Source organism: Marmota monax, unplaced genomic scaffold (genome assembly GCF_021218885.2).
Source record: "Marmota monax isolate L192 unplaced genomic scaffold, Marmota_monax_Labrador192_F-V1.1 WCK01_AAM20220418_F8-fsc00005, whole genome shotgun sequence".
Lineage (NCBI taxonomy): Eukaryota > Metazoa > Chordata > Mammalia > Rodentia > Sciuridae > Marmota > Marmota monax.
This window is the reverse complement of record NW_026692254.1, coordinates 9,912,259-10,200,616: the sequence shown is the minus strand read 5'-3', so window position 1 is coordinate 10,200,616 and position 288,358 is coordinate 9,912,259. Positions and strand designations below refer to the sequence as shown.

Sequence of the window (288,358 nt, the reverse complement as noted above, 5' to 3'; positions counted from 1 at the left end):
TTTCACGTGTGGCTTCCCCTGGTGTGACATCCTGGAAAAGCATGGAACATAGAATTAAAACAGAGGTCTGTCTTACTGTTCTGTGCATTTTATTGTTAGCCAATATGTATTTTCCCATCCTACCCACACCCCGATTTTCCTTTAGGAATTATGTTTATTCCTTTACATTTGGTGTTATGAGACCAGGCCCTTCCTCAGGCAAGGGATAAACCTGAGCCAATTCAGGGCATTTCACTATCTTTATGCTCCTTGGTGTAGTATTTGTATCTTAAATTGAGCAAGAAAGAGCTGAGTAATAGTTGGATTCATTCCCGCCCCCCCACCCCCGGTGATGGCATCCTAGAAGGATGCTTTATTGTGACTCATATTAGTCCTGTTTCTGGTCTATAGGGAAGCCTGTTTCTAGCTCATGTCTCTAGTCTTGCCATTGACTATATGGTCTTCTAATATCTTCCCAATAAGTTCTTATGGGTCAAAGAGTATTTCTGTTGTTTCGAGCCACAGCATTCTTGCTGATGCAAATTTCTGAAGACAACTGTTCTGATGTTGGTGACTCCAATATTTCCTTCTCAGCCTTAAGTCATGCTTATGAAATGTACATGGTCTGTAATGTGGTTTTGAGGACCCTCTCCATAGTAGACACTGCCAGTGGTCTGCTCTAGGCCCTTGTAGACACTACCCATGCATGCTGCACCTGCATTTCTCACATCAAGGGCTGTCCCTGGACTCTGGAGCCCCACATACTATTGGGCAGGGGCAACTGTCCCTGCTGTTCCCTTTCCAGAGTCCTGACCAATTATCCTTGAGAAGAATGAAATGGCGTTTGGCACCATTATGTTTGGGATGGTTTGTTATGCTGCTTTAGTAACTAGAGCAGGTGGAGGCAGAGCTCGGGAGTAGGGAGAGCACTTTTGGCTCAGGCCTAGGAGGGTGGTATGGCCTAGGAGTCTTGGGGACAGAGTAGGGGTCTTGGGTGGAAAGTGGCTGAAAACACAGCCTGTGTCTCTTTAGAGCCTGGACTTCCCTGTCATTTTTACAATGTAGGGTGGATAGTGGCAGCTGGGAGCTAGCCTATATGTTTGTGCTACTATATATTATTTTTTAATAAAAAGGTCAAAGTAAACAGTTCCATCCAGGGCTTTTGTTATTCCCTCATTAACTAAGGTAGAAACTGAAACTCAGCATGTAAAGTGATTGTCCTTCCAGCATCACTGAGAATTGCCTGGCTAGCTAACATGAGGGCACATTTCCATGGCGAAGTGCAAATTTACTCAGTCCATAAGAGAGAATCTCAGTGTCCTATGCCTGAAGGACATTCCTCCACTGAGCTGAGACTGGTGTGGAAATGCATCCTTCAAGTTTTCATCCCTTTGTTCTAAATAATTGACCCTTGATAATGTGTAACTTTGGGTTATCCCTTTGATTTATATCAAATGTCTTTCATCAAATACATCTCCAGTAACTACTGTGTCCTAAGAGCTGTGCTGGATGTTTGGGGATAAGGAAGTAAGACAAACAGACAAAATTCCCTATTTCCGAAGAGTTTTCTTTTTTTCTTTTCTTTTTTTTTTAGTACTAGGGATTGAACTCAGGGTCACAGGGTCTCACTCAGTTGCTTAGTGCCTTGCTTTTGCTGAGGCTAGCTTTGAACTTGAGATCCTCCTGTCTCAGCCTCCCAAGCTGCTGGGATTATAGACATGCACCACTACTCCTGACTATTTCTGAAGAGTTTTATTCCAGTGAAGGAGAAAGGCTCTAGACCAGAAAAAAAATAAAAAAAATAAAAAATATAGGATGTTAAATGCTGATTGGTTCTAAGAAAAAAAATATAAGAAGGAAACTTGAAGTGTAGATGTTTGCAATCTTAGAACTCACTCTGACCCACAAAATTTCACTAGGAGAATGATAGAAGCCCATACATTCTATGGCAAGGCTGAACATGTGGATCGGAAACAGGATCCTCTACAACCCAGAAACAGAACTAAAATGAGTTACAATAAGTGAGGAAGAGGGATTATATAGAGAGAAGAGAGGAAGGATAATGGAAGAAGAGAAATGGAGAAGGGATGCTATAGAAGGGATGGATGGAGGAAGGAAGGATGGAAGAGAAATGGTGGAGGAGAAAGGATGATGGAGAAAGGATAGGATGGTGGAGGAAGGATGATGGAAGAACACAGAATGATGGAGAAAGGATGACAGTGGAGGGAGGGATAGAGGACGAAAGGATGGAGGATAGATGGACGGAAGAGATGATGGAGAGCTACAGGTATAAATGTTCCAGCCCCCACACCCATTGTTGTGGGTGAACCCCTACTTGGGCTCCTCAGACCTTCCCCCAAAGGGACCTTTGGAGTCTCCGGTGCCTGAAGTGTTATGTGACTTGGTAACATTTCCTGTGTCAGCCACCTCCCCTTCCCCTTCTCACCTCTCCATTCTGCTACTGTTCTATCCTGGGATCCCCTCCCAAATAAACCTCTTGCACTCAAATCCTGGTCTTAAGGTGTCTTTCTGGGGAAACCCAAACTAAGACAGTTGTATCTCATGTTTCTGAAGGGAAGACCCTTCCAAGATTGACACCTGTGGTGTCCTCTCACTGTGGGGACACCAGCATCTCTGCCTTTCCCTAAGGACATGTTATATTGATGAGAGCAGTTCCCTGGAATAGAGAACAACCCTCATAGCTCCATTAAGACATGACATTGGGTCCTGCATTCTTTCTCCCAGGGGCCTGTCTTGAGGTTTGGGGCCTCTCTCACCTATACCATATAGTTCTTGAGAGGGCAGAACATGTATACTGTACTTTTACACTGTAGTCACATCTAGAATCACAAAATGCACATGCTCTAGGAATTGTGAGCCCTCTCCCATCTCCAACTGTCTCTAAGTGGGCAGTGGCCTATGTGACTTAAATTACTCTCCCACTGCCCCCTCCTTGGGGACATTGGTCAAACTTGTTTTAATTCAGTACTTATGCTATATCACTGTGCAGTATGAATTACTAAGGAAAATTCTAGGCAATTTGGCTCTAGGCTTATTCTAGAGAATAATCCAAAGTTTAAGTGGTGTTTATTAGAAATGAGACTTCAGTAATGGACTCAGGGCATTGTCACATGGACTTTCACCCCTTGCTTATGATGTTTCCTTCCATGAAAGTTAATACTCCTGTCCTCTTCGTCCTTCCTTTCTCTTTTCTCCTTCCTCCCTAGGGAGCAGGTGAGTTGTAGAGTGTTGGGAGAAAGAATTGATCATGCAGGTTTTGACCCCCTCTCTGCCCTTTTTTTAGGACTGTGCTTCTCTGCAGGGGAAAGAAAGCATAAGAGACCCTGTCTCAGGGTATGGGTTGTGGTCTAGGGCTTTCTATCACTAGTAGGTAAGTGGGTTCTGTTGGGCACTGAATTAGGAGGCCCGTATTTCCATGTACCTTGACCACATTCTGCAGTATCAGTTGCATTGGTTATAAAGCACACATTTGATTTCTGAGGACTCAATTGCAGGTGGTTTGTGTCAGTTGGTTTTGAAATTGGTAATTAGTATCTTAGTCTGCTTCCTACTGGTATAACTGAACATCATAGACTGGATAATTTATGAAGACTAGAGGTATATTTGGCTCATTCTTCTGGAGGCTGGGAAGGTTAAACATGGTGCCAGTATCTGCTTGGCTTCTGGTGAGAACATTCTCGATAGGTCAGGGCATGGCCCAGGGCATCACTTGGAAAGATAGAACCAGCATGCAAGGCCATTGAACCATTAATCTATGAATGGATTAATCCTATGAATGAATCTAATCACCTCCTACAGGTCCCACTTCTCAAATCCCATTAACATAAGACTTGGCGGGTGGGGGTGGTTAAGTTTTTCAACACAAGAAATTTGGGGGACACATGCACACTTAACAATGAGTATGTTCCCATAGGTCCTGAACCTGATTGTGAAACAGAAGGATGGACTTCCTTAAAACAGAATTCATGAGAGCTTTTGTTTCTTTTTCAGCTCTTCTTGTGGCCATTGACATATGGTGGTAGCCTGGCTGGATTTTGAGAGGGACCAGATTGTGACCAGAGAATGGTGAAGGCTGGTGATTATGCAGGGCCATGAGCTGTGACCTTTGTTTCCACTGGTAACATGCACTGAGGTGGAAACTGGCAGCAGCACTCTGCCTGAGCCAGGACTCCTGGCACCATCCTGATGACAGGCTCTGCTCCATCAATGACAGGGGTGTATTCAGCCTTGGGTCCCATGGTCCTGTCATAGGGAGGATTCTTATGGTTGTAGTGACTTTTACCTTAAATCAACCAACCCCCTGAGATGTAAATAAGCAGAATTGTTTGAAACTTTTCTGAAAATCTTCTCTAGGGAGCACATGATTTTTTTCCATTCAGGATGGGTAGAGTTGCTCCCAGAAAGCTCACAATTCACCATTAGACTCTGAAGCAAGCAACCACTGATGCATCCTGGCTGCTTCAACCAGCTCTGCTAAGATGGCATTTTAATAATAGGGAGAGACTTATCAAAAGCAATCAAATTTTGATGTAAATGCCATTTTGAGAACTGATTAATGTGTCAAAATATTCAGCTCCTAAGGTATGATAAAAATAACTAGAGTTCTCTGTAATTTCATGGTTTAGAATTCAAATGACTGATTTAAATTATGTTTCATAAAATCCTATTTAGTGTGTCCCTTTTTTCCCCCATGGGTCTTGGAAGCCTTCTTTGCTAGGTTTCAAATATGTGTGAGCAAGAAATCATGTCAACAAGCCATAAGTTGTGGCAAGACTGGGGAAGGGGGGGGCTCGAGATGATGAGAGTGCTTTGCATCTGGACATACCTTGTTCAGGTGATCTAGCATTTGAATTATAGCAGAGTAAACAGGAAGGCAGGGATAGGTATGATGAACACAGCCCATGCAACAGGCTTTAGAGGATTTACATGGGTCAAACCCAAGGAGAAGCAGGTTTACTTAGGTATAATATTATAAAGAATATTGTTCATTTCTGCTGCCTCCAGTGGTAAACGTATATTGATCATTGATGTAAATTGCATTCCTACTCCACCATTAAGCTATACTCCTAGCCCCTTCTTATAAGTTCTGGATGGGGTTCATTTTAGCCTGGACTTCTTGGAAACAGAATCTGTGGCAAGGCGTATGGAGGAAGGGAAGAGTCATGCAAGGCTGGGAAGGCAACTATAAGGCAAGCTAATTCCTGGTGGTCCCATGAATCTCCAGAGGGATCTTAGGAAGCCACTGAGACCCTGAACCATTGTCCCAAGGGAGGGAGGGAAGAGGAAAGTACTCCCATTGGTATATTCCTTTATCCCATGGACTTGGTTTTTAGGACAAGGTGTCTCCCTCTCCTATGAATGACCATCTGATACTTTCAAACAGTCTTTAGGAATTGGCATCAGAGACTCTAGCAGTGCCTCACATTTCAGCAGCACAAGGAAATCTTGGGGTAAGCAGTGAGCAAGGAGTTGGTGTGGTGAGATGCTGCCTATTTATGCCCACAGGGACAGGAGGAACAGTGAGGCACTGCTATAGCCTTTGGTGACTATGGTGACTGAGACCCAGAGCCACGACTCTGAGATTCATATAGACTCGTGCCAATTCCAAATGATCAGGCAGTGTGGCAAGATTGCGCCTGGAGATGCATGGTCAGAAGCTGGCTCAGGGTTATGTTCACACAGTCTTGAGAATGAATTAGTTCATATGGTGGAATAAACTGCTGAATAGTCAATCATCAATGGGCACAGCAAACACAGGCCTCACACAGATCTAGTTCACAAAGTCATGGTATGAACTCAACCAGTCCCTGTATGGGGAGAGGTTGGTGGGTGTAAGCCTGGGGCCGATAAGGGAGTGTCTTCACTGTGATCATTTCATGTCTCTCTTGCAAAACCTTGCTTGGGACTGTTTCTGTCATATTTAGGGTCAGCAGTGAGTTTTGGGGGTGAAACACGCACACACACACACACACACACACTACAGACACATTCTCACACACACAGATATGTCAGACTGGATTTCCAATTTAACTAGCCAAGGATGTGCCATTCCCTCTTGGGTAACAGGGAAGCTTGCTGCACATGTCCTTGTAGCTTCTCTTGGACCCCAGCATCCCTAAGGGGCAGGCAGCTGCAGACATTAAAAAAAAATGTCTTGCCAGATCTGGACAGCTCAGTTCTTTCTTTAACCTCTTTCAGCTTCCCTTGTGTTGTTGAGCAGCTTACCAAATATTGGCCCTCATGTTTCAGAGCCAAACTCAAGATCTGCAAATCTCCAGTGGGTACAGTAGAGGCAGATTTGTACCCTAGGGTCTCTAACCCCAATGCCTGTCTTCTAGCCTCCCCGAGAGCTTATCTTCTTAGAGTCCACTGCCAACTCCAACTGAATTCCTGCTCTTCTAAGAGACACTGGAACTGAATTTGCTCCACTGACCACTTCATTTCTCAGCAGCTCTATGGAAGGTTCAGTTGAGACAAACCACTGCCCTAGGTGAATCCCCTCCCTAAGATCATTCACAATTCACACTGTAAAGTACTGTCTTCTTCAGCAGTCTATGGAGATTTCTAGATCTTCCCATGCATATTTGCTATTGCAGAGACTATGCAAATGCAGAAACTTTTGGAGACAAGGCTATTCACTAGGAGCTCACTCTATGAAAATTTTTCGCTTCATGCTGAATTTATCCTTTGGATAGAAAAATAATTCTCCCTGAACATATTGTTACAATCTCACTCTCTTTATTACTTGAAAGTCCTTCAATCGATGTCCACTTTTTGTCATAATTACGTTCTCTCTCCTGTCAAGTGAAAATAAAATAAGGTTGGTATAGAATAATGGAAATTATATTTATTTGGGGCTAATTAGGATTGCAATTAGGGAGGTACGAAATCCAAGTAGCCTTGAATTGTGCATCAAGGTTTTTCAAAATAGATGCTGTATTGATGGCTTTAAACTTCAAGGGAATTGGTAATTACATTATTTGTCAGAATTATGATTGGTGCCAGCAAGAGTTAACCTGTCTTATATTAAAGGCACAGTCTCAGTCTCTGGTCAGTTTAAGGAAGAGATCCATTATAAAAATGGTTCACAGAGGTAAGCAAACAGTTCCAGAGAGCTGATGTTTGACACAGTCCAGATGAGCATTCATCCAAGTATGTACTACAGCTAGTCCATTTCCAAAGCTCAGCTTGATATAAGTATGTGCCTAAAACCTGATCCAACAATGGTCCCCCAACTCCATTGTAATGCCCTTGAATTGATGCCACTCCATTTTGATTTTCCCTCTTATATGCTTTGTGCTGGGGCAAACAAGATTAAGAACAACTTTCTGTTGCCCCAGTGGATTTTGCTACTTAACCTCTAACTGTCCATTTGTGTCTCTGCCTTCCCCACATCCTTATCTCAATTCTATTTCTGCCCTACTGAATACATTGTGGCCATGCTCTTTGTTTTAAAAGACCTCACTCCTTTGGGAAGAACAGAGTATTTTTTAGCATTTTCACACTTATTGGTTTTCTGCATTCCTTAGGAGGCAGAAATTCTTAGTCCCATTTCTCAGGGAAGAATCTGAGGCTGGAGATGTTGAGTGTGGCTCAGATGTTGTAGGGCAGGCTAATGGGGGAACCAGATCTAAACCGAAGTCTTGCATCTTTTCCACTTCAATTTGTTAGGTAGTAGTAATGAGCAGTGGAAGGCACAGTAAGGTCACAGGTTTACTTTAAGTTACTGCCAAGGCAGATGAGTAAATGACTTGTAGCAGATAATCTGTAGAAAAACATTGGTACACAGACATTGAGGAAAAACAAACAAAAGTAAAAGAAGTTAATTGGGTTGAGATATATCAAGAAAGAAGGATTTGTAGGACTAAGTCTTGACAGAACTCATAAAGGTCAAGATAAAACTAGGAGTTAAGGCCCCAAGTGTCTCCTATCTTAGAAGGGGGAATTATTTAGTGGTGCAGAGGTCAGATAACCTCTGACCGGCTACTGATCCCAAATACCTGCATTAACATAGGATTGACTTGTAGATGAATTTGCTTTCTTGCTCGATAATAGGATAATTCCAGAAAGGAACAACTAAGGTCATCCACCTCTCAACCTGAAGAAGGAGTTCAACACCTGATTGGTGAAGGTTGCTGAAGAAGGACTCCAGTTCTCAAGACAAACTTCAAACGTAATACATTTGGAAACAACACTGTTCCTTTTGTTGTTCTCTGCTTGGTGACAAGATGACCCACTCTCTCCCTTGAGAGTGCTTTCTGCTTGAGCCTTACTCTGCTTTCACTTTATACTCACTTCACTTCCACTTCCCCTACACTTAGAATAAAACTCTCTTGCATGACTTTTGGTGTCTGACATTAAATTTTCTTTCATTGGAACAAAAGAACTGAGGTTGGAGCTTCAGCTCCCCCCTCTCCTGTGACAAAGTGAGTTGCTATTATGAATAAAGTTAAAACTCTAAAGAAGCAAATAGCACATAATCCATATAGGTCCTGCACAGAGTCTGATGGGTCATATCTTGGCTGGGCTTATTGCTGAGTCAGTGCATCGAAGGGACTCATTTATTTAGTGCATTCACTCCCCTTGGGCTGTGAGCTTTGTCATGTTCACTCCTGTTTCCCAGGTGCCCTGAACCTGCTTGGCACATAGTAGGCCAAGCCTGTTAAATGATGTTGAGCAAACCTCCGTGATCAGCATTTGTGCCCTTTCACTTTGAACAGCCCGTAGAACGATTTTCCAAGAGGCAAACTTCTCTAAACTGGGACACCTCCTGAGCCAGATGCAGGGGCTTCCTGGGGTCATGTTTTTCTCTGAGACTCTGCATTTCCGCTTTGCTCTGCATTAAATCCTGATGACTGAAAGCTCCTTTCTCATCCTTCCCTTCATATGATGGAGGCACATGTCCATTAGAAGCATTAAGGCTCCCAGTTGCTGGTGCCTCCATGGGGCCAGGGTGATTTGGGAGCCTCTTCTCAACAATGGGAGGACTTTGGAACTGGAATGAATGAGGAAAACTATTGAATCTTGATGACAATTGTGATCTCTCACATGCGACTTTGGTCGGTTTGCTGTGTAGCCTGGAATTCTGGGTTCATTGCTCAGGCTATAGACATTAAGAACTGATTAGTGGTGTTTGCCCTGAGCAAAATGGGGGAGTAGAAGGAGGAGGGGGAAGTTTGCCAATTGTAATCTGATAATTAACCCTTCAATGGTAAAGATTAGGGAATTCTCACCAGAAATGTATCTGACTTCTTTTTGAAAGTGTTGAATAGACACCTACTGGGTGCTAAGGAGACAGCAAGAAAGCAAAGTTCTTCCCATTCTGAATCTTACATTCTATTAGGAGCTCTGTGGTTCTTAAACTGCAGTTCTATCCAAGGGAAACCACAGGGTTTGTTCCAATGCACATTTCTGAACCATGTTGCTCAGATATTTTGATCCATCTTGTCTTGGATGTGTAAGGGTCCCGCGGAACGTCGGAGAAAGAGACCACCAAGTGACCACTCATGCAATTGGCAGAAGGGGATTTATTGAACCAGCATGCTGGGGCTCCGTGCCCACTCAAGAAGGGAAAGCAGCCCAGAGCCCCGAGCAGGGGCTGAGCACTGCTTAAGTACACTTTTTGGGGAGAGCAGAGGGCTTTGTATACATCAGAACAAATCATCATGAGGCGCGGGAAAATTGAACAACAACTCCTAAACATGATTAGTTCATTCATTGGCGGGAACAGGTCAGGCTGGAGTGATAGGTCGTTCCTAAGGAGGAGGTTACATTTAAACTGATTGGTCCAGGCCATGCAATGCCTATGTGCGACCACACAGAGCCCTTATTAAACAACCAAATAGTCAGGGGAAATATTTACTGGGCAGTTCCAAGCATTGTCTTAACAGCTACAGAAATTTCAGGTTTTGCAGGTAGCATAGAAACCTAACAATACCTAATCCTTTACATTTTAACTCAGACCTTGCAGCTTAGAAACTTTACAACACCCGGTCTTTTACCCTTTAACTTTTACGCTTTAACTTCAATTTCTTTTACCCTTACAGATGTATCCCAAAATCTTCATTTCTATCATGACCTCAGTGTTCTCTGCTAGTCTGAGAGTAATTGAAAACAACCAGCGGAGATAATCCCAGGAGAGGAGGCCTGAAGATGGAGTGAGATCATGCTTATGGGGGGTTTTTAACTTCAGGCTATATTGGTGTTTTCCTTTCAACCCAGGTTGGCAAACAACTCCATTTGGGCCCCTTGCTTACTCTGCAGCCAGAGGCACTTCTTGCTTATTTGCCCCTTTACTTGTTTTGTAACACAGCCTGCCTCAGAATCCTTCCTATCAGTGCTACAGGCAGCCGTAACAGTTGGCTGATGGGTAGGAGAATGTCATGTGGGTAGGAGAATGTATGTTGATAGAAGAACATCATTAATTCTCCTGCCTTATCAGAGCTCAGCATGAGATTCTTGTTTGTTTCTCAGTGAAAGGAAAAAGCAATAAACAAACAAAAACAAAACCAGAAAAAAAAAACAGACATAATCCAGAAATAGAAAGAGACTATTAAACAAATGTCCAATTATCTTTCATGATGGTGCCTGAATGTCCTCTCTGCCTGTTTATCTGCTGCATTTGGAGTAGAAATGGACTCTATGAGGGTGGCTGCTAACATGCAGAGATAGCACTTGTTTTTGCATCAGTCTATGATTTTTATTATGTTAATAAGACTAAAGTGTGTTTGCTTCCATTCACAATGAAAGATTATTAAGGATAAAAATGTTCCCTGTACTCTCACCCCAACACCTCCACCCTGCACACTGCTGCAGACCTGATGACACAGCTGAGCTTGGCAGGAATCTGCATGAAATGCCCCGCAGCTCCCTGGTGGCTCATCCTGACCCAGCTGTGATGGCTCTTTTTCTCCCTTAGACATAGTCATTAAATTGTCATTTTGCAGGGAGGAAGTTCTCTTTTGAGAAGATTAGTAGCAGAAAATAGGCAGCATTCTCCTCAATACATTTGTAAGAGGAGAGAGGTGAGGGGGTCGTGTGGACAGGTGCAGGTGGAAGATGGCAACAGCCAGGTGGTGACTTAGAGAATTAGCTGCTGCTATTTACTACAGTGCTTCGCTAAGGAACACGAACATTCTGCCCTGGTCACATTCATGGCTGCCTTTGCAGCATCAAGGACTTTGGTTTCTGTGCTAGCACTTTTAGGCATTTGTGCCGGGAGACTCTTTCCTCACCTCCTCCAGAGAGTCCTTCTTGGCTCATTATAGCAAACTCCTGCCAACATCAACTGTTACAGTAGTCACATCCACATGTGATGGCCATCTTGAGGAATGCCAATCTTCTGGCACATTTCTGATACTAACCCTGGAATGTGTTTCTTGCAAAGGATTTTTATGTGTCCATGATTTACATCTATGGGATTTACTGTTCTTTCTAACTCTGTTATTTCCCAGTTCGAGGGCTTGTTTGAAAGATGCTGTTTGGACTTCAAAAGACTAGGTTAAAATTTATGGGATGGCAAAGCAGAATATTTAATATTAAGTATGTTTTTAGAAGTCTAAGCTAATTGTTTCTAGAGATACATGACCCATGCCATTATTATTATTATTTTCACCAGTAATTTGTAAAGCTAAAATTTATTGAGCATCTGGGTTAGGTAACTGGCTGACATGACTGTAATCGGTCTCACAAAATAGCTCTTTGTGAAAGGCATGCTACCTTTACTGCATAGAGCAGAAAGCTGATGCTTGAAGGGGCTAAATTTCAGTTCAAGTTCAAGCATATATGAGAAAAGGACCTGGTATTTTAATCCAAGACTCTGGCTCTAGACCCCAATTCTTCAGCGTATTATATGCCTCTTCTTTCCTTCCGAGGGTTAAACACCTAATCACGTCTCACTCCTATTCTTCTCTTTTCCTGTCAAATCTTGAGCAGGCATTTTGTTTTTAAAAATAACTTAAGAATAATTTCATTGAAGTATAATCAGTGAATGCCAGAGCCAGCTTTTTCTGGTTCCTTGGAGACTGACTGTTAAATTTTCAAGAATCCTGGGAGCAGTGTTTAACATAGCCATCATTGAGAATTGAACTATATAAACTTACAATTAAATAAATTATATTAACAACAAAGGTGGTAATTACTCAAAACTTGTCACTTCTTATTCATTCACACTTTTCTCTATCTATGCCTTTGAGGTTATTTATATCTATTGGATCTACTGCTTTTGCTAACTTTGTGTTTATGGACATCACATTCATAGCTAAAGGTAGGCATGAAATTGCTGAGCACTGTGAATCAGCTTTTGCCCCCAGAGCTGGTAGTTCAACATTTACCAGCATGCTACAAGGTACAGAAAATGTGAGATGCACACAACTAAAGTGCTACCTCTCATATAATTACCACCCAGCTGTAAAACATGTAGGCACCAGGACAATCTCTCACACCTCTTCCCAGTCCATACCAAGGTAGCCATATCCTTGCCCATAGTGAAGGGTTTCCTGGTATTGATCTTTGTAAAATGTATAATACATTATATTCCCTTTTGTATATGACTTCTTTGCTCCACTAGATCGAGATGGTTATGCTGCTGCACATAGAGTGGCTCTCTTCTTTTTATTGCTTCATGCTATTCCATGATATGAAGAGCCCATAACTTATCACTCTTCTGACTTCTTTCCTCCTGCACCTCAGGAGAGTTCTTTTCTCCTTCCTCTTCACCTTGTCCAAACTCCCTAAGTTCATCTAGCAACTATCAAAAAATCCTGAATGTCTATTGTCTCTAAAGACCCATCTCTCCCATAGACCAAGTATGCAGGCAACTGTAGAATTTGTATCTTAGACCAAGGAAGAATAAAAAGCTATAATTAAGGATCATTCTAAGCCTAGATAATTCCAGCAAGTGTTTATTAGCATTTAGGACTCTTTCAGGTGCACATGACCCAGGATTACTCTGATGGTTAATTTCATGTACATAAGTTGGCTGAGCCAAGGTGCACAGTGTGTGATCAAAGGTTATTATAGATGTTTCTGTAAGATTGTTTGTTGAGGAGATTAACATGATTTAAATGTTAAAGTGGATTTCATGCAAAGTAGATTGTCCTCCCTAAGGTGGGGAGATCTTGCCCAATCTTTTGAAGCCTTGAATAAAACAAAAGATTGACTTCTCCTGAGTGAGAATAATGAATAATGGAGCAAATGGACTTTGGAGTTGAATTCCAGTATGGACTATCTCCTAGGTTTTCAGTGTGATGGCCTTTGGATGTGAACCACAGCATCAGCTCTTGCCTGGATCTGTAGCCTGCTGTTTCACCTTGAAAATTTTGGATTTGGTCTTGCTAGTTTTCATAGTTGCACGAACCAGTTCCTTAAAAATAAATCTCTCTCTATATATACATATCCCATTGGAGAATCCTGACTAATGCAGCTCCCTGACCTTTATCAACCTGAAATTCCGACTGATAATAGAATTCAGGATGATAAAAGAAAATTGGACTGATTTGGAAGGGTCCCATAGGACCCCTCTTTTCACAACAAACCCAAAGATCAAAAAAAGACCTATAAATTAAGGCAAAGTTTACTATAAGTGATGTTTGAAAAAATTCCAGTGAAAATCTATCATGTCATAAGTATATTATGCAAAGAAAGAAAGATAAAAATATAGGTGATTTAAGAATAGAATAGAAAGTATCAATATATTGGTTAAAGAAGATGCTGGCATAAACATGGCCCTATCATCTCCCTTTGTCCAACTGGAGATCTAACTCAAAAACAGAAATGAACATGGGAGACTGCCATTTTACCTGAACTACAACATCTAGCAGTGCATGTGTAAAGATCTTTAGGACAAAAACAAGACCAGACACAAAATAAATGTTTGGCCTTCTTAATTAACAGCCAGGTGCCGGCTCTCTGCAATCATCAAAGGACAGGGATACTTGTAGATATTGTGAACTGAAGAGAAACTGGAATAAAAATAAAGGAAAGCCAAGGCAAAGAAAAATCAGAAAACTTTGGTAGATGTGGGAGCTCTGAGGAAGGGAAGAGCATACAGTGTCCTGCCTTATCCTTAAACACTCAAGCTGAAGTAACTCCACATATAGAACAGACCTTCAAATGCTGAGCTCATTTTTTCTTGCTCTTATCATACCCCTGTACAAGGACTGACATTTGCATCCCAGGAAGATCATTTCCTGAGGACCTGTAAGGTGCCTCTGCTCATGGCCCAGCTGTGTCTGATCTGGGTATACCTTTACCGCTTCTGTACTATGTAATGCAGACCCAGATAAAGATCTTGATGTTGTACCTGATGCTCTTGAAAAGTTCCACTGACACTAATTTGAGTAGAACTTACTAAAATTCAGATTTTAATAGGTGCTACTAAATGCTTACCTAAACTTCCCTGATATCCCTTGGAACTAGCAACAAAGGAAAGGCCCCAACCTAATTTGGAAGCATAGACAAAAAATATCTGGTGTTAGCCTTGCAATAGTTGTGTACTGACAAGAAACGAAGCAGAGGAGAATACTTTTGTGTGCAAGACCTTGGGGCCTCAATAAAATCATTATCCCCTTCTTCCCATAATTCCTAGTCCAAAGGCCATCTTACCAGTCCTGCAGAAGCCACTTGCTTCATTGCAGTGGACATTAGCTCTGTGCTCTTCAGTGAGCACCTAGAGCAGAGTCAAATTTTTTGCCTTTCCTGGTATGTTAGTCAGATTTTTGTTGTTGTGACTAAAACACCTAATAAAAACAACTTAGAGGAGGGACAGTTGATTTGGGCTCACATTTCAGAGATTTAGGCTGTGGTTGGCCAAGTCCATTGCTCTGGGCCCAAGGTATCATGGCAGAAAGGCATGACAGAAGGCAGATGCTCAGGATATGGTATCTGGGAAGCAGAGAGAGGAAAAGGAAAAGGGGTCACAGGGAAGATGAACCCTTCCAGGGCCTACCCCAGTGACCTACCTCCTCAGGCCACACCCCAGCAACCCAGAGTTACCACCCAGCACACTCGTCCTTTCAAATCAGGATGGATTGATTAGGTTAAGTTCTTATTATCAAATCATTTCACTTCTGAATATCCCTATGTTTATGCAGGAATTTGTTTTGGAGACATTTTATATCAAAATCATAATACCCAGGAGAGGACAGCAGTATGCCTGGATGATCAATTCCCAGGGGGTCACTGAAGACTCCTCCTACTTTGCCCAGGTTCTCAATCAAGAATTAAAGGTCTATATTTTCCTTGTGATTCAGTTCTGATAAAAAAAATGTGGATGATCTCTCTTTTTCTTCAGAGAATACAGAAGCCTGTAGAAATGATTCCCTCAACTTCCTCTAGCCTCAGCAGAAAAGTGACATATATATCAAAAGACAAATAGCAATATTGGCAGCATACAGTTCACTATTAGGACATATATTAGTTCCCTGAAGAGGGAAAAGCATACTCTCCTGACAGACTAAAGGCCATCCAGACTCTCCTTTGACTCCTTGCAGATGACAATTGAGAAAGTTCCTTGAGTGAACTATATTGATAACAGTGGGTACCAAGTGTATTGGAAATTTCATTACCACTTTGTGAACTAAGACCTCAGGAGGAGCCCCTCTATGTGGGAACCAGACATGAGCTGCCTTCTATGACCAGAGAAGGCTCTTCCAGCCTCCTGACCTAGGAATCCCTAAGCACTGAAAACTAAGGTGTTTGTTTGTGCTTGAGGGGGATGAACAGGTGTTGGGGTTTGACTCAGCTTCATAGCAAACATCAACTACCTGTTGAATAGGAGGCCAAAGTCATTCCTCTAATCTTAGGGCATGAGCTGCCATTGCAAACTTGTTGGGTTTTTCCTCTGAATAAGTTCTTGGCTCCCTATTTCACATCCTGGTTCCTCAAGAAGGACAAGTATAACTACCAAGGACACACACCGTGTTCCAACCAGCCCACTGTCCTCATGAAATTCTACTACTCTCTCCTTCTGCATTGCTCTTCATTATGCTTTGGATCTAGAATGACCCCCAAAAGTTTGTGTGGTGAAAGTATGATCCCCAATGCAGCAAGGTTCAGAAGTGGGGCTTTCAGGCAGTGGTTAGGATTCTGGCCTCATCAGTGGATTAAGCCAGCATGTGGACTACTGGTTGAATGGACCGCTGTAGGTGGCGGAGGGGAAAGGCTAGAGGAAGTAAGCCACTGGGAGCATGGCCTTCGGGACTATATCTGTTCCTGACCTTTTCCTGTCTCTCTCTCTGCTTCCTGCCTACTTTCCTCTACAAGGGGAAATCTCCTATTAGTTGGGAAGCTTTCCTCCACAATACCCTTCTACCATGATCTTCTTCCTCACCTGGGGCCCAGAGCAATAGAGTCTGCCAACTATGGACTGAGACTTCTGAAACTCTGAGCCAAAATAATTTTTTCATCCTCTAAACTGTTCTTATCAGGTATTTTGGTCACAGAGATGAAAAGGTGATCGATATGTACTTTAAGACTGTAACACTCTGAATCCAGCCCACTCCTGCCCATCTCAGGGGAAGGTGAGCCTCATGACTATGGTACCTCAGTTAGGGAACACTCTATACCTCATGCAGATGTACCAGAGCCTCCCATTAAGAACCCTGGCCTGGCAAGGTTTGCTCATAGACCATGCTTTAAACCAAGGGTCCTCCATATGAGGCAAAATCAGCCCAGATGGCAGGATATGTTGCACCCATTAGAGCTTGCTAACAGTATCCACTTAGCAGATACATAGTATGTGACTTTGAGACACTTTAGAAACAAATAGAGTTTGTTGCATTGTGGTTCCTTCACTTGCAACCAAAAGTTCCAGAACCTTCAGTCAGATCTAAACTCACCTCCCTTTCAATTCATTCCAACAGTGTTGTCCATTATTTACTTCCCCAGATCCTTATTTTATATGCCTGAAATCATGATTTATTCATGACAAAAAGTTTTTCTTCTCTTGAACCATACATTCCATTATGGAAAAGTCTTAGCAAGGTATACATTTCAAAAATTACACTTAGTTGTATATTAAAAGTTTGTCTTTATCAAAAAGCACAGAATTTCCTTATTTCCTTAACTCAGCCTATGATGTTGGTCACTGCCAATCCTATTTCCTTCTATAGGGACTCTGTGTGTGCCTCAGTTAACTTCTTGGCTGCAAACAAAGAGCGGGTCTGTACCTTATGCACTTTTATGTCCTCCTGAGTGGCCCACATATAGCTCCATGTAAGATTGATTTTCAGTAAATATTGATACTCCAACCCCAATTCAGTTTTCTGGGAAGTTCTCTTAAATCACCAAATTCAAGGAAGTAAGTTCATTTCTTCATCTGCTTTTCCAGATCCTAGAACCATAGTAAGCTCATCTAAAAGGGTATATAGTTCATGCTTCTCCAGCTGGCGGAAGCACAGGCCAGTTAACTTAAGCATCTAACTTGGATCCAAAAATATTAACCTCTAAGTAAATTATATTCTCCTGACACCTATAATGCTAGGATTATGGTAATGCATGAGGTTATTAATTATATCTAATTATTCAATTAACGAAGAGCAAATACCAGTGGAGATGAAAGTTTATGAATGATCGGTGAGGAAAGTCAAGTTTGACAAGCTTGGAGCCTGCTGCATGATGACAAGAGGGTTTCTCAGGCCACCAAGCAGCTTCCAGGGAGGAAGGAAGGATTGCTCTCTGGTTTCCCTGTGATTCACAGCCTAGAGGCCACAGTTCTGTTTGATGTCAGAGCTCAGCATGGTTTCAATATTTTTTATTTTCTGGAAACTCATCTTCAAACTTAATTCCTGTTTATGAGATATTGAGAGGTGCGAACAGATGGGAGTTTTAAGAGGTGATTAGGGCTCTGTCTTTATGAATGAATTAATCCATTCATACAACTAATGGATTAATGTGTTAAGGGTTTTTTTTTTTTTCCTGAGTGGGTCTACTATAAAAGCCAGCTTGGCTATATCTCTTGAAGATTCACTGTCTTTCCATGTAATGCCCTGTGCTACCTTGGGACTTTGCCAGAAATACAGTCATCACTGGCAGATGCTACCCCTTGACCTCAGACCAGAGCCATGAATCAAAATGTACTTCTTTTCTTTGTATCTTACCTGGTCTGTGGTATCATGTTATTAGCAACGGAAATGAACTAACACAGAGCTTGTGCTAGGAAAGTCTGGGCTGGCCAGAGAACATGCCTTACAAGGATACATTATCCTTTCTTCCTTGGAGCTAAGGCAGGTCCCAAGCCCTGACAACTATCCATGGCTGGTGGGTCTTTCCTGGTCTCTTAGCAAGTGATGGCTCATTGAATACATATCAACTCAACACATATTTCTTGCATGTTGGCTGAGTTCTGGGTAAGATATTGAGAAAGTTGTGGCCCGAGGGAAACAAGAATTCCATGTTAATTTTTAAATGAGCAGGAGATATGAATTTTCACCTAATTCCTTGATTCCTGGGCTTCACAGACTTCTCAGGGCATTCTTTGCAATGGGATAGGTTCTTGAGCTTCTATATGCTGGTCTCCCTAAAATTACCCTGCCTGAAGATCACAGCAAGAGACATGATTCTGTTTCCTGTTAACATATAGGACTACCAGAAGGCTGAAGGTTAACTGGGGACCCCATTTCAGTGGGGCTTTGCTCTGCTTTGTTAGGATGAATCATTGAAATGTTCTGAATCATGGAATGTCACAGAGCAGAACAGAAGCGTTGATGAACTTGTCATTAAGTGGCTGTTTTTGTTAACATTTTGTCACTATGACCAAATACCTGATAAGATCAAAATAAAGGAGGAAAAGTTTATTTGGGCTCACAGTTTCAAAAGTCTCAGTCTATAAATGGCCAACTGCATTGCTCTGGGCCCAAGTGAGGCAGAACACCCTAGCATAAGGGTGTGGTGGAGGAAAGCAGCTTAGGACATGATAGTAGAAAGGAATGAGAGAGAGAGAGAGAGAGAGAGAGAGAGAGAGAGAGAGAGAGAGAGAGAAGAAGAAGAAGAAGAAGAAGAAGAAGGAGGAGGAGGAGGAGGAGGAGGAGGAGGAGGAGGAGGAGGAGGAGGGAACAACATATGAAGTTGTTCAACCCCAGTGACCTACTTCCTCCAGCCACACCCTACCTGCCTCTAGTTACCATCTAGTTAATTCATATCAGTGGATTAATTTACTGACTAGGTTACACCTCTCATAACCTAATCATTTTACCTCTGAATATTCTTGCATTGTCTCCACATGAATTTTGGGGGTACACCCCATACCTAAACCACAATAATGGCCATGCCTCTTCCATGCAGACTATTGTCAAAGACCAAAATGGACTTGGGAGAGAGGCATTGGGATCAATGCTGGGAGAATATAGGTAAAAAACATTGGCTTGTTTTTTTCCCCCATAAATGTAAAGGTATTGCTTTGCCCTGATCTTAGCCATACTTGTCATTTGGATATGTCATTGGTCAGAAAGAAAATAATCTTTGAACAGCTAGAGCAGTATGGAATATGGGCTAATAAAGATTATGATTTTAATTATAATCAAAATTTTGAGGAAGGAGATCACTATTTTTTTCCAAGACTCTGGAGCTAAAATTTGTTGATTATTAGTTTGTTTGCATCATCCCAAAGAAAGTTAAAACTATTTTATTAGACCATAGAGTGAAAATCTTGTTCTAGTTATAGTCTTTATCTTCATCAAAATATATATTACTCCTTTTTTCTTCTTACCTACAAAAAGTAAAATTATATATAGGTGCAATACTCCTTAGCATTTTAGTAGTTTCACCTTCTGTTTTCTTGGATATAAAGAAAAACTTTTATTATTATGCCCCATAAAGTTGACAAATTTATTTATGATTTTCAAAGGTGATTTTTGATTATTTTCAAAATTAGACAAGACAACAAAAATGTTCAGAAATGTACTTTTGCCAAAAGCTTACTAATAGTTTTATCACACATCTTATTTGTAAGAAATGATTTGGTGACATATGGCATTGCATTGTACCAGGTTCAGTTATGAGAAAGAGTTTTTAGGTGAATCTCATTTTAAAACATTTTATAAACTAGATAGAAATTAACTTTTAGTTTTTTATCATTTTAATCTTGACTGATTTTAATAATCTTTCTTATAAGATACATTTCATAATTTATATCTCAGTGATCCTTCTTGAAACACACAATATGCACATTTATTTTAATTGAGAAATGGTGTACACCATCACCCAGCAGGAAGTCCCATCTGGTGGTTGGTTTGATATAGAAGCTGCAATGCCTGGCTTTCCATGCATGCCATTGGTGGCATTCCTGTCATTTGGGCTGTCTAACCTGGAACCTCAAGGTCTTCAGGAAAACATATTCAAAGCATAAGATAAAGTAAGATTTAACTCTTAGTGGATTGCTTCAAGTGCCTCTGATGCAAGAGGAACAGGGCAGTGTGACTGTCCTCTGAGAGGACTGCAATGAGGTCTTCTGGGTAGACTTCCAAGAGATTGAGCGAGAATGATTTGAATGATTGGATCACAAATCCTGTACTAAGGCAGGCTGTTCTCAACTCTGCTTTGGAAAGAACTAAAAACATATCTCATTGCTATACCTCAGAAGGGATCCTAAAAACGTATCTACTTTCAGATGTGAATAAAATTTCTTAGTGTTTACAGGTATAAAACACACACACACACACGTACACACACACAAAGTAGCAAATGAAATCGATGCTAGAAATCCCTTTCTTAATTCTAGAAATAAGTACCATTCATCCAAAGCAAGACCCTAGCTGAAAAGACAACTTACTGGATCCCCAGCAAAGGTTGGTTCATTCATATCAATATGAACCACAAGCATGGAGGGTGGAGGTTCCAAGCTCTCTCTGGAGTAGCCAAGGATACCTGCGATGTCTGTTCGCTTCTTCTTAATCCACAGCACAGATAAGTGTGTTGCTTGGGGAACAGAGCAGCAATTACAAAATTATCTCAGTAAAAGAAGCATTTCCAACGTATCCTCATTTTTTTAGGCATAATCATTTGCCACATTTTCTACTGTAGTATTGAATTGTTGCTTTATGTATTGATAATCAGAAAAATTTAAACCCAGCACTTTTTGGTCATTGGAAATGAAATAATTTCAACTTCTATAAATGTTTTGGCTTCAGAATTTTATGGGTTGGTGTTAATAAAGCACTTTAAAGCATGAAATGCTATGACATTAGGATAAAAAAAAATCTATGAAGGAAATAGAATGAAACTGAGTTTCAGCAAAATAAAGGAGTGGTAAAATTTCTAACTGTTAACAGTGAGATTGCTCATGCATTTTTTAAAAAAATGGATAATGGTGGGTTTTAAGGTGTTTATTTTCTATTGCACTTAAATTCTAAAGAGAGACCTAATGGGTTTATTTAAAATGACAATACTTATATGAGAAATTATATATTTATGGAAAAGTTAAGTGCTACCTAAAAATATGGGAGGAAAGCTTTTTTTTTATTTCATAAAAATTCTTTAAAGGGGTAACCACAGTGATTGAACTGTGGCCGAGGGAATGGTGCTGCTAGCAAGGGGCAACCCTGCAGAGACAGAGAGGTCAGACAGAGCTCACCGTTTCTAGGAAACTGCAGTAAATTTGGTCTATTTAGATCTGGTGGGGGATTTCAGTGGAGAGAAAGGAGAAGCAATGAGTCTGGCTAGTAGAAAGATGACTAATCACAAAGGCCATGTAGGATTCTGGAGTTCCAAGGGAATATTTAAGCAGCAGCTAGAGAGGGTGAAGGCCACTTTGGAAAGTGTGTTTGGGTCCTGAGACAATGCAACTGGCATATGGAGAAGACAGAGGGACAGGAAGCAGGAATGTGAGAAATGATAATCTGAGGCATGAGAAAGCAGAAATGAGGCAGGAGAGGCAGCAGGGAGGAAGGGAGGTGGAAGGGAGGTGGGAAGGCAAATATTTGGCAAGTAGAACTGACAGGTGTTGGTGACTCATAAGAATGAAGCATAAATGGAGGAAGGGGGATCTAGCTTCAGGATTCTGACTGATTCTCCAGGCACCAAGATTGTGAGGGATATTGGAAGCAACCACAGGTCATCAGATCAAACTATTTTGGGGCTCAGAGAAAAATGAAGTCCTGTTATTATCACTGTCATTTTACATAATATGAAAAAAAAAAACAAAAACGTGTGCTTCAGTCTCTTAATAATTTAGGTCATGAAAACTGTGGGAGAAATCTGGAATCAGGCCTCTCCCTAGATGGGTGGGCAGTGTGTCATTTGAATGCTGGTTATCAAAAAAATATCAAGTCTGTCCCTGCTTCTCCTTTTACAGATGAGGAAGCTGAGACAGAGAGAGAGAGAGAGAGAGAGAGAGAGAGAGAGAGAGAGAGAGAGAGGGCTGGAGTCACATAGCTAGTTGGGTGGCAGTTTTCTTTAAGATAAGATAAAGTGTGTTTGGGTCCTGTGACAATGTAACTGGCCTATGGAGAAGACAGAGGGACAGGAAGCAGGGATGTGAGAAACGATAATCTGAGACATGAGAAAGCGGAAATGAGGCAGCAGAGAGGAAAGTGGGGAGTGGAGCAAGTAATAGTTTCTGTTGTGTGAGTGGAAGGTGAAAAACAGTGCTCCGGATCTTGTTATCTGGAGGGAACAAGGCAGGCTGGGACATGGACTAAACTCTCCAATTAAAAATCAGAGAATGGAAAAGTGGATTTAAAAAAAAAAAAACCAACAATCCAATGACTGAAGGGATATACTTTAGCTTTAAAGACACACACAGATTGAAATAAAAATATATGGAAAAATACATTTCACACATAAAGTGACCAAAGAAAGGTGGAATGCTCATGCTAACATCAGTCAAAATAGACTTCAAGATGAAAATTGTTACGTTTTACAATGATAAAATGGAATACCCCCAAAAGATATAATAAAAATCACAACAGAATTCCAGAATAGATGAAGAAAACTGAAAATTAAAGAGAGAAATGGACAATTCAGCAATAATAGTTCAATACGTACTTTAAAGAATGGGTAGAACAAGTAGAGAGAAGATGAGCAAATAACACTCGACTTGAAAATAAATGATGCCTGAAAGCATCTGTAGTACAACTTTGTCCAACAGTAGCAGAATACAGCTCTCCTCAGTGTTCATGGAACATTCTCCAGGATGGACCACATTAGGTGACCAACTCTCAATGAATTTAAAAATTTGAAATCATATCAGGCATGATCTCTGACAACAATAGAATGAAATTAGATATCATAACAAAAGCAAATTTGCAAAATTCATGAATATGTGAACATTAAATTCCTAATTGACCCTTAGGTAAAAAAAAAAAAGTTACAGGAGACTGGAAAAACATTTTGAGATGATTAAAAAAAAAATCTAACAACATCCCTGAATTTATGGCATGCAGTGAAATCTGTGCTCAGAGAAAAAAAATATAGCTGTAAATCTTCACATTAAAAAAGTAGATATACATTAAATTCAATAACCTAACCATTCACCTGAAAAACCTAGAAAAAGAACTAAACAGACATTTATCAAAAGAAGAATTAAAAATGACCAAGAAATAGATGAAAAAAAATGTTCAATATCCTTAGCAATCAGGGAAATGCAAGTCAAAACTACACTGAGATTCATCTCTAGTAATAATGGCAATCATCAAGAATACAAATAATAATAAATGCTGATGAGGATGTGGGGGACAACATTTCTCATATATTGCTGGTGGGACTGCACTATAGCACAACAACTTTGAAAAGCAGTATGAAGATTCCTCAAGAAACTAGGAATGGAACTGCTATACAACCCAGTTTTCCTGCTCCTTGGTATTTCTCAAGAAAAAAAAAACTGAACTAAATTCAGCATACAGTGATACAGGCACATTGATGTTTATAGCAGTGTAATTCACAATAGCCAAATTATGGAAGCAGCCCAGGTGCCCACCAATGGATGAATGAGTGAAGAAAATGTAGTACATATATCTAACGGAGTTTTACTGAGCCAGAAAGAAGAATGAAATTATGGCATTTGCTGGTAAATGAATGAAAATGGAGAACATCATGGTAAATAAGCCAGATCCAGAAGGTCAAGGGTCAAATAGTTTCCCTCATATGTGGAAAAAACACATGAGAAAAACAAGAAAAAAAGGTGGGGGGAGGATCCATGAAAATAGAAGGAGGATCAGTGGAGCAGAGGAAGAGGACTGAGGGGGAAGGAGGAGGGATGGGACAAGGAAGAGCTGTGGAATGAAGTTGAGAAAAATTATGTACATATACAAATATACCACAACGAGTTCCCCTTTAATGTACATCTCTAAAGCACAGATTAAAAAAACAATAAATAAATAGAAGAGAGACCAGTAGAGTAGAAGAAGGGAAACAGGGGAAGGGAGGAGAGGAAGGAAAAAGGAAGCCCAGGGGACTGAAGTGTAGCAAATTATATGCCATGCATGTGTGATTATGTCAGAATTAACCTCAATATTATGAATAACTACAGTGTACTAATAAAAACATGAAAAGAACCTAGGAAAAGAAGAACACTAACTCCAAAGCAGCAGCAGGAAGTCAATAATAGAAAATAGATGAAATAGAGAACAGGAAAAAAAACAACAACAGAGAAAGTGAACAACAAAAGTTGATTCTTTTAAAATATTCACAAAATTGACACATCTGTAGCTATATTGACCTAGAAAGAAAAAGAGTAGATTCAAATTACTAAATCAAGAATAAACAGGCGGGAAGGAAGATGGCGACGAGGGGAGTGCATTACCCCCGTGTGCTGCTTCACTGTGTGGGAGTATGACAAGTCAGGACGGCTAAAGGATATCTTGTTAGGAATTTCCAGCAATAGTGGGGTGTGCCGGAACCTGGAGGAAGGATTTCCATCGCACGAGGATCGGCTACGGGGACTCAAATGCGAGAGGTTTGTCGCACGGAGGGTAACACTGCTTATTCAGCAAATCGCCCCGCGGCTAGAGTCTGCAACGCGCGCTGGGATAGAGACGCAGGGTTACAGTGCTGCAGTTTCTGCCAGCCGCGCAAGCACCGCACTCAGGGTTGAATTCTGGGTTCGAGACGGGGGAAGGAAGCGGTCCATCTCGGTTCTCCACACCGGTCAGACCACAGAGGAGGCCAGCAGCCACCATGTTGGTAAACTGACGTCACCATACCTGTTTTCGACTGACCGCAGCTCATTCAGCCATAGAACAGGTAATTTCAGGCTGCAATTCGCCTGCGGCTTGCAGACAGATTGCTAGGGTTCAGCGCCTGGGTGCTTCTTAGAATCTGATCTTATCGGAGTGAACACCGAGCGCGGGGCGGCCGAGTTCCAGCTCCCGGAACCGTCCCGGAACCGCCCTGGCTCAGGGCTGCGGAGCCGGCGGAGGCTGCTTCTTGGACCCTGCTACTATCAGAGCAAACACCAAGCACTAAGCAGCCGAATTCCGGCTCCTGGAACTGAGCCCGCGGGGACTGCTTCTTGGAGCTTACACTTATAGGAGCTTACACCGAGCACGGAGCGGCCGAGTTCCGGCTCCCGGAACTTCCCTGGACCGGGGCTAGGAGCCCGCGGAAACTGCGTCTCGGTCCGGGTCCTGCTGAGGGCCGGTCAGGACTCACCCATTGCTTTGGTTGCCCGGCAAGGGGAACGAAATGCTGCCATTCGCATAGGATACCAACATGGCAGAGATCTGATGTCAGCAGAAAGCGGTGGAGGAGAGATCTTCATCAATACCAGTGGTGACATAAGCAGTTGGTCTCCTGGTAAGGGGGGTGAGGCTCAGTCACCCGAGTCTCCTCAATTTGTCCTCGAGCCAGAGGGGAGGAGCCGGGCCGCCGCCAGCCCCCGGAGCAGGCCCAGCGGCTCGCCAGCATGGTGACCGCGTGACCCCAATTGGAGACGGGGCGGAGCGGAGCCGCCACCCACACCCACCAGGTGGGCAGACCCACGACCCAGTAGTACATGGGTGTGGTAGGAGGGGCAGGGCAGAGCCGCCGTTCGCGCTTGCAAGGTAAACAGACCTGTGACAGCCTGGCGGGTCAGGCCCAGTGGCCTGCCAGTGTGGTACACACGTCACCCCAACTGGAGTAGGGGCAGAGCAGATCCTTCTCCCACGCCCGGATCAGGCCCTGCCGGTGTGGTGGTCACGTGACCCCAATTGGAGTGGGGGCGGAGCGGAACCGCCACCCGTGCCCGCAGGGTGAGCAGACCAGTGATCAACCTGCAGATCAGGCCCAGGGGTCCGCAGGCGTGGTAGGAGGGGCAGGGCAGATCCGCCGCCCGCGCCTTCAAGGTAGGCAGACCTACAACAGACCAGCGGATCAGGCCCAGGAGCCTGCCAGCGTGGTACAAACACCACCCTAATTGGAGTAGTGGCAGAGCAGAGTCGCCTCCCTTGCCAGGAACAGGCCCAGCGTCCTGCAGGCGGGGTAGTCACGACACCCCAATTGGAGTAGGGGCAGAGCAGAGCCTCCACCCGTGCCCGAAAGGTGGGCAGATCTGCGACCGACCAGCGGGACAGGCCCAGTGGCCTGCCGGTACGACAGACACGTCACCCCATTTGGAGTAGGGGCAGAGTAGAGCTGCCGCCCGCGCCTGCAGGGTAGGCAAACCTGCAACCGACCGGCGGATCAGGCCCGGTGGCCTGCCGGCGTGGTACACTCGTCACCCCAATTGGAGTAGGGGCAGAACAGAGCCGCCGCCAGCTCCCAGAACAGGCCCAGTGACCTGCTGGCGTGGTAGCCACAACACCCCAATTGGAATAAGGAGAGAGCAGAGCCGCCGCCCGCACCTGCAGGAAAGATACGCAAGCAGTATGAAAAGACAAGGAAAGAAAGGACCACAAGCAATGCAGGTCAACGCAACTTTAGAAGAGGTAACAGCTGCAGCAGATGGAATGTCAGATAAAGAATTCAGGATATACATGCTTCAGATGATCTGGAGTATCAAGGAAGACATTAAACAGCAAAATCAGACAATGAAAGATCACTTCGACAATGAATTACACAAACAAATCCAGGAAGCAAAGGATCAACTATACAGGGAGATAGAGGTTATAAAAAACAAGCAATCAGAAATCCTAGAAATGCAGGAAGCAATAAACCAACTTAAAAACAAAATGGAGAATACTACCAGCAGAGTAGAACACTTAGAAGATAGAACATCAGACAATGAAGACAAAGTATTTCAACTGGAAAAGAACATAGACAGCTCAGCAAGACTGTTAAGAAACCATGAGCAGAACATCCAAGAAATGTGGGATAACATTAAGAGACCAAACTTAAGAGTCATTGGGATACAGGAAGGTACAGAGCTCCAAACCAAAGGAATGAGCAGTCTATTCAATGAAATAATACAAGAAAACTTCCCAGACTTGAAGAATGAGACAGAATCCCAAATTCTAGAAGCCTACAGGACGCCGAATGTGCAAAATCATAAGAGATCCACACCTAGACGCATTATAATGAAGATGCCCAACATACAGAATAAGGAGAGAATTTTAAAAGCTACAAGAGAAAGGAAGCAGATTACATTTAGGGGTAAGCCAATCAGGAGAACAGCTGATCTTTCCACACAGACTCTGAAAGCTAGAAGATCCTGGAATAACATATTTCAAACACTGAAAGAAAATGGGTTCCAACCAAGAATTGTGTATCCAGCGAAATTAAGCTTCAGGATGGAGGATGAAATTAAAACCTTCCACGATAAACAAAAGTTTAAAGAATTCGCAGCTAGAAAACCATCTCTTCAAAACATCCTCGCCAAAGCATTACAGGAAGAGGAAATGGAAAATAACAATGAAAACCAACAGTGGGAGGTAGGACAGTAAAGGGGGGGGGAATAATCAAAGAGGAAAACAAACAATGTTTAGTAACAGAAATAAACAAATATGGCTGGAAGAACAACCCATATCTCAATAATAACCCTAAATGTTAATGGCTTAAACTCACCAATTAAGAGACACAGGCTAGTAGAATGGATCACAAAACAAGACCCAACAATATGCTGCCTACAGGAGACGCATTTGATAGGAAAAGACATACATAGGCTGAAGGTGAAAGGTTGGGAAAAATCATATCACTCATATGGACTTCGGAAACAAGCAGGCGTGTCCATACTCATATCAAATAAAATAGATTTCAAGCCAAAGTTAATCAAAAGAGATAAAGAGGGACACTACATACTGCTTAAGGGAACCATACACCAACAAGACATAACAATCATAAATATTTATGCCCCAAACAATGGTGCAGCTATGTTCATCAAACAAACTCTTCTCAAGTTCAAGAGTCTAATAGACCACCACACCATAATCATGGGAGACTTCAACACACCTCTCTTGCCACTGGAAAGATCTTCCAAACAAAAGTTGAATAAGGAAACTATAGAACTCAATAACACTATTAATAACCTAGACCTAATTGACATATATAGAGTATACCACCCAACATCAAGCAGTTACACTTTTTTCTCAGCAGCACATGGATCCTTCTCAAAAATAGATCATATATTATGTCACAGGGCAACTCTTAGACAATATAAAGGAGTAGAGATAATACCATGCATCTTATCTGATCATAATGGAATGAAACTGAAAATCAACGATAAAAGAAGGAAGGAAAAAGCATACATCACTTGGAGAATGAACAATAGGTTACTGAATGATCAATGGGTTATAGAAGACATCGAGGAGGAAATTAAAAAATTCTTAGAGATAAATGAAAACACAGACACAACATATCGGAATCTATGGGACACATTGAAAGCAGTTCTAAGAGGAAAATTCATTGCTTGGAGTTCATTCCTTAAAAAAAGAAAAAACCAACAAATAAATGATCTCATACTTCATCTCAAAATCCTAGAAAAAGAAGAGCAAAACAACAGCAAAAGAAGTAGAAGGCAAGAAATAATTAAAATCAGAGCTGAAATTAATGAAATCGAAACAAAAGAAACAATTGAAAAAATTGACAAAACTAAAAGTTGGTTCTTTGAAAAAATAAACAAAATCGACAGACCCTTAGCGATGCTAGCGAAGAGAAGAAGAGAGAGAACTCAAATTACTAGCATACGGGATGAAAAAGGCAATATCACAACAGACACTTCAGAAATACAGAAGATAATCAAAAACTATTTTGAATCCTTATACTCCAATAAATTAGAAGATAGTGAAGGCATAGATAAATTTCTTAAGTCATATGATCTGCCCAGATTGAGTCAGGAGGATATAGAAAACCTAAACAGACCAATATCAATTGAGGAAATAGAAGAAACCAAAAAAAGACTACCAACTAAGAAAAGCCCAGGTCCGGATGGGTATACAGCAGAATTTTACAAAACCTTTAAAGAAGAACTAATACCAATACTTTTCAAGCTACTTCAGGAAATAGAAAAGGAGGGAGAACTTCCAAATTCATTCTATGAGGCCAACATCACCCTGATACCTAAACCAGACAAAGACACTTCAAAGAAAGAAAACTACAGACCAATATCTCTAATGAACCTAGATGCAAAAATCCTCAATAAAATTCTGGCCACTCGGATACAAAAACTTATCAAAAAAATTGTACACCATGATCAAGTAGGATTCATCCCTGGGATGCAAGGCTGGTTCAATATACGGAAATCAATAAATGTTATTCACCACATCAATAGACTTAAAAATAAGAACCATATGATCATCTCGATAGATGCGGAAAAAGCATTCGACAAAGTACAGCATCCCTTTATGTTCAAAACTCTAGAAAAACTAGGGATAACAGGAACATACCCAATATTGTAAAAGCAATCTATGCTAAGCCTCAGGCTAGCATCATTCTGAATGGAGAAAAAGAAAAACTGAAGGCATTCCCTCTAAAATCTGGAACAAGACAGGGATGCCCTCTCTCTCCACTTCTCTTCAACATAGTTCTCGAAACACTGGCCAGAGCAATTAGACAGACGAAAGAAATTAAAGGCATCAAAATAGGAAAAGAAGAACTTAAATTATCACTATTTGCAGATGATATGATTCTATACCTAGCAGACCCAAAAGGCTCTACAAAGAAACTATTAGAGCTAATAAATGAATTCAGCAAAGTGGCAGGATTTAAAATCAACATGCATAAATCAAAGGCATTCCTGTATATCAGCGACAAATCCTCTGAAATGGAAATGAGGACAACCACTCCATTCAAAATATCTTCAAAAAAAATAAAATACTTGGGAATCAATCTAACAAAAGAGGTGAAAGACTTATACAATGAAAACTACAGAACCCTAAAGAGAGAAATAGAAGAAGATCTTAGAAGATGGAAAAATATACCCTGTTCATGGATAGGCAGAACTAACATCATCAAAATGGCGATATTACCAAAAGTTCTCTATAGGTTTAATGCAATGCCAATCAAAATCCCAATGGCATTTCTTGTAGAAATAGAGAAAGCACTCATGAAATTCATATGGAAAAATAAAAGACCCAGAATAGCAAAAACAATGCTAAGCAAGAAGTGTGAATCAGGCGGTATAGCGATACCAGACTTCAAACTATACTACAGAGCAATAGTTACAAAAACAGCATGGTACTGGTACCAAAACAGGCGGGTGGACCAATGGTACAGAATAGAGGACACAGAAACCAATCCACAAAACTACAACTATCTTATATTTGATAAAGGGGCTAAAAGCATGCAATGGAGGAAGGATAGCATCTTCAACAAATGGTGCTGGGAAAACTGGAAATCCATATGCAACAAAATGAAACTGAATCCCTTTCTCTCACCATGCACAAAAGTGAATTCAAAATGGATCAAGTAGCTTGATATCAAATCAGAGACGCGCCGTCTGATAGAAGAAAAAGTTGGCTACGATCTACAGTCGGTGGGGTCGGGCTCCAAATTCCTCAATAGGACACCCATAGCACAAAAGTTAATAACTAGAATCAACAAATGGGACTTACTCAAACTAAAAAGTTTTTCTCAGCAAAAGAAACAATAAGAGAGGTAAATAGGGAGCCTACACCCTGGGAACAAATCTTTACTCCTCACACTTCAGATAGAGCCCTAATATCCAGAGTATACAAAGAACTCAAAAAATTAGACAATAAGAGAACAAACAACCCAATCAACAAATGGGCCAAGGACCTGAACAGACACTTCTCAGAGGAGGACATACAGTCAATCAACAAGTACATGAAAAAATGCTCACCATCTCTAGCTGTCAGAGAAATGCAAATCAAAACCACCCTAAGATACCATCTCACTCCAGTAAGATTGGCAGCCATTATGAAGTCAAACAACAACAAGTGCTGGCGAGGATGTGGGGAAAAGGGTACACTTGTACATTGCTGGTGGGACTGCAAATTGGTGCAGCCAATTTGGAAAGCAGTATGGAGATTTCTTGGAAAGCTGGGAATGGAGCCACCATTTGACCCAGCTATTCCCCTTCTTGGTCTATTCCCTAAAGACCTAAAAAGAGCATGCTACAGGGACACTGCTACATCGATGTTCATAGCAGCACAGTTCACAATAGCAAGACTGTGGAACCAACCTAGATGCCCTTCAATGGACGAATGGATTAAAAAATGTGGCATTTATACACAATGGAGTATTACTCTGCATTAAAAAATGACAAAATCATAGAATTTACAGGGAAATGGATGGCATTAGAGCAGATTATGCTAAGTGAAGCTAGCCAATCCCTAAAAAACAAATGCCAAATGTCTTCTTTGATATAAGGAAAGTAACTAAGAACAGAGTAGGGATGAAGAGCAGGAGAAGAAGATTAACATTTAACAGGGATGAGAGGTGGGAGGGAAAGGGAGAGATAAGGGAAATTGCACGGTAATGGAAGGAGATCCTCAGGGTTATACAGTGGAGGGGGTAGAGAGAGAGGAGGGGAGGGGAGGGGAGAGGTGGGGAGGGGGGAGGGTGGAGGATGGGAAAGGCAGCGGAGCACAACAGACACTAGTATGGCAATTTGTAAATCAATGGATGTGTAACTGATGTGATTCTGCAATCTGTGTATGGGGTGAAGGTGGGAGTTCATAACCCACTTGAATCAAAGTGTGGAATATGATATGTCAAGAAATTTGTAATGTTTTGAACAACCCACAATAAAAAATTTAAAAAAAAAAAGAAAAAAGAATAAACAGAGGGACATTCCTACTGACCATAAAAATATTACCCAGGGTCATAAGGGAATACTGTGAAAAATTGTGTCAACATATTGGATAATCTGAATGAAATGGACAATTTCCTAGAAAGATACAACTACCAAAACAAACAGACTTAAGAAAAAATAGACTCATAACAAGAAAATAGAACTAGTAACAAACAAAAAAACAACAACAGTGGAAACATCCCACAAATAAAAGCTCAGAAGCAGATGTTTTCACTGGTGAATTATATCATTTCTCCAAAGAAGAATTAACATTGAGCCTTCAAACATTCTTTCAAAAGTAGAAGATTATGAACCTGCTGGTATGAGGCTTGCATTACTTTAATACCATCAAAAACAAAACAAGAAATTACATAGCAATATATCCTATGAATGTAGACATAGACATTCTCAAAATACTGTGGGATTTATCCTAGGAATTCCAGAGCAGTTCAACATGAAAAAGTAACATCCTATCCCAGCAGAATAAAAGGTAAAAAACCACATGATAATCTCAAGAAACACTGAAAACCTCTTGACAAAAGTCAACAAACTTTGTTTTCTTTTCTTTTCTTTTGTACTGGGGATGGAACTCAGGGGCACTCGAACACTGAGCTACATCCCCAGCCCTATTTTGTATTTTATTTAGAGACAGGGTCTCACTGAATTGCTTAGCACCTCACCGTAGCTGAGGCTGGCTTTGAACTCAAGATCCTCCTGCCTCAGCCTCCCTAGCCACAGATATTCCAGGTGTGCGCCACTGTGCCCGTGTGTCAACACATTCAGAATGAAAAACAAAATGAACAAGAAAAGGAAGGGACTTCAAGACCTGATAGCAGCTCTGAAAAACCTACGTCATACTTGATGGCAAAAGACTGAAATCTTCCCCTAAGATAGGGAATAATGAAGATTGGCTCCTCTTGCCATTTCTATTTAACATTGTTCTTCAAGTCCTACCCATGCCAATTAGGCCAGAAAAATGAATTAAAAAAATTGAAAAGGAAAATGTAAAATTATATGTCTTTGCATATGATATGATCTTATATACAAAAAAAATCTTAAAGAATGCAAGATTTAGGAAATCTAAAGAGCTCAAGGGCCATATCGGAAGTTGAAAAATTGTTCAGATTATTTTACAGAAGCATCAAAAATCTTGGTGGTGACCATTCACAGGAAGAAGGTGATGTATGTGTTCATCTGGAAAGACCTACATGCTCTAATTCATAGGGCAGGGGCACACTGTGGCATAGCCACATTTAGAATATTCTGCTGTTGGTAAAAAAAAAATGTGCGTATGTACATTAAAATGTATGCATCATTGTAGGAGCTCCTGTATTTTCTGGGCTCATGAGAAACGACTGTCTCTGGAATGCTGAGAATTGGTACTCAGGTATGTGGGGTGGGAAAAAACTAATTTTTCACTGTTCGTCCTTTTGAATCATTTTTGCCATACTCTTGTCATTTCTTAATGAAAAAATGGACAAAAGAGTTTCATGGAAAATGAGAAAATTATCTTCCTGCCTATTTCTTATAAACAAGCCCAAATCTGCAGAAGAAATTTTGAAATGTGAACTGGAGACATGCAGATGTCTATTGCTGTATAGACTCTCCTGCAATGGCTTGAATGTGGGCTGGCAAAACCCCAGGATGTGTATGAAACTCCTGTAAAATATGGGTAAAATAATAACCTTAGCTTTGTGCCCCTAATTCTCTCTTTGCCGGAGGCATCTAACCCTTTCCTTCATCATGAAATAATAAAATGGGGGCTGGGAGAATGGTTTCTGAAATGAGAACTGTGATTAATACCCACAGCTGTCAGTCTTTAGCAGAAATTTGTCATATTATTCAAAGAATTAAATTCCTCCTCCATTAAAAATATAACTAGAAGAATGAATTAATTTTCAGTGTAATAACTTAAGCTACCATGTTTTGCATGACAATGAGAGTTTCTGAACTTTTAATGAACTATTTCCTTTAAAATGTTCTAATGAGGCTGAATTCAGAAAGCAATTCTCTGATAATTACCAAGAGCTAGACTCTCCCAATAGAGCTATTAGGTGAAATAATTCCCAAGGGAATTATCCTGAGATAAGGACAAGTGAATAGACTCTAGTATGGGAATCAGAATTCAGAGCTCATGTGGACTATTATGTTTGTGGTCACACCAAACCACCTGTCTGATGTCTTTGTTCTTGTGTAGGCCCCTTCCCCCGTTGACTCTGGGCTTGACCAGGTGAGTTGCTTAGGATAGAATATTAGCAAGTGTGACTCAAGCACAGACTTGATAGATGTTTGCTCATTGGGGTTTGTCTTTCTGGAATGCTCCCTCATGGAAGCCATCTGCCACCCAGAAGATCTGACTGGTTAGAGGCCACCATGCTGTAAGGAAGCCCAAGCTACTCAGGTGGTAAGGTCACACAGAGAGAGAAATCACAAGTTTTGTTAGTGCTTGGCTATTCTAACTCTCTAGCAAAGTATCACACCAGATACATGAATATGGGGTATCTCAACCCCAGCACACACTACCTGGAGGGAAAGCACTGCCCAGCTGAACAGTAGCTCAAATTCTTATTGCTTAATCCGCTAAATTTGGAGTGTTTGGTTATGCAGAAATAGTAAGTAACACCTTAAGGTAAAGGTAACAGACACCAGAAATGAATATATGAGGAGTGATGATTCTTTTTCTATAATGGTGTTAGAGATCTCTTACTAACCTGTGCTACAGAATTCCATGGGAGATATATTTTTATATATAATGCAAAATTGATCCTTAGGACTCAACCAATGGCACTGGTATCCCTGGGAGATTGATAATTTTGAAAATCTCAGGCCCTGCCCCAAACTCACTGAATCAGATCTGCCTTTTAACAAGATTCCCAGGTGTTTCATGTGCTTGTTAAAGTTTAAGAAGTGCTGGTCTGGATGAAAGAGTAGACACCTGGGCTGGTAATTGTGTTTGTAAGTTCCCCAGGGATGCCAGGAGTCAAAGCACACACTCTGAGTGTCAAGAATGGGAGGGTCATGACTCTCTGCACACACAACCAACTGTACTTGGAGAGCTCTGTGAGTTCCTTTGGAGTCCTTTATAAGGGAATGAGTCATCTGCTGAAGGTCTCTCTGCCACTTACATTTCAAGCCTAAAGCAGTCAGTTTCTAAGTCACTGTGGCCATCTTACAAAAAGTCAGGAAATAGGACTCTTTGTTAACTGCCAAACTGATGATGTTTTATTGATATAGAAAGGGAGTGAAAAGAAAAATGCTTCCACCTGAGAGGTGTCTTGAAGTGCTGGGAGAGGATAATGGTTGAGGGTTCCAGAGTTACCTGAGACCCTGGGTTGCTCCCTAACATTCATATGAGTAAAACCAATCACCTAACCTAGTTCATGTACAGATTAACCCTGGAGTTTCTACTCTAGGAGGTTGTGGGTGGGTCGGAGCAGATTCTAGGATCACCCTTTTAAAATCCCAAGCACACTTACTTTTAGTGTCTTCTGATTTTTGTGGTATAAAGCCTCTTTGTAGATTTCAAGCTATCAATAATTTAACAATTGATTCCCCAAATGTTGAACAAATATTTAACAGTCAGCTCTCTTGAACCTGTATAAGCCAAATACACCATGTGTGAAGCAGTTTTTTCCTGTGCCAATTATAATGGTAATGATAATACTAGTGCTACTGAGGCAGGAGGATTGTGAGTTCAAAGCCAGCCTCAACAAAAGGGAGGCACTAAGCAACTTAGTAGGACCCTGTCTCTAAATAAAATACAAAATAGGGTTGGGGATGTGGCTCAGTGGTAGAATGCCCTGAGTTCAATTCCTGTACCTCCCCCTACCAAAAAAAAAAAAAAAGAGTAATGCTTAATATGTATTGGGTGACTTACCTGTGATTTCACCTCACCCTAGCACCAACTTGCAGGGCAGGTAGAATGAAGGAAGTAGTTATAGCTTCACTCATGCTTTCAATGGTCTTGTGTTGAGTAGAGGACCCCGCTATTATGTTTTTCTATCCTAAGGTACTGATAACCTCCAGGAAGGTCAACTGGCTCCTACATAATTTTTGTAGAACTTGGGCGGCATTTTCTCAGGAGCTCCATCACCACCTGGTGGCAGGGGCTGGCATAGTTTTGGTGCTCACCATGGTGGACTTGAATCTCGGAGGTGCAGATTCTGCTTGGAATTTGGTATCCCAGGGAGCTATTCTGAATGGCCAAATTGTGCATCCTAGAAGTCTGAAAGGTGCTGTCATGGAATGAATTTTGACCGATGGATATAGAAGCCTGTGGATACTTCTCCATGCCTCTGAGTCTATTGAGCTCCATGAACTCTTCCAAGATCTGTGGACCATCTGGTCTCACTGAAGGAGTCCTACAAGACTTATGCCCAGCTCCATAATGCACCTTGTTGGTTTTAGTCTCTTTTATTCTCTGCTTCACTTCCTCTTCATCCTTCACTCTTGTGTCTTAGAGGTTGTATTTTCCAGGAAAGCATTAGTATTACTGCTTTTGTCACAGGTTCTGCTTTAGAAAATGCAAATTAAAATGAGTCCCAATTTGAACTATTGATTCTTTTGCTCAAGCCATGAGCTTGTACTATTGTCCTCTCCTCTCCCCTGTAATGATTGATTGGACATCATAGGGTTGTCTGTCCCTCTTTTGGTCAGGACATCCTGGGACTGAAGGGCTTCAGGACCAAACTTGAGGACCTGGGAAAATAGCAGACCTCTTCTCTCCTGAGTCCCAATTGCAAAGTTGACTAAGCAAGAAAATCTTTCTTTCTGAAATCTTTAACATCTTTTCTATATATATATATATATATATATATATATATATATATATATATATATATGAATATTTTCTATAATTTTGTCCAGAAAGAATCAAACTGAATGATTTAATATATATTTTCTACATCTATTCTCTTCTTAATAACATATATATCAATGTAGTATAAAGTGAATGATGTTTTGAAACTTCAGCTGTCCTCATGTACTACTCTCAGGCAATTCTCCAGAAGTGTCTATGTACAGATACCTTGGCTGGATGAATGAAGTGCTGGTGAATAAAAGCATCTTTATTTATTTAGAATTTGCTTAACTGATAACCTTTTGGTATGCCTTTTGCCTCTTAGTTCTCATTCTTACATGCTTCCTTAAAACACATCCCAAATCCAGGGGGAACAGGAAGAGATTCCAGGGCTTCCATCATATGCTGGCAACTTGTCTTTCACACCAGAAAGCTGTGACAGGTTGACTCCACAACACCCCAGGGCACACTCTTCTCAAGCAGTTTCTGCAGGGAAAGCATTTTTTTTTTTGTGCTTCCATTATCTACAATAAGCCAGTACTGAAAGTTATGCATTTCTTTGTTGGGTATTGCACATTTGCTGTTTTGCTCTTATTGACGATCAGAAGCAACCTGATGATCTAAGGCAACCTGGGAAAAAAGTGCTAGTTACATTTGGATTAAGAGGCATAAATTAACAAGGACAAACAGAGCCACCCAAGAGGAATGGACTACTGCCTCCTCTCCTGTTATAATTGACCATAATCATATCCTTGTTCACGACCCAGGGCTTCCCACAGGCTACAAACCCAAGCAAAGATGTCCTCAGAGAAATGCAAATTGTTTTAGTTACTATGGATGCATAACAAACTCCTAAAAACCTTAGGAACTTTAAACAATGATATTTATTGCACTTGCAAGTCTATGGGTCATGTTCCATGGCTTCTGGGGCTCCAGTTGAAAATCTTGACCAGCTGAGCCCTGCAGCATCTGAAGCTCCTATGTTCTCTTCATATCATCTCTAGCAAGGTCAGGGTTGAACTGCCACATGGCTCATAGTCCAAGAGGTACAGCATCCAAGAAAGGAGTGGCTTAGCTTTAGAAGCCACATAATATTTCTTCTGTCAATGGAGAGGAGCCTGAGGAAATTCTGCAGAAAGGAAAAGGAAATCTCAACTTGGCCCTTGCAGGTTCTCAACATACATCTCAGAAAAGAATTTCAGAATGTGTCAGAAGAAGCACAGACAGAGATTTATTTAGGAAAACAAGAAGCACATACATGAAAGGACAGAGAGTATGGGCCATCTTGATAGTGAGAGATGCTTTTGAGGTCTCAGGCTCTTTTAAAGAAAAATTTGTACATAGAAGATATGAGAAATATGCAGGGGTGGCATCAGACTGGTGAGCTCAATTTTTTAAGTCATGAAGCACAGGGTGGGTCACAGTGGTCTGTTTCTTTTTAGGGTCTCTAGATTGACACTATCTTGCTAAAAGATAGAGTTCAGAATGTACCCATTTCATGAGTCCCTAGCAAGATTTTCACCTTGGCTTTACTTAGTCTAAAGAAAATAATTTGTATAATCTATATGTGTATGTAGGCTTCAATTACCTGGACTCACAATACTCTAAGATTCTTGGGCTTCTTAAAGAATTCATATCTGGAAAAAAAGCAGGAGTGTTCATGGAGCTTCTTAGGTTTAGAGTGACAGTTTCTTTTTCTTTTTCCTTCCCCACTAGTCTTCTTTCTACTTATCCTTATTTCTTATATACTACCTCACCAGATCTATTGGTTGGAGTGATTGCAAAGTCCACTTGGACTTGGTGCACATAGACAATACTCTGAAAGAGGCAGATTAACATCACATCTTGCAAACACCAGGGATGGAGATGTCTTGGTGCAGCCACCTTTAGAAATCCATTGCCCAGGCTATTGTTTTGTAAAGGTGACCTCAGGGGTAATGCCAGATAGACATGTAGGGTCGGGTCAGTGGACCAGGATAGTCATCTGGGACTCAACTGGCTGAGTCTAGGGAAAGTCCCAGGGAAGAGGGCTCCCCCAGAAGCTGGCTAGTTCGCTATTGCATAGTATTGGGGAGGGTTCTTGGCCCACCTAGACCCTGACAATATCCAGGGCTGCAGTGGGTTGGTGAGAGTTTCCAGGTAGCAGTTCAAGTTAATTTTGCAATAGTCAGTCTCATGCTGCTTTGGGTCCATGGGATCATTCAGACCAGGAGATAAAGAAATAAGGGTGGGGTGGGGTGGGCAATACTGACAGTATCCTAGCCTAGTCTGCTGTCAGGAGCACTCTTACAGCTGAGTATAGGCAAGAGTTTAGGTTTTCCTTAACTCCTTCTCTTAGCCAGGGAATCTCTCCTCTCTCAAGGACTTTAGGCTTTCCAGCAGCAAGTTTGATTCCAGATCTGGATGGTGTCCTTGGCTTTCTACCCTGGGAAGGATGAACCTTGGTGAGTGGGGTCTGCTCACTCTTTTGGTGCCTGAGGAGACTATTGGTCTCAACAAATGACTGCAAGGAGGTGGAGGAGAGAGAAGTGACTGCTCGTCCTATGCCTTTGACCTCGGGATTCTTACATTGGGTGAGTTTTAGTCAGCTATTCATCAATGTGACAAAAATACTCAACAAGAACAATTTAGAGGAGGAAAAGTTTATTTATCTATATGTGTACGTAGGCTTCATAGAGGTTCAGTTCATGGTGGGCTGACTCCAATGCTCTGGGCCCAAGAGAGGCAGAACATCATGGTGGAAGGGTGTGGCAGAGGAAATCTGCTCAGCTCATGGAAGCTGGGAAGAAGAAAGAAAGAGAAAGTATCTAGAGACAGATGTAATTCAGGCCATACCCCCAGTGACATACTTTCTTCAGCCATACCCTATAGTTACCTGCCTCTAGCTACCACTAATATTCCTTCCAAATTACTAATCCATGAGATAGATTAATCCACTGATTAAGTTACATCTCTCCTACTCTAATCATTTCACCTCTGAACATTTCTGCATCTTCTCACACATGAGTTTTTGAGGGACACCTCATATCTAAACCATAACAAGTGCTTCCATGGGGTTCTCTGAGCCAGGTTGTTAATGTGGGCACAAAGCCCAGGTTGTGCCTGGCAGCTCACCACTGCTGCTTAGATTCTGCCTCAGGAATTTTCAGTCTGAGAGTCTCCTTCTCAATTTGTCCTTCCTTTTGAAAGCCTGTAGGAACTTTCAGCAAACAGGGTTCCAGATGTGTATGAGGACAGAGCCAGATCAAGATACCTGAGATACTCCTATCCCAGCCATGGTGAGTAGTGATGGCTGCCAGCCTATCTGGGAGGGTGGTATAGGAGGATATATGGCTCCAACCAGGGGGCTGAGTTATGAAGGGAGTTGCTCCCCACCCCAATCCCAAGAAAGTGGGGTTAGGAGGGAACACATAGGAAACCGTGGCCAGTTTGGAAGCCATCTAAACAGCAGCACTTAGCCTTGCTGGACTCCAGGGTGGGGCCTCTGTATCATCTGTACTCTTGAAATGGCGCTAGAAGGTTGTTATGGTTTACATATGAAGTGTCCCCAAAAGTTCATATGGGAGACAAGCAAAAACGTTCAGAGGTAAATTGACTAGATTACAAGAGCTCTAGCCTAGTAGTGGATTAATCTGTTTTTTGTTTTGTTTTGTTTTTGGTACTGAGCCACTTCCCCAGCTCTTTTTATTTTTTATTTTGAGACAGAGTCTCACTAAATTGCTTAGGACCTTCTAAGTTGCTGAGAATGACTTTGAACTTATGATCCTTCTACCTCAGCCTCCCAAATCTCTGGATTAAGGTATGCAGCAACATACCTGGCCTTGATTAATACAATGATATGGATTAACTGGGTGTTGACTATAGGCAGATAGGGTGTGGCTGGAGGAAGTAGTCACTGAGGGTGTGCCTTTAGGGTTTATATTTTGTCCCTGGTGAGTGGAACTCTCTCTGCTTCCTGGGTACCATATTTTGAACTGCTTTCCTCCACTATGTCCTTTGGCCATGGTGTTCTAGATCACTTTAGGCCCAGAGCTATGGAGTTGGCCAGCCATGGACTGAACCTTTGAAACTATGAGCCAAAATAAACTTTCTTCTGTAAATTGTTCTGGTCAAGTCTTTTGGTCACACCGATGAGAAAACTGCCTAAAACAAAGGTCAAGCAGTGTCTTCAGGAAACAGAGGAACAAGTGGCTACAATAGGTCATAGCAGGATGGCACACAGAGTTCAGGTGGGTACTAAAGAGGAGTTTTATGTGGCTTAGACTCACAGAAAGATGAACCGCTACAGAGAGAAGCCCCAGCGTGGCACCCTGGAGGAGGGTTGCAACATGCCCATTCCCACTAGGAGCCCCTTGGGTAGAGCTTCTCCCCATTGGGGACTGTAACTAATGTACCCAGGACTGAGCTGCCAGGGTCCTGCCTTCCACAGTGAAGATCTCTGCTGGAATCCAGGGGTGGCTTCCCAAATCAAACCCCATTACAGAGTCCAAGCAGTTCACAGGGGAGTTCAGCTCAGCTGGAGGGTTCCTATCCTTTTCCTTGATGCCACTTTCTGACGTGCCCCACCCATCCCCCAGTCCCCAGGGTCATCTGGGCACCTGCATGTCAAGCTCACGTTGTGGTCTGAGGGATGCCTCTGGGACTTGGCTTTTGTTCTCATTTCAGGGATGTCACATGTTTATGTGTGACTCTAAAGGACACTGTATTTTTGAACAATATCAGAAAAATTGGGTTCAAACACAATAGTGAATACTGATGATGATGTAGAAAAGGGCTGGTGACAAGGGAATTAGCCTCCCAGTAAGTTTTACAGATGAAGATGGATAGTGTGGTGTAGGGATGCTGAACACTCAGGAGATTGCATGAGAGAGAGGATAGAGGATGTTCATGCAAGGGGGGTCGGTGTGCAAAGACTGGGAAACAGCCAGAATTTGTTGCCTGTAGGGCTGGCCTCCCAGTGCCCAGCAGCTTTGCCCAAAGCTGAGCTAATGGTACTGAGAGTTGGAGAGAGGCCTGTGTAGGCCATGTCCCTGCCTGAATGAAGGAGATGTTTGGATTCTTAATTAATGTAAATGTTCCTTAATCATCCTCAAATGGAGCTCCTGATGAGGGTTGCCATGGCCACAGGGCTCGGTATTTCACATCAGCCCTCCAAATCCATGTCTAATTCTGAGGCAGCGTGTGCTCTGAGCATTGGGCATCTACAGAGTTTGCCACAAATTCCTTGGGGACTTTTTCTCCTGTAATATTCAGAGTCCCTAGGGGTTTTCACTGTTAGGTGATGATAGTGAATGATCTGGTGGGGTTTGTACCTGGCTGCAGTGTTTCCTACATGCCTTAAAGCAACACCACCAGGATAATCAAGGTAGAGGCTATTTCACCATTGGGTAGAAGAGAAAACAAGTACACACAAGACCTTTGACTCACACAAGTTCATTTACGACTTGTCCAAGCTTCATGCTTGATGAGGCTGCTGAAGATACTGGGCAGTTTTATAGCATCAGGCGACTATGCTGGGACATGAATCATTTCACCTAGTATCCTAGCAACCTGTGAAGGAGATATCACCCCACTTTTCAGGTGAGAAGAGAGGCTCAGAGATGGGGGGTAACTTACCTCAGGTCACAAAGCAATGGAGAGGCTGAGTGGGAACACCAATGCTGTCAGGGCCCATGCTTGGAAGAAGAGGCAATTCCTAGACTTGCCTATATTTTCTGTTTCTGGCCCTCTATTAACAAGTTGCCATAGTAGGGTTGCTCACCCACTGCCTTCTGACCTGCAGTGCTGCTGAAGGTCATATCAATGGAGCAGGAAGGTAGGAAAAGGCTGGGGGATCACACCTTGCTGCACGCATTGGTGCAAGGCTGGGGCAAGTTTCAGAAAAATTCCCCAGTCCAACATGTCCTACTGCAGAGGGCAGGAACATGCAGAAGTGAATCTTCATGGCTTACATCCTGAAAGTTCCTAGGGACTGCTCAGGAGCCAGCCCAGATGTGCAATGCATCTGTACAGCTGCAGATGTGATGAGGGATCACTGGGTCCCCGTGAATGCCTGATACTCTCAGGAGGGTGGCACTGACAGCAGGGCCTGGATTGCCATAATTAATTCACCTGCCCTACTGTCCCTGTTATACTAACTAAAGAAAGGTATGATCATCTGGGTTTCCCTACAGCTTTTTCAGATTTTTCCCCCACTAGTCTAAGAAGGACTGTTAGCCTTATTATTATTAGATGATTATGGCTTACAAAAGGTCAGATATTCATCTTGGGAAGGTGGGTCTTTGAAGTGTGGAACAGTTGCTTCACAGTAATGCATGCCTCTGGGCTGATGGCAGAGCTGTGAGCCTAGGCCTACGAGTTGGCTGAATGCTGAGGGTTTCTTTCCTAGTTTGAGGCATGTGATTTTAGTTGGAGTTGACCACTTCTTGGGAACAAAGTCCTTTCTTCTCTCCTGAATTTGCTTCTCTTGTCCAGGCAGACAGGCCTCCTTGATGACATTTGCCTTATAAGAGCTTTTGCAGATGCCAAGGGTCTGTCTCCATTGGAGTGATGTTGCTTGTATAGCTAAAGACCCCAAAGGCCCAAGGTCTCAAATATAGAAGGTTATTAATTGCTCATTGAAGAATCTGAAGTATGAGTCTCCAGTTGGCAGGTGTTTTTTCTCCATCATGAGGCTCCTCCCAGGAGTCCTTCCTCCACGTGCCTCCTCCATTCTTGAGGGCCTCATTTCCCACACCTGGGTCCAGTTTGCAGAAGGGGAAAGTATACGCAGGATGGTGCTGGACTAGGAAATGCCTCCATTGCCCACATCCTTTAGGCTAATACTCACCTGGCTGCTTTGGGCACATGATGGTACTTTCTATGATTGATGGACATGTCTTTGCCTTTGGTGGCTTCTCAGAACCCTTCTGAAGTGTTTTCTCAGGAAGGTCCACTGCACATGTCTTAGGGAAACTTTCTCCTTATGCTGAAGAGGTTGCTGAAGAAGTCATTCACATATATGTAATATACATATACATACATATTACTATATAATTCATATATAAACATGCTGCACACACTCTGTATTCCTCCTCTTTTCCTGTGTGGTGGAATTTACCTAGCACAGTCCTTGGGTCATGATGGCTGCTTAGTTGTGTTTCTTGAATGAATCACTACAAGAGTAGATCAATGAACGAATGAATGCATTTGCCAAGAATCCATGTGTTCTCAACTCTATTTTATTATTCAGCTGAGGCTTAGCAATCACAGATGTATTTAACCCACTATTTACTATCTATGTGGTACATTTTCTATGTTTGGCTCCAATATAATCTAGGGGGGAAATTTTACATTGGCCATTGAGTTGGTGTGTTATAGTCATTTTCACTGGCATTGCTGTGACCAAAATACCTGACAAAAACAGCTTAGAGGATGAAAAATTTATCGTGGCTCACAGTTCCAGAGGTTTAGTCCATGTTAGTCTAGTCCATTACTCTGGGCCCATGGGAAGGCAGGACATCATGGTGGAAGGGTTTGGTGGAGCTGCTTTACTTGTGGCAACCAGGAAGCTGAGGGGGCTGAGAGACATTGCACAGGGAAGATGACCCTGCCAGGGCATATCCCCAATGACCCACCTCATCAGGCCATGCTCCACCTGCCTACAGTGACCACCCAGTTAGTTCATTCAAACAAGGATGTATTGATTAGGCTACATCTCTCATAGTCTAATCATGTTACCTCTGACTATTCCTGCATCAACTGAAAGCTTTTGGGGGGACGCATTATATCTAAACTATAACAGTTGGCATCTGTGTTAAGTTATACCACAGCCAGCAAAGCATCACTTCTGATTGCATCCACAGTCACCCATGGTTCAATCAGATCTGAACCATGAAGAGATCCTGATGCTGGTTGTGGAAATGGACCAAGTTGGTAGTGGAAGGAAATTTTAGGGAAACCAAAAGGAGTAAAAAAAAAGAAGAAAGGTGAGCAGTGAGCACAGAAGCAGAAAGTCCTTCAGCTAGTGCTTGAATTCATGAAATCCTACAATTCCTGGTGTTTCTCAGGAAGGGAAAGGAGTGGCCCACAGAGCTGCCAGGGACTCAGAAAGCAACAGCCTGTCTGGACAGTCAGCTCAGTCTCAGCTGGTGGTGGCAGGCAGAGGGGGAAGGAGGGATGCTGTGGATTTACAGCCATCTCCCCAAAGGAAGCCGGGCTGGGAATCAAAAAGAAAATTATCTTCTGTAATGCTTCATTTCTTTAAATTTATGGCAGCAATAACTCTTTGGGCCTTCAGGGCTCCAGCCCATGGACTCAGCAGGTAGAGGCCAAGCATGAAGAGGACTTCCTAAATGCTCCTGGGATGGGGCAGGACATCCACTTCTCTCAGGATAAGCAGGGCCCAAGCATCTGGCTTGTGCCCAGAGTCTGAGGCCTTGATAGACTCATTTCAACTGTTTCCAAACCTGGATGCTCCTCAGAATCACCTTGGGGTTTTAAAATTACAGGTTCTGTCACCCCATCCCTAAGGATGCTAATTTGTAAGTCCAATGTGGGATCTGAGATTTGGATTTTGTAGCAGGTTCTGCAGGTATAAACTTCCCAGGCCCAAGGCTTGAACCACTTCTACCCCAGGCAAGAGAGAAGCACTCCACCCATGTGAGGGCACAGTGAAGTCACATGGGAAATGGCAGGAATGGTCTGTCCACAGGGATAGACTTTCTTCTTGACCTTACTCAGTGTTCATCCATTTAACCCTGAGACACCCTTGAGTGTTAGGCTGCAGTTAATTAACATCAGGGTTTTTCTTCCAAGGGAAATATCTGCTCCTCTTGGGAGTCATTTTTCAACAGTGTCCTTCTGCTTAGTCACCCAGCAGGGCTCCACCAACCTGCCTGCTCAGCTGGGTCTCCTCCTCTTGAGGTCTTAAGACTTGCTCATGTCTCACCACTAACTTCCTGTGGAGGTTTGTCCCCCTCCACATCAGGGGTCACATCCTGCTGACCTCATGCCACCCCCAACTTCCCTTAGAAGTCAAATGCATCTTTTGTTCTTGGAGAAGCACTGTGTGCTGACAGGGGTGGGAAATTTTCTCAGAGATAGGCAAGCTATGCAACTTTGGAGTCAGATGCACTAACATTGCACCACAAGGTCACAAGCTGTGCAACTTTGGCCTCCCAAGGATGGTAAGTGACTTTAGTGACTTCCTTGTCAGTTGGGTCAAGAAGTGCCAGAAACTTGAATTCTGGAGGTACCCTGACTCCTCCCATAATGGAGGCCCCCAGGCTCTGGATCTCCGTTGATTAATAAATTTTAACAGAATTAAGTGAAGCATACTTTTCTGGGGTTAGGGAGGAGGTAGACAGGTGGGATCCAGGCATGTGGTATCAGAAGGATTGCAGTCCCTGCTGACCTCCATGTGCCGGCTCTTGGAGGATCACACAGCTGTGTCTACCCAGGGATTCGCTCAGACAGTAGGAAGCTTCAGATTTTGCACCCAGCAGAAAAATGAAGAGTAACTTCTTTGGCACACACCTTGTGGGACAAACTGCAATCCTGTACAAAAGCTCTTCTCACTCCTCTTGGCACATGGAACTATGTTGTTGGACAGAAGGTGCAGATTGAAGACCCCATAATAAACAAAGTTTACTGGAGTCCAAATCTCAGAGGGAATTTTAATCTGCCCCTGATGTAATAACAGTTAATATTTTTGAGAACTTTTAATAGAAATTATGCCAATGTTAGATATTTGGGATTTTGTTTAGTCTCTCTTGCCCCATTATCCTGTCGGGAAGGTATAGTTATCACTTCCATTTTATAGTTTGATGGGGGTGAAGTTGCTCACCCTGAGTCACAAGATGAGATTGGACCCAGAATGTCTGCCTCATGGGCCACAGCATTGATTCTGTGCACCAATTCCATTTGATTGGTTACTGTATTGTGCCTCTTGGTCAATGTCTGAAGAACATTCCCTCTTCTTGGCTTTTATCCCAGGCCTTTGCTCTCTCTCCTCTGCAATAATCTGCTAAATTAGAGTCTCCCCCAGGCTCTTTGGGTTCCCACCGACCTAAGGGCAACCACAGCTACCTTTCTGGAGCATGGCTCTTCTTATCCTGCTTCCCTAAGTCCCCATAGATCCTAAAATCCTCCTCTTACCATGTTTTGTGCTACACTTTCTGTACAGAAACTAGGTTTTCTTGCCTTTCTCCTCATGGCTGGCTTGTACTCTGATCATGCCAGCTCCCCACAGGTCCCCTAAAATACCTGCTTTCATCTGGCCACATGGATTGTTCCTTCTCTGTGCCTGGAAAGTCTCCCTCCAAACCCCCAGGTATAAATCCATTAGACCTTTCCACACAATGGGGCTGGGATGCTCGCAGTGCCTCTCATTGATGGCCAGGCTGGTAGACTCCCTCATCCAGCCAAGGTTTTTCTTAACACAGGGGTGTGGAAGCAGCAGGCTGGGACCTTTGCTCTTTGATTTCTGGCATTTTTGTTATTTTCACCCAAGTACTGAATCTTCCATTTATTCCTCAGTTCTGATTTCAAGGCCAAAGTCTTGGCCATGAGGTCCTGGCATGTTTTCTCAGAAGCAAAATCTGTGGATTCCTTGGGCAGGTTCTCTGGGTGACCTCCACACATGTAGGTTTACAATGCAGGTGAGTATTGCAGGTGCATGGGGTCCCCAGCTTTTCCCCAGCCTCATGTCCTTCCTTGCCAGTATCTGAGCTTTTCTGTAGCCCTTGTAGATTCCAGGGTCTTTGCTGACTTTCAGCCTACACGAGGCCTCTGTGGTCTTTTTCTTGCTCTATCCCTGCTGCCTTTGATGGAAATCTGTCTCAGAGAACGTGGGTACCAGGAGGCACCTCAGTTGGGAGCATCAAAACAAAAACTGAGAATTTTCCAAGTCCGTCTATAGACTCTGCCTCAAACCTGGAGAGCTGGTTAAAACCAATTGCTGGACCATCCTAAACCTACTAAATTCAAGATTTCTGGAGTGGGGTTCAGGAGCTACACTTTTTAAAATATATATTTTATTTTGGAATAATTTTAGATTTACAGAAAAGCTGCACAGACAGTACAGAATGCTCCTTATGTCTCTCCCCAAGTTTTACTTTCTTTAATGTTATCATCTAACGTGATCAAGGAGCATTTGTCAAAACTGAAAAAGCAATATTGGCATATTACCATTAGTTAAATCCATACTTCATTCAGATATTTCCAGTTCTCTCATTAATATTCTTTTTCTGCCCCAGGATCCAGTCCAGGATGGCAGGACCTGGAAAAGTTACTACCATTTGGGAGAAGCCCTTTTCCTTGCTTTTCTGAGCTTGGACTTGGGATCTGAATCTGTACCCAGATCCCTGAAATGACTACATGAGAACAATAATGGGCTCATTTTTCTCATGGACTTTTCATACCTCTGTTGCTTCCTTGCAAAGCAAGCCTGCTTTTCAGTTCAGACGTTGGGGCTGACCTTGTTCTAATTGAGTTGGGTCAGCAGAGGTGCTGCTCAGACCAGCTGCCACCACTTGCCAAGGCCTGGTCCCCTTGATCCCACCCCCCATCCATCCACCTATCCTACCTCCTTACTCTTCTACTCTGAGTTCCTTCCAACCTATGGCTTTAAAATGCCCCAGGATGCCGTGGGAGGACAGAACAGGCCTTTCTCCTGGAATTGGACTTGTCTATGCCAATGAGCAGGGTCTTGGCCTCGTATAAGATGTTCTCCTTTCCCTGGATGCCAGCCTTTTCCTACACTTTACTAGTAGCAGCATATGACTGAATAAAACATCCAGTTCCTCAAGCATGCGAGTGACAATTCAAGTGGCTGCTGTACTGAATAGCACAAGCATGTAACAATCTGTCCTGGTATCAGCCCCTCTTGGAGCTCACATTCTAGTCTGCAGTCATATGACAGCATGTGGTCAAAGGGGTACAGGGAGGGAGAGGTGGGACTGGGGAATGGATCTGTGAGATTCCCAACAACTGAGCTCTGGGCTCCTCTGCTGTGGCAATCACTGTGAGTCAGCTGCTGCAGAAATAGCTCCAAGAGCTGCTTTGCTTCTGAGGGTCTCCTGGGCAGATGTGGAACAGGGCTGACCTCTCTGTAGGAGGGCAAAGGAGGTACTCATCAATGTTTTCTAGCCGGATGGTGGTGGGAAGGGAATGGCACAAGAGACCAAGCCAAGCATAAGATATTCATGATGTGCTACTGGAGGAGTGGGGCTTGGTTACCAGGAAACCACTGGGAGGTGGACAGCAAAGATGGCTTCCAGACAGGAAACCCCTGCACCTGCTGGAAGAGGTCAAGCTGAAAATAAGTTTTTGACTTACAGGGAAATTGGCAATTTCCCTTTAACATTATATTTGAGGAAACTAATCTATTTCAATAATGTGGGGAAATAAAAGACCCTAGGGTCCTTTTTTTTTGTCCCCGCCTCCCACCTTTTTGATGGAGTAAGGCAATTTTGGAAAGCATAGAGGGTTGAGATGCAGGTGTCAAAAGTGCCTTTTCTCCCTTTTCTAGGATAAAGATTGGATGAGAAGAAAATGTCTGTGATTTATTTACTATTTTAAAATGCAAAATCTCTTTGTATTTATACACAGAAAACATCTGGGAATGTCTGAGCACAGCTGTTAATGGAATCTACCTTTGAAAGTGGGATTGTGAGGAATATTCACATTCTTTAAATTATGGATTATTTTTAAAATAATGAGCATGCACTGTCCAAATAAATAAAATGGACAAAAAGGTCATTGCTATTTAGGAGGGATGAGGCCACTTAGTCTCCATTCAGAGGTCCAGGATTTGGTGAGAATTTCTCTATGAAAATGGTCAGGTTGCTACAGACAGCCAGTAGCTGCTGGGATTCAGGACTTCTTGTTCCCAGGAAATCATGAACAGGGGCTTCATATAGGATATATCTACTCCAGAGCCCCAGGCACAGCATAGCCTCACAGTGTCTCATAATGCTTTTTATAGAAACAGACCTAACACAAAGTCTTGGGGACAGTCGTCCCAGAAAGTACAAGTTAGGAATGGAGAGATGGGACAGGAAAATGGTTCAAGCCTGGTAGAAAGGTGTTAACAATTGGCTCCTACACATTTGCATAAATGAAAAAGGTGCTGGTGTTCCCACAAAAACCTGTAAAAACTTGTCTATGGTCACAATTATTCATTATTTCCCCAAACTAGAAACAACACAAATGTCCTTCAAACGGTGAATGGATTAAAAAAAACTGCTTATCCATGCCATGAAACATTACTCAGACATAAAAAGGAATAAATTATATTGATGCCTGTCCCAACCTGTAAGAATCTTAAATACATTATGCTGAAGGAGAGAAGCCAGGCTCAAAAACCTGTATGCTCTGTAACTCTATTCAGGTGACACTCTGAAAAAGGCAAAGCTATATAAATGGTGAATGAATTAAGTGGTTGCCATGGGCTACAGGTGGGGCAGGGGTTGATTCTAAAGGGTGTGAGAGGTTTAGGGGAAGATGAAACTTAAGTTTTTGTGATGGTGGTTACATGTCAATGTATATTTATCAAAACTCCTGGAACTGCAAAAAAGGGAGGGGATATTTTTATGTTTACGATAAATTAGTGGAAATAGGTATTATACCTGTTGTGTACATGAGAACGCTGGGCTAGGAGCAGGTAAGAGTTAGAAGCTGGACCACCTGAGCCAAGCAGGTTACCACCATTCCCTGAGGCAAGGCGTGCAGCCTGGGATGCCTTCTCTACAGTGGCTGGAGTAAGAACATAGAGTTCCCCACTGCCCATTGTGGGGAACTGGTCAGTCTTGAAGAGATGAGTTAGCATGTTGTGAAGGTCTCAGGTCTCACCTTCAGAGGGGCACAAGTATAAACAAAAATGGCCCCAGGGCATGCACAGAAGTGCTTCCTATTGGAGAGGGGAGGGAGGAAGGGAATGCTGGTGTCTCAGGCTTCCCAGCTTTTCAGACTACAGATAAGGACTTGGTGCCAGTGACTTATTTGTCAGGATTCCCCAGGAAGCACTGGTAAGGGTCAGGGACTTGTAGTGGGAAAGGGGGAGGAGCTACTAGAGGGGGGAACCATTAAAGAACCAGTAATGGGTGTGCACATCTGAGGCTCAATGCCCTTTCCCACAGGTACCTTGAGAGACCAGAAACCACACCTCCGAGTTGTCCCAGTCAACCTAAAGTAAGCTGAGATGTTTGTCCACTAAATTCCTGTTGTCCTCACCAGAGGTTTCTCCTGGGACAGCCCTTTCTGGTTCTGAGACTGGCCTTCAGGCAGAAATGAGGTTCAGACTCTATCAGCCTGAACCTGGGAAATACAGGCAGAGCACCCACTACCTTGGGTGTCAAAGAAATTGACCTGCCCTGGAGAAGTCTTGTTATCAGGAAACAAAAGTTGTTTAAAATATCATCTAGTTTTCTGGTTTTATCTCATCAACATCTATATGACAAAGTGAGCAGAAGAAGCCATTTCTCTTTTCCTCCATTATCTTCATGGTCAAATTTTGCTTAAAGCTGGGACGTCTCAGACACAGAAGCATCAGGCTGTTTGAGGAAGCCCACAATGTCAGATGGAATAAGGTTATATCCAGATACCAGTATCTTCTGTCTGAAACCTTTTCTACTTTTCCCCATTGCTCAGTGAAATCACATCAGGCACTTCCCAACCCCAGAACAGACTGTTGCTGAATTTTCTCATCCCTGAGCAAAAATACTTTTCACTTTCTCCAAGATGAAAAAAAGAAGGTTGTTATAACCATGTCAAAGCAAAGCACCTCTAATGAGTCTAATATTTAAGCCCATTACTTTCTAAGTGAAGCAGGGGTCTCCAGTTCCTTTTTTTTGGAGACTCTGAGATCGCAAGGGGTGTTGATGTGTGACAATGGCTAGGCTTTCTTGACCAAACCTTTAAACCTATTTCTTTTAAAACTGTGGTTAAATTCTCAGAATCAGAGAGCAGCCCTTGGGGTTCTGCATTTTTCCTTTGTAAGAAGAGGAGCTATCTTTGATCCTGAGAGGAGCCTCCATTTGACCCCTGTGAGCCTCATTCTCTCTGCTTGTCAGTTAAAGAAATGGCATGCCACCTGCCTTCCTCACAAGGGCATTTCTTAAAAGGATAAAATTTAATCAGATTCTAATATGTATGCATAGCACTTACTCTGTTTCCCAAATAACTAATGCTGAGGGAAGTAAATAAATGCATAAAAAGAGATGTCTATTCTCCAAAGAACATCTTAAAATACAGGGGGTTTACAGTCACATTGACAACCATAATGTAGGACTGAACTGGGAATCTTCACAACAATGATAGTAACTATCCCTGCTCCTCATTGTGCTCAGCCTGGCCCCTGGACCCTCATTCAATCCTTACAGCCAGGCCCCCTGCCTCTGCTTTGAAGATAAGGAAAGTGAAACTCAGAGATGTTTAACACCATGTTAGTGGCAGGATTTCCAGCCTGGATCAGTTGACTGTAAAGCCTGTGATTGGAGCAACTTCTTTGCCCTGGAGTTAAAAGGCATGGAGACAGTGAATCTTTGGGCACTAATCATTCCATTCTTCACACTCAAAAGAATTCCCTGTTCATACTGAATTTTTAGCTTTCAACAATGACCATGAACCATATTATTCATACAAGCAATATGTATAATGTGTATGCACAGTTTAATAACAATAAAAGCATCCACATACCTGACCCGATTTAAGCAAGGGGATGTCACCAGTGCCTCACACATCCCTTTGCGACCTGCCACCCCTGTCCCTGCCTGTAGGAAGAATCACCTGCAACATCTGTGGCACCCTCTAGCTTCGTATTATCACTATCTTACCTGGATATACTTCATAGGTTATTGTTTTTTGCTTTGAGCCAGGTCTAAATGGATCCTAGTATGGATTGTCTGTGACTTGTATTTCACTGTTGTGTTTTCGAGCATCATTTAGTTGATGTTCACTTGTTTCCAGCACTTCAGAGTCCCTGGGTGCAGGATCAATGGGAGTGAGTTTACAATAAATGCTGTGGTTGAGATTAATGGATTGAAGACCTGCACTGGCCTGGGTTCAGGGAAAGAGGAGAGAAGCTCTGAGACTGGAGGCAGCCTGGAGACCAGGCTTTCTGAGGTGTCTACAGTGACCTGGGTCTTTGGGGATCAACTGCTTCTGATGTATCTGTGCAGGGTGGGCAGCTAGGGAACAGAGCAGGGCATGCCACACTGAGGGTTCAGTGAGAACAAGATGGGAAATGAAGAAGAGCAGCAAGAGGGGCCTTGGGGCAGCCACAGTTAGGATTCTAGTCCCATGAACCAACATTGTGGTCCTACATCCATCTTCAAGGAGGCTGCCAGACTCTTGTTCCCAGAGGAGCATGTGCACTCTATGAAGCTACCTGTATACATGCCTCTTCTGAGCAGGAGGCTGAGGTGGGCCATGTAGCTCTTCCTAGGGCCTTCTTTCTTCATGCTGCATATGCACATATTGTTAAGGATTGTGGGAGAGTTTTGAGCCTCTAAATAACAAGTATATATGAGAAAAACCCCTAAATGTTGCAATTCACTTCAAAGTTTGCCTCTTGCTACCTACTGATCATCTCAGTCTTTGCCTGTCCCCTGAACACACGTCCACCAGACATAGATTGACAAAAGCTTGGGATGGGCCTGCTCATGCCAGGACATTTTGTCAACCCCAGTAAGGAAGGTCCTTTGGAATGTAGCCTCCTGGGCCATGTGCCCCTACCCACTAGGGATCTCTATTTCTCTGGTGGGATAGCTACTGCTTCTGGCTCTGTGAAAAATTAGAAAACAGAAGAGCCAACATGGAAGTGCTAAAGTTAGAGTATATACCAGAAAGGACAGGCCATAAGGGTGACTTACCGTCAGGTGGTCTGGGCTTGTTTTCCAAGGAATGTTGGGCCTTTGGAAGGTTTTGAAGCAGAATTGTGATAGCCATTTGTGTGTTACTTTTATCATGTGCATTCCTGTGTAAGAGAGACTTTAGAAAGAGAGACAGAGGATTCTGGTTTGCTTCTGTGCCCCAGAAAAATGTTCACTTTCAAGAAAAGTTTTCTTTTTTTTCTCTAAAACATTGCTTGAGAAGAAAGATTTAAAACTCCAAACCAAAGTTAAGGAGAAAACTGGTGGGTCAGCAAGCTGGTTGCAGGGAGGACCTACTGGAAAGCAGGAAGAAGAGGTTGGAGCTGCTTCCTCTCCACCCTCAATGTTCAAACTCAACCCCCAGAGCCACATAGATCAGCTCCTGGAGAGTTTGAGAGTCAAGGAGAAAATTCTGTTGTACAAAAAGAGGGGCCTACAAGTGCTAAGCATCATCATTAGCTCTGTTTTCACATGAACATGAATGAGGTGGAAGTCTGAGGTCACCTGCAGAATTTACATGCCGCAGTAGGAAATTAATCTCACTGTGTTATGGCCACATCTCATCCACCTTCTTCCATAATTATATTAATTGTTCTCCCCTAATATGTATACATCAGAGAGAGAGTGTGTGTGGGGGGGTGGAGATTTGCAAGGTACTCATCTTAAAATTTTCTTCATTCTCTGAGTTTCACAGCTTGACAGGGTCACTTTCAGAGTAGGTCAGCTTTTATCAAAGAACCACACAAAGGTGCCACCTCATGGAGCCTAAAATGGACTTCTTAGCAGTCTTAGAATTTAGAATAAGTTCACTTTACTTGAAATCAAGAGGCTTGGAAGCACCCAAGTCTAAGATCTGAGAAAGGGCTGCAGGCATAACACTAAGGTGAATCCAGAATACAGGGACACCCAGCATCCTGAATGCAGGATGTGGCTCTGACAGCCAACTGTTGTTGCAGGGACAATGGAGAGGGTCACTGAGACATCAGTGCCCATGATTAATAACCGAATGACATTTCACTCAGTCCTTCATTACCAGACCTACTATCTTTATTCCCCAGCTCCCTGCTCTTGCTCACTTTAATATGGGCCTCTCATTTCAGTCTGGACAGACAGCACATTGCTCACTTAAAGAGGACAGCCTGTGCATAAAATCACAAACTCGATGTCATTACATTCAACAAGCACTGAAGGCCTTTCCTGCACATCATTCTAGACATTTCAGCAGAATTTCATCATAAAGACATTTCACTGACTTGCACTCCACACATGCAAAGAAAGAGAGAGCTCGGGAGTCAAGACTAAAAGAAGGGACACCATTTAAATAAGCTCCGTAATCAATGAGCATTTATCCAGAGGCAACAAATGCAATCAAGCCTGAAAAAAAAATCAATGCATGAGTGATTTTAAAGTTTTCCTGCTATTTACTGAGGGGGGGTAGTTGAAGGGGATGAGCAATCCCTGCCTCCATGATAATCCTTAAATCTGCCCAAGGAAGAATCAAAGAAGTCACTGGTGTTCCTACAGATAGACTGGTGAATGGACAATTGGAAGACCCGGTGCACCATCTCCAGATGATGAAAATAATAATGACTATTAGGAAAAACCAGAAATCTGGAATGTTCATGAATTTTGCTAGCTATGAAGTACCACAAGACTTCCTTTGTGCATTTATAAACTGTGCTGTTTTTGGGTGTTTGATGTGGGATCGTATTGCTGTACAACTTTCACATCCCAAATCATGCATTCTGGTGTTAGACATCAATTAAAAGAATGCCATTCTTTTACATTACCTTCTTTATTTACAGCATTTTTACACTATACAAAATTATAAACATCATTTTGACCATAGAATATTTTCATCTTACAAGGTTTAGAAACAATTTCCTTTTTGAGATGCAACACCAGAGCATTGCTTGAGATTTTGTAGCATTCAAATATGATTTTTTAATAGACATTACTACTATCAGAGCTGGTGTTTGTTTCTGCTCTAGTGTGATGACCTAAACTCACCAGTCATCCTGGCTGTCCTAAATTCTTACAAGTCTCATCTCCATAAGCTTCCCACCTTTTCTAATATGGGTACAGAGAGGGACATGGGCCATGAGTTCTATTCATAGCTTTGCTAAGTATCTGTAATGAGAAGATCTGAGAGGATGTGAGCATCACAGAGTAGCAAATTCCACAGGCCTCAGGTATATTCATCAGATATATCCATCCACCCACTGATGTATATCAAGTCTGTGAAACACCTATGCTGCTCACTATTCTGGGCTTTTACATCCACTGCACCTGAGTTAGTGCCAGGACATCTGAAGTTCTGTATGATCATTGCCCCACAAAAAGTTTTTTTTTTTTTTTTTCTCACTGATCACCAAACCTCTGGACTTAGGATTGTGTCAAGCACTGAGTTGGTCTGTAATAAAAATGTGTTGCAGGGAGGGAGAGGAGCAAGTCCTATGCCCTAGTCTTTGGGGACAAGTGGCAGGTGAGGCCTAATCTTAACTGTTCTGTAATTCAGATCCTGCAGGGTCTCTGTGGGCTTGGGTAGTGGTAAAAGAAGACTTCTGGAGTAGGTAGGCCTTGCTGGCCTCAAAATAAGGGCTGGGTATGGCAGTGGGCAGTGGATATGCTGGGAAGGGCTCCTCCAGCTCTGTCTGAGGTCAGTGTTCTCAGATAGCCATTGAACACCTCCCATCTGTCTACCTCCTAGTGGAATGCTACTGGGAAGGTTTTGAGTGGACCACTATATTATAGGGCCATAGTGTTTCTAAGGGGTGAAAAACCTTAGTCTTATAAAACATGAGCAGGAGTTCAAGATCACTACTAGTAAGGCCCTGAATGGATGTAGGAAGTTGGTTATTGGGAATACCTCATCTTGTGGAGTGTAGGTGGGCAGAGAAGATGGGCAAGTCACTGAGGCTCTCTGCACCTTAGATTGCTCGCTGAGGATGTCAAAAATGTTCCTGGTCTCCTGGTGAGGTTCAGGAATCTGATCCCAAGTCAGTTCACTTGCTCAAGACATCTTTGCATTTCACATCTTCCCTTGGGTTATTCTCTGGGAGCTGTGGCTTTGCAGTGAGTGAAAGCCCTGGCTTGGGTAATTTTTTAATGAGTCAAATTTGCTTTCCTAACTTGGAATGGAACCACCATTTGACCCAGTTATCCCAGTCCTTGGTATTATACCCAAAGGACACAAAATCAGTATACAAAAGTGATGTGGCCACATCAATGTTTATAGCAGCTCAATTCACAATAGCTAAGCTCTCAATCAACTGAGGTTCCCTTCAGCTGATGAATGGATAAAGAAAATATGGTACACATACACAATGGAGTATTACTCAGTCAAAAAGAATGATATTATGGCATTTGCCAGTAAGTGGATGGAACTGGAGACTATTATGCTAAGTGAAATAAGCCAATCCCCCACAAAACAAAGGCTGAATGTTTTTTCTGATATGTGGATGCTGACTCACAATGGAGAGGGAGAAAGGGAGGCTCACTGGATTGGATAGGGCAGAATGGGGCAAAGGCAGAGGTGATGAGAATGGGAAAGACAGTAGAATGAAACAGATATTACTTTCCTATGTTCATACATGAATATATGACCAGTGTAACTCTACATTATGTACAGTTACAAAAATGGGAAGTTATACTCCATGTATACATGATGTGTCAAAATACATTCTGCTGTCATGTATAACTAAAAAGGACAAATAAAAAATGTTTTACTAACTTTCAAACTGAAAAATGCATTTATTTTCCTCTTTGGTGCATAACTTAGAGTTTTCTCAGCTGCAAGATCATAATTCAGTTCTACTTCTGGGATAACTGAGCTGAGTCCAGAAGGAGGTCTATTTCACATGTGATCAGCAAGTGAACACTGAGAAAGTTTAATTGCACCGGAAATCACAGATTGAAAAATATTATGAACTGCTTTGGTGCTACTCAAATCTTGGTTTTGTAAACATTTATGCTAAGTATTAACTATACTCTTCCATATTGGTTCTGCTAATAGGGATGTTTTGCAAACACATACAAGTCCGTTTTCTCTAGGGAGAGACACAAATTTGCACTGAGCTGTGGAGTCTGAGTAGATTTGCTAAGTCTGTCAAGCATTTTTTTTTCATTCAAATGAGTCAGTGTGGACTGAAAACAGAGATTATAGTGGCAATATAGCAACACCTCCACCTTTCCTTGTAACTCTCTACAGATACCCTCTAGATTAGGAGCCTTTTGTGCTGAGAAGTAGTAGAGAATGGATGTGTGATATTGGAAAAGTTGGAGGGCCTCAGAGGCAGTTGCTTAAGGGAAGGCAAATCCCTAACAGGGGGAGTTCAGAAGACAGTCACTAAGGAGGCCAAGTCCTAATCCTTTAAAAGGACGTTGAGTGGGACCAAATGAGGTGTGTGAAGGGACTTCACAATTACAGGATGTAATTACAAAGTAATCACACAATTACTTTGATGGTAGGGAAGTCACATGGGGTTGATCTGTAGCTGCTCATGAATTCTGGGCATATATATATTTTTTTCATCTCTTTGAGCTAAAGCTTGAACTTTCTAAAATTTGAGTTCACGTTTCCCTCGCCCTCACCAAGGGGTAATGTTGCAGGCTGGGATCTCCAGGAAGCAATACAGAGAGGGAGAACAAACAGGTTTACTAGGGAGTGATGCCGATGAACTACAAGAGGGAGAGGCCAGTGGGTTAGAGGAGTTATCAGAACATGGGGCAGACTGACAGTCACTGGTATTCTCCAAAGAAAAAGCTGCTAGTGGAGAAGCCCTCCTTTGGGAGAATTGGCCAGGCTCTATGACCTGACCCTGTTCACTCACTAACTATTGCTGCCCCAGGAAAAGCCTGGCTGGAGCTCAAATGCCCAAGGCCGCCTACCAGATGCACTTCTCACAGTTGGGCAGCCATCTTAGGTGGACACAGGGTCACCATAAGGGTAGCTGAACAGATTCTAGCCTCAGGTGGGTTCAAGTGGGACCTCACCAGTCTGAAAGTTTCACCTTCCACATATTTCTGGGGATTCCTCGGGGGCATTCCCATGAGTTTATGAACACTGCATTCATTCATTACCAACCTTTCAAATTCTCCTTTCTGTTCCCATTAAGGGTCTCTTGTGTCCAGTCATGCAGCTTCCGTTTGGTCTGAGGTGTGTGTCCTGGAGGATGCCACCAACTTCCACCTTACACAAGGAATGCCAGTTCCCAGGGGCTTCCCCTAGTTAAGCGAAGATGGGTTTCCTGGGGTTTCACTGGGAGACCGTCTGTCTCCAGGCCTCAGGGATGGCTGGACTGGAGGCAGCAGGTGAGGAATGCGTGGCCTCCATCCTCAAGACTGTTGCAGTTGTCTCACATGTCAAGCCCCCTTCCTTCTCTCAGACGCTGGAGTGTCCTCTGCCTGCTGGACTCTGGAAAGTGGCCTCCCCCAACTTAGCTGACACAGCTATGTCTGGATTTCAGAAAGATGTAAGCTCGGCTCCTTACCACAACAGGGAGCAAGGGGTCTAGGTACTTAGGTACATCCACTGTCCCTCTGTAGGCAGCTTAAGCCACTTCGTGGTAAAAACATCACAGCTTTGGTTTGGGACCACAGACAGATAGACTCACGTGGACAGGGCAGAGGGCATCCATACTGGAGATGGTAGTGAGGGCTTGGTTGACTATAGGCAGAGTATCTGGGATGAGAGAGAGGAAGTCACAGCTTGTGTGGTGTTATGGGCTGAGTTGTGTCGCCCCAAAACTCACATATTGAAGTCCTAACCCCTGGACCTCAGAATGGACTGTATTTGGAGATAAGATCCTTAAAGAGGTGATTAAATTATAGTAAGGTCATTAGATGAAAGAAGATGGCCATCTACGTGTCAAAGGTCTGAGAGGCTCCAGGAGAAACCAACCCTTTGTCCTCTGTGGGCCCTCACTCCTCCTCTGGGATAGGCTGTGCTCCTGAGAGGTGCCTAAGTCTACTTCTTTAACTGGCACACAGCAGGGTACCAGTGGGGAGAAGACAAGCCCTCTTGGTAGAGCCACATAAACCTGAACTCTTAATTCTGGCCCATTTTGGATCAACTCTGTAGTGGGATTTAAGAGGGAAGGGCATGTAATTGTGTCTACTACAGCACTGGACACTTGGGCTGCCCACCTTTCCTTCCCCAGGGCCACACGCCATCACCCTTTTATATAGATATAGGACATGGGTTCAAGTTTTCCAGGCTCAACACGAAATCTTGTCAGTTCTATCCAAGTGAATGGAAGGGGATCAGAAAGCTGAGTGATAGGAAGTGGCAAGAGCAAACAAGGCCTTCTTAGTCCCAGGACTTCACACCAGACACTTGACATTATTGGAGATGTAAAAAGGCCACCCTCCATCTTTTGAGGACTAACAGTGAACAAACAATCAATCCATAAGTTATTATTGACTGATATCATAAAGATCTTCATAAAGATCATCACCTTGGATCCAGGGAGAACTGAAGAATAACTCAGTTTTTGTTGACTTTGTGACCTGGACCTCTCTATACTTTGTTCTTCTCTCTGGGATGTGGAGATCACGGTTCCACAAAGACTGTGGCACTGACTGAGATAACATTATAAAGTTTGATAATTGGCTTCCGTACTCTCTGTTATGGTCATTATCACAGTTACATTATGGTTAATTTAAGAACAGTGTATTGCTTGCGAAGGCACCAAACTGCTTTTTCAGCTACTAACTTATTACTTTTAAGGCGACCTTGTTGATTCATTAGAAATGAGGTCTTGCCTTACAATTCCCATCAAAGCAGGTGCTCAGTGGTGACCCTATGAGTAAGTGGAAGAGAATACTGTGCCACTCAGAGATCTCCCTGGGGAAGTGTGACCAATACCCATGTTGGGAAGGAGTGTCTCTCTCTTCCATGAAGCTGACTAAACGTGAGCACACACTAGTGTGCTTGATGTGAGCACATTGGGCTAAAGTGCTGTATTGTACTGGCATCCCCTCCTCCACAGAAAATCTCAATTAAACTTCTCCAGAGACCCTCAACATAATTGTTTCTAGATTCTCAGCAAAATTCCTGCTAAAGAATTTTCAAGCAAAAATATGCCTGCAGAAGCAAAGTGTGTTAAGGAAGACTAAGAGGTGTTTGCATTTCAGGGTTAGGTCCTTGAAAGTCAGCTGGTGGGAGAAGGGGAAAAAAATCTTCCTTTTCCAGACACTGATTTTCACAGAGACCCTCCTTGGCCTGAATTGGTTGCCCAGAACAGCAGGGGGAAAAACAAACAAACAAACATACAACCCTACTGTCATGTAAACTTCTACAGATTGTAAACCTTGGAGTACCTCCCCCTACACACTGGGTATAAAGTTCTAAAATTTCCTGAACTCAGGGTTTAGGAGTTTTATTTGATTACAGTGAAAGCTTTTCCCTATGAGCAGTCAATCAATAAATCTGCTTCCTGCTAATTCCTTGATGTCTGGCCTCGTCTATCCCACAACAGTATCTGTGAACAAACACAGTACAAGAACTGAAAGAGTTCACCTAGTGTCTAGATGATGTAAATGAAGCTACCAAGAGGGATGGAGAAGAAATCAAGTTTCCTTCAAGGTTGCCTCTCCAGTCTGAGTAGGAGATCCCACCTAAACTAAACTCATGTTCTTGGACTTGGGAGGTCTACATCCTTCACAACTGCCTCTCCCAGCCCTGTAGCACACCTCTGAAGGTGCTATTGCCAGTCATCTTGGCTTCTACAGCTGCACTGTCTCCTGTGAGGAGATTGGATCCCAGATTGGATCTCTCCATCACTTTTATTTTCAAAGGGTCTGGAGTAGCCTTTGTTCATAGTAAACACTCAGCAAATGCTCGGTGAGCTACCTGGATGTGGAATGGGCTGCCCCGCTGCATTGTACCTCTGGTTCTATTTCCCAGTGATATTGAAGGACTTAGAATAGATAACTTCTGGAGAAAACATAATCAAAGCCTAAATCTCCCTGTGGATCTTGCTGATCTCTATCGAATCTCAGTGTTCAAACAGCCAATCTTTCACTGGGAACTTTCTGTGACCAACTTTGGCCCTGTGGGTATTGTTTCTTGGCCATACGCTCTCATGGCTGAGTTCATGAAGTCTCCTGGTGACATCTGGACCAACACCCTGGAAATGATGGCAAGGCTATGGGTAATGCATGTGCCCCACATGGTGTGACTGGTGGTCTTGCCAATACCTTTAGCAGAGTAGTTGGGGAAGTTAGTTCAGCCACAAATGAGGAGACCTGAGTTCCTGTTTATCAGGAACTGTTCAGTCTTCCCTATGTGGAACCTTGGCTCTGTCATCTATGAATGTGAGATTTCTGACTCTCACCAATTAGATGAACAAGAAAGTTTTCTTTATGAAGCCCCATGTCATAGCCAGTGTGCAAGGTATGATTACTTTATTGTTTCTGTTCTCCTGGAGTTGGAAGTTGTACAGGTAAAGGCAGGTAGAGGTGTGGAATGGGAGTGGCTGAAGCTGCGTTTGACTCCACAGTCTTCTTCCAGCACATGAAAGGGGGGGGCTACCTCTTTCCCTTCCCCCACTTCCACTTAACTTTCTCTCTTCAGCTAAACTATGGTAAGGGGTTTCAATGAAGCCCTTTCATGGGTCTGTGAGTGGATCCCAGGCTTAACTAGCTGCTTGATAACTCCACCTGGGTGGTGACTAATTGAGAGCCACTGCTCAAAATGTGAACATTTGTGCTGTGAATAACCAAGATGGCTCTCAGTTATGGGGCCATCCTATGCCTATAGAGGTGTTGAGCAGCATCCCTGGCCTCTTTGAACACTAGATGGGTAGTTGTTGCAATCCACACAGTCTCTAGACATTGTCAAGGAAACTCCAGGGCTAGGTACAAAGATGTTCCAGGTTTGTTTATTCCACTTGCTGTCAGACATTGATATCCCTGTGTATGTGGTGGATCCAGGCCTCCGGCTTTGTGTCTTCCTGGTCTTATGCCTTTGGCCTTGATTGCCATTTTCTTGTGAGTCAGACTCAATATTGTGAGTTCAATGTTGGATGAAACGTTGGGGGTAGGGGTCAGGAAGAAGGTACCTTATCTGTCTGAGAGCTGCACCTGTTCCAGGGGAAGCCATAGGTGAGGCTAGGACATTTGGAGGAGGCCTGCCGTACACATTTCTGGTACTACAAGTTATCTCCTATCCAAGGGAATACTCTGTTTGGGGTGGGCACAGCCAGATGCCCTCCTTGACCATATTTCAGTGAGACTCAATTGGGGTACCCCTGCAACTGTCTCTGGCTGTGGTTGGGAGGGTGCTGGCTCAGCATTCCTGTGCTGAGCCCAGAGCTCGATTCGGGCCCTTCCTCACTAGGTGACATTAGGGGAAAAGCCTCCCAGAGCACAGATTCATCATCCAAAACTGAGGACAATGACAGGAATGGATAGGACTGCAAATATGAAATTAGAGCAGTTTGCAGTGTACTCTTTCTAGCTAAGGTGTCTGTTATTTAGAATAAACAAACTATTATTTGGGATTTCATGAAATGGCAGTTGGAGAGTTGGTTTGGGATGCCAGGACAGGTGGATTTTGTCGGGGGGGGGGGGAGATAATAAAAATAAGGAGTTTCATTTGTGAAGCTTCCATATTTAATTCCCACTTTTCCATTATGGGAGAGTGAAGAAAAGTTCTAAATGAAAGGCCATTGCTGGACAATGACCAGCTCTTGCTTCTAACTATACAAGGGTCTCTAGAGAGAATAAATGGGTGCTAAGTGGAAGATATTTTACAGTTCTTCATCAATTTTTTCATTTTCATCCCTTAGAAAGAGCATAGCCAATCACAGCAAATTCTTTCTACTTATCAGGAGCACTTTATATGCCAATTCAAGTATAAAAATAGATATTGTTTAAAATATGCAAAGATCAGATCCACGGAATAAAGACATTTGCTTAGGTGATTTTCAGGGCCATGATCCATCTTGTCCCACTTATATATCTTGATTGGACTAACAAAATAATTTAAAGATGGATTCCCTAGTATAGTAGAAATAGACCAAACTTATTTTAAGCCATGAATTGGACTCAGGTGTCATGTCATAAGTGAAGGCCTCTAAGAGCAGAGAACATTAGCTTAGAGTGGCACTACTGGTCCTGTGATTTTGTGAGTCATTTCTGTTTCTCTCTCATAGTTACATAGATATCTTACTGATCCCATTCTCCATCCATCTATATTCAAATTGGTCGCAAATGACCTGATTTCTGTGAAAAGCAAAGCAAAGTGCCTTAGAGGCAATAATGGGTGCAGGGGCATGCTCTCTGGCATTTACATGGTGCCTCACACCTGATGGACTGCCTTGTGTTCCGTCTTTGTTCCATGAGTACACACTGGGCACAGAAGTCAAACTCATGAGCCTTTCTGCCTGGCCTGGGCTAGTGCAGCTCTGAGCTCACTATGTGCTAGAGCAAAGGACTTCTGGGGGAGAGAAGTGCTCTGCAAAAGGGACAGCATTCATGGACGAGAACAGAGGCAAGAGTTGAGCAATCACAGTTCTGTCCTGAACTGGGGTGGGGGGAGAGAGCTGAGGGAATGTTTCAGAAATCAGCCTGGGGACCAATTGTTCCACGCCTCTCTCTTGTACTATTTGGACACAACTGGAGAAGGCAGAAGTTCATCAGATGATGGAGTTGCCACAATGAAAGTCAGAGAGGGTCTTGGTCAGAGTTAGGACAAAAGTATCGTCCTTGTCACTCTTCATCATTGGCTCTAGTGCCAATACAGTAGACATGCCAACTGTCTTGGAGCTTGTCCCAGAGCTAGGTCCATGTCCAACTCATGGGTTTAGCTCTCCGCAATTTCATCCTCTCCCACAGAACCTCCGGCAAGTATGGTCTCAGGCATTCATGGTGTCTTTGGAGCCTGAAGTCTCTTCTGTACGGGGGGACCAATGACAGCAATCAATAGGGCCTTAGCAGGGCACTGTCCTATCAATGTGCCAGTCCTCATGCAGTGTGAGAAAAAGCATCAAAAGGGGCCTCCAGGGTTGGGGTTGTAGCTCAGGGGTAAAGTGCTTGACCTTCAGGCGTGAGGCACTGGGTTTGATCCTCAGCACCATATACACATTTAAAAATAAATAAAGTAAATGTACTGTGTCCATCTTCAACTAAAGAAAAAAATATTAACAAAGTGTGTGTGTGGGGGGGGGGGTTCTCCAGGGAGTGAGTGCTGCCTACACCAGGAACTCAGCCCTGCCTGTCACCAGCTCTTCCAAAGATTTCTCCAAAAAAAATTGTCCTACCCATGGGTTTTCAAGAATAAAGTATAACAAATTATAATAGCAGTAGCAGAAGCTGCAACAAAACCCAAAGGAATTAGCCCTTGACCTTCTTCTTGCAACAGAAGCTCATTTGTCATTTTTTAGCTAAAGCAAATACAGGTTCCACCTACAACTTTGAATTGCTCCTCTCACCATTGTCAGAATCTAGAAAGTCCAGACCAGCACCATGTCCCAGGAATGTCTCCAGCCTGGAGCTTCTCCAGGGAGGCACCTACCTTCTGCCCCATCACCTCCAATTGCCCTTCCTGTTCCTGCCTTGCTGCTTTTCCACCTGCTGGATTTGGTCAAATATTTAGTCTCCAAGTTCTCTTCCTGCCCCATGAATCATTCTGCTATATAGATCTGTATGGAATTCCACTTTCAGGCATCCCTTCCCTGGTGTATGGGCAGCTGTACTTGCCCAGAAGGCTGTGCCCCATCCCTTACCCCTGCAGTGGTGTAGAGTCACCACCCGAGTGATCCTGAACCTTGTTGTGCTTTAAATGCAGGGTAGCATCTCCTGTCCCCACTGCCCTGCCCTGTATGAAGTTTCTGACTCCTTCCTGGGGTGCGCAGTGGGCTGACAAATTCATTACTTGGTTTACAAGCTTGTTTGGCAGGGAGCCAGCAGTCTGCAGGCCCCATGTGTCTGTGGGTTTACCAGCAACCACTGCTTTGCAGAGAGGCACAGCATCTTCGTATGAGCAACTCAGCAGAGCAAGAAGCCCCAGCTTCCCAGTCCCACAGCTGAGGTCATTGTAAACACTAGGGAGGAGTTTTCTAAAGGTCATGAAGTGGGGACACAACAGCCACAGCCTGATACCACTTTTGACCTATCTGACACTCCCAGTGCGGTGAGAGCACAGCAGAGGCACAGCCAGGTCCCTAGACTGGACAAAGGTCAGAGGTCAGCCTTGCTCAGACTTTTAGTTGACACTTAATGGTTTATTGGTACATTGGGTCAACAAATGTCAATACCAGCAGTAACTAATGCAGGTAGAAATGGCAACATGTCCTTATGAGGGGCTGGCATTTAGCCAGTTCATTAAAATCTTAAAGAGATTCCATAAAACCTCAAAGCCCTGAAATTTGGGCAAGGAATTCTAAAAAGGCAGCTGTGGCCATAGTCTCAGCTGCAGAGGCCACATGATGTTTGTATCTGGAGTAGGAGCATTTACTGGCAAGTGAGGGTGTTGTCCCTCAGATGCCCTGTAAATCCAGAAGTCACTCTGCATGTGAGATGGCCTCTATCATCTTCAGAGGGCAGAGGACCTAGCTGCTTTTGAGGAACGCCCTCCCCTACACTGGAAAAGGCTGGTCCTATTGTTGCGGGGCCTTATTCCTGGTTAATTGTGTGGCCTGTGTGGTAACTTCGGGTGATCTATGGATGTGGCATCTCCCATCATGTTCTCAGTACTCCCTATAGTTCCCTGAGGATAGTTGGGATCTGATCAAGTGGGGACAACTAAGTAGGGGTACTGCTGAAATTGAGGACACCTTCTGAGGAGGGACACTTGTATGGTGGAGATATTTGGTAAGTTGGGATGCCTGGTGAAGTCCAGAGACCTGATGCAGTAGGGATTCCAGGTGTGGTAGGAACTCTCAAAGAGGTGGGGACAACTGATGTGTTGGGGACACCTGGTGAAGTGAGGATTACTGGTCAAGTCAGAGATGTCAAGAGAAGAAGGGACAGAAGGGGAACATGAGGGAAGTGTAGATAGGTACACTATGGAAGTCTCCAAGGAGGGGAAAGGAGAGCATCTAGAGGAGGGGACACTTCCTAGGCACCTTTATCAAGATGCTATATTGTCCATCAGTGTCACTTCTTGCTTCCTTGTCCTTCTCTAAATTGCTCCTGCCACCTGCTGGCAAATATAGACTACAAAATAAAAATAAAAATACCTTTCAGTTTCCCTAGTACCAACAAAGTGATTAGGGCGATTTCTCCTGTTTTGTAGATAAACTGTTGAGGTGTGAGCAGCCGTTAGGATCCCAGGGCTTCACCTTGATGTCACCATTTCCCATGTGCAAGTGATGGAAAGATTACTTACATCTCCGAGTCTTCATCAATATTGTGGTTGTAGGAAAGTTTTTGTAATAATTAATGAGCTGATTTGAAACAGAAGGGTTTGCCCTCTGTGCAGTCCAGAACAGGGTGCCAGCAGTCCCTTAGGACCTGTGAGAGCCAGGTTGGCTTGTGAATGTTGCTTCTGTCCTCCCATGCTTCTGGCTACTTCTGTGGGGATGGGCATGTTCCCTGCTCTGAACTTTAATTCTCTCACCTCTCATAGGATCTTTGGGAGGATTACCTGAGGTACTGTGTCCAAGCACCCAGGGTAGTGGCTGCCCATAGCAGGGCATAGTCAATGGTGGGTACCACAATCATGAGACTGAGATCTAGGGAAGTGCCAGCTGCCCCTGACACACTTAAAAGATGTCTCTGCTTTGTGACCACTGAGGATCACAGTGAGCTGCTGGGCCATTCAGTTGGTCCTGATCCTTGCACTTCTAATCAACATGGTGCTGCATGTAATCTTGGTGGTTAGCCCTGAATAAAGACTTGGCAGGCCTGGAGGAATTACAGTGAAGGCAGAACCCTTGTAAACTGAGGATCTTCCATCTGGAAAGACAGATGGAATAAGTGGGTCGTCGATCTAGCAGGAGATAGATTGCCTGGCATAGAGGGTCTGGCTTAGGGCAACTGTGATGGTGCTGCTAGAGATGGGTGAGGATATACAGACCGATTCTACTTTTTCATCAAATCTGAAGAGATGCAAGTTTAGGCATCCCTGAACAAATACACAGAAGCTCGTTTGATACAGTGGTTCATGATGAGAGATTGGACTGAAACATGGAAAGGAAAAACAAGCTTTACGATGGTCTGCCAAAGACACTAATAGTAACCTCCCCATCTTCTGCACACCTGTCTGGGCCAAGTACTGTGTTCTGTGTCTCAAGAATTCCCCAGCAATCCTATGAAGTGTTCCTTATTTGGTCATCTTGTCCCAGAGAAGAGGTTCAGAGAGGTACATTTGCCCAAGATCAAACAGCTAGAAAATAGCACAATTGGCCGGGCACGGTAGCACACACCTGTAATCCCAGTGGCTGGGATGCTAAGACAGGGTGATTGCGAGTTCAGAGCCAGCCTCAGCATTACTGAGTCACTAAGCAACTCAGTGAGACCCTGTTTCTAAATAAAATACAAAATAGGACTGGGGATGTGGCTCAGTGGTTGAGTGCCCCTGAGTTCAATCCCCAGTACACCCCACCACAAAAAAAAAAAAAAAAAAAGGAAAAGAAAATAGCACAATTGGATTCAATTCCAGGTTGGTTTGACTCCAAACTCATGGTCTCTAGGGGCAGGTGGCTTTGGCTTTCATTGGGATATTTGGGCTTCTTTTATATATTCTTCAGTAAGGTCTTAGAGTATCTGTTTTTGGACTATCTGTTGTCGAGGTGAATCTCATTTGTTCTAGGAAGACAGTGCTAATGATTTTCAAAATAGTGTATGTTCAAGGTCAAGGGGGAGAGTGGCAGGAGGGGGAGATCACACTCACAAGCCTTATTCCAAGACAGTGGTTCTTACCTTTGTCACATATTGGAATCACCAGGCTGCCTCCCTGATCAATCAAATCAGGATTTCCAGGGCTGGGATGCCAGGATTCCAGGTATCAGGAGTTTTTTTAATGCCACAGGTAAAAAAAAACCACTATCCTAGAAGGGAGTGTGAGGGGAACAGGATGATGATACTAACAATGTTTGAGGTGAGAATTTAAGCAGTCAAGGATTTTGTAATTCTCATCCTGGGAGACGGTGAGGAGCTGAGTCCCGGGTGGCTCTGTCCTCATTCAACAACCCAGTGAATAGTCCAAATGAATCTCAACTGTAACTACTCATCAGAAAGAAAAGTCATAAGCAAAAAAAAAAAGCTAAAAGATAACTTTTTGTTAAATAATGAACACTCGTAAAACAGCAATGAAATGGTATTAAAATGTCTTGTGATTACTTGTTTCTCAGCATTCATCTGATAACTTAAGCAGCATGAAGCAAGAGTTGCACTTAAAAAAATGACAAGAAAATAGCTATTCATTTAGTTGACAGAGTAAGGCCCATCTCGTTGCTAGGATCACTAGCATCACTGCTTATGACCAGGGTGAACGCCTGCACGGGTGGCGATTTGAGAAGCACCCACTTGTGTCTTCGTAGCTCCTTTGCCTCGAGTCCCTGGAGCAAACACTGGGCTCATTCCTTAGGAGCCTTGGGAGGGGCTGTGGCCTGTCTCCCCAAGATCGCGTATTGCTGGAGGGGAGCTGCTGAGTGTCCTGAAGAGGCCTGGAGCTCTTAGGCTGGGGCAGCGTGGAGGGAAGGAGCAGGACTGGGGACAGAGGCTTGGCATTCTCAAGGCTGGACCCATCTGCAGAGAGTGACAGCTGGGATCTCCTTCTAGCAGTTGTTTTGTCTTTTTTTTTTTCTAAGCCCCATTTTCTTCTGGTAGGGAAGTCACGCAGACTGGGGGACACAGAGGACTCAAGCAGGCCACAGACAGCAGAGTGACATGTTCCCTGCCCTCTGCCTATTGCACCGTATTCCATAAAAAATAAACACATTTTTTTGTTAAACTGTTTGTATATTGCTAATGCGGCAACATTCCAGGCACTGGCAGGCTGCAGAGAGAGCTGCGTTGTCATTAATTCACCAAAATCCATCCAGAGACAGCCTCATGGGTCGGGATCTTTGGAGCTTCCATTTGGAAGAATTAGCAGTGCCCATCTGTCTGGTGCTCTACACAGTGCTGTGAAAATGAAATTAAGGATAAAAACAAAGGAATCCATGGGTAGAAAATTCCAGGGCATTCATGGAGTCGTTTGGCAATCACTTATATTGTACAGCGTCACACAGGTGTGTCTACCCCTGGCCAGCTCTACCCTCTCTGAGCCCACAGAGCCCTGGCCGGGGGCCTTCCCCTCCGTGCCTGCAGGAAGCTCATAGGTGGTTGTTCTTGGAGAGGTAGGCGATGAGGGCGACGGCCACGCCCACGTAGATGCCGGTTCCGATGGTAATGGACAGCACGGCCAGGAACAGGGCCCTCCGGGAGCTGGTGCTAGCCTGGTGGAAGTCCCCCTTGGCCACGGCTTTGTTGGTCTGCAGAATTGGAGGAGAAAAAGGAAATCAAAGTAAGAAAGTCAGAATGAACAGAGAGTGGAGGGCTGGTTTGAGGCCCCAAGAATTTAAGAAAGACTGGAGGGGAATCGCTTACCCTCCATTTCTTCTCTAACTGGCAAGGAAGGGATGTGGCTGATGTTTGGCCACTCTCCCCATACTGCAGGGGAGGCAAAGCCTCAATTCTACTCTGTCCTGCAGGAATAAGTGAGGCTTGGAGTGGGCCAATAAATACCATCAATATGGGGCCTGGGGTCTTGGGGACCAGTAAGCCAGGGATGGGCAAGGCACCACATTCCAGTGCCATTTCTTCTACGCAAGAATGACATATTTTGTATTTGAATTAACTTAATTTTCTAAAGCATGTTCACACTTACCTGATTTAATCTGTATAACCCAGCAGAGATGGGGGGGGGAAGGGAATTCTAGTTCTCATTTCCCAGAGAGGAAACTAGGGCGTATGATTATTGAATCAATTCCAGGATACTGGAGGTTAACCACTTTTCGTGTAGTTAGCCATCATATGACCATGACATTGTTCATTTCCTGACCCTGCCATAGCTGGAGTTAGTGAAACTTGTCCACTGTTCAAATAATTGTATATAAGACCAATACCTATACTTATACTTTTGGGCATTCAATCATATAACAAGGTGTTGGCTTAAAATGATTTACATTTCTTGGGGTCATGAGGTGGATGGGAGCATGAAGGTTGGCTGTTGTATTTGATTTGGGATTTTGTGGCAGAACCCATAGACCCATCCCAATTCCTTTCCCCTTCCTTTCTTGTCTTTGCTTTCCCACCTCCCTTGGGGGTGACAAATGTGGCTCAGAAAGATCTCAGTGGATGTCTTTGGCAGAATTCAGGTAAGGATTTTGTTCTCCGGATAAGATATGGGACATATATGGGACTAGCACAACCTCTTCCTTCTACCTTGGGATGTGGATATGATGACTGGAACTGCTGTGATGATCTTGGGTTCAGGAAGTAAGCTGAGAGAATATTAAAGAAGACTGTGCCAATAATACTGTGGAACCTCTGAACCAACATCAGAAGCTGCCAGCCAGAAATTTGTTCTTTGAGGAACATAAGCACTTATCTGCTCAGGTCTCTGCTGGCTGTGTGGTAGCTCCTTGCTAGAAGTAGGGGAAAACTGTAATTCATCTGTAACCATCACGAACAGACCACCAAGCCAATCAGCTCATTTGCCAGACGGAGTGGTGTACTACCAAGGAGCATGATTCCCAGGAGGTTCAGTCAATGCTGAGGTCGGCTAGTCCCAAGCCAGCAGAGTGTCCTCTGTGATGAAGGTAAAGAGCCTACTTCCCTGTAGAATGTAACTTGCTCTCATGGGCCATTCCTGGAAAACCAAATTTTCTCACCAGACCCAATTCCCAAGGGTCATCTGTGACATCTCTACATTTCATAGGCAGGCATAAGAGGACAGGTTGTTCACTCAAACTGAAAATTACCATTACCGTGCCATAGACCACAGAAAGACAAAATCAGAGAATGGATTTTCCTATTTCACAATCTCCTGATCTTGATTTATTGAGATCTGGAAGTCTGTGATGTGTTGAGAAGGGACCCCCTCCGCCACCTGTCTTCGTACCCTTGTCCCTAGCTTCTGGATCTTAAAGGCTAGGTTTTTCTTTTTCCTTCCCCAGTATTTTGTCTTGGAACTGAGCTTGGGAACTCACCGAAGACAAGTTTTTGATGAAGTAGAGCTGAGGGAATGCGCACGAGAAGCCTCCTAGGACAACCATAATGAATTAATTAAGTCATAATGAGCTGGGGTTGCATTTTAAGTAGCAGTGCTCCCAAACACTCCAGTGTCCTATAACATAATTTACTGTAATTGCCCTTCCTAGTGTTAACTCCAAACAGACACGGTTCATCACAAGTGTGGCTTTGCTGCTGTCACTGCAATTATCACCATCCTTAGCATAGTCCGCCATGAGCCTTGCTGGAGGGAAGGAGGCAAAGGAGGGCCAAGAGCAGGGAGGAGGCCACTTTAGCTGATCACATACCTTCCCACGGAGCTCCTGGGTGCCTGACTTCCCTGCCTCATTGGAACTCATTTAAATAATGACACCTGGAATAGTTGTTTTCTTTGCCCCAGGAGGCAGGGCCCACATCTCCCTTGTCCTTTGGGGTCTTCATGGAGCCTGAGTGAGTGCCAAGGAGGAGTGGCAGTAGGCCACTTGATATTTTATTATGTCACATTAGTACATTGTAATTGTATATAATTCTCTATTCCTAAACTTCTCTCCTGCATCCCACACAGGCTGTGAAATTTGGGTTTCCCTTGCATGAAATGTGCTGGCTGAGAAATATGGCAAAAAAATTACACGACACAGAAATAATTTTGAAAAAACGAGGGCAGGGCAGCTCTGCAACCTCAGGGGTCCTGCTTCTACACTGGAAGGAGAGTGAGAGGAGCCTGCATTTGTTTTTTTTAATACAAGAGGACTTCAAAGGATTTGAATGAAGTGTTCATTTGCCAAATAAGGTCGGAGGGGGGCTGTCCAAGCCCAGTGGGTAATGCCCAAGTCCGGAGCTACAGAGCAGCCTCCTAGCTCAGCGAAGACTGAGGTCACCACATGCTTTGTGTAATAAGCCACAACATGACGTGTAATGCCAGACCAAATCTCCTTGGCTCCAAGGCCATGTAGAGGCTATTCAGATAGCTCAGGGGTGGCCCCCCACATATAATATTGGGATTCACTGTGACTTATTCATATGCATGCATAACCCAATTTGCTCCATTTCTTTCCCCAGTACTTCCCTTTTACTTCTTCTCCTCCCCGCCCCCATCCTTTTTCTCTGCTCTTCTGGTTTTCCTTTATTTGTTTTTTAAATTGGTGCCTTATAATTATGCATAAAAGTGAGATTCATTGTGATCTGTTCATACATACACTTAGCATAATTTGCTAATTTTGTTCTACGATTACTCTCTTTTCTTTCCTTTCCTCTCTTCCCCTTGATCCTGTTCCTCTACTCTATGGTTCTCCCTTCTATTTTCATGAGATTCTCCCCTGCTTTTTTTTTTTAATTCCTTTTTTCCTCTCTAATTTCCACACAGAAAACATTTGACCCTTGATTTTCTCAGTCTGGCTTATTTAATTCAGCAAGATATTCTCCAGTTCCACCCATTTATTGGCAAGTGACATAATTCATTCTTCTTTATGGCTAAGCAGAATTCCATTGTGTAAATATACCACATTTTCTTTATCCACTTGTCTGGGACGGGCACCTAGGCTAGTTCCATAACTCAGTTATTGTGAATTGCACTGCTATAAATTGGAATTCAGGTATTGCTATAGTACGCTGAGTCCAGTTCTTTAGAACAACTGCTATGGAAATCAGTATGGAGATTCCTCAAAAGATTAGAAATAGAACCACCGTAGGGCCCAGCCATTCTACTCCTTGGTATTTATTCAAAAGGTCAATAGCTATTAATATGTGACTGAATGCATCTGTTTTACAAGATCACGTCCTTCAATGTTCCCAGTTGGTACTGGCTCTCAGTACCTGCTTCTGTTTTTTTTGTGGGTGCTTAGAAGAGAGGTAGTGGTTTCTCCCATCCCTCAAGCTGAGTTCTGGCTCAATACTGCAAGTTCTGCACACATATAGGTCCAGAGCTCCTCTGCTCAAAGCCAACAGTTCTGAAAATCATGTTCAATTGCTCATTTTCATAATCCACACTGAGGGAACCAACTCTTAATTTTTATGTTTAGTTCCAATAAGAGACACAGATACTTTGTTGTTTGGGCACTATCAGAGAAATGTCAAGAACAGCAAAGAGATGAAGCCTAACAAGCAGGCTGCTTTTCAGCAAGGCTACTCAGTATCTATGTTTTGCAGAAGCAGAGAGCTCCCGGGGTCTAAGCTCCCATGAGGTAGAGTCATCATTGACATTACAGAGTGCATGTCATGATCTAAGGAAGGGGATTGGACCAACTCTTTGTTTCAGAAAATGGGTGACCATGGCTACAAAACAGCTTGCTCATTCCTTTGAGAAGGAGCAAACTAGAAGAAATGCTTCTATCAGTTTCTAGACTAACACTTCAAGCTCTTTGACATGTTTTTGTTTTTGTTTCTTTTTGCTATGAATCAGGGCAAGAGTTCTTGACCTGGGCACTCAGGTTTATCACCCCTTAAAACCAAAGGCAAGACTGTGTGGAAGACTTTTTATGAGAAGACAGGTCAGCCAAGGTCAGTGGATTCTGCAGGTAGCCCGTGCCCCTGACTGCACTTGCCCACTGTGTTGGGGAGAGGAAGGAGGAGTGGAGGGAGCAAGGAACAGAAGCAACTAGTATCTCCTAGGGTCAGAGGATTCCAGGTATTTCTTGGTTGGAATAAGCAGATATCATGTACTTGTCTTAATGGAGAGTGTAGACTTGTCTACACCCTGGTCTACACATGAAACCCATGGGGACCTAAGTGAGCATTTAGCAGGCGTTCTGAGAAGCTTGATCTCAGGGTTCTTGGTGGGTGTGTACCTCTGGGAACTTACTGCCTGCTGGAAACAGCTTCCCCAGACTTGGTGTCCAGTCCCTTTGGACGGCCTGACATGCTGGCTCTTTATCACCCCCGGGGGTGGGAGGGGAGACTCTTGGGCATCCAGATACCCAGGCTGAAAACTTCCTTCTCATTTTATATGTGTGTTCCTCACTTGTTGGTAAGAAATGCATCATCTCCAAACTTTGTGGCTGAACAAGAACAGTCACAATATGTCTCACAATTTCTGCAGCTCAGGGATCTCATGATGCACTGCTTGGGCGGTTCTGACTTGGGGCTGGACTGTGGTAACCTCAACATCCTCTGGGAGATATCTGCCTCCTGGGGTGTGGAGATTGCAGAGGGTTACTTGGCAACTTTCCCTCCTTCCACAGGGTTCCTCCCAGTGCTGAATCTCAGGGCCCATGTCCCACTCTCCCATATTTCCCTCTGACAAGCCCCTTCTGGTTCCTTCCTCCTGGCCCTTCTCACCTCCAGTGATAACTAAAGTATCTTCCTGTCCTTACTGTCATTTGGGTTTGGTCTCTGGAAGGCCCTACCCATAGGGCTGTCCTCCAAGTCCCCTGGGAATACTCTGCCAAGAAGCCCATGGGGGACAAAAAGCCCTATAAAACCACAGGAGGCACACATAGACACATGGGGTGTCTTATGGGAAACTCACCATGCTTGAACAAAATAAAATCTGAGCCAGTCCTGGGGGCTGACCAAATTCAGGATCCCGGGGCTTCCATTAAGAGGCTGCACCTCTGGTGGGTCAACCACAAAAAGCTTCCTCTTGGTTCTGCCTCTGTCCCTCCTAGACAGTGCCTCTGTCACTCTGTGAAAGTCACCACATTGAACAAAAGGGAGGTGACAGGGTGTGGAAGGAGCCCCATCTGTACACACCCTGCCTGACTGTAGAGACAACTCCATTCACACGATCACTGAAGCCTTGTCAAGGACTATGGGAAAGCTCCTGGGAACTTCTTTCCTCTGAGAAAAATGCATCACATCTCTTTAGGTCAGAAGGGTGACCATCAAACCAACTGCTCTCCGTTGCAGTTGGTTTCCCTTCATTTTCCTTTTGCCAACAGGTCATGAATGAAGTTTGTTACTTTCTTTTGGGGGCCTCTTATCAGGGAACAGGAAGTGCAGGTGGCCACCCTAGTCCTGAGTAGCTTTGGTGTGAACCCCAAAGCTTCTACATGCAAGTGATGGCCAGTGGTGACCCATATTGGGGGCATGGAAGTCCCCGGGGAGTGGTTCCTGCACTTCTGAAGGCTACTCAGGTAGAGTGTTTCAGCTCATTAATAAAAGTCACAGGAGAGGAGAGGAAAGCTGAAAAGCCCAGGGTGTTAAGAATCAATAACCAGAACACAGGAAGCAACAGGGTTCCCACTGGGCACAGCTGGGCACAGGGTGTCAGATGCTGCCTGAAAGGGAGCCATCCTTTAAGCCATGAGATATTGGGCTCATGTCCAGCCCACAGCCTGGTTCCTGAGGAAGCATTTACACACATGCTGCTTCTTAAGTTGAAGAGCCAACTTCACTCACCTGGTTGTAAGGATGTTCAGGGAACTTTTCTAAAATTGAAAAGCACAAGTAATGCACAATAAAACTCATGAAAACAATGAATATCTTCTCCCTCGTGTGAGGTGATATTCAACCTGGGAAAATAAAAAGTTTTATAAACAGACTGCTCAGTGAGGACGAATGCACTAAAATCACCACTGCATCACATCTCTTTAGGTCAGAAGGGTGACCATCAAATAATCAGGCCTAAGCAACACGTTGGCAAAAGCCCCCAAGCTTTGGGATACACATATAAAGATCATTTTGCTCAAGGTTTCGTGATCAGAAATGGTGAGTTGGTAGAGGAATGAAATCATATTTCCCTTCCTTGGGTGGTAGTTTTTAATGGGTGACTGTTTACCAACCAGTAGCTCTGAGTTAGTGGTGATAGAGCACACCTCGGTAGTGTTTAGGGGGATGGTTTTGTTCAAAGGGAGTGGCCTCAGCTTGTGGTGACAGCAGGGTAGTCTCTGACTGGATTCCAGGCCCTGCTTCCTTCCCACTTTCCCTAGTCTGGAGGTCTACAAGGCTATCCTCACCCTCCGTCCTTTCGTCCCTCTCTCCCTCTGTTCCTCTTTCTTTGCCTCACTTGCTCTGTAACAGGATGTTCAGCCTAAAGTTCCGCAGCAGAACTGACACCAAAAGAGACATGGCTGAAAATGGCCTCACATTTGGTTCGATGACAGGCTGGAGATAATGAAACAGCTGAGGGGTGAAAACTGTTTATTGCAAAAAATTGGGGTGACTGTGAAAGACAATGAAAACCCCCTTGGGATCAGCAGGTAACTTGGGGAGGCCTTTACTACCCACCTGAGTGGGTCCACATCACAGGCCTGCAGCTAACAACACTTGGAATCTGTCATGGGGGATTCCTAACTGTAAGGGGTCCTGATTCTTAAGAGACACTGTGGCAAGTCCTATACACCAAGTGCCTCCCTTGATATGAGACCAACTTCCCCTTCCTGAGGTGACAAGATATCTCAAAGTACTTGAGCTCTGGTCTCATGTGGGCTAGCAACCCTGAGGGAACATTTCCCTTAGCTTTCGACAGAACTTCTGATAGGTTTTTGCCAAAGTGTTAATTTCCTGTGGCAAGAAAATACTCAGTGTTGTCTGAGGTGTTAGAAAAAAAAATCATGATTTTCTCTGAGAGATATCCCTATGCTTTGTTTTTCCTATTGTTAATATTTTTAGGGTTAAAAAACCAATAAGGTGAGATACTACCACATTCCACATCATACATAGACCCACTGGCTCTGTTTATATAGAGGAGCCAGGTCAGACACAAGGACATTGGCAGCACATGCCATAGCTGCTGGACACTAATTCCTGGAATTTGTGATGGTCTTCAATAAGATACTCACTGCCTCCAGAATCACTTCTCTGGAAATTGACAGCACTGTGGATATTTTATGGCTCATTTTTCCTCTAGTACCAATAGCTGTCTGACTGGATTACATCTTTGCATTATTGCAAAAGTTATTTCTGTTATTTATTGCCATCTAACAATCACCATGCACTGATGAGGTACTAAGAGCTGTACTTGAGAAAGAGACAGACTTGCTAGGATATTCCAAACAAAAACCACAGGGATGGGAAGTCTCTCAGAGGCAAACAGCCTCACACTCCATCCTCCACAAATGTGTTTCTTTCCTACATGTATTTAGTTCAGCTTTATTTTTATATTACCCCCCATTGCCCTTTCAGTAACTCTTCCATTATAAGCAATTAAAAATAAACAGTCAGGCATGGTGGCACACATCTGTTAATTCCAGTGACTCAGGTAGCTGAGGCAGGAGGACCGCAAGTTTGACGCCAGTCTCAGCAACTTAGCAAGATCCTGTCATAAAATAAAAATAAAAAAGGACTGGGAATGTAGTCATTGAAGTGCCCCCGGGTTCACTTCCCAAACAAAATTGAATGAACAAAAAACTTTACTTGACAGATGTAAATGGAAGGAAGGAGTCAGATATGAAACCAACATATTATTTGGGTACAACCCAGCCCAAACAACAGGTGACCATACTTACTGGCACAGAGCCATCAACCTCCAGTTGATCTGAATCACTCCGCCAGGGGTAGAGGACTTCCTAGGGAGATGTCTAAGCATCCCTATTATGGAGGTCAGTTCTCTGAGGCTCTCAATTACAGAGAACACAACTGTAACAATGTAAACATCAGTGGGAACATGACCACTTTCCCAGGTTGTTGTTGGACAGGTGAGCTGCTGTTATTGTCCTCTTTTCCATGGAGATAGAGAAGTCTCCAAACTCTAGGTAGGGATTTCACTTAGCTGATGCAAGGCCATCCTAGTGAGTTTTTCTCCCTGTAGCCAGACTGGAGCCAGTTTCCATAAGGCCGAGTCCCTCTCACACATGGTGTCTGGCCCCATCTAGAGAGGAGGCTGCCTTGGCTTCTCCACAAATCAGGGCCAGTTTGCCTGTGAGCTTGGCTCTTCTCAAGTTCAAGTCCAGGGAACTCAGGAGGAGCCAAAGCAGAGACCAGAGCCTTTGGAAGGAGGGAGGAGCACTGTGTTTTGCCCTAAAGTTGATTCTTTTCACTTGGATGCTTCAGCTTAGTATTGCCTCCCGTGCCCTCTCCCAGGTCACCTCCTCCTGACCAGGGCAGTGGTCACACTTATGGTCAGCCATCCATGTCTCAGAAGTGACTGTCTCTACTCTTTGTACCCAGACCCCTACCGTGTGCCTCCTTCTGTTCAGAATGTCATAGGTGTCCACAATGCAGGTTGTTAAGGAATAATAGTGATCAAATGATACAAGAAGTTCTATGAGTACATTAGAATTAGAGAGAGCATCAGAGGCATGGACAATAGTCATCCTCCCCTTTTCTCAGATTTGAGTAGTGACAAATGGCTAGACATTATTTGCATATTGGCTTTCATTCTTATTAAAAATTCACACTCCCCGCCACATACTCCTCAACTTACTCTAGGGTTACATCCCAATAAACCCATTATAGATTAAAAATATGGTAAGTGGACAGTTGATTTAATATACATAAACTACAAAACATGCCTTAGCAACAAACACAGCACACAATAGAGAGCTTGCTGTTCCCTGTGTGGATCCCATGGCTAACTGGTAGCTGTGGCTCTGCTGTGCCCAACAGCAGGAGAGAGGATTATACCATATCACTAGCACCAGGTAAGATCCACATTCAGAAATCGATGTATCTTTTCAATTAGATGCATATTGCTTTCCCACTATTGTAAATTTAAAAAAAATCATAAGTTGATCATTGTAAGTGATCATTGTAAGATACACCATGCACAATACTCGTAAGGTGCACAAGTCATCTATGTGCAGCTTGGTGAAGTTTCACAATGTGCACACACCTATGTAACCAGCAAGTGCACTGGGGACAGAGCCAGTATCACAAATGGAGGTCTTCTCTGCTCCTTGCTGTCAATCATTCCCAGCAAGGATGACATTCCTGACCTACAGCTCAGATTAACTTAACCTACTTTGGAATGTCCCATTAATGGACACCATTATACCTACACAACTGTTTCTTGCTCCTGCACCCTTTCTGTGAGATTCATCCCTATTGTGTGAACTGATAGATAGGCCATTTATTCTCCAGTGTCATATTCCATTAATGCTCGCAGCATATTATCCACTCACCTGTGCAAAGTGGTGGGTGGTTTTAAGTTTTTGGTTTTTATGTATAGGGCTGTGTTTTAGTCAGCTTTTTTGCTGCTGTGACCAAGAACAAGATCTGACGAGGAAAATTTTAGATGAAGAAAAGTTTATTTGGTATTTACAGTTTCAGAAGTCTCAGTCCACAGGCCAACTCCACAGTTCTAGGCCCCAGGTGAGGCAGAACACCATGCCAAAAAGGTGTGGAGGAGGAAAGCAGCTCAGGATATGGCAATCAGGAAGCAGAGAGAGGTCCACTCACCAGGGACAAAATATAAACCCAAAGGACACTCCCAAAAAGCCACATCCTCCATCACACCCTACCTGTCTACAATTACCACGCAGTTAATCCACTAAGTAGATCAATACACTGATCTAAACTTTCCTGCATTGTCTCACATACAAGCTTTTGGGGGACATCTCATAACTAAACCATAGCAGGCTGCTATGAACATTTTAGTTCATATTTTTTGTGAGTATATAGATTTACTTCTGTTAGATATACAACTAGGAGTAGAATTGCTAATAGGCTATAAAATGTTCTGTTTTAAAAATAGTTCCTATAATCAAAGCAACATGAACACACACTTTTTTTTCCTGCTAATGCAGTTTTGTGAAACACATTTATTTTAAATTTTTTTCTTGAATTTTAGCAGTGGTATTTTTTTCTTCTTCTTCTTTTTCCTGTAGGGAGATCTCATATATGTGAACTATGCTCGTACTGAAGACTTTTCAAACTAAAAAGAGAGATGAATATTAACTGCACTGGAAAGATTGTTATTGCAAGATATGGGAAGATCTTCAGAGGAAATAAAGTATGGAGGAGCTTTTCTAGAGGGAAGGAGCGGGGACAGATACTGTGGATGTAAATGATCAGCTTGCCTCATGGTTTCCAAAATTGCTTTGGAATTTCTTTTCAACTTGCCATAGGTACACAGAAAATTTTATTTTTTATTCACCTCATATGTCCAGAAAGGAAAAGAGTTTTATTAGAAGAATAATATTTAAAAAAATAATTGAAGAAATGCATACAAACTAAAAAATGAAAATCTCCCTTGCATTATTCAACTTCATTGGCTAGACATAATCAATCTTTTTTTTTTTTTTTTTAAGGATCTGAACAGACACTTCTCAGAAGAGGATATACAATCAATCAACAAATATACCAAAAAATGCTCATCATCTCTTGCAATCAGAGAAATGCAAATTAAAACTACTCTAAGATACCATCTTACTCCAGTAAGAATAGTAGCCATGATGAAGACAAACAACAACAAGTGCTAGCGAGGATGCAGGGAAAAAGGTATACTCATACATTGCTGGTGGGACTGCAAATTGGTGCAGCCAATTTGGAAAGCAGTATAGAGATTCCTTGGAAAGCTGGGATTGGAACCACCATTTTATCCAGCTATTCCTCCTCTCAGACTATACCCAAAAGACCTAAAAACAGCATACTACAGGGACACAGCCACATCAATGCTTATAGCAGCAAAATTCACAATAGCTAGACTGTGGAGCCAACCTAGATGCCTTTCAGTGGATGAATGGATAAAAAAATGTGGCATATATACACAATGTAATATTTCTCAGCACTAAAAATTAATAAGATCATGGCATTTGCAAGGAAATGGATGGCATTAGAGCAGATTATGCTAAGTGAAGTTAGCCAATCCCCAAAAAACAAATGCCGAATGTTTTCTCTGATATAAGGGGGTGAGACTCAAAATGGGGAAGAGAGGAAGAGCATGGGAAGAAGATTACCTCTATATAGGGAACACGGGTGGGAGGGAAAGGGAGGGAAAAAGGGAATTGCATGGAAGGTGGAAGGAGACCCTCATTGTTATACAAAATACATGTATGAAGATGTGAAGAAAAAAAAAGAATAGCATTACCCTAGATTAGGTAGAGAGAAGTAATGGGAGGGGGGGGAGGGTTTGGGGAGATAGGAAGGATCGTAGAATGAAGCAGACATTATTATTACTGTGTGTATATATGTGAACACATGACCAATATGATTCTGCAACCTGTATAATCTGAAAAATTGAGATTCAATTTTTCTGATTCAAATGTATGATATATCAAGGTCATTGTACTGTCATGTGTAACTAATTAAAACAAATTAAAAAAAGAACATACACATTTCTATAAAATACATGTTCGCAAAAGGTTTATAAAATGACAGATCAGTAAAACTGTCTTGGCTGTTTCCCTGCCCTGGAGGCTTTTCCCCAAAGATGGGTTTTGAACTTTGTTGTTGGAACCACTGTATTTACTTCTTTATTAAGACATTATAATTTCTTTTTTTTTCCTGGAGCTATCAATTTGTTAATTGTTTATCACTGACCAACTTTTGACGTGAATGAAGAGTAAGTTTCTTACAAACCTCGTTGGACTCACGCCCATCCCATGATCTCCTTTCCCTTCTCCCTCTCTCTACACACAACTAAATGTCACCAAAGCATTTAGTTAAGCCGTTATTTCAACTATGTATATTTAATTCACACTAAGCCAAGCGCACTGCTGTTATGTTTTTTTTTTCTTTTTCTCCTGGCCTCAATTGTTATAGTTTCTCATCTGCTGCATGGATTTATTCTCTTTCTTTACCATACACACCAATACCCTCTGAATGAAGTTTTAATAGTATGATTAAACATATCAGACGATCCATCAATTTCTTCTTACTTCTGGAGACTTCTGGGGTCTTCTGTGCTTTTTGTTCCAATTGACAATTTCTCTTTAATTCCCATCTCTTTAAACTCATCTTGGAATTTCCTTTTGATTCTCTTCTGTTCTTTTTTTTTTTTTTTACTAGATCCCAGGTTTTATTTCAGGAAAACATCCCAGCAACACATGCTCCTGAAACTACCTGGGAATCTGTGAATGGATGCTATGTGTTTGAGACTTTGCATGTTTGTAAATTATCATATTCCAACCCAACACTTGATTGACAGTTTGGCTAGGAATGGAATTCCATATTGGACATGATATTTGTTGATTTCTGAAGGCCATGCTCCATACTCTCCTAACTTCCAAAGCAATTTCTTTTTTATTTTTTTATTAGTACATTACAATCATACACAATAATGAGATTCACTGTGACATACTTGTACATGCGTATAACATCATTTAATCACTCTCATTCTCCAGTACTTCCCCTTTACTTCCTTTGCTCCCTTCTCTGGTTCACTTTCTCTGCTAGTCTCCACCTATTATTATTTTTATTAGTGTATTATAATTATAAACAATATAATACATATTATAAATACTATTATAAATAATTATAAATGTGTTATAAAAGTGTGACTCATTGTGGTCTATTCATACATGGACAGAGTAAAATACAGTCAGTTTCATTTCCTTGTACCTCCCTTTGTCCTTTCCTCCCCTCCCTACTCTATTTCTCTCCCTTCTATTTTCATGAGATGCCCCTTTTATTCCCCGCCACCCTCTCTCTCTGGTTTCCCTACATGAGAGAAAACATCTGCCCCCTGGCTTTCAGAGTCTGACTTCAGATACTTGCAACAGGTCTAACACCATCCTTACTCTCTGTTCACCACTGTGCCCTGGAGACTACACCCCTGTGCACAGAAGACCCCAGGGGTGTAGTCTCCAGAAGTAAGAAGAAATTGATAGATTGATTTTTTTTTTTCTCTAAAAGCTTTTAGGGAAGCCTCTCTATTCTGCAGTGTTCTAGAGTGCTGATATGAAAATTCTTGTCATTCCATCTCTGGACGAATCCTCCACTCGTCTCTCTCCTTTCCTGAACTCTGATCCACCTCTTGTCCTGTGTTTTACTTTATGGGAGATTTCCTCAACTGTCCTTCCAAGCCTTCTAGGGGATTTTATTTTATTTTTATTTAATTTCCAAGGACACTCTTTTGTGCCCTCACTGCTGTATTTTTTCCCCACAGTGTTGGTTTTTGTTTCAGAAAATTAATTCCACTTTTTGTCTCTCTGAAATTATCAATTTGTGTAGATTTTTTTGAAAAACAGTTTCTACTTCTTGTTTTGTGTCTCTATACAAGTCCCTACCCTGACCCTCCTTCATTCGTTTAGGTTCCCCTCCTCCCAAATGTCAGGTCTTATTTAACATTTAAGAGCACCAATAGGCCATTTAGAAGCTCTGCCTGTGTATATGGGCTGGCTAGTCTGAGAGATTTGCTATGGTATTGATTAGGTAGCAATCCAACTCGTTTTATTTGTTGGCTTCTACACATAACCTCTATTGGTCTTTCCTTTGGGGACAGTTATGGGCTGAACTGTTATTCTACGATTTATATGTTGAAGCCCTAATCCCTAGTATCTCATAATGTGACTGGATTTGGAATTTTCAAGGGGTAGTTAATTTTAAATGGGGTTGTTAGGGTGGGCCCTAATCCAGTATTACTGATGTTCTTTATAAGAGGAGATCAGGACACAGACACACACAGAGGAAGGACCCTGTGAAGACATAGCAAGAAGGCATTATCTGTAAGCCAAGGAGGGAGCCTCAGAAGAAATCAAACATGCTGATGTCTTCAGATTTCCAACCTCCAGAACTGTGAGCAAATAAATATCTGTTGTTTAATCCACCAGTCTGTGGTATTGTGATAGCATCGTTAATAGTCTAATATAAGAACATTAAGTTGGTAAAGGGACTATCCTTTAATCTCTTGCTTGGTGGGGTAAGGCACTCTGGGAACTAGATGTTGGAGGGACCAGAGACTCCCTATGCATCATACTGAGGTTTTGAATTTGGGTTCCCCCTTCCCATTATTGCTAAGACTGGAGGCGTCTTGACTACATTTCTATGGAGTATATGCCTGGTGTTCCACAGGGATAAAGAAATGTCTGCTGGTAAGCTATGGATTTTGGAGATAGACTGGGGTTCTTTATTGATTCCCAAACTAATCAAAAGCATCTCCACTAATTTCAGGTCCTGCCTGGTATCTGGAATTTCCCAGCCCAACATCTTCATGGAAATGATGGAGGGGACTGACTGATTCCCACTGATATTTTCATTGAAGATTTTCAGATTTCATTGCACACTCACAACTCCTCCACCTGCTACAATGTGCCACCATCTTTGTTTCCTGCTACTCCAGGTCCACTCTCTTTTTCCTTACTGGTTTTAGACTTTTGTTTTAAACTGAGATTTTAATAAAGATTTTAGAAAGGAGCTGAGATAATAGGAATATTCTAGCTGCACATGTCATTGAAATCTATCCCTTTGTTCTTTTTTTAATTTTTTTTTTTTACTTTTTACTTTAGTTGTTGATATATCTTTATTTTATTTGTATGCAGTGCTGAGAATCCAACCCAGTGCCTCACACATGTCAGGCAAGTGTGCTACCCCTGAGCCCCAGTCCCAGCCCTATCCCTTTGTTCTTAATGTCATTCCAACTCAGGCCAGTTCCCCCAGAGTGACCTTGAAACAGCAATACATAGGAAGGTAGTTTATTAGGAGGTATCCCAGAAAGGGCCATTGAGGAAGTAGAGAGGTGAAAGGGGGAAACTGAGAAGTCAGTGCAGGATGGGCCTAAAGAGCAGGGGATAGTTGTGTCAGTCCCACTGCGACATCTGGAAAGTATTCTGATGTGTTCCCTCCATAAGCAGTATGTAATCGGAGGTATTTAGCTCTGAGTCCCTCCACTACCAATGAAGGCTAACTACTCCCCACATTTCTGGTCCTCTTCTGTTCATGGCTGGGTACTCTGCTTTGAGCAGAAGAAGCCTTCACGCAGAGTCATGGGTCCATGTGATAAGAGGTATGTGTGTGGCATGAGCATCATCTGCTCTGTGTCCAAAAAATTGCTTTGAAATGTTTCCATTATTTCCTTTGTCCCAATTAGCTGATTGATAATCAGATCAGGTAACTTGGGATTATCAAAGAAAGTGCTAAACTACCTAGAGTTAGAATCAACATGAGCTAGCTGGGGATAGATAGGGTCCCAGGGTGGGATGCAATCAGAAACCTCTTCTGATGTCCTTTCTGATTCTGTCCTTCTGTCTGTCTTTCTGGTTACTGTACTTCTGGGAGGGGTCAGAGCAAGGAGAAGAGAGGAAATAATGCAGTGAAGGAACTCACATAAGCTTTGCAAACAATCCTCAATAAGGCCACCTAGGGTAGGGGATGAACTCTGGTACCTGAAACAAAATGTAAAAGAGTTTCAGGCAGAAGTTAACTTTAAATGGCAGATAGGGGTCAGATGTCTCTTTGATTTCATCATTCATCTTACTTGAAGGGAGGATCCCCAAGTCATCAATTCTTTCCCCTTCCTCGGATTCTGCCTGGCTTCCCCATCAATTACCTGTTTCCTGGATACAGCCTGAGGACTGGGTTAACTGCCCGTGCTTCATTCTTCACTGGTGAACTCTCTGTGGGGAGAGGTGACTGCTCTCAATACCTACTGCTGTGTAACAAACTATTCCAGGCTTAGTGGTTTGATCCCAAACCCTTTTATTGTGTCTCACAATTTGTGGGTCAGGAATTCAGATCAGATTAGCTGGGGGATTCTTCTATCTCCAATGACATTAACTTGAATCACTTGACTACTAGTTGATGGCTGAACTGCTCTGGAGGGTCCAAAATAGCTTCGTTCACACTGGGTACCTTGACTTCTCTAGCACCCTGGCCATCATTAGATGCATTTGTGCGGCAACTTAGGGCTTCAGGCAAGTCTAAGGACACTCAGGATGCAAGCTCTACAGAAGACTCAGCCTTCTTTCTGCAGTGTCTGGCTGGTGACAGGTGAGTTGCTGGGGCCAGCCCAGATTCAAGGTGAGAGGACACAGGTGGGAGTCATGCCAAGGAGCCTACTGCACTTGGCAGACACTCTCATCCAGTGATTCCCCTCACCTGGATGGCCCAGCTGTGGAGGGCTTACCCATAAAGAACTGTCTCTAGCTCATTGCTTAAAAGATTTGCAATTTGTGTAGCCAAGTAAATTTCCCTTAATTTAAATACATGTCAAAACAACTCCAATATGTACCTTTTCTCATTTCATCATAAACTTGTTTCACATGGGCTCCTTTTCCATTCTTTGTCATTGTTGGAGCACGACTGCCTGCTCACAACTTTAGGACATTTAGATGGGCTCTTGGTGGAAAGCGTCTACTGATTCTTGGTCACATTTTTTACCAAGAAAGACATTTTTGACATTTTGTGATTTTATGGCTTATTTTTTTTTTTAAGTGCAGCCTGTGGCCATGGTCTCAAGATCATATTTGAGGCATTGAGGCTACCAGTCAGTTCCTCTGCAGGGAAACAAAACAGGCTGATTCAATAGTGTTGATCTTTGGAATTAACATGTGAACAAATACAAAGACATTAAACTGATAAGGAGACACTAATAAAAACAAATATAATTAGGAATAAGAAGGACAAGAAATAGAGTCATTGCATGGTGTCAGAGCAAGCTCATATAGCTTGCTGCCTTGGGGCTAGACGTGAGCTTGAAGAGGTACAAGATGTATTGCAATTTCAAGGAACACATATTTGTTTCCATTATGAAACTGTCAACTTAAGTATATATCAGATGCTGATTACAGTTGACAATAGCATCCTGAGGAAAGCACTAATCCCCAGGGTAGGGTAACATTCTGAATTCTGATTCTGTGCTTATTGTACAGAGCAGGAATTTTTCTTCACTTGGAGAATTTATACAATGTACCTGCTGAATGTTCTACAATTCAAGTAAAAGTGTAGTAATGAAAATGATGTTGGCTCAAACCATGTGCTTTGTTCAGCTTCATGGTGCTGCCCGTGTACAAAACAAAGCTAGTGGTGCTACTGCACAGCACTGAAGGAAGCCCCAAGGCAGGAGGCTCTACTGGAGATACACAGATAGATACAGATCTTTGTGGACCTTTGACAGCAGTCAAATATGGCCAGAAGGAATCATGACGGATTAGATAAATCATTTACTTATAGTGCAGCTAGCAAACTCACATCTTTCTGTTTATAAATGTGCTATCTCCTGGAAGGGAGAAAGCATTGCATGGGATTGCTTTTTAGGAGATTGCTTTTACAAGTATCTTGGGGGTTGATCAAAGTGACATGCTATAGGTGAGAAAACTGACACTAGGAAAGACACATGATCACAGAGTTAGCAAATTCTGCTTTTCCAAATTATCCATGCCCTTATTTTTCTGCATGTTGCCCCTACTTCAGGTTAGTGGGTAACTGTAACCACAAACTCAGGTTGACGTGGGGGGAGCTGCATCTGGTGGCTGTTTTATGCTCATGAGAGATCACCACGATATTATCTTATGGCACAGAACATACTTAGGGTGAGTGTATGCTACAGGGAGGAATGACTACCTACTTTTGAATTACACTTCAGTTTGCATTTTCTTTATGAATCATTTTCTGTTTTTAAGAGACTCTTTTACCTTTGTTATTATCATGGTTATTTATCTTTGAAAGGCAACATATCCTGAATTCCAGCAAGATAGTAAACAATCCCTGCACCTGGACAATCCCTCTCACCGAGAAGGCACATAAACCATGCGGCTCATAGGTAACTTGCAGAAACCATGCAGCTCATAGGCTGGGTTTCTAATGCTTTGAGTGGGGAGAGAACGTGGTATTTGATGGGGGGGTAACCTGTGCATAAGTCCCATAGCCTCAAAGAAAAGAATGTCATCTGCATTGTTCATGGGATATAAACTCCTCCCCTACCCCAGGCATGACAAATCCATTTAAGCTTTGTGTTTGACCTGGACCTTGAGTGAGTAATCAAAACTTCAAGGCCAGGCTAATCACAGGTGTGGCTCTGTGTTTATTATACACATGGTGTAAGGGCCTTGCTGAGAAATTAAAATATAAATGAATTCAGCACTCAAGCAAAAAAAAAAAAAAAAAGAGGTTATGAGTTTTCAGCAAGGGGGGGCGGAATAATCCTAATTCTAGATAAAACCACAATAGAAAATTATAAATTGCATGAGAGGGGGAAAATGCAAGAGGGTGGTTAGCTGGCATATCACTCAGAACAATTATTTCCAGAATTAAATTATTTCAAAATAATTCTATTTTAATATCTCTCAGCTTGGTGTAGACTGCTCTAAGAGAGGTATTGTAGGGCTCTATACTATATAGATTTCTATGACAATCTCAAAGAGATTAAAACAATTGAAATAATTTCAGTGATTATGAAGGATTTAGAAATACATGAAGAATCCACAGTGAACAAGAGACCGCACTAAAAACAAACAAACAAAAATCCAGACTTAGAAATTCCACAGCTAGAATTTTCAGAACTGAAAATTAAAAACCAAAGTTCTAGATTGCAGAGAAGATTGACTAAAAGAAACTGAAGAGAGTGTTTACATGCTGAAAGATGCAAAAGAATTAACTATGTAAGCACAGAATGATGCAGAGATGGAAAAGAGAGCACATAGGAAGAAAAGATCCAACATACAACCAGTGGAGGAGAGAGAGAGAGAGAGAGAGAGAGAGAGAGAGAGAGAGAGAGAGAGAGAGAGAGAGAGAGAGAGAGAGAGAGAATGGAGAGAGAGGGGTGGAGGCAATATTCAAAGTGGTAATAACTGGGATTTGTCCAAACTGAAGATGGGTATGAGTCTTCCAACTGAAGTAGTTCATTGAGTCCTAACTGAGTACACATAAAGATACAGCATGGTGGAACTACAGAACATGGGTTGGAAGAATCAACAGAAGGCTCAATTCTAAGACTTTCATATCCCTGTTTTACTCTTGGTCACTCATCAATACCAATTAATGGGTCTGATTAAGCTATCACCCATATATAGTGAACTTCCTGTTTATAACTCTAGCCCATATACATATATACAATTGGTATCTTTACTGGCTGTCTCAACAGTAATCTCAAATTTGTGCCCAAGACCCAACTTGCCATCATCCTTCTTGGCCACTGCTCCTCTCAACCGCTGACTTCAAAGCCATTCTTCCTCATTACCATTTTTTTTTTCTAGTGATCTAGTGGTAAATTTTGCTTAACCTACCATCTGCCCTAAATCCAGACTTCCTTTAGTTTCACTGTCTTCAATTAAACCACAGTCTCTGGCTAGTTTGGGAAAAAAAATGGAGTACTTTGTAAAAAAACAAAGCACAAACTCTCCTTTCACTCATACTCTCTCACTGTTCCCAAAACATCTTTAAGGGGGCCCTCTAATGCCTGCATGGTGTGGACTCATCTGCCTCTCTATCCTTGTTCTCTTTCCTCCAGCCTTTCTGGGTGCTTCTCTTTATACCTTACCTGTAGAGCCTCCTGTAGAGAGTCCATCTCCTCACTAGGACATCTCCCTATCTCAGCTCACATACTGAGTCCCAGAGAAGGCTTCTCTGGCCCCTACTTTAGGTCACAATTCCATATACCATGCTTTCATAGAACTGTGGCACTTTAATTCATAATGTTGTATGAATGAAAGTGTGGCACAGAAGTTGTGGTCCATAGATATCCTTGGGGAAGAAAAAGCTTCCTTATAAGACTATGAGCTCCAAGGTGACAGAGATCTTTTAAACTTCAACACTTAACACAGAATCTTGTTCATGGATGGCATTAAACAATAATCCTCTAATGAATGAAGCAATTCCACAGGTTTCTTTTTTGCAGTTGTATCCAAAATATTTGAGTGAATTAGTGCTTTTCCTAAAATAAATTTAAACAGCTTGCTGATAAAATGAACACAGCAAGGATGAATGCTGAAGAATATGATCTCTACCAGCTGTTAGCACCAGAGTGTAGATTGTGGAAACTGAGTCTGGCTTCGGTGGGTTGGCCTTTGCATTAGTGTACTTGTCTTGAATGCTCATTTCTAGCGGTCAGCTCTTCTATGACTGCTTGCTTCGCAAAGGTGTTGGATTTGACTTCCTAAAATAGTACTGCATCAGCAGCTGGCATATAGCAGTGCTGGGCTAATGCTGGGCTCAGCCTCTTCCCCAGGATCCTCACTGCTTTGGGATTGGTGAAAGAATGTGCCAGCTGGGGGTGTGTCCCTCCTGGTTTCACTCTCTCAGGGGCCTAAAATTAATCTTTATTTTCCTGCAACATCAGGAACTAACCCTGAATGTGTGATGATACAGTGGGAAACAGGGAGGCAGGTGTCAGAATTTATTTTATAGTCAACTGAAATGAAAGTGAGGTGATGCCAGTTGACACCACCAGGAAGGTGTCACTCAATGTGTCCTCCGATCCTTAGTGATGCTGGGACACACCCAGAGGGGAACGTCTGTGGATGTTCACCTCAAGAGAGGGGCTTTGGTTAAGTTGATCTTGCTTCTTTATTCTCCATGAGGCAAACTGCTAGGGACTAAAAGTTGTGTCCCTCCCAAATTCATGTGTTGAAGCTTAATCCTAGTGGGGTGGTCATAGGAGGTGGGTCCTTTAATGGAGTAATTGAGTTCTTGGGTACTTATGAGGGTGGAGCCCATATAATAGGATTGGTACCCTTATAATAAGGGGAGAGGACACACATGTTCTCTCTTTCATGTGAGGACACAGGAAGAAGGTGACCCTCTGCATCCTGAAAGAGACCCCAGACCAGAACTGGACCATGCTGGCACAATGATCTTGGATTTCCAGGCTCCAGAACTATGAGCAACAGATGTTTGTTGTGTCAATCACCCAGTCTATGGAATCTTGTTGTATTAGCCTGAACTAATTAAGCTTCTCAGTCTGTCCCCCATTTCCTACAGGCCTCTCTGATTGCTAGCACAAAACATCTATTTTCCAGAAGTGAATAATGATGCTTCTCCTTGGAAACCAGGTTCCAGTTGACTGGCTTCCATAAGGGATTATTTTATGGAATGTATCAAGGTGTCTTTTGCTGCCTCCTGATTGCTTTGAGAAATATCCTGATATTTTAACCCCAAATTGAAAAGTACCTCTTCTTCCCCCAGGATACCTATGAACCACAACTTCTGTGCCACACTTTCATTCATACAACATTACCCTTCCCAAATAAAGTGTTATTTCAAAGAGGATATTGCTATAATATTGTTTTTCCTGTCCCTATTGGGGAAAAAACTTGCTTTTGAAGCATGATTTGATTCCACATGTATGCAAGACTGATAGATTCCCCTTGATTCTGCTAATCATGTGGAGTTTCAGCTCAGATAAATGGATGTCAAGCCATTCAGAAAGCACCACCATTTGTTCTGCCTGCGAGTGTACATACTCCTCCATTTTTGGCCCCCCTGTATTTCCCCAATTGGGAGAAGAATGCATAATCACAAATATGCCTACACTGATTGCTTTATTAGACCTCCTAATGAAGTGCTGATTATCAGAAGCAAGCTACCGGGAAACTGCTTGTTTGGAATCAATTCAAAAGCAAGGACAAAAAAATTTCCATTTATTGGATTCAAAAGAATAAGATCCAAAATATACATTTTGGTACCCTACCCCTCAGAGCCAAACTATGTGAACAAGCAGTACTGTGTGATGACTTGCTCAAGTGTGGCAGGTTGTTGTCTGTCTGCAGGTCCTCCTGGCATCAGAGGGGCATGCATTAGTTCCTCAGAATTGCATTTAGGACTTCCAAATGGAAGCTGGATTGAAAGGCCAGATTATCCCCTGATGTCACATGTGACTGGACAAGAGCTCAGATCTGGATATGAGAGCTTCCTGGAGCAAGACATGCTCCTGCCCTCTTCTCTCCTGTTGGATGGAAGTAGCTCTGTACAAGATGAGGTAAACCATGAGCTTGATTTCTACCCAGGTGAGTGAGGGTGTCTAGATTCCTGAAAACCACTGTTGGAGCTGGCCACCAGGAGTTCTCAATATATTCCACTGGGTTAGGAAAGAGAAAACCAAGATCTGAATATTTTGGTTCCTAAGGCTGTTGAGATGCTATCCTATAAGTATTTACTGAGTATTTTCAGCCTTGTGGATTCAAGATAAATTAAGTGGTGGTCATGTGCACTGGTGGTGTCTGGTTCTTCCTAGCCCAGCTCCTGTCTCTCTCAGTCCAGGTATGGACCTATGGGTTGAAGAGCAGCAGAATCATCTACTTATTCAGAGTTGAGGCTCCCAGAAAGCTCAAGGCTGATAGCTCATCTTATGCACTGGGATGGTCTTTTTCCCCATTCCATTTTCCTCCCTCCCTCTGTTCTCCAGGGCCCTGGGATGGTTTTTCTTGCTGAGCTGTTTCAGTGGAAACTTCTACCATAGAAACAGATGGTGCTGATTCAGCCATTCAGCATCCTGACCAGAAGCATGGGGCTCTTGGCTATTAGTTGTAAAGCCAGTTATTTGGTCTGCTCACCCTTTGTTTTGGGTAAATGGGTTGCTGTTCCTCTATAGATGATTGATATCCAACAGGCTAAAGATACTTTTGACTGAATAATTATGATAAAAGTAATTAACAAGGCCATTTTGCTTGGAAATGTGGCAAGATCCTTAAAGATTGTTTGGCATGCTCATCCTAAAAGGAGACTCAATTCACCAATCGGGAGAGAGCAATAATGATATAACATCATCCATCTGGCTATCATCTGAACCCAGGAGGCATGATTTGTAACTTTAATTCCTGTAACATTTCTTTTCCAAAGTCCCTCCTAAGCATTTTCGAGAGAACTGTGGCCTAGTATAAGCATTTCTCCCAGAGTCATACTGATAGGTTTCAAATCCATTGCTTAATGGTGGTATGTGGCTTTCAACAAATTTCTTTTCCTCTTTGTGTTTCAGTTTTCTCATCTGTCAACTGAATATGAGTTACTATGTCATAGGGTCTTTGAGAATAGTAAAGTGTTAATTTGTGTAAGTCTTTAGAGAACAGTATCTAGCACATAGCAGTGAGTATTTGAGTATTCTGGTCATCTATCACTTTAGGTAATAAATGTGTTAGATGCCCATAGATTTTGGAGGTTCAGCATTCAGGCAGGACTCAGCTGGGGATGATTTATTTCTTTCCAGTAGTATTCATTGGTGTTTCTGGGGGTCCAACTTGGCTTCTCTCAGATATCTAATATCTGGGCTAAGATGACTTGGAGACCAGACTGTCAACTGGAGTACCTGTAAGTGTCCTCTCCATGTGGTTTGGGCTTCCTCACAGTATGGAGGTGTCTAGGAGAGTGATTCCTTGCACAGCACCTAAGAATTCCAAGAGTGAGTATCCCACTGAACAAGACAAGAGTGGCGTGACACAGCCTTGGCGGTCATGCAGACTCTTTTTTTTCCTACATTCTATTGGTGACAGGCAAGGCACTAAGTGCATTCCAGAGTCAAGAAGAGAATTAAATTCTACCCTTGAATGGAGTAGGGGCAAAGTTGTATTGCAGAAAAACATGTGTAATGGGAAATGTTATCATGGCCATTTTTGGAGAGTTAGAAAGTATTTTAACTGTCATTTATTATACCCTGTGTCTCATCATCTACACAGGCCACAGAAGTTTGGGGATTAGCAATAGTTTTTCTCAAGGATGAGCACATAGACCATTAGATTAATTTTCTCATAATTATGGACTTAAATGACAATGCATGGAGAATCCTGAATCCTGAAGTATCCATCAATTTTCCTCCTAAGTTTTCTGTGGACATTTGGATGTAGCTAGTCTATAAGATTCTTTCTTTTGTTACCATGGAACAGAAATTCTCATTTTTGCATTTTAAAATATATGAACCTGCAGAGTTAACCACTGCTTGGACTCAATAGTCTTCTGTGTGTGGGGAAAGGGCAGTGACCAAACCAAGGGCCTTGTGTGTGATGACATGTCTGGGGAGGAGTTGTGGGGCAAGAATCTGCATTACATAACTAGGTCAGAAGTCACATTCTCTAAGACATTTTACATAAAGTTGTATTGTTTCTGTTACTGAAAGTGTATCTGTGAAACTATTCTGAATATACTGTTGATGCATGGTAGCGTGTATTTGTCAAAACACATGAAACTGCAGCACAAAGAGTGAACATTAATGTAATCAAATTTAAAAATTAATTAGGAAGCCAGGTGATGCCAGAATGGAATGCAAATTAAGACAAAAGAATGTAACTATATGTTTAATTTGGATCTTAAATATCTCCAAATGCTTCCATGTTAAAGGTTTGGTCCCTAATGCAGCAATGTTCAGAGGGGGGAACTTTGGGTACTGAATGGATTGTAAGGGCTCTGGAGCTAATAGATTAATCCGGTTATAGATTCATAGCTTATTTGGTTTGGGGGAAGGGGCTTTTTTTTTTTGGTTTTAACTTTTTTTTTAAATTTTTTATTGTTGGTTGTTCAAAACATTACATAGTTCTTGATATATCATATTTCACACTTTGATTCAAGTGGGTTATGAACTCCCATTTTTTCCCCATATACAGATTGCAGAATCACATCAGTTACACATCCATTGATTTACATATTGCCATACTAGTGTCTGTTGTATTCTGCTGCCTTTCCCATCCTCTACTATCCCCCCTCGAAGGGGCTTTTTTTTGTGAGCTCTTTTTTTTGTTTTCTGGCTGTCATGAGCTGAGCAGCTGTTCTATACTATCATGTTTTGCTTCACTGCAAGTTTAAAAGCAGTTGGGTCAAGCAACCATGAATTTAAACTTCTAAAATTGTGAACCAAAATCAATCTTTCCTCCTTTAAGATGATTTCTGTCAGGTACTCTGTAACAGTGATATGCAGCTGACTGACACACCGTATGACAAGTTTCTGAAACAACCTCACTAAAGAGAGTGAGGGGGAAGGATATTGACTCAAGTAATTCTGGGTGTAAGTGGAGATCTGTGAACTAAAGGCTAAAGGGAACTGCACATTAGTTCTGCACTCTAGTTAATGTTACTTCCCACAAAGAGACCAGTGAACAATTCTGAAGTCAATATACATTAATACTGGAATTGAACATCCAAGTAAGTGAATAACGGATGGTTTTTCCTACAGGTTTCCCATTGTAGGAATAGGAGGTTACAGGGAAACAGAGGGATACAGCTACAATGATGTATGACAACAGATTAAGAGTTGGAGGCATCAGTAAGAACTCACGTTTGGATTAATAATAGATATAGATGGATATATATGTGCATATTCAAAATAATTATACATGTAGAAATATTTTTACATGGTTAAATGTACAAATATTCTACATGGAGAACTAATAACATGAGTGAGTATATGCCCATTTAGTTCCTAGCTCTGTCACTGGGAGATCTGAGACTCAATGACATCCCCATAGAAACAAGTGTACCCAGCATCTAGATCTTGTTTCTAACACTGTTATCCAATACAATAAACTAGGGCTCCACTAAGGAAAAGCTGGTTCTAGACCTGAGCAGGAAAGATGAATTTGGGGCAGTATTTTTCTAGTGCAAGAATATAATAAAGTACTTTAAAAACAGAAGTATGTCCTATGAACAAATGGCCGATTGGCTCTCAATGACCAGACAAACAAAATACACAATATGACTTTGGATTATAAGTCCTGAATTAAAATAAATACTCAAGCGTCATTGTATTTACTTCTGAAGCCCTGCTCCCCGCCCCCCTGTAGTTTATAGTTTATTGTTCAAAATTTTAGTGGTGAAAAGCAGAAAGAAATAAAAAAAAAACACGCATGTGCGCACGCGCGCACACACACACACACACAAGATTGCAGGGAATCATTTTGTCCTAGTCAATGCCAACACCTTGCCGGCATGGTGGTGTCTCTCAGTCACTTAGACTGAGGAGCTCAAATGCACCAACCTGTCTCCCCAACTTAGGGATGGTGGAATTCTCTTTAGAATTCCAGGGCTCATTTTTGGTGAATTTGTGTAGAGAGAATGTGCCTTGTTCTCACCAACCTCATGGATTTTAATCTGTGGTGGCAGGGACATCTGCTTCACAAACCATCACTGCCACTGTCCCATCGGAAGCATCCTATTTGAGCAGCAGAACACAGGTGTCCATTCATACCTCAGTTGGGATGCGCATCTCTTTCTGTCCATCTTACAGCAGTCTTGCGCCTCGGGGTAGCATTCTCCCTGGCTACTTCTCACCTCTCACCTGGCAGGTTGGCATCTCTCCTGGCTCAGACAGCACACTGCTCTGTGTTGTGATCACCTGTGGGCCTCTGTGGTCTTGATACTAGGATGACACCTCCTCACCTCTGCTTATGGTCCCATGTTTGTCATTCTCCACTGACATCAGCTGTACCCACTGCCCTGGAAAAGAAGACCACAGGGCTGCCTCCCAGGCCCAGGCTGTGGCATCTTACACAGTCCTGAGACCCTGACCTCTGACATTTTATACTCCTCAGCTGCCCTTACACATATTCCATAAATAACACCAGCTGCTCATTCTGTGAACTTGGAAATGGAAGCAATCACACGCCCATGCTGAGAGTCATGGAGAGCTTTACATCAGAGCAACATCCTCTGGTTTCCTGTTCAATATGTCATCTTGACAACTGCAGTTCTTTTTATTTTTTTTCCTGCTTGTTGGTTTGTTTGTTTTCAGTAGCAATCACATCCACTTATATTCATTCAGAGGCACATTTAAAAACATACAAATTCTATTTTTACCTTCTACCATATTGCTGTGCTTAAAGTGTTTGCACTCTTGTCAATTACTGACAAGATATTTCTTCAAAAAATCCAATTTCACACCTTCAGCAGAAAGACCACGGCCAGTGCACATGAGGGACAGGGACCTGTTTTAGAGCTGTTCCAATGTCCTTGCATGGTGACCCCATGGGGGCCTCCTCCCTGATAGGGCATCCTTTTAGCCTCTTTTTTGATCCTGCTCTTCCCCGTGTGAAGTCAGGTTGTTTTTCTCTAATATGGTATTGTCATGATAATGCAGGACCTTTGCAAACCCTTGGTAATTTTCCCCCAGTTCTGTGCTATAGGAAGTAAAATGAGGCTGGGTTTTGCTTTCCAGAGCATAGGATGTCCCTTACCTTTGGTATTCACTGCTCATGGTAGGCAGCTATTATCTGGATGGCTGGTTCAATTTCCTGGAATTCCAGATGAACTCTTTGGTGAGACCTAGGTGCATTTCCCCTGGTTTTCTCCCCTTGTTCATCTTCCCCCTGTCCTTAAGGCTTCTTGTCTGGCCTCTGTGATGTGTTGGATCCTCTAATAGCCAGCAGGAAGTGTCTATAGGTCCAGCATCAGAGGATGTGCAGGCATTGATGGGTTTAGCAGAATCCAAGGCAGGGCAGAGGTGAGAACACTCTTGTTTCCTTTGGACTCCCCACCATGGAACACCTCTCTATTTCTCTGAATTAACCATGAAATGTCAAGAATATTAGGAAATGTTATAAGTGAAAGCAGTGAGATGCACAAAGTATGTCTACTCTGATGAAAAGGAAATGGTGACAGTACTTTCCAGAGGCAGACACGCGTGATGCCTTGTACATGATGTACAGATGTGTATACATGCATGGCTGATTCTGGAGGTGGAAGGAAGGGTGGTGGAGGTGGGTAACATAGGTTACTTTGGGAAGGCGATAATGGGGCAGCAGGACCCAAGTGCAACACAAGGGGGAGTAAAGACTGCACTAAAAAATAAGTGGCATGTGTAAGTAACTGCATTGGTATAATTGTGCAAAATTATTTGTGCACTGTATGAATGTAGTGAAAGTGAAAATTTATTAAGAGAGTATTCCAATGGTTGGTGCCCTTCTCAAGATGTGTATTCAACTTGAAAATTAAGTAATGGAAAAACGAAAGCTAGGGAAAGACCCATCCATCACAGAGACAATACCCTCATTGTCTGTTTGGGATGTAGGCCAAGATCCCTTGTGACTTCAGTCAGGCTTTGTCACACAGAGAGTTTCCATTCTTTAGCATCCCAGGTGGGAACTTACATAAGACAAGAGAATGAAGTGGTCATTCAGAAAAGTAGAAAATATCTGCAAACGATAAAGCTGTGTTATTGGGAGCTCTGTGAAACATATGCAGGAAGTAGATGGAGAAATAAAACACGAGTGATGGATTTTATGTCAGGACAATGGGCTCTGCGCTATGTGATTTTCTCCTTTGTCCTCTTCTCCTGGCGGGAAGAATGCTTATCTGATCTCATATGTTCATGACTCACGGCATGAAGCCAGCTGTCAGACCCACAGCCCAGTGATAATAAGGGGGGTGGGTCTTTACTGGCTTTTCTTTCTGTGTTCTAGAAGGCTTGATGCTGGCAGGGTAAGGGGTGGTTAGAAGCACATGCGTTCCTGCCATCTCGGGTGGGCAGAAGCAGGGAGGGACTGAAAGCTCAAGTCAGGCAGGGCAGCCAGGTTGCTTCTCAGGCTTTCCCATGGGAGTGGCTCATTCAGACAGTCTAGGAGACACCAGTACAGACTTCTGCTTTCTGTTAAAGCACTGCAAGATGCTGCAGTCAGCTCACCTCATCTGTGAAGAACCAGATTCCCAGTGCTAAGTTTCCTTCCAATAACTAAAGAAGAGATTTAGGACTCCTCAGACTGAAAAATAGCATTTTAACAGATAGTTCCACCAAAAGTTTCCTTCCAATAACTAAAGAAGAGATTTAGGACTCCTCAGACTGAAAAATAGCATTTTAACAGATAGTTCCACCAGAAGAAAATGTTGGTGATAAAGCTCATGCACAATATATCAATAGCTGTAATATAAAAAGAGTGTCTAAGGATCAATAAAATGTAAAACCTACATAAAGTAGGTAACGGTATGAACTAGCAATTTACAGAGAAAATAATAAAATAGTAAAAAATCAAATACATATATAAAGCTGTCTAGCATTATAGTAACCAATGAAATGCAAACTAAAAAGCCATAGATCTCTATTTTTATCTATCAGATTGTTGAAAATTGAACACTGGACTCCCGGTGGAGAAGCTAGGCATTCACATTTTGTTAATGGGAGTAAAAATTTGGTACCGATGTCAAGAGGACAACATATAGAAATCTAACTAAATTTACATGTGGATAACCTTTGATTCAGTTGAATTTCACCTGTGGATATAGCTGCATAAGGAGAATTGAAACAATTAATATGTCCATTTTTAGATTTTAAGATTGATTAGATTATCACACATTCATACATCAGAAATTCTACAAAATTATTAAACGTGTCTAATGTCTATACTTGTGAAGAGGTGGTCTCCTCAGAGGGGTGGCTTTGAGGAAGGGACATGGAGAGCAATGTTCACTTTAGTCCTTTCATTTACCTCCTTCTTCTATTGATTATGGAGTGTACTACTTATGTAATTTGAAAAGACAGTGAATTAATAAATTGAAATGTACACCTATGTGAGCACATAAGAAATATGAGGCTAAGTATGGGGAATGCTGGTGAATTGGAAGGAACAGGTCTTAAAAGTACCAGATGGAAATATGAGTCCTAAACAAGATACAGGATAGAGGCCCCTGAAGCAGGGGCGTTGTGCACTTTAATAATCTCCTAGGCACTGGGGTTCATTAGGCAGACCCTGGTGGATCAGGAAGAAACTTTGGCATCCATCAATACAATGGGTCTCAAGTGTGAGCTGCAGTAGCATCTTTGAAAGGGCTGGTTAACAAAGATCCCTTTGCTCCAGGTTAAGTGCCTGATTCAGCAGGCAAGGGTGACACCCAGAAAACTGCATTCTTAAGAACTTCTCAGATAATGCTGGTCTAGAGACCACTCTGGAAAAAATATCACCTTGGAGACAGTAAAAGAAGGGCATCTTACTGAATTTTGTCACCCCTTTAGTATGATAAACTTGAGTTAAAAGGTCCCAACTTAAAAGTGTTCAACAAAGATATGCAGAAAATCCACCTCTGTGAACATTAACTATGATAATCAGTTGATATTTATTTCTGAGCTCTCTTCTGAGCCTCCTTTGTCCTGAGTGCTGGGGACTCTGCCAGGGATCTAGAACACAGGTGGGGTGCACCACATCGTCACACCCTGCAGCTTGGACTTTAGGGTTTGGGTAATGTTGGGAAGACAGGCATTAGTGAGGTGACAGAGCATGGGAGTGGGCGGCCATCCAAAGACCTGCAGACCGTGGAGAGCTGCAAGCTCCTGTTTTCACTCAGGACTGTAACATCTGCCCTGATGGGTGGGGCAAGGCCATCCCAGGTCTGGATGCGAACTTTGACCAGAGTGAGGCAGTTTCCAGGCACACCTCACCAAATGTTTATGAATATTTATAATGGACTAAGCTGGCTGCAGGCTACCAAACCACATCATGTTTGCATTATACATAATCCATCCATTGCTTCTGATTTTCCTGGGGAATGAGGACCAAAAAAGAACACTCAACAACCATTGGAAATGATGGGAAAGATTATCCTGCACTGTGGAAGCTTCAGCTTTACAAACTAAAAAGAGAACATTTCGTATAATCCAGGCCAGTGTCCTGCAGGGCCTTCATAAAATACCATATTTCTTCCAAGTTCTGCTTTGGCTTCTCATAAATGTTTTCCAGAAGGGAGGAGAACAGTGTGAATGGCCCTGTGTCTGGAAGCCTGTATGGTTTTTCCACAATGAGGTCCCCTCTTGGTACAAAGAAACTTGTGTCGTCATAATAGATCACTGCCCTCTTCCTCAAACACCTACTAAATACACAAAGGAGATCTCCTTTCCTTGCTTTCTGCCAGCAGCCAAATTACCATCTTGTTACCTGAACTTTTCACAAAACACAAAGAGAGGACCCCTCATGTCCTTGGGACAGTATTTATAAAAATCTCATGGAAACATTCAAACTCCTCTCCAGCAGCTATTTTGAAAAAAACATGAACAGATGGTAAATGTTTGGAGAGATGGCTATGCCAATTACCCTGATCTGATCATTACACACCCTGTACATGTATAGAAATGTCAACACTGTACACCATAATATGTATAATTACTATGTTTCCATTAAGAATAAAAAGTAAATTCAACAAGAAAATTTACAACTAGAAGTACTTCTTAATCGATGGACATGGACCATTAATAGGGTCAAGTAGGAAAAAGAAATTAATGAAAAGGACCCAGCCTGCATTCCTGAGATCTTCAGCATATTTACACTGGTGTTATAATTAAATTATGTGCTAATCCAAGCAGCAAGGGATTCCACATGACTTAAAATGCTTACGGTGAACTGATTTCCATACTCCTCACTCCCTCCCCTCCGCTCCCACCCATTACCAGTAGTCTCCACTTAGTAGCACATTTGGAGAATGAACTATTCCAGTCCAGTCTCAGGGCTACTAAGGACAGCATTAGATAATTAGATTAGAGGGACATGCTTAGCTGGATGGTAATAATCCTCTGCCCACAATTTTTGAAAGTCCTGATTGATATAAATATAAGCAAGTTAAACTTTTTTTCTCAATGTTTGATCCCTGGTCTTAAGAAATGATCAACCTGCAAGTTGGTTATTAAAAAAAGTTCAGTAATATTCCATTATGTATATATACCACATTTTCTTTATCCATTCATCTGTTGAAGAGCATCTAGGTTGGTTCTATAACTTAGCTATTGTGAATTGAGCTGCTCTAAACAAAAATGTGGCTGCATCACTGTAATATGCAGATTAAGTCCTTTATATGAGGTACAACCAGAAGAATGAGAAGTTATACTCTATGTATGATGTGTCAAAATTCATTCTACTGTTATGTATAACTAATTAGAACAAATAAAAAAATCAAGTAATACTTGAGTATAGAAGTAGCCTGCGAAGCTTTTTTTTTTTTTTTTTATTAAAACTCTTTGAAGAAGCATTACAAATAAGGCTGGTTTCACAGGAGATGTTTCTGCAGATTATTTACAAAGAAAAGTATTATAGGAAAGAAGGCTCATTGGGCCTTTTCCTGCTTTTATTTTTCTTTTTACTTTTTAACAATGGGTTTGTTTCTAGGTGAGACTCCTTAATGCACAAGCATCTGGACATATCTTTTATCTTGAAGTTATTCTCCCAAGATCCTTCCCAATATACTTCTAGAAACTAATAATGTTTTTTTTCTTATCAGCAATGTAAAATTCTCACATTTTTATGTTAATAAAACTTTTGGTAAATTCATTCAGGATGAAGAATTTTGGATTTGAGGTTGACAGTCTTTGGAGTATATGGCTTATGGTGGTGCTTCTAGATTAGACAATAAGGCCATTGTGTCTATGGGTATGGAACATAGTGGCAGATGAGGCCCTTCCATGCCTCTCAGTGGCCCTTAGTTGTACCGGCACCTGCCACAGACCTCACACCTATTCATGGATATTTCAGCTGTGTGATCTCTCCATCATTCCAGCTGAGCTGTGGATGGAAGCCAGGCCATGGTTTCCAACCGTGGGCCCAGAACTGCTGGGAAATTCTATAAGCCTGTTTTGCAATTTCCCTGTTTCTTTTAAAGCCACCTATGCCACAACATCCTCATCGATTCACTTGGTTTTCCTTGTATAAAACAGAGACTCATCAGAGGAATATTTATTTCTCATCATGGCTCTAGGTAAAATGAACACCCTGCAGATGATCAGGAGGATTCATGATCCTCAGTTGAAAACCTCCTCTCTCACTTCCCATTAGAAGCCATGCTAGCTCATCTTCTAGATGAGCCATTGCTGGATCTCGATTGAGCACTCCATAGAATGTTCTTTTTCATTCTACAGCATGTATCATAGCATGAGTGGATGATGCATGAGTGATTCTAGAACCCAAGACATCCAGAGAAGGGGTGCTGCTGCAGTCATGTAAGAAATAAATATTTCTCTATCTGGAGTGGGAGGGGCTCGGGCCCATTGACCATGCTCACCTGCCTGGTACACTGTTCTGATCTAAAGGATTCGAAGGATCATTTAGATCAAGTTTAGATCAACTCTTCAACTGTTTCTATTTTCCTGGGTAGTTTCCAATGTGAGGCTATGACAAATAAAGCTGTTATGCATAATCTTTTACAGCTTTTTGTGAACACATGGGTTTGTTTCTCTTGGGCAAATTTCTAGTGTGAAAGAGGGAGGTATATGAAGTTGATAAGAAAACATCAGGCCAGGATTAATCCCATGCCTGTAATTCCAGCAATTTGGGAGGCTGAGGCAGGAGTGTCACAAATTTGAGACCAGCCTCAGCTATTTATTGTAGACCCTGTCTCAAAATAAAAAAAAAAAATAAGATAGAGATGCAGCTCAGTGGATTGCTGGGTTTCAATCTACAGTACCACAAAACAAAACACATAAAACAGAAAACATAAGACCATTTTCTTTTCTTTTATTTCCTTTTTTACTCAATTTCCCTCAAGCCATTGGATTCAATGAAAACCCAATACATTATTTTAAGGTTTGAATTAAGTAATGGCCTAGTTTTTTTCCCATTTTTTATTAATTTTTTTATATATCACAAATGACACAATTCATATTACACATATAGAGCATAATTTTTCATATCTCTGGTTGTATACAAAGTATATTCACTCCAATTCATGCCTTCATGCATGCACTTTGGTAATGATGTCCATCACATTCCACCATCATTTCTAACCTCATACTCCCTCTTCCCCTCCCACCCCTCTGCCCTATCTAGAGTTCGCATCAGACCATTTTTGACTTCGGCTGTTGTTTTACACTCCTACTAGCAGCAGGTGATAGTCCCATCTAGCCTACATGTGATATTGGCTTTTTGTTTTTTGGAGATGGAATCTCACTATGTTGCAGGCTGGCCTTGGGGTCCTGGGCTCAAGCCATCATCCCTCCTCAGGTTCCTGAGTAGCTTGAACTGCAGGTGTGTGTCAATATGCCCAGTTTGGTATTTTTAATATTCACCATACCAGTGGGTGAGCAGTGGCATCTTGTGTGGTTTGCATGTGCGCTCCCCTGACAAATGAATAAGAGCATTGTCTCATGTGCTTCTTGATGCTTCCTATGCCTTCCTGTGTGAATGAACTATTCAGACCTTTGCCTTTTTTTATTGAGTTGCTGGCATTCTTTATGGTCATCACCCCCAGGAGCCTCTCACATTTTATGGAGGAAACACCTTCCATGCAATCACATGCTGGTCCAAGCCTGTTTGGACGTGGAACCTAGCTCTTGACTCCAGGCAGTTGTGCATGTATTCAAAGTAGAAAATCCTGAGTGCAACCACTGTGTCTGGCAGGGAGCCAAAGAGCCACTGTCACTATCCTGTGTTTCCAAGAAGTTCCATGTCTACCTCAGCTACTGACACTATCTCAGGTTCAGGAGGCTGCCTGTACTCTTGGCTTTCACCCACCCTACCTAGCCAGGGTGCTTTAAATGATTTTTTGCAAAGCCTGCTTTATATTTGTTTCTCTTTGCTGGCAGCATGCCGTGGTTAGCTTTGTAAATCACTTTTGGTTCTGATGTCTCAGTGCTTTATAAATATGTGGAAGGGCCCCAGATTATGTGAGTTCCTACATCACACATGACACAAACAGCAATGAGTTTCCCTTCTTTGGCTTATTTATATGGTGTTGACGCAGCAAAGCTGTTGAATGCTGGAAGAACTTGAGTGAATGTCGATGCATTTCTTGGAGGTTCTCATTTTTCTTCCTGTTTCCTTTCTCCTTCCCTTCCACCCTCCTTTCCTGTTCTTCCCGTCTTTCTCTTTGCCATATTGTCATTTTTAAAAGCTGCCATGCCCTGATGTCAAAGTAGACTTGTTAATTCTCTTGCCCAAGAACTTCCGCATAGGACCTTTTCTGTCCCGGGACACACACTGGCTAGGGAGTTTGACCAAGGGATGCAGAAGGTGGTGTCTGCAGGACTCATGAGGGACACACACCTCATTCTGAGAGTACTTTGAGGCACAGGCAGGAGCCGCCTTGCTCACCAGGACAACCAAGCCCTCCAGATCATCATCTTCCTGCCATCCATGATATAGATCTTAGAACTCACAGGGGGGTTGTGGAGAGTGGACAAATCTGGCCTTGACCTCCTCCTGCACAAGCTCTGGGGCATGGAGGTTGGAAAGTAGAGGTTAGTTCTTTTTGTCTGTCACTGGAGGGTCAAGGGAAGGTGGGGTAATTGAGGTTCAGGCCCATTCAGCAGAATGAAGAGGGTGGAATAGTGAGCGTGAGGATGGCTCACTGGGCTGCAGTCACAGTCCCATCCCCAACCATTCACTGACGCTGCTGCCAACTGTACCTGTGCCCACTGCCTCTCATACCTTAACATTTCTGCCACCCAAACTTGTGACCTTTTGCCATCCCCACCTGTTCCCCAGTGCCACTAAAACCATGGTCCTGCTGCCACTCACACCTGGACCCTGCTGTTACTCAGACCTGTGTCCTTCTGCCACTTAAACTTGTGCCCTGCTACCACTCACCCTGGTATTTTCATGAAGAGGGGAGCAGAAAATATAAAAGCACGGAAGTCTGAAGCTCCAGCCTATCATCCTGGAGGAATAGTGCGTGTCATTATGCATTTATATGGCCTTTTCTGAAACGCCAATTTGACTGAGGTCTTTGCTGTCCATGCCTCTCCTTCCTCTAGTAAATAATGACCCTCTTCTCTGGGAAACCTCTTCTCTTTCTGCTAAAACGCCACAAATCTTTGACTGAGAAAAGTTGTTCCCCACACCAACACACGAACACATTGGAGGAGGAACAAGCGCCGTAGTTAGAAAGAAGGGAGAGCCCAGACTGCGTAATGGTAGATGTTAGGGTTGCAGAATCCACTTCCTAATTTCCAAGTTTGCAAGGTCTCCCCTGGTGGTCCTTTCAGAAGAGAGTCATCTTTAGCAGGGCCAGAAAACTCTTGACATGCCTTCTAGCAGACAGTGCTAATTCTTCTTCCATTTCTTCCCAGGAAATTTTTACCTAAGAAGGTGGGGGCTGGGCACACTGATGGACTCCAGACGGTGAGTCGTGCTGCCCATTCACCAGTGTCCCCCTTCCTTTCTTGGTTTCTTCATTCACAGAGAGGGAGCACTCTGCTCACATCTAAATGCCACCAGTACAACTGATCAGAAATGATTTAACATCCACACTGTGCACTAATGACACAAATAAAAGATTTAATGACACCACTATAGCCCAAAGTCTTCCTGTTCCTTTTTTTTTTTTTTATGGCCACACTGAGCCTCAGCCATCCAGAGCTGAGATTCCCTGCCTAGCAACTTCGAGCCCTTGATTCTATGGTGCCACTTTTATAATGTCAAGACTCCTTCTTCCAACACAGTGTTAGGAAGTGCTGAATAGCTTCCCCCTTCTTTTAGAGTCCCTTCTCCTGTTCTCAATGTGACAGTGAGTCTGTGTCCTCAAACAGGAAAGTGTTCCCTTTTAGCTTGGTGGCCGTGTTGTGTTGGGATAAGAGCTGATTGATTGCTAAAAGTGGGGCTCAAATCAGTGTTAGTCCCAGGAATGAGGCAAGACTGCATGTTTTTAGCTATAAAAGGATACCCTAAGAGAAAATTTTAAGTGTAGGTGAAACACCCTTTTGCACAAAGGTCTTCAGACTGTGGGGACCACAGCATGAAAAATTTGTGCATGGGAATCAGGCAGAGTTCTAAAACCCGAGCACCCAGGCACTACCCCAGATGGCTTCTGCTCAAAAAATTGCTAAGAGTGAGACCCGGGCTTCCATTATCCTTGAAGTTTCCCAGATGATTGCAAGGGCAGACAAGACTGAGAACTGTTGTTTGGTCAGGTATGAGGCAGCTGAGGTTGTCCTTTGTTTCTTGAGTTTTCAAGGAATTGGTCAATTTTATCTGTGATTTTACTTAAAGGGATATAGTCATTCACCACATAATCTTATTCCTTTTTTCCTCCCCCTGGGGCAAGGGATTGAACTGAGGGGTGAAATTCCCCTACTGAGCTACATCCTTAGCCCTTTTTATTTTGAGATAGGGTCTTGCTAAGATTCAGACAGGCCTCAGGAGACTTGCCATCTCCCTGCCTTAGCCTCCCAAGCAGCTCGGATTACAGGTGCACATCCCCATGCCTGGATCTCTCATTCTCCTTTTAATACCTGAGTGATCAGTAGTGACCATCCATCTTTCATTCCTAATCCTGATCATTTGTGCTGTCTCTTTATCTTAGTTAGCCTGGCCAGAGGTTGATTAATCGTATTGATTTTTTAAAAAAATTTATTAATTTTTCTTTTTAAATGTTTTCAAAGAACTGACATTTTGGCTTTGTTGACTTTATTCTTTTCCTGTTTTCAGTGTTATTTCTTCTCTAATTTTAGTTATTTTCTTCATTTTGTTTACATTGTTTGGTTGTTATTTCTCTAGTTTGTTAAGGTGAAAGATTTAGCTATGAATTTTAAATCTTTTTTTCTTTTCTAAAATATGCATTTGTTGCTATAAATTTTCCTCAGACTATTGTTTTAAATATGATCCCACAATTTTTTAAATTTTATTTTTATTTTATTTTCATTTTCAGAAAATATTTTTTAAATCCCCAAGATTTATTCTCCATCCCAGGGTTACTGAGAAGTTTTTTTTGTTGTTCTTGTTTTTGTACTGGGGATTAAGCCTAATGACACTTTACCACTTTATCCTCATCTCTTTTTATATTTTCTTTTAAGACAGGGTCTTGATAAGTTGCTTAAGTCCTTGCTAACTTTCTGAGGCTGGCCTCTAACTTGTGATCCTCCTTCCTCAGCCTCCTGAGTCATTGGGACAGAAGGTATATTTTTAAATTTTTATTTCTTATTGTGCTGGGGATGGAACCCAGGGATTTGTGCATGGTAGGTATGCACTCCACCACTGAGCTGCCTCCCCAGTACCTAAGAGAAGTTCATTTTTAAGTTATAAATATTGAACAAGTTCCCAGGTATTTTCCAATTATTTATTTCTATTTAAACTCCTTTGGGGCCTATTATGTTCTTTATGGTTTTTCCACCCTTTTTAACCTTCTAAGAACTGTTTGGTGACCCAGAATATGGTCTCCATGGATGACTATTTCTCTGCACTTCAGAAAAATGTGCATTCTGCTGTCATTGGATGGAATGTTCTTTTAACGTCAATCAGGTCAAGTTGCTGGCAGTGCTGTTCGGGTTGTCTATATGTTTCCTGATTTTTCTGTCGGCTTTACCTATTAATTATGGACAGATGGGTGTAGAAGTCTCCATTTATATTTGTATCTATGTCTCCTTTTATTCATATTCATTCTGTCAGTTTTTGCCTCCTATTTTTGACTCTTTGTGGATAGGTGCCTCTATGTTTAATACTATTATATCTTCTTGGAGAACTGACACCTTTATCAATGCATTTTTTTGTCCCTGGTAATCTTCTTTGGTTTTATGTAAGCTTCGTCCGAATTTATGTAAGTACTCCAGCTTTACTTTGATTCATGTCAGCATAGTACATCTTTTCCCATCCCTTTACTTTTAACTTTATCTTTAAAATAGGTTTTAGTCTTATCTTTAAAACAGGTTTTAGTAAGCAATATAGAGTTGGGTCTCATTTTTTATCCAGTTTGATAATATCTGTCCCTTTAACCGCTGTGTCTGGAATACTCACATTTAAGTGATTGCTAATATAGTCAGACTAATAGTGACCATATTTATATAGGTGTTGCATCTGTTCTATTTCTTTCCCCCTCATTTTTAGCCTTCTCTGGTTATACTTGGGCACTTTATCTCCTCCATTGGCTTATTATATTTCTTTAAAAAACTATATAGTTTATTGGTGCCCCAGGGTTTATAGCATTCATTTACTAACCTACATCTACCTTGAAATAACATCCCATTGCTTCCTGTGTCCTGAAGTTTCCTTACGACAGAATATTTTCCTTTCATCCCTTGGGACATGTTGTCACTTTTCACCTTTACAAATGCCATAATCTTCCAGTGAGCTCTTGCTTTGACTGCTCTTAAACAATGATACCTTAGACAAATTAAGAATAAAAGGTAACATTTCACTTGTATCTTCTCTTCCTTTATTTCTACCTATACCATTTTCCTTCTGCCTGAAAAATTTCTTTAATATTTCTTACAGATTCAGGTCTGCTGGAGATGAATTCCCTCAGTTGTTTTTCTGAGGCAATTTTTCCTTGAGTCTGGAGGGATATTTTTCCTGGATACATAATTCTAGGTTGGCAGAGTGTTTTTGATTATTTGTGTATTTTCTTCAACTCTTTAAAGATTGCACTCAACCGCATCCTTAATTTCATGGCTTACAGTGAAAAGTCTACTGTAATATTTATTCTTATTTCTCTGTAGGAATGGTGTCCCTGACTCCAACCCTTTTGAAGACATTTGTCTTCGAGATTTTCTCTTTGTTTTCAAAGTCTCCTGCTATGTATGATGTACCTAGGTTTTTGTAGCTGCTGCTTTTCTTTTTCCTTTTCTTTTTTTAAGTCTGCTTGTTCTCTCACCTCAGAATGATGGTTTGGTGTCTATCACTAATATTAAAAAATGTTCAGCCATGATTTCTTCAAAGATTTCTTATTCGAGTATTCAGATTACATGTTATACTATTTCATGCTGTCTCCCAGTTCTTGAACTTTCTACTCTGGTTGGTTTGTTATTTCTTTGTGTTTTATTCTTTGTTTCCTTCCTTTATCCTGTCTTCAAGTTCACTGATTCCTCAGCTGTGCTAAGTATTCCTGTGAGATCAACAAAAACATTAAACATCATTCACTTCTGGAAAGACTTAGGTTTCCTAGCGATGAATTCTCAATTGTTTTTTTTTTTAATTTATAACCTTTTTAAAAATAATTTTTATCTCTCTGCTAACATTACCATGTTCTTGTACATTGTCTACCTTTTCCATCAGAGCCTTTAATGTATTGATCATAGTTGCTTTAAACTCCTTATTTTATAATTCCAATGTCTGAGTCATAATTGAGTTTGGTTCTGTTGATCAATATGTCTCTTCCATCTTTTCTTGACTTTTAGAATGCATTGCATTATTTTGTTGAAAGTCAGACATCTGGAATATGACAGATGGTAATGAGATAGTGTGAGGATTTATGTTAATTTGGAGTATATTGGATATTTATTGTAGTTAGGTTTCAGAGGCTTCTAATTTCCCTAATGTCCTCATTTTGCCTCCCCTCTTGGCTTGAGGCTTTCTCAGAATTTGAGCTCTTCTAGTTCAAATCTATGATTTTTTGGGGGGTGGGGGGTAACCAGGGATTGAACTCAGGGGCATTCAACCACTGAGCCACATCTTCAGCCCATTTTGTATTTTATTGATAGGGCCTCCCTGAGTTGCTTAGCACTTCACCATTGCCAAGGATGGATTGAACTTGAGATCCTCCTTCCTCAGCCTCCCAAGCCATTGGGATTATAAGTGTGCACCACTGTGCCTGGCTAAATCTTTGATTTTTATAGTGGAAGTTTATTTTCCTGATGGTAGAGTACAAGGAAGGAGGAGGTCCTTGGATCTTCTGATCAAGTCTCATTCTTTGGTGTTCACATGGCCTTGGGGTAACTCCAGAAAGAGATACGATTGCAAAAATCTGTCTCCTGTCTAAAGTAGAGTTTTACCCTATCAAAAGTGTGCTAAAGACTACTTTTCTTCAGATATGAATAGATAGGAAGGAATGAGATATCAACAGATGCATTAACAATCTTGGGATCAAATGGCAAAAAGTTATCAAAAATATGAATAAGCAGGGTGCAAACTTAGAAATACAAGTATCTCAGCAAATCTGAGATTACACATTTTGTAAACGGTCACTTATCAAGAGAGTATGCCAAACTGATTTTAATCAGGTGCTAAACCAGCCAACTTAATCCTTCAAAAGTGCAATGCACTTAGGATGCAATAAATTATGTACTTGCATGGCAAAAGTAAATGTGATAAGCTTCCCCAGCACTTCGCTTTTAGAATAATAAATGGGATACATGTTAAAGATTAGCAAATGCTTCAGGGTAGCTTTCTCTTGTTAAAATGGTTTCTACCACTTTCTAACATAGCATCAGGATATAGACATTTGAAGGAATATGTTACCTTAGCTTATTTTGAAAATCACTTAACATATTTAATGTTATGATTTAGCATTTCAACATAATGCCTGCTTTGCTGATTGAAGATTCACAACATTCTTCGCCTTTCCATCCTCATCAGGGAATGTGTTTATCATCACTGCTTTCCAAGAGCCTTTGATAGATATAATAGTTTATGAGTAAAAATGTCCCCTTTTTATTGTAATAATTCCATGCACTCCTAAAGGAGAAGGCATTTTATGTCTCAAAAGCTCTGTTAATTTGAGATAGGGTATCTTTTTGAATAAAATATTTAGGAAAGAAAGTTATTTTATCATTATTCATTTTCCTATCAACCTACTTTTGCAAACATGTGGACATAATTTTCTTTCATCCATGGAAATGTCACTGTGGCAGATTATATATGCCCAAAAGGCTGCTGCAGTATTTCTCATCCACATACTCTCCTAGCATCTTGATGTCTCTGTCACATCTCATGAATTCCTGGTCCAGAGTGTATGTAAGAAATAATGATATATGGCTTTGGAGACTGGACAAAAACAAACTCTTTACTCTACCTTGCTAACCCAAGACATTCACTCGTTGGACCCAGCTGCCATGTTGCAAGGAAACTCATGTTAGCCCAGTGGAGAGACCATGTGGAAAGGTCTTCCTGTGGATTGTCTGTTTAAAGTCCTTGCCAACAGTCAGCATGATTTCCGAACATGAGAGTGAAGACACCCCCGGTGTTTCTAGCCTTCAACTGTCAAGTCACCTCCAGCCTTGGCTCTCCACAGCTGAGGTCCCACACATCACGGAGCAGAGACAAACCATCACCATGGACTCCCCTGAACTTCCACCACACAGAAATCATAAGCAAAATGAAAAGGTTGTTTTATGCACAATGGAGGTTTACTCAGTCATAAAGAATGAATTATGGCATTTGGATGGAATTGGAGAACATGATACTAAGTGACATAAGCCAGACTCAGAGAGTCAAGGGTCAAATGTTTTCTCACTTATGCAGAAGACAGACCGAAATAATGGGAAAAAATGGGGAATCCAATGAAAATGGAAGGGATGTCATTGGAGCAGAGGAAGAGGATTGAGAGGGAAAGAGGAGGAACAGGAAAAGGATAATGGACTAGAATTGACCAAATTATGCCAGGTATGTATTTGAATATACCACTGTGAGTTTAGCTTTTATGTATATCTATAAAGCACAAATATTAAAAAAAAACTATAAACAAACGGAAGATTAGAAGAATAGAGGAAGAAGAACAGGGGGAGGAAGGAAGAAAGGAAATATTAGGGCTGAAATGGAGCAAATTATATTCCATGAATTTATAATTATGTCCAAATGAGCCCAAATGTTATGTTTAACAGTAATGCACTAATAAAACCATTTAAAAAGGTTGCTTTATGGGCGTGAGAAGGTTGGTTTTGCTGCAATAACTGGATCAGTGTCCTAAATAAAATTTTGAGTTTATCAAAGAACTGGGAGCAGGTGTTGCATGTAAATCATTTCTATATAAAATCAAGAAGAATTACACTGGTTATTACCAAAAGTTTTCAAGGAAAGATAAAAGGTCATCCTGACATAGAATTCACCTCCTCTTGTGGAATCTTATCTCTCTGTGGAGGCCAGGGTTTTAAACTTTGTATTACTTGGTACACTTTTGGGTTCATTGCCTTAGTGTCTTCATATACAAAATGTGACACTGTACCTTGCCCCATGCAAGGTGTGAATCAAGAAGATTTCGTTTCACCCCTTCTCTTCCTTGATACAGCTTAACTGGAAGATATCAACTCTGAATTTACACAAGAATATTAAGCTGAATCATACCACCTGGGGTCTGGGTTACAGCATGATCTGGCCACTTTATTCAGGAAATGATTTCCCTTTTATTGGTGGAGTTTTGTAGTCTAATAAGATAATGAAAATACTGTAGTCAGTAGGACTTCATTATTGTCTTAGTGTATTTTCTGTAGCTATATAAAAATATCTGACACCAGGTAATTAATAAAGAACAGAAGTTTATTTTGCTCATTATTCTGGAGACTGGGAAGTCCAAGGGCATGGTGCCAGAATTTGCTAGGCATCCAGTGGTCCTGTTGCTGGATCATAATATGGCGGAGGGTATCACATGGTGAGATAGCAAGTCTGCTAGCTCAGGTCTCTCTTCCTCTTCTTATAAAGCCACTAATGCCATCATGGGGGCTCCACATACATGTCCTTATCTAATCCTAATTGTCTCCCAAAGGCCCTACTTCTAAATACCATTAACTGGTGACTTTGTGGATTAAACTTCTAACACGTGAACTTCTGGGGGACATAGTCCAACCATAACAATTATCATATAATGATAACACTGCATTTATCTGGATCATAAATGGTAAAAATAAATGCAATGTCAGGGTAGGATTCTTAAATTACACGTCTGTTGGTGCACATGTGTATGTGTGTGGACATGCAAATGCATGCTCTTGAAGAGGCCACATAAGGACCTGACCCAGTGAGAATCACTGAACTGTAAGAATGTGTGGGTGACAGATGGCAGGGAAAGCGGTGGAAAAGGAAAGGCAGAGTATTGGTATTTTGGCTCTATCGAACTTCTTCTCTGCTTTTTCCTTTTATCGTGTGCCTGACCCATTTGGGAACTTCAGTGTTCCCACTGCCCTCTTCCACATTGTAAGACACAAGCAAAATCCCTAGAAGAGAAGTACCTTCATGGCTGAGCAATGAGTAACGACAGAGCACTGTGAACTCTGCGCTTCTCTTCTGTCCCCCGCCCTTCCAGACAATTCCTTTTGGCGAGTTCCACTTTGGGTCAGGTATGAGAGAGCTGACCTCTGTCCTGTTTCTCTTATCACTTCTTAAATGCTGGGGAATTAAAGTGAACTTGATTAATGCGTTCCAAGTGATTTGCTGCCCTCTGATTCCCTTCATAAAAAGGGTTCTCTTCTTAAAAGAGAAGGGATTTGACTATGATAGTGACAGTTGGGCATAAGACAGAGAGCTGGGTTGCCCAGTCTACCAAGCAGGTGCAGTAAAGCCTGTGGGAGGGTCGGGGAATACAGACATAAGGCCCAATCCATTTAGATCTTTCTTTCCTATCCTGATTAAAAGATCCCTGAGACCTACCAGGTCAAGTTCAACTGAAACTGAGTCAGACTTCTAGCTCAATACAGATTTTCATTGATGAACCCCAAATCACAGCCTCCCTCTCACCCCCTTAGCTGTTCTTGATTATAGGGAGCTTTGAACAAAAGCACCAATCCCTCCATCTGGGTGTGGGGGTGAACTGCACCTCACAGTAACTCCCCAAACTTCAATCTCCTCATCAGAGAATCTGAGATTTTGCAGAAGCCATAGCTGGAGGAAAATAGGTGCACTTCATTCTCTCCATATTAGTTGATGATTTTTGTTGTTGTTGTTGCTCCAATTAAAAAAAAACTCCTCCTGAAAGATGCCTTGGTCACTTGGTTATAAGAGTTTGAAATCTAAACACCCCACCCCCACACACACACCAAAAAAAAAAAAAAAAAAAAATGAGGCGGGAAAGGAATACAAGAAAAATAAGAGACTCTTCCAGAAAGAAGAAAAGGTCACTGCGGCTATTTTCAGTGTGTAAAATATTCCATTAGCTTTATTATGCAGAGGACATTAGCATTACGCACGGCAGGAAGGAACATTTTAATACAGAACATCTTTTTCCAGCTTCAAAAGATGAGAGTAAAATATAAAGGTAATGAAACTGCTGTTGGGATGATGTCCTTTTCTCCTCAGGGGCTTTGCGCATTAGCAGAGTAACAAGCCAGAAGAAAGATAGTTTGTGGGTCAGAAATGACCCTGGAAGGAGCAGGAGAGAGACAGGATGAGCCCCATGGTGCTTGGCACCCTTGGGACTTAAATGGCTTTAGGACAAGGCCAAGTGCTCTGATTCCCAGAGATGCTGCTGGCCCACCCAGGCCTACCTATCCTGGGGAATCATACAGGCCCAACCTTCCTGGGGCATCCCTTAATATCACCCTTCCTGGGCATCCCTCAGGAAGAATGTGTCTTCGTCTGGGACTGGGGCCTTTTTGAGGAAGGAGGCACTTGCTATAGAGCTGAATCCTTATGAACACCAAGTACACTCATTAAATTTTCCATCTCAAAGATGTGGGTGCTGCTGAACTGCCAAAGCACACAAATGTGACTTCGAGGAATACAACACAGGTTTTTTTTCATGATTTTTATGGATTCAAAACAGCTGTTTTCCCCTTGGGTTCCTCCAGGTAACTGAGACAGGAGGATGCATGCCCAGAAAGGTGGGGTGCTGGCCTGAGAGCCCTGCCCCAACTTCAGCAAGCAGAGGGCCTGATCTTTGCCTCAGGCAGTGGGCAAAGAGGTTCTTCTAGGCTCCACAAAGGTGAACAGAGCTCTGAGTTCCATCTTTGCTCTAGTTCAAGCCGGGGTGGTGACAAGAAGTGATGAAAGAAGGGACATGAGCTCTGAATACATACAGACAGCCCAAAGTCCACAGGGAGGACAAAGTGGGTATAGTAAGGGGCCCTCACACTCCCACAAAGCCCCACTGTCCTCATAGAGGTGTCAGGCAATTAGAGAGAAGTGACCTCTCCTATCAGCCAGGATGCTGGAAGGGCAATAGAAACAGCAGAGAAGAATGAGGTTTAAAAATCAGTGAGTGAGTTATGAACTCCCATTTTTATCCCGTATACAGATGGGAGTTCATAACCCACTTGAATCAAAGTGTGAAATATGATATGTCAAGAACTATGTAATGTTTTGAACAACCAACAATAAAAAATTAAAAAAAAAATCAGTGAGTGAGGTTGAGAGATGAGAGGGGACAAGGATGGAGAGAGACAAGAAGGAGCAAGAGGTCCTGATGCAGGATGAGGAGCCCACTCTGGAGTTGATGCACTGGGGTGCAGGCTTCACATGGGAAGCAGGCCCTGAAGTGCAGGGGAACATAGGAAGGCTGCAGCACATCTGAATTGCAGTCCACCTGTTTCCTGCCCATCTCCACACTGGCTGTATTTCACATGTACATTATCTAAAGTCAATGTCAGCAGCCCTGGAAGTGAAAAGTCTGCCTTGACCCACGAGAGGTCAACAAAGCCCAGCGGGATCTCAGCAGACACAAGAGGAGGAGCAGCAATGCTGCAGAGGAAGGGGAAGGAGGACAGTTATCTCCAGAAGCCACCTACTCCTCACTCAGTGATGGACCTTGTGATTTTCTCTGTGGTGTCCCCAACACATGGCATGGTGCTGCACATAGTAGGGGCTCGGTTAAGGTTTTGGAAATGCACACTTTTCAGAGGTAAAGCAAACAGAGAAATGGTGGAGTGTTTCTCTCCCACAAGCTTTATCTTTGCAGCTTTCAGATCGGGGGGGCTGTGAGGTCAGCACCTCCCAGCTATCCTGGTTCCTGCCCTGCAAGGTGCTCTTTCCAAATCCACATTGCAGTGAAGCATCCTCACATTTCTTCCCCAGAAGCTGCTGCTGGCCCCCACAAATCGACTCCAACACTTCCTTCTGCTAAACCTGGATTCTTGGGCTCTGGGGGTTCTGAGCATGCAGAGGACAGGCTCCTGGCTGCTCAGAGGGGGAAGACAGGAGGGGGTGGGGCTGCACGTAGGCATTATGACCTCAGCCTTGACCAAAATGGGAGCATTAGTTTCTTTTGAGTTAAAATCCTCACAGATCAAGGATCTTCTAGAATCCCAGAAGATCCTAGGTGAAAATTAAAAGAGGTGTGCTGGGTGAGAAAGAGGTGTCGCTGGGAAGCACACAAGCATGTCAGGATGCCAGCAGGAGCACTCTTCTTTGCAGAGCCTGGCATCCTATCTCAGAGTAGTGTTATTATCTTATTATTCACTTGTTTTTAGATGTTTATGTATTTTTTAGTTGTTTTTTTTTTTTTGTGGGGCTGGGGATCAAATTTAGGGCCTCATCCGTGCTGAGTGTATGCTGTATCATGAATTATATTCTCAGTCCAGAATAGTGTTTTTATTCTTTATTTATTTTTATTAGTTCTTTTTAGTTATACGTAATATTAAGATTCATTTTGACATAATTGTAAAAGCATAGAATATTATTTGCTCTAATTTGGTACCCAGCACTTCTCCTTTTCCTCTCCTCTTTTCTCCCTATGTTCCCTTCCCTCTATTTTACTGATTTTTCTGCTACTTAGTTTTTAAAATTAGTGTCTTTATGAATATGCATAAAGATGAGACTCACTGTGGTATATTCATATGTGAACATAGGAAAGTTAGGTCAGATTCATGCCACTGTTCTTCCCTTCTCCATTCCCTTCTCCCTCCTCCTTGATCCTCTACTCCACTGATCTTCCATTTTGATGGGATTTCCCCCCTTTTCTTTTCTTTTTTCCCTTTGCAAATCATACCAGAGAAAACATTCAACCTTTGACTTTCTGGGTCTCTGTTCTTTCACTTAGGATGATGGTCTCTGGGTCAATCCATTTACTGGGAAATGCCATAATTTCACAGAATAGCATTTTTAAATGTACCAAATGAAATATAAAGGTTTAAGATAGGAACCAAATATATTGAAAGAGTGCTATAAAAATACTAAAACTCATATTTGAGACATATTAATGGGTGAGTTACTTTATTATGGTACTGAATAGCATTTGGGTTGGGTTTTCAAAGTACTGATGAACATAAGCATTGTTTTTTAAGATGCCTTCAACATCTGCTACGTTGTACGAAGACATCTGTGGTCTGTACTTTTACTTTGTTAAAGTTATAACAAACTCTGTGGTTTGTTGCCTACAATCATAATTGGAGGAGAAACTAACTTTCAATTAGAGGTTGATGAAAATAATGATGTAATCCATTTCCTATCCAACCTCATGAGTGTTCTAAATGACTGACAGGCTCCAAGAACCTTCCTCCAGAGAAGGAAGAAGAAGAGGAACCTCAAATTCTCTGAGCTGAGGAAGGATGTTCAGAACTCTGGGGAAGAAGGTGAAGTATGGAAGACAGTTCTGACACTGATGAGCACCCTACTCAGGGTCAGCAGTGTGGGTTAAACTGAGGACCTGAGTTTCCTCTGCAAATGTTCTTTTGAAATAGGCTGTCTGGACAGCCCAAAGTCCATGGGGATGACAAAGTGGGTGTAGCAAGGGGTCCTCACACTCCCACAAAGCCCCACTGTCCTCATAGAGGCGACAGGCAATTAGAGAGAAGTGAGCTCTCCTATCAGCCAGGATGCTGGAAGGGCAATAGAAACAGCAGAGAAGAATGGGGAGAAGGCAGAAGCTGTGGTTTGAAGACTGGTGCTGTATCCGGATCCCACCCATCACTGACTTTGGGATTTCAGGTGGTCAGTGGGCACGTCTGACTCCCAGAAATCTCCATCTTTAGCAACACTGGAGGAGTGCTCCTCCTGGGCTCATTTAGATGGCTTTAGGGTGGCAGGGGCTTTGAAAGTATGTCACACAGGACAGGCAGGCTAAGGCAATGGAGAAAAGCTGTGTGGGCACAGACGTTCAAACATTAGCAAGGAAATTGCCTAACTTACTTAAGATCTTTAAGAATTTTGGTAAACACATGTAAATCAGTTATTAATTTCCACTCATAACTGTCATTTATTAAAGTAGGCCCCTTAAAGAACTTGATATGTAAACTAGATAATTGAAAAGTGACACAAGTGCTTGCAAGCAATAACGCTGTATAAAATATTTGGCAATTCAGATTTTTCAGAACTTTTCCCTACACATGGTCTAAGCTTCTTAGGTATTGTTGAACTTGGTTCATTTCACTTCTCAAATTGCCTATTACATTAATTCACACATACTAAATATATTCTGAACATTTAAATAGATAAAGCAAGACTTGTCAGTGATGAGTATTTTAACCATATGTATGTCATACTTATATTCTGATAGGTTCTCAAAAGGATACAAGCTGAGAGTCGCTCATTCCTCCCACGTGACTCCTTCTTTTCTTCTCTTTTTTTCCTGATTACATTGTCCTAAGCACAGTTTCTAAGATCTAACTGAACATATCACCTTGATCACTCTAGAATCTTAAATTAGGAACATTAAATTAGTTCCCTTCAGGTTGTCTTTTTTCAACCAACAACAGATGCATGTTTTGGGAATAGTAATTTACAAGCTAGTTCCCTCCCATTCTTGGTTGCTGCTGTTATATTTTATACCAACCAATTATCAATCAATCAAACACAAAAAGTGTATTTATTATATTCCTTTGCCCAAGCCACAAATTACAAAATACTAAAAAGTCCAGCAATACATGCTAATGTTTTACATGATGCACATGCTCACTGATGATCAGGATATTCTTTAGAAACTTCCTTCCCACTTGAAAGCAGCTCTCCTTCCTGTACCTGGGAGGCAGTGCAGCAGCCTCTCCATCCAAACTCTGAATTTCCACCCTCTCCCAACTAAAATATATTTATTTTCCTTTACGTCTTTGTTCTTTGGGGTGGTCATGGTTTAAACGGGAAAAGCTGACTCTCTAATGGGCTACAAGGCACACAGAAGGAGGCAAGACTTGTTAGTCTCTAGAGGGGCTCTGGGACCAGGTCACAAGGGGATAGATTTGTGTGATCAGAGTAGGTGTTTCTGGTGCAGGGTCAGAAGAGTGGGTATGAAGGGAAATCCTGTATATGGAGGCTCCCAGGTAGGGCAGGATGTTGGCTTTAAGAGCTGTATCGTGTGGGCACACAGGGGGCAGGGGGAAAGGCTAGGTGCCAGGCAAATCACCACTGAGTCAGGATTACCACCTGGTGTCCTTGAGCAGGGATCTGTCATAGGAGGCTGACAGTTGGACCAGCAAGGAGATCATCCCAGGCCTGGGCGGTGTGAGTCTCTAGAGGGAGACAGATGAAGATAAGCAGAGGTTGTGCAGATGCAAGATGGCACAGTCCTTTTCATTGGCACAGTATGTCCCCTTACTCTCATTCAGCACACAGCAGCTTTGTGGCACATGGATGGCGACATCAGACTCACATCTTGCCTTATCATATCTTGGAGGCCCAGGTAGTTCTGAGTAGTTTTCCCAGGGTCTCACAGCCAAAATCTCAATCCCAAGCACTCAGACCCTTTACCTGAGTAGTAGTAACATATGGCACCTTCCAGTTGCAGTGAGGTAGCCTGGCAGAGTGGAGAATGCCTGCTCTGCAGTCGGGTCCCCTGCTCAGCTTTGCATCTTGCCCTCACCTCCCTGAGACTGTTTCCTTATTTGTAAAGCAGTCCTCCTCATCATCTTGGAGTTGTGGAGTAACAGGTGCAATGCAGTTTATGAAGTGCTTAGTGTACGGCCCAGTGCCTATAAGTGCTCAGGAGATGGTGGGAGGAGTGGGGGTATGGCTAAGGTGCTTGGGGATGTTTTCCATCACCAGGGTGGATGCCCTCTGGGTGATGTGTGATTGCCCCTGAGTGGGGCATCAGTTTGTCTAGATCAGGCAGCCTCCTCAGACCCTACAAGCTTTTGCTAATGAAGAACTATTATAATTCTATGTTGGAGCTGACAGAGAATAATTTCTGAGTTAAGATATATTTAGAAACATACCTAAAATTGATTCTATTTTAAGCTCCCCCCCCCGCTTTGCAATTCTGTTAAGTTACTGAAAAATAAAACTAATACTTCTGAAGGTTAATGAAAGGTTGTGCCATGATCAGTTTTAAGCCTTGCTGCCAAAGCACTTTGTCAGTTCTACGTCAGAGGATGTAGACATGCCTTGAATAATGTGCATACACTTCTTTCTTCTGCTGCTTTAAGACAGGGATACCCAGATGTGTTTATTGACAGGGACCATCATAATATTTCCAGCTGGTTACACAGTTTCTGTTCTGGCAACAGAGTTAAACCCTGACTAGAAATTAAAGACACTACCTTTCCCCTTCAGCTAGGATTAGACTGTCCCCCTTTAAGAAAAAAGAAAGGAAGTATTTGAACAAAAGAACAGTCTGGTGAAAATATATATACTCAGGTGTTTTGGTCTCCATGATCCTAAAATGGTGGTGAGAAATAATAATCAGTATTTAGGAAAAAACTGGCCTTTCTCAAGGAAGGCTTTTATGCAAAATTGGAGGCAGGTTGAATTGTTTGCATTTAACCAAGTAGGGGTTCCAGGATTTGTTAGATAAATTAGTGCCATATTCACTGGGGAAATACTTTTCTTGCTATTTCCATTAAGCTGTTATGTCACAGTTATGCAATAGAATGGGATAAAGCAAGAACACTCTCATTAAGAGGTGTAATTACAAGATAGCAGTGTAGGCTTTCTGTGTTCCTGAACTTTATTTTAGAACATCTGAATTACAGGGTTATCCCATCCTTAGGGATCAAGTCTGACCCTGACAAGAAAATGAGTCTGGCTTTAAATCACTGTGATTCCTGAACAGAGAGCTGCTCCCCACACATCTGTGAAATTGGTGCCAGAGGAGGAAATAGAACAAAGGAGCAAACTATTTCCCTTGGTGGGGTCATTTTGCATGAGGGCTGAATGCCTGGGAAATATTCTGTGGGCTTGGTCCCCAACTCCTGGCACTACTGGGAGGTGGTAGAACCTATAAAAGTGGGGCCTAGTGGGAGGTCTTCAGCTCATTGGAGTTACCTGGAAGAAAATAGTGGAATCCCAGTCTTTTCTTTTCCTGTCTCTTTCTTGTCCTAACCATGAGGTAAATGGTTTCACCACGTGCTCCCACCATGATGTGCTTCCTCTCCACAGGCCCAAAAGCAAAGGAGTCAAATAAACATGGACTGAAATCTTCAAAACTGCAAGCCCCAATAAAACTTTCTTCTTTTTAAGTTGATTATCTCAGGTATTTTGTTGTAGTCATGGATATTTGACTCAATCTGAATCTCAGAAGAAGGGTCTGACCAACACCCAGCACAGGTTCCTGTGGGTAAAATGGAAGCTTGTGGGTAGGAGGGCCTGCAGCAGGGTTAGGAAGGGACTTCTGGAAACGTGGCAGAAGGCTGAAGCTTGGTTCTGGTAAGAGGTAAGGGTACATTAGAGCACCAATGGCAGGGGATTCAGGTAGGGAATGTGGTCACTCCTGGAACCAGAAGCAGCTGTGTAGGCTGTAGGGAAGAGGGGCTGCCAGAATCAGTGTTAAGTGGAATCCAAGGAGAAGGGCAACTGGCCTCTGACAAAAGTGCCCAGCTTGAGTCTGCTCTGCAGACCAGCAGGAGGTGTTAATGTCTATGTCTTGCAGGCTGGTGGGAGCCTATCTGCCTCAGGAATATTAACTTGGGGAATTTGGGAGACATAGTAGAAAGGGAGGTGCTAGAAACAAAGTTATGAGTTGGAATAGTAATTTAATGATTCCAAAAAGAGGTTAGGCATGAGGATCTAGAATGGAGGGGCTGGAGAGAGGAATGGGGATGACAAAGGCCAAGGTTTGGGGTCTGGTTTGTAGGCAAATATTAATCAACAGGAATAAAGGAAACACACCTAGAAACTATAACTGAGCATCACCAACTTCAGACAATCCTCCAGGAATCACGCCCGGGAGCCCACCTAGAACAGAACATTTCCGTCTGACTCGGAGGAGATGTCAATTCAACCCATTTCCTGTAATTGCAGCTGGACAGAAGGACTCTTGAGGAAGATGCAAGCCTTCTCTAGAAGTTTCAGTGGCTTCATTTCATCCTGTGAACACCCTCCCCCCCCCCTGGGGAAAATACACACAGCTTTTGGCAAAGGACACTATATGCACTTAAGAAAATATACAACCCTACACCCAACCCAGAAGATTGGTGTCTTCCTAAAGGGCTCTACCTTCCTTAGGCTCATCAGCTCCTCAGTTGATTTTGGGTGATTCCCTTTCTCATGATTCATCATTCATGCATAACAAATCCTGCCCTGCTGTGCGCGTTACTTTTGAGGTACATTTCCAATTACCTAAAAACCAGCTGAAGAGCGAGAGCAATCAGGCAGTGAATAAATCTGAGCTTCTTTTGTGGGTGGTGTGCAAGATTCAAGGACCCTGCTGCGGACGTGATACGTGTCTGGCTGATTAGTGCTTGGCCCCCTTGTGAGCCATGGTACATGCATAAACATGTTTCTATGCTCATGGCCCGGTGATCCTATAGATAGTTACATCAACCCAGCGGGCTCTGGAATAGAGATTTGTTGTTTAGCTGATCCATTTCGTTTTTCAAACTCAGTGTGACATTTTCCAAAGGGATATAAAGCATTGTAATCACTTACAGTGACCAGTCCCACGTCATTCAACACTATCTCAGGAATTCAGTAAGAATGGGTAACTGGGTAAGAATGAAGACTACAGTAAGTAAGTGGGTACGAATGATGATTTCCAACTTTTTATGAGTGTTTAGGATTCCAGGGATGAGTGAGTACAAAGTATTGCCACTGTGTTCTTGGGGTTTTCTGTGCCTGTCAACCACTCCAGGACAGCAGAGAATCTCCTGTAGCTTTCTTGGTGACCAAGAAGAGCTAATGTGTGTGAAAGCTTTCAGAATCAAGATGAAATCACTTATGTCAATCCTAACAAACAATAAATAAACCCAGGTGAAGGAGGAGTTCTTATACATGATTGCCAGAAGCACAAACTTGTATAAAGGCCATCGCCATCTTATACAAAAAGAACTTCTATGGACTGTCTGCCCAGCAGCTGTCTGTTTAACCTCAGGCTGATGTCATTCTTGTTATCAGTGTGGCCAAAGATCATTCTTTCAAAATATCTGATGTAATTCTCTTCATCTTTGCCTTTAAAAGCTTCCTCTGCCTCCCAACTGCTTTGAATATGTCTATAGTTTCCTAGGCCATGTGTATTCTGCTGTTTACATTCCAATGTTACTGCCAAAGAAACTTGATTTTGCTTTGAGTTTGTCCTCCTTGTATTTCCCTTTGTCGATAACAGAGACCCCCTGTGGTGATGGTGAGCATTGGACAGGGCTTTGGTGAGAAGCAGGACAGCAGGAAGCTGGAAGGTAATGGCAGAGGGAATCGTGGTTTAGACTTGTCTGAAAACGCAACATCAGTTTGACACTGTCTATGTGGAAGTTGGACCTTGGAGGGTGAACTAAGAGAGGAATGGGAATATGGTCCCAAACCATGGAGGTTTCTGGAAATTTAGAGGTGTGCTGAGCTGGAGGATAGAAAGGATTCATGATTAAGGGATTTTTTCAGGAGCAGCTGACTTATAGCCGCAAAATTGTCCTTTCATTTTGCCAGACCCCCAGTGCTGAGCCAGTTATAAAGACACTTCTTTCTGCATTGTTTGCTGTTTTTAAGTCCCTGAGCAATCTGCAGCCACATTACTTCATTATTTATCCCCAAAGCTCTCATCTACACGCTTACAGGCTGAGTACCCAGGGGCTCACCAACCTACAGCTCCTGCATCTGTTTTATTGTTGTCATGGTGCAAAGCTTAGATGGACAGAGATACTACCCAACATAAACTAATTCCTCAGTTGTGCTGAGGACCCTTTGCTACTTTATATACAATCCAGACAGATTACAAATGAAGAGTTTCTTTCCTATTTTAAGGAAAGAAGAAGGAATTAAATTAAAGAGTGTAACAAAAACCTCATGGGTCAAACCTCATGCTCAAGTTGGATTTTTTCAGGTCACAATCCAACATTTTCTATGCTTTGTGGCATTCATGTAACTCAAGTGCTAAAGGCAAGGATTCAAGAAAAGTGGGGTGTTGCCAAGAGCAGCCACTCCCAGAGTCCTGAAGCCTGGGTTCTGTCCTGTTGCTGTGCTGCTTCATGGCAGAGGTACAGATGGCCGTATTATAATCACCTGTAAAACAACCCAGGTGTGGTTGTTTTGATGAATCAGGTAGTCAAGTGAAATGATCTCTGAGATCTTATTGCTTTCCATTGATGTCAAATCGAAAGAATCAGAAACTGGCCCTTGATTCCCTTGTTAGTCTATAATGTGCTGATCAACAAATGACTCATGTGTTGCCACCCTTCTTGAATTTGCATTTGTGGTTTACACCAATAAAGCTGTAAATTAAGACATGAAATCACAGTATAGCACTCCATACTATTTTTCTGAATATTATATAATCCCAGCTTTTTAAAAAGGAATTTTTCCTTTTATTCATATTTGTTTACGTTCTTGTTTTCTTTTCATTTCTTTCTTTTTCACATTTTCTCTTTTTTCATATCAGACAGGTAATGTGTCAATATCGAAATGAGGTTTGACGAAGACACAGCTCACACACTGGTGGAAAACCCAGCCTTTACACAATAGGATCTAACCCTAGCTTTGATTTAAGGGTCTGGAGTGTTTTAGGCAGCTTTTGTGTACCTGTGACCAAAAATACCTGACAAGAACAACTTAGTGAAGTGAAGGATTATTTGGGACTCAGAGTTTCTAAGGTTTTAGTCCATAGATAGCCATCTCCATTGCTCTGGGACAAGGTGAGGGGGAACACCATGGGAGAAGGGCCCAGAGGAGTAGAGCTGCTGTCAGGAAGCAGAGAGGAGCAGAGGAGTAGGACACAGGGAATATGCACTGTTATAGGCACCACTGTCCCTAGTGATCCATCTTCTCTAGCCACACCCCACCTGCCTTTGGTTACCACCCAGTCAGTCCCTTCTAACTAGGATGGGCTGAATAGGTTACAGCTCTCATAATGTAATCATTTACCCTGGAATATTCCTGCATTAACAGGAGCTTTTGTGGGACACCTCATATCCAAACCATAACCAGGAGGTGGTAAAAAAGTGGGGCTTTTATTATCAATGTCACTTATACCATATTCACCCTTCTTATACCCACTTCTTGGCCCTTTCTCTCCATATATTCACCTAGCAATCTGAGACATACTTACTGATACCTATCACCTTATGCAGGGTGAAATCTTTCCCTTACCATCAGGGGAGGTGGCTTCTGCCTTTCAAATACTGCCTCATTCATGAGCTGAATTTTAGTATAGTAAGCTCCTGTATTTTCCTCTCAATTCTCCTATTTACTTATTTATGGTACTGGGCATTAAACACAGAGGTGCTTTATCAACGAGCCACACCCCAGCCCTTTAGACAGGATCTCACTAAGTTCCCTAGGGCCTAGCTAAGTTACTGAGTCTGGCCTTGAACTTGTGACCCTCCTGTCTCCGCCTCCCTAGTCACCGGGAGTATAAAGTGAGCCACCATACCTTGTTCCTCCCAATTATCTTGTCTTAGGTACATGTCACTTTTCCTGGGTTTATAAACTTTAGCTGGAGGTGTCCTAAAATTTCAGACCCTAGTGAAGTGCTTCTACTTGAAGTGAATTCTTTGGTGGAAGTTGGCTCATCACACTTATTTAGAATATAAAAACCCCATTGCACATGCTTCTGCATTATTTTTGATGCATTTAAATATTTGAGAAAACCTTGATAGATCAATAGAACCTAAGATTGGAATTTTGCAACAATATGCCTTCTGGGCTAATTATCTGGTACATATCTATTAGAATTCAGTGAAATAAAGTTTCCAGAAACAACTGTTGATTACTTATTGCTTGCAGGAGGCAGGAGCATCCACTGACCACACCATCACAGTCATATTCCCTGACCCTGCTCAAGGCCACCTGAGTTTGGCATGGGCTACCCACTTTGGTATCTCTCTGACTAACCAAGGGACTCCTGGCTGAAAGAGCACCCCAGGCTCTGGTTAGGCTGAACTTGGCATTCAGAGACATGGCCTAGATAGAGGCCCAAAGCCAAAGGACACAATCCAAGGACTCCTGGTGTGGCACCTTCTTTGTGCCACAGAACCCAGATGAGAGATATAAAAGAAATGTGAAAGGACTTCAAAGAAATGCAAAAGAAACATGTAAATACCTCTGCTTTTTGAGACAGGTGAATGCCCTAATTAATAGAGTAGTTTCAGCTACATCATGCAAATAAAAATGATCACACGTTGGAAATGCACTTGGAGTTAAGTGATACGTCCAGGGAGAAGAATGTACAATTTAATACATTGAGATTTCATCCCTCGATTTTCAATTGAGTACAGACTCTGCCTTTGGACAATCAAAATGTGTGCCTTCTCTGCTACAGTCAAATAACCACAAAACCAAGACACTAATTATTGAGACAAAGCGCCATCTATAACTAAAAAAAAAAAATTCATCCAAAATGCTACAGAGAGCAAAACAGACATGAAGTATTTGTTCATTTATTCACCCAAACAAGTTAAAATCAGTGACTTAACTGCAACATAGTTTCCACAGGAAGAAAAATAGATCAGAAATCTGATTTGTCTTGGCAGCATCAGATCATTAATATTTATGTGGAATTGTTTAATCCAGAAGTTGCAAAACAGCTCTCAGAAGCTACAATCAGCATGTTAAATATGCATATAGAGACAGAGATAGAGATGGCAGGAGAAAGGGGCGGGGAGAGATCACTTGATGAATATTGAGTTGCCATTGCACATTCTCCTGATACACGTTAAAATACACCCATCTGATATATTAGGGCTGTCCTTCTGGCAATGTTTTCTAATCCATTTGTCTATAAAGCCAATACTATTCTGTGCCTGTCTGGGTTCCTACAGCCCCAGCACTTCCTTCACATGACCTTCATTTATGTGTCACTCACTTTGGGAGGCTGAGGTGTTCTAAATCTTTCCTGATTGCTTTGTCCCTTGGTAAAAATTTCCTTCCTCTGTGACCCCATCACTTCTGCCTCTCTGCACCTCTCAGGGGTGGGATGTCTTGCCTAGATTTTCCTCTCTGACTCCAGCAGATTTCATGGCTTTAACCAGATGACCTCCAAACCCCTGCTTGTCTCCTTGGATGAGCTGTGACTCTCAAGTGAAAAGTTAGATCCTGTGCTAATTCTGAATCAGCTAGTGCCTAACAGATGCATTCATTGGATGGGATTCAATTCACTATAAATCTAGGGGACATTTGAGAATAATGAACTTGAGGAGAGAAGAAGGTGATGGTGGGATACACAGGACATTACCCACAAAATTGATGATTATGAACAACACCACCCAGGGTGTAAAATACATGGGGTGCTCATGTACTAAGCATACAACTTTGAAAAAAAAATTATAAAATTTCAAAAATCTATCTCTGGGATCTGATTTAGAGAAGCCGATGTGAAAATTCTGGTTTCTTTAGATGAGAGAAACAGTAAGATGGATAGGAGATAATTTCTGGAAACAACCAGAGCATTTTACTGTAGATGTTTGGAAAGTCTCAGGTCAATGATCATGTCTGTCAAAGGTTTACCAGTGGAGAGTGGGGGGATGAACCGTCCTGGGTCTCCATCCCTCTTGTCCTCTCCATCCTACTCCATTGAGCCTAAGAGCAAAACTGACATGTTTTGCAGAGTGGGTAGCAGGTAAACACAGTGACCCAATAGCATTTGTAAGTCATATGTTTTATCTGTACAGAGGGACCAAGCAGAACATGAGTGTATGGATCTCTGTATCTGGCACAAATGCAACCAGCGTTTAGTGAGCACCTGTAAAGTGCCAGACTACAGGCTCAGTGGTGTTTTTTTTTTTCACATTATTTAAATAGGGGTTGTTTCTTCTTCCTCTCCTTCTGAATGGGAGTCATATCTGTTTTGTCCCATTTCCTTACACACTCTGCCAGTCTGTTTTGCATTGCACTTGGTCACTCACCAGTGCAAAAATGGATTAAGTTTCAATTATTACCAGAGGAATGGAATTCAAGCCACAGAAAATCTATATCCCTCAACCAAGACTTCAATGTTCTAAATTTGAAATATCACCATTATACAAAGATATACACTCTGTCCAAACAATTAAGGACTTAGGAATGAACCAAAAGAACCAGGAAATTCACACCCCTTTGTGAACAGCCTTGATCTGTGACTGATGGCAATCTGCTCTCTTCTTAGGGAATAAATTGGAGGGAAGAGATTGGCTCTGCTTCCCAGAGGTCCCCAGTGAGCTTAGTGCTAATTGCCCACAGCCCTGCATAAGGCAGGTGCCCAGAGTATTTCTGCTTCTGGTGATTCCAGACTAGTAACCCTTCTGCAGAAGAAAGCTAAAAACAACAACACCACCAACAACAAAAACCCCCAAACAACCCCACCTCCTCCCCCCCAAAAAAACTCAGAAGAGATATTAAAGAATATTTTAATAAGCACCAGGAAAAAAATAATAAGAAGAAAAGAGATAACCAGGCCAAGACCAGGGAAAGGACAAGAACCTGGAAGAGTGAGTCAAGCACATGGGGAGGTTTGTCGATCCATAAAGGAGGACTAAGAGGGTGAGATTTTGGTTACTTTGTGTGACAGTGGGGATCCAAGTTAGAGTTTGGAGCCCAATAAAGGAGATCCTGGTAAGCTAGCCCCTGCCATAGGAGGGAACACCAAACAGATAAACCACAAGAGAAAAAGTGAACCAGAATTAAACCAGCACTCTCCTGGATTACAGCTTGACTCCATCAACTCAAAATACTTGAGCATGGACTCAAAAGTGATCCTGAAATTTTTGTGCCTCAGGCCCTGAATACAAACAGAGATGATGGCAGGTGGCATCATTCCAATCTTTAAATTATTACCATGAATACTTTTTAAAAAGCAATAGCCAGCATACAATCAAGAATATCTATGAAAATATACCACAGAAGTAAGGAGAAACAAGAAAAAACAGTCTCCTGGGGGATACTAAAATTATCAGGTGTTAGCTATAAAACATTTTTGCTTATTATATTCGAGAGACAAAAACACAGCTTGAAAATCTTGGCAGGTCTTTGGAACACAGAAAAAAAGTCATAGCAGATCCAAAAAAGAAAAAAACAAAACAAAAAACAAACAAAAAAACAGAAATCCTAGCACTGATAGATAAACAATAGTATTACTCAATAGTATTATGGGTTTGGTAGAAGTTGAAGTAGACCAAGGAGGAAACTGTCAACCAGAATTCTATACCCACAGAACACACCTGCAAGGATAAAATTGACAAAAGAACATTTCCAAAAACACAAAACAGAAGTTTTACCACTAGTGTATTATACTAAGGGAAATTCTAAAGGTTGCTCTTTAGGTAAAAGGGGGTTATTTAAGTTAAAGGTCAAAGATTCAGGGAGGATCAAAATAAATGGAATTTATTTTGGGTTTATACAAATACTGACAACATAGAACAATAACAACACTGTCTTTTTGGGGACTTTTGTTTGTCTATCCATCCACCCATCTATCCACCCATCGTCCATCTATGCACTCGTCCACATCCAATAAAGAAAATAAAAACATACTTTGAGAAAATTAACATATTGATGATTTGGATGAAATTGAAAAGGATCCTAGAAAAAAACAATTTTTTTGAAATTGATGCAAAGAAGTAATAAAAAATCCAATTAGACTTCCCAATATTAGAGAAATTCAATCATTAATTTAAAATATTCCTATGAATAAAGCCCCAGGCTCAGACAGTTCTACCAGTGAGTGCTAATAAAGATTTAAAAAAATCAGTAATTTCCATTTTAAATAAACTTTCTCAGAATAGGAGAAAAGGGAATTCTTCACAAGTAGGACAACATTTATACTAAAATATAATAAAGAAATTACCACAAAGGATAATATGGACCAATCTCTTCTGATCATAGTTGCAGAAAACCCAAGCAAAACAGGAACATACAGATTCTGCAACATATGAAAGCTAAGACCAGGTAGGGTTTATCCAATATGAGTTGTAAGATTGGCTTAACCTTTTCAAATCATCCAATGCACTTTACCACATTAGTTAATGAAAGAAAAACACTCATATAATTTTTTTTCACTTGCACAAAAAGCTTTTGATAAATCCAACATCCAGTCATGATTTTAAAATGAGGTATCTAAAGATTCTACTTAACAATGAAAATGTTGGGAATTTTGCTTTACAGACCTAATACAAGATAAAGGATATAATTTGTAACCAGCATAATTTTTAGCAAGTGAAGTAATGAGAAAGAAATGAAGATTTGGGAGCTTTGGTGGTAAAATACCAATATGAAATGTACAATAATATATGCCATACCTGGAGAGTTTAACATTTTTTAAAAATGAAGACAAATAACTGACTTGTTTTTCTAACAAATAATCAGATACCACATAGTAATTTTGGAAGCCATAAAACCAACCCTTCGTTAAAAGGATAAATGGGGATTAATTGATAAAATTCCTCCCCCCCATGGGAAAAGTGATAAACCAAAACAAATCAGTATTAAAACTGAACAGAAAATGTGAACATGAATGAGATTGGACTAGGAGCCAAGTGTAAGCATCCACAGTGGGCATCTTTGGCACTCTGTGTTTTCTTACAACTTCTTCCCCTGTAGACTCCAGTCCTGGCATGCAGAGGTACCTTGCTGTGTGATCCTGAATGAATGAAACAATCTTGCTGGGCACTGTTTTCCACAGTTGTCAAGACAACCTGCCTCTCTTTCAGTGGTCCCATGAGAATGCAATAAAATCGGCTGTAAGCTTATTCTGAACAGTCTATTCAGCATAGACCCTGATTGATACAGAATTGAATTCAAATCTGTAAAATTTATTATCTGTAAAATGGTGAAAATACTAGTACCAATTTTATCAGAGTGTTGTGGGAATTTGGTGCAATATTGCATATAAAGCATTTTACGTGTGGTCTCTTTCCTATTTAGGGCAATACTATGACCACCATTTTTGTTTCACAGACACCTAATGGGGAGGCCTTCCCCATTCCATGAATTGCATGTCTGCGGCAGCACAGTTTTCTACTTTGCTGGATCCTTTTACTGTAGCCAGGGCTGGGAAAGTTTAATGCCCACATCACTGCATTACCTGGTGAGAATTACCCTCCCCAGTGTGGGTTCTGATTTGGCTAACACAGGTTGTGTTTTGAACAAAGGGTGGATGTCAGCTTGTTATATCATAGGAACTGGTTTTGTCATAAGCTATATTCTGGATCAGAACACGTTTCAATGCTGTGTTTTGAACCCTTCCAAATCCTCTGAGGAGGAGGACTCATTCCTACACTTGCAGATGAGAGCCCTGAATCTGCTTTAGGATTAACAGGCTGTCCTGGATGGTTGGTTGGGTGTTGAGGTGCCTCAGTGTCTCCCAAACTCAGGGCCGCTTGCTCTGCCCTGTTTCTCTCCTCCATGACCATCTCCATGCAGGTCATGTCATTCCACCATCAGGGTCTTTACTCTTTCCTCCACTACAATTCAGAGCCCCATACTCAGGGGAATGGATTCTGGCCTCCACAGTAGCTCTGGAGGAGCCAAATAATGCAACTTGGGAGTGCAGGGCAAATAATTCCCCATTGGGCAGGCTTTGCAGTGGAGCACAGGAGATGTACTATTGATTCCCTCTCTAGCCCTGCTCCACTGTTGAGTTAGTCCAGAGAAAGTTCTAAGTAGACAGCAGTTATGTGTTAAAAGATACCACTCTGTTCTTATTTTCTTCTTTTCAGGCCTCATTTCATTTGTTGTTGTTGTTGACCTGGGATTGCTACTCTAAATAAAGCATTAACAAGACCTTGAACTATGCTGCAGCTCTGTGTTCAGTGGAGCCTACTAGAGATGGGCTTACAGACATTTCTGTCCAGGGATCACCAAACTGAACTTATCTATTACACAGCTATAGCATTAGGGGCCTCTCAGTATCTGCAGGAAAGGCAGTGTCCTAAGCTCCAGCCCTGACCGCTGAGGATTCACTCAGTGACTTTGAGGGTAAGTGCACACGTTCCCTAGCTTTAGCATTTCCTCCTGAACAAGGCAAAAATGAATACTTTGGAAGAAGAAAATGGAAGAAATGCTACACTCTTTAATAACTGTAGCTCTTTGAGAAAGAAACATAAGATGGAATGAGGTAGCCCCCAGGGAAGCAAATTATGCCTTGAAATATTAGAATAGGAACAAGGAAAAGCATATGTAGCCCTTTCCAGAACATAAAGCTAAAATCTCTCCACTTAGAATTTCTTCCCTCCCAAATTGCACTTTAATGCAGACAGATGCATGGTAGATGTCCATCACCTTTCTCCTGGAGGTGCTGCAGGACTGCTCCTCCAAAGGCATGCTGAGAGAGGACCAGGGAGGAGGGCAGGGTCTAATGGGTTGGGGATAAAGAAGGAAGGAAGGAGAAAGAGAGAAATCTCTTTCTTGGTCTCCTCACGGAGGACAGGATCATTGGCCACCAGTACAGCCCCCACCTCATTTCATTTGTATTACTAGGGCTTCCTGGAGCTCTCTGAAACCCAGCCATAAGGACTGGGCATCCCTTCCACTTTGCATAGGCTGCAACACTGGGCAAGGAGTGAACCATGTGACCAATGACATGGGTCCACACAAAGATGATGAATGGAAACACGGCTGATATGCAGTCAATGGCCATTAAATCAATCTGAAAGGGGAATGATGGGTGTATGAAGGACTTAGATAATCCTGAGCCATTCTAAAGAGGTGGGGAAGAAGGAGGAGAAGGTGGAATGAGGAGGACAAATCACAGGCAGGTAAAACAGCCTGTGTCAGGGGTGTAAGAAAAACATTGGGAAGCTTTATTTTCAATCATCTTTCAAAGGAGCTTTGACCCCCAAAAATGTATAAATAAACATCAAATATCTGAACTATTTCACCTGCAGGAGATCCAAAGTCTGAACAATGAACAGAAATCTCCAGCGATTTCCTGTGCCCCGTTTTCAAATTATCTTACTGACCTCACATATTTTTTCAAGAGCAAATCAGTTTGTTCTTTTCATACGAAAAAAACAAAACCCCAAAAACAAAACAAAAAACTGGAAGATGAGGCAGATCATCCAAATGCCCATAGCTCTGTGAATAGTTCACCAATTGCACCGCAGCTTAAGAATGTAAGGATGAAATTCAAACCCAAATAAGGTACATCATTTGGTGCTCTTGCAAGGAACCATGTCTCTGAGTGACATCTTGAAGGCAGGTGCAGGAGAGTTTGGATTGTTTTCTGGAAATGGGCTGAAAACACTGATAAGAATCCTACAAGCCAGCCATAAAGAATTAGCCTTAATATCCAGGATAAAGTTAGAGAAGGCAAGTAAATTCTTAACTCCCTTTGGAATAAGATAGCATAGCTCATGGGTTCTACCAAGGTATACCTGAATGACAGGTTTTCACACCCAAATCCCATAATTGTTTTCCTCCACCTTTGCAGAATTTGTGAGACTCTTATTTAGAGGGAGGAGGGCCAACATGTGCTTGGCTTATATTTCTACACTGCTGGACAGCATCAAATTTGAGAGAAATAATAAGTGCCTTTAGTACATATCATTATCCAGGATTGCTTGGTTCTCTACCATAATTTAATATTATCCATTTCTGATGGAGTCAGATGGAGAAGGACACATACACATACATCCCTGGGAGCTACAATCAGGGGCTGTTATTTCACTGGGAACATGAGGAAAAGATTTTTCAACTTATATAGTTCTTTGCCTTGGGGGATTTGTAATGTCTAAAGCAAGACCCATGATTTTTTTCTATTAGTTGGGCATGATTTGGTGGAATCAGTCACTAAATATAGTAATCACTGAACCTAACCCAGAGGTGGGCAATGAAGCTGGGGGCCAGGGTCCTGGGCCCTGGTGCTTGACTTCTCTTGCCTGTATGCTGATCTGATCTGCTATTTTGAGAAGTGAATGAGACCCTGAAAGTCAAGGGTTGAGTATTTTCTCTCATATGTGGAAGCTGGAAGTCAGGGAAGGGATAAAAAAAGGGATCCCATAAAAATAGAAATAAGACCAAGAGACTAGAGGAAGGAAATTGAGAGAGAAGGAAGAGTAGAGGGCATGGGGGAAAGACGGGGAAAGAAACCCACCAAATTATTCTACATCCATATATGAATACACCACAATGAATCTCACTTATACAATAATAATAGAAGCGCAATTAGTAGAGCAGAGCAAGTGGACCAGGGGGAGGGATGGAGAGGGTAAAAGAAGGTGCTGGAGAATGAGCCTGATCAAATTATGTACATTACGGCATAATGAATTCCAATATTATGTATAATTGTGGTGCACCAATCAAAAGTAAAAAAAAAATACAATTATTCTCAATTTAGAAAAGAAGGAGAAGGGAGTGATACCACATGGGAGCTCTTCACTGCCCTCTCCCCAGCTGCTCTCACATTATCTCTTCCCTTCCTAATTCCCTCTGACTCCGAGGAGATTCCTTAAAGCCACTCCTTTGCTATTCCAGGCAGTACTTGCCTCTCTTGCTCCGTGGTCTTTGAAGACCCTGGTGAATCCCCCTCTGACTAATGGCAGCTGCACTTGTAGCTGCTCCTAACGATGAAGCTGGAAGAAGTGTGCAGACAGCACCAGCCTTGTTGCCAGAGCACCTTGGCTTCCACCACGTGCCCCCAGCTCTATTCTTCTCAATCCTTCTACACACTCCCTGGGCCAGTTCCCAGCCCAGCTCCTCCTTCTCCCTCACCCAAGCATCCTTCTTGCTCAGGAGCCAGGACCTCTGGAGGAGGGCTTTCCCATCCCTCTGTTCCCAGGCACATCTACCCCACAGCTCCTTCCTCTCCTGTGGCTTGGGATGAACTGAGGAGCTACAGAGAAGATGTCAATTCCACTGCTTATTCCTGCTCCCCTGCTCCACAACATCTCTCCAGGGATCCTTTCCCACAAACCCCTGTCCCACAGCTTCAATATTCCCCGCTCTCTTGGATCATTTTCATCCCCTACAATGGTGCTATAATTTCTTCCACTTAAAAACCCAGCTCTTGACATGATATCTCTATTTACAGCAAAACTTTTCAAAAGAAAAAGTGTGCCAAACTCAACTGCTTTCTTTCCATGTTTTTAAAGCTTTCTAATCAAAGTATATAGCACACTTACAGAAAAGTGCACAACCCATAGGTGTAAAACTCCACAAGTTTCCACAAGTGTGCAGCCAGCACCTGGATCAAGAATTGAGATGTCCCCAACACCCATAGGTCACCCCCATTGCCCTACCCGCCACGATGCCTGCTGTTCTCAGCTCTCTCTGGAGCCCACTCCATGGGGTTGTCCCTTCCTTCATGCCAGTGGGTCCTTAATGCTCCTACCATCCTCCTCAATGCTGTTTCTGGTAGTGCTCAGCTCTTCTTACATTCATATACTCAGCTCAGACTTTCCCCTTGAACTTCAAACATGCACATCCAACTTGCTTCATGCCTCCCTTGAACCTTAAATGACCAAACACATCCAGCCACTACTCCACACTGCCACTCAATGCCAACAGGCATGTGGTCTTGATAAAGTGTGAGCTGAGCTCCAATGCACTTCCTGCTGCTGAAAACCCCACCTTCCCATGGATCCATCCCCCTTTACCTTTCTCATACCACAGCTCAAACCCAGAGGCAATTACTTCAAGACAATAAATTCCTGGCAATGACCATGGTCCAGACCTCTTCCTGGATTATGGCAATGTCTCCAGCATGAGGTCTTTGCTGCTGCCCTGAACTTCCACCAGTTCCCCTGAGAGAGTGTAGCCAGATGGTGTTTCACTTCTGCCCAAACACTTCAGTGGCTTCTTATCCCAAAGAGAAAGCACAGCTCTTTGACACAGATCAAGAGTCCTGGGGTCTAGCTCCATCTCGCTCTACCTTGTTCTCTCTCTCTCCTCGTTTATTATTTCTATACCCAATGGTCACCCATGTAATCCCTCATATGCAGCAGGTATGTTCACACCTCAGGGCCTTTGCACTGACTGTCTCTCTGCCAGGAAGACTTTTTCTCCGTCTTCATGGACGGAGCCTACAGCTTTATCATGAAATATCATGCTCTCAATAGGTCCTTCCATGACCACCTACTTAAAATTTTGTTCCCCACAACTATTTCCAACATTATCTTTCTCCCTGAAATTTAGCACTATTGGAACTTCTATAATTGTGCTTTTATTTATTGCTGCCTGACTTCACTAGAATGTGAGTTGCGTAAAGGGGTGTTGTGCCTGTTTTGCCTACTGCTGCATCCCAGACATTCAGAGCAAGGTCTGACACGTTGTAAGTGTTCAGTAAATACGGGTTGCATGAAGGGATTTCAAAGAACACGGTTACAGTTCCACTGAACTCTGGTTCATCTAGATTTCAGTACCATAAAGAGATTCCTTTTTCCCCCTCATTTACCCAATTCCCTTTGCTGGTGCTATTCATAAAATTCATAATCTGGTTCTGAATACCCTTTCTCATTTAATTATTGTTATAATGTTGCAGTTAGTAAAAGAAAGAAACATTTTATGAAATGAAATTAAATCAAGACATAATAAATGCTGAGTACAGAAGACGCTGCAGGCAGGCTCAGCACATGTCCTGTTAGTGCTGGTTCCAGACCTGAGTCCTCCCGGTCAGAGGGTGTCCAGCTTCCGTCTCTGGCTTCTACTGTCCCGTGGGATTGAGAGAAGGGCCATGAGGGCAAACACCCAACTGTGTTTCTATAGGGCTGCCCTTCCTCTGCTGCCACAATTTTCAAGTAGGGCTTGGGGACACTGGATTTAAGAGCAAGTCCGGTGGTTCTATTTTTATTTGCAAACAGGTAAAAGCCAAAGTTATACTGCAGAAAATGTGGCTTCAAAGGTTAGAAATATTTCTACTTTTTTTTTTACCCACAACTGATACCTCTGTGTTTTCTACAAGTTATTTATCCTTGAAACTTTTTTCCACTTAAATAGTTTTTTTTTTCACATTTCAGACTCATTGCAGAGATTAAACAAGATAAAGTGTAGGCATTAACTAGCTTACAACAGTCATACAGTCATTCAGGAAATTGTGGGATTTGTTTTCTCTCTGAGCATCATTCAGAAACATCAATTCCTAAATGGATTCACACCACCCAAACTGCACACATCCACACCTTCTTCACTGTAAATTGGCTTACAGAACTTGCTTGCATCAGGGGCTGGATCAAGCAGTGAATAGTGTTGGGGAGAAATGAAGTGGTAGGCAACATACACTCCATTTGTTGGTTCCCATTTGGTATCCATACTGAGTCCTTTGTCATGACTCAGGGCTGAACCAACTGCTTCCTGGAAGCCCAGGCCACTGCTAACCATACCTTAGGTATGTCACTATACCTCACTGAGCTCCGATATCAACACTCATCTGGGTAATATTACAGCAGTGCCCACAATTCCTGATTGCAAGTGCCTGTGTCACACATCTCCCATAAGGTTGTGTGGGTATGACAGCATTACCCAAACTTGAGCAATACTAGAATTATCTGGAGCGTTTGTTTAAATGTAGATTCCTGGGCCCTGCCTCACAGACGGTTGGAGCAGGTCTGAGGGGATAACAAGTGTGCAGAGGCTGAGGAGCACACAGGACTAGGAGCTGCAGGACTGTGAACACACCCGAGAAGCAAGAGCGCACTGCTTTTAACGCGGTCTCTGGCACATAGTGCTCAGCAATGTTATGCTCCTTATGAAACTTCAGTTACTACTGTTGCTCCTACTTTATAAACTCCTTTTTATAATTCCTGAAATCTGTCTCCTTCCAGTCACCCATTTGCCAATGGATCCACAGAGCATGGACAATCCAGTTTCCAGCAAGATACTATCAAACTTTCGGAATCAGCTCCTTCCCTGATACCTCCTGGGGATTTTCACTTTTTCAGCTCTCAGCCAATTCCAGGCTGTGGGAATTATTTCAAGACCATGTTATGGATCAGGAAATAGAGGCATGATGGAATTGCCTGTTGACCAGGACTTAGCTAGAGGAGGGCAGTATCAAAAATATCTCAGATAAGTAAACCCAGAGATGCCATTAATTCTTTTCACCACTGACCGATTTAATCAAACCACCATGATTTGTTGTTTCGTTATGTTTTCCCGGAATGGCCTTGCATGGTTCTTTGACTTCACTGAATAGCTATTTTGACAATAAGCAGACACAGCCGTAATTGTCAGTAAGAACACTGAGATAGGATCTGTGATAAAGGGGGGGAAAAACAACCAAAAATATCACACTTGGATGTCAGAGATTTCCTGCGAATAGCACCGTGGCCTTGGGGAGTTCTGGTTTTGGAGCATGTGCTTTGCACTGCTGTTGCTCCCCATCCAGATCCTACAACTCAGGGTTGCAGGGGGCTTCTCCTCCCTCCAGTTCCTGGGTTTAGAACTCTTAGCTGGCCTTGCCTCAGCAAGCACTGATTTAATTTAATGCAATGATTCTCAGAGTGTGTCTGTTCTATTTCGTGCCATACACCCTTCCCTTGGCAGCTGCCTGCTCCCCTCAAATGGCCTGATGGAGATTTTGTGTCTGCAGTTTGGGCTGCAGAGGGATAAATGGAATACACAGCAGCTTCATGGCCAGGCTGAGGCTCTGTGTGCAGGGGTCAGTGGCTGCCCAGAATGACAACACAGTCCAGCACAACACAGCTGCACATTGTAAAGAGGAAGAGGTCTCAGCATGGGAGCTCCTAATTGGAAGGGACATTCATAGGTCCTGGGAAGGGAACTAAACTATAGAGATTTCTTTAGGGAAATGCTGGTACTCTTAGTTGTGGTAGTTGCACTGAAGAGAATCCATTCTCCAAGCAACTTGGAAAAGGAAGGCTGGAGGGTTCTGGGCTGGGGGATTACCATTCCATCCTCTAACATTGCAAGCAACGCCTCACCTTTGCAAAAATACTTGAGGTTCCCCTCCAAAAAATATGATCAAAACTGTGTACAGCAACTGTACTTCATATCTGCTGCTTAAACAAATAATAAAAATCCCCTTGACCATTGAAGGGGATTTTATTAAATAAACATCATGAATCATCAGATCCAAGCCTAAGAAGCTATTATCTTGTTAAGAATAAAACTTTCTGAGAAACAGAATCCAAACACCAGTCTCTGCAACTGTAGTCTTGATTCGTAGTATAATTACAACTTCGTGGACAAAGATGCTGTCCACAGCTTGCTGTGCTCCAGAGTGGTGGATTTCAACCCTGGCATCAGGGAGCAGCAGAGACCTCACATGATATGAGGTCATTAGTGTGTTGTTTTTGACAAATGTCTAGCCTCTCCTGTCGATGCACAGGCAATGTCTCCCTGTGGCCCCTGCCACCTACCAGGGTTCACAACCACTTGTCACCCTTCTGGCTGATCTATAGGGACTTCTTCTCTCGTCTCTGGGAATAGAACACCTCTCCCAGTAGAACATGAGATAAAAGTATCAATATGATTCCAAAATTTAGTAAACATAACAGAGCTCCTGCATTGAAGATATTCCTGTTGGTAGGGGTATAGAGGGCTTGTCCTAGCAGCTGAAAGGTGGTGTTCCCCGTCCTTTCCCACTCAGGGATGATGTAGGAAGGAGACTTTGGATAGAGTTCTGCTCAGTGGTAAAGCCCACAGTGCCCCATGCAGTCAGTAGACAGGTTTCTTCACTTCTTTGTCCTTATCTCCCAGTTTTTGGTGAGACTGATATTGCTTATTTGCCTAACCCAGGCTTTGGATCCAGCATAGACAGCAGGGACAGGCTCTGTCCAGTGTGAGTGTCCATCCATCCATCCATCCACTACTATCTTTGTTCAGATTCCTGTATGTCCCAATCCACTGTGGATGCAGTGCTACATCCTCACTTCAGAGTTAAGCCCCTGGGCCTGTCTCCACCCACCCTGTCCAGGCTCTGCAAGGCCCAGGAGACTGACTTTCTCTGTGCTTGTGCTGCTGGAGAGAGGGGTTCTATGACATTCGTGGAATCAGTACACAGAAGAGAAGCCTAGACTGACCCTCCAGGCCAAAGATGGGCCAGCATAACAGGATTCCCCATCTTCTCTCTATTTTCCTCCAGAACCAGGAGCACAGAGCTACACAGAGCAGGGACCCCAAGATAGAAGTAATTTTTCTGCCTCTCATGTCCCTAAGAGGCACTTCCTCTCAGGAGGGCCACAGACAATTTGTGATCATCCTTGACTTTCACCACTCCAGACATACAAGTGGGAAGAAGAAAACCACACAATTTTTTTCTTTGCTCACCAGTAAAACAAATTCCATCAATACCAAAGCCAGCAAGAAGCAACTGCTTGACTCAGCCAGGGAAGCAACTTCAAGCCAAGTAAAAAAAAATATTTTGAGCAAAGGACCTGCCAGAGTCAGCCATTTGCAGCTTCACTCCCAGACTCATAGGATGCACAGGAGGATTCCCCAAGTGCCCCCAGGGATTTTCCACCTGCCCAAGTACACCCTGTGAGCACTGTTAGGCTGACAATGATGCTGCCTTTTGACCAGTTTTGGTTGGGTAATGGTTACAGGTTCTGGTGACACTATAATCTCACATTTTAATTGATAATCTAAGTGTCTTTCTTGGATGGATAGAGATGACTTCTGAATGAACAATCTTCCTCTGCTGGAAAAGTCTTTCAAAATCTGGGTTTCACGTGGGGACAACCAAGAGGGTGTTGTGTAATGAAAAAGGGCTGGGAACTGGTACCTTCATGAGTTTCCCCTGGAGGGAGGGAGGGAGGACACAATTGCACACTGACATGTGCCATTTCCACTAGCACAGCATTCAATGGGATTGGTACACACGACCTACGGTGGAACCAGAATCTGCTTTATATAAATGAGTCTTTAACAAGGAAAGCAAAACTCACATTTTCACCTTTCTCACAGAGTTCCGTGTTCTCTGTGATGTACTTATCTGAGCACTACGCTTCCCAGTCCTGGGGTTGGGTCTGCCTTTGTGAACTCAAGGCCTAAGTGAAAGTCAAGTTCCCAAAGGCCATCTGCTCTCTACCAAGTAGTCATGTGCTTCTGCCATACAGGCTTCCTCTTGAAGGCAGTCCCATCCTGGCAAGGACAGAGCCCTGTCATACTGAGAGATGAAGCAACCTAAAGGATTCTGCTCAGCTCCCCATGAGCTTCCCCAGATTTTCCGAACTTGTTCTCCAGTTGCTCAAATGCTGACCCCCTTTTTGCAGGAGATGAACAGGCTTCCTTGGCTCGCTCTCTTCTTCCTGGCCTGGGTGTGTCTAACGTTAACACCATCATGCACTGGATGCAAATGATTGACAGAGGCCTTACCTCATGGGACAAGTAGAAGGCGGCGATGCCCAAAGGCCAGAAGCAGCAGAGCATGGAGAAGACGCTGAGCCCCAAATGGTCACGCGGGGGCATCATGAGGAAGTTGTCCTCACTCTCTGTGTCACTTGAGTAGTCACTCTGCAGAGAAAACAGGCCGAATAGGAGAGAAGATTAGTAAAGTAATCATCGTCGGGCTGCCCCACAATGTGGGTACCACTCCTGGCTGAAGCAGGCTCGCTGCAGCTGCTCCTGCAGCTGCTGTTGCTTATCTCATTAGTGTCACCATGATTGCCTAGAAACATATAGCCTCAAAACAATGATGCCTCTACTGAGGAACTCTGACCAAGAGCAGGAATCCCAACACAGGATTCTTGGGTAGTTCAACAGTAGTTAAAATCCTAGAGAAACCAATTTCAGCACAGATGGTCCCCAATTTTGGATGACTTAACTTACGAATTTTGAATCAATGATGGATATATGAAAGTATTGAACATAGTTTCAACTTAGGATGTTTTCTACCTATATTGTGATTATTAGGACTCTAATAGGAGCACCTATTTTCAAAGATCTTTGGGATCTTAGTGCCAGGACAGTGAGGGTGAACATGGAAACTATCAGAGGATGGCATTAGGGACTTTCAGAAGGCTTTCCTCTTGTTTTTTTTTTTTTTTTTTTTAAGACTTCTTGCTAGTTTACAGGACATTGCAGGACAAGTATGTATAAAAGGAGAACATGATCTTATAAATCTCCCCTTCCAGTTTCCTTTGACTCTGAATCGAGTCAGGACATAGGGGGTTCTCATGTTCACCTCTAAGCTCCATCCTAAGAAAATAACGGCTGCTTTGGAAGAAGCTACCTTTAGATACTAGTCTTTCTGTGTCAGGGACCATTTATAGGTAGGGCTCAGTCCAGGCCTGACCGAGAATGTCCCCAGAGTTCTGAATTAGGGGGGGATGGGCGACTGGCTGGGCTTAGAAATTTTTTAAAAGAAGCTTAAATGATTCTCAACTTTAGCCAGCAATGAGAATCACTGCCCAAATCTCCCCAAAGGGGCTCATCAGTGTTCCCTGGGTACTCAGTACCAGACGCCCTGCAAATCTCTCTTACCCTAGGTGTCTCTGTGGAGGCCATCTTTGTTTTCTACCTTCTTTTACCCCTGGCTGGCCTCCTATTGTGATTTATTTATTTATTTGTTTTGTTTTGCCTCATCAAAACATGTCCTCTTCACTCTGACTCATCAAAATATCAGGGTCACTCTTTTCCACCTGTTTATTTTATATAAAGATGGAATCATAGCTTTCTCCAGACGTCATTTCCTAAAAAAAAAAAAAATGGTACATTTCATCTTGAGGTTAACTCCCTAACTCCCTTTGCTAGTGGTTGGCAGAGGACCTGGCTGCAGGGTAGAGATGCTCAGGAAGCCATGGTGGTACTTAGGCTATGAGGGGACATCCAAGTGAACACCAGCCTGCCTCCCCACTTGCCCTGGGCCCCCTGAATCCTCTCCACAGATATTCTAGTCACAGACACTGAGGAGGTTCACAGGTGATAATGGTGTCCTTCTTTATTTCTGCAAGTTAAATGCACATAAACCTGCCAGTCAGAGTCTCTAATTCCTGTTCAGAAAGCAGTGGTGCCGAGGTGAGATAATAGGGACTCCCTGTTAGGCTTTTGCTTTTCTCGAGTCAAAAGAGAGAAAATAGGCTCATAAATATCCATGAGTTCATTCAGATAATAAGCAAGGACTTCTCCAGGTGGTACTAGGATGGACACTGGTGAACACACAGAGTCTGTCCACCCCACCACACACAGGTCAGGGGATCTGAAGCATCATTCCAAAAACAAGGGATGTGATCTGCCAGAGGCCACAAGACCAGCTCCCGGCCAAGCTTCCATCCTGCAGATCACTGTTCACTCTCTGCCCGGGTGTGAGTCACTGCCATCTGGTACACTGTCCTGTCAACATGTCTGGGACTATATCGCATCCCATCCACAGGAGCCTTGTCTGTGAAATTTCTATTCTTTTTACTATGCACACCATCTCCCATATGGTCTTCAGAACAGTAAAGGGAAATGAAAATTACCATCATTATGGCTATCAGAGATGGAAAATGAAACAGCCCACAGGGATGCATAATTCATGTGGGGAGATGCAAGGGCCGTGGACGGTCCAGGTGGAGATGAACGATTCCCAGCCCACTGGAAAGTCGGAATCGTCCATCAGAATGAAGAACGAGCAGCACTGAATTGGAATGTATCCACGGCTGTGCCTCTTCACACACAAATAGCCCTGTCACCTCAACGCTTTCCAGATCTCCCCCTGAAAACAAGCGACTTCAGGGTGTCAGGGGACCACTGGTGTTTAAAAGGACTAGTCTGTGACAAACTCACCTCTATCCACAGATCAGATTCAGAGGGCAGACAATCAGGCTGCAGGAACAGCCACTTCCAGCCCTCAAATCAGATTTTGACCTTCATGAGCTTCACATCATGGGTGGTGACAGTGCAGATGGAAATCTTTGCATCTATAAATATATCCATCTTTGCATATTTGTTTAAATTTTTAGTTTGGGGGATTTTTTTTTTTAATTTACAAAGAGTTTTACACACTTGAGCTCACTGCTTTCTCACAGCAACTCTGGAAATGATCACAATTTTTATTGTCATGTCCATTTTACTAAGGACAGAGCTATTGGAGAGACTGAAATTCTTGCCAAATGACAGCACCACCCAGCTCATGGCTGTCTGACTCTCTGATCCCTGTTACCTGACAGGTCCTGAGTGCCATCTTTGGAAACAGATGGTTTACACACATAGACCTACTTTACCTCAATTGCTCCTACATGTTCCTTCCTGTTGCCCCTGAAACTTCACCTTTTGATTGGTTTGTTTCCTGGTAGCCAATGGCCACAGTGGTATTGTGAGGTTTTCCCCATCACATAGACAGGGCTCTGGGACTGCTGCGCCTCAGCACACGGGCCTGATGTAAGCACTGACTCTGGTGTTGGAAACTGAGAATTACATCACCCTACCCAAGAAGCAAAGAAATAGGTTTCAGGGCTCTGCCATTAAATCTTCACAGATACTTACTCAGAAGCATAAAGAAGGCATACATTCAGATTGCAAAGTTGTGGTTCATGACACCGAAATTATTAATAAAGGTTGATTAAAATAGATTTTCAAGACTCAGAAAAATAATAGAGCACCCAAAATCATCCTGGCTCTTTTATTCCTTTATTCTTCCATTGGCAGGTGATCCATGGGTACAGTGGGTGTGAGCATCATACCACAAAACAGGGAGAATGGGAGACAAAGCCAGGTGGGAGATGTTGTGTAGATACCAACAACCAAGCAGAGGAAATGCGTACAACTAACACCAAGAAATCTCATCATGCACAGCAGCTGACTTAAAAAAAAAATCTCCTTTATGGGTCATTGAATTGGAATCACTGAAAGACAGATGGAAAGCATTTCAGAGACTATGGTTCATGTGGAAGCCCCCCCCCCCCCACACACACCATTTTGAGTTAAACCTTTGGAAGAAGCAGAGACAGGCAGACCAAAGCAGGATCCTGGGCTCCAGAGCTGGTGCCCTGCTGGTTGGGCTGCTGCCCTTAATTCTCTGCCTATTCACATCACCTCCATTTAGAGAGATGATGGCTCTCAGTCCTCTGGGAGTCTCCTTACTAGACTATTTTAATAAAATAATCCTAACATCAGGCACAATGCCAAGGGTTTTGCACATCACAAGGTTCCACATTCAGGGAAGCACCATGAGCAAGAGTTATGAGAACAGTTTCCGGGCAACCAAGTTGGACTCAGCAGTGTCACCTGGTCTCCCTGAAGGTCTCATCAACAGCCTCTGGGCTTCTGACTGTCTCCCTTACTCCCCTGGCTCTCTGTGCTTTACTCATCCCGGCAGTGTGATATCACTGTGTGATCCTAGAGGAGGGGGCTTACAATGTCTGCATCTGTATTGAGCAAAGCAGCCACTGGCCACATGGAGTTATTTAAACTTAAAATATGACTGACAGCTAGTTCCTCAGTTTCACTACACAGTCAAGTGGCCAAGAGCCACAGGGGTCTAATGATCAGCATATCAGAAGGCACTTGAATATTTTCAGCATTTCAGAAAGTTCTAGTGAACTGTGTTGTCTTATGGGATCTGATCCTTATGAACTCGAGTGTATTCTCTTTTACGTACAAGAACCCTCTGTTGTTCCTCCAACATGCCAGGTGTGCTCATGCCTGCCTCAGAGACTTTGCACTTGCTGTCCCTTGGTCTGAAACACTTCCCCAACAAACACACATGGCTAGCCTCCTCACCTCAGGAGGGGCTTTTGCTCCAACTGTTATTTCTCAACAGAGCTTTCCCTGGATGCTGAAGAGATTGTCTCTGTCTCCGTAACGCCTCTATTTTTTTACTTGCTTGGGGTTTCTCCTCTCCATCTCAGTAGTACCGACTTTCTCAACTCCCTTATTCTAAGCACCCAGAGGGGAGAGATCTGTGCCTACTTTGTTTGCAGCTGTATCTTAAGCACCTAGAAAATTAACCAGCACATGAGAGGACCCAATGCACCTTTGCTGAATAAATGAAGACTAAATTATGCTATGTGCATGTATGAATATATCACAATCCATTTCCAATTTTAAATATAACTATAATGCACCAATTAAAAATAAATAAATAAATAGAAGGAAGACCAATAGAGCAGAAGAAGGGAGGAGGGGGGAAAAAAGAGGAAATTCTAAGGATCAAATTGGATCAAATCTGATGAATATATTAAAATGAACCCCACTGTAATATAATTATAATATAATATAGTTATAATGCATTAGAAAAAAATAAGGATTCACCTGTTGTCTTACCAAACATGAAAAACAACAACCAAAGTGGCAAAACTCTCAGAATCTGGGCAAAATACACTGGGGTGGCCAAAGGATATGTGGGATTTATCATTGCTCATAAATATGCTGCATTTAGTCCTCTTGCTTGACCTGCGCCTGCTCGTACCCTACCCTGAAATGCCCTCCTATGTTCTCCAGAACATACATCCTCACCATTCACCCAGGTGAGACCACTGGGTTTGGAGGGGTGGTAAGAATGATGACTTGGCCAGGTTCAAGGCTGCCTTACCTAGGGTGGCTCTAGAGCAGCTGATGAACAGAATCAATGCTAAACTGCAGCAAGGAAATAGGCAAGGGCAAGCAGCTCTCTGTGCCTTCCCTGTTTATTAATGGCACCCTGATGTTCTTGGAGGGGAGAGACATGCTCTGTCCACATCAGAGGAGTGTGGAAGTGTGGGCGTGCTGCCTTTGATGCCTCCACGCAAGAGCTCCACCAGCATGGAAGGAAATAACCCCAGTGAATCATACAGGACAGGCTGATACCTGGGTTAGGAGCCATGAGGATCTTGCAGGGCTGGAGCTGAAATCATCTTCCCTGACTTGACCATTGAGTTGGGTCCTAGGTGTCCACTTGTATCTACTTAGGGGTTCTCCATGACAGCCTAGCTGCAGAAAATTCAATTTTTACTACACCCCATCAGATTATCTTCCCTGCATCAGGATTTCACATATTTTGAAGCCCATTGATCTCTGCTTTACTTGAAACTGAATCACATTAAAAACCACAGACATTGCTGAGGGTTGGTGGCATATGCTTGTAATTCCAGCACCTCTGGAGGCTGAGGCAGGAGGATTGCAAGTTCAAAGTCAGTCTCAGGGACTTAGCAAGATCCTGTCTCAAAATAAAATAAAAATGGCTGGAGGTATAGCTCAGTGATAGAGCAGCCCTGGGTTTAATTGATCCTCAGTTCTGCAAAAAGAAAAAGCAAAAATACCCACATACATCTCCTGAAGCTCTATTATATGTGATATATGTATGGTTCAGAAATATGTAGGGTTCAATAACACAGAATACTGGGAAGCCACTATTAGTATCTGAAAATAATTGCCCTAAAAATTCACTAATTATCTTAGGCATATGCTTTTAGCTTCTTCTAGTCTGTAGTAATTTTACTGTAGATAGAATATATATCATATGCTGGTGAGATAGAAGCAAAAGTGGACCAACAAAACCTCTCAGCCTTAAAGCTGCCTCCTTTAAAAAGTGTGTCTGGAGCCATGCAATGTGGCACACACCTGTAACCCCAGTAACTCAAGAAATTGATGCAGAAGCATCCCAAGTTCAAGGTCAGTCTCAGCAACTTAGTGTGGCCCTAAGAAACTTAGATCTATTTTCAAAATTTAAAATAATAATAATAATGATAATGGCTGGGGATGTAGCGCAGTGGTAAAGCACACCTGAGTTCAATTCCCAGTGTCCTCCTCCCCCCCCCTAAAAAAAGTGTTTCTGTCAAATGCAGCTGTTGGCATTTGGATAGGTCAGTTGTAAAATGGGGGAAGAAGCTGAGAAGAGCTCCAGGGCTTTCTCAAAAGAGTTGAAGACAGGGATTCCTAGAAAATTCTCTGTGTGTAAGAGGGAGGGGAGGTTGAGAAGGAGAAAGGGAATGGGCAGGTGTCCTGAGCCTGGAACTATGAAGGCCAACAGCCAGCTCAGGCCTGAGGTATGATTAGGGAGTCTTTAGGACTCAGGAAATTACTATTCTCTATTATATGAGTAGGGAACATTCTAGAAACAATTCCAAGTTCATGTCTGCTATTCTCTTCCATCTATACCCTCAGACCAGTGAGGAATCTGCAAATGCAGAACCCAGGAATCTGTCATGACAAGAAGCAAAGCAGATCAAAAGCCAGACCTGGCTTTGGCCCCAGCCATGAGAGGAACGTACTCTGTGATCAGCTCTGTGTGTCCCCATCACACATCCAAAGAGCCCAAGGTAGAAACAACCTGATTCTCCCCAGAAATGTTCAACCACCGTTGGTGCCCCTAAACTAGAGCTCTGAATCATCCTGGGAAGATGACTTGTTATAGTGTTAGTACAATGTCAGATGTATTTAACACTCTATTCTAATCCCTGAAATCTGGGAATTAAGTTATTCTTTGTTAATCAAGTCTCTATTAATCAGATAATTTAACTCATAGAAACACTATATATATATATATATATATATATATATATATATATATATATATATATATATAACATGTTCAATTTTGCTCAGTATCATATTCTATGCACTTTCCCCACTCCTAAAAGTGGGAAAATACCCTCAGCCATCAATTAATTTCCATTTGCTCAATGGAGGAATAGTCCATCATAATACAGGTGACAAGTGTCAGTTAATGACTGGGACTTCAAGTAGTAAATACAATGATTTTCCACTGTGGTCTCAGAGCCTGGGTCTCCATAAAGTGATACGTGGCAATGGTGGGAGTGGGATTGGGGTTGGGTGTGGACAGTTCCACTGCCCCACCCTGCTTGGTCTCAACCAGCTGTTTCCCTGTATTTTGGGTTATCAGGAAAACTTACAAAACAAATGACATTCAGCTAAAAATAAATAACAAAATTTGAAAATGAGTGAGTTAATGCATCACCCAGAAGTACACAATTTCCCCCCTCCTGGTAACATCTAGTCCAATATTCCCTAAATGATTTTTTATTCCCTGAGGAAGGAGGTACTGTATTTTTAGAAGACACTAATCTGATTAAGAGCCTAAAATATGGAATTTTTTTGAAGATAGAGGAAAAGATAACACTAATTCGGAAGGTAAATCAAATAAAACACAAGCATCTTGCACATCCTAGAAGGACTGAGAGGAAGCTCTCACTGTCTGCAGTGGGATGGTGCTGCAGCAGACACAGCACAGGAACCCCTCCCTGTGCTCATGCCCAACTCTGTCCTTCTCTTTGGAGGTTTCCAATTTGATTCTAGGGACAGAATTCATGACTGTAAATATCTGATTGTTACTTACTAACAGATTCTTTATGAAATAAATGCACAGAGTGTGTTTGTTTGCTGTGTAAAAGCAAAACAAAGCTTGCTCAGCAGACACAGCTTTGGGGCTCACCAAAGCTAAAAGCAAAAAAATGTTTCTTGTTCTATGTCTTCAAATTTTATTGTTCTCCTTTGAGGAGTTTTTCTCCTTGGTCATGGGTGCTTCAGAAACTAGCTCCTACCATAACCCCTCAAAGACTCTACTCTCATGATCAGTCCACATGATTAGTGTGAGATTTTAATTCCCTTTTAGAATCATTCAGCTCTTTAAGGCAGGCATTAGGTCCTAGCTATGGTTAAGATGTAAGGGTCTCTCAAAAGCTATGTGTGAGACAATGCAAGAACTTTCAGAGGAAAGAGGTGGGAGGGAATGGGAGGGAGAAGGGGAACTGCACGGAAGACGGAAGGAGACCCTCATGGGTTCACAAAATACATGTACGATGGTGTGAGGGGAAAGGGAAGAAAAAAAGAGAGAGAGAGAGAGAGAGAGAGAGAGAGAGAGAGAGAGAGATAAGTGTCACAGTAGAATGGGTAGAGAATAGTGATGGGAGGGGAGGAGGGATAGGGGAGGGCAGCAGAATACAACTGACACTAGGATTGCTTTATGTATACACATGGCTGTATAACCATTGTGATCCTGCAATTTGTACACGTGGAAAAATGAGAATTCATACCCTATTGAATCAAATGTATGATATGTCAAGATCATTGTATTGTCTTGAGCAACTAATTAAAAAAAGAACTTTCAGGGGTAAAATGATTAGATTATAGGAGTCATAATCTAATGAGTAGATTGTTCCATAGACATGAATTAACTGGGTGGTGACTGTAGGCAGGTAGGATGTGGCTGGAGGAGGTTGGTCACCAGAGGCGTGCATTTGGGGTTTATATTTTTTAAAATTTTATTTATTTATTTATTTATTTATTTATTTATTTATTTATTTATTTATTTATGGTGCTGAGAATCGAACCCATGGCCTCACACATGCCAGGCTCTACCACTGAGCCACAACTCCAGCCCCCTGCCACCATGTTTTGCCTCACTTCAAGTCCCAGTATGGAGTTGGTCAACCATGGACTGAACTTCTGAAACTATGGGTCGAAATACTTTCTGAATCTGTGTGTCACTTACATTTTCCTTGTATGTCTTCTGGTCACACACACAAGCTGGCTAAAAGTATCCGAGAAAACAAACTCTGGGGAAAAGCCCCTATATCTGAGATAGTGGAGGGGGAACAACAACAACAACAAAGGTAAAAAGGAGACAGACAAGGATACGAGAATGGAATTTTAATTCAGCAGTCCTGCAGGCTTTTCCAGGCCTGTCACTCCCCAAGCCAGTCTCCCTTGCAGGTCTGTTACTCCCAAATTTCTGGGAAATCTATAAATCTACCTGTGCCTTGTTAATTAACTTTCCAGCTAATAGATTGAGCAAAGAGAGATATGCTTTCTTGAGGGATCTATAATTTAGGGTCCTTCCAGCACTAACCATTGATCCAATAATGAACAGACCTCTGGAAACCATCTTGAGATCATCAAACTAATGTCATTTCTACCTATTTTTCTATACCTACCCCTCACCAAATTTCCTTTAAAAGTCACTGAGTGAGGCTGGGGATGCTCCTCAAAGTTTCTATGGGGATAGTTTCAGTGCTCTGGGGAGGAACAGGTGTTTATGCATGAAGAACAACTGTCAAGAGAGAAATTTCTGCTAATGTTATTTGTCCAGGGTAAAATGCAAACCAATCTGTCACCTAAGAAGTGTCTAATTAGATCTGAGCATGGTTGTGGCCTCCAGGGTCCACAATGTTCTGTAAGCAGCAGCCAAAGAAAGCAAAATTCACTAAGATTCATCCCTGTTGGTGTTCCTGGTGTGTCTTTCTGAAGGTCTCGTGTGATAAGACAAAAAACTTTATTAGAAGACTATTACTTAATATTCCTCCATTCATGTAAGTACTTAGTTATAGATATGGAATCCAATGGTTAGAGTAGGATCATGTTTTAGTCAGCTTTTTCACAAGGAGGCAACCAGCACAATTGTAGAGGAGGAAGAGTTTTTTTGAGGGCTCATGGTTTCAGAGGTCTTAGTCCATAGAAAGCTGACTGCATTCCTCTGGGTTCAAGGTGAGGCTGAACATCATGGCAGGGGAGGGTGGCAGAGGAAAACAGCTCACAGGATGATCATGAAGCAGTGAGAGAGATTCCATTGGCCAGATACAAATATTTACCCAAAGCCATGCCCCAATTCCCACCTCCTCCAGCCACACCCTACTACTCAATTAACCCCAGCAGGATCAATTCACTGATTAGGTTAAGACTCTCACAACCCAATAATTTCTCCTCTGAACCTACTCATATTGTCTTACACAGCTTTTGAGGGATACCTCACATCCAAACCATAACAGATAAGAAGCTTCTTCCGTTAGGTAGTAGTTGGTAAGGAGCAGTGGAAGGCATAGCAAAGTTATGGGTTTACTTTAAGTTAAGTTTTTAAAAAATTATTGCCAAGGCAGCTGAGTAAATAACTTGTAGCTGATAACCTGTAGAAAAGTATTGGTACCAGACCTTGAGAGTAAGCAAATAGGAACAAAAGGAGCTAACTGAGGGGCCATTTGGGGAAATGTATCAAGAAAGAAAGATGAATGAACTAACTCCTGACAGGGCCATCTGAGGCCAAGGTAAAACTAGGAGTTATGGCCATAGGTGTCTTGGAAGGGAGGTTTCTTTAGTAGCGTATGTGCACTAAGGTAACTTCTGACCAGGCACTGACCTCAGTACCCGCATTAACACAGGATTGACTTGTAGATGAAGCCACCATGAATAGGATGGCCAACATGACAGTTCCAGAAAGGACCAACTCAGGTCAAAATCTCCACTGCCCATGGGAAAGAGTTAACTACTTGACTGGCAAAGAGTGCAGAAGGTAGAACCCAGTTCTCCCGCCAAACGTCAAACAGTAATAAATTTGGAAGCAGCATTTTTACTTTGTCTTTCTCTGCTCAGAGATGACCCACTCTCTATTGAGAGTTCTGTCTGCTTGAGTCTTACTTTGCTTTTACTTTACTTCCACTTAAACACAAGAACTGAGGACTGGAGTTTCAGCTCCCTGCTCTAATGGACACTCCTACAACTTCACTGATCAGGTTACATTCTTCCCTAGCTCTCAGTGTTCAGGTATCCTGGGAGGGCAACTTCAGCAAATGTTTTCTTGGGATCCATCTTGGTTTGGATTCCCCTAGAAGCAGATCTTGGGTAAAGAATTCAGGTGCAATTGCTTTCTTGGGAGGTCGCTGTGTTTGGGTGGGTCTCTAGAATACATGTGTCAGAAACTTAACCCCCAAAGTTATATGTTAATGGTAGGAAGAGGGTGAAAATTTAATGCCACGATTGCATTTACAATGAGGCTTTAGGGAGGCAATTAGGATTAGATAAGGTCATTAGGGTGCAGCCCTATTGAATCCTGGTGACTTTATAAGAGACAGAGTGACCAGTAGAGACCCACATGCTCTGTGTGCTGATCTGAGCTGCCTGGGACTCTGCCAGTAAGAGTACCATTGTCATCCAAGCAGCTCAGGAGGCTGAGGAAGAAGGATCAAGAGTTCAAAGCCAGCCTCAGTGAAAGAGAGTTGCTAAGCAACTCAGTGAGACCCACCCTGTCTCTAAGTAAAATACAAAATAGGGCTGGGGATGTGGCTCCCCGATTGAATGCTCCTGAGTTCAAACCCCAGTACTAAAAAATAAAAATAAAAAAACGAGTACCACTGTCAGATGGGGTCCCTCAATCTTGTACCTCCAGAACCACGAGCCAAAGTATCTCTTTTCATTAAAATTGATCCAGTCTGTGTATGTTAGTCACCTTTTTGTTGCTGTGACCGAACTATCTGACAAGAACGATTCAGAGGAGGGAAAGTTTGTTTTGGTTCACAATTTTGGTTTAGTCCATGGTGGGTTGAGTCCATTGCTCTGGGCCCAAGGTGAGGCAGAACATCATGGCAGAAGGGAATGGTGGAGGAGCGCCGCTCCATTCATGGCAACCAGGAAGGAGAGAGAGAGAGAGAGAGAGAGAGAGAGAGAGAGAGAGAGAGAGAGAGAGAGAGAGAAGAGAAGAGAAGAGAAGAGAAGGGAAGGGAAGGGAAGAGAGAAAGGGGAAGGGGCCTCAGGGAAATGCACCCTTCAGGGCACACCCCTAGACCCACCTCCTCCAGCCATGTCCCACTTGCCTAGAGTTACCACCCCGTCAGTCCATTCAATTTAGGTTGGACTGACTAGGTCACAACTGTCACAATCCAATTATTTCACCTCTAAACAAAAACCATAACACTGTGGTATGGTGTTATTAGCAACAGAAAGTGGACTAAAACAAAGGTCCACTCAGGAAATGTGGTTGAAAGAGGAGGGGGCCCAGGCAAGGAACACAGCCAAAGAGGGGATTGCCAAGTCAGCCGTCACCACAGGCCCTTGAAGCCTGTTCCTGCTGGGGTCCTCAGGAAGAGAGTAGAAAGTATGTCCCTGGGGTGATCCCACTGGAATAAACTGCCTCCACCAGTAGTCCTTTCCAAAGGCAGAGATTCTCCCATGTTTTGCAGGGCAGACATCAGGGCCTCAGGGAGCCCTGAGGCAGACAGAAGTCAGGCATAGGGGGTTTAACTTCAACAGTAACTCTCAAGAGGGCATGGGGGGGGGGGTTCTGAAAACACCTGCTCCAGAACCAGCGGAGGAACTGGGGGTGCTGGATACCCCTGAAACTTCAATTAGGGCTAATTCCTATGTGGAACAAGACATCACACTCAGGGGATATTTGAGAGGGCATGAGAGGATGAACACAAGAGCAGAATGAGAAACCCCATCACCACCACGAAGCGAGTGAGTGCAGAGAATACACATGATATAGCTTCAAAGGCAGAGTTGGTATCAAGCTTCTAAGACTTGGTGTAAAGGAAAACTACATGATTCAGATAAAAATGGCCAAGGCATAGCCAGGCTGGGTGGTGTACTCCTGTCATCCCAGTGACTCAGGAGGCCAAGGAAGGAGGATCACAAGTACAAAGCCAGCCTCAGCAAATTCAAGTTGCTAAGCAACTCAGTGAGACCCTGTCTCTAAATAAAATATAAAATAGGGCTGGGGATGTGGCTCAGTGGTTGAGTGCCCCTGAGTTCAATCTCTGGTACCTAGCCCCCCTAAAAAAATGGCCAAGGCATAGCAAAAGATCAGTACATTGGCCATATATTATATATTTTATACAGATATAATTGCATAGTACGCTCCATTAGTCAGCTGTCACTGTAGCAAAACACTTGAAAAATTAACTTATAAAGAGTGAAGTTTTATTTTTGCTCACAGATTCAGAGATTTCAGTCAATAATTTGTTGGCCCCATTGCTTTGGGCCTGTGGAGAGGGAGCACACAATGGCAGGAGTGCATGGCAGAATTAACATCACAGGCCAGAGAGAGAGGAGAATAGGGGAGAGGGGGGGGAGAGAAAAGAGGAGAGGGAGGGGAGGAGAGGAGAAGGGAAGAGAGAGAGGCACCAGGATCTCATTCTCCCCTTCAAGAGCATGCCCCCAGTAGTTATGGGTCACCTACTAGGCTCCACCTCTTAAGGTTCTATAACCTCCCAATAGGTGCCACTTTGGGGATTATGCCTTTAACACACGGGCCTTTAGGGAACATCAACATCCAAACTACAGCATACAGTGGACTTCTGCGAAGAAATGAAGACTCTTGTTTATTGGCCCCTGGCTCAGTACAGGATCAGTGTGCAGAGTGTGCAGCATGTGCAAAGGCCCTGGAATGGCCATGAGTACAGCACACACAGGGCTGCAGAGAATGAGATGGAGCACAGACAGCATGAGGTGGGATTTCCACAGTCCATTCTGGGTGCTAGCCACTTTACACTGCTTCAGAAAATCAGAGTATATCCCACATCAACCTAAGGGATTGAAAAATAAAGAGGGATACAGACTTTCATGACCAACTCAGAGGGGTTGGTTTCACAACTGAATGCTGACTTGTCAGTAACTGTCAATACAGTTATTAAAGATGTATCTCTGCTTAAAATCTGTGTTATTCACATGGGTGATTCTATGCACATAAGAGCTACATCTATATTGCCTGAGGCAATGATTGTCCATTTTGGATTTTCATATTCCTGTTTTATGTTATGTTCATCTGGAGACCTCAGCACATAATCCATCCTGTTCCTGTTTTCGGATGTAAAGTCCAAAATAGCTTTAGCACCCTGGATTTGGGTTGGCTTAAAGGTAAAGTTGGAACTAGGATATCTACTTTTAGACTAGCCTTCTTGTCATTATAGACTGCCTCACTTCCCAGTCCTGCAGGTGCAGGGTTGGCACTGGAACAGTAAAATTCATGTCAGGGTGGAAATGATGCCTGACCTCATTTTTTCTTAGGGAATTAAAACTACATTATTATATAAATTTTCACCCGTTAAATTGTCAAAAATTAAAAATTACATCCAATTATATTATTAGAATGCATAGAAATGGGATGATTCTCAATTAGAGTAAACTTCAGGAAGCAAAATTGTCAATGTATAACAAAACTACAGAATTTCAGAGGAAAGAGTTCAGCAATCCCAGTTCTAGGAATGCATACTGAAGTTTCACTTCCAAGAATATAAAAACGCACATGCACAAGATTATTCACTGCAGCATTAAGGTAACTGTCGAATATTGGAAACAACTTCATTCAAAGATTGGTGGTTAAATAAATGGATACACACTAGAGTGGAATGCAATTCAATGTAAAACACAATGAGAGATATCAACATGAACTGATTGTATTGTAAGAGAATATGGATAAATACAAATCATATCTACATAGATATAAGAAAATATTATATGTCACATGACATTCCAATCAATTATGGACCACATATACAATGTTGGTGCCCTAAGATTTTATCACCTCAGGACAATATAGCCATCTTTGACTATGTATATCCACTCAGTGATGTTTGTACAATGACAAAAGTCACCAAATGGCACATTTCTCAGGCTATATCCCTGTTGCTAAGTGGTGCGTGACTATATGTGTATATGCATATTGTTACATAGACATGCTTATGTGATATACATACATTTCTCTGCTCAATATGCTGAGAAAGCATGACCCAAGTAGCACTGAGCACACCTAGCCCCCAGATCTTGCTTTCTAAATACCATTCTCCAATGAAACCAACCAGGGCTCCTTAGATAAACGACTGATTTTAGGATTGGGGTTGGTAATTACAAGATGTACCTAGAACAGCTTGTTGGATCATAAAATGACCATAAAAGGTGATTAAGATTGATGTCCTTCATCCAAAGCACCCAGAAGACAACTTGAAGGAGTTCCTGCTATCCAATCTAGAACAAGGTGAGCATTAAAATAAATACACACTAAATACTAACAGTAACCCCTTGAATGAATAAGAATTGATGGTCTGACCTGAAATAAAGTAATAAATGAGCAAGAAAATAAATGCAGAAGGTAAAACTCTTCCTCATTGCAGAATGCCTACTAATAAACATAGAAGGAAGTATGAGTAAGACACTGTCAAATGAATTCATTATTTATTTGTCAGCGAATGACTAATGAAAACCAGGATTTTTACGTAGTCTCACCGTACCTCCCCACAAGACAAAGCAACATTGTCAAGTGGCCAGTGAGAAACCGGGAAGACAACAAAACAAGTGATCAGAGATACCCTCACCAGCAATGGGGCAAAGAGATGCCATAGGTTTCCTGACTGGATGCCCTAGAAGGACACAGTGATATTTCGGTCCAAAATGCAGTAACCTGAATCCAATCACAATAAATCATCAGACAAACCAAAGTTGACAGCTGGCCTATAATGTAAACTGATCTGTATTCTGCAAATAGTTGAGGTCATAAAGGACAAGGAAAGATAGAGGGACCTTTCCAGATTAAAGAAGACAAAAAGACAGGACAATAAAATGCAATGTGGGATTTGCAGTGGGATCCTGGACTGAATTTGTTTTCCTTTTGCTAAAGGACAATATTGAAAGAAATGCAAAAATTTGAATATGGTCTATAGATTAGATGACAGTATTGTAACAATACTGATTTCCAGAATTTTATAATTGAGTTACTTTTGAGAAAATATATATGGTTCACTTAAGAACATTAGGCCTATAACTTACGTGAAAATATTTCAGGAAAAAAAAATATCAATAGAATGATAAAGTAAGTATGGTCAACTCTTAAGATTGAGGGAAATTGGGGATAAGAATATAGGAATTATCTGTATTATTCTTGAGCTTTCTATAAGTCCAAAATGATCTCAAAAATAAAAAGGCAAAAAAAAAAATCCCTTACAAGTGTTCCTTTTAGCAGGAAAAATTATACTTCAAATTGAATTCTTTTCCTTTGGAGATAGAGCATTGGATTTTTTTTTCTTTTTCTTTCTTTCTTTTTCTTTCTTTTTTTTTTTTTTTTTTTTGATTGTGCTTTAATGGAAATACTGTGAGCATTACTGGAAAAAAGAAAAAAAGGTATCAAGTTCCCCTTTTTATGACATATGAATAATTCATTTAGCATTGCAATTTGGTATTTCATCTACTTTGTCCTTTTCATGTTTCACAGGGAAGTTACTTAGTAGCCTTTGGTATCACACACCTGCCCACAGCAAAAAAGCATGTCAAACACTTCAAAGAGATGTGCTTGAGCCAAACAAACAAAAGTGGGCTTCAGCTTCCTTTCCTGGAATGGGGAACCCTGCAGAGTCAGAGTCAACTTCTCACAGAACTAGTGCCCACTGCCAGGGGCCCATAGAGCAAATGGCTCTGGGGAGAATTTGGCAGAGGACAGCTTACTAATGTTGCAGTGATGCTGTCACAGGGTGCCCAGCCCTGGAAGCTGAGCAGAATACCACTAGGAGCAGGAGGAAACTCACAGCATAAAAATGAGTAAAACCTCAGGCTGACAAAGGGAAGAGAGTTGAGCTGCAAGGAGGAGGAGCCCGGTGGCATGTCAACCCTTTGGGGAACAAAGGCAAACTTGGAGGAAGCTGACATCCAACTATCCATCCATTCAACAAATAGTCTCTGAGCTCCTACGAAGTGCTAGGATTATTCCAGTGGCTGTGGGATGGAGGCAGATGAACACCACAGTGTCCTTAAGAGAACAGTGGCCATCTCTACCCCTATCCACCACCTGTATCCTGCCCAAACCAGTCCTTTACCTCAGGTACCAGCCTCTGGCTTTCATGAGGACCACACTGGTCTTCCTCCCAAATGGGCAAAGTGTAAGTCGCTCACCTGAGCAGCAGGGATCTCTCCACCCTCTCAAAATACCAAGTACTGGCCAGTGTCATCAGCCCTGTATTGTTCAAATGCACATCTTCTATCTCTGAAGCAAGGAGAAAAGCCAACTAACTGCCCACCACATGGGAGTGGGAGAGTCCTATGTCCAGGAGCTTCCAGAAGCTACCTGCCCAGTATCTTCCCTCCACTCTGACCTATGGGTCACTGCCCCACAAGCAGGATGTACTTATGGCTCTGTGGGCTCCCTTGTTTGTAAGAATTAGAGTATTTTCTAAACAAACAGTTGCCTCTGTGAAAAATCCAATTATAGTAAACCTCTGTATTTATCAAGAAATGGGCTGCCGTGTTCTAGATAAACAGATATCAGCCATTTTCAAATCATTAATTGACTTTTTTCCTTCAGTGTTCTGAAATGTTCTGTTTCATTAAAAGCAAAGCATATATTTAGGTTGTATTTTTAGTTACAACTTTAAGACTACAGAAATAATATTAAAATTCATTAACAATGACCTCATATAATATATATGTATATATGTATACATGTACAATGCACAAATTATTTTGAAATGTATATAATATATGCATACTTTGAAATAATAGGTACATATATATATACTTTGAAATAATATATATATATATATATATATATACATACACTTGAAATAACATGTATATATGTGTGTGTATATATATATATATATATATATATATATACACACACACACTTTGAAATAATTTTAGATTCACATAAAAATTTCAAAAATAGAACAGAGTTCCTGTAGAAATTTCAAAGATAGAACAGAGAGTTCCCACATACTTTTGCCTGATCACTTATATAACCACAGTACAATGATCAAAAGCAGTTGGAACATGACATAAGCAGAAAATTTTGAATAAACTACAGACATCTACCACTCTTCATCAGCTTATCCATGCCTTACTCTTGCAGTGTTCTGCGGATTTCATTGATGCATAGATTCATACAACCAGGATAGAGAAATGTTCCTTCACCTCCTCACATCTTCCTCATCTGCCTCTTCATGGTTACATCCTTCCTCAACATTATACCCCCGCAACCACTGAATTGTGTTCTCTTCTGTTCCTGTTGATATAGTGTTGTTTTTTGAGTGTCATACAAATGGAATCACACAGCATTAATCTTTTGAGACAAACCTTTTCCATTCATCATAACACCCCTGAGATATAGCCAGGTGTCTGAGTGTTTATTCCTTTTTTCTTCCTGAGTAATACTGCATGATGAGGAGGCATCAAAATGTGTCTACCCACTCATCCACTGAAGGACATTTGCATTATTTTCAGTTTGGGTTACTAAAAATAAATCTTATGGACATATTTGTACAGTTTTTTTGTATGAACCTGAGATTTTATTTCCTTGGATAATTAGCCATAGGATTTCTGAGTTATGGGGTGCTTATTGAACTAGATAAGAAATTGACTGCTTTCCAAAATGGCACTATGATATTGCATTAGCATCAGCAATCAGTGAGAGTTATATTTGCTTTGCATCCTTGCTAAAACTTGGTATTGTCAGTATTTTTTTTAGTTTTTAATAAAGAAAACACACAAAACATTTAAAATAATTATACAGTGAACATTCACGTATGCACCACTTAGATTCTACTATTTGCTTCTTTACTGTAATGATTTATCATGTATTTCACCAAACAATGAATATTATATATTTCTCTATATTTTATATATTCCTCATTTTATTTGCAAAGTGGGCTGCAGACATCAGAATACCCCCCCAAACATTTCAGCATATATGTAATTAACTGTGTTCTATATTTGTTTGCATGCTTTTCCTGGAGATAAATTTACAAAATCTGATTTTTTTAAAATATAAAAGCCAAGCCTTGTTGTTCCAATTTACATATTGTGGATCAACATGATCCTGAAACACAGGTCAGTCAATATGATGGTATGAATTAATGTGAGAAGAAAAAGCATGGCATTTGGAGGTTAAGTTTCATCTGACCCTTCCTACCTATGAGACATCTGAGTGAGTCACCAATGTCTTCAAGGGGCTCACTTATGAGGCTTCAAGACTCCGGATACCTAGGTCCCTGACGATTACATGTAATTTTATACATGATTCTAACATACAGACGAGATGGAAACCAGGGTATGGAACTTCCACTTTTGTCAACTATAAAAATAGGAATGGGTAACACTTTCGAGCTGGAACAATGCATTAATCATGGACACATGAGTCTATTCCCATCACTCATGGTCTGATGTCCATGACTTTCTTTTGTCCCATACAAGAGTTCTCCTCACATGGTAGAATCATAGTCAAGAGTAAGGAGGGGTATAGTTTTCAGTGTTCAGAAAACATCTTTTGAATTTAGCTCATTTATTTTAGTGACACAACAGGTGCCATGTCATTTTTATCAGGTTGGCTCTTTCAGGAGGTGCATGCTTTCTGTCTCCTGAAGAAGGTGAGACCATTCCATACCCATGGTCTTCAGAACTAGTTGTAGACTCGCACTACCTCAGAGAACTTCAGTTTGTCAAGTTGTGTGGTGGTGATGTGTGATGTCACTGGAGAGAAATTGTGAACAGGGGACACAGACCCACCTCCTGTTCCAGTTAATACATTTATGCTAACGTTTAGTTTCTGAAAGAAGATAGCAAGAAAATGCTGCTACTGTCTTATTCAGCCCTTACTTTTACTCTAAACATTGTTACCACCATTTCCTCTTGCTCTCTTATAGTACATTTTGAATGATGAAGGAAATTTAAGAATTCCTTAATTATTATAGTATTAGTTCAACTGCTATCAAAAAAAATCAGAGATTGAGTACATTAAAGTAGATTGAGTTCACGGAATTGGAGACAATTCCAAACAGCTTGGTCCTGGCTCTGGTGAGGACCCTTTGACTGCATCACATCATGGTGGATGGCATGCTGGTGAGAATGGGTGTAAGATAACATGGTGAGGTGGAAAGCCAGAGAGTGGGGAGGAGTCAGTTTTATTATTTTATAACAACTTTCTTTTGAGAAATAACCAGGGTTCTATGAGAACTATCTTAATCTCTTCTTAGTGTAATTCCCACAGAGATCTGATTATCTCCCATGAGGCCCCACCTCTTAAAGGCTCTATTACCTCTCACCTTGTCACACGGTGGATCAAGCTGCCAACACATGAACCCTGGGGGACAAACCACATCCAAACCATAGCAATCATGTTTTGAAAGTCCTGTCTGTTGCTTCCAGATCCATGGAGATTATCAGGAAAACTTACATCTCTCACTTGTTTGACAGCTGGTTCTTTCAAAACTCTCCTAGAAGTCCTTATCGTCTTTGGATTCTGATCTTCCAAATCTAAAGTTCTGCACAGCCCAGGGTGGTTCTAGGTGTTGTGGGAAGGGAATCACAATCGACAGGGCAGTAGTTGGCCACTAAAGAGAGAGGTTTCCAACGTCCCCCAGACCTAGGAGTCTGACATTCTTGTACCTCCACCCCAGCCCATACTGACGACTAATGGATGGAATATTACAAGGGGACAATTCCAGCTGATACAAAATGACCCAATCTGCTAACCAAAGAAGGAACTGTTGCAAGTCCCTTTCACCACAGGTTTATATCTTCTAGGTCATTGCCTAAAACAAAAATAAAGCACATGCTTTCAGCAGCTGCCATACAAGTATCTCACCTACTCCTTCCATAAAACTGGACTCATTGCTGCATTTCCAGAAGCTCAGAGAGACACAGCATAGAGGGTTCCATTCCTGCTGTTACATTCAACACCTCAACCCCAAAGCTGGGTATGAAACAGTGTGTGGCAGCCCTCTCTGTCCCTCCCTCGGTGGAAGGAGTCCTGTGAAGTTGCGACAGATGGTGAATGAGGCAGTTATCACTAGGTAGACACAAACCCTGCTGAGCTCACACACCATGATAAGAGAGGAACCCTAAGGCTGAGAGGAGGCAGGAGGTTCCACTCCACCTCCCACCCAGCAGAGCAATTCTGGGTTCTCCACTTCTCAGCGCATATCAAGAAGGATCCAGAGCAATAGCAATGGCAAGAGTAGCCTTCTGTTCTGCAGGGAAAAGTGGGGGTGTTGGGAGTGAGTCATCCACATTTTGGCACCCTTGGGCAGGAAATGCAGGTGTGAGAGTTGTCTTAACAGGCAAGGACCAACCTTAGAAGAGGACAGGTGCAGATCCAGGCGTTCCAAAAGGGGGTATATGATGCAGGGCTGTTTTTCAAGAAAAGGGCAGTGTTCCCAGTCTTGCACCTTCTCTGGCTCCAAAGGGATGGGGACCACTGTCAGGAAGGTCTATTTTACTTGAGATCCCACTGTCTCAGCTTCCTGGGTGGGATTACAGGTGGACACTACTGTGCTGAGCTGGACTGGCACTTTAACAAGAGCACAGTGGTGCCTGGGCATATACAAGCATCACAGATCTACAAGAAGTATCTAGATGAGATGTCACTGGGATGGAGACCCTTTTCTCTGAGGGTCTCTCCAGTATGGTATTTCAGGCTCAGTCCTCTTAAATATTTGCCAAACCTCCACTCCAGCAAACAAACATCAATGATAACAAACTATGTGCTGCTTCCTCTGTCTTCTGTTCTTAGTTCAGCCTTTACCCTTCTTCCAGATTGTACCAAGAATGAGGTCATTAGTTATCTTCAGCTTCCACCAGGTTCTCAAAGTAAGACAGTCTTCTCCATGGGACAGGACTTCCTGAGCTTGTCCACATGTAAGTGTACTGTGCCTTCTTTTCTGTGGCTTGATATAATTTCCTTTGCAGAGGCAGTGGCACCATGGTCATCTACAGTTGTGTTCCCTCAGTCCTATCTAGTATGAAGCCAAATAGCTTGTGCACAACTACACCAGTAGTATTCCCAAAGGTCACACTGCGGATCAGGAAGTGAAAATAAATGATATTTTGAAAACAACAACAAAAAAGGTCTAGAATAAGATAACTGTTTTTGTGTAGGTTTGTCTCTGTGTCTTCTATTCTGTACCATTGGTCTATGTGTCTATTTTAGTGTCAATACCATTCCATTTTTGTTACTATGGTTCTGAGGTATAGTTTAAGATCTGGTATTGTGATGCCTCCTGCTTCACTTTTCTTGCTAAGAATTGCTTTGACTATTCTGGGTCTCTTATTTTTCCAAATAAATTTCATGGTTGCTTTTTCTAGTTCCATGAAGAATTTTATTAAAATTTTAATAGAAATTGCATTAAATCTGTATTAGCTTTTGGTACTATGGCCATTTTGACAATATTAATTCTGCCTATCCAGGAGCATGGGAAGCCTTTCAATCTTCTAAGGTCTTCTTCAATTTCTTTCTTCAGTGTTCTGTAGTTTTCATTGTAGAGGTCTTTCACCTCTTTCGTTAGATTGAGTCCTAAGTATTTTTTAAGGCTACTGTGAATGGGATAGTTTTCCTAATTTCTCTTTCAGTGGATTCATCACTGATGCATAGGAAGATGTTTGATTTATGGGTGTTGATTTTATATCCTGCTACTTTGCTGTATTCAATTATTAGTTCTAGAAGTTTTCTTGTGAAATTTCTTTTGGATCTTCTAAATATAGAATCAGGTCATTGGCAAATAGTGATAGTTTGAGTTCTTCTTTTCCTATTTGTATCCCTTTAATTTCTTTCTCCTATCTAATTGCTCTGGCTAGAGTTTCAAGGACACTGTTGAATAGAAGTGGTAAAAGAGGGTATCCTTGTCTGTTTTAGTTTTTAGAGGGAATGCTTTCAATTTTTCTCCATTTAGAATGATGTTGGAGGAGAGTTCCAAGATGGTGGAATAGAGGAGGCCGCATTCCTGCTGTTCCATGGAGGGAGACTTTATTGGAACCTAAAACTGGATGTTCAAAGCAGACCAGGGACACAGGAATTTAGATATAATAAAATAAGGAAAAAATCCCCAGTGGCATAGCTGCTGCCACTGCCAGACCAGAGCTCCGGCCAGAGTTCCCTCTGTGAGTACAGTAGAAGGATAAGGAATTAAAGGAAGCTGCAGTTTTAGGAGGCCCTAGGTGTGTCTGTGTATGGAGCATTTAGAGATCAAGGACATTGCCCAACAAACCTGAAGGACATGCTGCATGATGCTGTGTGTGGGGAAAGAAACCACCATCTCCCCAGGCCATGTGTGGAGGGCAAAGCAGCTGTGGCCGGACAGCAACAGAGGAAGCCAATTCCTGGCACACCTGAAATACAGGTCCAATAACCACAGACTGCATGTCTTGGGTGTACTTAAGTGACCAGGAGAAAAATCAAACATAGAGAGAGGTTTACACCTGGGACAATTGGTCACAGAAACCCATCTGGTTCTACCCCTCACCCTCCAATCTGACTGCTTGCAGCACCAGCTGGGAGAAACACATCTGGCCTGGGACTTGGAAGGGCAGGGGCAGGAGAAACTAGAATGATATGGGCCTTGGGTTTAGCATATATAGCTTTTACAATGTTGAGGTATGCTCCTACTGTCCCTGGTTTTTCTAGTGTTCTGAACATGAAGGGGTGCTGTATTTTGTCAAATGCTTTTTCTGCATCTATTAAGATAATCATATGATTCTTGTCCTTACAGAACAGAAGACACAGAGACAAACCCACATAAATATAGTCACCTCATACTAGACAAAGGCGCCAAAAACATTCACTGGAGAAAAGATAGCCTATTCAACAAATGATACTTGGAAAATTGGAATTCCATATGTAACAAAATGAAATTAAAACCCTATCTCTCACCATGCATGAAACTCAACTTAAAGGGGATCAAAGGCTTAGGCACTGAAATAGAGACCCTGAGCCTAATAGAACAAAAAATAGGCCCAAATCTTCATCATGTTGGCCTAGGATCTGACTTCCTTGACAAGACTCCTAAAGTGCAAGAAGTAAAATCTACAATCAATAAATGGGATGAATTCAAACTAAAAAGCTTCTTCTCAGCAAAGGAAACAATCATGAGGAGACAGCTCACAGAATGGGAAAAAATCTTTACCACATACACCTCAGATAGAGCATTAATCTCCAGGATATATAAAGAACTCAAAAAACTTAATACCAAAAAATCCAAATAATCCAATTAATACATGGGCTAAGGAACTGAACCGATACTTCACAGAAGTCATACAATTCATCAACAAATATATGAAAAAATACAATCAATCAACAAATATGTGAAAAAAATGTTCAACATCTCTAGCAATTAGAGAAATTCCAATTAAAACTACTCTAAGGTTTCATTTCACTCCAGTCAGAATGGCAATTATCAAAACTACAAGCAACAGTAAATGTTGGCAAGGATGTTGGGAAAAAGGTACACTCATACATTGCTAGTGGGACTGCAAATTGGTGCAACCAATCTGGAAAACAGTGTGGAGATGCCCCAGAAAACTTGGAATGGAACCATCTTTTGGCTCAGTTTACATCCAAAGGACTTAAAATCAGCATATTACAGTGATACAGTCACATCAATGTTTATAGCAGCTCAATTCACAATAGCTAAACTATGGAACCAAAGTAGATATCCTTCAACAGATGAATGAATAAAGGAAATCTGATATATATATATATAAAATGGAATATTATTCAGCCTTGGAAAACAATGAAATTATGATATTTTCCAGTATATGGTTGAAGCTAGAAAAAAATCAAGCAAAGTTAAATAAGCTGATCCCAAAAAACCAAAGGCCAAATGTTTTCTCTGATACACAGATGCTAACTCACAATGGGACAGGGAGACACTAGAGAAGAATACAGTTACTTTGGATTAGGTAGAGGGGAGTGAAGGGCCGGGAGGGGTATGGGGGTAGGAAGGATACTAGAATGAATCTGACATTATTATCCTATATACATATATGACTATATGACTGGTGTAATTCTACATCATGTACAACCAGAAGAATAAAAAATTACACTCCATTTATGTGTGATGTGTCAAAATGCATTCTACTGTCCTGTATGACTAAGTAGAAAAAGGAAAAAAAAAGTCAGGGTCAAATTAATCCAGAAGTCACTGAATTAAAGTAAAAAATGTTTTATTTTTTTTTCTATTTTTACCCATGGGACTTGTGGTGCTGTGTATTAGTCAGTTTCTTGTAACTATAACAAAATATCTGAGACTATTAACTTCAAAAGACAAAAGGTTTACTTTGACTTATAGTTCTGGAGGTTTCAGACCAAGATTGGGTGGCCCCTTTGCTTTGGTCCTCTAATGAGGATGGCATAGCATAACAGGAGTGTGTGGTACAGCAAAATGCTTATATCACCAGCCAGGAAGCAGAAAGAGACTGGAAGACTGGGCTGCTGCAATCCCTTTTTACAGGCATACTCCTAGTGACCTAAGGGCTCCCCACTGCTGGGACCCACTTTCTAAAGATTCAACCAACTCCCTATATCTCTACCCTGGGGCCAAGTGTTTCATACATAGAACTTTGGATGACACATCCATATTCAAACCCTCTGCATAAATGTGTTTAAAAAGGAGAATCAGGGGAAGACATGAATGTTGGGCTGAACATATAGGTCTGGACTGAGGGTCATAGGGAATGTTGACCTGGGCCACCCACCACCTTGCATTTGCATCAGATGGTCTTCTTCTTCACTTGAGCCCACAAAGGACAATCTCTCTGGCTAACATGACTGTGCAGTCTTTTTTCAAAACAAACAAACAAACAAACAAACAAAAAATGGTGTGTCATTCATAATCTTCTTCATGCCATGCTTTCTTTTTATTCATTATTTGCAGTCTATCTTTTTCATTATGATGCGACCCTAACTACATGATCTCTAAGACAAGAAGATTTACAAATACTACTACAAAAGTGCCAAGAGGCTAACTATGTGTCAAGAGGTCTAGTTTCCATTTTTGCTTCTTGCATTTGACTTAAGGTAACTTTTAAAGCACTGTACTAAACAAAGCCAGGGTCCTCTACGATTCCTTTTGAGAAGACTCCCAGGATGATTCTAGGAACTTATATCTCTGTCCCCTCATTGCATGGCCTCCTTGTAGCAGTGGGCCATAGACCATCAGCCTTCTAACTCAGGCTCCAGTGCCCTTGTGGGATCAGGTTGAGACCTTCTGTAGAGATTTGCCTGACCTCCTGTCCTTCCTCATCTTGCTTCCCTGTTCATTTGCTGGTCTTCCCTGGGCATCTTCTTAGTAAATCACTTGCTCATAAGTCTTTACAGCAGTGTCTGCTTCTGGATGAACCCAACCTAAGTCAGCTACGTCTGATAAGACAGAAATGAACAAGTAAACATACTCACAAATAATAGTATCTAAACTGAGATCCTGGATACTGAGAAGCCAGCAGGAGGCAAGGTAAAGAACACTCCGTCCATAAGGAAGGGATGAGAAGCTCCTGGATTGGAGGAGCCCATGTGGTAGCTGAGAAGTTGAATGAAACTACTGAGGAGCAAGAGTGTGTGAAGGTAGCAGGGAACAGGGATTGGTTATGGTTCTTCTCAGCAGTCACCTGAGGGAGTTGGAAATTTTTTTGAACTGTTTGGTAAGCTGTTACCTAGTGACATTTAAGAAAGGATAAAAACAAACGCAGAAAACAAAGACCCATAATGGACTCATCTATCCCAATGGCTGGTTTCTCTCTCTCTCTCTCTCTTTTCTATTAGAAATATTACAGTGAAATTTCACAGAATCTATCAATCTATCATATTGAGACATAACCAAAGGAATTGGTTGAGACAATTCTGAGACAAGCCTGAGACAGTGGAGCCTGGAATGCTCTGCTGGAAGTTCAGCTGTCTCTGTGATTTGACCTCCAGTTACCAATGACCCAACCATCTCATCCCCACTCCCTCCAGAAACACCCCTCTTATTTCTGCAAAATCCTTCTTGAATCTAGATTTTACTTCTTTTCCTATGTGTATCCCTTTAATTTCTTTCATCTAATTGCTCTCGCCAGTGTTTCAAGAACTATGTGGAATAGAAGTGGTGAAAGAGGGCATCCCTGTCTTGTTCCAGTTTTTAGAGAGAATGCCTTCAATTTTTCTCCATATAGAATGATATTGGCCTGGGGCTTAGCGTAGATAGCCTTTATGATGTTGATATGTTCCTGTTACCCCTAGTTTTTCTAGTGTTTTGAACATAAAGGGGTGCTGTATTTTGTCAAATGCTTTTTCTGCATCTATTGAGATGATCATAAGATTCTTATCTTTAAGTCTATTGATGTGATGAATTGCATTTATTGATTTCTTTATGTTGAACCAACCTTGAAACCCTGGGATGAATCCCACTTGATCGTGGTGCACGATCTTTTTGATATGTTTTTGTATTCAATTTGCCAGAATTTTATTGATAATTTTTGTATCTATGTTCATTAGAGATATTGGTCTGAAGTTTCTTTTTTTGATGTGCCTTTACCTGGTTTTGGAATCAGAGTGATATTGGCCTCATATAATGAGTTTGGAAGTGCTGCCTCTTTTTCTATTTCCTGAATTAAACTGGAGAGTATTGGAATTAGTTCTTCTTTAAAGGTCTTGTAGAAATCGGCTGTGTATCCATCCGGTCATTTGCTTTTCTTGGTTGGTAGACTTTTGATGGCATCTGCTATTTGGTCACTTGAAATTGATCTGTTTAAATTCTGTATATCGTCCTGATTCAATTTAAGCAAATTATATGACTCTAGAAGTTGTTGATGCCTTCAATATTTTCTATTTTATTGGAGTACAGGTTTTCAAAATAATTTTTAATTATCTTTTGTATTTCTGTAGTGTCTTGTGATATTTCCTTTTTCATTACATATGTTAGTGATTTAAGTTTTCTCTCTTTTTCTCTTCATTAGCATGGCTAAGGGTCTGTCAATTTTATTTATTTTTTCAAAGAACCAACTTTTTGTTCTGTCAATTTTTTCAACTATTTCTTTTGTTTCAGTTTCATTGATTTCAGTTCTGATTTTAATTACTTCCTGTCTTTTGCTGCTTTTGATGTTGATTTGCTCTTCTTTTTCCAGGGCTTTGGGATGTAGTGTTAAGACATTTATTTGTTTGACTTTTTCTTCTTTTAAGGAATGAACTCTATGCAATGAACTTTCCTCTTAGAACTGCTTTCATAATGTCCCAGAGATTTTGATACATTGTATCTGTGTTCTCATTCACCTCTAAAAAAGTTTTAATCTCCTCCTTGATGTCTTCTGAAACCCATTGCTCATTCAGTAGCATATTATTTAGTCTCCAAGTGTTGGCATGGATTTTATTTCTTATTTTATCATTGATTTCTAATTTCATTCCATTATGACCTAATAGAATGCAGGGTAGTATCTCTACATTTTTATGTTTGCTAAGCGTTGCTTTGTGGCATAGTATATGGTATATTTTAGAGAAGAATCCATGTGCTGCTGAGAAGAAAGGAATATTCTATATATGTCAGTTAAGTCTAAGTTATTGATTGTATTATTGAGTTCTATAGTTTCTTTGTTCAGCATTTGTTTGGAATATCTATCTAGTGAGGAAAGAGATGTGTTAAAGTCACCCAAAATTATTGTGTTGTGGTCTATGTGACTCTTGAACTTGAGAAGAGTTTGTGTGATGAACATAGCTGCTCCATTGTTTGGGGCATATATATTAATGATTGTTATGTCTTGTTGGTGTATGGTCCCCTTAAGCGGTGTGTAATGTCCTTCTTTATCCTTTTTGATTGACTTTACTTTGAAGTCTACTTTATTTGATATGAGGATGGAAACCCCTGCTTGCTTCTGTAGTCCACGCGAGTGGTATGATTTTCCCCAACCCTTCAGCTTCAGTCTGTGGATGTCTTTTTCTATGAGATAAGTCTCTTGGAGGCAACATATTGTTGGATCTTTTTTTTTAATCCAATCTGCTAGTCCATGTCTTTTGATTGGTGAGTTTAGGCCATTAACATTCAGGGTTATTATTGAGACATGATTTGTATTCCAGCCATTTTTCTTTATTTTTGGTATTTAATGTGACTTGGTTTCTCCTCTGATTAGATTTTCCTTTAGTGTAATCCCTCCCTCTGCTGATTTTCATCATTGTTTTTCATTTCCTCTTCTCAGAATATTTTGCTGAGGATGTCCTATAGTGCAGGTTTTCTAGTTATAAATTCTTTTAACATTTTTTGTCATGGATATTTATTCTTTTAACATTTTTTTATTTCATCATAAAATCTAAAATTTAGTTTTGCTGGATATAAGATTCTTGGTTGGTGTCTATTTTCTTTCAGAGCTTGGTATATGTTGTTCCATGATCTCCTAGCTTTGAGTGTCTAGGATGAAAAATCTGCTTAGAAATGAACTGGTCTCCCCCGATATGTGATCTGATTCCTCTCTCTCTTGTGGCTTTTAAGATTCTATCCTTATTCTGTATGCTTGGCATTTTCATTATAATGTGCCTTGGTGTAGATCTGTTGTAATTTTGTACATTTTGGTGTCCTGTAAGCCTCTTGTATTTGGTTTTCCAATTTTCTTCATGCTTGGGAAATTTTCTGATACTCTCTCATTGAAGAGAGTATGCATTCCTTGGGTTTGAAACTCTGTGCCTTCCTCTATCCCAATAACTCTTAGATTTGGTCTTTTGATGCTGTCCCATAATTCTTGGATGTTTATGTTCATGGTTTCTAACTTTCTTCACTGTGTGATAAACTTTATTTTCCAGATTGTAAACTTCATCTTCATTATCTGACATTCTTTCTTCCAAGTTATCTAGTCTGTGGGTTATGCTTTCTATTGAGTTTTTATTTGATTTATTGTATCCTTTGTTTCAAGGATTTCTGACTTTTTTTTTCAGGATCTCTCTCTCTCTCTTGAAATAATTTTTTGTTACCTGTATTTGCTCTCTTATCTCATTGTTGGAGTGGTCAACTTTTGCTTTTATCTGCTCATTTAGGTTATGCTTTAATTCAGAGATTATTTTAAATAGGAACCTTCTGAACTCCTTCTCTGACATTTCATCAACTTCAGTGTCCATAGATTCTGTTATTATAGTGTTCTGGTTTGTTTGGGGCACTTTCCTCCCTCGTTTTTTTATGTTGTCTATGTGTCTTCTTTCCTGCAGTGTAGATCTGAGGTATTACAGTTTCTTTCCTATATTCTTGTAGTACCTTTACAGATTGTCTGTACCTCACCTTGATGTTGGGCTTCCAGACCCTGCTGGTGTCCCTCAATGGATGTTACTACCTCCTGTGTCTGGGACCTGCGTAAATTGGAGTGGGTAGATCTTGGCTTCTGGGCTTGACTTCTCATAGTAGTCTGTGATAGAAAGGGGTGGTCCTGTACCAAAGGTTAGGCTCTGGCAGTGTCTGCCCCAGCAAGGGGGAGGGGTGAAACAGGCCTACTGAAATCCTGTATCCTGTGTGGGCTGGTGAGGGCGGTTGAATCTAGATTTTACAGTCCAGTCTTCTGTGGGTAATTGTCATACACATGATTATCAGATCCAAAGCAAGGAATCCTGTCTCTCAATGAGCTTCTTTTAGCTCTGGTTGATATTCTCTTACTTCACATATTCCATTTGTTTTATGGTTGCATAGACTTCTATCATATCCCCTGGTAGATCTCACCTTTCAGAAAATGAGATTTCTAATTATTTGTCCTTTAACATACAGCTCTTGGGTAGGTTGGCTTACATTTTGCTCATGAAACCCTTTGAGGTGCAGTGTGAAAACTGTACTGCAGACTCTGGGGATGTTTTTCAATTAACACCACTGTGCTACAGCATGTACTTCTTGTTTTGAAGATGTATTTTTCTAAAGTGGACAGAGGCTAGTTTTCCTATCACAGTCAAGCATTTCTCTGGTGGCTGGTACGTGGGACACAATGTATTTTTCATTCTCTAGGAGGAAAAAAATCTTATCTTTTGGGATCTTCAACCTGCTACAATTTGCAGGACAGCCAAGCTCCCAGCTCTCCCTCTTTTCTCCACTCAGGCAGGGGAACACATGTGGCACTAAAGAGGAGCCCAGATGAAAATCATTTGGCACACTTTTCACAGCGAGGGCCTCTTCTTTACCTCCTTCCATTTCTGTCAGTTTCTTCCAAATGGATAAAAACCACAGACACTGTCATATCAGTATCCACTAAAGACTAATGTGTTTGCTCTTTATCTGAGAGGACATAGGCTCCCTTGCCCTCCTAATGGTTCTGACAGGTACAGCTTCTCAAACAAAGAAAATGCTTCTTTTTGTTATTTAGAAAACCTATTAGATATTTTAAAAATCCAGGGCAGTGTGCTCTAGATTTACATGATCCATCCATCATTCATGACAGTATTTTTTCCATATGACAGTTCGTGAGGCACCCCAAACTATTTGTTTTCAAATGTGTTATTTTTCTTACGTTTTTAGAAGATATTGTGAAATAGTTTGCTGCAGGAAAAAAGAAGAGGAAGAAGAAAAAGTTTGGCTAAAAGAAAAGTTAAAGGCTGAAAGTCTAGATCAGTGATAGAGTACTTGCCTAACAGGTTTCATTCCCCAGCACTGACAAACAAAAGTTTGGCTCATTGTTGGATTTTAATGATGTATTCTGTCATTGTTCCTCAGCAGTGTGTTTAGTAAAGATCTGAACTGTATTGTAATACGAAGACTAGTCTCTTGTCACCCTTTGAAAACAACACATTTTCATCACTGATATTTTGAATTGAAAGAATTTGCTTCTTCCACTTTAAGTCCAAGGTATATCAATACTTTTTACCTCTTGTAATTATATGGTATGATGAGTAGGAGAGGATGTTTTTATCATCATTGGTCAAATTGGTATTCCCAAGTCTCAAAGCTAGTCAACACAGAAGCATGTTTTATGCACATATTAGAGACTTATTAAAGTGCTCCAGATACTGGCAGGCCTAGGGAGAGAGATGTTTTAATCAACCATTGAGAAAATCTACATTACAGGGAACTCCAAAGGATCCTTTTGATCTGTACTGGATTTTGTTCAAATTAGGATTACTTGAGATGAGAGAATTTCAGTCAAGTTTGGGGAAACTTAATAAACTATAATTTCATTTAGAATAAAAATTCTACTAGCATTTATTCAAAACTGAGTATGAAAGATATTTATCACAGTTGTGGGCCTTCTTTTCATTGTTATTCAAACTACATTTGCCACAATTACCATGTTAAAAAGCATGCAGCTCATAGCAACATGTAAATATAGAAAAGCCGGATTTCATTACATTAATTATGGTCTTATAAGAAATTCAAATTCTCTGGCAATAATTCTCTTTGTGAGGCAGCCACAGACTCCCCCCATAATTTTGACTAGTGGCAGAGGCCACAATCCAGACATCCGCTTGTATTGATAGTACAAGTATGAACAATTACAAAAGGTCTTCTTTAGCATACACATTTGGTTTGATGTGCCCACACCTTTGCTTAGCAAAAAGAACTTCAGAGAAATATGAAGAAAGATCCACTCGCACTATTATGCAGGATGGATTTATCATCTGAAACATTCTCTTCTTTTCATAAAATGATTTTTGGAAACTATATGAATTTTCTTGACATGCATGGGAATATATAAGATGATAATGTAAAGATAATGACTTTCATTATTTGAGAAACATGCCTCAAGTTACACATTTGAGTGAGTTTTTCTTGATACAGAAAATTAAAACATTAGATGCCATAGAGTTATTCCAATCATGTTTATATTTCACTAAATATTTTAAAATTTTTCTTTGGAAACTGTAAATATTTGGCATGCCCTCAAGTGTGGCAAATACTCATTTCATGAAAGCAAATTTAACTGCTAGATGAGTCAAAATTATCCATGAAATGCCTCATCACAGAATAAAGTGGTTGCTGCAGTTTGGGGAACAGAGATAAGACGTGACCACATGGATATAAAATGATTCCCTTGTGTGAGTGATCCAACATGGATCCAAAAGCAACTAGAGTATCTAAATGCATTTTTCTATTTATAGATTATCCCAAGGGAGAAGAATAAGTAATTTAATTTTCTAATGCCATAAGCAACTATTTGTCACATCATTTAAAGATAATTAATTTGATTAAAATTCTTAACCTAACCTCAAGCCATCTGTGGGTATCTGAACACATTCTTTGTCCATATATGATGCATGCTGGGAAATGCATAGACAGAACTTTAGATAATGTCCTGCAAGACTTCTGAGATGGCAAAGCAGGAAGAAGGTAAAATCTGACCCTATTAAACAACTAGACAAAACTGTCAAAAATAGGTCATGGCTTTCAAACTGACCATTGGTCAATAATATGTTAAAGATGTTTATTTATGAAAAGGAATGGAATTTTGAGTAAGAACTGTAGGAGTGTGGGCTGTTCTTGCTTTGGGCAGCTCCAAGACCCCCACCAGCTTAGTCCATGGAATATTTCTACTAAGCTTTGGCTGGCTGTAGAAACAAGGAACTTCAGTGCTGGGAGGGGCTGAAGTGACTAGGAGCCGGAAGGTGGAAAACCCATGTCCAGCTACAGATGGGAGAAGCTTGAAGTTCTTCCAGCTTAAGGAGAGGGTTTGTTGGATCAAATGGCAAACTAGAGGATAAGCCAGGAGCTCCTAGAAATGAGCAAGCTGTAGTGAGAGAGGGGCATGGTAATCTCGCTCTCATCCCAGGATGAACTTCTGGCTCAGATGAGGCAGGAGGGAGCCATGTAGACAGTAAAACCTAAGAAGATTGGGAATTAACTGCATCTAGAGTGTATTCACCCAACCACGCACAGGTCTGTTGGCAGATGGTGAAAGCTGTATCTACTTGAAGTATCTGGGCTCAATTTCTAACCAGTAATTAACTGACTGATGTCTAATCTGCACAGATCCAAGGGTAAACCCAAGGAACTCAGGCTGAACAATAAAAATAAGAGTTAAATAAACAAATGAAACAAAACTGCGGAGAGACATCAGTAGCTAAACACTACAGAGGAGAATTATTCTATAAATTTAGCCCACGTGAGCCATTAAAAAAATACAAAATAAAAAGAAAAAACCTCTATAGCAATTTGAAAGAAAGAAAGAACCATATAGCGATCATAAACCTCAGAGAAGAAAAGCGGTTCCCAAGTCATGACAACATAATATTCAATATGTCTAGTTGGATTTTAACCACACACAAAAAAGCATTCAAGCGCTTGTGCACACAGACACACTCTCTTAAGAATTAAAGGAAAACCTGATGACAATGATTCAATATAAAAACAGAAGGACAGAAACTATTAAAAAAGTAACTGGATGGAAATTATGAAATTTAAATTGCATTCTGAAATAAAAACTTACAAGAAAAGCTCAACAGCAGATTTGCCACCACACACTTGACAAATAAGTCAATTATCCAATCCGAAAAACAGAGGAGAAAAAAATTTAAAGGAAAATGACAGAACCTCAAACATCTGTGGGACAACATCAAGCCCACCAACATATTTCCAGTGGGATTTTGAGAAAGAGAGGAGAGGAAAGGCAGGAAAATGTTGAAGAACTAATGGTCCAAAGCTTCCAAATTAATCTACAGATTCAGGGAGTTTAAAAAGTCTCAACTAGGAAAAATGCAAAAGAGACACTAGTTTCTGAAAGTAAAAAAAAAAAAAAAAAAACTTGATAGCTATAAGATGGGGTGGGGAGGACTTCTCTAAATAGAGAAATATTAATTCAGTTTATGTGTAACTTTTCATATGAAACAATAAGGCCATAGTGACATTCAAAGTGAAAAAAAAAATCTGACAATCAAGAATTCTACAGCAACAAAACTCTCTCTCAAAAATAAGGGTGAAATACAGACATTCTCAGGTAAATAAAAACTAAAAGAATTTGTTCTTAGCAAATCTGTCATATAAGAGACGGTAAAATAAGTCTTTAGACTGAAAGAAAATGACACCAGATGGTAACTTGAATCCATAGGAAAAGTCATTGGAGTCAGTAAAGATAGTGAGGGTAACTATATAATGTAATGCAAATACATATATTTTTTCTCTTCCTGATATATTTCTTTAAAAGACATAGTGGTATTTATTAATAATTATAACATTGTTGGTTTTGTAACATGTAATGTATGCATGAAAATATGAGAGCAAAATGGGGAAAGAAAATGGAACTATATTAAAGTATTGTTTCTACATTTTACTAAAATAAAGTTAGCATTTTAATATGAAGTTAATTGAATGAGTTAGATGCTTATTTATCATAACCTTTATAGAATGTACTAAGAAATTAACTAAAAATACAGTTACATACTAACAGAGAAATTGAAACATATTTAAACCCACAAACACATTTAACCTGCAAAAAAGCATAAGAAACAGAAACAATCACAAAAAAATCAAGATACATGTAGACAACAAAAGTGAAAATGGCATACATAGTTCCAATCATATAAAATCATATTTGATGCAAATGGACTAAATATTCCTATCGAAAGACAGAGATTGTAAGACTGAATTAAAATAATAAGCTTCAATTATGTGCTTTCCACAAGAGACACACTTTAAATTCAGAAACAAATATAAGTTCAAAGTAAAAGGATAGAAAAAGGTGTATCATACAAACACATAAGAAGGCTGGAATGAAAAAAACTGACACAACAGAAAGATAGACAATCCACAAAAGTGAGTGAACATTTCCAATATTCCCTTTTCAACTGGAACAACAAGACTCATAGACAGCCAGGATAACAGGCAAGATGAGCATAATTAACCAACTTGACCTAACAAATATTTACAGAAAAGATTACACAACAGATAAACACTCATTCTCTCCAAAGTGCACACGGCACAGTCTCCAGAACAAAGTACATATAAGTCCATATATCAATTCCCAGTCAATATGAGAGATAGGTTCTTCAACCACAATGATATTGAATTAGGACTAAAGGATAGAAAGAATGTGAAAAATCCCCAAATATTTAAAAGTTTAACAACACATTACTATATAATTCAGTGGTAAAATTAAAAGTTACAATATCTTCTGGATACAGAAAATATCTTGAACTAAATGAAAATTTAAAAAAATCCAAATGTATAGGAGACAGTTAAAGCAATGTTTGAGAGAAAGCTGTAGCTTTGAGCATGTGTATTATGAAAGAAACAAACCTCAAATAAATATTGCCAGTTCTCACCTAAAGAAATCATATACAGAGGAACAAATTTAAGCCAATGGAAACAGAAAAACAACCAGGAAAAAAAGTCAGTTGGACCAGAAGTCAACTAGTTGAATAGATCAACAAACTTGATAAACTCTTAATTAGACTGACTAAAGATGAAATAGAAAATTACCAAAATGATGCATGAAAGAGGAGACATTATTATCAATCCTACAGGAGTAAAATAATTTAAATGGAATATTATGAACAACTTCATGCCAACAAATTAGAAGACTGAAATGAGATGGACATGAATTATTAAAAATTATTAAAACTGGGTCATGAAAAAGAAAAAGTATTTACATTTTCTTTAAAACAATAGACTTAATCCAATAAAGGAACAGATCAGTAATGTGAAAATTTTTCCACAAAGAAGAATCCAGACCCAGATGGCTTCACTGTTGAGTTTTAAAAAGTATTTTAAAAGAAATATTACCAATACCACACAAAATTTTCAAGAAAATAGAAGGAATAGTTTCTAACTTATTCTCGGAGCTTATGTTATCAGATACTAGAGTCAGGAAAGATAGCACACGAAAGTTGTAGACTAATATCCTTCATGGATACAGACATCAAAAACCTTAACAAAATTACTAGAATATCAAACCCAGCAACTACAAAATCAAACCTGGCAGAATTTATACCCAAATGCAAGGATGGTTTGATGCAGTACACGATAGCATTAAAGGACAAAAAAGAAAGAAAAGAAATACCATACATGATAACCTAAGCAGAAATAGAGAAAAGCACCTGACACATTGAACACCAACTTTCCATTGGAAAAAAAAAAAAAAAAACTGTTCAACGAAATAGTAACAAAAGGAATCTTCCTACACATGATTAGGAGCATCTACAAAAACTATAGTTAATATCATCCTTGATCATAAAAGCCTGAATCATGAAAACTTTCCTCCAAAAAAGATCAGGAGTAAGGCGAATTATTCATTCTCTCTATTTTTATTCAACATTGTATTTGAGGTCTAGCCAGTGCAATAATAAAATCCCACCCCCACTCAAATCAGTGCCTCAAATGTCCCTAGGGCTATGAAAAATAATTTTCTAAATGTTATCAATCATTTCCTGAATTCTTTCTGCTTCTTCTGGGTCTAACTCTTCTACTTGCTATTGTTCTTTCTCATTCATGATTTTGTATTTTCTTCAAATTTTTTTGAGTCTTCTTCCCTTTTTTTCCATATAATTAATGAAGCATATGTATGGGCTACATTGCCGTTGTAAAATTCTGTGTTCTCAACATATTTCAAGTCTTTAAATGAGAGGGCCTACTCCAAGGCCTTAGAGGGCCCCAATTGAGGATTCACAGAAGTGAAGAAGTGGTGTGGACAACCCAGGTCTGTATTTTTTGTGCTTTACTTGTGAACTCCAGAACAATGATGAAATGGGAGTTCACCATAATATACACTTCCCCCTAATGTAGTAAGAATATCATTAACACCAGGAGATAAGTCCTGAGTCAGTAGGTTTGTCTCAGCTCCAGGAGCTGCCAGCAAAGCTAATCATGTGATCTTAGAAATATCTCAAGCTTCCACCTCCATATGAATAGCATGGAACCATAGTGTCCCCTGTCCCCAGTGTTGTGAGGACTAGATGGCAGAATGCACACAACGTGTCTGGCACACAGCAGGCACTTCCTAAATCTGTGTTTCCCTTCCCCTATCTTCCTTCAATAAAGAAAAGTCTCAGCCTTCATGGGTGAAGTTTTTAGATGATGACAGTCTCTGTATTTTAAGGATCCAAATAGCTGTGCACTGTCACCACAAGTGCACAATAATGTGTCTTTCAAAATTTGGTCAGTATCTATGACAGTGTGAGGGTTATAAGCTTTCTTCAGCCAGGGGCTCTAACCACTTAATTTCATCCTTTAATCTCCAATTGTATACTTTGTAGGATTACTTTACTATCTATCCTTGAAATTTCTTTCTTTGAGCTTTATTTGTGTGAAGAGAAGAAGCAGTTTCTTACTGTTGGTCTTGTTAGAGGCTGCAGTTTTTAGCTCCTGGCTGGGAAATGGATGAAGCAATAGTCATAGCAGGGAGGAGTCCCTGGGGTGTGGGACGCCAGACCACATTATCACCACTCAGAGTGTTCTGAATGCACCCAGGCAGGATGCCCGTCAAGTAAGATAAAGTGCAGTGGGCAGTCCTAAACACTACTCAGAGCCCTTTGATATCCCCCATCTCATATCAAGTCACAACCTGCTCTACTTGGTGACTAACAGCACATTCATCTTAGGGTAGGGCAGGGAAGATCCTAGAACATCTGCTGCATTAGTGAGGACCTTCAATCAACATCCTTGAAAATAGTTACAGAGCCCATTCATGTTACTATCACAACCACAAAGCCAAATGAAGGCTCCGTATGGTATTGCAGAAATGTGTCAGGTGAGCAAACCTCTCTGGATCTAGGAACATTCTGCATCAGTGCCAGGAATGAGCCCCTTCTGGTAGAGTGAGGATCAGGTAAGAGCCACACTGTCCAGCTATCAGAGCTCCAGCCATCAGGACTTGGCTCTTAACCAGTGCATTGGCGGTCTGAAAACTGCACTGGGCAGTTAACAGTGTCTGTCTTCCATAGAATTTCCAGAGGCTTTAAAAAACACATTTTTTTTTTTCCTGAAGTAGAATTTCCTTCTGGGAAATAGCTCTCCAGATTAATATTTACTATGTTTTTATTTCAGTCACAATATGACTATTGTCACTCTGTTCAATTACATGATTTTTAAAAGTATGCCAAAGAGTGTGCACTTTCTTGCTCTGTGGTTGCAGAGCTAATCCCCAATTTGTTGCCACATTCCTCTGCAGGCAGCCCTGCAGATCTGTGCATCCCCCATCTGCTGATTCAACTATCCAAGAATGGAAAATATTGGGGGAAAATTTCATCTGCACTGCAGAAGTACAAACATTTGTCTTCTTGTCATTATTCCCCAAACAATACAATTCTTTACACAGAATTTACATTATATTAGGTTTTATAATTCAACTGGAGATGATTTAATGTACATGAGAGGATGTGTATAGGTTATATGTAAATACTACAGCATTTTATAAAGGGGATTTGAGTATCTACAAGTTTTAGTATCTGCCAGAGGTCCTGAAACCCATTCCTATGAATACAGAGGGAAACAGTATTATGATTCCAAGTAATCCCTCCCATATTGACTCTGGGCTTGGCTATGTGACTTGCTTTGGCCAATAAGACAACTATATGTGTGATAAAGGCAAAGACTTGAAAATCATTTAGACAGTGGATTTCATCTTCTCTTGCTGCTATTGGGACCCTTACATTGGCTGCCATATGATGAAGTCTGGACTATCCTGCTGGATGATGAAAGAAATGTGTTCCAGTCATTTCTGTCACTATAGCCAATAGTCAATTAACATTCTTACACACAGATACCCAGCAAGTCCAGCTAACTCCAGACAAATGACTGAAACCAGGTGGAACCAGAAGAATAATGAATCAGCTAAGACCAACTCAAATTGTTAACTCAGAATCATGAGCTAAATAAATATTTGTTGTTTTAACTCACTAAGTTTTGGGATGATTTGTTATGCAGTAGATAGTAACTGATACATGTCCCTTTATTATTTCATGGAATGGAACAAAAGGTATATCACAGAACAGTTATTGCACATATGATAACAATTTGATTCAGTCATTAGAAGTGTCATGCCTGGAATAATGGAATAAAAAACACCATTGCTACCTACACTTGTATTAATGTTTCTGGGAAAATAACTTTGTTATTTTGGAATTCCTAAAGGACTTTGTTAACCACTATGGCAATCCCCTAAAATACTTCACAGCATCAGAAAAAAGACAATAGTCACAACGTGTCTTGATCTCATCCCCTCAGTCAGTGGGGAGCCATTTTTTGGTCTGGTGGAATTCCTTGGCTGTCAAAAGGAAGTTTCTCTAAGTGTCTAAGAAACAGCCCCAAATTTAAATCACTTGCTGTTTCCTCAGTGTCATTAAGAAGTACTTTTATGGACAAGGAATTAAAAACAATATTCTTTATATTACCATTATAATCAAAGCTCACTCTAAAAGTATTAATAGAGTATGCACTGTTATTTTGACCAAGATTCCTATTAAAAAATAGCTTCTGGTGTTTTATCACTGCTGTTGTTGCAACAGAGGAACACAGTTATGTGGTAGAGCTCATTTCCCCAGACATCTCCACCACCTGTCAAAGCACTGGACCTACCAGGATAGACAAGTCTGCCTCTCTTGACACCACCTCCCAAGTTCTATTGTAAGAGATTTCCTCTGGAGACCTTTGCAGAGTTCTAAACTCCACATCAACTGGCTGATGTCGCTATGTTAAAAACTGTTGCAATGAAATGGACTCAGGAATAGACTGCAGGAACTATGGGTTCAAAGATACTATGAATCAAAAAATTGCAATTAAATACTGGTTGTATTTATTCACAAGGTCAGTCAAAACCCTTTGCAAGTGTTTAAGAAGGAGGAATAGACTTCTTTTGAGTTCAGTCCTTTATGAAGCAACAGGAAGGAAGTTGACTGAGGAGTAAGAAGACATTCAGATTATCTGTTCATCTCTTACTGACCTTGACATAGTGTGGTTATTTAAAGAAAGTGTATGGATGTACGGTATGAAGGGGTGGATAAAAGCCACATGAGTGAATGGAATGATGGAGACATTCAACAATTTCTTTTACTTTTTCAATATAGTAACTATTCTGAGCCTTAAACTGCAGGCACATCCTGCAGTTGGGAACTGATTATTCAAAAACACTAACATACCTGGGGAATGGCTGGAGGAGGTGGATCACTGGGGACATGCCCTGAAAAGGTTCATCTTTCCTATGGTCCCTTCTTTCTCTTTCTACTTACTGGCCACCATGAATGGAGTAGCACTCTTCCATCACAAACTTCTTACATGATGTTCTGTCCCATCTTGGGCCCAGAGCAAAAAAAAAAAAAAGTGGGCTCACCATGGACAAAACCTCTGAATCCATGAGCCAAAATAACCTTTTTCTCCTCTAAGATGTTTTTGTCAGGCATTTTGGTCACAGTGACAAATAGCTCTCTAGCTCACCATCTTACTATCATAAGTAAAGACCATTTTAAAAATATTAATGTAATGTAGGCAGCATTTTTGTGACTAAAGATTCCCACTGTCATATTATTAAAAGAATTGTTTCTGGAGGGACCCCAGCAGAACTTTCTGCATCCACTTTGGTCCTATCCACATGCACTTCACCATCTCCCCTCCATCTCTCCTGTATCTTTGTCCCAATCTGCAGCCAGAGCACCTTCTCCAAACACAGATCAGAAGATAGCCCTCCTGCCTAAAACTCTTTCATGATTCTTCATGGCCAATTGTGAAGTCAAGACACTCTGTCTGCAGTTCCCAATTCCTTCAAAGTATGTCCTGCTCGCTTTGTGTTGTCTTGTGAATGAAACTTTGGAGTATTCTCTTAGTTACTCTGAAGAGTCTACCAAGGTTGTCTAGCAGTATGGCCCACGTGGTGTGACAGGAATGAGGCTAGAGCCAATCACGGTGACAGTTCCAAATGGGTTTTCCAGTCCCCAGCCCACTCCTCCTGAGGGTTCCTTCTGAGCTCTTCATCTGTCCTTCCTGTCTTATAGGCATCCAAGTTTTTAACCTGCCTAAATCCAGCCTCCCTGAAATGGCTGAGGTCCTCAACAGTGGGACCTCACTTTCTTCTGGGGCATGTTGCTCCCATGCTCACCACAATCCCAGGGTTTCAGTATTCCCAACCAGTTACTGAGCCTTGCAGACTCCTACGTAATCTGTCTCAGGGTTTCCATGTCCCTTTGGGCTAGGATTCTCCCTATCACCCTACAAGCCTCCTTATACTTGTTCTCAAGATGCAGGGTTATAGATGCCCTTTCTAAAATGCCCTCATTCCACACACTGAGTTTGGAGCCCTGTCCTCTTGTTGGGATGCATTCGGAGGCAACAGGTTATTCCTTCATCAGGACTCCTGTGCTAAGTTCAAATTGCACTTGGATGTGTCTGCTTTCCAGAACTCATGCTGGCCAGACAGCATTTAGGCTTCTGCTTTCAGCCAAACCCTCAGACCCTGGAAAACAGCAGACACTTGACACAGGCTCTTGAGCAGAAGCCAATGCACCCTCCCAATTTCCACAAGGCTCTGGCAGACTTCATGACCCTTCTTCTCCACTTTACAGGTATCAGCAGGTTAAGCTCTCTCCTCGGACTTCCTGCTTGCCTGTCAGGTCTGTACGCCCTACAGAGAATTGTTCCAACATCCAGTTTTATCTCTCCACTTCTGAATTCCCTCCTGACTACAGCCATCTCTCTCCAGCTGCACCTGGACTTATCTGGGGCCTCTGGTCCTGACTCTGCTGGTCTCCTAGGCCTTTCCTTCACCCTACTTTATGGTTTCACTGGCCTCTCCACCCAGTCTGGGGCCCCCTGTGGGTGAGTACTAAAGTTTGGATCTGGCTGTCACCAGAAAGCTCCTGTGCTGAAAGCCTGGTCCCTGATGCAGCAAGATTCAGAGGTGGTGCTTTTAGGCAATGAATGGACCGGAGATGGAACCCAGTTGAAGGAAGTATGTCACTGGGGGCATGCATTAAAGGGTCTTTCTTTTCCCCTGCCCCTTCCCCTTTCCAGCTACCATGAGCTGAGAAGCTTTCCTCCACCACATCCTTCTGCCACCATGTTTCTGCCTTGGAGCCAGCTAACCATGGACTGAATTCTCTGAACTTTCCTCCAAGTTGTTCTGGTCAGGTATTTTGGTCACAGGATTGAAAAGCCGACTACCACAGTAGAGCTGATTCTATCCAGACCTTCTCCTTCTTTTTTTTCTCCCTCCCCTTCATTTTACAGGCAGAGGGCTCCTACTAGGAGCCTCACTTGCTGATAGATGGCCACACCCTGCTGGGGAAAGTCATGGAGCCAGAGGTCAGACCATATTTTCAGAGAGACTATCAATGCAACTTGGCAATTTCTTTAGAAGTCTCTTCTAGAACATTCAACTACCTCCCAGTCATTACTCTCAACTATCTCTAAACTCCTCATGTCCTTGAAGCTCCCCTAGATGCATCGATCCTTGGCCAACATGGACCAACAATGGACCCCTCATTTCTTTTCTCTTCAGTCCAGAGCACTGCAGTAGATTTCCCTTCCCACCTGTCTTTTCTCTCTCAGACAAGCAGCAAGCTGACCTCTCCTGCACATGTAAGTGGTGTGCATCCTTTACTTCCCCAGAAAGCAACCCTAATTCTGATTTTTTTTTGCCATGAACATCTACCTCCATCTACAAATTGTTCTTGCCCACCTTAGCCAAAAACAAACAACTTTTTCCTTTTGACCACATTCAAACTGCAAATATTTGCACTTTGCTTCTCATCAAATTGACCAAAAATGTGACCCCCATCCCTTCCTGCCACTCATGTCCTAGGAAATTACCCTACTTGCAGTGGAGTAACTTCTCAAGCTTGGACAATAGCCTTCTAGCTGACAACCTTGCATATCTGCTCTCACCCTCCCACCTAGCACATCTTTGCAAGAACAGATGTCCTGCAACCTTCAACCACTGTGCCCTATCACATCATGTCTAATATGTGCACTTCAGCACATGCGATTCAAAGGCTCTCATTCTTCCCTACTCTACTAAATAAATAATCTGCCTTGGGTTGGGGATGTAGCTCAGTGGTAGGGTGCTTGCTTAACATATGCAAAGTCCTCAGTTCAAACTCCAGCATTAAAAAAAAAAAAGATTTGTCTAATAATCCAATTCATCTTCCCTTTTCAATTTCTGTTTCTTCCAGCAGATTTTAGTAATCCTGATAATTCCTTAATAGAAACTTTGAAATTCCAAGTTAAGGGAACCACATGTGTCAGCAAAAGCACTTCCCCAGTTGTCACCACACATGCATCTCCAGCCTTGTATGGTTCTAGGACCATCTTGCTCATTTTTGCCACTGGCTTCTCTCCCTCATCCTTCATGAGTCATTCAACAGCAGGATCCCCGGCCGACCCACTAGTGCTGGTGTCTATTGCCCATCCCTGTGGCTTACTTTGGGTCATCTCTGACCAGATTGACTGCTGATGTCCCCTTGATTCTTTATCCAGCTCATCTTTCTCCATTCCTTCCATCCTTCATAATTACTCAGGAGTTAAAGAGCACTAAGAATGCTTTCAATTTCCCTGCATTTCTGTATGCGAGTTTCATTCCTTAACTTTTGCTGGACACTCACTAGTACCCACCAAACCCCACTGCTCCATTCCAGAAGGTTCCCCCATAAGCACATCCTCTGACCTCCAGCTCCTGTAATTCTTCTTCCTCCTCCACATCGTAGGACAAGGTGTGGATTTTGATGTCATCAGCTGAGAGGTCAATGAACTTCCCATCTGGGTACTCCAGGCTGTCTTTGGTGGGTGACCGGTCCTCAATGAAGGTGGTCTCACAGCAGTCGGCAGCCACGCCATCCCCCCAGGAGCGCAGCACTCCTTCCGAGTAGAGGATGATATTGGGACGGTAATGGGACTCCACCGACTGCTGCAGAGTGTTGGGATCCAGCAGCTGTTGCACAGGCTCATTTCTGCTGCTGTCCAGGCTGGCTGGTGCTGTGCTGGCCACCACCCTGCGGCTCTGGTACTGGGGCGCTGGGTAAACAGACACCAGGCCATCTCTACTCTCAGCCATGAAATTTCTGGTATTAATCAATCCATTCCTCTTACCAGCATCACTGATCTTACTGTGCACCAGCACACTCTTCTGTTCGATGATGCCATCCATGGTCCTCTTCCTCCCCAGCTGGGCGTCAGGCTGGTGAGCTGGACTCACAGGTCACACTTGCCTCATAGGACCCATTTCTCCTGGAAGAGGAGAAAACAGAGATGAGCTAAAAATTTCACTTGAAACAAACATAAAGTTCATTATCCAGACCCATATTGTTTCAGATTGTACAGTCAACCAGTATGCATAGTGGCTGTGAAAATGAGATAAATATGCAGTCCTACCTGTTCCTGTGAATTTTAAAAAGGTTCTCTCAGGGCAGGCAGCCAGAGTAAGCCTGAAATTGATTACTTGCATCGCTAAAGTCTCTGCTTCCAAATGAAGGAAACTGCAAGAACTGGATCCACTGCAGCCCTATAGAACCTCCGATTGCTAACAGACATCCTGAAACCCACAGGTAAACTCAATCACATTAGCATATCCCTTGTCCACAGGGAAATAAGACTGCAAATCTGTGATGTGGATTGACTATTCCCAGGTACAGTGCTATTCATTCAAGCAGAAAATCACACACCCAAGGAAGAAAGGGCTTAAAATAATGTTCCACGCGGATTTAGAAGATTAGTGATAGGAAGACCTATACCATGAGTACTGTACCTGTACAAAATTCCCCCAAGGAGACGCATTTGCATGTGTGTACTGGTACATTCTAGTGTGCATATTAAAATGAGCTCAACACTTACACATGCTTCCTGGGTTCCCAGCATGGCCTCTGGAATCTCGCTAAAAACTCCCCTGCTTTGATTTACTTGATTTTGTAAGACACCTACACATTTGCAATACCATTAAGAAGTACTCCAAACTGTTTTCTCCCTAGATTGTGTTCCTATTTTTCTAGGCATGCAAATCTGAAAAAAGAACAAGAGAAGAGGGTGGGAGCGGGGCAGGGAGAAAGGCAAGAAGAAGGAAAAAGAGAGAGGGAGGACGAAGAGGAAAGAAACTAGAGCTTAAAATTTTCGGAAAGATAAAAAATGAATTTCCCCAGGCTTTCTCTGTTTGCAAGTTAATAACTGTTATGCATGAAAGCATTTCATCTAGGGAACTTCTGGTGTTCTGACTTCCTACAAGATTTAAGACTTTTCTTAATTCTAACTGCTTTATTTGGTGGCACACACAGTAATCTAAAATTGAAGACTGCCCAAATGAAAAGATGTACAGGTGACACCTTTGGGACTAATTGAAAAATCTGAAAGAACATTTTCAAATGACTAGTTCAAACTTTAGTACATGCACTAAGAGACAATGAGTATTATTAATATGACACTGTGTACAATTTAAAAAAAGGTCAAAAACAGACTATCACCTCTGTTTATATGTTTTGAAGTATCTCTCTCTGGAGGCACATTCAGTCTGAGAACTAGAATTATTAATTAAACTATTTGAATAGAGACCTTCCAATGCCTGTAACATGCCAAACAGCACACATTTGGGGATCACCTCTGTGCTAAATAATCTTTCAAGCCATCACAATGTGCTTGATGGAATATTTCTAGTTCAATTACTCAACTTCTCCAGTATTCCTCCTTCCACAAAGAAGCCACTGGTTTGCTATCCAAAATGGGTTCCTCCTATTCTTTGTGATCTACTGGATGTGCCAGCCAGTAAGTCTAGAATAACGTTTAAGCTCAGCTTAATTTCTCTGACTGAGCACCCTTTACCCAGATCAGCTGTAAATATCTTGCAGAACATATGTGATTGTGTTTGTTCAGATTCCATTTCCTTCATGAAGTTGTGTGCTCTTGTCCAACCAGAAGTAACCTTTTCATTTGCTATTGTGGTCTCTTGTCTCTTCTTGCTTTCTTCTTACAATGCCTATTGCGTTCTTCTCTCCCAATGGGACACTGCTCCTCCAGTTCTGAAAAGTCCTTAAGACCAAAAAATCAATATCAACACTTCTCCCTTTTCTTGCACCTGGTAGTCAAGAAACATGCAGTGAAATAAACAGTCTCTAGTGTTATATGATGAGAATGATCCCTACTCAGTGACAATCTTCCTGAGCTGTGTTAAGTCTCAAAGTTGGATCCAGTATTAAGGCATTTTGAGATAGGCACAGCTTAATCTCTTCCATGCTCTCTACAGTTTACCACTCAAAGTACTGCTGAGACCCAGCAAACTCAGCACCACCTGGGAACTTGTTAGAAATACAAAATGGCAGGAGGTGTATGTATCTCAGTGGGATAACACCTGATTAGCATGGACAAAGCCCTGTGTTCAATCTCTAGCATCACAAAAATAACAGCAACAACAACAACAAAAACAGAACCTTGAGTAGGACTCATATCTCTTGAATTAGAGCTTCATTTTAACATGGCACCTGTGGATTATTCACTTTAAGTATACTTAAAGCTTAAAGGGCACTGTTACATGGTGTATAGTTGGTCTATTGAATAAGTTACTTGATTTTTACAGCTGATTATTTACTTTCTTTTAAAAAGTATTCTGATGAATACAGGATGAGCATCCCTTATCTGAAAATTCAAAATACAAAATGCTGCAAAAATCAAACATTTTCATCACTGACCTGACACTGCAAGTGGAAAATTCCACACCTGACCTCACATCATGGACTGAAGTTGAAACACAAGTACACTAAAGATATCATATAAAATTTCCTTCAGGCTAGGTGTATATGCAGCATAAGTGAACTTTGTGTTTAGACTTGGATCTCCTCAAGATACCTCATTATATATATGAAAACATTTCAAAATCTAAAAAAAAAAAACAAACAAAACAACTATCTGAAATTTGAAACATTTTTTTCTGGACCTAAGCATTTTGGATCAGGGATACTCAATCTGTATATCACATACATTCTTAAATAACAACTTTTTTCTTATTGAATTGAATTTTAGAGCTTTGAGCAGCACAAATGATGCTTAAGCATGAAAGAAAAGGGTTGAAGTTAATGGAGTTTTATTTTCATTGTGACAGCATCCTTCAATATCTCTTTCAAGACAGCCTTGATGTCTGGATTGCCTTTAACTTTATAATTCCAATGAGCTCATTTCCATCCATGTTTACTTCTACCCACTCCTACCTGTTGACAGTATTTCCCTGAATCCAAGTTCATCAATTTGGAGATAAAACACAATGGTCCAATAACGCTGCCATCTAAGATAATTTTTGTGGCTCTGCAGAAATGCACACGGGAGTCGTGTCCCAGAACAGTCTATTATCCTCCCAATGTCTGTTCTGGCAGACACTTCTGTTACCTTTGTATTTTTCTCAGTCTACAGTATTCAAGAGCAGTGGCTACAAAGTTTAAAACTCCTTGCTAACACTTTCTTTCTGCATAAATATTCTCTGCTGTGTCTAGGATACTGCCTTGTCTTGACAACTTGATTGGACTCCTAATGTCAACCTCTTGGTGAGATCTTAGAGACTGTGTTTTGAGTCAGAGGCAGCTCACTGAAGTGCATCACCAGCCAATCATGCTACATCTGCTTCTTTATTGATGATAGCAGCAGGAGGAGAAGACAAGGTGAAGAGGGGCTTCTGTGGTCCTGCATTTGAGTCCCCACTGCTCTGTTCCTCCTTCCCTAGTTCCTGGACTCTCTCTGAACCCTAAGAATCTCCTGGTGAGTTAAAAACATATATACCTGTTCATGAATTTAGATGAAGATAAGTGGATTAAAAAAATTGATAGGGATGGTGAAAAAAAAAACAGAAAGACAGAAAGAGGGTATGCAACATCTTCTGTACCAATTACTTATTCTAAAAAACATATTTTTCTTCTCTTGGAAACTGGCATGGTTTAAAGAGAGTCAGGAATGTGAGGATTTAACCACAGTTTTGCTACTAAATGTTTGTGTGGTCATAGGCAAGATGCTTATGAAGGTGGGATTATTGATGGAGCAATTGAACAAAAATGTTTTAAGGTTCCTTTCAGCTCCATGATTTATACATCTTGGATCCAGAGTCCTGGGTATATGGAATTAGCTATAGCTTTTCCACAAAATTGTATCAGTAGTGAATTATAACAAGCAGTTAAGAACTAGAACCAATTCCCACTCTCAAAAAAAAAAAATGAAGAGGAAGGAATACTTCCTAACTCACTGAGAAACTACAATTACCCTTATACTAAAACCAGACAAGAATGCAACATGGAAAGAAAACTACAGATCTATATTCCATATGAGTATTGATACAAAAGTTCTTAACAAAATTCTTGCAAATAGAATAAAGAAACATATAAAAAATACCATGATCCAATGGGAATTTATTTCTGGAATATAAGAATGGTTCAACATCAATATATAAAAACCAATCAGTGTAATATACCACACTAGTAGAATGAAGGACAAAATACATGTGATCATCTCAGTTGGTTCAGAAAAAAAACTGACAAAATTTGACATCTTTTCATGATAATAATCCTCAAGAACTATTAATTGAAGAAAACTATTTTAAGGGGCTGGGGTTGTGGCTCAGCGGTAGAGTGCTGGCCTCACACAAGCGAGGTCCTGGGTTCGATCCTCAGCATCACATAAAAATAAATAAATAAAATAAAGGTATTGTGTCCAACTACAACTAAAAAATAAATATTTTTTAAAAAAGAAAACTATTTTAATATAATAAAAATCACATAAAAAAAATCCCATACTGAACATCCTACTTAACAATGGTCACAAGCTGAAACATTGTCCTCTAAGATCCGGAACAAGGCAACAAGACAAAAATGCCTACTTTTGCTACTTCTGTTCAACATTATCCTGGGAGTTATAGCCAGAGAAATCAAGCAAAGAAAATAAAAGACACTCCAGTTGGAAAGAGAAAAAGTAAAAATATTTCTGTTCACAGATTATATGATCTCATATGTTGAAAACAAGATTCCATACACAAGAACCTGTTAGAATTAATAAGTAAATTTAGCAAAGTAGCAGGATACAAAGTCAATATGCAAAAATCAGTTGCATTTCTATACAAGAACAATAAGCAATTTTTAAATGAATTTACAAAACAATTTCATTCACAATACCATCAGCGCATAGAAATTAATTTAACCAAGGAAGGAGGTGAAAGACTTGTATAATAAAAACTACAAGACGTTGCTGAAAGAAATTAAAGAAGATATAAATAAATGGAAAGACATTCCATGTTCATGGATTGGGAAATGATTTTAGTCATTTTTTTCACTGCTGTTGACTAAAAGATCTGATCAAAACAGTTTTAAAGGAAGACGAGTTTATTTGAGAAGTTTTAGTCCATAGAAGGCCAGCTCCATTTCTTGTGGCTCGAGTTGAGGTTGAACACCATGGTGGGAGAATAAGATTGAAGGAAGCAGCTCATATCATAGTAATCAGGAATCAGAGGGAGAGAGATATCTCTACTTGTCAGATACAAAATATATACCCCCAAACCACATCCTAATTCCCACCTCCTCCAGCCACACCCTATTACTTCAGTTACTACTCAGTTAATTGTTATCAGGGGATTAAATTGCTGATTGGGTTAAGACTCTCACAAACCAATCATTTCTCCTCTGAACCTGCTTGTATTGTCTCACATGTGCGCTTTTGGGGAACACCTCACATCCAAACCATGACAGAAACTAATATTGTTAAGATATCAAGACTGCCCAAAGTAACCTACACATTCAATGCAATCTCTTTCAAAATCCCAATGATTATTTTTAGAAATACAAAAAGAAAGTCATAACATTCATACAGAATCTTAAGAAACCATGAATAGCTAAAATGACCTTGAAAAAGAACACTAAAGCTAAAAGACTCATGCTTCTTTATTTCAAAAGTTATTACAAAGTTACAGTCATCAAAATGGTGTGGTAGTGGCATAATGCAAGATATACAGACCAATGGAATAGAGACCCAAGAAATACAAACTTGTATAATGTGGTCAAATAATTTTTGACAAGGGTGCCAAGACCATTCCATGGGCAAAGGGCAGACTTTTCAACAACTAGTGCTGGGAAAATTGAGTATCTACATGTAAGAGAATGAAGTTGAACCCTTACTAGTGCCATATACAAAATAAGGAGGATCAAACATCTAACTAGAAGGCCTACACCCCCTAAAACTCTTAGAAGGAAACATAAAGCAAAAGCTTTATGACTTCAGATTTGTCTGTGCTTTCTTGGATGTAACACCACAGGCATAGCAATAAAAGAAAAAAAATAGATCAATTGTATGTTTTGGTTAGCTTTTTCACCATGTAACCAAAATACCTGACAAGAACAAATTAAAGGATGGAAAGTTTACTTGGGGCTTTAGTTTCAGGGGATAGCAGACTCCATTGCTTTGTGCCTAAGGTAGGGCAGAACATCATGGGGAAAGGACTCCGCTTTCCTTGGTGGAGGAAAGTGGCTTAGCTCATAGTGGGGTCAGTAAGGAGAAAAAGAGAGAGAAAGAGGGGGCGGGGGAGGGGGAAGGACCACAGGGAAGAGGTACCCTAACCATCGGCACACCTCAGTGACTCATCTCCTCTAGCCATGGAGGAGGCAGTAACTGCCTACAGTTACCACCCAGTTACTCCATTCAAAGTAGGGTGGACCTAATCAGTCCACCCTACTTTGAATGGAGTAACTGGGTGGTAACTGTAGGCAGCTCTCACAATCCAATCAGTTTACTTTTGAACATTCTTTCATTAGGACAGGGGCTTTGGGGGGACACTGTATGTTATGGTTTGAATATGAGGTGTCCCAAAAAGTTCACATGTGAGACAATGCAAGAAATTTTGGAGGTGAATTGATTGGGTTATGAGAATCTTAACATAATCACTGCCTTAATCCACTTTAAGAGATTACCTGGGTGGTAACTGTAGGCAGGGAGGGTATGAATGGAGGAGGTGGATCACTGGGGTGTGTCTTTGAGGTGTGTAACTTGTTCCTGCCAAGTGGAGCAGTCTTTCTCTCTTTCTTGATGGCCATATCCTGAGCCACTTTCCTCCACCACACTTTGCTGTCATGATGTTCTGCCACACGTGGACTTCATGGAAATGATTTAAATTGTATGCATTAAAAACAATTAAAGAGAGTAAAGAGAATAAACATCAACAGAGCAAAAAGGCAACCCTAAAAGTATTTGCAAATCATATATATACACACACACTGGAGATTGAACTGAGGAACACTTTACCATTGGGCTATATCTTCAACCCCTTTTATTTTTTATTTTGAGATAGGGCTTTGCTAAATTGCTGAGGTTAGCCTGGAACTTGCAATCTTCCTGCCTCAGCCTCCTGAGTTGCTGGGATTATAAGCATGCAACACTTCACCCAGCTGAAAATCATTATCTAATGAAAGATTAACATCCAGGATGTATGGAAAACTCCTAAAACTCAACCACATAAAAAAATTCGATTAAAAAATGTTGAATAGATGCTTCTCTGAAGAAGATATAGAAATGACGGAGCAGATGAAAAGTTCATCAACATCATTGGCCTTTGGGAAAAGGCAAATCAAACTGCAATGAGATACTAATACAAACACATTAAGATGGCTATTGTCAGAAAAGTAGAAGCATTGGTGAGAGTGTAGAAAATTTAAAAACCTTATGTACTATTAGTGGGAATACACAGTATAGTATAGATGCTGTGGAAAATAGTATAAAGGTTCCTCAACATTCTACTTTTTAAAAATAGAATTACCATATGATCCAACAATTTCACTCCTAGATATAACCAAAGACATTGAACAAAGGATCTTGAAGAAATATTTGTACAACCACATTCATACCAGCATTGTCCACACAATAAGTAAATACAGAAGGACATAATGTATCCATCTACAGGTGAATGGATACACAAAATGTGATATAGATACATAATGAAATATTATTCAGCCATAGAAAGGGAGGAAATTCTGACTATTGCAACAACATGGAAGAACCTTGAGGATGCACTAAATGAATTAAGCCAGTCACAAAAAGGCAAATATGATCTTATTCCACTTATATAAACTCCTTAGAGTAGTACAAATAATAGAGCAGAATAGTGGCTGCCACGACTGGGCTGAAGAGAGAAGAAAATGGGCAATTATTACTTAATGATATGGATTCTCAGTATTATAAGGTGCAGAGTTACAGCAATTGATAGTGGTGATGGTCACACAACATTATAAATACACTTAATACCATCAAAGTATACACTTAAAATGGTTAAGAAGGCAAATTTTATGCTATGTGCATTTTAACAATATTTAAAAATTCCCAAACCAAGCTAAAATAAAATATTTTCAAAAATTAGAAATTCATGTTGAAGTATTTACAGATGAAATAAATAAGATAACACTGGGACTTGTTTAAAAATCACCTGGATAGGAAAGAGAAGCAGGTAGCCTAGAGAGAAATCAGGAAATTGGTCGATGGGTACCTGTGGTTCATTATACAATTCTCTCTAGTTGCACGTATGTTTAGAATTTTGGAGACTTTTTTTTAACAAATAGGTAAAGAAGTATAAGAGAGACAGACACACCAGGAAAAGGCCAGGAGTAAGTGGTGTGCAGCTACTGGAAGAGGGGAGTGGAGATGCAGTGGAAGAGCAGGTGGGACCCTACAGGTGGTGCTGGGGTTGGAACCCAGGGCTTCACACATGCCAGACCAACGCTCTTCCACTGAAGTATTTCCCCAGCCCTATTTTCAGGATTTTGAAACCCACTGTAAAGAGACAAGCAATGCACATGTTGCAGAAAGGATTTTGAGTGAGATGTGATCATGCTGGAGGCACTTTAGGCAGATAGCTCTGTAGCTGTGGGGAATGGATGCAAAGGAAAGCACATGGACACTGGAGATCTGGCAGGTGGCAACAGTGGCATCCTCTACTGTTGACTGGCTTTAGGGCAGTGAGAAGGACCTGATGCCTGTAGGACCCTTTGGGGTAACGCAACCCAAGACAGCCCCAGTAATGGCTCCTATGCATAATACATTTCATCCATTTTCAAAGGAATCATCGAGGGGCAAGTCATGCAGACTCACCCAGTGGATGGAGTACCCCCTATCAGAAGCTCCTGGGCTGCCATCACAGCAGCCACCCAGGTCTTTGCTGAAGGATACAAGGTCTTGCTGGCAAGCCCTGCTTATCAGTCCCAGTCCTTCAGTATCACTGACCAGGAGGTGATCCCCTCATCCACTGTCTTAAGGACGATCATGCCTCCAGCTGCGTGTGGTTTTCCCAAACTCTGTATACAGCATGGCTCACTTGCATGAGTTAGTTCTGCCTTTAGAAATATATAAAAGAGTGACCAGGTTCCTAATACACAGGTGGCTGTGGGGCCTGAAGCTGACTCCAGAATGTCCAGGGAGAGCTCCTGGCTAAATGCAAAAATGTACTTCAGAGCTTGGCACAGAGACCCAGGTCCTCTGAGAGTGAAGTGGCTCTGCCATGTTCAGCTGGGGGCTTTCTTGCTTGGGGAGCCCTGGAGGAACACAGCTGAGTGCTAACCACTGCGCTGAGCACTAACTAGTACACTGGTCCAGAGGCAGATCAGTTGGGAGCTGAAGGCTAGTTGGTCCCTGGTTACTACTCAGGTCAATGAGTCAAGAATTCACTTGAAACTATTACTGAAGAATTCATTGAAAAATAGTTAGGAACCAAATCTCATGAGAAAAACCACCAAAATTAATATCTATCAAGGGAGAACAATAGAAAAGTTGGAAGCAGGGCCAAAGGATAGAGTTCATGGTTCCCATTCTCTCCTCCATCTACTCTCTTGTTGTTTTTTTCTTTTTCTTTTTTTCTTTCTTTTTTTTTTTTTTTGGTTGTTTATTTGGCATTTGATTCTCGGTGCTTCTGTTTTTAAACCTGGACTCAGAATCACTTTCCACACTGCTTATCCCTTCAATCTCTCATGTTCAAAATGACCCTTTGTGCACTTTCTCCTTCCCCCTGGGAACCATGTAGTCCCCACAGCATGCTGATTGTCCTCAGATGCCTCACAGACTCAGCCAGTCCTGCTCAGCTGGTCACACCAAGTCTCCAGGGTCACTCAGGGCACTGGCTCCTATAGTGCACATACTGCAGGAATGTTGGTCCACGCTGGTACTTCTAGATTTTCAAAAGACACTAAAAGTAAAGGTGTTGGATTTAGCTCACTTGCAGAGTATGAGGTCCTGTGTACAATCCCCAGCACTGGAAAAAAAAGAGACTGTAATATAAAAGTAGAGATGTTTATGAAATATTTCCCAAATATATTCATGTTGACTTGTGTTATTATTGTTTAGATATAAGGTGTCCCCCAAAAGCTCATGTGTGAGACAATGCAAGAATATGCAGGTGAGATGATTAAGTTATGAGTTGTAAGATAATCAGTGGATTAATCCACTGGTAGATTAACTGGATGGTACCTGTAGGCAAGTAGGGTGTGATGGCTGAAGATGCCATGTCACTGAGGGTGTGTCTTCAGTGTTTGTATTTTGTCTCTGGTAAGCAAAGCTCTTTCTGCTCGACATGTCCTGAGCTGCTTTCCTCCACCACGCCCTTCCACCATGATGTTCTGCTTTGGGCCCTGAGTTGTGGAGTTGGCTGAACAAAAACTGAATCTCTGAAATCGTGAGCCAAAATAAACTTTTCCTTCTCTCTATTTTTCTTGTAAGGCTTCTGGTCACAGAAATGAAAAAAGCTAACTAAAACAGTTCATTATTTAAATGTGCTATTTGGGGCCATGAGCACTCAGGTCCATTAAATCCTTCCCAAAGGTTGTGGTCATGAGGCTCCACATTGCATATGAACTTCTGTGTGTGTTTCTCTGGAAACTTGACTTCATAAGCACTGAAACTCAGGATGCCCAATTTCTCACTTTTCTTGGAGATTAGTGTCCACTTAGAACTGGGTTTTAAGCACACTGATGCCCAAGGGGATCAGTCACAGTGTCTTTCCCCTGTCCTCTCCCCCTTTGCTTCCCTGTAATTTCACATGTGGCCATACTCAGGTCTCACCTTCCCTTGGAGCACGGCTGATCACTGGGGACCCCCAGTGTCCAGATCAGGCCTTCATAACATGAGCGTCACCACCTCCTGGCTCATCCATGGACATGGCCTTCCTCTGGTGGAAAGCAAGCTCCCAGGTACAGACACCCTTGCAACTATCTTGGAAGTTCTGATGACAAGCCCTATATCATTCATCTGTTCACAAGCACCTGATGAAAAACTAAGTGATGTTTTGCCAATTGAGGTTCCACTGGCTCCCAAAATAGTGTGCCAAGAACGTCACTCATGAAAACAGAAGATAATTTTCCATCAATGAAAAAAAAATGACCTGTTTATTCAGTAACTTAGAGAGCTGTGTAATATAAAGCTCACCTATCTCAGACTGAGTTATTAAATGCTAGTAGCTTTTCTTGATTTATAAATAAAAGTTTCAGTTAGGAAGAAGCTATTTTATTCAGGAATTCTAAATTATTCATGGAAAAGCACACCACTATACTTTAGTGATGAAAGCTAGATGAACATCAAGCAATCAGTCTCTCAGAATTTCCCTCTGGCACCTAGAGCTATCATTCTGTTCTCATTTAGGAGGTGTCAGAACATATGGCAGCAGAGAACATCAGAAAACAATTATGAACCTGTTTAGAAACTGGTAATAATTCCCACCTGTCTTAGTCTGCTTTGTTTCGCTATAACAAAATGCCTGAGGATCAACAACTTATAAAGTAAAGAGGTTTATGTGGCTCATGATTCTTGGTTTTGGAAAATCCAAATAACATGACACCAGCCTTCTGCTAAGGGTCCCCATGGCTGTGTATTAATATAGTAAAAAAAGTGGAAAGGAAGTTGGCCATGTGTAAAGGGGCCAAGTAAATGTGGTGGCTTTGATTTATAACAATCTGCTCTTGAGAGAATGAACTCAGCCCACTGAGACCTGATCTATTCCCAAGAAACAGCATTAATCCATTCATGAGGGTGAGCCCCTGGACTTAATTACCTTCTATAGGACCTGATTTCTTAAAAGTTTTACCACTTCAACATGACAGACTGGGAACCAAGCTTCCAGAACATAAACTTTTGGGTAATTAACCATATTAAAACCATGGCAACATCTTATACCTATTTTATTAAAGATAATATTATCTAAAGATAATAACTGCACAGATTGCACAGATTAGAATCTGTATATGAAGATCTTTCTAAACCTAAACTAACACCTCCTCATATTCAAGTGACAGTCATCACTCATTACAGTGAAAACCATCCTGTGGTTTTGAGATAAGTCTTCAGGTGGACAAAAGCCAGCTCTTTGGAGCAGAAGTGACTTTAATTCCCACGCAATGTCACCTGTAAAGTTTTAAAATAAGAAATCTGAACTCCCTCCCTCAAACCCAGGTGAAGGAAAGAAACTGGCAGGTATTAAGCACCTAGCATGTGGTGATGATGTAGCCCTCACTTCTGTGCATCCACCTGATAAGCACATAGTGGGCACCAACTGTGAACAGGCTATGTGCTGAGCTAGGGGGGATCCAGACATCCACTGCCCAGGATGCTGTCCACAACACAAGAAAAAGATAGTGTTTGAGCAGGCACTAAAGTGTGCAAAAAGGGCTGGTGGACAAGGAAAAACTTGCCTTGAGTGTACAAAGACAAGGTACAAATAACCTAGTTGGGGATTCAGGATGGACCTCTGATGGAGATCATTTCAGGAAAGCCCTGAAGGTGGTGTGGACTTAGCTGGGTCAAGAACAAGGGGAAACTGATCTGGGTTGAGGACAGCATGCCCAATGCTTTAGATCTCTGATGCAGGTAATTGACAGGACAAAGGCCTGTAGAGCTGGGTGGAGCAGAAGCTTAGGAGAGATGGAGCCTGTCCTCACGACCTCAGCAGTCCATCAAGGCACACAAGAGGAACCATCCGCAGCCATGAGTGCTCCCCTAAGTGTGCAATGAAGAATAGAAGGAGTGGAGGGTGAGGTCGAGGCACTTCTGCCTCTGCGTAAACCCCTGGATTAGGTAAAGGTGGAGCCGTATGATAAATTCCCACACACCAGGTGAGCTAAACCTATGGGTGTAACCCTGATATACACACACACCTACCAGGTGAGCTGAACACATGGACATTACACCCCATTCCCTGGCTCACCATTCTGGGGCTGGCAGCACTATCTTGGCTCATGTTCCAGGTGCAGCTTCAACCAATGGCAGTTAAGGAGCTGATAGATAAATGCTCCAGCACCTTTGTTTCTGTATGGAGGAGCACTAAGTTTGGGTTCCTACACTCTATCATAGGTCCCCAGGAGCCCTGTACCCTAGATCAAGTATCAACTTGCTTGATTATACACTATTTCTCTCCTTTTTCAGTTCACTGCTCCCAGCTGATAAATCTCTGGGACCTCCTCCCTAATTCTTATCTCCTCAGGGTGCTATGGTTTGAATATCATTTGTCCCCTCTGAAGCCCAAGTGAAATTTAATCCTCGTTGTGAGATAGTAATAGTAAAAGGGTAGAGACTTAATCTCACTATGGGGTTTAGAGGTTGGGCCTTTTGGAAGTGAGTGGAATTGCATGAGGTCTTTGGTATGGGGCACCCTCACAGACACTTGTGTGCAAGCACACATGCACACACCACACACACACACACACACACACAATACCCATGATGTCCTGTGCCTTCTCAGGACTCTGTAAAGAATTCTATCATCTTGACCTTGGACCAGAGCTCTGAGCCCAAATTAACCGCTTTTCATTATAACTTAACTGTTTGTAGTATTGTGCTATTAGGGACAGAAAACAGACTAATGCACAAGGCTTGAATATTGGAACAAACTTAAACCATCAGACTACTGACCTACAAGCCTATGAGATATTATCACAACTTCTGTATGAACAAGAAAATCAAGAGAGTCAACCTTTATGTGAATAAGCTCATATATCGCATATGATATATCTCTATATATTATGTATATATTGTATTTATATATCATATTACAGATTATGCATATATTATATAATTTAGATATTTTATATATTATATATTAATACTATGCATATATGTATGCATTATTAATATATATAGATATTAACAACTGACTTGTTTCTTTGGTCAGGACATGGAAAAGGAGGTATGTATTTACGTCCACATATCCTAACAGAAGCCATTTAACAGAGATGGAAGTCCTTGCAGCCTGCAAGATGAAAGGCGACATGTCTGTCTGGATGAACACATCCAACACCCCAAATTAAAAGCAGGCCTGCAAGACAATTAATTCTTTCTGCAAATTCACAAGCTGCTTGATTACAGGGAGAGGGTGTGTGGAGTCACACAGTCTTTGAGTCCTTAGTTCCCAAGAGAGTAATTCCTCATGGTTAATTGATAAATTGGCATTCGGGTTCCGTACGGCAATCTCAGAAGGTGAGATAATTTCAGCCAGTCTCTTAAAAGATGGTTCTCTCACCACATATTGGGAAACAATTAGGTTTCCTGGACTGTAAAGCATAGGAGAAAACACAGTTCACCAAATAATGAATGTCCTTTGTGCCCCCTGCATCCTGCAACATTCAGCCTGATTGGTGTCCTTCAGATTCTACAAGGTCCTGAGTATGACAGTGGGTGATTTAAATGCAAACAGAAAAGACTTTCATATTAGTTTTCTTTCTTTAATTTGCCTTTTTTGAGACTGTCAATAATTCTAAGTTTCAAAAAAATCTGTCTCTCCCACTCCACCTATCCCCTAGCATCCTATCCAAACACATACCTCACTTCCAGAGTCTAAAAGGTCTGTGCTGTCGGGCTTATGATTTTTTTAGGTGTAAGGTGAAAGGACTTTTACACAGTACTATCTAATGACTATACCTCTATTGCTGATAGAAAATTTATCTGCCAAAGATTTTGTCCATAACATTCAAGTTTATTGTAAAAATCATCCTCTGGAGCAGCTTCTCCCAAGTAAAAGGTGGATGGAGAAAACTATGCATAAAACTGAAGAAAATTAAACTAATTGTAGATTAGTTAAGCCAGGTTGTTTGGGGTGTATGGCAGGCATGAGTTGCTTCCAACACTTTTAATCCCTTATCATACAGCTCAATTAAGTAAAGCATTAGGGGGCACCAGGTGCCTGATCTTCCCTAAGCCCCAACACCATCAGAAGCCTTTTGTGTAAATAGCAATAGTTCCTTCCTGCTAAGCAAATGATATGTGTGTTCCTCCAGTGCCCAGGTGTTGGGGGAAAAAAAGCTGTTTGCAAATCCCATTAAAACAATTAAAATTGGCCTTTGTGCCAGGTGATTTGATCCATGCCTGTGATTCCAGCAACCTGGGAGGCTAAGGTAGGGGGATTGTAAATTTGAGGCCAATCTGGGGAACCTAGTGGGAACCTGTTTCAAAATAAAATTGAAGACAGAGCTGGGGTGTTGTTCAGTGGAAAAGCATCTCTGAGTTCAACCTTCAGTGCCAAAAATAAAATAAAATTTGCTTTTAGTACAAATACATAGAAAAAAAATCTGTGATTTTGGCCCTGGAGATAACAAATAAAGCATTTAGAACCAGATCAGTTCCTATTTAGCATTTAAATGACCCACTACAATCTCAAAACACTATATCATCCTATGTATCACTAGCAGTTTTGATGGCCTAGTACTTTCTTCTCACAAAGCCAACTAACTCCTGCCAGAGAGAGAGGATTTGTCATAATACCTTTGGGTCAGAGTCTACAGGATTTCTAAATCTGATTTATTATTAATGGTCAGAGAAGTATAGCAGATGGGATGTGATTCTGGAAATTTAAAAAAAAAAAACCCTGCATAATCAGTCCATCGCTGTTTTTAAAAATTGTGCCAACTCCCTTTAGCTTTGTGAGTCTCCATTTTTCCATCTCCTTAAACATTTTTAAGATTTTAAAATTATACATATTTATAGGGTACAGTGTGATATATCAATGCATGTATATCATATGTATTGATCAAATCAGGGTAATTAATTTTCCATCTCCATTTCATTTTTAAAGGAAGATGTAGAAGGAGGAAGCTTCTTCATCAGTAGCACCTCTATGTCCAGCATCACCAACTGCATCACCCTCACCCTCACTCTCATTCACCACCAGCGGCACCATCATTTCTATTAACATCACTGTCACTAGAGGCAGAATAATCACTACCATCCCTAGCATCACTACCACCGCCACCACCACCATAACTATCATGATCATCATCTCAACCACTAACACCACCAACAAGGGGCACTGCCACTATTAACACCATTCCCACCGCTAACATCTACCACCAGGATTTGGCAAACTATAGCCCACAGGCCAAATGTGCACAATACCTGTGTTTGTATAGCCCACAAGCTGAAATTGATTTTTACATTTTTGAATGGTTGAAAAGAAGAATATTGCATGGCACATGAAATAAAGTTTTGATCAACCATATGCACAATAATTCATTTATATTTATCTGTGGTGCTTCCTCATTACAGTGACAGAGTTGAACAGCTGTGAGAGAAACCATCTTGTGCATGAGCCTATATCTAATTATTGGGCTCTTAAAAAAAAAGGTTGAGCAATTAGGCAAAAGAAATTAAAAGAATCAACTGAAAGAGAAATTAGGAAAACTATCCCATTCAAAATAGCCTTGAAAAAAATATTTGTAAGTCAATCTAACAAAAGAGGTGAAAGATCTCTTCAATTAAAACTACAGAATATTAAAGGAAGAAATTGAGGATGACCTTAGAAAATGTAAAGATTGCCCATGTTCTTGGATAGAGAACTACCAAATGTCAAAATGGACAAACTACCAAAAGTGCTATACAGATTTAATGCAATTCCTATTAAAATTCCATTGACATTCTTTCAAAGAAATAGAAAAAGCAGTCATGAAATTCATGTGGAAAAATAAGATGTCAGGAATAGGCAAAGCAATCCTCAGTGAGAAAAATGAAGCAGGAGGCATCATAATACCAGACCTTAAATTGTACTGCAGAGCTCTAGTAACAGAAACAGTATGGTATTGGTACCAAAACAGACACATAGACCAATGGTACAGAATAGAGGACATAGAGACAAACCCACATAAACACAGTTATCTCATACTAGACAAAGGTGCCATAAACATACATTGGAGAAAAGATAGCCTCTTCAACAAATGGTGCTGGAAAAACTGGAAGTCCATATGTAGCAAAATGAAATTAGACTCCTATATCTCATCCTGCACAAAACTCAACTCAAAGTGGATCAAGGACCTAGGCATTAGACCAGAGACCCTGCCCCTAATAGAAGAAAAAACCTAAATCTCCATCACGTCAGCTTAGGAATCAAATCCCTCAACAAGAAGTTCAATAAGTAAAATCAAGATTTGATAAATGGGATGATATCAAACTAAAAAGCTTATTCACAGCAAAGGAAACAATCAAGTATGTGAATAGAAAGCCTACAGTATGGGAGAAAAATATTTGATACCTGTGCCTCAGATATAGTGTTAATCTCCAGGATATATAAAGAACTCAGGATATAGGAGCTTACACCGAGCACGGAGCGGCCGAGTTCCGGCTCCCGGAACTTCCCTGGACCGGGGCTAGGAGCCCGCGGAAACTGTGTCTCGGTCCGGGTCCTGCTGAGGGCAGGTCAGGACTCACCATTGCTTGGGTTGCCTGGCAAGGGGAACGAAATGCTGCCATTCGCATAGGACACCAACATGGCAGAGATCTGATGTCAGCAGAAAGCGGTGGAGGAGAGATCTTCATCAATACCAGCGGTGACATAAGCAGTTGGTCTCCTGGTAAGGGGGGTGAGGCTCAGTCACCCGAGTCTCCTCAATTTGTCCTCGAGCCAGAGGGAAGGAGCCGGGCCGCCGCCAGCCCCCGGAGCAGGCCCAGCGGCTCGCCAGCGTGGTGACCGCGTGACCCCAATTGGAGAGGGGGCGGAGCGGAGCCGCCACCCACACCCGCCAGGTGGGCAGACCCACGACCCAGTAGTACATGGGCGTGGTAGGAGGGGCAGGGCAGAGCCGCCGTTCGCGCTTGCAAGGTAAACAGACCTGTGACAGCCTGGCGGGTCAGGCCCAGTGGCCTGCCAGTGTGGTACACACGTCACCCCAACTCGAGTAGGGGCAGAGCAGATCCTTATCCCACGCCCGGATCAGGCCCTGCCGGTGTGGTGGTCACGTGACCCCAATTGGAGTGGGGGTGGAGCGGAACCGCCACCCGTGCCCGCAGGGTGAGCAGACCAGTGATCAACCTGCAGATCAGGCCCAGGGGTCCGCAGGCGTGGTAGGAGGGGCAGGGCAGATCCGCCGCCCGCGCCTTCAAGGTAGGCAGACCTACAACAGACCGGCGGATCAGGTCCAGGAGCCTGCCGGCGGGGTACAAACACCACCCTAATTGGAGTAGTGACAGAGCAGAGTCGCCTCCCTTGCCAGGAACAGACCCAGCATCCTGCAGGCGGGGTAGTCACGACACCCCAATTGGAGTAGGGGCAAAGCAGAGCCTCCACTCGTGCCCGAAAGGTGGGCAGATCTGCGACCGACCAGCAGGACAGGCCCAGTGGCCTGCTGGTACGACAGACACGTCACCCCAATTGGAGTAGGGGCAGAACAGAGCCGCCACCAGCTCCCAGAACAGGCCCAGTGACCTGCCGGCGTGGTAGCCACGACACCCCAATTGGAATAAGGAGAGAGCAGAGCCGCCGCCCGCACCTGCAGGAAAGATACGCAAGCAGTATGAAAAGACAAGGAAAGAAAGGACCACAAGCAATGCAGGTCAACGCAACTTTAGAAGAGGTAACAGCTGCAGCAGATGGAATGTCAGATAAAGAATTCAGGATATACATGCTTCAGATGATCTGGAGTATCAAGGAAGACATTAAACAGCAAAATCAGACAATGAAAGATCACTTCGACAACGAATTACGCAAACAAATCCAGGAAGCAAAGGATCAACTATACAGGGAGATAGAGGTTATAAAAAACAAGCAATCAGAAATCCTAGAAATGCAGGAAGCAATAAACCAACTTAAAAACTCAATGGAGAATACTACCAACAGAGTAGAACACTTAGAAGATAGAACATCAGACAATGAAGACAAAGTATTTCAACTGGAAAAGAACATAGACAGCTCAGCAAGACTGTTAAGAAACCATGAGCAGAACATCCAAGAAATATGGGATAACATTAAGAGACCAAACTTAAGAGTCATTGGGATACAGGAAGGTACAGAGCTGCAAACCAAAGGAATGACCAGTCTATTCAATGAAATAATACAAGAAAACTTCCCAGACTTGAAGAATGAGACAGAATCCCAAATCCTAGACGCCTACAGGACGCCGAATGTGCAAAATCATAAGAGATCCACACCTAGACACATTATAATGAAGATGCCCAACATACAGAATAAGGAGAGAATTTTAAAAGCTACAAGAGAAAGGAAGCAGATTACATTTAGGGGCAAGCCAATCAGGATAACAGCTGATCTTTCAACACAGACTCTGAAAGCTAGAAGATCCTGGAATAACATATTTCAAACACTGAAAGATAATGGGTTCCAACCAAGAATTGTGTATCCAGCGAAATTAAGCTTCAGGATGGAGAATGAAATTAAAACCTTCCACGATAAACAAAAGTTTAAAGAATTCGCAGCTAGAAAACCATCTCTTCAAAACATCCTAGCCAAAGTATTACAGGAAGAGGAAATGGAAAATAACAATGAAAACCAACAGTGGGAGGTAGGACAGTAAAGGGGGGGGGGAAACAATCAAAGAGGAAAACAAACAATGTTTAGTAACAGAAATAAACAAATATGGCTGGAAGAACAACCCATATCTCAATAATAACCCTAAATGTTAATGGCTTAAACTCACCAATTAAGAGACACAGGCTAGTAGAATGGATCACAAAACAAGACCCAACAATATGCTGCCTACAGGAGACGCATTTGATAGGAAAAGACATACATAGGCTGAAGGTGAAAGGTTGGGAAAAATCATATCACTCATATGGACTTCGGAAACAAGCAGGCGTGTCCATACTCATATCAAATAAAATAGATTTCAAGCCAAAGTTAATCAAAAGAGATAAAGAGGGACACTACATACTGCTTAAGGGAACCATACACCAACAAGACATAACAATCATAAATATTTATGCCCCAAACAATGGTGCAGCTATGTTCGTCAAAAAAACTCTTCTCAAGTTCAAGAGTCTAATAGACCACCACACCATAATCATGGGAGACTTCAACACACCTCTCTCGCCACTGGACAGATCTTCCAAACAAAAGTTGAATAAGGAAACTATAGAACTCAATAACACTATTAATAACCTAGACCTAATTGACATATATAGAGTATACCACCCAACATCAAGCAGTTACACTTTTTTCTCAGCAGCACATGGATCCTTCTCAAAAATAGATCATATATTATGTCACAGGGCAACTCTTAGACAATATAAAGGAGTAGAGATATTACCATGCATCTTATCTGATCATAATGGAATGAAACTGAAAATCAACGATAAAAGAAGGAAGGAAAAAGCATACATCAATTGGAGAATGAACAATAGGTTACTGAATGATCAATGGGTTATAGAAGACATCAAGGAGGAAATTAAAAAATTCTTAGAGATAAATGAAAACACAGACACAACATATCGGAATCTATGGGACACATTGAAAGCAGTTCTAAGAGGAAAATTCATTGCTTGGAGTTCATTCCTTAAAAAAAGAAAAAACCAACAAATAAATGATCTCATACTTCATCTCAAAATCCTTGAAAAAGAAGAGCAAAACAACAGCAAAAGAAGTAGAAGGCAAGAAATAATTAAAATCAGAGCTGAAATTAATGAAATCGAAACAAAAGAAACAATTGAAAAAATTGACAAAACTAAAAGTTGGTTCTTTGAAAAAATAAACAAAATCGACAGACCCTTAGCGATGCTAGTGAAGAGAAGAAGAGAGAGAACTCAAATTACTAGCATACGGGATGAAAAAGGCAATATCACAACAGACACTTCAGAAATACAGAAGATAATCAAAAACTATTTTGAATCCTTATACTCCAATAAATTAGAAGATAGTGAAGGCATAGATAAATTTCTTAAGTCATATGATCTGCCCAGATTGAGTCAGGAGGATATAGAAAACCTAAACAGACCAATATCAATTGAGGAGATAGAAGAAACCATCAAAAGACTACCAACTAAGAAAAGCCCAGGTCCCGATGGGTATACAGCAGAATTTTACAAAACCTTTAAAGAAGAACTAATACCAATACTTTTCAAGCTACTTCAGGAAATAGAAAAGGAGGGAGAAATTCCAAATTCATTCTATGAGGCCAACATCACCCTGATACCTAAACCAGACAAAGACACTTCAAAGAAAGAAAACTACAGACCAATATCTCTAATGAACCTAGATGCAAAAATCCTCAATAAAATTCTGGCGAATCGGATACAAAAACATATAAAAAAAATTGTACACCATGATCAAGTAGGATTCATCCCTGGGATGCAAGGCTGGTTCAATATACGGAAATCAATAAATGTTATTCACCACATCAATAGACTTAAAAATAAGAACCATATGATCATCTCGATAGATGCGGAAAAAGCATTTGACAAAGTACAGCATCCCTTTATGTTCAAAACTCTAGAAAAACTAGGGATAACAGGAACATACCTCAATATTGTAAAAGCAATCTATGCTAAGCCTCAGGCTAGCATTATTCTGAATGGAGAAAAACTGAAGGCATTCCCTCTAAAATCTGGAACAAGACAGGGATGCCCTCTCTCTCCACTTCTCTTCAACATAGTTCTCGAAACACTGGCCAGAGCAATTAGACAGACGAAAGAAATTAAAGGCATAAAAATAGGAAAAGAAGAAATTAAATTATCACTATTTGCAGATGATATGATTCTATATCTAGCAGACCCAAAAGGCTCTACAAAGAAACTATTAGAGCTAATAAATGAATTCAGCAAAGTGGCAGGATTTAAAATCAACACGCATAAATCAAAGGCATTCCTGTATATCAGCGACAAATCCTCTGAAATGGAAATGAGGACAACCACTCCATTCAAAATATCTTCAAAAAAAATAAAATACTTGGGAATCAACCTAACAAAAGAGGTGAAAGACTTATACAATGAAAACTACAGAACCCTAAAGAGAGAAATAGAAGAAGATCTTAGAAGATGGAAAAATATACCCTGTTCATGGATAGGCAGAACTAACATCATCAAAATGGCGATATTACCAAAAGTTCTCTATAGGTTTAATGCAATGCCAATCAAAATCCCAATGGCATTTCTTGTAGAAATAGAGAAAGCAATCATGAAATTCATATGGAAAAATAAAAGACCCAGAATAGCAAAAACAATGCTAAGCAAGAAGTGTGAATCAGGCGGTATAGCGATACCAGACTTCAAACTATACTACAGAGCAATAGTAACAAAAACAGCATGGTACTGGTACCAAAACAGGCGTGTGGACCAATGGTACAGAATAGAGGACACAGAAACCAATCCACAAAACTACAACTATCTTATATTTGATAAAGGGGCTAAAAGCATGCAATGGAGGAAGGATAGCATCTTCAACAAATGGTGCTGGGAAAACTGGAAATCCATATGCAACAAAATGAAACTGAATCCCTTTCTCTCGCCATGCACAAAAGTGAATTCAAAATGGATCAAGGAACTTGATATCAAATCAGAGACGCGCCGTCTGATAGAAGAAAAAGTTGGCTACGATCTACAGTCGGTGGGGTCGGGCTCCAAATTCCTCAATAGGACACCCATAGCACAAAAGTTAATAACTAGAATCAACAAATGGGACTTACTCAAACTAAGAAGTTTTTTCTCAGCAAAAGAAACAATAAGAGAGGTAAATAGGGAGCCTACATCCTGGGAACAAATCTTTACTCCTCACACTTCAGATAGAGCCCTAATATCCAGAGTATACAAAGAACTCAAAAAATTAGACAATAAGAGAACAAACAACCCAATCAACAAATGGGCCAAGGACCTGAACAGACACTTCACAGAGGAGGACATACAGTCAATCAACAAGTACATGAAAAAATGCTCAACATCTCTAGCTGTCAGAGAAATGCAAATCAAAACCACCCTAAGATACCATCTCACTCCAGTAAGATTGGCAGCAATTAGGAAGTCAAATAACAACAAGTGCTGGCGAGGATGTGGGGAAAAGGGTACACTTGTACATTGCTGGTGGGACTGCAGATTGGTGCAGCCAATTTGGAAAGCAGTATGGAGATTTCTTGGAAAGCTGGGAATGGAGCCACCATTTGACCCAGCTATTCCCCTTCTTGGTCTATTCCCTAAAGACCTAAAAAGAGCATGCTACAGGGACACTGCTACATTGATGTTCATAGCAGCACAGTTCACAATAGCAAGACTGTGGAACCAACCTAGATGCCCTTCAATAGACGAATGGATAAAAAAAATGTGGCATTTATACACAATGGAGTATTACTCTGCATTAAAAAATGACAAAATCATAGAATTTACAGGGAAATGGATGGCATTAGAGCAGATTATGCTAAGTGAAGCTAGCCAATCCCTAAAAAACAAATGCCAAATGTCTTCTTTGATATAAGGAAAGTAACTAAGAACAGAGTAGGGACGAAGAACAGGAGAAGAAGATTAACATTTAACAGGGATGAGAGGTGGGAGGGAAAGGGAGAGAGAAGGTAAATTGCACGGTAATGGAAGGAGACCCTCAGGGTTATACAGTGGAGGGGGTAGAGAGAGAGGAGGGGAGGGGAGGGGAGAGGTGGGGAGGGGGGAGGGTGGATGATGGGAAAGGCAGCGGAGCACAACAGACACTAGTATGGCAATTTGTAAATCAATGGATGTGTAACTGATTTGAATCTGCAATCTGTGTATGGGGTGAAGGTGGGAGTTCATAACCCACTAGAATCAAAGTGTGGAATATGATATGTCAAGAAATTTGTAATGTTTTGAACAACCCACAATAAAAAATTAAAAAAAAAAAAAAGAACTCAGAAAACTTAACATCAAAAAAAAAAAAATAACCCAGTCAATAAACAGGCAAAGCAAATGAACAGATAATTCACAGAAAAAAAAGGAATATGATCAGTCAGCAAATATATGAAAAAATGTTCAACATCTCTAGCAATTAGAGAAATCAAAACTATACTGAGATTTCTTCTCACTCCAGCCAGAATGGCAATTATCAAGAATATATGTAACAATAAATGCTGGTGAAGATGTGAGGGAAAAGGTATACTTACACATTGCTGGTGGGACTGCAAATTGGTGCAACCACTCTGGAAAGCAGTATGGAGAGTCCTCAGAAAACTTGGAATGGAACCACCATTTGACCCAGTTATCTCACTCCTTGCCATGTACCCAAAGAATTTAAAATCAGCATACTGCAGTTACACAGCCACATCAATGTTTATAGCAGCTCAATTTATAATAGCTAAGCTATGGAACTAATCTAGGTGCCCTTCAACAGATGAATGGAATATTTCTTTGCTATAAAGAAGAACAAAATTACAGCATTTGCTGATAAATGGATGAAACTGGAGACTATCATGCTAAGAGAATAAGCCAATCCCAAAAGACCAAAAGCTATGTTCTCTCTGGTATGAAAATGCTAACTCACAAAAGGGTTGGGGGGGTGGAGTAGGGAAGAATAGAAGTTCAACGGATTATACAAAAGGGAATGAAGGGAAGAGAAGGGGTGAAAATAGGAAAGACAGTAGAATGAATGAATCAGGCATTGCTTTCCTATGTTCATATATGAATACATGACCAGTGTAACTCCGTATCATATATAACCACAGAAGTTATACTGGGAAGTTATATTTCATGTATATTTGATATGTCAAAATGCATTCTATTGTCATGTATAACTAAAAAGATCAAATAAAATATTTTAAAAATGAAATAAATTAAAGGGATACAAATACAAAAAGAACTCAAACTACCCCTATTTGCCAAAAACATGATTCTATATTTGGAAGACACAGAAACTCAACCAGAAAAGGAAGAATAGAAGAATGAATCAGACATTGTTACCCTATGTACATATATAACCAAATGACAGGTATGACTATATCATGTACAACCAGAAGAATGAGAAATTATACTCCATTATATCTGATGTGTCAAAGTGTATTCTACTATCATGTATAACTAATTAAAGAAATTTTTTAAAAATTAAAAATCTTCATAGATAATTTAGAAGGAACTTGAGTTTGAAATTAAAGAGAGGGAAATAAATACTGCTATGACATGAATGCATGTGTCCTTTCAAAATTCCTATGTCGGAACTGACCTCCCAAGATAATGGCATTAAGAGGTGGCGCCCAGGCTGGGGCTATAGCTCAGTGGTAAAGCGCTTGCCTTACACATGTGAAGACTGGGTTCAATCCTCAGCACTACATGTAAATAAATACATAAAAGGATATTGAGGCCCTTGGAAGAAATCAGTGAGGTAATCCCTTTTGGTCCTATGCCTTTTGCTGTGCAAGGACACAGTGTTCCATCTCCAGAGGATGCAGCATCAAGCACCATTTCACAGAGAGCAGTTTCACCAGACACGGACTCTGCTGGCACCTTGATCAGGATCTACTGAACTGTGAGGAATAAATCTCTACTATTTATGATTACCCAGTTTGTGGCATTTTATTATAACAGCAATATCAGACTAAGATGAGCACTAAACATGTGAGAAAATAACTCACAATTAGCAAGGACAAGCAAAAACACTAACAGTCATATTCACCATGACTGCCCATTGGCACCATCTGATAAAGATTGTAAACCAACCATACTTAAGGTGTTTAAAACCGAAAGACTTAGAACTCTTATATATAAAGAAATGCACTAGAGAAAATTAAAAACTCAATAGACTTTTGCTTCTGGTATTAAAGAGGATTAGATTCTCTGAATGATTCTCTTGACTCAGAATTAGGCCTTGGGTTAGAACATACCTTGAGACTACAGTCAATTGAAAGAAAATCTCTAAAGATTACCCCTACATCATGGAAGGAACAGAGTCATACTGATTAACAATGATAATATGTTTTATAGCCTTGGTAGGGACCAGATAGAGAAGTTGAAATTGAAATCCTATTCTAAGATCAGACTCTTTACAGAAGTGGTCTCAAATTTATGTTTTGCATTGGAATCACCAGATTCTAATATAGATTCTAACCTAGATTAAAACATTTATTTCTTGGCTTCATATTTTCTCATTTGGTGTGAGAGGAACCCCAAAATGTTCATTTCTAGGATGCTCACAGGTACTACTGATGCTGCTGACCCCAGGGCCACTTTTGGAAAAGCACTCTTCTACAGATTCTAGCATTAGTGTCACCTAAGTAATGACCCAGAACTACAAGAAGAAATAAAATCAAAATTCATCTAATAAAAAGCTCCATAAATTTACTCACAGAGTAAGATCAAGCAATGAATTGATAATCAAAGATCAGCATGCACAAAAGACCACATTCTGAAACCAAGTGCAGTGGTACACACCTGTGATCCAGCTACTCAGGACCCCAAGTTTGAGGTCAGTCTGGGCAAGTAGATAAGACTTTGTCTCAAAAGAAAGAATAAAAACGGCTGAAGAGGTAGTTCAGTGGTAGACAATCTACACAGCAACAAAACTAGAACAACAACAGAAATACCAAGCAACAATAGAAGCCAATGGACAATGTATTAATAACGTCATTAGTCCAAATGACAATGTACTGATATCCTCAATGTATTAAGGGAAATTAACGCTCAGCTTTTAACTGTATGTAATTAAATTATTTATGAATAAACTAAAAGCTATTAAGAAACTTAAACTAAAGAGGACACACTCTGGTAAGAAGAAACATAATGCTGGGGCAGGGAGTGGTGGTGCACACCTGTAATCCCAGCAGCTCAAGAGGCTGAGGCAGGAAGATTGTGAGTTCAAAGCCAGCCTCAGCAACTTAGTGAAGCAAATCTCAAAATAAAAAATAAAAAGGGCTGGGGATGTGGCTAAGCACACTTGAGTTCAATTCCTGGAAAGAAAGGAGGAAGGAAGGAAGGGCGGAAGGGAGGGAGGATGAAAGAGGGAGGGAGGGAGGGGGGAGGGAGGAGAAGGGAAGGAAATGGAAAGGAAAGGAATATAATGGTGGGTGATGGCCTGAGATGTAAAGACTTTTGAGCAAATAAACCAAAACATATCTGGCAATCTAAACAAACACTGACAAAAAGTCTAAATTGTGAGGTTTCTTTTTTAAAATTTAAACACTGAAAAAACAAAAATATGTATATCAGAAGGTGGGTGATTGTATGATCCTTTTAATGTTCCAAAAGTGTGTTAAAACATTTGGTTCTAGACTTAGTTAAAGATGCACAAGTAAATTTCGAGGATAATTACCAAATGAATAGAAATAGCTGTCTATATTCCAAATCAGAATAGAAAAAATAATGAATAAAACTGGTGGAGGGAAAGTAAACCTTCCATCAAATGAAAAGAGGCAAGAAAATAAATGAAACAAAAGCTCAAACAAAACAGGGCAAAATAGTAACAAAAATTCCAATGGTAACAAGTGCAAATATCACAGTATTCACATAGGTCTAAAATAATTAACTTGTTGGTCTGGATTTAAAATAATGCTATTTAGAAGAGGCCCACCCAAAGCAAAAGGACTTGGAAACACTGAATGGAAAAAAAGACTGAAAATAAATATACAAGGAAAATCCTAAGCCTAAGATAAGAAATCTAAGCAAGTTAATGAACGAAAATCAGAGTAGACATTTAAGGAGAAAGTGTTATTGCATAATGCAACAGTTAGTTACTTTATAAAAAGGCCCAAATCAGCAGGTAAATAACAATTCTCAACTTCTATGTACATAATCAATTCAGCTCACATTCTCCAAAGCAAAATGTACGGAATTAAATGGAAAATGCGACAGATTTACCTCCAGGACAGGAGATTTCAAAATACTTTTAAATATATTAAGAAATAAATTTGCCCCCAAATAAGAAAGACCTGGAATATGTGAACAACAGTTTTGATCAAAATAAGCATAAATAAATCTTGGTATCAACAATTAGAAACTACAGATTCTTCTTGGCACACGTTTCTTCTCTTTCTCCCTCCTTATTTCTTTCCTTAAATATCCCTCCTCTGCCTCTTTTCTCTCTTCTACCTGATTTTTTCCCTTTCCTCCTTTTCAAAAATTGTGAAGTAATAGGCCATGAAGGAAGTATAAACAAGGTTTAAACAATTAGTTTCTTTAAACCACTTCCTTGAACAAAAAAAAAGGTTTTTTAAATGCAATTTTTAAAAACACACTCATTTTGAAAATGAAAAAGAAAGAAATATTTTCTTAATAACTAACATATCAAGGAGGAATCATAACAAAATGTAAAAATACTTATAATGAAATTGAAAATCTACAGAACAAAACCTAGAGGTACAGGTGAAGCAATTCTTAGAGGTAATTAGACAGCCTTAAATGCATTTTTTTTTTGGCTGGGGTGGAGTTGAAAAGTAATGAGTCAACATTCAAATTAATAATTTAGCCCCAAATAATAAGGGCTAAGAACGTATAATAGGTAATAATAATAAAAAAGCAAAAACTAGGGAAATCTAAAACAAGGCTACAAACACAGAAGATCAACAAAGCCAAAAGTTTTTCCTATGCAAAAGGAATGTGGAGCCATGTCTCTGGCTCAAGATGAAGGACCCCTGTCCCCTTACAATTTGACCCAGTTATACCACTTCTCAGTATATATACAAGGAGTTTAAATCAGCATACTACACTGACACACAGCCACAGGCCACATCAATGTTTATAGCAGCTTAATTCACAATAGATAAGCTATGCAATCAACCCAGGTGCCCTTCAACAGATGAATGGATGAAGAAAATGTGACACCACACACACACACACACACACACACACACACACACACATACACACATGCACACACACACAGGAATATTATTCAGCAATGAAAAGTATGACTTTATGACTTCTGTTGGTAAATGGATGGATCTGGAGACTATCAGGATGGTGAAATAATCTGATCGCCCTCAAAAAACAAAGGTCAAATGTTCTTTCTGATATGTGGATGTTAACACACAACAAGGGGATGGTGAGAATAGAAATTCATTGGATTATACAAAGTTGAATGAAGGGAAGAGAGGGGGACTAGGAATAGGAATGAATTGGATATAACATTCCTATATTCCTCTATGAATACACCACAGTGAAAGTCCACATAATGTACAGGATCCTAATCAGAAAAAGTTATACTTACTATACTCACGTATGTATAATATATAAAAATACACTCTACTTTTCATGTATTTCTAAAAAAAAACAAATTTTAAAAAGATAGAGGACTGAGAATACATTATTTTTCTCTTCTTTCTCCAAGACCGCATTAAAATGTTAGTGAAAGGATCAAAAGGGCAATGCCTTTGAGGTTGAGATAAAAAAAGGCTTTACAACTAAGCAATCAATTATTTCAAAAATGAGAAAAAAGAAGCAAACCAATGTAACAATAAATATTGTCAGAAGTCAGAAAATGTGTCACACACAGACTGTCTGAATAAATAACTTACAAAACCCCCTCCAGAAAAAAAAAAAAGACCATGAAAACCAGGAAGTGAATAATCTGGGCTAAGAGAAACAGCTAATAGCCATGTATAAAGAGAAGTCCCACGTGGCAGCCAGCCGGCAGCCGTCTGTCCCATTCATAACAAACATCAGTGGGCTTCACAAAGACAGTCTTTGTGAACAAGAATGATGGAGCGCTCACAAAGCTGGAAAATATTACTGATACTGAGAAGAGGCAGAGGTTTTTTTCCTCAATGTGGAAAAAAAATGTCATTCAGAAACTCCAGAAAAACACAGGAGAAAAAAATGTACAAGAATTCCAAAGGTCAAAAATAAGGCAAAAGAAAATTTCCCGTGATTTCCAGTACTTGTAGAATTTGAAATGATGAGTCCATTTGATCTAGACCTAACATTTTCCTTCTACTGGCACAGGGGTTTTGATACTGGAAAGTTGTACACTGGGAATACTATTTTGTTACTGCAACTTGGGTGCATGATGCTTGTAGAATCAGGATAAGAAATGTTTAAGAATTTGACATTGGAAGGTACATATACACCAAATATAATTAGAATTCAGATTTTAAAGCTCATCAGACCTGACAAAGTTATGATCATCATTGTCATTTTGGCCAAGAAGCATTAGGCATTTCTTAAACACCAAATGCTGTACTAAAGTCTTTATAAAGATTATGGTGTGTACGTTTTCACAATAACCCCTTTAAGTTATCCACATTTTATAGATGTGGAAACTGAGGCATTAGAAATTTAAGTAATTTGCTCAAGATTTCTCACCAGTAAGCGGCAGAGCTGGGCTTCACACCCAGGAAGTCTGACTTGGGAGCGTGACACTAGCCAATAAGCTGGGTTCTTTCTAACATAAAAGCAAGGACAGAGTCAACCTCAGCAGATGGGGGAGAGAAGCAAAGAGTGCAAGTGTGCCAACTACGGCCTCCCCCACATGGTGGAATGGAGGAGATGGAGGTTTACTGATGTTCATTTAAGTCAATGATGGTAAACGAGAAAAGAATTCAAGATACTATGTGAGTAGTCAAGAGGAAAAGAAAGGAAATGGGTACTCGTGCAAGCAAAATCAATGCCAACCTTAAGTGAGCTGATTTGTCCTTTCCAATAGGGAATCCACTGGATCAAATCTAAAATCGAAGGATCAAAAAATACCTGGATGAACACTGCAGTCCCAGTGCACCTTGACAAAAGAGAAAGGGTGATGCTTCCAGGAAGCAGGATGCAGGTAGGGAGTGATCTGTAGGAATCCAGGAGAGAGGCTTGGAATTTTCATGACTATTTTTGTGTGTTATTTAATTTTTAAAATAAGACTTTATTATTCTAGCTACCCCTAAAAAATTTACACAAAAAGTACATTTTAAAAATCACTTCAGCTGGGTGCGGTGGCACAAGCCTGTAATCCCAATGGCTCTGGAAGCTGAGGAGGGAAGATCTCAAGTTCAAAGCCAGCCTCAGAAATGATGAGGAGATAAGCAACTCAGTGAGACCCTGTCTCTAAACAAAATATAAAATAGGGCTGGGAGTGTGGCATAATGGTCAACTGCCCCTGAGTTCAATCCTTGGTACCAAAAATTTTAAAAAATGAAATTTCATTGTACGAAATTGGAATCCTTGTGCATGGCTGGCAAGAATGTGACAGGGAGCAGCCATCGTGGAAACAGTATGGAGGTTTCTCAAAAATTAAACAGACATATGCTTCAGCAATTCCACTGCAGGGTATATACACCCAAAAGAACTGAAAGAGGGCCTGGCACAATGGTGCATGTCTATAATCCCAGTGGCTCAGGAGGTTGAGGCAGGAAGATTGCAAGTTCAAAGCCAACCTCAGTAATTTAGCAAGCCCCTATGCAAGTCATCGAGATCCTGTCTCTAAATATATATATTACAAAAAGGGCTGGGGACATGGCTCATGGTTAAGCCCCTCTGTATTTGGGGACACAGAGTTGCATAGCAGCATTATTCATAGTCAAAAGGTGGAAACAGTCAACCTTTGGTTGTTTGGAAGCTAAACCACAATAAAGGGGGGAGGAGAAGAAGTTCAGTACATTACACAAAGGGGAACCAAAGGAAGGGAGAGGATAGAAACAGGAAAGACAGTAGAATGAATCTAACATAATTTTCCTGTGTACACATATGAAAATACCTCAGTGAACTCCACCTTCATGCCCACCCACAAGAATGGGGTCCTAATTAGAATAAGATATATTCTATGTTTGTATAATTTTTTCAAAATGGATTCTACTCCAAATATAACTAAGAAGAACCAAAAAAAAGTTTCTTTTTGTGGAAACAACCAAAGTGTCCATTGACACAGATCAACAGGTAAAACGAATGTGCTATAGACACCAACTGAATATTATTCAGTTTTTAAACATGAAGGAAATTCTCATATGCTACAACTGGACAAACTTTGGAAACATCATGCTTAGTGAAACAAGCCAACCCACAAAAGAACAGATGCTGTATGACTCACCTATATGAGGTACCTAAAGTATTCAGATTCATAAGACAGGAAGTAGAATGGTGGTTCCAGGGGCTGGGGTCCTGGGGAATAGTTTGATGAAAAAATAGTTTAATATGGGAAGATTAAAATCTAGAGAGAGAACAGAAACTAGTTAGATGGTTGTACACAATGTGTACTTCATGTCACTAAACTGCACACTTAAAAAATGATTAAAATGGAAAGTTGTATGTTGTTTATTTACCATAATTTAAAAAATTGTGTCCCTTGATTTCCATGAAGTCTTAAAAAAAAAAGAAGAAGAAGTAATGGCGTGGAATAGTTGCCTACAGTATGAGATTTTTTAACTTATTAGGACTTATGTAATTTTTTACTTTCAGGAAAACATAAGCATTGCAAAACATACTAATTCTGATCACAACCTCCAAATTTAGTATTGTGTTGTCCTTATTTTATATTATATATGAGGGACTCAGTGATAGAGTGCTTGCCTAGCATTCCCAAGGCCCTATGTTCCATCACCAGTCCTGAAAAATCAAACAAAAACTACTTATAAATACTACAAATTACAAAATATTATAAATATTCATGATCTCATGATATATAAAAATTATTTTACCTATCATATATAAGATAAAAAACATAAGTGTATATGTATTAAACATATATTGAAACCCTACAATGCTTTGCTATTATTGTTTTATGTAATCAATATTAATTTAAATTTACCCACATATATAAATATATGCTCAGGGGAAAATCTTACCATATTTCTTCAAGTGTCAGAAGCCATTGCTTTTGAGATGGATCCTTATTTAGACTTTCATAAATGTTTTAACATAAAAAGAATATACATCTTAGAATCAGAGTAATGCAATATCAAACAGAAAATAAACTAAAAGAGAGCCATGGACTGTGACCTTTTATCCAGAAAATTCCTTAGCCTTCATTAGATACTAAATGGGTTTTATCTGCAGCAATTATATTCTGTGTTTGGTGGTGGGGGGCGTGTCTGTGTTTGGTTAAGAGAGAAAGACAGAGAGACAAGAAGAGACAGGAAGAAGAAGAGGAAAGGAGAAATCCACTGAGAATGAAGGGTTTCCAGTAGACCCAGAGTTTCACAAAGAATATAAATTACCCAAAGATCAAAGAGGCCACATGGCTGTAGCTCTCTCTATCAACAGTGAAGATGCATAGTACAGTCCTGAGACATGGATTGGCTGTTGCTAGGATCCATTCCATGGAAAGGGTAAGAGAAAACCATAAGAATCATGTGCTTCTCGCTGTCCAAGTTCACAGAAATAAACACAGAGGTGAGAACATGGCCAGCTCATTATTTATATCACAAATTATTTATCAAAATATATTTACGGAGCTGGGGGTATAATTCAGTACTATATTGTATGCTTAGAATGTGCAAGACCCTGGGTTAAATCCTCAGCACACACACACACACACACACACACATACACACACACACACACAAAGATACTGTAAAAACAAAATGGTACAGTGGTACAGTGATTTGCTTTTTCCTGTGCCAAGGGTTTTTACTAAATCTCAGATTTGCTAAAATGAATCCAAAGGCCAATAAGTAAAAGCTATTGTTCTTTCATATTTTTCCTATAATTCAAGTTCTTCTTCAATGTGAAAGTCATAACTTCTTTATTAAATAGATTCAGAAATAAATGCATAATCTCACAGACTATATCCACTTTCTAATTACTTAACATCATAAACTTTCAATCTGCTATCTGGACCTACAAATGAAAAGCAGAGGACCAGTTTAGTCTGAGAAATGAAAAATACCAGTAGCTGAAATTAGTTCATCAGCGTTTTGACTGATGAGAAAATGAGTCAGGTTTCAATCCAGCACTCCTAGGCTAATATCTCAAGTTTATTCCTGTAGCCATTTATTCTCTGCCAGCCTGTGATGTGTTTCAAAGACTAATGAAGGTCAAGGGACACAATTTAGAATACAACACACACTACAGGAAACCTGTTAGGCCAGCCTCACTCTGCTCAGGCATGTGTTTGTAACCCTGGCAAAGGGAAGAGGCTTTAGGGCTCCAGGGTGGAGCAAGGTCCCCAGATTGCTTTGTTAATTGTGTCACATGGCCAATAGACAGGAGCTAGTTTATTCTTAGGTGGATTATTTAATATTCTGAGGACTATGCTTTAAAGAGTGAAAACAGAGTTCAGAGATATGTTTAAGTGGTGACTCTGAGGATGAGTCATCTCTCTGGCAGCTTTAGGGTCACTGTGAATCAGAATTCGGCAAGACATCAAAGGCTGGGACATGGGCAGGGCCAGCTAGGCAGTTACTGTGATCACCTCCTACCTGGAGCTTCACAAGAACTGAAGGATTTGAGAAGAGGTATTTCTCTTCCATAAAAACATCTTCCTGCAGGGTTAGTTAAGCACCAAGAAGTGGAAAAATGGAACTTTAGACCTGCTGATGATCTGATGTTCCAACAGGACATGGATAATCCCCAAATGGTATTTGTGCACAAGAAATGTACTGAGGCTGCAAAATGGCTTCAATTTCTCCCTCTTACCAATGGAAACCAGCACCACTTGGTTCCTCCACATCCTGAGCAGAGATCACCGAGACACCCAATTGCTGACCGTTTGTTTCTCCCTGCCCTGATATTTCCCAGAATCAGGTAGCACAAGCCTAGGCCCTTGAGGAATTTTTCTTGCCCACTGAGGATGCTCCCAAGATTTCATGCAATAAATTTACTGGCTGCAGCAGCTAAATTCAACCATTTTCATTTAACTATAAGGGTATTCCTGGTAGGTTCCAACAGAAGTTGAGTCTCAAAAATTAAAAAAAAAAAATAGGCACAGTATAATGCTGGATCATAGATGCCAACACAGGGGTGAGAAATTAGACACTAAACAGACAGCACATTCCTCCACCTCACTTTCTAGATTATTTCAGTCCTACCGAAACCTGATGCTGCCAGATCTTTAAATTTCTCAGGGGAAATTGGCTTTAAACACAGTGCCAGACTAAACGTTTTTGAACACCCTCCCTCAACAAAGTATCTACATGTGCTGCATAATACAGCAAAGATTTCTTCAAAATGTATAGCTGAGGGCACAAGAAAGCAATGAAAATCTTTGAGGGTTAAAACTACAGAAGAAAGTGAAAAACAGAGTCTTAATGTCAAGTTGATTCTGCTGCATCTTTGAGTATAAAGGCTGTTTTAGTCTGCTTTTTCATCTCTGTGACCAAAAGAGTTGACAAGAACAATGTAGAGGAGAAAAGGTTTATTTTGGCTTCTGGTTCCAGAGGTTCAGTCCATGATCTGTTAATTTCATAGCCCTGGGCCTGAGGTGAGGTGGAACATAATAGTGGAGGGGATGGCAGAGGAAATAAGCTCAGAACATGACTAACAGAAAACACAGAGAGCTCTGCTCACCAAAGACAAAAGATAAACTCCATAGGTGCCCCACCACCACTCCCCACAGGGACCTACTTCTTCCAGCCATATCCTACCTGCCTACAGTTAGCACATCAGTTAATTCATATCAGTGGATTAATCCACTATTAAGTTACAAGTCCTATAATCTAATTGTTTCATCGCTGAACATTCTTGCACTGTCTCACACTTGAGCTTTTGAGGGACACCTAACATCTAAACAATAACAGAGGCTAATCAAATGGTAAATGAAGCTTGAGATTTGGTGGCCATGTGGACAGAGGAGATGAGACTTAATTGTCCTCAAGGAGGAAGTAGAAAATGAAACCCCACACAAATATAGGAAGCTGAATGGACAATTCAGTGAAAATGCTAACTAGCATCCATCACTCTGTCCATCACGGCAGAGAGGGGAGACGCAGCATCATAGTGCACCTGACCTTGCACTGGGGAAAGTGCTGTGCTGGAAACTCCAGAACATACAGACACACAGGGTTTGAAATGTTGGTATCTGTATAGTCAGAAAACCCTCACACTGATGAACTCATAAAGAATGGGCTCAAGAGCATGATTCCTAGAAGTACCTGTAAGACACACATTGGCTTCCGATCATCCCCTATAGTAAATTTAAGTTAAAGTTCCACTGAAGAGGGTTATGGTTCAAATAATTTTAATTTACCAAGAAATAGTGTACTCTGAGCCCAAGTAAACAGAAAAGGAGTCTTTTAAGAACTTCAGATAGTGGATAAAATGAGTCTCTTTGAGGACATTCAAAGCATATAAAAAGAAACCAAATCCAAATGGGGAAGAATACATTATCGGAATTAACAAAGCAAATTGGGATGTCCTCAGATAAAAATAAACATTGGATTTAAAATGTGCTTATTAATTAGTAAGCAAATTCGAAATATCTGATGAGGGAGCAAACTGTAATAGGGGAACTGATGGTATTCGTAGATTCAGCATTAGAGAGAAAATAGGAAAGCTGTATTTAAAAATAGGAAGATAAAAATGAGACTGTCCCTCAATCAACTTATAGGAATTCTAGAAGAATAGATGGGGAATTACAGAATGAGAAAAGATTAAGAATGGGGAAGAGACAATGTCTGAAAATATTTAAGGATTTGTCAGAATTACTGAAGGATGTGAATTTGCAGATTCAGATACACATAACACAAGCTAAATGAAAGCTGTTCCATGCCTATACATCTTAGAGTAACTATACAAAAGACAAAAAGATGATCTTGACCTTAGAAAAAAATTTAGATTACTATAAGAAAGAAAGCAAACCACCAATAGATTTCTCAACAGAAATTCCTTGAATGCTTGTAGGAGATAAATAAAACAAGCCTATAGTCCTTTAGGTGGTCATAATGAGACAGGCAGGGACACCCCCACTTCCATGAAAACAGGATCCCTTAGGATGGAAGGGATTCAGACCTCTCAGGGTAAATAAGACAACCAGGCTAGCTCTCAGTCTGATTGCATTAACAGACACACCAGAAAATTAGGACTTAAAAAAGTGGACCAGTCTTCAAGGCTATGGAACTAAGATAGCAAGTCAGGAGTCAGGAGGCAAAGAAGTCAGTTCAGCCTTTTGAGAATATATCAGCAAAAATATCAAAAATCCAGAGAAAACAAGGTCATTAAAATCAAACCCACTGGGAGAGGACAATAATTTGCCCTATTTTAAAAATAATATTGAGGACTTTTCCAAATGATAAAGAGCAATTTCAGGTGATGAAGGATGAACACATGTTTTCAAATTACCAACAGTTGCCTTTACTTACTGATATAGTAAAACATACACCCTTAGGTGAAGATTTGTGATAGTAATAATACATGCAACACATGAAGAAGCATGATGAAGAGCCCAGGAATAATTAAAATCCTACCTCTACATGTAATAATATCAAGATATCAAGTTCCTGCCTACCTTGTATGTGCCATAAAAGCTGCACACCTTTGACCTTTGCCTGAGCAAGACTGATACTCTGGTCAGTGCTGTCTCCATTCGTGTAAGAGCAGAAGCCTCACTCACCCATCCAATAAAGTCTTGCCTATACTTAAAAAAAAACTCTGAATGTAGTTTTGTTTCCATTTTTCTGGTCCCAAGAAGCAGATTCTGGAAACAATAATCTTAAGAAACCACAAGAAAATCAAAAATAATTTCAAAGTTAATAAGAAAACACATTCAATCTAGAATTTTATACCTAGTTAAACTATCATTTACAAATAAGAACAGAATTCATTTGTCCAAAGACAGAGAATGAGCCACTAACAGATCTTCATTAGAATAACTACTAAAGAATGTCCTCTAGACAAAAGGAAATTAATCAAGAAAGTAAAAATGAGACACAAGGTGGAAAAAAAATGAGAATACGAGTAATCTTTAATAGGCATTGATGATAGAAAACAATAGCAACAATATAATGATAGTAATAATGATGGATTTTGTTGGTATAATAGTGAGAAGGTGCAGAAATATTGACCTTATTATAATGTAAGAAAAAAAAGGATTCTAAGAGCCTTGTGTTATTAAGGAGAAAAATGAGGACAGTATAAACTCTAGAATTGGCATATTAAAAAATGCATATTAGAATTTTAGAAGTGACATCTAATGATAGAAATAAAAAGTATAGCTTAATTTAGGTGTCTGCACCAGGGGTTTCTGCCAAAATCACAGGAACCCAGGGACATTGGACAGTAAATCACTGCTCACTCTAGAGAGATTTATACCCCAGGTTGGTGGAATTCTTCATGTATTTTATTTATGACTGTTTTCATCAGATTGTTCTTAGCTGTGATCAAAAGACAAAAACAGGAGGAAAATTTTACTTTGGCTCATGATTTTTGAGGTTTCAATCTGTAGACAGCTGACTCTATAACTCTGAGCCCAAGGTGAGGCAGAACGTCATGATGGGAGGGGATGGTGGAGGAAAGAAGACTGGGACACAGCCCCAGGAGAGAGAGAGAGAGAGAGAGATCTCTGTTTACGATGGACAAAATATAAACTCCAAAAAGCACATCCCCAGAGACCTATCTCCTCCAGCCACACCCTGTACTAAATACAATTATCATGCAGTTAATCCATATCAGTCAATTAATTCACTGATTAATTTAACACTCACATAATCTAATAATTTCACCTCTGAACATTCTTGCATTGTCTTATACATAAGCTTTTGGGGGTTATCCCATATCTAAATCATAACAATGGCCATATTACTCCATTAATTTATACAGCATTCTGTAATAGGACTCGGCACCTGGGAAATTGCGTTTCTATGTCTCACTGGCCTGACAGTGATACTATTTAATCTTCAGGCTCCTTGCTTCTACCTTTCTCTCCCTTTCCCTTCACTTCTTCTCATGATTATTCCAGTATGTGCTGTGGGGGAGGCGAGAGTGGGAGCTGGTGCAATCTCATCTTTTTTTATCATTTGGAAGAACTATATTTATTTCATTTCGAATTCCTAATCTAGTTTTAACTTTTGCATGCTCATTTGGATTTTATTTTTGCTTTAAAATACAATCTTTAACTTCTAGGCATTCCTCTTAATTTTGTCATCTCCAGGTTTTTGTTCGTTCATTTCAACATTTATTTTAAATCTTTTTTATTTCACCTCTTTTTTCTTCATACGAGATATTAAATGATCTGACATTTAAATATTATCCCCTTTAATATTAATTTTTCAATTGCCCCATTGTTGACATTTTTTGCATGTGTTAACATTTTCACCTTTCTTAGCTATGTTTTATCCCCTTTTTCCTTGGACACTTTCTTTTCTTTCCTCATTTCAGATATACATGACAGTAGAGTGTATTTTGACATATTATCGATACATGGAGTATAATTCATTCTAATTAGAATACCATTCTTGAGGTTACATGATGTGGAATTGGTTTTTGCACTTAAGATTGTATTTTGCCCTCTGTGGAGATCCAGACACTTCTCTGACTGCAGTGGTCCCCTTGAACCCTGGGCTCTTCTGAAAGACCATCTGTATTGGTTTATGGTGCTTCCCTCAGGGACAAAGGGCACCTGGGCTTATAGAAAAGCTTACCTCAGGAGGGTCCCACTAGCCCTTCTTGGAGATGAGATCTTTAAACAGAACTTGTGAGTTTGGGGCAAATGGTGCCCACAGTTTGTCCTAGACAGGAGGAAAGAGATGCAAGAGAAGGCCTCGGTTGGCCTCTTCCCTCCTGGTCATACAGCAGAGAAATGTGGTATAGCTCAGCTGTTTTGCTCACACCTCTGTTGCTCACACTCTTTGAAAAAAATTATTTGAATATTTAAGGTATACAACATGATGCCAGGTGATAATTATAGATAATAAAATGATTACTATAATGGAAGAGATTAACATGTCTACCACCTAACATGGTTACTCATCCCTTCCTTCCCTGCCCCACCCCATAGTAAGAGCAGCAATTATCTACTCATTTGTCAAACATCCTGAATGTCAGTATTTATTCATTTATTTTTGTAGTTCTGGGGATGGAACCCAGGGCCTCATCCATACTACGCAAGTATTCTACAACTGAGCGGCTGCCCCAGCCCCATACAATATTAGTACCTCCCATCCCCATGTTATGCAATAGATCCTTCTACTTCTTCATTCTACAGATTTACTATTTTGTGTACTTTGACCTACTTCTTTCTCCCTATTTACTGCCCTCTACCCCTGATGGCTGGTAATGACTTTTTTTTTTTTTTTTGGTTTTAGATTCCATGTAAGTCAGATCATCAATATTTGTCTTTCTGTGTCTAGCTTATTTTCTTTAACATAATGTTGTCCAGATTCATCCATGTTGTGGAAAATGGCAGGATCTCTTCCTATTTATTAGTTTATTTTGGTTCTAGGGATTGAACTCAGGGCTGCTTTACCACTGAGCTACATCCCTAGTCATTTTTAAGACAATGTCTCACTAAGTTGTTTGTAACCTCAATAAGCTGCTGAGGTTGGCCTCAAACTTGTGATCCTCCTGCCTTAGCTTTCCAAGCTTGCTGGGATTACAGATATGCACCACCGTGCCCATCTTCCTTTTTAAAGATGAATAATATTCCATTGTGTATGTGTATATGATTCTTTGCCCATCTGTCTGCTTTCTTATCTCTAGCAGGAATGTCCCCTGATGACCACTGGTCCCCCGCAATCAAAGAAAGCATTCACTGCTTCCCTTCTCATGGTGAGCAGATCAGGAAGGAGTTTCCTCCATGGGCCTCCCTTTCTGCCCTCTTCCTACCAGGTGATGGCCATGCTTCCAGCTTGAAGTGTTTGGCTACAGTAAGGTTTGCTTCCTATACATGTAGAGAGATTGGTTGGGAACAGGGTTTCCGTCAAACAGTGAGCTACACAGTTTCTTTCAGAAGACTCTAGCTCTGGAAATGATGTTGAATCTCCTTTGTTGCTCCCTCAGGAACCACATGGGAATCAAAAAGATAAATCAAGAAAAGATCAAGCATCCCCGTTCTTCAGATCTGCAGCAGATGCTGATGGCTTCCTGTACATCTAATGCCATCACAGCAGCATGCGATGACAATATCCTCCTGCAAGCAACCCAACATACTCTCATAGACTGGGAACTCCATGTCCCAGGAGTGACCATGGCCACAATGTTTGAGGTGGCAGATGAATCTACAAGCCCCCTGGTCTTTGGGTATGGTTACTCTGGAAATCTTCTATTTTGTCTCCCATGACCTTCAACAGGACCAAGTCACACTGGTGGTAACTGGTGGTAACTCTTAACAATTAGTCCTATATGGACTCCCTTCCCTTTCTTCTTCCCCCGTCCACTTCCACAGATTCCTGGAATCATTTCCCAATAAGTCACATGCACAGAAATCCTTGAATCAGGGTGGGGTGGCTTTGAGGAGAGACCAACTTAGATGCCTGGGTTCTCTAGCCAAATACCTCCTTTAACCTTATATATCCTCCCAACTGACTGAGAACCAGGTTTCAGGCGGCTTGGCCCATGGCCCATCTTCTCTTCTTATATGGCTGTCCCCATCCTGTTCCTCACATGTGACCAACGAGGTTCCACAAAGCCCACACCCTTGTGGAGTCCTAGTGTGGTCTGCTGTGGACCATATTAACTTGGCTTCTCAGGTTTAGGAAGAGCCCTGTCCTGAAGTTTCAGCATCAGCAGACTTTAAGTAAACCAGAGTGAAGCCAATAGGCACTTTTATCCCTCAATTAGAAAGAGGCCAGTGTGAGGCTTCCAGAGAAGGACCTTTTCTGGCAGGCCCTCATTGACTACATGCGAGTTGAATTTTAGAAAGTTTATAGTTTGAGATCTTATTTCTTCTATTTCCAAGGTCACAGCAAAGTGCCAGTGCACCAGAATCTATAGCCTCCTAACTCTGGTGGCCCCAGGGTGGATTAATGTCAGAGTCTCCATCTCTTTTGGGGAAAGGGGTTTCCTTTTCCTACACCTGGTTTGGTTTCTACCACCTAGACATGCCCTTACAAATGCCTTTTCTCCTTCTTGGTACGTATATCTTATTTTCCATGCCCTTTCTCTTACAGCTCACTAAGGATACAGATGCCTGGATTGATATGGCAATGGCAGGCTCCCAGATACAGCTGCAAAACATAAATGGAAATTCCTCTCTGTGGTTATTTATGAAAGGAGATGGTGGTACCAATGAAAGCACTTGTGATAAACAGGGCCAAGGTTTGGAGGGTGTGAATCATACTCTTGGGATCAGCCATTGAGACTATCATAGCTCTTTTTCATTTCTGCCATCCTGGAACATAATTTCTGATGAGTTCAAAGAAACCACTTGCAATGTTGCTCTGAAGACTGCCTCTAGTTACCACTGGAGCACAGAATTTGGCAGAGCAGGGAGACTGAAGCAAATAAGAAACACTGAAACTCTTTTACTAACATGTGACTCAATATCTGGACAACTTAAACATTTTGATCAAGGGATACAAGGGCAGAGTCTAGAGACTCACCTCTGTATTTGGATTTATGATCTCCTAAAATAAGCCCCAGCCCTACTCTGCCTTAATGTCCAATCCTGGTCTCATAAGGAGAATGCTGGGAAGTACACAAACTCAACAGAGTTTGTTAGTGGGGTCCACCTAGAAACAACAAATATGAGTGGAGGTCACCTAGGATCATATTACATTTAAATTACACTAAAATGTTGTATCAACATGAGAAAACAACCCTCCTCCCTTCTTGAGATGTATGAAATCCATGTGGATTCCTGGAATCCACTCAAATTAAGCTGACAGGTGGAGTTGAGGGGGCAGATTTGGGATGTGCATACAAAGAAACCAGTCTGATCCCCTTATCCATCCACTAAAGTGAACCTAATCTTCAGTGAGTCAAGCTGGCTCTCTATATGCTTCACCATGCTTGGTTTCTCAGAAACACATGTCACACAGCAGATTTCTCCTCTGTAAGATCCTTCCTTCCATGATTCTACTGGCTGCACCTGTGTCCATCTCTTCTGCCCCTTCTAGTATCTTCCATTCCACTCTATTCTAGGCCCTCTGCTCTGCCTTTAAGTACGGGCTTTAAATTCTTTTCTAACTCATCTTCTTCCTCTAGATCATGGAGCCACCTCCCACCATATTCCCATGATCATGAGACTATCAAAGTCAAGGCACACCAGACCCCCTGCTTGTCTGGTTTCTCACCCTTCCTGTGCTGATGAACTGGCCCACCATCCATCCACTGTCTGAGCCCCAGCCCTGTGAGCATGTTTATCATTACCCCCTTTACACCATTAAAATGCAATCATTGATGAGTCCAGCTGATTCTTCTCCCTGGTCACCCTAGACTGAGCTATCAACATCCCTTACTTGGGGTACTCCAACAGCCTTCCAGCACCTTCCCTACATTCATATGTGGCTAGTGCAGCAGCCACAGGGATCTTTCAGAAATAGAAACAACTTTGTGTCACCTCTGAATAAGTTCTTGCAGTGACAATGCTCCTGGGCCACAGACCAAAGACCTCAGGGTAGATTACAAGCCTAGTATTAGCCAACCTCTGTTTAATTCTCTACGTCAACTCTTGACAGCACCCCCAAATTCTCTGAGCTCCAGCCTTACCAGCTACTTTTGGCTTTTTCAAATTAAGAACTATTTATTCATGACCCATAGGTTTAAAAAAAAAAATCTTGCTCCATTCTGAAGGGAACTAAAAACTAAGAGTCTCCATGGTTTACATCATGTACAATAAGGCTCCAGGGCTTAGCTCTCCATATAGCCTCATAGCCACAGATGGGAACCCAGAGCCAAAGTTAGGATGAGCAATCAGCTCACAGGTGGCCAGAGGGTGATGGTCTGACTTGCATGGGTCTCCTTCACTTACCTCAGTCCCCACCATTCCCCATTTTTATTTTGATGGCTTATTTAGATATTTTAGTTAATTATGTGGTCTCTTTATTTGCTGTATTTGTTCCCTGAGCTGTATCTGACCTTGTATATCTGCTGTATTTCTGTGACCATCTAAATTTGTTCCCTGGGTAGATATACTACAATCTCTACTTCCCTGACCTACGGAGAAAACAACTATATAAAATAAAACTGCTCTCCCTGGATACTGTAGCTCTACTTTGCTTGTAATGAAAGAGCCTCATAAAATTCCATCAACCCAGTCACCCAATAAATATGCAATGAACACCCCTCTTGCTCTGGGTGCTATTCTCAGTGCTGGGTGGGACACCAGGGAACCAGCCAGAAGAAGCCTCTGCCTTTGTGAAGCTTATATTGTACTTATGTACAATATAATGGGAGGAAGCTGGTGAATTTAATAAGGGAGTGATAGAGATAAGAACCATAGAGAAGGTAGTGTAGGATGAGGAAATTGGGAGAGCCATGGAGGCTGGGGGAGGTATTTTCAGTGGGCATTTCTGGGGATGGTGTTCATTGCTTCTATGAGAACTTTGCACCTCTTATCAGGAGCAGAAGTACATGCGCCTCTTATGAGTTCCTGGTCTATTTTTACTGCTTGGACACTGTGAGTCATGCTACTGATTGAGTCTCTCAGCATTGCTGCTGCTGAGCTCACAGCTAGCTCCAGACCTCAAAACATATATTTGGGGGACTGACCGCCCCCTGGTTTAATTCCATTTCTTTCCTAATCTTGTCCTTTCAATTTGTTAACATCTCCTATGTATTTGGTTAATCAATCTTGTCATATTGCCTTGTGTCTTTGTCTTGCTTTGGGTGATAAATGCCAGGCATAAGCAGCCCATTCCCCAGCTATATTATCATGCACTAGCAAGCCTTTTTCTGGCAAAAGAAGCCAACCCTCCTCCAATCTCTTCAATAAAGAGCAGACAAGAGGAAAGGATGACAGCCCAGTTTGCTCACCAGCTTCTGTTGAAGATAACAATGCGTCCAAGACCATGACCCTGAATCTAACAGTTCATGTATCCAGAATAAAGGGTCCTTGAATCTTGGAAAACAATCGTGATGGGCTTCATGCTGCAACGTTTTGAATGATCACTGGATACAATTTCATCAAAGCAACGTTTTGAATGATCACTAGGTACAATTTCATCAAAGTTCATTCCCACTAAAAATCTTTCCATGTCAAAATTTAAAGTAGGTAAATATAAATACAAAAACTAAACTCTCTTGAATATGTTTTCTAGATATATCAGAGGCGTGTGTCTGATAACATAGTTATAACATGGTACTTTTATCATATCAAATTGACCTTTGCATTTTATCACCTTTAATGGAGAGTGCAGCTCCATTGGCCTACATACCTTCCTCATCAAGGCCAAATGCCCTGTAGCTGTTGTAGTATGCATTGAATCTGGGAAAATGAATTGGTATTTTTTTAATGCAGGTTTGGGTGGCACATCCACAGAATAATGCTTATTCTTAAAAGTCACTAAAATAGCTGTCAGGGTCAAATGAATTTTTTCAAAGCCATGTTCTTTCCCTGCAGGGTCTACAGGGAAATATTTGTTGGTGAGGACTTTTAAGATCCTGTCTTCCCAGCTCTGCCTGGGAGTGAGTCATCCTGAAGGAGCTGAGATGCTCTGAATCAGGGTAGCAACAGCCATGCACAAGTAAAGCCATTTCCCAAGTGGCATTGCCTTTCAGTGTGACACAACAACCTCTGCTCTGCACTTGTCCTGGGACAGAATTCACTTAGTGATGAGGATATAAGTGGATGATGCAGAACAGGCCTACTATTTTAGCAAGGCTAACAATTCCTCTATCCATAGTGGTGCTTAAGACTTCCCAGAAACTGGCCCTGAGATGAGAATTTGTGCACAGATATAGTCATTTCCAGGTATCCTTGGGGAATTAGTCCCAGCATCCCCTGTGGATACCACAATCTGTGGATGGATACTCAAGTCCCTCGTATAAAATAGCACAGTATTTGCACACCTATGTACATCATTCCATATACTTTAAATCATCTCTATATTACTAATAATATGTAATATAATGTAAATGCTAGGTATACAGTTATTGTTCTATACTCTTTAGGGAATGATGACAAGGAAATGATTCATATATGTTTAGTACAGAAAAGTTCTTTTTCTGAATATTTTTAATCCACAGTTGGTTGAATCTACTAATGTGGGACATGCAGATACAGAGGACCTATTGCAATTTATTTGAGAGATATTTCCAGAAAGCACTGTAGAGATAGGTAGTGGTAAGTAAGGTAGGGAATAGAGAGAAGCCAAGCAAGTGTGTGTTGTTAAGTCAGTTTCTAATGCAGGCAGCTGGGGCTCAACCCTTCAGTGGAAGTCTGGGTGGTTATGTAAGAACAAGCACTCGGAGTCATTCCACGGAGGGGTCAGAAAGCGAGACATTTTCCACCACCTCCTGCCTATCCTTGGTCAAGTTCTGATTAGAGTGGCATTCACCCTCTAGCCCTTGTATATTGCCCTAGGGTAGGCTGAGCAGTCTCCCACTGCTGGAAATGAGTGCCCAAGTAGAAAGTCACAGGTGATGGTTATAAGAAACACTGGGCTTACAGAGGTAAACACAGAAAATTTAAACGAGGGCACCAGCCTTATTTGATGGTGAATAAAACTCTCCTGCATGAGACAGCACAAATGGATTCTCCTTTAAGGGACAGCCTATTGCATGATGGAAATATAATACCAGAGGCACATTGTCCAAACCATGTACAATTATGCATATCATGGTCATCTAAAGTGGACATTTTGTCACCACCACCACCACCACTTTCAGAAGTGACAAGTGAGGTTCAGAGATATAAAACAAATTTCTGATGGCTCAACAGATAGAGAGTGGCAATGTCAAAGGTAAACCACACCAGTCTGTCCTCAGATCCTCTGTCCCCAATCTTGGATCCCTGCAGTTTCCCATTAGAAATTTACTTGGCTGAAATGGACTATGCACAGCATAGCTTAGGGCCTGGAATAAGCCTGACAGATGTCCACTGGAATCCAGTAGATTAGTGGGAAAAGTCTTCACTAGCTCTGCTGTTTCCCAGCTTCACATCCAGGATATTAAGCTTAGCCTGGACCTGGCCATGACCCAGGGCTATAAATTCAAGGATGATGTGATGTATGCAGAATCCATATTTTAGGCCCCATTGGAATAGTCATTTTCAAGAGTTTGAATCTATTATATATAGAAGTACATTGTTCAAAGAAATGCACATACTACATATATAAAGCATAAAATAAACTATGATATACAAATAGATGAAATATACAAATGTATATTTACATAGGTAGAGAGATAGACAGATGCATTTTCCTAAAAGCATCCAATTTTTTCAGCATGCTTGCTAGTTGGAAGCAATCTCATTTCTCTTTGTTCTGTTTTGTTATTGTTGTATGCATGTGTGTGTGTGTGTGTGTGTGTGTGGTAGGTTAGTAATCCACCCCACTCCAATTTTCAATTTTTCTTTACTAATTAAAAAACTCTCCCTGAGGGCTCCTCTGGAGTCATACACACTTTGACTGTCAGTGTCAGATCATGAGTGCAATTTGTTTTGCTTTATAGGAAATAGATCTTCCATAGCACAGGATTTGGAATATAAATTCCACACTTTAACTATATTCTTCAGTCAGGCAGGGCACTGATGTTCTAAAAGACCGGGCTGATAGGATCAACAATTATTAGCTAAGCATTTTATGGAGTCAGATATGGAAATTGTATCTAATGAAGGACGTCACGGTGTCTTGCCAGGGCAGTAGATTAGGATTTTATGTTCTGTAATGGGTGTGGCACCCATCACTTAAATTAAGACACAGGCAAAAAATAAATGACATATCTTGGGTCTTAAATGTCCTTCAAAGTCCCATGAATATAAGGCTTGGTTACCAGCCTGTGGCACTGCTGGAAGGTGGCATAACCTTTAGGAGGTTGAGCCTTACGAAGAAAGGTCACCAGGAGTTAGGTCACTTGAAGAGGATATTCAGGCCCCCGCACCTCCGAAACTATGAGTCAAAATAAACCCTCATTCCTTATAAGTTGTTTATCTCAGGTGTTTTGTCACCGTGATAGAAAACTAAAGTAGTATATTCATTTGCCAATTAGAAATATCAGATTTTCTAAGTTGATATGAAATGCCCCAATGTTCCTGGAAACTCATGGAAAAGAATAAAAATAGAACTCGATAGAAAAGCATTTTGTCCTTTCTTTTGTAGCATCTAAGGGCTTTTGATTTTTTTCTGCCACTTTCTATCGATAGCATCTTACAATTGTATTTATTCATTTTTAAAGACGTAAGAGTCACATTTGGCATCATTTTATGTGCCATTTGTGAGACAGAATTGAGCGAATCAAACATCCCCTAGAGGAGCAGGGATGAGAGCACGTTCCAGTGTTTTTGCCTGCACAGATCTGAAGACATTGGCTCCTGAGCTCCTGAGTCTTTGGCAGCAAACCCATGCTCAGGAAGGGGTTGCCTGGCCTTCTGCTTTTTTTTCCCCTTTTCCTGATGCACACATCTTTTGGTCATTTCATTTTACAACCCACTAAATCTGGAGAGATGAGTGAGTGCCGAGAGAGAGTGATCACAGTTCTTCTAAAGGCAGCAATACATATTAGAAATAGGCTTTGCTCAGAATCATTAAAATTAATGGCATGATTTACAGGGCATCCATTATCTCCACTCTCTCAGTTGGCAATCAGGAGCCAGCTTTATTTGTACTTATATCAACTATTCATGTATTTTTTCATTGTGTGTCACAGAAGTTTTCAATGATAGAAAAGGGTAAATTCTTGCTTTACCTTGAAGGCTTCTTGTCCTTGCCTTCTCTCCCACCAGCAAGCCCTCTCTGCCTGGTTTAGGCAAAGATTTAGCCAGGATTTTCTGCAAAGCTAGTGAATCTGGATGGGGACCAAGTCACCCTGTACATGTCACTCCTAATCAACATCAAGTGCCATAAAGGTTTATGCCCCACAGGCCAGCACTTGTTGGCAGTTCTCCACTTTCATAGGTAAATATCCTCACCATAATTTATAGATGCCATGCAGCATAGCCTTGCTGGGCAGCAGAGGTGGGTGGTGGTGAAAGGGAACGAATTACCATCCAATACCCGCCTGAAATAACTGTGTGTTAGTACAGTTAGTAATAATAAGAGAACCAAAAGCCTTGTTTCTTGTTCTTCTGACACTCGTGGATGAATTAGACCAGCAAAGATTGCCATCTCTCCTCATGCCTATCAAAGATCCACTGATTGGGACTGCCATGTAGAAAACAACGTGGAGGGCCCTCAAAAATGTTAAAAACAGAACTACTGTATGATCCAGAAATCTCACTTCTGGATATGGGTTTAAAAGAATTAAAATCAGGATCCGGAAAAACATCTGTATTCCCATTTTCATGGCAGCACAATTCACAGTAAGCATGATATGAAATCAAACAAAGTGTCCATCAGTGGATAAGTGCATAAAGAAAATATGATATAGAGACCGAGTAGAATATTACCAGCCTTTAAAAGAAGGAGATCCTGACATTTATGACATAGAACCTGGAAGACATTAAGTGAAATAAAACAGACACCAAAAGACTATATACATGATAGGAAGAGTAAATGAAGAAACTCAGAAGCTGAGACTAGAATGGTGATTGCCAGGAGCTGGGACTAGGGAGAAGAAAACAGGGAGATGATGTTCAAAGGACACAGAGATTTACTTATATATAAAAATGAGTAAGTCCTAGAGATCTACTGTATTAGTGTCTATGGTCAATAACACTGTACTGTACCCTCAAAAATTTGCCAAGAGAGCAGATCACATGTTAAGCATTCTTATCATAAATAAAAATTAATAAACAGAGCAGAAGGAAGTTTTTGGGTGTAATGGATAAGTTTCTGGTATAGATCATGTTGATGGATTCAGGTGTGTATATGTATCTTCAAACTCAGAAAACTGTATACAACAACTTCTTGAATGTTAATCATGCCTCAATAAAAATGTGTTGCTTTGTGTCTTTTTTTTTTTTTTTTTTTTTTTAGTCCACTGACTAGTTGCTTCCTTAAGATGCGGGCTGCTATGATATCACCATGTGGGGGAACCACCCAGGAGTGAGAGCTGTGAGGACTTTGATGTTTTTTTAAATAAACTGTTGGTCTATCAAGTTGACCCTAAAGTCTGCCCTGAACAAGAGTCTGTGAAATCACTGATCTGGACCACCCAGCCTGGAAAAGGCACTTACTGTTAGTATTTAGACATCTTTTTTCCCTCTGGCTCTAGCAGCAGTGAATCTACAGATCACTTATGAAATCAAAATAAGTATGAGATCTTTGCTACGGTTTGGGCCTTAAACCTTAGTCCCCCAAAGGCTCAGGCAGTCAAGGTTTGGTTGCCAGCCTGTATTGCTGCTGGTAGGTGGTGGGAAGTCAGGTCACTGGGGAATGCCCATGAAGGAGACCTTGGAATCCTGGCCCGTTTCTGTCTCTCTCTCTCTCTTTCCTGGCTGCCACGAGGTGAGCAGTCTCCTCTGCCATGCTCTCCTAACATGATTTGCTGTGCTGCTACAGGCCCAAAACCTAGGGTCCAAACAACCATGGACTGAAACATTCTAAACCACTAGTCAAAATAAACCTTTCTTCCTTTTAAGTTGATTTATCTCTAGTATTCGTCACAGTGGAAGAAAACTGACTAACACAATCTGCTCTGGAGTCATAAGCTAATTTCTGCTTTTCAGCTCCTGCTGAGATTCTTCTCCAGCCCCTGGTGTTTCTTTTGAACAACAATGGTCCCCACTGTTGTCTCAAAGCCTCTAAATCTGTTTGACTTTGGGCAGAGCCTTGAAGTCCCTGAAGAAATTTTGCTTTTATGAAACCACCCACACTTACTATATCAACTATAGACTGTACTAGTGTCTGTAGTTAATAACACTGTACTGTGTCTATAGTTAATAACCTGGTGTGCACTGTGGAGCACGGTAGGAAGACAAGGCCTGTCCCCTTTCCTGGCCTGGTGGTACATCTCTTACTGTCCTTCTGAAATCTAAGAAATCTTACTCATGACTAAAAAACAGAAAGAAAACTGAAGTAAAAGAAAGGAAGTAAACTTGCTTGACCTACAGGGCCTACATATAGATCATCTCAGGTATTTTCATATATATAAGAATAGAACAATAAAATTCAGATAAAATCCCATGCTTCTAAGAAAATGAGCCAGCAGTGAGATATTAATGAAGTGGACTGTGTTAATGCTACTTTTAAGATACCAAAAGACTCTTTAATAAAATCTGTAAGGCTGGATCTAGGTTGAAAAAAAAAATCAAAAGCATCAAGATTTTTTTTTGAGAAGTGGGGAGATGTAGGAATTGAAAATTAGAATTTGATTATAAATTATATCACTGAAGACAAAATAAGTGTGGAAAATATTTTAAATATCTAAAGTAGAAAGCAAACATACCCCTGCCCAACCCTGCTAGGAGTGTTTTGATAGTGTTTTCATTTAATATCAAATAAAATACCCCACTGGTATGTGTGAGGGACAATCTCTAATGTGTTTATTCCAGTTTGAGGTTGGTCATCCATTTGGTATGTCTCAGAGGAAGGGAGTGTATTGAGACTGCCCTCTGCATCCTCCTCCCCCATAAATAGAAGATCTAGTAAATTAATAAATAAAACTAATGTTCGCTAGTATGGTGCTGTGTACTTTCCCATGTACCAGTTCTACGGGATCACCTTGACAGTCCCAGTTACATGAATTATGATGACTATTTTACAGATGAGGAAACAGATGAGCAGAGAAGCCAGTCTCTTGCTCAAAGTTACAAGCCCAGTTATTAACAATTATACCCAGGTTTTCCAATGCTAAGGCCTAGGTTCATTCCACGTCCTAAAACCCCATGCTTTCAGGATCAAAAACAATAAAATATTTAAGAATAAATTTGACAGTTATTCATAAGAAATGAAACATTTATACACTGAAAACTACAAGATAGCATTGGAAGAAATGACAGGAGACCTAAATAAATGAAGAGATATCCATGCTCATGAACTGGAAAACATCCTATCATTAGGATGGCAATGTTTTGCAAATTGATCCATAGATTCAGTTCAATCCCTGCCAGCATCCCAGCTCGCTTACTGGCGGAAAATGACAAGTGTATCCTAAAATTCATATGGAAAAGCAAGAGACTGTCTTGCTGTTCCTGAGACTCCAATTAACCTAGCAGTTTTTAAACATAAAAATAATAATCTCCATTTATCAGACAATTAGTATTTGCCTAGCATATGTCTAGGGGCTTGGCATACTTGACACATGTGCTCTTGTTTGAAGCCCCACAAATTTTAGGATTATGTTAAACCCATTATATGTATATGGAAAAGTAAAGTCTAAGTCCTAGGATTTGATTGAACTCTGCCCAAATAAATCCCCACTGGTATGTGTGAGGAACGATCTCTAATGTGTTTATTCCAGCAGTTTGAGGTTGGTCATCCACTTGTTATGTCTCAGAGGAAGGGAGTGTATTGAAGTTGCCCTCTGCATCTTCCTCCCCCAGGTGACAAACTCAGGTCTTGCTACCATGACCCATCAAAGAATCTGCTGGCTCAGGGAATCCAAGTAAGTGGGCTCAATACTATAAACACTGCCAGTTATTCCTGCGATATAAACCAGGGAAGGGAGTAGCAATAAACATAAGTGTACACACACAGAGAGAAAGCAGCAAAGTGGTCCATGCTAGCCTTCAGCAAGCTGGAGACATGGGGAGCTGATCTGAAGTCAGTTCAGTACTGTATCAAAGTGCTGTCCTGTCATTTGAAGCCTCTAACAAGGACCCACACTATCTTGTGATATCTCCAAGCATGCTATAAAAGTCCCAGCCGCAGAATGTAACTAGCAAATCCTCTCCTCGTAGGTGAGCAAGTATATCCTATGCACCATATTACCATATCCTTGTCCTGGCTTAAATCCACAAGTGTTAAGTGTAATAAATGCAGCCATTAATGGGCATAATTATAGTAGTTGCATTAGTGATTGTTCTCATAACTAGAAACTCTAATTTAACTGACCAGTGCAAGTGTCATATAACAAATGAGAGTTGGCAAAATTTGGTGGTTTTCAGGATCTTTAATTAAATGGTATAAATAATTACTAATAGAGGAGGATCCCATAATGATACAGAAACTGAGAGAGTTGAACAGGACCTCCATGAGGACCCTCATGCACTGCCAAGGAATAATGGGCATTTGTGGGTCTACTGCAGAGAGGAAAGGTGTGGCTGCCAAGTCCTTGTTTAGGGATGTTGTGACATCATGACTGTCAGCACTACATGGTACCTGTCACCTCTGAGGTCCCCTCCACATAGTCTCTGGGCAACCAATTCCACCTTTTGCAAGGCAAAAGTGCAGGAGTGTCCACCCTGTGGTGAATCCTGCCCACCTTCTTCTACCACATGTAACGTTTCCCAACTGAGACTGCTTCCTCCTTCCTATACTTACCCCTTTTTCAGGGCTCAAACTCAAGGACACAGTCAACATGTGTCCCTGGGGAAGGGATGATGTCAGCACCTGGCTTCTGTTCTTCACTCACCACAGCTTTTGTGACATCAACGTCCACCCAGCTTCCTGGCTTCTCAGAGTCTCCATCTCCCATCTTTAATGATCCCTTCCTCCCTTGTCCCTCAGTTGTCCATCACAGAGTCCTCCCCTAACCTGGTCAGCTTTCCCAGCAGGACAATCTGGAACCTCTGTTGTTAGTACCTCTCTCTGATATTTCTAATTCACTCATTTGTGCATCAAGCTCCTGACTCTGGACCCTATGATCCCACATCTTTCATTGTCTGATCACCTCCCATACCCCAAGTCTTGCAGAATCTTCCCTTTTCTTGTTCAACCTTCACTGATTACAATCATATTCTTGGATATATTCTCTTGCTTGCCCTTGTATTTCACTGGTTCAGGGTCTGCTGAGTTTAAATGCAACCCGGTCTTGTCCTGGACCCACAGCCAAGTGAGCAGACAGTGTGGCTGAAACATTCCCAGACTGGTTCCCACTCAACCAAAGACCTCAGGGGGACAGAGTCAGCAGCATCTTTCCTCTGTCTCTACCTACAGGGCCAAGTCTCCTCTCTCAGCCTCCACATGAATGTGTGACTACAGTACCCTTCCTGTACCTGTCCTTTCTTCTTTCTCTGTGTGGGTATTCTCTGCCAGTCCTAGAGCCCAGGAACCTTCCAATGCTTATGGTGTCCCCACCAGCATCCAGTCATGTCTACCTCTGAATACAACTAGCTAACATTCTCACCAAGGCGAAGCTCCTTGCACCAAGGTGTCGAGACAGAACTCTGCTTTCCTCTTCCATCTCCACCACTGGCCCAACTCCATGTGGGCATCAGAGAGCAGAAAGCACACCAGGCAGAAACCTGTCCTCCTGGAGCTCCGAATGCAGCACCCTCCCAAGCCTTGGAGTCTGGTCCTCCATGCCTGTCTTTGCATCCTGAGGCTCAGTAGCCCAACCCACCTGCATTCATCTCCAGCACCTACTTCACCCCTGCCCTACTGCCTGCTACCTGATCCCTGCATGCCCTGCTGCCTTCCACACTCAAGCTCTCATTCACAAAACCTTAGCAAGGCTAAGCAGCCCATTTGCCTACTGAGTGCAGCCTGCCAAGCCCCCTATCTCCCATGTACTTAGAGTGAACTCCAGCCCTGTCAGCCTGTCTGAAATTCTGGGCACAATTTGACTTCTGTCCTCTGCCTCTTATGGCTGTCCCCACTAAGATGTTCTCCACATGTGTGCCCAGCTGGTAGCATCCACTTCTCTGCCCTCCTATGCTCACTCCTGAACTATCAGCTGACTTTCCTATTGGGTCCCACACAAAGGCCTAAGCAGAGAGCCCAGGCCCTCCTCACCCCTTTGGGATCTTCAGGATCCACCTCTGGCATCATTTTCTTAGAGAAGCCATTCTTAGCCACTTCTCCTCCAGCCAGGCTGCTGTGTGAACCTTTCTTCAACATACTCACCCCTACCTAAAATTCTTCTTGCTTACACATCTGCCACAATGCTGAGACCCTTTGGAGCTATGGCTTTTGTGGTAGTTTAGATATGAGATGTGCCCCCAAAGCTCATGTGTAGACAATGTAAGAATGTTTGGAGGTGGAGTGATTGGGTTATGACAGCCTCACCCTAATCAGTGTGTTAATCCACTTGAATGGATTAACTGGTGATAACTTCTATAGGTAGGGTGTGGCTGGAGGCACTCCTTGAGGTGTGCCTTTGGGGTATATATTTTGTCTTTGTTGAACAGAGCTCTCTGTTTCTGCTTCTTGAGCTGCTTTCCTCCTTCACACCCTTCTGCCATGATGTTCTGCCTCACTTTAGGCCCACAGCAACAGAGCTGGCCATCTATGGACTGAGACCTCTGAAACTGTGAGCCCCAAAATAAACTTTTCTTCTCCTCTAGTGTTCTTATTAGGTCTTTTGGTCACAGCAATGAAAAAGCTGGCTAAAATAGCTCTAGAGTCCCTGCACACCCAGAACAGAGCTTGGCACTTGGAAACACTGAGTCTTTAGGGAAATGCAAACCCTGAGTCTTTTGGGAAGGCTTCATTCCCTGTTTTTTAAATGCTTGTTTCATATACTTCACACTCTGGGCATTTGTGTGAACTGGCTGTGACCATAAGATGTATCTTCCAGGTCAGTCACTTTCAGGCATGCAGGGCACACTGGTCAGAGCAAGGCTGGGATGAGAGACACACCAGGATGCTGATTACCTGCTGGCAAATGCTCTTACCCAGTCTCTTTATGTGTTTTGTGAGTGTTAACCAGACCCTGATGGCTGGAGCTCTGGTTTTCAATTGCATGACTTTCTCTGACTTAGTGTGCTGCCAGGATGGAGCTGTGAGCGGTGCTTTGTGAACAGAAGTGCCCCTAGACAATCACGGACCAATCACAGCAGCCCTGTTTGTGAGACCTTTATAGAAGAATGCTTTGAAAACCTCTAAAAAATTATTTTTAATATGGGATATTGTTGTTTCAGGACATTTAATTTCAGGGGAAATACAGGTAAAATAAACCCACTTAGATCAGGCACGAAAAATGTTATAGTAGTATGTGTGTATTTGTGTGTGTATGTGTGTGTGTGTGTGTGCATGTATACATATCAGGGCTGAGCTTTATGCCTAAAAGAAATCTATAACTAGGAGAATAAGCTGATTTAATCTTTAACAAGATTTAGATTCCAATTACAAGTGCGTGCTAATTGTCAGATCAAAGAATGATCCAATTTTCTTAAGGATTGCTAGTATAATTCCTCTAACAAAATTGGGTTTGACAGTACCTGGAAAAAAAAAAAGATTTTTGGAGAAATATCCAATGGCTTCCCTGCATTTCTGGAGGATATCTCAACACTTTGGTAGTCTCATATTTCAAAGCATTTAACCTGCCAGAATCCTTGCAGAGTGCTCTTCTTCAATTATTAATGGGGTTAGCACAGCAGGATTATCATAATCAATGTCTTAATCCCACAAAAAGTCATGCCCTAACATCGTTTGCATCAACATCTTGAATTCCTGCCACTCTGCAAAATGTACAACTTTCCTTTACAGGTGCAAGGACCCGGACTGTGTCCAATGGCAAGGAGATGCACAGGCACAGAAAGAAAAGGCTGCTTGAGGAGGGCTGGGTTTAGGGGTACTGAAGTGAGCAGTAACCCCCACCCCTGTGCCCCTGTGGCTGGGAAGGAGGGAGGGTCTGTACTTAGTGATCCTTACGCACTCTCCCAGCTCAGTGGTGTGCAGTAGGGAATGCACTAACTCCAGCTCAACCAACCCATCCTCCCAAGAAAATAGAAGGCATTTCTGTCCCTTACCCTGTGCTATTCTCTCCATGTTCTCTGTCCCCCCAAGGTTCATGTACTAGGAGCTTAGTTCTCAGTGTGGTGTCTTTGAGAGGTGAGTCTAGTGGGAGGTCTTTAGATTGGGGGTGTGACTTCAGAATTGACTGTGAGATCCTCCCCACCCAAGGTCTCTCTGGCTTCCTGCTTTGTAATGTGTTATCTCGTCTCTCTCTCTCTCTCTCTCTCTCTCTCTCTCTCTCTCTCTCTCTCATACATCTTCCATTTTCCAGAGGCTGTACCATCTTAAAGCCTTGGTCCCCAAAATGGTGTTATTGGGAGGAGGTGTTAGAACCTTTGAGAGATAGGGCCTCGTGGCAGGTCCCAAAGGGACCTGGGACCCTGGTCCCTTTTTCTTCCTGTTTGCTTCCTAACCATGAGGGTGGCAATTTACTTAAGCACCTACTCCTTCTATGACACTCTGCTTTGCCAGACTCAAAGCAATGAGGCAGAATGATCACGGGCTGGAACCTCTAAAACTATTCACTAAAATAAACCTTTTCTATTTATAAGTTGATTATCTCAGATATTTTGTTATAGTGACAGAACACTTGCTAACACAGTACCAAATTTATATATATAGTTTTTTCTTATACATACATACTTATGATAAAGTTTAACTTATAAATTACACACATTAGACATTTATTACTATAACAAATAATAAAATAAAACAATTGTAATGCTATACTGTAATTACTGTACTATAATGCTACACTGTAAGGGTCATATGAGTAGGGTCTTTCTTTCTCTGAAAATTTCTCATTGTACTACAATCACTCAGCTACCACATGACTAATGGGTGGGTAGTGTATACAGTGCAGATCCACTGAACAAAGAAATGATTCACAATCCAGATGGGATGAGAAAAACTTAATCAGCCTACTCAGAATGATGCACAATTTAAAACTTATGAGTTGTTTATTTCTGGAATTTTGTATTTAATATTTTTGGACTGAAGTTGGCCATGGGTAACTGAAGCCATAGAAAGCAAAATTGCAGATAAAGGGGAGGTATTGTATCTATCTAAACCCTATTTTTATTCCCTTCAGCCATCCCCAGCATCTCTTGCTCTTCTTGTCTTTTCATATTTGTTTTGTTTTTGTTTCTGTTTCCGGTGTACTTTCAGTGAACTGTCAGCTTCCTAGAGAAGATAGGTGCCCAGTGAGATGTGATCCACTACATCATCTTCAATCATAACCACAATTTCAGTATTCAAATACTTCAAAATGCTATCAAGTTGGAGTCATTTGCTGAAGTTAGGATTAAGATTTCTATTCCATCAATTGACACAAAGGTCGATGTTAATGTCAGTTCTACACCTGGGAGCCACCTAGAGACGTACATGGGTGCCTCCATGGGCTTCAAGAATCCTGTTGAACATTTTCCTGGGTCTGCTATTGGGATGATGACAAAGCAGCTCCCTCCCACAGCCACCTGCTGCTAGCCCTTCCTGCAGCTCTGCTATAAGCCAGCCTCTGTGAAGAGTGTCTCTGTTAGAATCAGATGCTAATGTCAAGGAACAGCGTCTGAGGCTCTCTGCTCTTTAATCTGCTGTACCTGTCAACCTATGGCAGGTGAGTTTACATTGTTCTGACATGACTGGGTCTGCACAAAGGGCTGAAGAATGTTCTACTCTCAGGCCATATTCATGAGGTCTCTCTCAGCTTGCCTGGATCTCTGCTCTCCAGAGGCACACTTTGCTTTGCTGTATTAAGTATTCTGCTGATCTCCACTTGTGCCTTTGAAGAATTCCCAGAATGAATCGCAGCTGACTGCATCATAGTGCTGATTGGTTAGCAACCTAGGGACCAAGACAGGAGGGCTTGTCCAGGAGAGAACACTGGACTTTGGGATACACAGTTTCTGTGAGTCCTACTCTCATTCCCATGAACCACGCCACCATGTTGGACCTGTCCTCTCCTGGCGCTGGGCCCCAGTGGCTGCTCTATATGGGACTAGATGCTCCCTATGTGAGCTCACCCTTCCTGCCCAGCAGAAGGCTGGTCCAGGCCACCTCCTCCAGGTGTTGCCTCTTCCCTGGCTCTTTGGCTTCTCAGACTATGGGGCTTGGTTTAATGACATGACATCTTCTGCTTCTGGAACTCCTGGGTCCATTTGACAAATGGGATTCAGGAACCTGCTCCCCCAGAGTTGGCCTCAGCAGAGACCCCATTGAAGGGAGGTCTAGCCACGGGTCTCACACTGGCCCTTGCTCTGTGCCCATCTGGACAAATACTGCCTCTCGTTTCATGTAATCACCATGGCAACACCATTCAGGGGCAATGAAGGGCTCTCTTCACAAGGAAACTGAGGCACTGAGAGGCTGAATAACTTCACAAAGGATAGGAAATAAGCCAGGATTCAAATCCAAACAGACACCACAGAGCCCCTGAAGCCTCATTTGCACCTGGACACCATTCCTAAGCTCCCCTTCAGAATCAGTGTCCTTTCCCATTCCATGACTTGGTTTTCCCCTGTCTCAGCTTCCCTCTATCTCTAAAATTTCACAAGCAAACCCCATCCTCATGGGCTTATAGGCAAAACATAATACTAAATTAGGTGAAATATCTCTCTATCAATAAAAATCAAAGACCTGCAAAGATAAACTTTCCATAAGATACTCCAGGAACTGTGACCCATGTGCTCTTCATTCAGGCCTGAAAACAGACCAACCCCCTCCCCCACACCTTTCACCAAGTGCGCTCTAGTATTTACCTGGCAGGACAGGACAGGAAAAGTCCATTCACACAAACCCCCAAAACTCCAGAGTCACCCTGAGGGCTCACCACTGACAGCTCTGCTCCCCCTGGCTCCTGGCTGCTCTCCAAGGCTCCCCTCCTCTATTATTTGGGGGCTCAGCTATATTGGAGACTCTCCCCAGATGACTAGGGGCTAAGAGACACTGCATGGAGGTGTGCAAATTTGGTGAGTACACGTGTCTATCTCCACACCTGTGGGCTCTCCTCTGCTCTAGGCCTCAGGCTCTCCAGGCTTCCTCCGTTCAACAGTGACATTCACAGTGGTGAGGGGTTACTATTCAATGGGATGTAAATGTGCCTATGTCTGTCTGTGTGTTCACATGCATGCACGACTGTGTCCACATGTGTTGTGTGACCACATGTCTGCATGCATGTCTACATGTCCACGTGTCTATGTGGAATGTCTGTATGTCCACTTACGTTGTGTTGTACACATGTGTTGTGTGTGTATGCTTGTGTATAGATGAGTGTGTGCTGTGCATGAGTGCACAAGTTTGTGTGCATATGTGGGAATGTCAATGAAGACATCTGTGTGTTCATGTGAGTTGGTATGCACATGTGTGTATCTTTGTGCATCCATGACTGTGTATGAGTGAATGGGTGTGTGTGCCTATGTCTACATGTCTGTGTGTCCATTTGACTGTGTGTGTGTGTGTGTGTGTGTGTGAAGGCATGAGGATGGGAAGGTGACCTCCATATTTCTATTTCTAGAACATTGTCTTCTAAAAGAAACTACACAGCCAGTTCTAGGTCAGGACACCTGCAGGAATCTCCGCCTTCCCAGGAGCTCGGACTCGCCAAGACCAATAAACAGGGCCGAGTCACAGCAGGGTAATGATGACTAACAGGGAAAGAGGCTTTGTACATAGAACATGGGGAAAATTCTGACCAAGGATCATGGCCCTACTCCAGAACCTCAGGTGATGTCTGACTCATCCAGTCACCAGGGGATGCTCTAGCACTAGGCCTGGAACTTTGGGCATCAGTGACCAGGAGTGGTGTATCTGGTAGAGAGTCCTGGCCAGAAATCTTCATCCTGTACAACACCATAACCTTGGTGTCACTTAGTTCATCTGTGAGACACCTGGGGAGCAGAACACTTGGCAAAGTTCAGCAAACAGGACCCACTTTCCTAAGCAGGAACCAGTATGATGAGCAGGGTGAGCTCCTCTAGAGCTCATGTCCTCAGTCCCCTGCAGGACAGAATAGACCTGTCCCATGTCAGCTTCTCCCAGGATTATGGAGAAGAACTCAAGGCAGATGAACCTCTAGTGCTTGTTCAACTCCAGGGCTTGTTTGCAGCTCACTGCCACGCAGTGAGAGCAACGACTCATTAGGTAGACATCAGACACTGGTGAGAAGGGGAGTCCACCCCACGCAGTGCCACATTAAGACTTTGTACAGATGCATAGGTGCAAGATGTCAATTTGTCTCTCCAGATCCCTGTGAACTTAGCATCTTGCACGGTTCCCTATTTCCTATGGGGACTCAAAGATCCTGGATAAATTATTTCCCACATTCCCTCTCTGCAAGTGCAAAAAATAACCTGCTTAATTACCACCCAACATTCACTCAATGGCTATATTAGTGAATTGGGTATAAATTCATATTTTTATGCAGAGATATTTCCAGTTCTTTTTTTTTTCCTAGCCACTATTACTTGCTTGGAAACAAATTAAAACAATAAGTGGGTTAAAACAGCAGCTACATGATTTCTGGGTCAGCAGGTGGAGGCCAGGATGGACTGGTGGGATCCTGATCCAAGTATCATGGCCCCTCTGCAGACCCTCTTGTCTCTCCTGGGGTCACTCCTGAGGCTGTGATCACCCATGTGCCTGGTGGTCAGCAATAGCTGTTGATTGCATCACTCTCCGAATGGCCCGTGGCCACTTCCACCTCCTTGTGCTAACTCAGCCTAGGGATTCATCCTGAGTCAAGAGGATTCCAAATCTTGATCAGTGTGGCAATGTCACAGTGCAAAGCAGATAGTCAGGGGTGGGGGGTTGCAAGGAATCACTGAAGCCCTGTTTACAAACAATCTACCACATATCACATGCAGCAAAATAAGAAAGAGAAGGGAGGTTAGCATGCACATGTACATATATACACACACATAGACAAGCACACATGTCTGTGCATGGAGGGTGGATGGACATGTAGAGATGCATTCATGGATTTATTTGGTCCCACTGTGAGGGAATTTACTAGATCCTTTGTAAATGTCCCTTACTATTCTTTGAGATAACAGCACTCATCTCCAGTTTAGGAATGGGATGGCCAGAGCAGACAGCTTAGAGAACTTGGGTCAGCTGTGGGGCTAGAAAGGGTCAGAGCTGGCTGGTCCTTTACATTCTGGATTCTAATCAGGTCTCCTAGCAATGCTTAACCCCATCCCACCAATGAACCCAGAAGTGTAGCAGTAGAGAGTCCAACATTTATTTCCTACCTCCAAGTGTTTAAGTAAAAGAAATAATAAGAAGTTGATTTTATTATACTGTTACATAAGACAAACCTTAAGCACATTATATTTCTTGACCCAAAAATCTGGATTATATAAGTTTACTTATGGCAAGTAAAACCATATGTTAAAGTCAGCAAGTTCTGCATTATCAGCATCTTCAGTTGAAATAGTTTCTACCCTCCCTTGGCCCAGACAGGGACAATATGTTCCCAGCCACCCCTGCCTATGCTTCTCTTACCTTAGTCCTTGACTACCTGGCTACTCAAAGTGTGACTGATGGAACAGCAGCATTGTCACCAACTAGTAACTGTTAGAAACACAGACTCTTAGGCTTCAACCCAGACCTGCTGCGCCAGAATCTGCAAATCCCCAGGTGTCTGGTGTATGCATTAGAGTCTGAGGATGCTGCCTTACAGATGCTTCAGTAAGCAAAACTGACTCTGCTGTTTCTTTCATGTTAGTTACCCAACTCAACTTACAGTCTTTACATTATTTGTGGTGTCTCAGTCTGTTTTCTGTTGCTATAGTAAAATAAACAAGTCTGAGAACTTAATACAGAAAAGAGGTTTATTTAGGTCACAGTTTGGGAGCTCCAAAAAGCATGAGGCTGGCAGTTTTTGAGCCCTAGCAAGTGCCTTCTGGCTATATCATGGCTGGAACACATGCAAGAGGGAGAGATCATACGAGATCAGAGAGAAGAGGCTGGGGAGAGGCCAAGCTTGCTTTTTCATGACAACCCAATCTCTTGGGAACTAACTCACCCTTGTGAGGCCCAACTGACTCTGCAAAACCAGCACTAATCCATTTCTGAGAAAGGAAACTTCATGACTTAATTACATTCCACCAGGCTCCACCTCTTAAAGACCCATCACCTCAACGCCCCCATACTAGGAACCAAGCTGCAAGGCACATGAACCTTTGGGAGAGCACTTTATTCATATGCAAACCATAGCTGTAGGTAGTATCTAATCTGTAGTGAAGACTGAGAACTAATCTGTGCTACTCAAGTGTGGTCCATGAAGAAGTAGCAAATGCACCAGTCCGGATCCTCAGCCTGCTCTGCCCAAACACAAGACACACCTCCTTGCTTGTACCCATCCACCTGACATCCTGAAACACAATTTCACAGTACATGAGCAAACGACTAACTCTTCTCCTTTGAGTTCACAAATACACCCATCTTCCCTTTCCACCTCTACCCCATGCTGTGGCCTTGGCATGCCTCTTGTTGAGAAATGAGGTAACACCCACTGGCTAGATGGAAGACCCACCACTGGATGTCAGCCTTCTACCTTGTCTCCTTTCACTTGGAGGCTGGAAAATCTCATTCCTCATCCTCATTCCTTACTTTCTCATAACCAATAGTGGCCATGAAATAGTTCTGGCAAAAGATGTATCCTGGAGGGTTCTGTTCTCCTTTCTCATTTCTTGCCTTGACCTCAGCTGTGATGTTTGAGGCAACAGCAGCCATAAGGGAGCTAGGAGGAAAGGCCACAAGATGGTAAAGTTGCAGCTCTGACGTCACTGAGCTGCTAAGTCGGCACCTCCTGCCTCCAGAGTCAGTCAGGTAAAAAAAAAAAAAAAGAAACCCAAACGTTCTGCTCCAAAACAAGTCTAGCTGTATTCATGCATTTCTGTAAGTTCTTGCTGCAGCATTTCTATCCTATATTGTACATGCACAGTTACTTAAAGGGCTCCTTCTTTAAAGGAGACATTACTTACTACAAAATGAAGGGGAAAAAAAAGGAGAATATAAGGAAAAAGGCAAAAATGCTAAAACCAAATTACCTTTGACACCAATTTTTGTGTAAATTTAAGAGGCACTGGATCTATGAGGATCTGAAACTTTAGAATTATTTTTATCACTTTTCCCTTCTATTATTTCAGTAAAAATATTAGAGTGATGAAATTGACCAAAATTCTTAATACCTAAAATTCCCATATGTCATGATCAATCCAACACATCCATATAGCATGCAAAAGTGGTGCTATTAATCTGTGTCCCAGTTTCTAGCTTCCATAAGCTAAGTAGAACATCACATTCTAAGATACAATTTTTAAGAACAATTTGACATGCTAGGAATTTTTACTGACATTGGAAAATAATGAAATCTAGGGAAAAATGCATATATTTCAAAAATGGTCTTATATAATATTTTGGTGAGAAAGAACTTCATTTTTCATTTATTTGTGATCTAGAAACCTACTATGTGTAGAGCAAGTGATTTGAATATTTTTTTAGTATTTGTGTAGAACCATATTTTCTAAAGATAGACACAGTACTCTCCGTCTCACATCTATCTGTGATGTGGCCTTGACACTCCTCCCACAGAAAGGTGGGCATCTCTGCTCCCTCCAAATGAATCTTGGTGAGTTTGGGACTCACTCATATTCAGAAGGAGTGTGGCATTATTGATGTTAGGTCACTCTTGGGGCTATGTCAGAAAAGCTCATGCAATTTTTCTTTTGCTAGAAAACTCAAAGCTGGAGCCTTAAGCTGTCATTTAAGAAATCCAAACTGGGTGTGGTGGCACATGCCTATAATCCCAGCAGCTTGCAAGGCTGAGGCAGGAGGATCACAAGTTCAAAGCCAGCCTCAGCGATTTAGCAAGACCCTGTCTCACTAAATGAGATGTAGCTCAGTGGTTGAGTGTCCCTGGGTTCAATCCCCAGTATCAAAAAGCAAAATAAAGCAAACAAAAAAAAAAACAAACCTAATACTTCAAGGCCGCCATGATGTGGGGAAGTTCAGCGTAGAGTGTGTGAATAAACCACATGGAGAGCCTCTGAGGTTACATAGTTTACTAGTTGACCTCCAGCTGTCCCAGCCTCCCAACTCTTGTAGTGTTGAATATCATCTGATAGCATCTACGTGAGAGACTGGAGCTGGACAATTCAGCTGACCCCTCCCAAATTCCCAGCCATCAAAAATTTCCGTGTTATAAGTTTTGGAGCCATGCATATGTAGTAACAGTAGATAAGCCACAGTTGGGTGTAAATTTCTGTGACTCCATTTACTGTTCTCACGTGGTTCCCTAGATCTGAGTAAACAGCAGATCTAGATGCTGATTAGATTTTGAAGCCACCCCAAAACTCTATATCCTAGGAGTCCCCAGGCTTCTCTCACCTTATTATTCTCTAACCTTATTTGACTCTTATTCCACATCCTCTGTCTGGAAGACCTTTCTCTCTACTGTTGATCTCTTTCCTATTTTGAGTCTTGGCTGAATCTTCCCACAACATCCCACCCCTCATTCTGATTTGGGACCCTTGAGCCCTCCTCTTTCATCAAACATTCATGTCAAGTGAAATGCAGCCCTATACCCCAGGCACAGCCCTGTGGGCACAGGGAGGATCTAACACCAGACCCAGCATAATGAAGGCACTTAATACAAGTTGTATACTCTTAAGGAGTATATCCACAGTAGGAGGGCTTAGAGCCAAGATGTCAGAAAGAGAGTATGCATGTGTGCTCAGAGGAGAGGGAACTTCTCAGACCGAGTCCTGGTGTGAATGCAGAGTGGGTTCTTTTCAGGAGCAGAGAAGGCAGCCAGGAGAAGTAAGGAAAAGTGAACACTGACTGAGCACACAATGCATGCTGGCTCCTGGCACAGGACGTGGGAATACAAAATGTGATTAAGAAAAGGTTTTTGTTCATTTATTGCAAATGTTCATTTCCATTTTATTACATGCTTTTAAATTTTGCTCAGTTTGTTCTACTGAACATGTAACATGTATTTAGTTAACCTTTATGTGTAAAAGAGAAAAAAAATCTTTTTAATATTTAGGGTTTTTATCCCCTTAATCAAAGAACTAAGTGATGAAGGTAAGTATTAGAAAGTACAAAGAAATAAAATCCATACATAACCCATACCTGGGCTATTCACATTGATGACAGGGCTTCTCATCTAACTATTTCCCACACATGCACACCTCTGTGTGTGTTTGTGTCCAGGTACCTGTCTTGGAATCCTGCTCTGTCACACTGTAACCAGAGCATGGGTCATACATTTTGCACGAACACCCTTTACTCAACTTCTAGGGGATTCAGGATTCCCATGTCCCCAAAGCAGGCATGAGTACATAACCAAAAAAGAACTTTATCCAGAACTCTGATAATTTCTGTAGGATAGATATTTGTTTAAACCAGTGGGTTTTGTTTCTCTTGCAAAGACAGCATGTTTATTTTTATAAATTCCAAACATACCAGTGTGGAGATGGCAAAACACATTTTGTTCCTATTTTCACTCTGACTTCTTATACCTAAGTACCACTAATAATTTGGAGAATAGCTCTCAAAAATTTTTTGAAAGAATATATAAGCTACACCTCCCAGAGGACAACACATTTACATATTAAACACATTTTTCTAGATAAAAGATAGCTTTGTATCTTCATTGGGTTATCATGAACATTCATCCATAGGAATACCCACCTGTCCTGATACTGGCCAAAGGTACACGGATTGAGTCTATATAAGAAGTTCATTATATTTGTATCATATTAGAACCATTGTCTCATGGCAAAGATTTACATATTTTTCTCTCTCCTTACTCTAGATCAAGATGTAAATACTTTGTCTGTATCTTGGAATTGCATCTGAGTAGTTCATTTATGGAGCCAATGACCAAGGAAGACCTCAATGTCACAGTGACTGTTGAGACAACATCTCCAGAGGTCCGGATGCCTACTTCAGGTGCTCTTACAGACCTGAGCAGCTCCATCTTTCAATCTATGCAGTTGTTTTGGAAGAAAGCTATACCTTTTCTAATTTAATGTGAATTTTCCCAATTACAAATGACAGTGTACATGTTTTGTCCATATATTTATCTGCTGTTTTATTTTTTCTTTAGACTTTCTTTCCATAGCATGAACTCAGTTTTCAACTGAGTTTTTTTCTTATTATTTATTCTCTCAAGATTCTTAAGCATTTACTCATTTGTTGCACATGTTCATTTCCATCTTAATACTTGCTTCTAAATTTTACTTATGAGTTGATATACAGAATAAGTGACATACATGTAATTTATCTTTATCAATATTTCTCTCACTTGCAAATACTAAGACATTCAACTGTATGCTGAAATTAATCATAGATTTTTTATATTTGTTTGTTCAAGCTATATATATATATATGTGTGTGTGTGTGTGTGTGTGTGTGTGTGTGTGTGTGTATATATATATATATATATATATATATATATATATATATATCCATTCAGTAATTATTATGATGCAGGGAGATATAATTTGACTTTCTACCCAAATGGCCTATTTCCTAAGCATTCATTGTTGAGTAATTCAGCCCTTGGCACTGGATCTCACTGCCTTCACCACCACTGAGGTCTTGGGGGAGAAACTGACCTCAAAGCCTCTCTATCTGACTTAACTCTTTGCAGGACAGATTCAACACGGTCACAAATTCCTTAACATCCTTCCTTTCAAAACTTGTGTCTAATTTGTGTCTCCTTGATTCTGAGCTGGCTTAGAAGCTTGCTTATATGGTGTAGTTGACATGGAGTGAACTCTGAGAATGATGGGAAGAATCTTGCACCCTCATCCTTGTGCATACTCACTTTTCAAGCACTGAGCCTTAACAAAGGACATGGGACTAACCTGTGGCCTCCATGCATAAAGAAAGCTCAGAGAGAGGCCAGGTGTAGACACTTCAGGTCCATCCTGAAAGTGAGCCCTGGCCTAGCCTAGTTGTGGAAGGGAAGAAGTCTATGCAGCTCCTGTTTTAATCAAGTTTTTGTTGCTATGAGCAAAATACCTGACAAGAACAACTTAAAAGAGGAAAAGTTTATTTTGACTTATGGTTTCAGAGGTTCGTTCAGTCCATGGTCAGTCAACTCTATTGCTCAGGATTCAAGATGAGGCAGAACATCATGGTGGAAGAGTGTGGTGGTGAAGGAAAGCAGCTAAGGACATTGCGGCCAGGAAGCAGAGAGAGAGAAAGGGAAGGGGTTACAGGAAAAATCGCCCTTCTGGGACACATCCCCGTGACCCACCTCCCCCACATGCCCACAGTCACCACCCAGTCAGTCCATTCAGACTAGATTGGACCAACTAGGTTACAGCTCTCATGATCTAATTACTTCACTCTAAATATACCTGCACTAACATGGGATCCTTTGGGGGGGGGGCACCTGATATCCAACCATAACGGCTCCAGTCCCAGGTCCCATAAGCCACAGCAGAGTATAAGCTGCCCCCCTACTGCCTTGCTCAAACTCCTGACTCGCAGATCCATGAACACTGAGTTTGGGGGGCAATGGAAAACTGGAAAAGCCTATAGAAACTATTTGCTGATAACTACAATCTCACAGTTCCAACTAATGTAGCTGTTGTTTTTACTTTGGCAAAAAACACAAAGCATGAAAGTTACCCTCTTAACCATTTCTTACTGTACAGTGCAGTGAAGTTAAGTGTATTCCCACTGGTGTGCAACAGATCTCTGGAACTTCTTCATTTTGCAATTCTGAAACTCTATACCTACTAAACAATCACTCCCTATTTCTTCTCCCACCAGTTCCTAGCAATCACAATTCTACTTTCCTTCCCTATGGAGAAAATTCTCAAAGATTTAGACCAAAGATTTATGTACCTCAACTTAATGGAATTGTGTGGTATTTGTCCTTTTGTGACTTTTTAATTTTATTTAGCATAATGTTATGATTTGGATCTGGGAATGTCCCCCAGGGTCATGTGTTGAAGGCTTGCCAACACAAATGTAAGGCTTTTGTGAAGTGATTGGATCATGAGGACTGTGGCCTCCTCAATGAAGTAATCCATTGATGGCTTCATAGCTAAACAGACTATTGGAAATCAGTGGGAACTATTGTAGGTGAAACCTGATTGAAGAAAATGGGTGCTTAGGGGCATACCCTCAGAGAGTATATCTTGTCTCTGCCCCCCCCCCTCTTACTTTCTCTGTCTCTCTGATTCCAGGCTTCCTTAAAGTGAAGGCTTCCTTTGCCTATGTCTTTCTGCCTTGCTATAGGACTAAAAGCAATGGAGCCAGCTGACTGTGGACTTAAACCAAAGCAAACCTTTCCTCCTGTAAGTCTTCTCATCTATTTTGTCCCAGCAGCATAACGCTAACACACATTTTCAAAGTTTACCTATGGTGCAATATATATCAGAATTTCCTTCTTTTTAAGGATACATATCACCTTTTGCTTATCTATTCATCTGTCAATAATTTCCACATTTTAGTTATTGTGAATAATGTTACCATAACCATAGGCATGCATATATCACTTCAAGACTCTGCTTCTGATTATTTTGGATGCATACCTAGGGTGGATTATATAGTAATTTTATGTTTAATTTTCTTGAAGTACCTCCATACTATTTTCCATAGCAGCTGCACCAGTTTACAATCTCAACCATATGCAGGGTTCCAATTTCTCCACATCCTCACCAACACTTGCTATTTCCTGTTTTTTTTTCTTTGTTCTTTCTTTTTTTATAGTAGCCACCCTAATGGATGTGAGGTAAATCAATGTAATTTTATCACTTAATGTCAGTATATGGTAGGGCAATTCTTCATTTAAAGAAATGCAGCCTGCCTGATTATTCTTTCATGGACTTTTGAATAATACTGTCAAGTTCAAAAGGCAATAAAAATGACATTATGATTAAATAGTCTCAATTTGATAAATTAATATGGAGCCACTATCCAGAAATACAGTACTTTTCTCCATTTATTCAAGTATTCTCTTAATTCATAAGTAAATCTGTGCAGTTTACTTTAAGTCACTCTTACACACTTATTATAAAAGCTATTTCTAGATATTTCATACTTTGATGGTTCCACTAATGCCATGCCGGGGCTGAGATGGGCTCAGGTATCAAGGATGCCTAGATGTGAGGATGCTGAAGTTGAGAAAAGGAGACCAAGAACAGGTAAGGACTAAGTTGAGCTTTGAAGGAGGTTAGCAAGATGAAGCTAAGAGAAGGCATGGGAACGGGTGTAAGAGCATGTGTGGGGGGGTATGTGAGTACTTACATGTGCTCACATTTGTGCTTCTGTGTCTATGTGTGTGTGTGTATGTGAGCATGTGCACATGTGCATGGAAGACCAGAAGTATCCCAGTGTGCTGCACTGGTAGAGAAGTGGGGATAAGGCTGGAGGGTGAACAGGGATCATTAAAATAGACTGGTATTCTCCCCAACCAGCTTGCCAGTGTCGATGGACATGAGGAGCCAGAGAATGTCTTGGAACGAGGACCAGGGTGAGAAATGTGCATTTCAGCCCATTTTCCCAGCAGTTCAGGCTTTTCCAATGGCCTGTGGTTAGATGTACACAGCAGAAAGCAGGGAGATGGGAAGGAAGTTTCCAAGACAGCCTGGCAAGACCAGAGAGTCTAGATAGGGTTAATGATAGAGAAGATGCAAGGCAGAGGTAAGAATTAGTTAAAAGGTGTGAATAAGAAAGAGCTGAGAGCCCAGGAGGTATAAAATTCCTGGTATGAATTTCTGGAATACTGTGCAGCATTCTCAGAGGAAGGGGTATGCCCGTGGGGTGTAAGGGACTGGAGGGAACTTTCGAGGCTGATGCCCCAGGGAAGATTTGATAGAGATTACTGGGGGGCTGAGCCTGAAGCAGAGTTTACGGACAGGGAAATCAAGCTGGTTGCATATACAGATGATTTCTGCCTTATGAAGGTTCCACTTAGATTTTCCCACTTCATGGTTGTGTGAAGCAGTAAGCATTCAGTAGAAATTGCACTTTGAATTTTGAATTTGTATCTTGTTCTGTGCTATCGATAATGTGCATCAATCTTCTCTTATAATGCAAGGCAGGGCAGGGAGCCACAGCTCCCAGGCTGTCCCACATTTTGAGGGGAAAACATCAGGAATCTACAATGTGCTGTGCTACTGAGTTAGAATGTTTTGTAGGTTAGGTGACTCAATGCATTTTTGACTTATGGTATTTTAACTTGCAATGAGTTTATCAGGGTATAATTCCATAATTATATAGTTTCATAAGCTGAAAAGCATCTGTAAATCACAACCAGAAGCAAGACCACCAGATAGCTCAGGGAATGAGAAGTGTCAACAAGTGTGGGCAAAGGATCATGTGCCAGGATCATGGATTGTGACAGGGCTCATTCCACTGTAGCAAAGCAGGCCTGGCCAGCACAACCAAGGAGGGTCAGGGTTGTGCTCCTGAGACACTCTCTAGGGTAAAACCACACCCTAGTAGGGATGGAAGCACTCTGACTTGTGTCACTAGAGAAAACTGGGTTCAGCCTCTCTTTATGCCCTACCAAGGCACCAGCTTAAGAAGGAGAGATTTAAGCACAAGGAATAGTCCAGCTCTCCAAAATATATTTCTGAAATAACATAAGGCTCTGCAAACAAATTCCAGGAAGACCAGCCTTTCTGGGCAGTGTCTAAAGAGAAAGAACAGTTCCATCTTCTGGGAAACGCTTTATGCTGAGAGCAAGACAAGAACACAGGTCAACCTGCTGTCCTATTTAGTTTATGTTGGTGTTCTTTCTAAATGTCTGGGGCCTGTGGTATTAGAGGAAATGAGCATTTCTCCTCTAACTGCCTGGACATTCTGCAAGAGATTTCTGCTCCCCTGGAATTTTGTAGCTGCATGATTCCCAGTTTGTCCTACACACAGGTATCCCTTCAACTATGGATCAGCTTACTGACTAGCTGACTTGTGGATACCCTCCTCCATGGAAGCCACTCAAAATGTACAGATGGAGAAATGACCTCATTACATTTTGTCCTACTTGGGATTTATTGTAAAATGTCTATCTGTCCAACTATTGCACAGCATCTGTGTCTGTCTGAACCATTATTCTAGTTTCTAGCAATGCCAAGAACACTGGGCAACTGTACATGGTGGGGTGAGGAAGTATGAAATTTAGAGACAAACACAAAAGCAAGTGAGCCCTAAAGACAGGCTCCTGTTCCATAATCCCCATAGTCTGGCAATAGAAGATTGGACAGCAGACTGGGTGACCCTACTGGGTCTCTTGGTTGTGCCATGTGTAAAATGTGGTATCTCAAGAGTTTGAAGAGAAAACCTAAAGAAATAATGGGTACATTCCAAATCTCCCCCTTCCGTCCTTGCTGTTCCGTCTCCCTCTTTGGCATTACTGTCTTGCCTGGGAGAGAGACCACTAGCAGTAAGGTACAGACAGGTGAAGATGCTGTAGGTTTTCCTGAATCACCTTCATGACAAGATGCAAACAAATGATGGAAGTTTTAACCTGGCTCCTCAGACCTAGGCTGCCTGTAGTTCTCCAAATTCATTCGCTTACCTCACCTCATCCAGAAGCTAGAAGAGGGGGCCTGCTCCTTTCAACATGGCCAGGGGGGCTTTATTGTGAGTTGTTAGGCTCAAGTGTGTCTATTGGAGTCTGCCACTATAGAGTGGTCTCTGTCCAGCCTTATCCATCCCTGAGAACCAAAACCCCAAGGTCAGAATGCTAGAAAACCGCATTGATGTCCTAGGTCCAGATAGGTGACAAGTACCTGGAGTCTGGAATATCCCCAGTCAAGTAAAAGTGATGGTGATGGAGGTCGGTCCTGGCATAGCGCCCACACTCAGTTTTTAGCGGTCTGCTAATGCCTCCCAGAGAACTATGGGCTATTCTATCTGTTATGGTTTGGATCATTAATACCCCCTGAAAATTTCATAGGGATGTCAAAGATGAAATGATTAGATCATGAGAGCTATAACCTCATCAGTGGATTAATTCATTTGATGGATTAATAATTTGAATGGACTACTAGGTGTTAAAAGCTCAAGCCTAAGCCCACGTCCTCAACCTTGCTCCCAGGTTTCTCAGTCCTGTCCCAAGATGTAATTCCATTGTGATATTCACACTGAGCGTGTGCCTTTAGGGGGATTATACCTCTTCCCTGGCTCCCCCTCTATCTGCTTCCTGACTTTCAGAAGCGGAGAAGCTTTCCTCCACCATGCCCTTCCACCATGACATTCTACCTCACCTCAGACCCAGAGCAATGGAGCTAGTCAGTCATGGATGGAACCTCTGAAACATGGAGCCCAAAATAAACTTTTCTTCTTCTAAGTTGTTGTTTTCAGGTATTTTTTGCTCACAATAACAAAAACCTGACTAACATACCACCCCTATGGTGCCTGGCTTTCTACACAATGCCCAGGACACAGTAAAGCCGAGAAGCAATGAGGGGACTTGCACCCCATCAAGGCTCAGCATTCCCTATTTATACGTCATGGTATCTCTGGCCCTCCCTCTTCCCCACACTTCCTCTGCATCCAAAGGAGGTCCATTCCACTTCATGGATGTTGCCAATCCTGAGTGTCTTCACACACATTCACATGCACATAGATGTCTGGTCCATCTCCCAGGAGATGGACAGAGACACTTCTCCTGAGTCTGAGGATGATGTCTGGAGAAGTTTTTCTAAAGTTGATAAGGAAGTCCAGGAACATCAGGTCCTTAATTTTGGGTGTCCTGCCAAAATGGAAATTGCCTTCTTATTTTTCAGAGGAAGATGAAAAATATGAGAATGTGGGGCCCAGTACTGGAGGCAGAACACCGCAGGCATGGCGGTGCCATGGGAAGGTCCTTGGGGGTCACTGAAAGGACATATGTGATGTATTGTGGGGGGCAGTGGTAACAAATCCATAGCTCTCACTTCATTCAGAATGACGTCATCAAGGTTTTTGATGGAATTATCTCCTCAATGGACTCTGGTAAGAGCCCTGCAGCCTGCAACCTATCTGCCCCATGTGACCAACTCAGAACAGGAAGGACATTCATCTAATTGCATCTCACTCTGTTGGACATCCCCTTTGACCCACTTGTTCAGGTCTCTTGTGTAATATACATTGCCACAATTGTTAATCTGAATGTCCTAGTAAATGTGTTTTATACACTGCAAATAATTAACAATGGACTTGGTTCCTAACTTTCATTGGATGAGCTGGGCATCCTCTAAGCGGACTAAAGCTCAAGCCTAAGCCCACACCTCAGCCTTGCTCCCACGTTTCTCAATCCTGTCCCAAGATGTAATTCCATTGTGATATTCAGAAATAAACTCTCTTGTTTCAAACCTGCACCAGCTGATAGTCCGCACCACTGGCATGTGAGTATCAATATTATAGCAACAATTTAAAGACTGCAAATTGTACACATAGTAGAAGAGTAAGTGTATATACCATTTCATTTCTTTGCTTCTATCTAAGGGAGAGGGTGTAATCCAAATGTGTTTAAGAATATCATAACTCAATTTTAGAGATAGCTTCAGTTTAAAGTTGAGGCAATGGAATAAACTTCAATTGGTTCTAACTGTCTAGAATGTGTGTTGTGGGAGGCCATCCTCTCATGTGATTCGAGTTACCTCCCTGGCTGGGTGAGAGGCGCTTAGACACCGCTGTGTTAGAGCCTTCCCCACCCTTTCCCAGGTCCTAGGGCTTGTCCATGCAGAGGCGTGTCTGGCCACTGCCCCGAAGACCCAGTCGTCGCCCCTGATCTTGGGATGCTGCCCCAGTTTACCTTCATTGGATGGGATTTTCCCTGGAATATTTTGTTCCCCAATAAAAGCCCACTCCCTGGCGTGTTCTCTTTCTCTCACTATTCTCTTCTGTAAACCTCGCCATCACATTAGGTTGCTGGAGGCAGGAGCTAGGAGAAGCCTCTTGGAGCTGGTATTAAAGGTAATGAGAGTCTTGTCTCTTTAATTTAAAACTCCCTAGCAATTACTTATGAATCGAACCTTCTTTCATGAAGCCAGTGCTGGTCACATGGCAGAATGTGTGCTTTTGGATTTTGCTTTGGACACTGAAATTTTCTAACAGAGAAAAAAAGTAAGGAAAGAACAAATGGAGACACATCAGAAAGTGGTTGCCCAAAGAGGTCAAATGATTAACACTGAGCTTGTTGGAGACTTAAAATCTGTTCAAAATATGGATTCAAACAGTGAGCCCCTTTCAAAAGACCCATTTTACAATCTAATTCTCCCTTTCCCTCTCTCCCTCTGTGTTACATCCCCCAACTGTTACTATAATATTAACAAGGATCAGTGAGAAACTAAAAACAACAAAATGAACATTGATTTGAACTTCAAGATCAAAACATTCACCTCCATGAAATAATGCCTAGTGAACTCCTAGATAAATTATTTTTATGCAAGTAAATATCCATTACCTTCTGGGATATACATTCAGAAGCAACTTTTATTTTTATTATTTTCTACATGCGTACAGTGTTTCATGGTTATGGTGTTTTGTGTTCTAATAGTTATTTGAAGTCCTACTGTCATTAGTTGTTCTTCAGCATCATATTTTATTTTACTTTTTTGGGTACTTTATCAGATTATTTGTCATACAATGGTTTAAGATGATTTAGACTTTGTAGGTTAAACAATGTAACTTAAATCATCTCATTACTGCTTGTGGTGGTTGGTGGTTTGTTGAAAATCTGCCTTCAAATGTTTTATCTTAGACAATGCTAAGTTCAGTTATATTAAAGGGACATTTCAAATGCTATTTCTCACATCCTTCTCCTAAACCATCCCTGTAAATCCTGAGCATACAGGACTGTTGATACAACTCATGCACATTCCCATGTATGGCTGGTGCACTCCACATGAATGTATACACACACACTGCTCCTTATTCTGACATCTGCCAACAGTAGTTGCAGGATTCAGGCCCAAGGAAGGCCATGAGCTCATTTTGTTTTCTCAGAAAGCCACATGACTGCAAACTTCAACCAAAGAGACATTCAAGACACTTAAGTGTCCCAAATCAGAATCTGCTTGATTTTACAAATTGAGATGACCATGAACATTTTGTTTACAAAATCCTAGAAAGATGTGGTTGAGAAGAAATGGAATCTAGAAAAGTTAAGAGACTTGTTTAGGATCATTCAATGAGCAAGCATCAGAGCCCAGAGATTGAAAGGTAAGTCTTCAAATAGGCATTCCAAAAAATATTGAGCAGGTGGTGTGATGCAGAGGACAATCCATAAGTGGTTCCTCCATTCACGCCCTCCTCTATCCAGCTGATACCAAGCACACTGCCTGGAAGCAGATAAAGCAATGACAAGGGCACTGAACTGCAGCCCATTCCTGAAGACCACATTAATTTTGTTTTTAACTCAGGGGTGAGGTGGGAGGGGCATTAAACCCATCTCCTACAAGAGGGTTCTTCACTTAGAAAAAGGTTAACTAAGGATGCCTTTAAATAGTACACCATAAAGGTGTTCAAAGACTCAGAGAATGTCATTGGCAATTTTTAGGAACAGCTTTTATCTAAAAGAAAGTGCAGAGGTGTGCAGGGTGGGAGGGGCCCTGTGGGGGAGGATGTCCCCTCCTGCTAAATCGGCCTTCCATGTGCTCTCTGTGCTCTCCAACCAACAGAAATCACACTGAACACTAAATCCCAGCATGCAGAGCCTTCTCTGAGAACATGTCAAGTGTGACCAGTATGAGGACCAAAAGTTTCCTAATTAAAAGATGAAACATTCAGTGCTCTCCCTGAACCTCAGAATAGCACCTTCTAGTGTCTCTGATACAAAATGTAAGGAAATAGCTCTTTATTCTCTTATTACAGTAATAACTCCTGAGGAAATAGGAGTTAAAAGTTAGTGAGAACCATGAGTTAAGTCCAGTGTAGCCCTTCCATGTCAATGATAAATGTGGAAGAAATTCATTGCAAATAATTTATGAATTGAATTTTAAACATTTTACCAAAAAGAAAAAGTTGTTTTGCCTATCAGGCTTCAACTAGACTATGCCCTAATTTATACAGCAACTGGTATAAATCAAATCCAAAAGTTTAAAATACCTTTTTACCCTCAGTATATGGATTTGTCTTTCCTCTTTCAACAGCCCCTTCCACATTCCTCCAGGAAAGTTAGCAGGTTTCTTTTTTACCCCTAATTACAAATGAGGGTGCCTTTATTTGTATGTTAACCTCACCTATGTTATTAATAAAGTCATGGAATTATTAATAAGTCATTTCTGAGCCTGGGGGTGTCCTCAATGGTACAGCCAGTGCACAGCATGCAGGAGGCCTCCGGATTCCTTTCAATTCCCAGGACCAAAACAACAACAACAAAAATAGTAATTTCTGATGATTAGGTGAAAATGAAATGAACTGTCATCAGTTTGGAAAGACAGACATTAACTAGAATTTTTTTAAATCTAAATAATGTAGTTCATAATTTTTAAATTAACTTTATTAACTATTGTCAATGTGTATATATTTATGGGGTACCAAGTGAAGCTATTATTTATGTACATAATGTGGAATGGTTAAATGAATCTAATTAACATCTCTCTCACCTCAAACACTGATCATTTGGGGATGAGTTTTTGAAATCCTTCAAACGTGGCCTCCACATGAGGAGCCAGGTAACTGGGTGAGACAGACAGACAGACAGACACACAGACAGACAGACAGACACACACACACACACACACATAGGGGCAGTGTACTATTCTCTTCTTGGGTGTCATCAAAATTTTCCATAATAAAAAAGTTTAAAAATAGGCTTCCCCTTTTCCCCCTTTATTGAAGGAAACCCTCCTGATCGTGATGATTCCATTTTCATGCAGAAGGCATGTGTGGGGAGGGGGGGTACAGTGGGAAAAGGCACCAAACCAGCAGCATACACAGGTTTGCTCCTTGCAAAGGAGCCAGGGGCTGTTAGAGACAGGCAGGAAGGGAGCAAGGAAGGGAGGCCAAGGGCATTTGCTCATACATCCACAGGCCTGGCACCTGTGGTGTAAATCTCCTAAAAGACAGTCAACACAATCGCCAGACGTGCAGCACGCAATTCTTTTGAAAATTCGGCTCCAGCTTCCTACTGCCCTTGCCAGAACAGACACGAGATTGCTGCCCGCCACCTTGGCCATGGGTTGCCACGCTGGCTACTTACTGCAACCGTAGTCCTCTTTGAGGACCACTTTCCCCGCACCGACACCAGCTGCATTGGCAAAGGCATCCTAGCAAGAAAAAGTTGGCTCGCTCTAGGATTTGTTATGAGGCTAGTCACCCCACAGGCTGCAGGTCTGCGCAGCACGCCGCCTCTCCTTTTGGGCTCTAGACCAAACCCGCTAGCTTGTAAGAGGGGGTCGGACAGATACACAGCTCAGACGCGCGCGTGCCCCACCGCCTGACTGTAAACTAAAAACGGAGCCACGGAATAATGTCCAGACCAAAATCAGGTCGGCCAGTAACTGCTGCGTTGGACATCCGGACGAGGCTAGGGAAGGCGCAGGCATCCAGTCCCTGCCAGCAGCAAAGGCGCCAGCGCGTCTGACGCCGCAGAAGGTTGCGCGCACCTGAAGTCCCGGTGCCAAGTGTCCAAGCTTCTGCATGCAAGTGGACCACCCCAGAAAATGAGGGCTACCTCCTGCAGTCCACAGAAGCCAGGCAATCCCTCCAACATGTCCATAAAGCACAACTGCGGGAACTCACACTACTGGGGTCTTATAGAGACCAAAGCCCCTTCCCTAAGAAAAGTGCCCAACTCCGTGGATGACCCATTCTTCTTTCTCTCCACTACTCCGAGAGCGCACATGAAAAGACAAAAATCACGCCTAGGGAAAGAGAGACTACAGTTTGAACCCCAAAAGCGCATCTGCTTGCTCCCATTTCGGCGCCAGAGCCGGCGGCTCCCAGGGCTGCAGGCTGTCGCGCTGCCAGGGGACAGACAGATCGCCAAAGCTGGTCTTGCCGTGGCCGGCAGTGAGGGGCTTCAGAAGTCCTCGCCGCCGCCCTGGTAACCGGTTGGTATTCCCCATCCCAAACGCGCTTGCACCCTTGCTTTCCTTTTCCCCTCATCTAGGCTACTCCGAAGTCTGTTTCCCTTCCCTGTCCCTAGTCCGCGGCGGCTACTCTGCTCACCGGCAGTGTCGGTCTCCTCTAGGTCGCTCCGGGGGCTGGGGAGGGGGGTAGTTCCAACCTGCAGAGCCGATGCCCGCCGCACGCTCCAACGGCCCTGGGCAGTCTGGTTCCCCAGCGCTCCCAGGACTCAGTCTCACCAGCTCCTACGGACTTCGCGCAGCATCCCCTCCGTGTCGCTGGGGTGCCCCGGGTGGCGAGAAGCCAAGGTGCAGCACCGGAGGATAGCACCCAGTTCCTTCCTGCGAATTTTCCCAGCCAGCTCCTGTTTTCCCTCTCGCCCGGCGGCCCGCGACTCCCAAGTCCCGCCACTGCGACCACCCGGACTTACCGCGGGCGCCAAGCCGCCAACGGGTCTGCTCGGTACAAGGCGGAGCCACGAAGCCCTTCGCTGCAGGGCAGCCTCCCGCGCCCGCCACCAGCACGCGGCCCCCGCCCCACCCCAGTCCACCCCCCAGTTCGTCCGCTCCGCCGGGGCGGTCGGGACTTACCTCCGGGACAAGGTGACCCGGCTGGTGCGCCCAAGCGGCCGCCCGCGAGTCTCCGGAGCCAGCGAGCGTGCGGGGCGCAGGGCGGTGCGGCGCCCGCCTCTGCTCCTCAGCTCCCAAGCTCTCTCCTTCTCTGCCCTCCCCTTCGCTCCCCTCGGCGCTGCTTCCCTCCTCTCCCCCCGCCGCTCCCCGCCCAGTGCTCGCCGCCAACGCCCCCGGCTGCCCCGCGCGTCTGGGAGCTCCGGGAGCAGCCCGGGCGGTGGGGAGTCCGGAGCGGCTGGGGCGCCGGGGCGGAGTCGAGTCCTCTGGGCCCGGGAGGAAAGAAAAGGGTGCGAGGAGACTCCAGTGGCGTGTTGGGCGCGGGGCGCCCGGGGGCGCGCCGCTCTGCTTGCCTTGTCTGGCGACGCGCGTGCGAGAGGAGGCAGCCTTGGGGCCCTGGGGAGGAGGGCAGCTAGGAGGAGGAAAAGGGAGCGGCCCCGCTCGAAGGAGGCTGCCAACTTTGCCCTAGGCCAGCGGGGCCCTCCCGGGTGTTAGCGTCTGGTGGGTGACCCGGGGCCAGTGTCTGGAAATTGAGGGTGACAGAGGCTGGGGGAGGGGGACAGACACTGGGGACTGGGAGGACAGGAATTTGCAGCCTGACTCCGGGAAGCGTTGTCTCCCCTCGGTCCTAAAGGCCTCCCCAGGCTTCAATTCGGTTTTGAGGTTCATGACAACTCACTGTGAGGGTCAGGCGAATTTGTTCAAGTCCTGACCAGCTAAGCCATTGATCGAGGAGAAAGCAGGCGGAGAGCGGATACTCGAGACCCCTAAGCTCCGAACCAACCAGTTGTTAGCTCAAGAAGGGCCCACAGTAATTGCAACTGAAAGGAAACCAGGGCGGCGGCGGTGGGGGCGGGGGTATAATGATGGCAGAAGAGTAGGTAGTGGGGAGCCTAGGGAAGGCCGCCTATCAAGACAGGCTGAATTTCAAACGTCGGTGAAGGCCGGAGGGCGAGAAAGAGGTGTTTTCATTTTAGATTTTCTTGAGAAGTAACTATGAAAGAAAGATCCGCCAGAAATAGGGTCAAAAGTTATTTAGAATAAAATCTGTGCGCCCCTCTTTCAACACCAGGTGGAGACCCACAGCGCGTTCCAATCCTGCCAACCCAGGCTCGCGCCCTGGTGGTCAGGCTGAATACGTTCCAGGATTCCATGTTTCTGTAGTTCTATGTGCAGAGCAGAGCTCTCCCTTCTGCCTGAAAAGCCTTTGCTCATGAGAAGGCGCTGCGTCTTGCCTTAGGTCTTCACTGTTGGGGTTGCCACAAGGTAGAGGTTGAAGGGAATGTGGGGCTGTACTGCGTTCCCTTTGTAGGAACCTCCCCTTTGCGTCCCTTTCTGTAGAACATCAGCTCCTCCAAAACAATACTAAAATGTAGAGTGCAGCCAGTAGGAGGCATTTGGGAGGAGGAGGAGGAGGAGGTCAGGGGAACCTGCCATACTTCTACAGTTCTTTGCTTGGGAACATTTAAGTTCGTCTTTGCACCTGAATAACACTCCCATCACCTTCCTCTGTAGCATCTAGACACTCCTGGGGTTTCCACCTCTGAACTACAGAGATGCAAGGCAGTGGTCTGGAACACTCTGAGAAAGTATATTGTGCATTTCTCCCATCTAATAGGAAAAACAGTTTACCATCTTAAAGCAGTTTACCATTTCTAGGTCCTTTTCTAAACAGAACATATTCTCATTGGAACTGCAAGGGAAAGCAGATTTTGTTAGATCCATTTGAGTTGGAGAATCAGTATTCCTGATTATCAGATGAAGAAAGGGATGTTTTAAAAGGCCCACTGAGCTTCCCCACAGCCATCCAATATGCAGGAGTAGCCCCAAAGTCAGCAAAGACAGGTTCCCTACTTCTAGCCAAGGCTTTTTTTTTTTTTTTTTTTTTTTTTTGGTGCACCTTTGGGTTGGCTTTGGAGGCAGATTTTATTTTGCCAAGAGAACACCTGCCTGGGTAACTGCCAGGGCTTGCTTTTACCTCTAAGGTATTGTTTGAATTTTAAATTGGATTTTTCCTAATATAGCAGGCAAACACCCTGTGGAGTGCATCATAAAACATGACCACAGTTACCTGCTGGTTCTCCTCCCTCCCAAAGTGAGTGGAATAGAAGTTAAAGAAAGAAAATGCCTTTGCAGTTACTTCCAGTATTTAGTTCTAGTGGACTATCTTCATGTCTTCATGTCCTAGTTCTTTGAAAGTGTTCTGCTGGATGCTTTGGAACTCTATACCAGCCCTTCCAGGGAATGTTGAGTATGGACATACATAGTGTGTGTGTGTGTGTCTGTGTGTGTCTGTGTGTCTGCATATATATATATATATATATATAATGCATATGTATATATATATTTTTAAGTGGGTTGTACTTCCTAAAAAGATTTCTCCAGCTTACTTCTTTTAATCTACCTCACCCAATTTAGCATTTAAACATTCACATTTTATTTTTCTATTGTGGAACATACAACTTCTCTCCCACAGTTGAAGTTGCTGCATTTTATGTTCGTTCAACTCTTTGCTTAGGCACATCCCAAATATTGAGCAAATGTGTTGGATTGTTATTGAAGAAAAAAAAACACATTGGATTATATTGTCATAAAAATGATGTCCACTGAAGAAAGAGGGTAGCAGCACACAGGGTCAGTTTCTTAATATCCTAGTTGTTTGAATGAAAAATGGAAAAAAAAAATAGAACATGGTGTACACTTAAATTTCTTCTTTTCTTAATTATTATTTCTCCTGTTATACTCATTTAGCCTTGAGATCTCAAATTATCGGTTGACTTTTCTTCACAGCAACACACACACACACACACAGAGTTTAGTGTTTTTGTAACACAAATGACCTTACATTTCATTGCAAAAGAAATTTAATTTGGGGGGTGCAGGGAATCATGTGTAAATAGAGGGAAGTCACCTGTTCTTGACAGATGTAACTGCTCAGGGAAGAGATCCTGAGTTCCTGGTAGGCCTCAGTTGATCTGCAATGGGAGCAGCACCCACAGGCCAGTTTCTCTTAAATGCAGAACTCTAGTTGTTGCTCAGAATGCGATCGTAACTATTTTGCTATGATATAGCATTGAAATAAAGGCTTTCAAGAAAGTCAATGAAGAGCTGTCACATATCAGGCAGCAATAGGACACAGTAGAAATTGCCAAATCTCCAGGAAATTGGCTAACCTTCTCAACAATGCTTATCTCTCAGAAGAGATTACAGAACTCTCAGAGCTGAGAGAGGTCAGAGGGGCCAATTCCTGTGTTGTGAGAAACTGTCATTCAGGCACCAGCAAGCTGTCAAGCTTTTGGCCAACTTTCAGAGTACTCTGCTTCATGTCCAGAGATAGGAGATGTGATAAGAGAAACAACAGATTTGAGAGGTTTTCAAATCGGAAATATTCCTCAACATATTTTGAACTAAAAAGCTTTAGACTGTGGAGTTATTGGAAGCACGAGGATGCCATAGTGTGTGGGGCTCAACAGTGCCCTTTAAGAAACCGTCTGTATGTCACAGGTAAAAAAGGCTCAGCCATAGATTAAAAGAAAAAAATCAGTACCCAATTCAAAAGCTGTGCGTTAATCTATTTTTTTCCTCCCCCTCCCCACTCCCCCAAAATATTATTAAACTGTTTGGCTAAAGTCAATGATTTCCAAGAATTGAAAATCTGAGCTGTAAAGTTGAATCTTATTGACTTAGAAGGGTATGAAGATGTCCTTCGCAATGTTCAATATAGACGTGATAGAGGAGGCTATAAGAAAAAGGTGAATTGTTATTAAAAAAAACTCAAAACCTAAAATAAGTCTGAAAAAATGTTGACATGAATTCAGAACAGAATAAAAAAATGCAATCAAATGTCAGAATGGTAGAGCGGGATGGGAACTTGATAATCACCTAATTCCTCTCTTAGATGTTATGCATGACGAAACAGTTCCAGAGGGGGTGGGCAGAGGAGAAGCTAATTCTAGGTCCAGTCTACTGACTTCTAGCAATCTAGCCTCTGCCTCCATTATATCCCTTTGGAAAGAGTCAAGAAAGAGAGAAAAAAAAAACAATATATTTTAAGTAACCTCTATATGTGCCAGTATATCAGCTATCTATTGCTTGCATAACAAAGTACACAAAAACTCATGGCTTAAAATGATAACCATTTATTTGTTCATGGTTCTGAAGGTTGCAAATTAGGGATAAGCCAGCTGAGGTCAGCTGCCTTTGCTGTGCATACTATATCTAGGCCCACTTGTGCATTTGCAGTCAGCTGGCTGTCAGGGGCCTTATCATATGCCTGGGGGTTGTGGGTGGCTGTTGGTCTCTCCTCAGAAGTCTCACCCAGAGTTCTTTACAACATGCTGGCAGCAAGGGAAGGCAAGTCTCCATGCTCTCCAGGCTGGCATCACATTGTCTTATTGACGGAAACAGTAAGGGCCCCCTCCCAGATTTAGAAGATGGGGAAACAACCTCAACTTTTTAATGGACATAACCATAAAATTGCATTGTAAATAGAGGAATGAAAAGAAATCATGTCCATTTTTGCAATTGACCACATCTGGCAATGAGATAAATTCTTCAGTTATGTAACCTTATCCAATCTTGATCAGAGCTCTGTGGGGCCAGCAGGGATGATCCCAAGGAATTAGGAAGCTAAGTTTAGGGACTGAGTAGTTCATCTCTCTCCACATAGCTAAGGAGTGATGATTGGGACTCAATCCGGGCCTGTCTTCAAATTCCCTAATATCCAACATTAACAGAGTGTGTCTGTCAGGAGTTAGCTAAATGCTCACTGGGAAGGTGAGAAGCTCAGACCTTGGAGCCAGGCAAACCTGGGCTCAAAATAATCATCTGCCACTTTCTATTATTCTATCTTGACTGATAGAGCTGAGCTTCCTCATATCTAAAATGAGCATGGTTATAATATCTGCTGCCTGGCATTATACAAGGCAAGGGTGTGTTCAGAGTGAGCAGCCTGTTTTTCTGAGCAGAGTCGACTGGTTATTATTCTTAAAGACAGGGGTAGCTGGGTGCATTTTCTAAGGAAGAAGAGAGAAATGGCACCTTCTAGACCTTTGGCACAAAGTGGATGCTGACACTGAGAGTCTCCAGAGTATAAGAATCCTCAGAGTATAAGAGAGGTGACTTGACATTTCTTTTCCATCTAAGGATCTTCTTATGTCAAGGGGACAGAGGCTGCATGTAGCAGTCATTCTTATGTCATCTCAAGATACCCAGCTCCCCTTGACCAGTTCCATGTTCCACCCCCAGATTCTCTGCCCTTTGCTGCTAATGGTTTTCATCTGCAGGTGGCTTTGGTATAACTCTCATTCCTGGGACTGCTTTAGTTTCTCTTAACAACAGCATAAAAACATGGGCTCCCTGTTCCACTCAGCTCTAACCTTTAAATCTAGAGGCTGGAGAGATACTTGGGCATATCTAGCATAGTAGGAAAACATGTCGTGGTATGGTGGGAAAGACATGGGCTTTGGACTTAAAGGTCTAGAGCTGAGTCAAACTATGAGGATGAACTCCAGCTTACCCATCCTTTTTATTTGGTTGAAATTCAGCAAACTCCTTGACTTCTAGAACATCAGTCATCAGTTTCTCCAGCTATAGGATGGTCCAGGATGGTCATAATGGCATTGACCTTTGAGGTCTATTCCAGAAACCTGCCAACAATGAGCATTCGGAATAGGAGCTGTGGTTGTGATGGGAACAGGGCTCAGGGCTACTTGAAAGGAAATCCTTCAAGGTCTCTCTCTTCCCTCAAGACCTGTTAGAGACAAAATAGCAGATTTTGTTAATGTTCTCTTGGTGTCTTTTTGTTTATCCTCAACTGGGATTTTGTTTTTTCTGTTGAGTTCACAATTTCCCAGACCTTAACTGGATAGGGTTTGTCACACCTCAGGACAGCATAGGTGTTAAAATATCCAGAAAGAAATTGACACATGGCTTCTCCTGAAAGCAGAATCATTCTGCAGGAAAATAATCCCAGGAAGAAGGAATGAAGGTCCATAGGATGGTCAGCTGGGAGGGAGAGGAAGCCAGTACAAAGAGGAATCCCTATTCTGGCCTCCACCATGCCCTGGGAACATCCACTAAATGAGAGTGTTTCTCAGAATCACTCAGACAAGGGATAAACAACTATTGTCTCTTTTGTCATAACTGAGGAGATGTTAACAAACCCACTTTTCTAGGTGTGTCAAACAGGTCTCTGGTATAAAAGAGCTAACCAGAAATCTGGGAAATTCTGTCATGTATTACTTTGTGAAATTCCTGTGTCATCCAGTCCTCTATTAAAGATTTGCATTCTGAGTTGGGGATGTAGCTCAGTGGTAGAGCATTTGCCTAGCAGGCAAGAGGCCATGGGTTTGATCTTGGGCACCACAAAGAAAATAAATATATACATTCTACTTCAAGGCTTTAGGTGTTGTTATAGTTCAGATATGAGGTGTTCCCTAAAAGCTTAAGTGTGAGACAGTGCAGGAATTTTCAGAGGTAAAATGATTTAATTTTGAAATATTTAATCTAATCAATGGATTAGTCCACTGATATATATGAACTAAGTGGTCACTATAGGCAGGTAGGGGGTGATTAGAGGATGGAGGTCACTGGGAGTTTATCTTTGGGGTTTATATTTTGTCCCTGTTGAGCAGAGCTCTCTCTGCTTCCTGGTTGCCATGTCTTGAGCTGCCTTCCTACACCATGCCCTTCTACATCATTGGGGGCCCAGAGCTTTGGAGTTGGCCAACCACAGACTGAACTTCCGAAACTGTGAACTAAAATAAACTTTTCCTCCTCTACATTGTTCTTGCCAGGTGTTTTAGTTACCATGATAAAAAATAAAAATAAAAATAAAATGACTAAAGCAGGTGTCAAGTTGATCTTTTCTGTAAGTGTCCCTTTATTGACACTGGGCTACATGGCCACTCAACATCTTGTAGGGTATACCACATAAACACAAAGGGAAGAAGTTTTGTTTATGAAGTCCCATTGTGGTGGACCCCAGACCTTTACCAACAAATTATCCCTCATGAATCAAGCAGTCACAAATCGGGTAAGAAACAGCAAAGTTCAAGTGCCCCCATTTTTGCTCTGTACAAACATTATGCATTCTTCCCTCTGTCATTCTGCTTGGTTTGAGCCTACAGCTATTATGCTGGCTCCCAACCTGGATGATCCATGTCTTCTTCCTAGATTGTCACTTGGCCTGGTTGCAGGTTTGTCCTCACATTCTCTTGAACATTTCTGGCTACTGCTTTAGATAACTGATTACACCCAGCCTCCAGCACCCTGTTCCTGTATCACCAGTGTGGCCAGTCCTCTTAGGCCTCAAACAACTGCTCACCCCTGCTCTGCCCTGGCAGACGACTTCTCTTTGAATTTCATCTGGTTAATGATCTCTATAATGGAGCTAATTATTCCATAATATGTGCCATATCATAATCATTTTGTATCCTTGAGAAAATTTTGTTTTAACTGAAAGTGGAAACTGATTGTTCCCAGAATGTGCAGAATGTGCTCAAAAACATTCCTCAAAAAATAGGTTCAGATATACATTTCAATCCACACACCAAAGTAGAGCAATGCGCTTCATCACTAAAATGAAATAAGACCATGTTTCCCTTGCCGTGTAAAAGAACCGCATGCACTGTGATAGCTCTAACATGATGAAAAACTGAGAGGTTGGGACTCTTGAAAACATTGTCAGTGCAGAACTCACCCTTAAAACATGTCATTAATTATTAGTGTGATTTCTGACATTTTCTAAGAGGGCTATGAATATGTTTTTGGCTCAAGAAAATGTATATCTTGCTGCATTTGCTTTTTTTTTTTTTCTGTGAGGTGAAAAAAAAAAGTTCTATTGCAAAAATAACCACTTCTGTAATTTTGCAGGATGTGAAACTGGAAGGAAAAATCACAAAGGTAAGCGATTTCATTTTTGTGATTCCCAGTTTATCATTCATATTTTAAGAAAAGAATGCCTCTTAAACAAAGGAACTTAAGCAAGTGCCTGAACTCAACTGCAGCTTTCCCACTCTGTCTCCCTGACTTGTGTTCCCAGACATTGTTGTGCAAATCAGCACCAGCTCACAAAGAACCCTGGCTGAGGGATCCACAGCTGGCCTGGCAGTGGTCCCTCCAGGGGCCCCTGTAAGTGGTTTGGGCACCCAGGTCTCAAGAAGGTCACCTCTCATAGCAGGAGCCAAGCTTGGCCAGGTGGGATCTAATCAGTTTTGGGAATACAGGACAAACATGCTCCAGTGGTAGCAGATAGGAAAGAGTCCCTTCAATTTAAGGACCCCCTAAAAATTTCCACATCATGTACAACCACAAGAATAGGATCCTAATTAGTATGAATTATACTCCATGTACAATATGCTAACATACACCCTACTGTCATGTAGAACAAATTAAAAATAAAAATAAATTAAAAATTCCAAACTCTTCAAAAGAGGGTTCACCAGTTAAAGGTCAACCTTGTTAGATGTGCTCAAATCTTGTTCCCAACCAAAGTCATGGAAGGAATCGCAAAACAAAGTGGTTCAACAAAGAATGGAGAAGCTATGGTGGAAGCCCAGTGAGTCCACACAGCACTGGAAGGCCAAGTCACCAAATACATCCTTTCCTTTCCTGGGCTTCTGCCAGCATTTGTGGGATCTCCTACTGGGCAGGGAGTAAGTGGGGACTGGTGAGCCTGGCAAGTATGGCTCTGCCTGCAGGAACAAGTGAATAGCAATGACTATTCAGACTGATGATTCCTCTGCAGGGGAGATGTAAGGGTCCCAATGGAGTAGAGAGGGAAGGTGTAATCAAGACAACTGAGACTCCGGATGAGGAGCAGGTACTTTTGACCTGTGGGCACTTCTTATGCACCCTGGGAAGTGCGAGAAGATAGTGCTCTTAGAGGATGTGTGCTTTTGTGGGTTCTTCTGTCTGAAGAAACACAGAGCTCTGGAGTGTAGGTTGTATGAGTTAAGGTGGAAAGGTAGGCGATGATCCAATCACTAGAGGTCTCTTGTTAGATTTAAAGTGGTTGAACCTCATGCTGGACCATAATTTTGACTAGAAGAATAATGGAATTGGATCTATGTAGGTAAGTTTTGATAAGTCTTCCACAGACAGCACAGAAAGATTCGAATCACTTTCAGATTGTTGTGACAGCTTCAAAGCAATCAAATACTATTAACCACACCAGTGCTTCTCCTGCGCTTTGCAGTATGCTTTTCTTACAAAAACACCTGCAAATAATGACTCTGCGGCCAGGGCAACCTCTGGAATCCCATTACTCCTTCTGGACTCTCAGAGGGATGCTTTTCCACTCCTCCTTGTCTGCCCCACCCTAGGTGCATGTCTATTCCATGTACCTGCAGGCCCATCTCCAACACTGCCACTTCCTCCTTAAACAAGAGTGGGGCCTTGCCCTTCTTTCAGAAAGGGAGTCACCTTCTTTCTCTGTGTGTCCTACCACCTTGCGCCTGGAACACAGTTGCACAGACAACCATGGAGTGAATATATATAATGGGGTCTCATGAGATTACGATGGAGCTAAAAAGTCTGCATCACCTGCAGTGTGTTTGTGTTTCACACTGTTATTCCAGAAAAGTGAAAACAATTTTTACAGTTTACAATTATATTAAGCTAAGGTTCATTTATGATTAAAGGAAGAAAAACATTTTAAAATCAATTTATTGTAACCTAAGTGTAGTTTTAAGTCTTCAGTAGCATACGGTGAAGTCCTGGTTCTTCACATTCACTCACCACTCACTCACACCCAGAGCTACTCTCAGTCCTTCAAGAGCCATTCATGGCCAACACCTGTGAGGGTTACTCTCAGTGGTCAACTTGATTAGATTCACAGATCCCTAGGAAATTAGTGAGGCACACTTCTGGGTGGTCTTCTGAGGGTGATTCCAAAGATTATTGGCACGTGAGATGGCAAACTGAGCGGGGAGACCTGCCCTGAGCATGGGAGGAACCAACCAATAGGCTGGGGGGTGTGGACAGAGCAAAAGGGCAAAATGGGAAAGCAGAAGGTAAAAGCCTGCAGAGCAGGCAAACTCAGTTCTCCTTGAGCAGGTTCATCTGTCGCTGCGGCATCGCCCCTGAACTTCAATCTCCAACTTCTGCAGTCTTATAATGCGAACTCCCACAAACTAATCTCTGGGGAGTTTCCAGGACTTCAGCCTTGGAACTGGGGTTGCACCATTGGTCTCTGTTTTTCTGAGGTGTTCAGCTTCTTGGATTCAACTACTGGTTTCCCTGGTTCTCCAGCCATTGTGGGATTATGTAGCTTCTGATCATGTAAGTCAATCTAATATAACCTCTTCCAAAATTATATATCACACACACACACACACACATTCTATTGGCCATGTTCCTCAAAAGAATCTTAATGCCGTGCCCTACACAGGTGTACCATTTTTAATCTTTCATATTTTTCTATACCTTTTCTATGTTTAGATACACAGATATTTAATGTTCTGTTACACTTGCTGAAATTAGTCAGCACAGTAACTTGCTATACAAGTTTGTAATACAGGAGCAACAGGATCTACCATATAGCCTGGGTGTGTACTAAGCTATACCACCTAGATGTGTGTAAATACAGTCTATGATATTCAGACAATGTTGAAATCACTAACAAGTCATTCCTTAGACACCTCAAAAATTTTCTCTTCAGGGTCATTAAGTGATGAACACCTGTATATTCATCTCTCCCATACTCTCACTGATGGGAAACGTTGGAGTGTCAGGACTACACGTGTGCATGTGTTTGTGCATCCTGTAGGTGCAGCAGCTGTGTCCCTTCCCTGCCACCCCCTCTTAACTCCACTTTCCCAAGCCAGCGGTCATTTGTGCTCAGCTGGTGCAGTCTGAGGGGCCTCTCTCTGGAATTTCCTCTGATTGCATCTCCTGGCTTCCTTACCCTCCAGCCATTCCAGATCAACTCCACCTGCTGCTTCCCTGCTGAACAAAGAAGACACTAAAATGAAAAGGTCAGAATTAGTGGAGCAGCAGGGAGTGTTTCGAGGTGACCAAGCAGGCTGACCCTTCATGTTGAGTGGATTAGAAGCTTGAAGGAGTGACACCAACAAGAGCCACTCAAGGAGGAAAAGGACCCTTGTGTCTTGCCATTATTGTAGTTTGTCACCATCTTCAGGCCCATGACTTCTCACTGTCCTATAAATAGCATGTTAGCCACAACCAAAATAGCAAAATAAGAATGATCTAATTTGTACTCTCATTTTAACAGAAGGCTCTGGTGGTGCTCTCCTCGCAGCCTTGTGCTCCCCTCTTTGATGGGACAGGTCAGAGCTGGGGCAGCACATATTGTCCAGAAATATGGGGGCTGGCCATGTGTGTGGGGTCCTTTCACTCTGCCCTCTGCTGCAGCTACCCTGAGCCAGTTTTTCCCCTTCCATCCCCTCCATTCCCCTTCCTTTCTCTCCCTTCCCCTCCCCTCCACTTCATTTCACTTTACTTCCTCTCCTGTCCAAGGCCCCACATCCTGCACTTATAGGAAGAGTAATTAATCAATATATGCAGGAAATGTGGGACAGCTCAGTGCTCAGGACACCTTAGTTTTCAGTGTGCACACATTTGCTATTTATGGTGGATAAGAAGTCCTGGTGACAGTGGAATGGGGAGGGAAGTGTCCCAGGTCTCAGACCTGCCCAGTGTTCAGAGAGCTGCCCTCTGTCTGGGCCCAGTATTTAAGGGGGCTTCCCTATATTTGCCATCATAAGAGATAGAGAAATTATTCCAGAGGTCTTGTTCACTCATTTGCATACAAGGTCACAAGAGCTCCCCAGGAGCTTGTATGGTATTCAGGAGTTGCAGAACTCACACTCACAAAATGGGTGAGCTAGCTGAAACATGCCCTGCTCTAAATCCCCATTCCCCATTCCATTTGGCCTTCCACTCTCTAACAACTGACTTACTACTCACTTGCCATTTTCCTTGGTCCTTGGACTTGACACTGTGTTCCTGACCCACACCTCAGTTTATCCCAACAGCAATTCTGGGGCTTGACCAACTGTCCTGCCCTGGAAAACACCCTGGGTTGGGAACAGGACCCTTGTTCTTACATGGCCCATATGTAGAAAGTAGCAGAAATGATATTTGCAACAGGCCCCTGATTCCTAGCTTTTCTCCTATTCACAGCTGAAGTCTGGACCTCATCTTTCCTCTGCACTCACTGACCTTGGAGAGCTCCATCTGTGGGCTGTGCGTAAGAGGGAACAGATGACAATTCCCAGGACAGTTGACTCCACACTGGCATTCAGAGAGCTGACTGGATGGGTGGTCATGTGCACAGTCTGTTCTACAGTGTTCATTCTCTGAGAGCGAAGCAGTTCCTGGGACGTGTAAACCAGGGGCACAATGTAGATTCTAGGCCTAGGAAGCACCCATCCCTTCTGAGAGTCCTATACTTCTTCTGCATGCTCAGTGGTCACTTCTTTAATAGAAAGAGCCATTCATTTTTACAGAAAGTAAGGGAAGGAGAGAGAAAGGGAAGGAAGGAAGGAAGGAAGGAAGGAAGGAAGGAGGGAAGGAAAGAGAGAAAGAGAAAAATCAGAGCAAGGAGAAAGATAAAATGTCTTGACAGCTTAGCTCCTGAAGCATGGCCCTAAAATGTTAAGGAAGGAAATATGCAATCAAACCTGCTTATACTCCCAATATGGGAAGTGGCAACTTCAACCATTTGTCATTTTTTATATCTGCCAAATGGAGATGCTAATTTTCAGATTTTACCTAACACCTAAGGGCATTGGGAGAATGAATGAGCTTGCATTTCTGCAAAGCACTCGCGTGATGGAAGGTGCTATGTCAATAGCTGGAAGAAATATAAATAGTAAGAGCTGCATATTCACGATGCTTGGGGTGTCCCTTTCTGGTGATATATTGACTCAAAATAAATTCTGCTCAAGTGGATGAGTGTTTTGAATTGCTCCAAGCAGCAGTGAATGATACCTTTCCACTAAGCATGGGCGTAGATTGCACTTTCACGGAGCCATTCCGGTTGATATTTTCTGGCTCTGTCCCCAGCTTTTTGGTGACAGCTCTGAGCGTGTCCAGGCCTATGGACCACATTCAGCACCTGACAAGGTAGGGGAAGCATCACTGCCAGTGTCTACACAATGGAGTGGATGCAAAAGAGGTTAAGTATGGTTCTAAAGCCACTCACTTAGACAGGGTCATAACCTGGAGTAGTCATTTGCCCCCTACTTCTTTTAAAGAATAACCGACTTCCTCAGCCCTAATGTTAGGATCAAGGGGAGTTGGAAATATTTGCTCGTCTTGTTTGTCTCATTCTTGTCTTTATGGACTTTTATTTCACACTCTCATACTCAAAAAGATCCTCAGAAAATGATCCTTGCTTCCATGCTTTATCTGTTCACAGCAAATCATTTCAACATGGACCCTGAATGACCCTAAAATACATTCCCCAGGACAGCGACAAGCACCCTTCCTTAGAGTCTTCAGAGGGCTGCCATTCTTTGTCATACTAGTCTTTCTTATGTATAACATGAGGCCCTTTTCTTGTTCATTAAGTTGTTTATTCTACTTCTACAGACATTGAATCATTGGTTAATCTCCTCTTGAGGCTAAAACTTCTAATTCTGTCAGTTGTCCTTTCAAAACTCATTTTCCAGTCTTTATCAATCTCACTGTACATGTGGAGATAGCCTCCCAGTCCTGCATACCTTCTGATGAGGTTATGGGGCTCAAGGGTGGAGGATGCTTGGCTCTGGCTCTGTCTGGGGCCATCAGTATAGTGAATCCTGGCAGTCTGTACCTAGATGTCCTCTGAGTCTCTCATCTGGCATGTGTTCCCTTCCTGTGGTTTCTTTGTGCTCTTTTCGTAACTCCATTATGTGCATTTTCTTCAGATGACCTGACCACTGGAGCTGTTTGTTACCTCAGAGAGCTGGAAGAGCCTGTGGGCTTGTGTACTCTATGCTGTCCAATAACCAGTGGCTGACCAGATGCGGCAGGTAGAAGAGCTCCCTGATTTCAAAGCAGAACAATCTCACACGTGTGTGTATTTGAGAATAAAGAGAGACAGAGAGAACAAGGAAAAAGACTAACCCTAGGGAAGTTCTTTAAATTTTTTCTTTTTCTTTTTTAGCCAGAAGCACGCTATCACTGAGCTATATCCACACCTTTTTTATTTTTCATTTTGAGAAAGGATCTTGCTAAGGTGCTGAGGCCGGCCTTGAATTTGCAATCCTCCTGTCTCACCCTCCCAAGTAGCTGAGTTTACAGGTATATACCACTATTTCTGACAAATTAATGCTAATATAAAAAATTGGGACAATGAATAATATTGCTTCATCATAGATGAGTTGAGAGGCTTAAGAAGCATCCTACATGTAGGGTGCTGGTATGAAGGCTGTTGTTAACCTTCAAAATAGTGAACTGATTTGTGCATCACTCTTTGTCCTTTATACTTTTTCTATCAAAATCATGGCCCTGAAGGCAGCTAGGGATGTTCCTAGGAGGATTCAATTTCCATCCTGGATATGAGAGGCCCTTCTCCTGCTGTCAGAGGCTGGGTACAGGTGGAGAGACTTTCATACATCAGAAGGATACTGTCCTGAAAAACCTGCATAAGGACATGGAAGGTGGGGGAGTTGCAGCCCATTCCTGAGGTGAAGCACCTCCCTCTGCCAAGGGTCAGCAGAGGATGGCTTCAGCTCCCTGGGGGACGATGAGGCGCTCACCTTTGGACTCAATGGTTAAAACAAAAATGAAATAATTTCCTCTTCCCTTTGGCTCATTCAGTAAGCAGTACTTTATAATTAGAGGATTTTTCCAGGGAGGGAATGTCAGAAATTTATGACACCAGAGCCTGCTTATTGGATGTCCACACATAAGAGGAAAAAAAAAGGACAAAACACTTAGGGAAATTAGAAGCCATTTAGAAATTAAATCCCCAGGGAATCTTTTGAATTTCAATTTGCTGAGGACAACTGCTATTTTTTTTTTTTTGGCTATATTTTCTTGTCTGCTTCCTTCGCCCCCAGTCAGGCCACACTTTTCCAGAGTTGGCTGAGTAGAGGCTATTTCTGATCAGGAATGCCTGAGCAGTCACGAAACCAAGAAACCAAGAGAGCCTAGAAAAGGTAGATTCCCACTTCACGGAAAGCATCCCGCCTTCAGATCTGTAGGCAGGCAAGAGGCTTGGTTCACTCCACATTTAGCAAGTGTAAGATGCCTTCTTAGATGCTACAGGGAATAAAAAGATAATTAAAACACAGCCTCTGTCTGGGGAGGGCTTACAACCCAGGAGTGGGCCCCAAGGAGAAAGAGAAGCAGTTCCAGAGCAAAGAAAGAATGAATTGGGGAGGAATTACAGAGCAGCAGGAGTCTGTGGGTCAAAGGAGGGGAATGTTCTCTGATGTTAAGGCCTGGGGGCCCTGCAGGACCCTCCCGCCTGGGGTGAGGGGGTGGTCTCCATCCAGTCAGCTGGTTGCCAGGCAACTGAAAGGATCTCCTGAGGTCATTTTCCTTCTCTTGACATAAGAATTTGGTCATTAAGTATTTGGTCTAAAATCTTTAAAACTTTACATATTTTTCTGGGGCTGAGTAGTAAGAACACTTACCTAGTATGTATGTACAAGGCTCTGGGTTCAATCCCTGACAAAACAAAAATCTATTGCATACTTGCAGGCATTGTGTTTTATTGAATTTTAATTTACCTTTGTGATAAATTTAAATATATTTTTATATAAAACATCTTCTCATAGAAAGAAAATTCTATTTTATTACATCAGGAATAGAGAATTTAAGGTTGTAAATCAAGATGTCTTGATTGGCACCTGCCTAGCATGTGAAAGGCCCTGGGTTTAATCCCTATCACTGAGGAAGGAAGGAAGGAATGAAGGGAGGGACAGAGGGAGGGAAGGAAGGGCTTTGGTGTTCAAATTCAAGTAGGTGATTAGTTGGTTGTCTGTGGTTTGATTTGGAGAAAGAATTTACCATTATTTTCTCCTTCAGGTTTTGAACTAGGACATCACATGTGGATCTTTTTAGATGTAGTGCAGAGGCTGCTCCTCGGGCTCAAAGCTTTCTGGGCAAAGCATTATTCTAAACTAGTTTCTGGGTTCTTTCCTAGCTCCCTTACCGTCTGCATGTCTAACAAATTTAGTATTTTTAATGATTATCTGTAATCAGTTTTCTGATTTTAATTTCTAATTGAATGCAGCATCACTATGTTGCATTATTTAGAAAAAATCATTGACTCACTAATTCATATTCTTAATGCATCTCACTCTTTGCAAAAATGTTAGGTTGATTCATTAAACTGTGCTTAATAGATTGAGTTACATAATTAATCATGCAATGGTTTCATATTAAAATAAAAATTAGTAGCTAATTTGGAGGGACCACAAAGATTTCAGGCTTGACTTCCTCCATTGACTGCATGGTGCCTAGTGTTCTGGGGCACCATGCAGTCAAAGGAGGATATAGTGGGGAGGAGTACCAGGGATTGGATTCAGGGGCACTTGACCACAGAACCACTTCCCCAACCCTATTTTGTATTTTATTTAGAGACAGGGTCTCACTGAGTTGCTTAGCACCTCACTTTTGCTGAGGCTGGCTTTGAACTCTCCATCCTCATGCCTCAGCTTCCTGAGCCACTGGTTTCACAGGTGTGAACCACCATGCCTGGAAGCATTCATATTTTTGAAAGCTTATATGTGATGCTCATGTGCCTACAAAGTTGAGAACCTCTGGCAAGAAAGTTCGCACTTGTGGCTCGATTACTCAGTCATTCATTTTTAACAAATATTAATTAACTGCCTTTTTACATGTCAGGCAATTTTTAAAAATGTTTTATTTTTTTTTAATAAGTTACACACGACAGTACATTGACCTTGACATATCATACATTTGAATCAGGGGGATATAATTTCTCATTTTTCTGAGTGTACAGGTTGCAGAATCATATTGGTCATGCAGTCAATGTCAGGCAATTTTGAGCACTAGAAATAAAATATAAACAAGACTGGCTTGGCTCCTGGACTTGAGGACTTGTATTAGGAAATACAGAAAATAATTGCAGGATCAAGTGTTAAGAAGATGATAAAGATAGGGCATTGCATGGTGGGGATGGGGAGAGATTTGGAAGAGATGTCCCACTTAACACTGATAGTCAGAGGTGACCTAGGAGGAGATGGCCTGAGGGCTGAGACTGTGAGGAAGAGGAGCAGACATGTGTTTGTGAGGGAAAGACCAGGCAGAGAGAAGGGAAGGTCTCAAAATCCTGAATCAGACAAGAACTGGGGTTATTTGAAGCACAGAAAATAGGTTGGTGCATCTGGACTACACCAGGCAGAAGAACACTCGCTCAAATGTAGCTGGGAGTGACAGAGTAAGGATTTGAGATGTTACTGTAATCACATGGGAAGTCATAGTTGAGGTGTGGGGTCAGGAAAGGCTCTGGAAAGGGCAGGCTTCTCTTCTATCTTAGCTAAGGAGACCACTGGCTGAGGACTGGCTGCTGCTCAGAGAGTGGAGTGTAGGAACTAGGGGGAGGTAGCTGGGAAACAGTCCTGTGGCTGCTGTAAAGTCCAAGAGTGAGAGGATGGTAACCCTGTAAGGGTGGGAAGATCATCATAGGAAGCAGAGTTAAGAGCACATTCCAACAGGGGTGGGGAGAATTGGGCAAGGGAAGGAATCTCTTGAGAGTGACTCCTTGGTTTGGGCTAAAGCCACCCAGTGCTGCCCATGTCAACACTGAGGAGCAGGGGAAGGGAGGGCTGTGGAGCTCAGATCAGAGTTGAACCTGGGACATGAGTTCAAGGTGGTGGTTCCACATCTAGGCAAGTGCTCAGGAAGATAGATGCATTTATAAAATGTAGGCAGAGCTCTGAACCAGTTGAACATGATGCGTATTTATATGCATCAGTATTTACATGCATTTACATACCTGTAGCTGATGAATCACCTCAGATAAGAATGAAAAGAGAACTGAGGAGGGCCTGAGGCTGGCTGCTGGAACGTGTCAACATGCCTCTGGGTTGGCAGCAAAGCAGATCTACAAAGGATATGGAATGCAACTGGCCTTTGAGGAGGACAGGGGTTTGCTGTCCTAACAACTAAGGGGACACACACTTGAGAAGTATGAATACCCTAGGTTGAGAGGAAACCCCTGAACTAGGCAAGGTGAAGACCCCAGCTTGCCCATCTCTGCCAGGTGCCATCCCACGTGGCAGTCACGACTCCATATTGACCGAGCAGCTCAAAGGGCCTTGCAGGGGTCGCTGTTGGCGTGAACAGGAGGGAGTTTGGGTGTTCTGTGCTGGGATGGGCCCAGAGAGTGAATGGAGTGGGTGTGCAGAGAGTGGCCTCTATCTGGAAGGAAACCAGGGCATCTCCCAAGAGCAGCCAGAGGCATGCCCTACATAAAGGCAATTATCCCACCTCACTCTGCCCTTGGAAACTGGGTTAGGTGTTGGACTCTTTTCAAGATAAATCAGGAATGAGGCTTGGCAGAAGATTTGGAATGGCAGACAAAGAAGGGATAGCAGCGAAAATTCAGGAGTGAGCACACCAAGGAGGAGCACAATAAGTACACATGGAAACAGTGTGCGTGTGTGTCGTTGCAAGCATGTGAAAGTGCACAGTACCTTGTGAGAGTTTCTGGGTGTGAGCATACATGTGTGTCTCTGTGTGTCTGCCTGTGTATATAAGAATATGTGTGTATAAATGTGCACATTCATGCACTGAAGCAGTAGTCTAAGGCTGAGTCAGCAAGAAGTTGTTTTCTGGTATCATACCACAGGCTCAGTTCTTGCTCTATCCAGGATGCCATTTTTACCAACAGCTGGTACGAGGAAAACATATATTTAGTTAGTTAGACACCAATTTGGGGCATGGGGATACAGGAGTGCATTGCTGATTTTCTTTACAAACTTACAGGATGCTAAATGACTACAAAAGATCAGAAGTTGACCCCAAATTGAGAAGAACAAAATTAGCAGGAGAAAACTGTCCAGTTTTGAAGGGATCCTGATACACTAGAAACAGTGCAGAGAGGTTGCTCAACCCTGAAAGCATGAACATTGGAACATTGTGGGAAGGAATATTGACTTGGGATGCTTAGCTCTAAGAGAGGGAGGAGAAGGAGAACTGGACAAGGATGCTCATGCACCCACTTGACCCAGGGCCCATATCTCTCCCATGTCCCCTGCAGAATCAGAGCTGTTTTGTGTGGAAAAGAGCTCAGCAGTGTGAAGGCAACGCCAAGGGACAGCTCTGAAAACACCAGCAAGGTTGCAGGAGCAGCTCCCAGAATCGTCAGAGGGGGACCCAAGGCTGAGTTCATGACCCGCAACATTCAGGCCCTGTCTGCATTGTAGCATGGTGGAGGGCATCACATGGTAATACAGAACAAGCTTGCTAGTTTGGGTCTTTCTTCCTCTTCTTATAAAGCCACTAATGACATTATGGGGCCCTGCCCTCAAGACCTGATTTAATCCTAACTACCTCCCAATGGCCCCACTCTAAACACCATAACATATATGATTAAGTTTTTCCAACACATGAACTTTGGAAGGGCACATTCAGACCATAACGGGTTTGATTTTTCCCACTAACTTAAAAACATTCTGAGATCTGGGACATTTCCCAGGAAACATCATGGAGACATTTGAATACATGCCATTTCTTATCAGACACACTCCATGATTGGTAGAGCAAATAGGAGGTATAGTAACAGAAAAGGATAAGAATGCTAAACCTCATACCTTACCTAGATGGTTAAGATCCTAAAGGCTTCAGTGTGTTTGCTGCCAAAGCAGTGACAGGGGTATGGCTGTTCCAACCCTGTGAGCACATGCAGAAATGTTCCAGGTTTCAGAGTTTTAAAAACATAAGAGATATGACAAAAAAAAAAAAATTGAAAAACACAGGCCACAAAAGAAAAAATAAACAAATTGGACTTCATCTAAATTTAACACTTTTATGCATCAAAAATAACTATTCACAGCAAAAAAAGGCAACCAATCCAAGGAATGAGAGAAAATGTTTACAAATCATATATCTGATAAATGATTAATATTCAGAATATATAAAGAGCTCCTACAACTGAACAACAAGAAAACAATTCAATTTTTAAAATGGATAAAGAAAAACATTTGTCCAAAGAAGATAAGCTTGTAGAAATAAATATATGAGCTTAATTTCTCTAATAATGAGGGAAAAGCAAATCAAAACCATTATGAGGTGCTATTTCATACTGATTTGGTCTGCTATTACAAATAAAACAAAACCTAGAAAATAACACATGTGGGAGAGGATGTGGAGAAATTGAAATTGGAACCCTTGTGCTTTATTGGTTCAAATGTAAAATGGTTCAGTTACTATAGAATATGGCATGGCAATTTCTCCTAAAATTAAAAATAGAATCACCTTGACATCTAGCCATTCTACTTCTGATTATATATCCACATGAATTGAAATCTGGGACTTGAACAGATACTTGTGCATTCACAATAGACAAGGTGAAAAGCAAATTAACTAAGTATCCACAAACAGATCAATGAATCAGTAAAATGTGGTATATACACACAATAGAATATTGCATAGCCATGAGAAGGAAGGAAATTGACACATGCTACCACATGTTAGAACCTTTAAGGTATTATGCTAAGTGAAATCAGTCAGATGCAAAATGATAAGTATTATGTGATTCCACTTACGTGAGCTGCATAGGACAGTCAAATTCATAGATAGAATGTAAGGTGGTTACCAGGGGAGGGTTGTAATTTGGGGGGATCGAAGTTAGTATCTGATGGGTACAGAATTTTCATCTGGAAAACTTAAACAGTTGCTGAGATGGATAGTGGTGATGGTTACACAATTTGTGAATGTGTTTAATGTTGCTGAGTTGTAGACTTAAAAGTGATTGAAATGATAACTTTATGTTATATGTATTTTGGTAGGAAAAAGTAGCATAGGAGCTTCAGAATTTCCAACACATCTTAAAATATGATGTGGCTATTTACTTTTTCTTTCTTTATAAATTTGATTTTCCTTTCCTCTTTGAAACTGTAGTCACAGCCAGGAGATGAACATATCCTGCATTCTCTTTCCCCTGGATACATACATGTATCCTTCCTGTCTTTTGCCATGCCTCATGTCCTGTACTACCTCAGGACTTTGCCATCAAGAAGTTCAGTTCCAGATATGTCTATCAACCTTGGACCCAAAGTATGAGCTATACAAACCTCTTTTCTTTATAACTAACCCAGTCTATGGTACTGTGTTTTGGTAGTGGCAACAGAAAATAAACTAATACAAATGGAAAGTGCTGATGGGTTTGGGGTAAAAGAGAAGGAAGCTGCAACTACAGGCAACTGTTTGTATAGAAAGCCAGGAAGTGAGTATGAGGGCTGTTGGGATAAGAAGATGGGACATAGCAGGATGGGGGAGAAACCAGATATAGGATAGCCCTCTT

General features: G+C 41.8%; 1 protein-coding gene and 1 pseudogene across 6 annotated transcripts; both read right to left on the bottom strand.

The window, feature by feature from the left end:
• Positions 1–68,962: 68,962 nt before the first annotated feature.
• Syndig1 (synapse differentiation inducing 1) lies at positions 68,963–267,694 on the bottom strand. 6 transcript variants are annotated; one of them, XM_046435310.2, is made up of 5 exons: positions 267,584–267,694; positions 187,141–187,700; positions 142,585–142,722; positions 71,899–71,951; positions 68,963–70,179 (listed from the first exon to the last, which is right to left on the bottom strand). In XM_046435310.2, exons 2-5 carry the CDS (start codon positions 187,618–187,620, stop codon positions 69,891–69,893), a joined length of 960 nt encoding a protein of 319 aa, XP_046291266.1. In that variant the 5' UTR covers positions 187,621–187,700; positions 267,584–267,694; the 3' UTR covers positions 68,963–69,890. The 6 variants fall into 6 exon arrangements, with proteins under 6 accessions (XP_046291266.1, XP_046291252.1, XP_046291274.1 ...); XM_046435296.2 differs by lacking the exon at positions 267,584–267,694 and adding an exon at positions 266,869–267,413; XM_046435318.2 differs by lacking the exon at positions 267,584–267,694 and adding an exon at positions 266,709–266,769.
• Positions 125,780–125,871, bottom strand: LOC124089625 (small nucleolar RNA U13; annotated as a pseudogene).
• Positions 267,695–288,358: the final 20,664 nt, after the last annotated feature.

Bases quoted from the DNA above. Each gene is read 5' to 3' on its own strand.
- Syndig1 (XM_046435310.2), bottom strand. From the start codon at position 187,620: ATGGATGGCATCATCGAACAGAAGAGTGTGCTGGTGCACAGTAAGATC. The intron at 142,723-187,140 runs GTCAGAGGATGT...TTTTCTCTGCAG, and splicing joins AAGAATTACAGGAGCTGGAG to AGTGACTACTCAAGTGACAC. The intron at 71,952-142,584 runs GTAAGGCCTCTG...TGGTTGTCCTAG, and splicing joins CCTTCTACTTGTCCCATGAG to GAGGCTTCTCGTGCGCATTC.